This window comes from Gymnoscopelus braueri, assembly GCF_963280865.1.
Source record: "Gymnoscopelus braueri genome assembly, chromosome: 19".
Lineage (NCBI taxonomy): Eukaryota > Metazoa > Chordata > Actinopteri > Myctophiformes > Myctophidae > Gymnoscopelus > Gymnoscopelus braueri.
Genome location: NC_137621.1, coordinates 35674418 through 35962775, shown reverse-complemented (window position 1 = coordinate 35962775; position 288358 = coordinate 35674418). Strand labels below are relative to the sequence as shown.

General features: G+C 40.3%; 13 protein-coding genes across 34 annotated transcripts; 7 read left to right on the top strand and 6 right to left on the bottom strand.

The window, feature by feature from the left end:
- Positions 1–11574: 11574 nt before the first annotated feature.
- Positions 11575–20802, bottom strand: LOC308074031 (protein LBH). Of its 2 annotated transcripts, none has more exons than XM_080413369.1 (4): positions 20672–20802; positions 17660–17747; positions 13567–13762; positions 11575–12982 (listed from the first exon to the last, which is right to left on the bottom strand). In XM_080413369.1, exons 2-4 carry the CDS (start codon positions 17744–17746, stop codon positions 12909–12911), a joined length of 357 nt encoding a protein of 118 aa, XP_080269495.1. In that variant the 5' UTR covers position 17747; positions 20672–20802; the 3' UTR covers positions 11575–12908. The 2 variants fall into 2 exon arrangements, with proteins under 2 accessions (XP_080269495.1, XP_080269496.1); XM_080413370.1 differs by having other exon boundaries at positions 17660–17764; positions 20672–20724.
- A 1048-nt stretch (positions 20803–21850) lies between these two features.
- Positions 21851–45676, bottom strand: LOC308074777 (uncharacterized protein; the record flags this gene model as incomplete). The annotated part of the gene is made up of 7 exons (XM_080414285.1): positions 21851–32408; positions 32804–32964; positions 33953–34106; positions 34937–35050; positions 35820–35921; positions 37441–37490; positions 45622–45676. The coding sequence occupies 7 exons, from the start codon at positions 45674–45676 to the stop codon at positions 22740–22742; spliced, it is 10305 nt and encodes a 3434-aa protein (XP_080270411.1). The 3' UTR covers positions 21851–22739.
- Positions 45677–55977: 10301 nt separating this feature from the next.
- On the bottom strand, positions 55978–60659 carry LOC308075038 (SERTA domain-containing protein 3). The gene is made up of 2 exons (XM_080414626.1): positions 60521–60659; positions 55978–58870 (listed from the first exon to the last, which is right to left on the bottom strand). Exon 2 carries the CDS (start codon positions 58864–58866, stop codon positions 58027–58029), a length of 840 nt encoding a protein of 279 aa, XP_080270752.1. The 5' UTR covers positions 58867–58870; positions 60521–60659; the 3' UTR covers positions 55978–58026.
- Positions 60660–62512: 1853 nt separating this feature from the next.
- On the bottom strand, positions 62513–68542 carry cdca4 (cell division cycle associated 4). 10 transcript variants are annotated; one of them, XM_080414043.1, is made up of 4 exons: positions 68408–68542; positions 67055–67124; positions 65675–66933; positions 62513–65294 (listed from the first exon to the last, which is right to left on the bottom strand). In XM_080414043.1, the coding sequence occupies exons 3-4, from the start codon at positions 65775–65777 to the stop codon at positions 64342–64344; spliced, it is 1056 nt and encodes a 351-aa protein (XP_080270169.1). In that variant the 5' UTR covers positions 65778–66933; positions 67055–67124; positions 68408–68542; the 3' UTR covers positions 62513–64341. The 10 variants fall into 10 exon arrangements, with proteins under 10 accessions (XP_080270169.1, XP_080270171.1, XP_080270167.1 ...); XM_080414045.1 differs by having other exon boundaries at positions 65675–65812; XM_080414041.1 differs by adding an exon at positions 67234–67325 and having other exon boundaries at positions 65675–67124; positions 68408–68528.
- An 8972-nt stretch (positions 68543–77514) lies between these two features.
- On the top strand, positions 77515–85119 carry LOC308074458 (activator of 90 kDa heat shock protein ATPase homolog 1-like). Its single transcript, XM_080413900.1, has 9 exons — positions 77515–77750; positions 79225–79415; positions 80321–80403; positions 80756–80873; positions 82127–82215; positions 82630–82755; positions 83188–83289; positions 83541–83592; positions 83950–85119. The coding sequence occupies exons 1-9, from the start codon at positions 77671–77673 to the stop codon at positions 84120–84122; spliced, it is 1014 nt and encodes a 337-aa protein (XP_080270026.1). The 5' UTR covers positions 77515–77670; the 3' UTR covers positions 84123–85119.
- A 1425-nt stretch (positions 85120–86544) lies between these two features.
- On the bottom strand, positions 86545–90604 carry LOC308074487 (dr1-associated corepressor). 3 transcript variants are annotated; one of them, XM_080413938.1, is made up of 6 exons: positions 90474–90604; positions 89640–89712; positions 89312–89411; positions 88857–88970; positions 88077–88176; positions 86545–87863 (listed from the first exon to the last, which is right to left on the bottom strand). In XM_080413938.1, the coding sequence occupies exons 1-6, from the start codon at positions 90513–90515 to the stop codon at positions 87831–87833; spliced, it is 462 nt and encodes a 153-aa protein (XP_080270064.1). In that variant the 5' UTR covers positions 90516–90604; the 3' UTR covers positions 86545–87830. The 3 variants fall into 3 exon arrangements, with proteins under 3 accessions (XP_080270064.1, XP_080270065.1, XP_080270063.1); XM_080413939.1 differs by having other exon boundaries at positions 89312–89408; XM_080413937.1 differs by lacking the exons at positions 89640–89712; positions 90474–90604 and having other exon boundaries at positions 89312–89626.
- A 9955-nt stretch (positions 90605–100559) lies between these two features.
- On the top strand, positions 100560–132249 carry larp1b (La ribonucleoprotein 1B). 4 transcript variants are annotated; one of them, XM_080413320.1, is made up of 20 exons: positions 100560–101460; positions 104135–104196; positions 107205–107261; positions 107944–108169; positions 109161–109328; positions 110959–111084; positions 111996–112170; positions 114141–114285; positions 114697–114874; positions 115376–115566; positions 115775–115849; positions 116883–117254; positions 120923–121037; positions 121834–122000; positions 122983–123089; positions 124202–124362; positions 124971–125115; positions 126625–126734; positions 128771–128898; positions 130570–132249. In XM_080413320.1, exons 1-20 carry the CDS (start codon positions 101031–101033, stop codon positions 130879–130881), a joined length of 3450 nt encoding a protein of 1149 aa, XP_080269446.1. In that variant the 5' UTR covers positions 100560–101030; the 3' UTR covers positions 130882–132249. The 4 variants fall into 4 exon arrangements, with proteins under 4 accessions (XP_080269446.1, XP_080269445.1, XP_080269448.1 ...); XM_080413319.1 differs by having other exon boundaries at positions 107938–108169; XM_080413322.1 differs by lacking the exon at positions 109161–109328 and having other exon boundaries at positions 100561–101460; positions 107938–108169.
- Positions 132250–133798: 1549 nt separating this feature from the next.
- Positions 133799–142230, top strand: pgrmc2 (progesterone receptor membrane component 2). Its single transcript, XM_080414814.1, has 3 exons — positions 133799–134189; positions 138022–138177; positions 140426–142230. Exons 1-3 carry the CDS (start codon positions 133823–133825, stop codon positions 140521–140523), a joined length of 621 nt encoding a protein of 206 aa, XP_080270940.1. The 5' UTR covers positions 133799–133822; the 3' UTR covers positions 140524–142230.
- A 2124-nt stretch (positions 142231–144354) lies between these two features.
- On the top strand, positions 144355–159105 carry asmt2 (acetylserotonin O-methyltransferase 2). Of its 2 annotated transcripts, none has more exons than XM_080414512.1 (9): positions 144355–144557; positions 154336–154418; positions 155189–155363; positions 156247–156376; positions 156463–156531; positions 156649–156767; positions 157404–157541; positions 157896–158018; positions 158245–159105. In XM_080414512.1, the coding sequence occupies exons 2-9, from the start codon at positions 154338–154340 to the stop codon at positions 158454–158456; spliced, it is 1047 nt and encodes a 348-aa protein (XP_080270638.1). In that variant the 5' UTR covers positions 144355–144557; positions 154336–154337; the 3' UTR covers positions 158457–159105. The 2 variants fall into 2 exon arrangements, with proteins under 2 accessions (XP_080270638.1, XP_080270639.1); XM_080414513.1 differs by having other exon boundaries at positions 154306–154418.
- A 2066-nt stretch (positions 159106–161171) lies between these two features.
- Positions 161172–176926, top strand: jade1 (jade family PHD finger 1). Of its 2 annotated transcripts, none has more exons than XM_080414945.1 (11): positions 161172–161271; positions 164279–164365; positions 166993–167063; positions 167407–167564; positions 167832–168016; positions 168539–168750; positions 169526–169693; positions 169951–170067; positions 172680–173294; positions 173771–173888; positions 174778–176926. In XM_080414945.1, exons 2-11 carry the CDS (start codon positions 164317–164319, stop codon positions 176013–176015), a joined length of 2931 nt encoding a protein of 976 aa, XP_080271071.1. In that variant the 5' UTR covers positions 161172–161271; positions 164279–164316; the 3' UTR covers positions 176016–176926. The 2 variants fall into 2 exon arrangements, with proteins under 2 accessions (XP_080271071.1, XP_080271072.1); XM_080414946.1 differs by lacking the exon at positions 161172–161271 and adding an exon at positions 163424–163441.
- A 26645-nt stretch (positions 176927–203571) lies between these two features.
- Positions 203572–224231, bottom strand: nsd2 (nuclear receptor binding SET domain protein 2). Of its 5 annotated transcripts, none has more exons than XM_080413314.1 (23): positions 224116–224231; positions 220755–221413; positions 219838–219997; positions 218080–218246; positions 217375–217830; positions 217078–217252; positions 216211–216279; positions 214988–215103; positions 214672–214780; positions 213973–214094; positions 213477–213578; positions 213164–213296; positions 212208–212408; positions 211646–211825; positions 211045–211201; positions 210625–210830; positions 210276–210379; positions 208556–208825; positions 208279–208395; positions 207508–207649; positions 205439–205545; positions 204134–204329; positions 203572–203940 (listed from the first exon to the last, which is right to left on the bottom strand). In XM_080413314.1, exons 2-23 carry the CDS (start codon positions 221382–221384, stop codon positions 203579–203581), a joined length of 4281 nt encoding a protein of 1426 aa, XP_080269440.1. In that variant the 5' UTR covers positions 221385–221413; positions 224116–224231; the 3' UTR covers positions 203572–203578. The 5 variants fall into 5 exon arrangements, with proteins under 5 accessions (XP_080269440.1, XP_080269444.1, XP_080269443.1 ...); XM_080413318.1 differs by having other exon boundaries at positions 219838–219994; XM_080413317.1 differs by having other exon boundaries at positions 220755–221408; positions 224116–224212.
- A 1658-nt stretch (positions 224232–225889) lies between these two features.
- letm1 (leucine zipper-EF-hand containing transmembrane protein 1) lies at positions 225890–255596 on the top strand. The gene is made up of 15 exons (XM_080413861.1): positions 225890–226289; positions 233581–233638; positions 233960–234473; positions 240628–240771; positions 242125–242262; positions 243360–243563; positions 244127–244246; positions 244453–244584; positions 245085–245243; positions 245704–245835; positions 246203–246235; positions 247780–247914; positions 248265–248458; positions 250022–250178; positions 251258–255596. Exons 1-15 carry the CDS (start codon positions 226202–226204, stop codon positions 251408–251410), a joined length of 2361 nt encoding a protein of 786 aa, XP_080269987.1. The 5' UTR covers positions 225890–226201; the 3' UTR covers positions 251411–255596.
- A 27151-nt stretch (positions 255597–282747) lies between these two features.
- LOC308074112 (zinc transporter ZIP6-like) lies at positions 282748–284190 on the top strand (the record flags this gene model as incomplete). Its single annotated transcript, XM_080413444.1, has 1 exon — positions 282748–284190. The coding sequence occupies one exon, from the start codon at positions 282748–282750 to the stop codon at positions 284188–284190; it is 1443 nt and encodes a 480-aa protein (XP_080269570.1).
- Positions 284191–288358: the final 4168 nt, after the last annotated feature.

Below are 288358 nucleotides of genomic sequence, written 5' to 3'. Positions count from 1 at the left end.
GTTGAACCAGTAATCCAGTGATTTCCTCTGCCTGCACTCAGAAAGACTGCCTGCCACACAAAGGCTTGTGTCAACAGACCCCAGATTAGGATTGCATAATGACGGGATGTTGCTGGGGTGAATATATAATGTATATTGTGTGTGTGTGTGTGTGTGTGTGTGTGTGTGTGTGTGTGTGTGTGTGTGTGTGTGTGTGTGTGTGTGTGTGTGCGCGTGTGTGTGTGTGCGTGTGCGTGCTCTTGAGCAGGCATCCATTTGAACGTGCACAGTGCAGCGTCTACTCTCCTGCTATGCATTTAGCAGTTGCTCGATGCAGATGTCCATGGGATCAGCACATTCGTCTATAGTGCAATCGTAGTGAATAAGGTCATGGGCTAAGCCTGGGTTTGACCACATCATCCACATGTCATGACATAATGTCATGCTGCTGAATATATAATTGAGATTAGTTGCCATTGTGCATGCTGTTGCATTGTACAGAGCTAAAGAGGCACATACCTGATGTCATATAATCAAACAAATGTTGATTCTCTGATACTTTCAAGGTCTCCCTTGAAAAAGACATTCATAACCACTTTAGCCTGTCTGTCTGTCTGTCTGTCTGTCTGTCTGTCTGTACCTATGTAAGTATATGTCAAATGTTTGAAAAATGGCCCCTATAATGACATGCCCAAAATAGGGACGCCAAGGTTAAAGTGGTCAATCTCAATGGGACTTTTAAATGGAGTTGGAACAAAGTATGTTCAGGAGGAAAGCCTACTCGCTTTTCAACACTAAAATTGAATAACATCTCCATGCTATCAATGCATTCTATTCCCTTACTCACCTGATCTGTATCACTAAATAATAATGTCCTTTCTCACTATTAATTCTTATCTGATAACTCCTCCCCTTGCTCACCTGTTACCAATCAATCTTACATCTGATAGCAACTCCTACCTTGTTCACCTGCCACCAATCCATCTGATAAAGACTTCTCCAATGCCCACCTGATTCCAATCACCTTGATAGCTGTTACCTTTTTCCTTCTATCCATCACCCCACCTCCATTTCTCCCCCATCTCTCATAATCCCATAATAGGCTCTATGCACAGCAGCCATATTGGAAAGAAATTGGGCCTCCCTGGATGACCCTCATGGTTCCTTGAGGGGGTTCCAATTGGCCCCATTACGGGTGCGTAACTTGAGTGTACAAATGGAACCAAATGGATTTGGTTCCATTTGTACACTCGCAGAGTTGTGGGTTTCCTCGAAATTAAAACGTTTGAGAACCACTGTGCTACACTAAATGACACATAGCCTTCATTAGTATCATTGGTAACACCTGTGAAGGAATTAAGGAAGAGGCCCAATTTCTTTCCAATATGGCTGCTGTGCATAGAGCCTATTTTCCCCTCTCCTCATACATCTCTCACCTCACCCCTTAATCCCTTCACCATTTAATTCCCCTCACCCCATGTTCCTTTCATCTCCCCAGCCTTCATTCCTTTTATTCCAATCCATACAGGTTTTGATCCATTCATTGTTTTAAATACAATTCTTAAAATCAATGTAATGCTTGAAGGTGTGGTCTTTACTAGTGAAATAAAGGTTAAATAAATAACTACTACACTACGACATCACCGGTACATGGAGAAAGTCCTACTGTACCATATGGTTGGGGTTGGGATGGAGGCAGTTATGTACTGTAATGGTTGGACTGGCAAAGAATATAAAGGAAGCTTTGTGTGTGAAGTGATGTGATGTGATGTGTTGTGTTGTGTTGTGTTGTGTTGTGTTGTGTTGTGTTGTGTTGTGTCCTGTCCTGTCCTGTCCTGTCCTGTGTTGTGTTATAATACAAAATCATATTTATATACCTCTCAAAATATATTTTATGCCATAATGAAGTGGGCAACATATATTTTTGTCCGTTGCAAAACATCCAGTAGTATTGGTATATTTTGATGGCAATTGTGTCAAGTAAAATTTTGAATACAGGTTTTTTTTACTTGTAACAGAGTATTTTATATAGTGGTATTGCTGAGTACTTCTTCTTTGCCAGTCCCCCATTAGGGGCTAGAAATGAAAATGAGCCTGTCAGTCGTTTTGGCTGACAGGTGACCCAGACTCTCTTGTCAATCATACACTCAAAGCAGAGGGGAGAGAGGTAAGTGGAGCGATACACTAACCATTTTCCACAATCCAACTGTCAGCTGCCTGAAAAGGCAACAAACTCCTTTAAAACCCATTCCATTTTAGATTTTCCCATGTACATTGAGTATTCCTCAAAAGTGATGCTTTTTTGCGTTTGGGTAGCGTTTTGGGTAGTTGTCCCAATTAATCTGTCATGGAACAATTGTACCCAAGTGCAGACTCAAAACACAGAGGCAGGATAACATAAAATACAATTTTAACAGCAAAAAGGCAAAAGGCAAAAAAGGAGCAGACTTGGGAAAACAAGGCAGAGGCTTCAGCTGACTGGGAAAGTTCAGGCTAGTTCAAAGCAAGATGGAACCAGATCAAACAGCCAGACGTGACCATAGACTGTTCCAGATGCTACTGTACCAAGTGACAAGTGGTTTCGTAGCTACAGAGCCACTGGCAGTAGGCTGCTAAATAGCTACTTCCCTTGGACAACCCCCCACCCGCCCCCCTTTGCTGGTGTCTCCCTAGGGATATAGGGTAAGAAGGTCAGTCATCAGGAACAGGGAGAGACTTGGAGTAGAACTGCTGTTCCTTTACATGTAAAGAAGCCAGTTGAGGTGGTTTGGGCATCCTCCTGAGTGCCTCCCTATGGAGGTTTTCCAGCTAGAAAGAGACCATGCGGCAGACCAAATGGGGGATCATATCTCCATCCTGGACTGGAAACACACACACACACACACACACACACACACACACACACACACACACACACACACACACACACACACACACACACACACACACACACACACACACACACACACACACACACACAGGAGCTCAGAGAGGTGTGTTCTTTTTACACCAATCAAGGTCAACGATGGCTTCTTGTGTGAACCAAAGAAAACATCCCCCTCTATTTTTATCTCTCCTCTCCTTTTTACGGCATGGCTCTTCTTGTTGGGATTAGGTCATGGCACCAGGAAGCTTTCTTGTCTGTCTGGACATGATAGATATTTGTACCAAATTTGGTACATCTAGATGAAATCTTAATGTGGGGCTTCACAGTGGAGTTACAAAGCACTTACTGTTTGTTGGTGAAATATGGACATTCAACGCTTTGCCACGGCCACAGTTTGGAAGACAACTCACGCTTTTAACTTACAAACTCCTCCTAAAAGGATTTCATTAAAAGTACGACCCCTGTAGATGTCAAACAATACAATAAAATGTCACAATAAAATCAAAATGGCTGATTCCTGTTGGGTTTAGGTCATGTATCCATGAGGCTTGTTTGTAAGTCTGGACATGATACATGTGCATACTGAATTTGTACATGTACAGTATGTGAACACTATTGTATCGCCACCTTGTAATATGTGTGCAAACCTTTTTAGCATGTCTAACCAATTTAACCAATCTGCATGGTAGAGAATGTAGAGAGGTAGAGGTAGAGAATAACTACATCTGAGGTGGTTGGAGGGGGTCTCCTCTCCATACTATTCTGTTGAACACTGGTGCTGGGCAGGAAAACTATACTGCTGCATTTCTCCACTCTGCTATCTAAAAAAGCTGAAATACCTCGACAAATTATTAAACTATCAAACAAAGCATAAATAGATGCCTTGGAAATGAAAGATATTTGATACAAAAATTACTTGAAAGTGAATAATGGTCATGATGTTGTAATCCTCCATTATTACCCCATAGCGTTTGCTGTGGCTCAGGGCTCTGGGCTTTCAAACACTTTTGGTTAAGAGCAGGAACCATCTCAACACCAGTGCACAAACATCAAACACACAGCCAGGTCTCAGATGTATTAATACCTCCCCCTGTGCGTGCGTGCGTGTGTGTGTGCGTGCGCGTGTGTGTGTGCGTGTATTTGTGTGTGTATTTGAGTGTGTATTTGTATGTGTGTGTGTGTGTGTGTGTGTGTGTGTGTGTGTGTGTGTGTGTGTGTGTGTGTGTGTGTATGTATGTGTATGTGTGTGTGTGTGTGTGTGTGTGTGTGTGTGTGTGTGTGTGTGCGTGTGTGTGTGCGTGTGTGCGTGTGTGTGTGTGTGTGTGTGTGTGTGAGAGAGATGAATAGGTCCTTTCGACTAGCAATCTCCTTTTATTTCCGGCCGATCAGCGGCTAATTCAGGTTGTGCAAATTAACATAGGGAACTGTCAGACAGAGTAGGTAGCGTGTGTGTGTGTGTGTGTGTGTGTGTGTGTGTGTGTGTGTGTGTGTGTGTGTGTGTGTGTGTGTGTGTGTTGATAGGGGTATGGGAGGATAAGTACCCCCTCCTCCAGTTTTAGTTCCTAAAATAACCCAGCGCCCTGTGGACTCACCCTGCTCCAGAGTGCTGGGTATTCCAGCTGTGTGACAGTCTGCCACAGTGGAGGAAGCAACCTTCCTCCACTGCCTTCAACACACACACACACACACACACACACACACACACACACACACACACACACACACACACACACACACACACACACACACACACACACACACACACACACACACACACACACACGCACACGCGCACACACACACCTAGTCCTCACTTCCTCCTGCTCCTGTACTACCTCTCTGTCTGTATGTCTGTCCGTCCATCCATGGCTTTAAGCCATGCCCCATAAATTGGACTGAGTGATTCTGACTGAGGAGTTATAATAACTAGAGAGGAGAGATAAAGATAGAGTTTGAAGTTTATTATCGTGGTTCAGACACCAGACACATCAGCTGCAGCCATCTTTGACCTTGATTATTAGTGTGTAAAAAGGAGGAGAGCCTCTCCTTGAAGGTTGCCACTTACCATGAATAGGGGATATAGATGGGATTGTAACATAACATAAATCTAAAATCTATTAAGCACATAACAGTAGGCATGTATTTCTGTAGGCTAGCCTCACCTCCCTGTTTATCTGTGCATATAGCCCAGGGCTATCATCATCAATTATAATATATTCATCATCATCATCATGACTTTATACTGTACTGCACTCTTCAAAAAACTTGCATCAGAACTAAATAAAACAATTAGGGGGTCCACGTTTGGGACTTGTAATGTAAACCACAGGAGAATGGCTCATAAGAGGACATCTACAGTATGAAAGTCCAATTGATTGATTGAACTTTTCTTTTTAATTATTAGGCAAAAAATGTAAACATCACAATTACATTTATAATACTTTGTCTAAAAGGTCTGTCCAAAAAAGTCCTTGCGGTCTTGTTTCCATTGAGGTCCTTGGTATTCATTTCATAGACATAATACTAGCAACCAAACAGTTCAAATATCAACATCGTCTGGGGTCTGGGGTCGTCTGTGTAACAGGAAACTGGTACTACCTCCTCTTTTGGCCTCCAGAAAGGTGAGTTTTTAGTGACACAGGAGATGGTTATACTTTTAATAATGCATGCTGAAACATCATCATCTTCCACCATTTGTCTACTCACTGGGGTCAAGAGATGGAAAGATGGAAACTGAGTTTGCCAGGGCAGGGACACCTGAGAGCCATTATACTTTCTGTGACTCCACTCAGCCCATTACATGGCTCTGAATGGTTCATAGGCCTACTATCCAGATTATTCCCTTAAAGGACGACTTCACCCATTTTCAATCAATCTTCATATTGATTCAATCTTCAAATCTTCATAGTCCTCACTAACGCTCATGATAATATGGTACCATTTTCGTCTACTTGGTCTGTATCTCAGAGGAGGGCTGTGGTCACTTCAGAAACCCGCCTACTAGTGACATCATCGTTAGGCAGGTTTTTGTTTTTCCAAACAAAAAATGGCAAACTCTCCAGCACCCTTCGCAGGTGGTGTCCAGCTCTCCACCCACTGCTCAATCTGTTGTTAATTGGCAGCATTTTATACACAGCTGAGCCAATGAGTTTGGACTCCACCATGTCAAGGGGTGTATTCTAGATCTAGAATATATACAGATAAATCCAGATACATTTAACCCACACAAAATCATATTAGTAATCTCCATGAACAACAGGTAAGTAATGGTTCCTTCTTCACAATACTGCAACATAAAACAATTTACTTAACAATTCCACAAACTCATCACAACCCCATCCTGACTATGGTCCACCGTACAGCCCAATTACACTGGAATACACAGAACAGCAACAAGTAAATGTTAAGCATTCAATCAATCAACATTATATATTGCACTTCTGTAGATTGCACTCAGTATAGCACTTGCTCTTAAATATATTGCACTAAGATGTATTGCGCTTCCCCATCATGATTCACAATCAAACATTTGTTTGCATTTCCACAGGTGGTGGAACTCATCAGGGCTGAGTGGCCAATTCAGCCAGACAGGAAACTACAAGCTTAAAATATTCAGCAAAAGTCCAATAAATATTTAAAATCATGGCTCTGACTCTGTGCATTTATTAACTGTGCAAAATATAACGGTGCAAATCACGTTGTGCAAGTAACTAAAGTGCCAATTATGCTGTGCAAATAATCCATTCTTAAATTAATCAAGGTAGGCTGCATGTGGGGAAAAAAACAGGTAACAGAGGACCTCTCCACTCCTGACATCACAAAAGTGCTCAACTTGACTATGATTATTGAATGTTGGGAGTGGGGAAGATTTAGCTGTTCAAACATCTTTTCCCAACATTTATAAAATAAATGTATTGTATGTGTGAATGCCAAATCAAAAGTAGTTTGTTTTTCCACATTATTTGAATATCTAGCATTTAAAATGATTGCCCTGCCTTTAACTTCCAAACCATCACATGCATTCAGTCTAATTTCAAAATTTCAAAACAACATACTATATCACTTTCATTACAGATCACATCATAACCAAAATCATCATAATTACTCTCCATGTATTTTTTCATCTTTATCAGGTGTATGACGATGATTTGATGATTAAAATGACGTTACTTATTATTGCATCAGATATAAATGGGACATTCATGGGGCATTCACATTTTTCCATGAAATCTATTTTGTGCAGTCATGGGTTTTTAACCAAAGCAAACAACATTCCAAACCGCTAGTCAAAATGTTTGATGTGTGCTCAGAGATAGTTTAGCAGTTACAGTTTGTGTTTAGCAGTTCATCCATTTGTAGAGTGTACAAGTGTAACCAATTGGACGCACATTTGTGCACTCAAGAGTTAAATTAACACTGAGGATTGTATTTTGTGGGTATACATTTACCCCTTCCTGACCTGAAACCAACATAACCAACTCTGTGCCTCGTAGCTTCAATGACAAAAATAAAAATTTTGCTTATAAAACAAATGTATACAGGATCTAACCTTCAGTTTCTTACATGTAGGGCCAAAAGGGAATCCATCTCTTCCCCCAGTCCACCAACAAAACCCTTCAGGGATGATATTTGGGCTTTTTGAGTATCCAGGTGAGTCTTTTTTCCAGATGATGCCCATTTAAGAGTATCCGCTATGGCATGTGGTGGCACACCTGGATCCATGGACGTTGCATGCAGGGCTGTTAACGGCAACCTTTCATCTTACTCTACCTACCAACCCACTTGGGATTCCACCTGCGGAGCAACCCTATCTAAAATGGATTATGGTGACATTTACTATTCATAGCAAAGGTTACTGGAGTAACCTGGAGGTGCCATATGTGTGTGTGTGTGTGTGTGTGTGTGTGTGTGTGTGTGTGTGTGTGTGTGTGTGTGTGTGTGTGTGTGTGTGTGTGTGTGTGTGTGTGTGTGTGCGCGTGCGTGCGTGCGTGCGTGCGTGCGTGCGTGCGTGCGTGCGTACAGTATTATCCACACAATTGTGTCATTACAATCGTGTCATTACAATCGTGTAATGACACAATGGCAGCATGTGCATTTTTTCATAACATACATTTTCAAAATTTTGTTTTTTATAGACAATTTTTTTTTACATGTTTCTTTCATTGTTTTTCATGTTTTCATTACTGGAGATGTTAACACACATGTCCTGTCTTGCTCCAATAGTAAAGTAATACAGCAAAGTAAAAAGTAGAAACAGATGTACAGTATGATGTGCATGTTGGAAGCTCTGCCTATACTTACATGTATGCTTTACTACCCTTTGGGCTAATCTTTAGTCATGACATTCAGTTGAAAATTAATTCAATTGTAAGTATAAATTAGGCTTTACTGTGCCTGGTCCTTCCCTTCCCTGTCTGCTTTTTAAACAAAGGAATACATCGGGAAGTGGACTGCCAGCTGTCCATTAAAAAAAGAACACAATATACTGCAGGTAGCCGGAGATGAAGGGTGAGTGGGTGGGTTACCTTGGCCTATCACGAACACATTTGAAAGACCCGTTTGATGACAGCAGGAGAGGGAGATGAGAGTCCTGGTACGGTACGGAACACGTTGACATCATTAAAACAGACACTTCCTCGCTAAAAACACTTGAGACTTGCAAGTGGACTGTAGCTCACACGCCATTGTCTACTGTGTCCTTGTTCAAAATTGAAGATGAAGGAATAGCATAATAGAGAAATTAAGAGAACAGCTGACTGGCCGATGGACTGGATGAGGAAATAATATCACAAATAGAGTATATAGATGTAGACAGATATAGAGAGGCACATACTGTAGATACAAATATAGCTAAGGAGGCATTGACATTCAGTCAAAGAGGCCAGTAGACATACAGACGGATAGATGCAAGTACAAGTTCTGCATGTAAAAGTCATGCAATAGTATACAGTAAATCCATGGAAATGTTCCGCTCTTGGTGGTGCTTCAGCAACCATGAATAGAAAAACAAGACGCTGTATAAGCTATCTTTAACCACTTAAACCCTCTACACTTAATACAAACATTGTTAGTACACCAAATCTCTTCGCTGGAAATAGACGATTTACAAGCTCATTTATCTCACAACGAGGCACATTGCGTTGTGAACTTGTAGATTGGCTATTTTCAAACTAGCGTCACTTTCTGAGAAAACAGCTTGTGACATTTGACAGCTAATTGGTGTTGCATTTTTCCCTTCTCACAGCGTTGCTTTCCAGAGCCCTTCATTTTCCCAGGGGTGACCCCGTTTGCACCGATGAAGTGCTCTTCACAGGGCTGTCATCAGAAAGGTCACATCCAGAGGAAAGAAAAAGGGGATATATAAAAACTAAAAAGGAGAACCCAGCCATCCATCCATCCTGCAGTCTGGATCAAGAGACCAATCTGACCTTTAAGACCATATAATCACTGTCGGGCAGAAACCTTGTATTTCAATCTGTGTGTGTGTGTGTGTGTGTGTGTGTGTGTGTGTGTGTGTGTGTGTGTGTGTGTGTGTGTGTGTGTGTGTGTGTGTGTGTGTGTGTGTGTGTGTGTACTATATATAAAATAGATGATCTATATGCTCAGCTATTTTTGCTATATTTTTGAAATATTTATATTGATTAAGTCTGTATTAGGGTCTATACATATTTAACTACTAGAAAGTATTAATAGCTTGTGACTAAATAATAACTACATTGTATCCATTGGAACACAGGTTATGTTTCCATTTCCTGACAAGTAAAGGTTTTGGACATACATAAGGTTTCCGACGATAGCAATCTCAACAAGCTATCAAACTATCTTTGGCAGCACTAAGCTTGTGTCCTGTCTGTTTGCACACATGAGAGAGAGAGCGATGGGGAGATGGGACGAGAGGAGATAGAACTAAGGGATACAGAGAGTGGAGAACATTGAATGTACAAAACAGGGTAAGCATTCAAAAGGTTCAAAAATCATTCAAAAGGTTCAAAAAGCATTCTTCAACCTGTGTTGCTGTCTTCATCTGATTAATATATTTTTTTGATTAGTGTGGAGTCATTGCTTTCACCTGGAGCTCAAATGATTTCACTTCCTGAAAAAGCAAGTGGGCTTTTTGCACATTCAGTTTAGGTTGGCCTGGGAGAAACCAAGTTAAAACAGATGTTTTATCTCCTTGAATAACTAGGAGACAAGCCACATAAATCAGAGACTAAAATGGGGACAGGGAGGGTGGAAGTATGCCAAAGCCTCCAGTCTGGTGGCAAAGCAGTGTTTGTCTGAGAAAATCTACCACATACAATAGGAATAAACAAATGCACCTGCGGATGCAAACCCGGCAGACCAATATTGCTTGTTCTGTCTTTCAATTATGTAGGCACATTTTGACCTTCATTGTGACCTTGACCTTTTCAATCCAAAAGGACGCACACGCACGCACACGCACACACACACACACACACACACACACACACACACGACAATGAAAGGTAGAGTAAGATGAAAGGTTGCCGTTAACAGCCCTGCATGCAACGTCCATGGATCCAGGTGTGCCTACCAGTGAAATTTTGACCAAACCGGCCTGTGGCCCAAGATGAGTTTGACACCCCAATGTACACTGTCTCCCACTCAGTCTCACTTAAAAAAAGAAATGTTTGTTATTGTCTCACATGATGGCACATGTGCAGTCACCTTTCACGCCATTTATTAACATCAATGCCATGAGTGTACAAGTTTATAATGTGGGTGGACCCACAAAGGAACAAATCTTTTTGTGCCCTGTTTTACCTATTGAGCTACTGTATACATGTGCACAGAACTTCCACCACTGCCAATCTGTTGTCCGATGAGTGTAGGATCTACATATATTTTTAGTAGTACAGGTACAAGTACAGGTACCCCCTCTGGTTCCAACTACAACACAGCATTAGAACAACACAAATAACTTGGTGGTAACAAAATAGACAATGGTCAAGGAATTTTGAAAAGGTTTATTGTGTAATAATTGTCTTCCATTATAAAAAAAATACTAGTGATGCTACTAACACCTAAAATATTATTTGTTTTTATTTCTATATTGTATATTATTAAGTCACTAACAGAAAAACTGTTTCAAGATTTTGCTCCAATATCTACATAGACGAGAAAGGAAAAAAACAGTCACAACCATTGAGCCCCATTTATTCCTCATCGTACAGTGTCGCGCGCCAAAAATAGTAAGCTAATCTGTAAGCTATGCTTCTGTTATTTCCGGTGCGCAACACCGTCCTTATGATGGAGCATACTGTAAATTAAGCATTACATTCCCTTCCACACCAAATCTACAGTAGAAACTGTATACACAGTGTAACACAATGAAGAAACAGATTTTTGTAATTATATTCCTCAAAACATTTTGGCTATCGTTAGAAAATAAACACAGATTCATCATCACCAACAAGAGGATCTATAACTATGGATCACTGAGAACGTCACTGAAGCATTCAGCATCTCTACCTATCAGAGTGATGTAATTTACATTTATGTTAAATGTAAAAAGAAAAGTTACTGTAGCTACCAGTAGCATTATGGCACATGTGAACTAGATACTTAAGACAGCGTTTAGGGACATCCGTCTCTCTGGTCACAATATGCAGATGTTAATCAGTGTTGGTCTGAACAATGAGGGCTTGGAGCAAGAGAGAGGCATATAGGTTAGTTTGTTTGCTGTATTTGTTTTGTGCAAAAAAATTGTTTAGAATCCTTGTATCCCTATTCTGGGGCATGAAACATTTGGCAAAATAGTGGATTTACTCGTTGTGAGCTTGTAGATTAGGTTATTTTCAGAAAGGATACCTGGAGTAGAAGGGGAAAATAAGGGGGCTTAGTATAGATCCGTGGTTGAGTACGATCAACAAAGTATATACTGTAGGGTTCAAGTTGTTTATGATTCAAATTTTGCAACCTGGTGGGATTTGTTTCCAATATCAAAAGTGCGTTGTTGGAATTGTGAGCATAAACAAACTAGGCCACAACCCGTCTAAGATTCAAAATTGAAGTTAAATGATGAGGGGATTTAATAATAAGACCCTGTACATTCTGATAACCTGAGCAAAACCCAACGTGTGTGTGTGTGTGTGTGTGTGTGTGTGTGTGTGTGTGTGTGTGTGTGTGTGTGTGTGTGTGTGTGTGTGTGTGTGTGTGTGTGTGTGTGTGATTAAAATGTTATTTTAACCAATCTGAATGGTAGAGTGTGTTAACACACAACTGCAGTTGTTGGAGGTGGTCATCCTGCTCTTCTATTGAGACATCTAGATCCTGTGGCCAGGTAGGACCACTACTGGTTGACAAGAGGTATTGAATGAAACTCAAATGAAAATAACTTGCCTTCCCAAATGTACCTTCCATTATACTCAACAGTAAAAGATTTAGCACTTGAGCAGGGGACCAGGTTAGGACATGAAAGTTAGCAATTGAAGCTTAAACATTTTTAAATGTATTTCCTCAATGCAACTTTGTCATTAAATGAAGATAAAGTAAAAATGACATAAAACCTAAACATAATATCTTCTGTAAAGTCAACATGTATTTGAACAACACTCCAAGCCCTGGAGTTGAAGTGTGCGATTCCCCTTTGCTCCTCTCCTGCCTTGTCCCTCCCCATCCCAGGTGTCCTCTGTCTCATAGACCAGTGGTTCTCAATGGGGGGGTCTAGGGACCCCCAGGACATACCCAGCTAAATGACTGATAGTTATGAACTAAATTGTCCCTCATGGATCTGCAACTCAAGAGACTGTACAAACGGAACCAAATGGACCCTTAGGGGCCCATTTGGTTCCATTAGTACACTCTGAGAGTTACATTCACCCTGAGGATTTTACAGTGGATTGAGGGTCCAGAGATTAAAAATGCATTGTATCAAATGGGTGTCCAGTGGCCTTATCCAAATAAAACTGGGGGTCCTTGAAATCAAGAAGGTTGAGAATCACTGTGTCTTAGACTGTCTCTATCTATTCAAGTCTGGGCCCACTCACAGTTACAGTAGAGTTTAGACTAGGAATGTAGTTCATTTGGAGTCCTCCGCTTCTCCAGATGCCTCTTCATCACAGTCATCCACCCCAAACTCCAACTCTCCTTCATCTGGAAGAATAACAGGTAGATGGTAGAACCATACAACTGTGCGGTTGTATGAACGCCCGCGCGCGCACGCACGCACGCACGCACGCACGCACGCACACACACACACACACACACACACACACACACACACACACACACACACACACACACACACACACACACACACACACACACACACACACACACACACACACACACACACACACACACACACACACACACACACACACACACACACACACACACACACACACACACACACACACACACACACACACAGTATGCCAGCTCACTTCCACATACCGTAGGGATGCAACAATTAATCAAACAAAGCCATTTCATTGATTTTAAAAATATTATTGATTTAAATACATTTTCAGAAATAGTAGGAAGAGCAGATTTATTTATTTGCACTTATTGGCAAAATACAGCTAATTTTGCACTTCTCGCACTTGATTATTTAATTAATCAAAAAGGTAATTGATAGAATAATGGCTAAGAAAATAATACATCCACATGCATACAGTATTGTCTCTCTGGCACATACACAAATAAATATCACTAACACTATGATGCCACCTCACCTGCAGCTTGGTCCTGTGTGCTGTGAGCAGTGTGTTTGCAGATCCGTTTTTCTGTCTGGGTCTCTGAAGAGCCAGGGTCATCAGGGGGCCAGCGGAGCTCTCCGCTCTCCACTTCAGCTCCATCGGTGGGCTCCACCACAATGGAAGGAAGCCTTTTAGACAGCTTTGGATGCCTTTCATGGGAACCAGGGAAGATCTGTTGAGAGGACAAGGTTATGTTTCATGTTTGGGCTGTCATTTATTAACAGAACAAAACCTTGAGAAAAATAACAGGGAGGTTACATTGCAAATAATGGATGTTAGATGAAAGAACCAAGAACGGCTGAGGCTGTGAAATGAATACTTTTCGATAAAAACAGAAATGGCATCAAATAATATAAATGGCAGTCGGTAGCGCTGTCGCCTCACAGCTAGAAGGTCCTGGGTTCGATTCCCGCCGGGGGACGCTGTGGGCGCTGGGGGCGTGTCTGGGGGCGTGTCTTCTCCTCCGCATCAGCGCCCATACCCTAGGTGGGGTTGGCAAAAGGGCCTACTCTGTGTGGAGTTTGCATGTTCTCCCCGTGTCTCCTAGGGTAGTTAATACCCTCACAAAAACATGTAGTAATCCTGGTCGCTATACCGCCACCCCCATGACAGCCGGGGCGCCTGATGGAGGGGAAGGGAACTGGTTGGAATAACGTGTTCCTTCCACGCGCTACGTCCAATCAGGGAAACTCCCTCCTGTCAGGTGACAAGAAGGTCAGTTGGCTCTCATGCCTGAAGGAAGCATGAGCTCGGCCCTGGCCTCCCTACTGTGGGGGACTGGTGTAGTGCTGGTGTAGGGCGGGTGTAGCGCCCAGGATCACTTAGGAAATTGGCACCGGGTGAAAAAAATGGGTTACAAAAATCGCGGGATAAAAATTTAGAAATAATATAAATGTGGCAGGACTCAGCAGTAGGCAATTAGGCCTGTCACGATTATTACATAATCACAATTATTTGAGCTAATTGCAATTATTTTGCATAATTGTTAGAATTGTTACAATTCATCTCTACAAACGCAGCTGGATGAAATTAACTGAATATTATTACTTCCACGTCCTTGTCTTTGTCTTTTAACCACTTTCAACCTGGCATCCCTATTTTGAGCATTATGGGGAATATATATTGACAGGACCACGGCCACGTCACTCTGACTCAAACATAACCATAAGCAAACCCGATACGCCCATATATAAGCATTTTTTGATTGATTGATTGAACACTTTATTAGTCAGAAATGTAAACAGCACGAGGTACAGTCAGACATTAAGCTAAAAGGATAACACAAAAACGTCCTGGGGACTTGTTTCCATAGTGGTCATGTCACAATGACTCAGACATAACCATAAAAAAACCTGATATGCCCATATATAGGCATATACAGGTATGAAGATGGGTTGTCCAGAGCCACAGATCTGACCGCTATGCCCATATATGGTCATGTGCAGATGGGACTGACCAACTTCAAACTCGCCGCACGCATTGGCAAGGACTCGAGGGAGAGCGGTGCTCGCTGTCGAGTAGTTCAGATATGCAATCTTCAACCGATATGCCCATATATGGGCATGCCAATATATGGGCATATACTGATGACATCAGGGATCTCCATACATGGGCATAAAAGGTACACGGCCTGACAGATACAGAGATCTCCAAATGGGCATAAAAGGCACACAGGTAGACCAACAGATACAGATATCTCCATATATGGTCACAAAAGGGACACAGACGGTACAACGGGTACTCTGACAAAAACCCCGACATTATGAATCAGATATAAATTAATATGAATGAATAGCAAAGATAGCAGATCTAGACGCAATCTCACAACACGTCACATTCAACATTCAATGAAAATGTATTAAAGTGTACAATTATTAAATCCTGTATATGGCCTTTTCTGTCCATAGTACATAGTCAGTCATTTCATGTCAGTGGCTTTGTATATTAATTATTATTGTCTCCGCCAGGCCGAAGGTGTGTGTGTCCGTCCGTCTGTGAACACCTAACATTGGTCAAGCTTCACGTGACATCACAATATGTAATATAAATAGGTAAGACAGAATTAATCAGGAACAGTTTTACCACCTCGCCTGGCGGAGACCTGTGCACATTTTCTAGTTATTTATCATTTATTTGTCATATCTGCCCTGTGCAATTTTTGTTTACAAAGCTTAAAAGGCAACAAACGTGTAATTTCTATGTATATGTTCCAATGTTTAGTACTACGAAAACACAATTAAATCACAAATCGCAATTATTTGTATGACAATCATCCAAAATGTCATGATCTTGACAGCCTTCATAAGGAACAGATGACCTCGTAAGGAACAAATGACCGCAGGGTTTTGGTACAGTAACATTAGCAGTGTGGAAGAAATGGAGAAATGTCTGCCATGACTGCTGGCTGCATGTAACATTGTTATATCAGCCTCCTCCCGAGGAGTTGTGCATCATGACTAGAGTGATAAGGCATGAAGGGCGAGGTGACAGCTCTCCTTTCTTCCGTCAGTTGCTGATGTTGTTGTCTGAACTGTTACGTAGGCCTGCTCATGCCTATAGGTTTCACGTTGTTGCCACAACAACCAATGCAGATAGGTTATCAATGTCTGTCTGAATAGACAAATCAGGCATGATCACCTGCAAATAACAGCATGGAGAACACTCCTAAAGACTGCACTTTGGATTTGCCTGCAATAATCTGAAGGAAACCAAAGCAACACACATTCCACTGCTTACCATGTCTTAGTAGCCTAGTTATAGATAATGCCAGCACTCACGAGTCACTCACCTTCTGGTACTTCTATGAGATATACGTATATGGCATGGGCAGACACAAATGCGTTTCGGCCAGAAGGACTCGAGTTGTGAGTGCTGGCATTTCTTGTTTTACATTGCGTGTGGAGCCGTGCACCCTGCAAAACTACTTAAGCTATCATTGAACCGAGTTGTGCTTGTTTTGTTTCTACTTTGTTAGTTATACTGCGCAAATCAGAAATACAAGACATGGCAGATGGATCATGCTGTTATGTCAGAGGGCCTCTCTTTGTGAGGAGAGAGATAATTTATCCTGTGTGCATCGATTAGCTTGATGCACAACAGGTGTGCAGTCAAAATAACCAGCTCTACAAAGACCCTGTTTAGACTGGCAGCCAAATCCAGCCCAAATCAGATCTATGCCATATCCAGATTGGAATCCGATTTGTTTTATGAAGTCTGAACAGAGACAGGTCACATGGAATCCGATTTGTACAAATCCGACTTGAGCCACATTCAGAGGTGGTTTCAAATCTGATTCAAATCTGATTTCTAAAGATGCGTCTCAGTCTGAACGCAGTAACCTTGTAGGAATGTACAGGAACAAGGCAACATATGAAGACATATCTCACGGCATGGCAGAAAATGGGTTCACAAGGTTCTATCTGCAGTGTCAGAGGAAAATAAAGAATTTTAAGAACACAAAAAGATAAAAGTCATGGCGTCATGACGCCAAAATCGTTACCACGGTAACCAAAGCACATATGTCGACGCGGGGCGGCTTTGGGTTGACGTTGTTTAAATCTGAAGTCAGACCCCATGCATTTCCAGGGGAACAGAGATGGCACTTGCAAAATCGTTGCTGTACGGCAGAAACCAACTCAATTTTTCCGCTTTTGCATTTTCTTTCCATAAATCAGTGCTATTAAACCCCCTTACGTCTGTGTGTTGATTAAAAAAAATATTGAACCAATGAAAAGTATCAAAAAGCGCTTCTGACAAAACCAGCTAACTCCATTGGATCCTCAAACTTTCTGCTAAACCAGCCAAGCGAGCTTAGAGGTCCATTTAGCTGTTCTTATCAATGATGAACAAAACCTCCTAGGAACTGGTTTCTGCCGGACAGCAGAGATATATGTTTTGCTAATTGCCCACAATTACAGTATGATTACATTTAGATTATATGCTATATTTGGCTGGTAACTGTTGTATAAAAGCAATAAAACACTTGAGGTTGTGCTGTATCGTGGTTATTGCCAATAACCATGTAATAATACTCTTATCTCATGTCTTATTGCTTAAATAAAGCACATACCTGAAAGGAAACTGCATCCTGATCCCCTTCTGCTCCACCAACAAAGTCCTCCTTTCCTGGTTCCAGTGAATTAATTACATCAGTCATCCTAGAGAGAGAATCAAGCTTGTGAAAGTTGAGCAATTAACAATCAGTGCTGTGGGACTACTCTGTTCAACCACTTGAACATTGGCATCCCTATTCTGGGGCCAACATTCAACGAAAATAGCCCATCGATAAGCTCCCAATGCGTCACTACACAAGGCGTTGTGAGCTTATAAATCGGCTATTTCTACCCACTTTAATCACATACGTTGTTGAACGGAGTCCCTCAGGGCTCTATATACTAGTCACCTTTCTGTTTTTGCTCTATACTTAATAACTTCACTGAAAACAGCGGATCGACAAGCTCTCAACTGGGGTTTAAGTGGTTAAGTGGTTAAACCGACGTCCTTCCGTTTGTACTCCGCAAGAGAACACTGAGGCAACAGTTGGTAGCTTTTTTTAAGTTATTTTCCTAGACTATTATTTTTTGCGTGATAGTTATTGCGTGATGGTCAATAAGGAAACAAAGCATAATGTAATGTGACAGATAACAGAAAAATATTTTTTATATATTTCTTTACAATAGGTGTCTTTGCAACTGGCCAATTAATCCATATTAATTTATTGTGCCATTTTATCTAAATAGATATTTGTATGAATGTAAGTTAAAGGTTTAATGACATTCACTTTTACACCACATTCAAAGTCTTTGTCCTGGTCCTTCAAAAGTGTACAAAAAGTTTTAAGTTTAAGTTCAGGTTTTTTGGGTGTAATTGAGGTCATAAAACCCCAAATAAAACATTGAAAATAAAAAAAGTGAAAATGAATGTCATGATACCTTTAATATAGTCTATTGGTAATTGTAGTATTTTCATTGGTAAATTCTATATTATGAAAGTGAATACTATACTGAATGGGAAATTATTAAAATCATTTATGTTATTTTAACAAATTGGTGCATATTTGTTTTATTTTAATACATAGTAACCTTTTCATTCTTTGTGTTCTGTTTGCCTGTGAGGACCAGCCATGTGAATGTTTCTAACTCAAACCGGTAGCCCTGGTGCCTTGAGGCAAGACATATCATGTCATCATTTTAATTGGAATATCTTTTTTTGTTTAAAACTCTCCAGCCATGGATGTCTCTTTCTGAACAGAACTACACTCAGACAGATGCAGTGATCCCACTTTCCACACAATCAAACTGGCAGTTGCTGTTGCCATGGGGAAAAGCAATCTAGATTTGATGCCATTGATTGTTTGAGTAGTCAAGTGCACTTGCCACAGTGTGCGAAGGAGTTGATTTTGGGGTATTCATGTGTAGCATACGTGGCAATTACTGATGATAGGACTGGCTTCTGTTGTAAGACTTCCAACTAAACCTGGAATTGTTGCTGTCCTTCATTTGCAGCATGCCATGGCAGTGAGACAATAGGGCCTTTATTCCTCATCAAAGGCACATATTGTTCTTCGCAAGCAATTTATGTGGTCACATTGGTGTGGTGTCAGCATTTATACAGTAGGCCTATCCCGTGTCAAGGGAAATGGTTTCAAAAGGTAGCACTACAATAGCCTGTTGCTTACAGTAACAGCCCACTGTATTTTTGGGGATACAAAGTCCTGGTTAATAAATAACAATTACTTTTCTAAACTCAAGCCATTTTTTATTTATCTTGGCTGTCTGAAGAAAGTTATCCAGGCACTGTTGGTCATATTAACAGCAGGTAATCTTATTCTACCACATAAACTGTTACATTGAAAAAAAAAATGAAAAAAAAAGATCAACCCCATTTCAGTGTGAAATTACGTATTAGGTTAAAGGGCAGTCATGCTCTTAGCCTATGTCAAACAAGGAGGCAGTGATGAATGTTCACTTAGCTATTATAAACTCAACTGTCCTCTAACAATACTTGGATGGGTTATTACATTTTCCCAAACAAACAAAAAATATTGTTAGTTTTAGGAATTGTAATAATAACCCATCCTTATTGAGAGACAGTTGAGTTTATTATTAGTACTATTATTTATTTTTCACATACATAAGCATATATACAAGCTCACAATGTGTCACAAAGTTTGTAGATTTGCTTGCTATTTTCAAATGGCTGAAATGTATATAGGGCTGAAGTGGTTAATGTAGGCTATGTTTTGTAATACTAATCCAAATCTACAAAGTAACTAGTATAACTAAAGTTTTCAAATAATTGTAGAGGAATAAAAGTATAACATTTGCCTCTGAGAAATAGTGGAGTAGAAGTAAAAGTATAGAAAAATGGAAATAGGCCCTACTCCAGTAAAGTTTTTTTTTTTTTTTAGTACAGTACTTGAGTAATTGTACTTAGTTACTTTCCACCACTGGTTGTTGGTATGAATGCTGACGACATAACGCCATGTTTTTGCACCGCTTTGATGCTCCCTCAAACGTAGTGGCTATTATTACTGCACGTAGAGAAATGGGCAAATAATCTAATCTTCTGCCAGATTATTGCGGAGTTGTGCTGCCCACATATTACAATCAATACAACCTATAAAATATAACTTCTAAATCACTTATTCAATCAATTAAATGGCGAATTAGCTTCCAAAGTTGAAGAAGAGCCAATAACGCTGGGTTGCCACGTTTTGAAAACCTATAGGTTATTAGTTGAGTAATTATTTTAGTTGACTGTGTAGTGTCTTTATGTGAAAGAACAGTATACTGATTAGGAACATTATTTGCACCTGTGCTGATTACCGATATCCAATGCACGGTCCCTTTTAAAAGCCTTGGAAGTGTGCAATCTGCGTCAGTTCTACATGTTAAGTCTACTGTCTGTCTACCAGTAAAGACCTATGTTTGAAAGCTCACCCAAGTGTGCTTTTTGAGAGACACCACTATATTACAGACTGGTTTGTCTTTAAGTCGCTTTTAAAGAAAAAGTCAAATAAAAAATATCAGGCATTTTATTTCTTATTTCAATGATATAACGGTCCGTTTCGATTACATACCTGTTTGCAGTTCAGAGCTCGGAGGAAGATCCAGTATTTCAGTGGAGTGTTGCTCTCCTCTCCGGATTCAGTGGAGTGTTGCTCTCCTCTCCAGACTCATCACACTGATGACAGAGATGCTGTCAGTGCTTCACAGTAGAGGCTCTGACTGAAGTTGCCGCTCGCAGCAAGTGTGCGAGTATGCGCAGTGAGAGTTACAGTGGTGGAAAAAGTACTCCCCCCCCCTTTTTATTGATAGCCTACTAAAAGTATAAAGAAATACTCTGTTACAAGTAGGCTAAATGTCCGGAATTCAAAATGTTACTTGAGTAAAAGTACAAAAGTGTTGGTATGGTAAAGTACCAAAAGTAGAAAGTACTCATTATGCAGAATGTCCCATTTCATAAGCTTTCACATATATATCTTTTGAAAATAGCAGATCTATAAGCTCGCAATGCGTCACATTTCTATTTTCAAAGGCCAAATGTATAGGTCTGAAGTGGGTAATGTAGGCCTATGTTTGTAATAATAATCTAAATCTACAAAGTAGCCTAACTAAGGTTTTCAAATAATTGTAGTGGAGTAGAAGTAAAAGTACTGAAAATTGGAAATACTCCAGTAGAGTACAAATACCTCAACATTTTACTTAAGTAAATGTACTTAGTTACTTTTCACCTCTACGGAAAATGTTGATTCCTTGTGTTTGATCATAAGCGATTATATCTGTTTACTTCTCAAGTCATAGCATATAGCCTACAACCTTTATGCTTTAAATTGCAGATGATATCCCAGTTGTTCAACTAGCCCACAGCAAAGGGCTCAGACTCGAAATTGCAGACAGTTCAGGCAGTCAACGATGGATTGCATTGGGAGGCCATTAATTCAATTATGATGTATAACCTAACCTGGTGGTATGCATGGAAATGTTTGTCTATGAACAGATTTACTTAGTTTGAGAGGAGCTATGTCTACCCCTAGTGACAAAATGCACATACTACAATGGCAATGATTAAATGCAAAAAAATTAAGGGACCGTGCCTTTTTATACAACTCTTAACATTTAGAAATTTGACAAACAAATGGATTTCATAAGATTTATTTATTGACTATAATTTTGCAAACACAAGTTTAGGCTGCATCAGAGTCAGAATACAAATAGGAGCAATTAATCAAAGAAACTCCAAAGAAGTCATTGTTGGAATCTATTTACAGAACTTGTCAATTTCCAATTTCCCCCACTTTTTTACAGTAACATTGGAAGAGAGTAAAATATTGATACGTTTTCTTGTAGCAAATTAAATTCTAAGCAAAGTTTTAATCAAAATATAGTTGCATCAATATACTTCCTCTATTTCATCACAAGCTATATGAGCATTGCATTTACATTATCTTTCCACATTTTAGCAATAGCAACAAGATAATCTTGAGTAATTCATACACATATGCATTTTATGGTGATATAATGCACAATATAGGCGTGCTCAGTCTATACTAATTTTCACAAGGACATTGTTGTAAACATATTTTCCGGAATGTCTGATTCCTCAGTAACAGTGATTGAAGATTTGATCTCAATCTTCACAATTAAATGATTTGCCAATTTGCATGATCTCATGAGTTAAGAATACAGTTAATTAAATGATCAGTAAACACCCTAAAATTACAGACATAATTGGTTATCAACCACAGTCACACCCTACTTCAGCACTGTATTATAAGCAAGGGTATCAGGAGGCCTTCATGAATGCTATGTGCATGAACACTCAACATATTATATTTACAACTTGATTACATTTGTAATGTGATTTATATTACTTTGTGTTCTCTTTACAGGTCTACAACATACAACCAAAGCTTGACATAAACACTAACTGACACTAACCAACATCCAAAACACTGGTAAATTTAGCCTGTGGCTGAAAAAGGCTTTCAGTTATACTTGGCACTGTCAGGTTGCCAACTTGTGTTTATCACTCTCTTCCACCCTAAAAACACATTTCATTTTACCATTTCAATGACTGGTAAAATTCAGAATGTACTGGTTGATGAGTAATTTATTTGCCATCAAAAGCTGATTACATGATGAACCTTACTTCTTACTTCCATCAAAAAACTTCATTTTCTCTGCATGCACTGTTTCTCTCAGTCTCAGTCGTGGGATAGAGGATGCTGTTTGGCCTGAGATGGGCCCACTAGAGTCTACTCCAAACACACTTGTAACTTGTTTAGTTACAACAACTGTTTCTCTACTTTCACTTGATGATTGCCTCATTACGTGTCTTTCAACAACCATTGTCTTGCCACTCATATCCTTGGTTTCTTGTTGAAAGGACATCCCGCCAGCTGATTGGGCATGGAAATGTGTTAGCGGCATGGTGCGCTGTGCTTCCGGTGTTGCTTGTATATTTGATGTTACGACATGTATTTTTCCAGATTCCAGCTTGAGAGTATCCAGTGATGAAGAGGACGCTTCAGAGGACAGAATGGTGACTTTCTCCGGTAAATTAGGTTCCACTGAGGCCAGCTCAGTCGTGGTTGAAGTAATGATGTTACTGAGCATCTCCCCGAGCCCCAGCATCGCATTTGGGTCAGAGAATTTCACTGTTACCTTGGTGGGTGAGGATAAAGACAGGCCAACTTCACTCATCACTGTGGAGCTGATGTCAGCAAAGGCATCAGATGACTGGATTGAGTAAGTTGTACTCATATCTTCATCACCTGTGTCACCTGTGGGGCTCTGTTCTCTCTCCAGTTCACCCTTTTCTGTTATCTTCTTCTCAGGTTCTGATGGGGACGACAAAAAACGTAACCAGCCGCCCTTCACAGGACTTTTTCCTGGTTCTTGCTCAATATTTGATTCCTTTTCCTTTGTCAATGACTGCTTCTTGTCTTCAGTTGTCCCGTGTTCCTCTGGTGATTGACTAAAAGTAAGCTTAGGAAATTTAAATTTGGTTTTGCCTTTTATTTCTGGTGTTTCAGCCCGCATCTCAGCAGTGGATGGATCAGATATTTCCTCCTGGGAAGGTATACATTTTTCATCCACTTGCTCTTTTGTTGGAACATCAAATTCAACATCAATGGACTTGAGGATCTCTCCAAATGATGTTAAAGTTAATTTGGGTGATTTCCCTGGTCCTTGTGGCTCAACTTCAACTTCCAAATGACCGTCTTCACATTCAGCATCGACATTAGAATCACCCTCAGGTGTGCCTTTTAGTTCCACATTTAACTTCGGAAATGCCCCTCCAAATTTAGATAGCTTCAGTGTCGGCATTTTAAATCTTGATGGTGATCCTTCAACATTTTTCTGTTCAATTTCCGTCTCAGGTGTTTTAATTTTCAACTCAGATTCTACCTTTCCCTCTGGAAGAGAAACATCTACTTTTGGAAGTTTGACATCAACTTCAGATTCTTTGGTGACATTTGAAGAAGCTACTCCAAATTTAGGCAGGTGTAGTGTTGGCATTTTGAATTTCGATGGTGATCCTAAAACATTCTTCATTTGAACATCTATCTCTGGTGATTTGATTTCCATTTCAGGTTGTTTCACAACCACTTCTCCCTCTGGAATAGAAATGTTAAGCTCTGGAGAGATGACATCATCTTCAGGGGGTTGAATGCTTGACTTAGAAAAAGAAAATCTGGGTAATGAAAACCTTGGCCTTTTCATTTTAGCATCAATCTCTACAACAGGTGCCTCTGGGATCGAAATAGCAGCAGAAGGTGCTTTCATTTCAGCCTCTGGAAGTGAGACATCTGCTTTTATTTCTGGTAATGCAACATCAACTTTACCTCCCTGTTGAGGAATGTTGAACTCTGCCCCATCAGTGACATTTGAAGAAGTTACTCCAAATTTAGGCAGGTGCATTGTTGGCATTTTGAATTTTGATGGTGATCCTTCAACATTCTTCACTTGAACATTAGTTTCTGGTGGTTTCATTTCCATTTCAGGTTGTTTCACAACCACTTCTCCCTCTGGAAGAGACATGTCAAGCTCTAGAGGGTTAACATCAACTTCAGGGGATGGAATGCTTGACTTAGAAAATGAAAATCTAGGTAATGAAAACGTTGGCTTTTTCATTTTAGCATCAAGCTCTACAACAGTTGCCTTTGGTACTGAAATGGCAGCAGCAGGTGTTTTTATTTCAACCTCTGAGACTTCAAGTGCTTTAGCTTCTGGTAATTTGATATCAACAGTGGGAATTTTCACTTCTGCACCATCAATATTAATTTCTTTCTCCACTTCAGGTACCTCAGCAGTAATATCTGGAATAGCAGCTCCAAATCTAGGTAGTTTGAATGTTGGCATTTTGAATTTTGATGGGGATCCCGCAGCCTGCTTTGCCTGAACTTCAATCTCTGGAGTTTTAACTTCTACCTTAACATAAGGGTCTTTGGTTTCAACATTTGGGAGTATGACGTCTGATTTAGCTTCTGGTAATGTAACATCTACTTCCACCTTGGATGAACCGAAATCTATTTCTGGGGCTTTTAATTTAGGCAATGAGATGCCAAACTTTGGCATTTTAAATGTGCTTCCTTGCCCATCTACTTCCACTTCAGATTCTGGAGCTTTTATTTCCATTCCAGGTTCCTTCACTTCTACTTTCCCCTCTGGAACAGAAACATCTACCGTAGGAAGATTTACATCAATTTCAGGGGCTTGAACACTTTGTTTTGAAAATGAGAATCTTGGTAATGAAAACATTGGCTTTTTGAACTTGGCATCAAATTCTGCAACAGGTGAGTCCTCTATGGAAATGCCAGCTGAAGGTTCTTTCACTTCAACCTCTGGAATATGGACTTCTGCTTTGGCCTCTGGTATTGTGACATCAATTTGAGGGGCTTCAAAGTTCACATCAACATCTGGACCTTTCATATTTGGCTTTGAAAATGAAAATCGTGGCATTGACCAGCTGGTCTTTCTCCCCTTGTTATCATCTTCTAATGTAGGTGCATCTGGTAGAGAAATTGATGCAGAGGCATCAATGGCTTCAATATCAGTGATTTTGACTTCTGCTTCCGGTAATGTGACCCCAACCTCTTTCTTTTGTACACTTAAACCAATTTCAGGTCCTTTCACTTTTGGCATTGAGATGCCCAAACTTGGCATTTTGAACTTGCTTCCTTGTCCCTCAATTTCTAATTCACTTTCTGGTGCTTTAATTTCCATTTCAGTTTTCATCACCTCTACTTTTCCCTCTGGAAGATGAATATCTACCTTTGGAGCATTGACATCAACTTCAGGTGCTTGAACACCTTGCTTTGAAAATGAAAATCTTGGTAATGAAAACCTTGGCTTTTTGAATTTGGCATCAAGTTCTGCCACAGGTGAGTCCTCTATGGAAATGCCACCTGAAGGTTCTTTAATTGCAACCCCTGGAAGACTGACTTCCGTTCTGACCTCTGGTAACGTGACATCAACTTGAGGGGCTTCAAGTTTGACATCAACATCAGGAAGTTCAACTTCTGCTTTGGCTTCTGGTAGTGTAACATCAGCACCTGGAGCACTGACATCAACTTCAGGTACTGGAACAGTTTGCTTTGAAAATGAGAATTTAGGTAATGAGAACCGTGGCTTTTTCAACTTGGCATCAAGTTCTGCAGCATGTAGCTCCTCTATGGAAATGCTAGCTGAAGGTCCTTTGACTTCAACATCAGGGAGTTTGATATCAGCTTTAACTTCCGGTAATGTAACATCAACTGCTGCTCCCACATTAGGAATATTAAGCTGAGTTCCTTCTATGTTGATTTCTTTCTCCACTTCGGGTACCTCTACAGCAACATTGGGAAGGGTTGTTCCAAATTTAGGTAGTTTGAATGTTGGCATTTTGAATTTTGAAGGTGAGCCTTCGACATTTTTCACTTGAACATCAATCTCAGGAGCTTCAACTTCTACTTTAGCAGAGGGGCCTTTGACTTCAACATCTGGTGGTTTGACTTCTGTTTTAGCTTCTGGTATTGAGACATCAACATCTTTCTTTGATAAACTGAAGTCAATTTCAGGGCCTTTAACTTTTGGCAATGAGATGCCAAATTTTGGCATTTTGAACTTGCTTCCTTGTCCATCAATTTCTAAGTCAGTTACTGGTGCTTTAATATCCACCTTAGGTTGCTCCACCTCCACCTTTCCCTCTGGAAGAGAAACATCTACTGTTGGGATATTTACATCAACATCAGGGGTTTGAATATTTTGCTTTGAAAATGAAAATCTAGGTAGTGCGAAACTTGGCTTTTTCAGTTTGGCATCAACCTGTAATGTTGAGGTGTCTGGTACTGAAATCGTTGCAGTGGGACCTTTGACTTCAACACCAGAGAGTTTGACCTCAGCTTTAGCCTCTGGTAATGTAACATCCACAACTTTCTTTGACAAGCTTAAATCAATATCAGGTCCTTTTACTTTTGGCATTGAGATGCCCAGACTTGGCATTTTGAACTTGCTTCCGTGTCCATCAATTTCTATTTCAGCTTCTGGTGCTTTACCAGGTTCTTTTACCTCCACCCTTCCTTCTGAAAGAGAAACATCTACCTCTGTAGGATTAACATCAACGCTTTGTTTTGAAAATGAAAATCTGGGTAATGAAAATCTTGGCTTTTTGAACTTGGCGTCAAGTTCTGCAACAGGTGAGTCCTCTATGGAAATGCCAGCTGAAGGTTCTTTCACTTCAACTTCTGGTATATCGACTTCCATTTTGGCCTCTGGTATTGTGATATCAACCTGAGGAGCTTCAAATTTGACCTCAACTTCTGGACTTTTAACATTTGGCTTTGAAAATGAAAATCGTGGCATTGACCAGCTGGTCTTTCTCCCCTTGCCATCATCTTCTAATGTAGGTGCATCTGGTACAGCAATTGTTGCAGAGGGTTCTTTGGCTTCAATGTCAGGGAGTTTAACTTCTGCTTTTATGCCTGGTAATGTGACCTCTTTCTTTTGTAAGCTTGAATCAATTTCAGGTCCTTTTACTTTTGGCATTGAGATGCCCAGACTTGGCAGTTTGAACTTGCTTCCTTGTCCTTCAATTTCAAATTCACTTTCTGGTCCTTTTATTTCTATGTCAGGCTCTTTCATCTCTACCTTTCCTTCTGGAAGGTTAATATCTACCTTTGGAACATCGACATCAACCTCAGGTGCTTGAACACTTTGCTTTGAAAATGAAAATCTTGGTAATGAAAACCTTGGCTTTTTAAACTTGGCATCAAGTTCTGCAACAGGCGAGTCCTCTATGGAAATTCCAGCTGTAGTTTCTTTCACTTCAACCTCTGGAATATCGATTTCTGCTTTGGCCTCTGGTATTGTGACATCAATTTGAGAAGCTTCAAAGTCGACATCAACTTCTGGACCTTTAATATTTGGTTTTGAAAATGAAAATCGTGGCATTGACCAGCTGGTCTTTCTCCCCTTATCATCATCTTCTAATGTAGGTGCATCTGGTAGAACAATTGTTGCAGAGGCATCTTTGGCTTCAATATCAGGGAGTTTGACTTCTCCTTTAACTTCTGGTAATGTGACCCCAACCTCTTTCTTTTGTAAGCTTGAATCAATTTCAGGTCCTTTAATTTTTGGCATTGATATGCCAAAACTTGGCATTTTGAATTTGCTTCCTTGTCCCTCAATTTCGAATTCACTTTCTGGTGCTTTAATTTCCATTCCAGGTTCCTTCATCTCTACATTTCCCTCTGGAAGAAGGATATCTACCTTTGGAACATTGACATCAATTTCAGGTCCTTGAACGCTTTGCTTTGAAAATGAAAATCTGGGCAATGAGAACCTTGGCTTTTTGAATTTGGCATCAAGTTCTGCAGCAGGTGAGTCCTCTATGGAAATGCCAGCTGAAGGTTCTTTCATTGCAACCTCTGGAAGATGGACTTCTGTTCTGACCTCTGGTATTGTGACATCAACTTGAGGGAATTCAATGTTGACATCAACATCAGGAAGTTTGACGTCCGCTTTGGCTTCTGGTAGTGTAACATCTGCATCTGGGACATTGATGTCAACTTCAGGGACTGGAATACTTTGCTTTGAAAAGGAGAATCTTGGTAATGAGAACCGTGGCTTTTTCAACTTGGCATCAAATTCTGCAGCAGGTTCCTTTGTGGAAATGCTGGCTGAAGGTTCTTTGACTTCAACATCAGGGAGTTTTGCCTCAGCTTTAATTTCTGGTAATGTGATATCAACTGCTGCTCCCACATTGGGAATATTTAGTTCAGTTCCTTCAATGTTGATTTCTTTCTCTAATTCAGGTACCTCTACAGTGACATTTGCTCCAAACTTAGGTAGTTTGAATGTTGGCATTTTGAATTTTGATGGTGAGCCTTCAACATTCTTTACTTGAACATCGATCTCAGGAGCTTCAATTTCTACTTTAGCAGAGGGGCCTTTGACTTCAACATCTGGTGGCTTAACTTCGGTTGTAGCTTCTGGTATTGTGATATCAACATCTTTCTTTGATGAGCTGAAATCAATTTCAGGGCCCTTAACCTTTGGTAATGAGATACCAAATTTGGGCATTTTGAACTTGCTTCCGTGTCCATCAATTTCTAATTCAGTTTCTGGTGATTTAATTTCCACACCAGGTTCTTTCACCTCCAGCTTTCCCTCTGGCAGAGAAACATCTGCCTTTGGAATTTTGACATCTATATCTTTCTTTGACAAGTTGAAATCAATTTCAGGTCCTTTTATTTTTGGCATTGAGATGCCCAGACTTGGCATTTTAAACTTGCCTCCCTTTCCTTCTAATTCAGTGCCAGTGATTTTTGCATCTCCATATTGACCTTCAGTATCAATGCAAGGTGCTGAGGTGGAAACTTCAGCTTCCACTTCAGGAATTTTTAAATCAGCTCCGTCAATTTTTATGACCTTTTCCATAACAGGTGCATCTACAGTGACATTTGGATGACCAACTCCAAATTTAGGCATTTTGAAGGTTGGCATTTTAAATTTTGATGGTGAACCTTCAAGATCTTTTACATGGACTGCAACTTCTGGAGCTTTGGCATCTACTTTAGCCAAAGGTTCTTTGACCTCAAGTTCTGGATGTTTTAATTCTGCTTTAGCTTCTGCTAGCGTGACATCAGCATCTTTATTTGATAAGGTGAGGTCAATAGCAGGTCCTTTTACTTTTGGCATGGAAACGCCAACACTTGGCATTTTAAACTTTCTCCCTTTTCCTTCAAATTCAGTGTCAGAAGTTTTCACATGTATAGTTGGACCTTCAGTGTCAATGCTGGGTGCTGAAATTTCAGCTTTCCCGGTAGGAAATTTCACATCAGCTCCATCAATTTTGGTAATTTTTTCCATTTCGGGTACTTCTACAGTTACATTTGAAGCAGTTGCTCCAAATTTGGGTAGTTTGAAGGTTGGCATTTTGAATTTAGCTGGTGAACCTTCGACATTCTTCACTTGAACTTCAGTTTCTGGCGATTTGATTTCCATTTCAGGTGATTTCAACTCCACTTTCCGCTCTGGAAGAGACACATCTGCCTCTGAAAGATTGACATCAGCTTCAGGGGATTTAATGCTTGGTTTTGCAAATGAAAATCTGGGCATTGAAAACTTTGGCTTTTTTAACTTGGCATCAACGTCTAGTCCAGGAGCCTCTGGCACTGAAATGGAAACTGAAGATGCCTTAACATCAGCCTCATGCAGTTTGATTTCTGCTTTGGCTTCTGGTAAGGTGACTTCTAAATCTTTCTTTGACAAGCTTAGATCAATTTCAGGTCCTTTGACTTTTGGCATTGAGATGCCAAGATTTGGCATTTTAAATTTGCTTCCTTTTCCTCCACCTTCTGCTTTTGCACTTTTCATATCTATACATGGTCCTTCAGTATCAACACAGGGTGCTGTAATGTCAGCTGTGATGCTGTGTGTAGGAATTGTCATGTCAGCACCAAGAATTTTTATGTCTTTATCTATATCAGGGACTTGAATGAGTCCTATCTCAGTTTTTGACTTATTTAGATCCTGATTTATTTTATTGCTTTTTTCATGATCTTTTTGCTCAGAGACATTTCGTTTAGGTAAGTCTATTCCAATGTCAGGGAATCTTATATCTGGTTTTGCAATTCCAAAGCTAGGCATAGTTAACTTTGCCTTCTTGGATTTTTTGTCTGTTCCATCAGGACTGGTTACAGCCAGATTCAATGTCTCGGCTTGGTCAAGCTCTGCAATAGATTGGAAGCCCACAATTTCCATTGTTTTCTCGGTTTGTTGTACCTGAGTTCCTTCCTTTCCTGGTATAACAATGTATTCCATTTTATTGAGTTCTATTTTGATTTCACTGTCACTTTGTTTTTCTTTAGCTTCCTTTTTTTCCACTTTGGTCTCAATAATGGCTTCTAGGGAAGTAAAATCTTCATGTCTGATCTTTGGCAGTTTGACTGACTTACAGCTTAAAATGTCTGAAGATACTTTTATGTCAGATGTAAAATGGGCGTCCTGCTTTGTTTTGGCATCTAAGACTTTAGTTGGGGTTCCTGATGGGGTTTTCACTGTTATTCTGTGTGCATTGGCATCTATCATTGTAATTTCTTCGGGAATAGGCATTCCAGAGGTGTCAACTTTAGGCAGCTTAAATCCAGGCAATTTTGAAACTGCCTCTCTGACACTGTCTACATCAATTGCCATTTGGACAGTTTCCGCTTGAAGTTCTTCAAATTGTCCAGTATACATGAGGTTAGGCTCCTTAATTCCTCTGAATTTTGTCTTCTTTGTTGATGCATCTTCCATACCTGGTATCTCAATATCCTCTCGTTTCGGGAGCTGTGTTTTTGAAAGGTTAGCATAGAGATCCTCCATCGCTCCTATACTTTCCTTTGTAACACAATCCTTAACATTCACATCCATTTTCTGAATGGTGTCTTCAGTAGCAATGGCAGTGAGGCCTACACTAGGCAGTTGGAATGTCTTTGTGTCTTTCTTTTCTTTTCCTCTCTTTGGAGATTTCTTTAGAAGCCCCAAATCAGACATGTCAAGAGAAAGGTCCACTTTAGGCATACTTATTTCCATATCAGATGGCCCAGTGTTAGCTGAAGGCACTGCTGAACTGTCATCGCTAGTTACTGTAAGTAATTTGTTTTCGGTTGGCTCTGTTCTTTCCATACTTGCCCCCAATGTCTTAAGCCTTTTCGGTGAGGATTTTACTTGTTGATCTTGTTTATGAGATTTATCTTTCCCCATAATTCTTACTTTTAATTCAGACCTCTCTTTCTTCTTTGATTTTGTCCCATCAGGAGATCCCTTAGCAGGGGAAAGTTGTTGGTCTGCCAGAGCCACCATTAGATCAGTTGTTTTCAAAGTGCTGTCCAAACTGATGAGTTCCCCTTTGTGTTGCTTTGTTTCAGGTCCAGTCAACTTTTTATCCTTCATGTCAGAGGTTTCTATAGCATCCAGATGTTCAGCTTTATAGACTTGAGTTGTGTCTACTAAGGTGCTCGCAAGGCGCTCAGGTGAGTCTGATACTCCTTGATCCTGGTCTGGAGGTGTGCTGACACTGCCCCTCTTTTTCAGACATGAAAGCTTTACCTTATGCTTCTTCTTGCCCTTGAGAGCCTCCTGAGTTTTGATTGGTGACTCTGTGTCACTTGTAGTGGGGCTCAGCTCAAGCTTTCTCTGCTCATCTGCCTCAGAGGAACTGTGAGACCTCGTGAAATGCTTCTTCTGCCCTTTGCCAAATGAGGAAAACTTTGGCCATGAGATGCGAGCACTGCTCTGTCTTTTTGTCTTCCCTTGCCTCCTCATTACTGGAGAACCTTCTTCTTCCTGTTAAACAACAAAAAACATAAAAGTAAATTTTTGGGCGGTGTAGCCGCCCCTATAAGTGGGGTTGGTACACCTCATTAGTACACCCTTCGCTGTACTGTGATTGGCTCATAATTAGTACACCCCTAGCATTAGTACACCCCTAGCTGTACTGTGATTGGCTGACTCTATTGGCTGACTCTATTCAGCACTGTGATTGGCTAGCGAGACACATGATGAAATTAATAACCTATAAATAGGACTATGCACTTAAAAAAAAAAAAAAAATTAAGTGAGCTTCCATCACTGTGATGACCATTGTGATGACCACACCGCCCACTTCACACTGGGTGTGATTTTTAACCCCAAGACTACTTATCACACAGAGTCAGAGGATGGAACATAGGTATAGTTACATTGATGACATCAGGTTGGATGACTGGTTCGTTCTCAGACAATTCCGGCTGCCGTTTCAGACAGAGCTTCACTTTGTAAGCCTGGGCGTGTTCCAAAATCTGGAGGGCATCCTCATATGTCACGTTGTCAAAATACACAGTGGCACTCAGAATCTGATCACCTGTGTAAACAAGAGGAACATGATTCAAAGCCATATACCCTACAAAGCTCCCAGTCAGTTGATTTAATTTCCATAATGAAATCAGTATTCAGCGTGAAATAGTAAATGCACTGCATGCTTTATAAGCCCATCAGCAAAATATTTCTTAAGCAGTTGTAGTTATTCTTGTTTTAGGTTTGGTTGAGTTAGTCCTGTGCTTGTGTATATGTTTGCTTAAAATATACACAAGCACATGCTCAACCATGTTCAACATACTATGTAAATTGTACACTGTACATATTGTATGAAACTATAGTTGAGATGAATTCTATTACACACCTTGACAAATGCTGTTTATGTGCTTTGAATATTTTTCTCTTTACATTTTGAGATGTTTAGCTTTTGCTGAAATCATTGCAATATAGTTTCTAAGTAAATCCTATCATGGTTGCATATTTATCTGCAACATAATACTAACTACTATCAAGTACACAAACCAGTGGGACATGGTTTGGTAATGAGCCCGTGCAGCATATAAAGTGCAAAAGGGGACTTGGAAAGTCAACTAATTGCAATGCATGGCTTGAGCAGTCAATTCAGTTAACCCATTAACCACATGAACCCTAGTGTCCCTATTCAGGGGTGAACATTCTGCAAAAATAGCAGATCTAGAAGCTCACAACACACAGTTTGTAGATCAGATATTTTCTGATGTTTGATGTAGAGAGGAAAAAATGGGTCTTAGTTTAGACCCCTGGGGACTCTGGTCAACAAAGTATATAGGGTTTAAGTGGTAAAACTATTATAAATAAGAAAATAAATAAAATCTATATTGCAAACATTGTAACAGTATTACCGTTTCACTATCACTTATCAGCTTAAGCTTAATTTATGCTTTGTCACACGACGGTCGCCGAAAATAGCCGACCTACCAGCTCACAGCGTGTTGTGTCTGCGACGCATTGTGAGCTTGTAGGTCGGCTTTTTTATCCATTTACTTATGGCTTACCTTCTTTCACACTCAGGTTCTTTGAGGCAGGTGACTCAGGCACCACTTGTTTAATGAAGATTCCATCCTTTCCCCCTCCGCCAACAACAAGACCATCCGCACATCCATCTTCTGCTGTATTCAGTATCACCCCCGACTCAGGGCTGTGAACCTCCTGCAAAGGAATGAAAACAGTAAGTTAAGGCAGTGGTTCTCAACCTGTGGGTCGGGACCCCCAGAAGATTTTTTGGGGGGTCCCCAGATGACAGTGAAGTGACAATTTAATTATCACTATAAAAACTGGTCAAACATTGGCCAAATTGTCAAATAATATAAGAAAGAGTCAAACGTTGTGAAAATAGCCAATCTACAAGCTCACAACGCCTTGCAACACAAGGCGTTGTGAGCTTGTTGATCTGCTGTTTTCACAATATTTATCTGTGGAACGGAGTCAAACTAAATTGAATGCCTACAAACTCCTACAATTCCAAGTGCTTATCAGGGTGGGGGGTCCCCAGTTCAAATATGATTATTTTGGGGGGTCGTGAGTCATGACCTGAAAAGGTTGTTGAGTTGAACAGAGTTAAGGGAGAGATATGTGTAAAAGAAAGACAGAAGTAAATATGGTATGTACAAGTGCATCCTACCAGGTGCACAGTCTAGAATGGGTCTTTAGCAATCAAAGGAATGACCAGCGCAAATACAAGGAGCCCAGGAGGTCCTGGGCTGTTCCCTTCTCTTGGAAAAAACTCCATAAAAATATAGGGGATACGTGGAGTACATGGGGTACATGGGGGGCTCCGTGTTCTCCCATAGGATCCCACTCTAACAGACCGCCAGGCAATTCAGGAGCCGTTCCACTAATCTTATCCGAGGGACGGGCCTTCATTTTCCCATACACCTGCTGGCCAGAGTGCGTGCGTGCGTGCGTGCGTGCGTGCGTGCGTGCGTGCGTGCGTGCGTGCGTGCGTTCAGAGAAAATCATATACTGTAGGTATATCTGACCTTCAATTTACTCATCTTTGGAGTGGAGCGCTTGTCAAACAGAGACCCAAGCCCAGCCTTTTTGCTTTTCTTTCCACTACCTCTTTTGTGAGGCGACTCATGCTCTGCGTCACCCTAAAAGAAATACAATAAACAACATTTAAATACCTGACCATAGATGAGTTCAGTCAAAAATATACACGTTATTAAGTGAAGCTTAAAGGACCACTTCACCCATTTTCAAGCTATATATTCATATGATTGCACCTCACTAATGCTCATTATAATTTGGTACCATTTTGCCTACTCGGTCTGTGTCTCAGGGGGGGCTTGGACAGAAGCCCGCCTACCATTGACATCGTGGATGGGGAATCCAAGCTAGTAGAAACTGCAGGCTTTCTATTCCTGGAAAGTTAGCATGCTATAATAGAAGCATTGTTCTCACAAAAAATCTAATAAAATGTTTTAAATCTTGTTTGAAATGTCCAAACCTGCCTACCGATAATCTCACTGGAAGGCGGGATTCTGAACTGTCCCACAGCACTCCTCTGAGAGACTGAGTAGACTAAAATGGCACCATATTATAATGAGAATTAGTCAGGAGCAATTATTTGAAGATAGGTTGAAAATTGGTGAAGTGGTCCTTTAAGCCTGATTTTAAAAAGAAAGATGACTAAACAACTGAGAATGTATTCTCGATTTAAAACAACGGGACACATAATTACACATTAGAGTTGCACATAAGACGGTTACAATTTCCTACCATTAACTAGCTACCATATATAAACAGGGATTAAGTGCCTTGCTTTAGGGAACCAGCTTGTAATTCTGATTACATTAATTTCTGTAAACATTGACCTTCTGCCTCTCAAAAACTGATTACTTATGAAGTGGTGCTCCGTACCTCCCTGTCACTTTCTGCGTATTTTTCAGGGTAGTCTTCAACTGGAGACGACCCTTGAGGACGTGGTCTCTCTCCCTCTATGTGAGACGGCTCGTCACATATCTGGAGTGTAGATCAATGGTCAGTGAACAATTCCACTCTCACATCGTCATAACGATAGTTATTTTCATTTTTAGCATGCAGATATTTTCTTTAAAGGGACTCAATGACATTTGGATTTTACTTTTATTCTGTGGAACTTTGCACATGAATAAAAGCACACCCTCCTTTTACATTAGATCAGATAAAACGTTGAATCCATATTGTTTAACTGGATCATTCATTACAGACTCAGATAAACAGAAAAGAATATAACAAAACCTAACAAATAACAATAATTGCACAAATATTTTAGGTGTGTATAAAACAATTTGTAAGCAATAGGGTCCCACCTAATTCCAACACACTTTGCTAGTCTGGGATGGCTCAGGGTAGAAGACATGGTCAAGCGATTAAAAATGGGATTGGTATTTAAGTCAAATACCCTCATACCTGACTAACTACTTCTCCAAAGTGAGTGACACCCACAGCCACAATACTAGAGGGAGCGACAACGATCTGGTACTACCCAAATAATGCAAATATAGAACAAACATGGGAAGGAAAATGTTCATTCTACTACAATGCCACCAAAATGTGGAATGCCCTTACACCATCCCATCTCTCCGGTAGGAGACTCAAAGGAAAGTCTTTGAGTCCCCTAAGGACTCGTCCGGTCATCAAATTATTGGCTTGCAATAAAAACAAAAGAAAACTCCATGAATTCAATGCTTTATGGGGTGTGTAATTGATAGAAAATAAGTAATTTTTGGGTGAACTACTCCTTTAAAAAATGTGTATCACTCACTCACTGGCTTCTTTCAAAACAGGCCTAAAAAACAATCTATCAGGAGACCACAAGGGGAGGTAAATGCAATGTTCCCATAGAAAGGAGGTGTCATTCACTACCGATATTTGTCTTTTTCCTCCTTTGTATAAAGTGTTTTGTATTTGATATGTATCATTGTGTTATTGTTTTTTTATTCTATGCTGATGTGATGAATTGAATACATAGGACCACAATGGAAACAAGTCCCCAGGACTTTTTTGTGTTTTAGCCAGGGGCGAAGATCTGTCTTGAAAAATTGTGGATTTTGTTTCTTTTCGGTTTTTGGTTACTTTATTTCGGTTTTAGGGTTAGGGTTAGGGTTAGGGTTAGGGTTAGGGTTATGATATTTAATTCATATTTATGCCTGATTTTAGTGATTTATTATCAAAAAATATTATTTTAACATTTATTTTTATTATTCTAAATGACTTAGGGGGGTCCAATCTGAAGCTAGGGGGGACGAAACCCCCCCACCCCCCCGGGATTTGCGCACCTGCTTTTAGCCTTTTATTTCTGACTAATAAAGTATTCAATCAATCAATCAATCAATGCACAGTGCATCCAATGAGGATTCCCAACAAGATGCAGATTTATTTTACGTAATTATCCTTGAAAAAAATCTTGTTCCATATCAGTACCTTCTAAGCTAAAGCAAAATTACAGGCTACGGTATTCAGAGACATTTGACTACCGAGGATGGATCAAGTCACTCACCGAATCATCTTCTTCACCAGTCTCCGGTCCTCTCAGCCTCCGGCCGGCTCCTGTTCGCAAATATACACAGACAGGAAAAAAGATACTCTTAAGTTATTGTGTCTTCCATCTGTGTGATAACATTATCTTAGAAGTAACATTGCAATATAGGCAGTCTTTGAAAATACAAGTATATAAGAAAAGGGAATTATGGTATTAACAGCTTTCAATCTGGCGTCCCTAACTTTGGCAACTTCGTGTCCCTAATTTTCCCCAAACTTCCCCAAATATTTCAAAACAATTTAAAACTTTCAAAAATAGCAGATCTACATGCTCACGACACTTCATGGCACGAGATGGGCTATTTTCGCTATTCCATATGACAAAGTATAGGGCTGAAGTGGTTAAACATAATGTTTTCCTACTTTGCAAAGGAAACCTAGTAATAATTTACCCGATATGTCACACGGTGCTGCATTGATTAATTTAGTTTAGTTTATAGTACAGGGTTATTGCATTAGCTCTAGGCTAGATGAGCTATAGACAAATTCCATTTAACCACCAACCTGACGTCCCAACAATAAATTGCAGATCCACAAGCTCACAATTCAGCGCAACGCATTATGAGCTTGTAGATCAGCTATTTTTGAATAGCAAAAGTATAATATAGGGCTTAGTGGTCAAAGGAACAAATAATGATGTTGACATAAGTATACTCTCTTGACAGCAGCTGATAAATAATTGTCATTTTGCCTGTTTCTACACAATCCCACACAATATCAAATTATTTTATTCTGAATAAAGTGCAGGTAAAGACTACTACTAAAACATCTTTGACTATGATGTGTTTGAGTTTAATTTACTTGATTCAAGCAAGAATGGGATGTGGAAAATGCTCATGCAGTCCAAAGCACGTGAACTGGGAACTATTCATAGTTATTTATCTCAAAATATTCTCTGCAAAGTAAGCTAGAAATCTGCCCCATCCAGCTAAAGATGTTTTGAGGCTCCTCTGAGACACTGGAGCTGAAGATGAGACTATTTGGAGTTCTTCCTGGCAAGATTTCCCAGAGGGAACCTGTTTCCGCAGCAGACTGTTAAGTGATCCTCTCTATTGATCCTGAGATTTGACTTACAGCTACTTTGCAGCCTTGAGGGCTGTGGAGAGGGAATGTATTTTTCCAAATGAATCCGACCAGCCAATGTGATAGCTACTAAATGTATGGCTGACACATAATCTCACATAAATGTAAATCTTTTGATCAAGCATGCACAGTTTTATAAATATGCATTGCATCACAACAGGCAAATGATTATGTGCAAAAATGTCGAATGAATTGAATACAGATGTTCCTTTACCAAATCAGCGGCAAAACAAAGTGATACCAACAGGTCACAAAATTCTCAAATCACACTACTACTGCTTTCTCACCGGTGACATCGATAAATGCTCCAGAACACAAACTGTAAGCGAAACACATCCAGCTGCTGACATGGTTCAAATTGCAATTAGGTGTAGGTAATGCCGTACCTTTACAGAACAGTGGCCCCACTGTGAGGGGTTTTCACACTGAACACTCATTATTCCTCTCTGACACACCACAGTCTAGTGTTGTGAAACTGAATAATCAAAATTGAAATATCTAAGCCACCTACATGCAGGAGTCAAGTGTTGTGGCAATCATCACCACCATGTTATCCCAGCAGAGAGTGTCCAAAAATAACCTCAACTACAAGGTTTAAGAGGGTATCAGCACCGGTAGGTGAGGGGATAGCCTATTAACTAAATCAAAATGCATAATCGAAAAGTCCCCAGTTTGATTATGGCTGGAGACCTCCTGTGTTGCATGTCCTTCTTCCACTCACTGTCCTCTGTGTCTAGCTTTCTCTCTACTATCATACTTACATTTTTAAATAAATAAAAGTAATATAGTTTTAGAGGTTATTCAATAGTTTTAGCACAAACAACAACTCACCTGCACGTACTTTCTGTCCCTCGGTAAAATGGCAAAATCTTAGTGGCACTTCCTATCTCTACAGGCTTGAGTGCACTGCCAAGTGGCTAATGTGATTTGTACAGACAATGGTCTGCTTCTGACGGACAAACAAGGCGGGACACAACATAGTCAGTCCTACTTTTAGTCTGTAGTCCATTTACGGTAATACTACTTTCTGTTACCATGCTACCTTGTTTGAACATTTGAAACTTGATAGCCATTCTGAAGTTCTGTTCCTGCTATACATTAGCATCGTTTCATCCTCTGTGAGTCTGCTAATCTATACTGTAGCTGCAAGCCATTAGTTGTTGCATTGCACTGCATTATAGCAGTGTCAGCCAGTGAAACCTGCTGCATAATGTCTGTGGTTAGATGTGAAATCAGAGATTGTTGGAGCCAGAATACATGATCATTACCAGGTATACAAAATGTTTGAGTATTTGTCTTAGTGGCATTGGAACAGAGACACAAATTTACTTTCAGTATTTTCAAATGCATACTGTATAGCTTTCTGCATATTGTATATATGCAAGACATGAAGCATACAAATACATTTCACTCTACATATAGTTTCAACAGACTACACTTGTACATTCACTAGTGCACTGGACAATATAAACAGGACTGTGCAGACAGTTTCACCAATGTAAAGTGTGCTCTATGTGGCGTTTGATTTCAGTCCTGTGACAACACATGGCTTGATAATGTCACACCAGTCAGTTTGCTTGCCTGTCCAGTACCTGTCCTAAGACTGGCAAAGCACATGTAGAAACTCCTTTACCTAATATTTGTCATATGGGTGCTGCAGTGCAGAGGGTTGATAAGGACTCTCACTCTTGACCAAAATTGTCGAAATGAAATCACATTGTAAAACAATTTACTTCTTTTAAACATCGTTTAGTCATTGTATGACTGTGAAGGATTAGATGTACGTACAATACATGATTCTACAGTCATCTCTTGTCCTAATAATTAGGTTAGGGTAGGTAAAGTTATTGGTCTCAGTAGAGAAATTTGTCTTGGACCATTAAGAGTAGTTCATTCCATTTCATAAATCTGATTAACAATAAATTGTAACTGCAACAATTTAATTGTCTACCATTTATATAAAAGGCAGTACAATAATGGCATTATATTAATAATCTATTGTAATCACACAATCCTTAGTAATTTTTTAACTGTACATACAAATCAACAAACAATATATAGAACAACAAGCTAAAACGTATTTTTTAACCTGTCTTAAGTGGATAATTGTATCAAGTACAGGGCTTTAACTGATCTTTTCTATGACAGTTCAAAACAGGGTAGATCCTGAAGTGTTTTACAATGCTAATCCTGTATGATTCATATTTGGGTGCAACTGCAGCAGTGTATTTGGGTGTGGCATATCCCTCCAAGCATGCCTCCTGTACTAATGTGTTGATGAATACGGTCTGTATTCTATTGGTTGCAGCTGTTGAGTTTGGGACAGTGCTTTTACACAAGTCAGACAAGGAGATTGAAATACCTGAATCCTTAAATTACTGCAAAGCTCTCACTAGGATGAAACTATGTTACCAGTGTAATGATTTATACCCATTTGTTTGTTACTTAAGATTTCCTGAAAGTATTTATCTACTTTATCTGGTACCACACATTTGTAACTAACCAACCTTCTGCCAGTTCTCTGACATAACCAGCTCCAACATGCTTGCTGTTACAGTGTGTACTGTATGTAGTTCTATTTGCCCAGTACGAGGGAGGCTCCCTTAAGCTTGTCAGTTAGCTAAATTAATATAATACAGTTGATTACTTGTCCTTCGCTTACAGGGAACCAGGATTTGGATTCTGACCATTTCTTCCCGTATTACAGACACAAGCTCCATTCACTAGAGGCAGTTTGTTTGTATCCCAATTTTAATACGATTTGAGCCACGGGCAAAAAGAAAAAAAGAAGGGGAAAAAACGGAATTAGATTTTCTGCACAGATTATGTGAACATGGGACTGCCATGGCGCATGCTTTCAATCTAGTAATCTGGAACTAATGTGGAAGGAGTTTCATCATTGCTTTGGAATTACAGATTTGAATCTGCCCCTATTCCCATGACATGACTCCATACCAACAAAATACTGTCGGAAACCTTGTATGTCCAAAACAGTTACTTTTCAGGAAATTGAAAATAAAAAACAAATGGATGTGTTCCAATGGATCCAAAGAAGTTATTATTTAATCACAAGCTCTTGTTAATACTTTTCATTAGCTAAATATTTACCAAACGACAGATCTTTTTAAACCACTTTCAAGCTGGCATCCCTATTTTGGGAATGTTGCATCGCTTGTAGATTTTTTGCTACTTTTACACAAAACTCTTGTACGGCAAAGTATACAATAGGGAATTAATTTATGAAAAACGTAAATAGATGAAATATGGAGATACAAGTTTTCTGCCCGACAGCGACGATATTCAACCAATACTGTGTGACGATACTGAGTCATGCCAATAGTCAATAATTTGGAGTGATTGTTTGCCTGGAGTACCAGACGAGTGGGATTTGCAACATAGGGATGAGTCATATAGGGTGTCAAGTAAATCACAGGTTAATTTAAATTGCAGAAAAGACTTAAAGGCATAGCATGTAATTTTGCCCAATGTTTACAAAACAAAAACATATATAAAAATTTTTACCCATTATTTCCCTCTATACTAGCGGTCATCCGGCACTGGAGTAGTGTGGTGGTGTTTTTTGTTTTGGTAGCCCAAAAACGTCCCTGTCCACCAAAACAACAGCTAAAATACCAAAATGCAGCGAGAGAGCAGTGTGTTTCTGCAGGTAAACACCACCACACTACTCCAGTGGCTGATAACTACTGGTATAGAGGGAAATTATTGGTAAAACAATTATTTATTGTTTTGTTATGTAAACATACAGCAAAGTTACATAATTTACTATGCCTTTAATTTAAAAAAAATTGAAGTCTGTCTGTCTGTCTGTCTGTCTGTCTGTCTGTCTGTCTGTCTGTCTGTCTGTCTGTCTGTCTGTCTGTCTGTCTGACTATCCACGGCCAATCTGGGAACCTCTTTCGGTTTAAGAATAGTTTTGTTGACCTCTGGGAGCAAGCTTGTTTCAATGCCTGAATAACAGCTAATTGGGCATGGCCACACCCCTTTAAGCACATTTTCAGCTTGATTCCCGCTATACCTTATATCCAGCTATATGGACCTACAGTGTACATATCCTGCTATACCTTATATCCAGCTATATAGACCTACAGTATACATATCCTGCTATGTATATATCCTATAACCTATCATATAGCTTCAATCCAATTATCTAGCGATCGTGCTGACAGTTTTTCATTGCGAATTGAAAATCTGTCATGTTGTTTTATACTCTTTTAACTACTTAACCTTTTACAACTCAATGGAGAGTCAAATAACTATGACAATAGAGACAATATGACGTAACAACGACATTACAGTGTCAATGTGACATTATCAACATGACGTGAGAGATTTACAGGGAAGCTCTGCCATTATTAGACCCCACCATCTTGGTGGGATTAGTACTGTCTGTAAGTGGGGGCATAAAAGTGGAGAGTGGACCGTATGATCTGAATAGTCATTCTCATACATTCTCTCATTGGGATAACTTCTAGCCAATGAAATAATAGTGAAGTTAAACTGTTCTTCACTTTGCTGCGGACCCTCTGGAATCCCCTCAAGGACCCTTGGGGGTCTGCAAACGCCACTTTGAGAACCATTGCAATAAATACTAAAACATACAACTCTAAATGGCTAAATGTGCCGCTTACAAGAATTCATGTTTGATTATATAATCACGTTTTTTTAATCAACTAACTAATCAACGTTCTGCGCTACTGGTCTGGGGTGTTGACAACCACATGTTTCCTCTGCTAAAAATGACATCGCCAGCTGCTTCTTTTCACCTGACAGTGAGGAGTTGTGCGCTACATCCCAGTTCCCCTCCCTGCTGAACAGGTGTCCCAAGGAGTTGGTAGTGCAGTGATAAAGAACACCCTCCCCTACGGGTTTGATGGAGTGCCCAGGGAAAGCCGGAGGCACTGCAGAGGAATCGAACATGGTGGTGGGCAGGAACTTTGCCCCTGCACCACCTGGATGCCCTATGTCTAATAATATTGATTTAAAAGGAGGATTCATCAAATACAAACATTTGCTATTAATGTATTATTATAATGGTTAAGATATCCGCATGAACAGGTTCCACTGCAGAGCTGTTCAGCTTGACATAAATCTCAGTTTCTGGCAATAAATACCTCTCTCTGTTTCTCTCTCTCTCTCTCTCTCTCTCTCTCCCTCATTCTCTCTCACCTCCCCTCTGCTTTCTGCTCCACCTTGACATTTGATATGTCATTCTTAACACCAGAAAAACGTTGTCTTTCTGACCTTGAGCTGCTTGCCTATAACAGCTGAGCACCATTAACATATTTTTTGAGAGCTTCAGACAGATGCTGACATAAAGCGGTAGGTGACAATTCTCCAGTTGAAACTTTCCTTAAGCACCACATAATATTCTTAAATGCCATCAGTAAGAAATGGTTATGAAATGACTCAGGTTTGCTGAGTTTGTTTAATGGATTTACCATTTTTGTCATTTAGGCATTTCTGGCACTCCACTCCTTCCCCTGCATATATTGGCTGCATGTCATGTTAGCAATGGGAGAGTTAATGCTCATTTCACTGTGGTGCTTGGTGTAAATGACACTGGATTAGACCATTGACTAAACACTTCAAATCTGAATGTAATGAAACTGGGAAAATCAAAACAAAACATACTATCCAGACTCCAGCATTGAATCTGAAAACACCAAATAAGTGCCAGAAAACACGGCAGTAATAATCAGTGCATACAGTATCCACACCCCAGAGCAGGAAATGTGAGACGAAAGCTTAATTTATTTTATACTTGGACGTGTAATAAGATAGTCATTTGACAATAAGAGGAGGTGACATGTAGACAAGTTGGATAACAATAATTATTTATTCTGGTAAAATATTTTGAATTAATTTGTATGCCAAAATGTAAACCAAAGCTTATGTACAACTTATATTCACCTGTCTGGATTTCTGGATTTCACTCTACATACATATACATATTTAAGATTTCATATACATATTTTATATACATATTTTAGAAAAATAATATGAAAACTGCATTATTGTTGATTTAGGCCTATTTAATCCCTTTCCATCTGATTACTGTAAAAACATAGAATATAATAAAATAATTTGCTGTGTCATGAATATTTGAAGAACCCTGCAAGCTATGATATGCTGCAACATGACGTAATGTGTAGTTGTATATTAAGATTAAGACTGGTAATCAGTTTATGTTTAAAGTTGTTAATTTACAGAACCTTTCCTATTTCTGTAGGTAATGACATTATTATGGCAAGCTTGGTAGTTTTACTGATAGTCACACAAACTATGGGGCAGTTTGTATTCATCCAATTTATCACAACATTTCAGCACTGATATGACACCAGTGCAGTTTTTCAGACACATTTTCAAAGATTGAATTTAATGTTTAGTTTGCAATGTTTTCTACACTTTTACAATTACTTGGATGATATTGTTTGTATAAGTTTGATCTTGCCAAGAAGTTGTGTCTATCTATGCCTGTTCGCCTTTAGTCACATCCTTCATCCACCTGTTTCAGACATTGGCAAGATAAAAACAAACAAGCGCAGAGCAGCCTGGGGAGGATGACATCTCCAAACCCTCCCCTTCTCACTGCAGACACACCCAGCACGCACTGCAGCCAGCAGGTCAGTAGCACATCCCAGCATCAGCACCAGCCCCTCTCTCTCTCTCTCTCTCTCTCTCTCTCTCTCTCTCTCTCTCTCTCTCTCTCTCTCTCTCTCATTCTCTCTCTCTCTCTCTCTCTCTCTTTCTCTCGCCCTCTCTGTCGCCCTCTCTGTCTGCCTTTCTAACCCTCGCACATACACACACACACACAATCTCTCACACCGCACCACTGAACCCTGGTGCTGAATCAGTGAATTGTGCTGAGCAAAACAACAGAAACAGAGGCAGCGTGAGAGGAAGGAAAAACAGAGAGACAGCAACCCAAACAGAAGGAGACAGCTGAGAGAACAGACACAGACTGAATTTAGAAAATAAGGAGACAGAAACAGAGACTTAAAAACAGATTAAGGAGAATAGAAAGGTATATGCCAACCCGTGCCTTGAGAGGCATGCCAGTTGGGGAAGGCCAGGTGGAAGCAGTCACACATGATGGCAGGCAGGGGAGTCCTGGTTGGTAGTTGTGGTTGCAGTCGTAGTTGTGGTTGTGGTGATGAAGATGTCCTTGGACCAGCCTGGGGAGGAGGAGAGGGGGGCTGCTGGGAAGCTCAGGCCTCTTCCCTAGCAGCCTGGATGAGCGTACGTGCGTGTGTGTGTGTGTGTGTGTGGGTCTGTGTGTGAGTCCTCTTTAGCCAGTCGTAGCAGCAGCGCAGGCAGGGATGAGTCGCAAAAACAACTAGAGGAAGAGAAAGACCGAGAGGAGGGAGAGAGACCGAGGAAGAATAGAGGGGGGTGAGTGAACGAGAGGTGCTGAAGAAAAAGATTGCTTTGCTTCGTTGCCGCTACTGTTCCATCCACGCCCAGAGCAGTCCACAGTGAAGTGAGGGACTAACTCTCGTCTGTCCTGTAAACACAGACCTTTGGTGCGGCACCCTAACCTAATTATGGGAGGGGCTGCTCCCCCCTCCCTCCTTCAAAACTTCCTCCCTTTACCCACTCCTCCTCTCCCTCGTCCTCTTTTCTCCTCTCTGCTCAGCCTCATCGATCTGGCTAATCGCACAAGGACACTCAGGTTGTCAGCTTCTGGCTCGGACAGCAGTCGCTACTGCAGCAGCTGCAGCATTGGAGGAGTGAAACAGCTTTTTTGAGATGGGAGGTGTAATTGAATTTGCCATGGAATGTAATAGATGGCTTTGAATAAGGCGGAACCAAATTTCAGAGGTGACCGCCTGTTAGGGAGGGAGGTATGGCTGATCAACCAGTGGTAGATACAGTAGTGAACTTCCCAAGGAGTATGTGTTAACAAAGTATTACCTTATAGTGAGAGCCAACCAGGTCACCTGTTTGGGGCACAATTCCAAGACAGCCTCAAGGCACAATATAACCCATTTCACACAGGCCAGAGGCCGGCATTATGCAATACAAGTATGTATACCATGTGTAAAAACAATAACAAGACTAAACGTCTAAAAGTGTGGCGCTAGAGGGAAGGTCATAGGGAGATTCAAATGCTTAGGGTTCATCCTCCTCTGAAAGTTTAATGGATATCCGGCCACTAGATTTTGAGATATCTACAAAGGCCATGGGGATCATGAATGTACACAGCAAATTCCATGGCAATCCCGGCAGTAGTTTTTGAGAAATCTCATTTGGGACCGAAATGACTGATGGACAGATGGACGACAACACGCCATCCTCAGAGCCTGCTAGTGCTGCTGCTAATGTGGAAGGTGTCTGGCCATGCAACAGTATTAAACAAGTTTCATGTTAAAAGACAAGTGGCCCACATAGTCCCCCAACAGCATCTTTATATTTTAGCACCTCAGCAGAACATGTAGTGCTTTACTGGATATTAGTAATGACTTATCTTTTGCTTAAAAATACCCATGCTCAATACAGCTGCAAGCTTGGATCCCTAGTCGATTTTGGCTATTAAAACCACTTCTGCCATAAAATGAGATGTAGCTCAAAGGACTACTTATTGGAGAATTCTTATCCTGTAAGACAAATGTGAAATTCCATACACGGAGTGTACTGTGGCACACAATAGGTGCTTATCCCTTTACTAGGTGGCACACAATAGGTGCTTATCTCATTACTATAGATGATATGAGAAAATAAAAATTGGGGGTACAACAGTTGAACAGTTGATTCTGATTCTGATTCTGATTCTGATTCTGATTCTGATTCTGATTCTGATTCTGATTCTGATTCTGATTCTGAACTACTTGTCAATACTGTTCAATTTGAACAAATCACCTTCTAGATCTCTCCAATCGTTGTGTGTTGTTGTGTGTGATAGTCAGCACTAAGTGATGTTTGGACCCTGGAGTGAAACTAGCAGTGCATTAGCCATGTTGGGCCAAGTGCTGTAGATCAATATCACATAAATGCAAGGCAGCATTATGGTGTGGGAAACAGCCCTGACTCCTGCACCAGCAGGTATCGGGTAGCTATCTAATCCAGTGTTTATCTTTGATACAATGTTTTATGTCCATCATTATGTTCGTTTAAGCATGACATTGCATTTGTGTGAAAAATGATTCTAAATTCACAACATGACGCAATATTACAATCAATAGCTTTTAGGCTGACAAGTGTTTTTAAAAATAAGTAGGCTATCTACATTTTATAGTACATGGGGTACTAGATGGGAGAAGCTTTATTTCATAAGCACAATTCATATGGTTTGGGGTATATAGCAAATATAGTTATGGAAATGCAAATGATCTAAGTAATCTTGTACGTCGTTATTACAATTTGTGATTCCCATAAATACAGCATTTTCTACTTCTAAAGTGGATTCAGGGCAGATACAGTCATATGAGATAATGTCTGTCTTTAAGTCTGGTTCTTTCCTTTCGGCCATGAGCAGTGAAATGACACAGCATTTAGTTCTGGCACAAAGTCAAAAAACATCTCAAAACAGAAATAATCAATTCCTGGCAGCAGAGAAAAAGAGAAATTGTCTGCTCAATCACACAGTAAACAACTGCATTGTACATTTTTATCATGATGGAGTTCATATTTTCATTAGCATTTATTAATGACACAATAGTCGAGGAAAAGATAAAAATGTTTTGATGTCATTTGATCATAGATAGGGTTTTATGTAGACAGTAACGAAGGACATTTACTTGAGTAATTCTTTGAGTATCTGTACTTTACTTGAGTACTTGTATTTTTGGATAGGCCTACACTCCACAAAACATTTCAAAGACAAATATTGTACTTTTGACTCCACTATATTTCTAGGAAAGGAAAGAGTACATTATGAATTAACCTCTTAAGATCTATTTAAAATATAGTGAAAATAGTCTATCTACAACCTCACAACATATCACATCGCGACTCGACGACTCGTCGTGAGCTTATAGATCTGCTATTTTCACTATTACTGACACTATTACTGACAAGCTAGAATGTAGAATGTTAAATAATGCATAAAAAAACATTATTTTAAACTGCTTTTGTGCAACATTCAGGCTACTGTCATTTGCATTGGGATCATCTGAGTATCTCTTTAAAGGTGTGTCTTGTCCTCCAGCTACAGTATAAGGCAATTATTTAGATCACTTTCTAATAGGTTTGATGACTTTTTGAAGACTCAAACTCCTACATATTCTTCTTATATATTCTCATTAGCTAAATCTTTCTCAACAATCCTAAATAAGATAATAATAAGATACAAGCTGTGCTTCCATCTTAGTCTCTGTGACCAATTTATGTAAATGTGATATGATGTAATCACCCCTGTACTGTTCACTATTTGAACCCTATATACTTTTTTGTGTCATTAAAATGTTTATTGATTTTCCAACAGATTATATACATAGACACCACAAACAAAAAACAAAAGACACAACTAAACAAAACAAAATAAAATAAAAGGCAGTCAAAGCTATTAGGACAATACCACACACCCACCATGATCATTCCAATTGTGATGCTCTATAGATTTCACAGTACCCTTAATGTAACAAACCCTTAATGTACAAAAATGAATAATCCTATACTAAATTAAACTTCCCTTTTACATTGTTCTTCCTAGTATTCATAAGATGAGTTGAGTTGAGAAAAATCTCAGAGTCCGGGTTTACTTGAGTTTTACTTGAGCTTGAGCCGGGTTTACTTGAGCTCAATTCAGCAGTGTCACGGTGCAGTAATGAGACCTGCAGTTATGAGTCCATGTTGCGCTTTGTTGACTCCCCCATATACTTTGTTGACTGGGGTTGCCAAGGGATACATACTTGGTCCACTCCTACATTCCCTCTACACCAAATCTCTTTGCCGAAAATAGCCAATCTACAAGCTCACAATGTGTTCCGTTGCCACGCATTGTGAGCTTGTAGATCTGCTATTTTAGGGTTCATGTGGTTAAACAAGCATACGAAGACCTATTTGAGTGACATTCAATTCAATTTAACATTCAACTCATAGATGCGTACCTAGAACATTTCACAGGACCTTTTCAGCATCCTGTTTACAATGTCTACATCAGGTGTACTCCTACACATCAGGACACCTCCTGCATTGGAAACCACTATGTTCCTGTCCTTTGAGTTATACCAGCTAAAAATAAAAAATAGACGGCCACATACAATGAGGTCTCGTTGTGCACAGCAAAGTCAATCAATCGGCTGCAGTTAACCTACTGTAATGGTGATTTGGGAAGAATTTGATCCTGGTAGAGATAAGAATGTGAGAGCTCAGTGCTGTCAATGTTTGTTAATGAGGCGTTCATTCCATGAAACTCAGCATAAAATCTCTGTTCCATGTTCCCAGAGGAAACCCAGAATCACATGGCCTTGGAAACCTGGAAGATCTGGAAGACACAGAAACACACACACACACACACACACACACACACACACACACACACACACACACACACACACACACACACACACACACACACACACACACACACACACACACACACACACACACACACACACACTCACACTCACACTCACACTCACACACACTCACACTCACACACACACACGCGCGCGCGCTCGCAGGAACGCTCCTTTCTTTGACCTCATACTGCACATTCTTAGACAGGCCTTCAAACTTGGCTGCACTGTCGGAATCCACGCGGCTGATAACAACATGAGACTTCAAGATGTGTATATATTCTGCTGGCGTCACAGTGCCTTGAATACAGCTGCTTGTTTGTATTGAAACAGACATTACCTGCTTGTCAGGAGTGGAGCTGTGTGACACTCAATTATTTTCATGGTGGTTTTATTCAAGTTTCAGGAATGTAAAGCACTTTAATCGTAACATTACACACAATTTGATATATTTCTCCATGTATACTTCTCAGAGATAGCCTATATTTAGTAAAAGGTCAAAATGTACTATGTTGTCTGTGGTTTAGCTACTGTATGGTCTACTCACTCTACTGTAAGTGTCATGGCAAGGATGGGCATATGCAGGGATCAGACATGTGACATTCTGGCTACAGGGTGCTCATTTGTTTTTTTGGTTGTAGGTGAGTGAGTTAGTACTACCCAACACCTGCCCTTCATAATTAAAAATAGATTTTAGTAGTGGAAAACAATAACCAATTATAGCTTTCGTTTGGACTTCCCTGGTCAGTGTGTTTCACAGAAAGAGCAGGCATTCCTTATGTAAGTTAGATGCAGTCAGTGTGGTCTATGCTCATAAAGGTCACATGACTCTTATCAACTAATGTCGCATACATAATTATTGTCAATCAAAAAGTGTCAAGTATGACTAGACTCAAGTCTTTCACTGGCGATTGTGATCATCTATGCTGTCCACCAAGTTGTGCCAGAAATACATTTTGTTTGCACGCACGGTTTGATAATGCTTTCCGCCATGTCCATTTACAGACATAGAAACATCCTTGTATCTTTCAGTTATATGCGTTGTCTTCATATAATTTCAAATCGACCGATTCTCATAGTTCTTTTCTATTGTTATCTTGTTCCTGATCATTATGTGTGATCATTGTTCCACCTTGTGAGTAAGGTATTGTCTTATTTATTTTTTACTAGAGCACACAGGTTACAGTTAGGGTGGCTAACAAAAGGGACACCTTTGTTGTTTTTACCCAAATCATTTGAAGGTTATGTTCCACACTGCTATGCCTCAGAGAAGGGAGGTGAATGGAGGGGTGAAGCAGGGATTTTGCATGACACCTTTTAATGCCATTGACAATAACCTGATAACCAGTAATGTGGAATACTTAGTCATGTCTGAACAGGCTGTGCACTTGATTGAATGAATTGTGTAGAGATTTTCTTTTTTTTTTTACAACATTTTTTTTTTGGTTTAAGTAAACAGTACTAAGCAATCTAAAAATGTGTTGTGACCATTTGTCACCATTTGTCCTCTTGACCCTGGTCTATGTAATGGTCCAAAAATAGTTGGTCCTTGTCTAGTTGGTCTAGAATTAATTCATTGCATAGGCTATAGAAAAAGAGGCTGCTGTCACATGATAGCCACGTGATGAACCACCCCATGCACCGCTAAATGCACGTATGGAGCAAACATATACGTGAGACCGTTGGCAGACTATTCTAATAACTTATACTCTGCCTTTAATTAGTCTACCCTCATTCATAATGAATTTTGAGCAAATTAGATTTTAGCATACTGTGACATAGTATAGTTCTTGTTCTCCTTGAAAAGTGGAGGACTTGAGCCAGACCTAATTTAAATCACAGCCAACATGGATCCAGTGGGCTCCATCTCTCAATTATCATTAATTTAACTGCCCACTATCCGATTAAAACAATTAAGGAAAACAAATATTGCTTGATTTTGAGTGATGCAAAAAAAAATCTGCAAAAACGTATTGATGGAACGCACTAGATGACTGGGTAGAGCGTCAACCTATAGGCTAATCACAATGGCCCTGGTTAAATTCCAACTGGAGACCTGTGTTGAGATGTATTTTCTCCTCTCTGTCCTGTGTCAATGTCCAGTTTCTCTACACTGTCCTGTCTTAAAAAAAAGAAAAGGCTAAATTATCTTTAAAAGAAACACCTAAAAGAAAATCCTCAAAACATTGACCCAATACTCTCTCAGAGTTAAATTAACACTGAGGATTTTACTGTGTATTATTATTTTTAAATCTGTGAACATCATGGACTGACATGATTCACCAACCGGTTGTCAAGCACAATTTCAAAGAATCAGAAACATAGTTACAACCCTGTGACTGGAACCAGCCTTCAGAGATATCTACACAGTAAAATCCTCAATGTTAATTTATCTGTCCATCATCACGTGTCCATTTTGTTACATTTGTAGACTTTGTACTCTCAGACTTAAATTTACACTGAGGATTTTACTGTGTAGCAAAGACCTGGACAGTTACAGTACTTCCCCTGATTACCCCTTCCAATAATTGAGTCCACGTGGTTTTGTGCTGGGTTCAGGACCTGCCAAAGAATGTGCTTTGTACAGTCAAGCTTGGCCTACGCATTAAAGCATATCACTCAACTCATTTTGGTCAACAACAACCCCTAATTTGTTTCCCTGGCTGTGAAAAAATAATATTTGTCAGATTACTTGGAAAAGGATCACTCCAACTCCGTCCTCATTCCTTGACAAACACCGTCGTAGTCAGTAGTTAGAGGTTGTATCGCGTTGGTGTGGAATTTATTCCTTTTAAAGCAGCCATTCTTAATCGGCCTGATATGATTTTGTTCCTCGCCCTCTACTTAAGACACATAGCAGGGACATTTTGTCAACATCAAGACATTTTGTCAACATCATAAGTGAATAAAGTGCATTCCTCATCTGTCTACTTCAGAGAAGAAATTCTGTTGACTCCCAGAGGGGTTGGCACACAGCTTCAATCCTTCCTTTATCCACATGTCACATGAGATTATAGACATAATGTCATTAACACATCCAGACACTGACCCAAGCAACCACTGTCCTATACTTCTTTTGCTATAAAAAATATATATGGCAAAAGAAGAGAAAACTATTTTGTATTATAATAATAATGTGTATAATGTATGTATTTGGCATCTCTCAATCAGTCAAATCAGTCAGTCAGTCAGTCAGTCAGTCAGTCAGTCAGTCAGTCAGTCAGTCAGTCAGTCAGTCAGTCAGTCAGTCAGTCAGTCAGTCAGTCTGTCTGTCTGTCTGTCTGTCTGTCTGTCTGTCTGTCTGTCTGTCTGTCTGTCTCCTCATCCATCCATCCATTCTTTCAGCCTAACATCTATTTTGGGTGTCTGTGGTCATGTTTCCCTTGTTCTGCTCTTTCCTGCCGGCAGCAGCAGCAGCAGCAGCAGCAGCAGCAGTGGACTGTGTGGGCCTGTCAGATTTGTCTGCTTGCTGACTCAGCCTCACAGACTGAGGCTTTCAAAGCCAAAGCCCAGCTTTACACAGCCAGCCTGTCCCCAGCAGTAACACTAGAGACCCAGACAACAGACAGCTGCAGTCAGTTGGTCAGGGTGGAGGGAGGTTATGGCGACACACTGCGGAAGGAGCAAGGCCGAAACCTTTGTGTGTCTGCTGGACTTCTGCCTAAAGAATAATAAATCAAAGACTGTAATTAAGTGAGTGCTGGTCAGATCTTTTTGTTTTTGTTTTTTGTATTTGACTTTTGGCTGGAAACACCCTAGATTAATATACAAAATGTGCTCTATCAGCGTGTTTGACAGAGATAGAGAGGGAAAGAGACAGGGGCTGGGTGAAAGATGGGACTTATGGATGGATGGATGGATGGATGGATGGATGGATGGATGGATGGATGGATGGATGGATGGATGGATGGATGGATAGATGGATGGATGGATGGATGGATGGATGGATGGATGGATGGATGGATGGATGGATGGATGGATGGATGGATGGATGGATGGATAGATGGATGGATGGATGGATGGATGGATGGATGGACGGACGGACGGATGGATGGATGGATGGATGGATGGATGGATGGACGGACTATCTGATGAACTGATGAGTGTGATTTGGACAGTGCCACAGTGATTATCTCTGTTCGTCCAGTTGCAGGAGATGCCATACAGTACTGTAACTGTATCTCCTGAGACTGTCTCATGGTCTGCAGTGAATTATGTAAAAGTATTTTTGATATTGCGCCATTTCACAAGGTGATGCTGGAATGGGCCAACGTCCAACCATTATTGATGACATGGCACACTTTATCCCAGTTCGGACAATACTGGCTACACAACATTCCTTGATTAGCATTGTCATTCTGAATTTGAGAATTTGCTATCTGCTATTTCGACAATTGACCACGAGAGGGCAGACTGAGCCACTCTTTGATGTCTGACCCCATGTGGAACCATCAGTACAAATCCCAAAGCACATGTAGGCAAACCTTTATGCTATGGACTATTGTTGCATAACTTAATGCTGTGGTTCTCAACCTGTGGGTCCCATAGAGTTATAAGGTGGGTCCCCCCCCCCCACCCCCACATGATGGGGGGGGGGGGGGGTTGTCCAGATGACAGTGAAATGACAATTTAGGGACTTTTAAGACCTTTTTAATACATAAAGAAAGAAAGAGACCATTACTGCATCAAAAGTAATCAACAAACTATATACCTACTATAAAAACCGGTCAAATTGTCAAATAATATAAGAAACAATATTTATCTGGGGAACCGAGTAAAACTAAATGTATTGCCTCAACTCCAGCTTTAGATTCGTTCATATTAGAATTGCATAACTTAGAAATCTGGTTTTATAGTATTTTGTATAAATAGTTGTTTGTAAGCTTATAGAATGCAAGATAAATTAACATGTTCCTTTGAAATATCAAATATCTATTTATTGGGCCTTTCCACATCATGAGACACAATGAAACAGATTGAATACCGATTCACTTTATTCACAAACAATACAATTGTACAAAATCAGCTAGAAAATATACAAGTCACCAATCATGTCACTACTGGGTAAACTCATAATTCAATTTAATGTATGTAATAATATCTATGTAATAACATATTGTGCTTTGCAGACACTCTCAATAAAGTATTTTCAAACTTCAAAGACTGATAAATAATACTACGGGTTCTTCTCCCCATCCTCGTGTCCGATACGATAGATTATTAAAAATAAATTAAATGTCCAGTGGCTATTTCATCAGTTCAAACCAACTCAGTGGTATGCAGTGGTGTAAAGTAACTAAACTAAGTACATTACTTAAGTACAGTACTTTTGAGGAATTTTTACTTTACTGGAGTATTTCCCATTTTCAATACTTCTACTTCTACTTCTACTCCACTTCAGAGGCAAATATTGTACTTTTACTCCACTACAATTATTTTACAGCTTTAGTTACTAGTTACTTTGCAGATTTAGATCATTATCACAAAACAAACATACATTAACCACTTCAGCCCTATATATATTTCGGCCATTTGAAAATAGCCGATCTACAAACTCACAATGCCTCGCGATGCGACTCATTGTGAGCTTGTAGATCTGCTATTTTCAAAAGATTTGTATACATTTTGAACTTGTGAAATGGGACATTCAGCACAATGAGTACTTTCTACTTTTGGTACTTTAAGTACATTTTGATACCAATCCTTTTGTACTTTTACTCAAGTAAATTTTGAATACCTTACTTTTACTAAATTGATACTTTTACTTAAGTAAAACATGTGAGTAGCCTACTTTTTCCACCACTGGTCATAGGAGAGGAGGAACGGTGTCCTCTCTTTTAACACCTTATGATTGGTCGGTGGTCCATAGGGACCAGGAGGAAAAAAGGCACGTTTTTTATTCACAAGCCCCGCCTCCATGACAAGTGACGCAAGCTGTCAGACTCTTCCCTCCCCTCCCCCCTCTCCTAGTACTGCCTCCTATTTTTCTCCCTCTCTCTCAGTGTTGCCATGTCAGCTTATTATAAGCGACTTTGGGATTATTTTTCTGTAAAGTTGCTTGTAGAAATTGGTAGTTGCGGGTTGTGTTTTTTTGGGCTTGTTTCCAAATTGTTCTTTCTTATTTAGGCTTGCATCCAAATGTTTTAATTATTATTTAAACCAGTGGATCTCAAATATTTTCATGAAAATGTTTTGTGCCACAAGGAGCATTTGTGTTGTTAGAATGTTTAAAACATAAATCCAAATATTCCATATTTTATTAAGAGTATTTGAAAATAGCAGACCTACAAGCTCACTTTACGCGTCGCATCACAACACATTGTGAGCTTGTAGATCGTCTATTTTCAAATAGCCGACGCATACAAGGTTTAAAGTGCTTGTGTGACCTAAGTTTCTTCTTTTGAGCTTGTTTTCCTAGAATTGGTTGCTTATTTCTCTCACAAAATATGGCAACACTGCTTTCTCTCCCCCATTCCTCTTCTCTTTCCTGGCTAGTTCACTGTCAGCATGTCAGAGTCGATTAAGCTCATATACAGTACTTTTCATGGACTGAAGAGAGAGAGGGGGGGCATCGAATGGCGGTGATCCTGGGTCTAACAGCGTTTTACATAACACCAAACTGTAGGCTACAGCACGTCTCCATTTGGCTGTATTTCTCCTATTTCTTACTTTTTCTTTATTTAATTTTTTAGAAATGTAGCTGAAGATTCCACCACAAAAAACACCTCGACACTATAAAGCTGAGGTAGGTTCAGTAGTAAGGCACAGGTTGTGTGGTTGGTGTTATTACGTTCATGTGATTGTGATGAACACTAAAACCCTAGAAAGACACTGACAATGGAATTACTATCATGAATGGTGTATGTGTCATAAACAGTCTATGGCTCAAGGTGTGTTTACTGGAGTGTGTAGGTAAACAGGCATACCGTGGGTCAAGAGGTAGAACAGTTACAGAGATAAAACAGAAGTGAAAGTCTTAACAGTGCATCAATGGCTCTGTGTTTTCTTGGACTACTGACGAATGTTTAAGACATATATGTATAGAAAACCGTTAAAAAACGTCAAATTAAAAAAAAGACAAAAAAAGCAAACATGCTACCAACACTGCAATTGAAATATATACCGACAATTATGCCATGAAAAATGAAAAATACACAGTTGTTTACAATTCTGAGACACAGCAAAGTTGTCCTGATGTAAATGAGAGGCAATCAACTCCTCAATCAGGAACAGATTGGGATTACATCGATATTTAAAGTAAATCTATTGATTTTGTGTGTGTGTGTGTGTGTGTGTGTGAGCGGGGGGGGGGGGGGTTGATAAGAAACAACAGTGGATTTCTTATACCAGCCAAACTGGTTTGGAGAGTAGGGGGAGACCTCAATGATGGTTGGTTACACGCCAAAGTGACTGGGGCAGTAAACCTACCAATCACATATATTATCCAGCATTTTGAGTGGTTGACAGTGCAAATTTCCCATCCTGATCAGATCCTGCCTGGCACAGTGGGGCCAATCAGATTGTCTCAAAAGACAGAGACCTTGACCTTTGTACTCCAGGCAGACTAAAGTGCTCCAAGTAAATGATTGGATTTCAATCAATTATCAACCCAGGTCTGATTTAGTAGTCTTAACTTACATAAAAAAACTGCTCAGGGTCAAATTAAATAAAGTGGAGTTTGATGGGGATGTAAAGCGTGATTGTATAGCTGGATTATAACTAGTTTTTAACCAAAATGTCTGTGGTTACATAATGATAACCTTTATCATATTGAAGGTTTCCTAAGAAGCCAGCTTCATTCTAAAACACAATATATGCTTCTTAAAGACAACTGCTTCTCGAAAGTCAATCAGAAACCCTAAGGTGACTCTTATAAAGTAGCCCAGAAAAAAAATCATGCTAACAATCATTTTGTAGTGCCTATAATAATAATATTATTTTTGGACATGTCAAAGCATAGAAAGACCTCATGTCTCCTTTCATCAGGACTTCAGCAGTATCTCCATGATGTGGTCCAGCTCGTTCAAGTCCGTCAGACATGACTGTAGAGTCGAGCCGGCAGCCGAGACATGACCAGCAGAGCACATCTTCAGGTCCTCATCCCCCCAGAAAGACTGGGTGATAGGCCAGAAAGAGCCTGCGGCCAAGCAGGCGGAGGGCAGCTCCGAGGTCTCGTACATGGAAGTGTCAATGTCCTCAAAGATGTCATCAAGGGCGAGGTCACTGAGGTAGCCCAAGGCGCTGTTGACTGTGTCTGTAAAAGGAGGGTACGGAGTAGAGGAAAGTGATCTGGGGGATGCAGAGAAGCCGCTGTCATGTGAGGAAGATACAGACTGAGAGGAAAGGGGCGGGGACAGCAGAAGGAGGCCTTGCATCTCTCCCCCGGCGCACTCTGGACACGTGACCGGTACATCCTCCCTGAAAAGCAGCCGGTCCGGACCAACACCATTGAGGGGCGCGTCCGGTGGTGGCCCCGACACGTCAGAGGTACGGACGAGCGTGCCGGGCCGCGAGGATACTATCTGGGCAGACAGGTCCATGCCGCCAGCAGAGACACTTACCGCCCCATCCCTCCTCATGTCCCCCTGAATCTGCTTCAAGGTGTTGATGAGCAGTACAGAGCGCCGTAGGCCCAGTTCCATACCCGCCTGGTACCGCTGGAGCTTGTCCAGACACATACTCAACACCAGCTGGCGCTGCTGCAAGTGGCTCATGTCAGATTTGACTCCATCCTCTTCCTCCTTGGTCGGGTTGGCCTCTCTGGCCTCCGCTTCCAACTCCTCAGAGCAGCTATGCTTCCGCTTCACGCCACGACCCAACATGGACCTAGACAGACAGACAGACAGACAGACAGACAGACAGACAGACAGACAGACAGACAGACAGACAGACAGACAGACAGACAGACAGACAGACAGACAGACAGACAGACAGAGAAGACATACATGGTCAGTATGTACATATGGACATCTAACTTCATGCTTGTTCTTTTGTAAGACATATAACTTCATTTAATTATCAAGTGCAATAAATGTAAAAGAACTGGCCAAGGTGTATTGGTGCAGGGACATATAAGGACAAGATGGACAACAGTATCTCATATACTGAGCAAAGGTACAGTTCAAGACATGCTGCAGACAGAGGACTATTATACATCAGTCTAAACAGATACATTTTTAATAATTCTGCAGTTGGGAAAATCCAAGTTAAATCATTCATTTGTTACTTCCATCATGGTCTTTGGACAGCTTAGGCTGATATGTCAGCTTGAATAAAGCTCTCTCAAAGCTTGACAGATGCAGCCTAATCTGTAATGTCACTGAAGACAAGACATTCATTGACAATGAATAGGAATCAAACTTTGGGGAGGCTGTAGTGATTTTTAAGGGACTTTATAACACATCCCAGTTCGGGGTCGCACTACATTGCAGTAATGAACTACTATCTACTATGTAATAAGATAATATGAGCACAAAAGCCCACCGAAACATTCTGTCTACACACTGTCAGGTTCCCAGCGACCTGTACCAGTACAGCAACTTGCAATGGGCCTTTCAAGATACTCAAGGGACCACCAGTGCCCAATCAAGTCTGTCAAACTACTTCAAAAGAGTGAGAAACGCCCACGGGCTCAACACCAGAGGAAGCTCCACTGATCTCATTCCCCCCAGATTCGGCACAAACATGGGAATGAATTCCTTCTACTATTATGCCACCCAAATGTGGAATGCCCTACCAACAGCCAACCATCAAAAAGTGCGACTCCCTACCCTCCTTCAAAACCGCCAGAAAAGAGAACCTGTCTGTAATTTGCAACTGGACTAGTGGACCTAGACAAGTCTTATAGCTTGCCAAAAGAATTCACCCGGACTGTTTTTTGTATTGATGATCTCTTGTATAGTATTGCATGTCTTTATATGTCTTGATGAATTGAATACATAGCATCACAATGGAAACCAGCCATAGGCTTGTTATCCTTTTAGCATTATTGTATAACTCTAACTGTACCTCTGTGCTTTTTTGCAAGCTGTTGTAATAAAGTATTCAATCAATCAATCAATCAATCAATCAATCAATCAATCAATCCCATTCATTGTCAATGGAGCATGCAATACAGACAATATTATTGTCACATCAGAAAATAGAAGGCCTATCTTTAATCCTCTAATGTCAGGCAGCTTGGTGGTAGTTGAGTTAGTTGTTAAAAGGACTGTCCAATGCAATGAAGGCATGTTAACTGCGTCAAAACAATTGCAAACTGCAAGTTATATAAAATGTAATAAAACATTTTAACATTTGAGCATCATGATATATTATCATCTGATCCAACCTCAATATATGCTATATGCCACGCAGCGCATCCCCTGTAAACATGTAGGCTATATGGGGAAACGTTAAGTCACATTCCCATTGAGCGAGTTATTTAAAAAAGTTATAGGCTATATAAAATATTCTCATGCATGAAATTCCACATACCCGTGAACAATGGCATGAGAAATCAGTCCGTTTTCTTTCCAGGTTGTTTGACGCGTGTCTTCGCTCTCAGTTGTTGAAATGTAAAGAATGCACAACAGTTACAGTTACAGTACAGTCTGTACATCGAGGACGTCTGCCGACATACACACACAGTACAAGACGGTAGAGTCTCAATCCCATACGCTGGACGGACTCATGTTCGCGCTGTGATTGGCTAGTGGGTTGTCAACCAACCACTTGAATTCAGTGATGGAAGAAGTACTCACATGTTTTACTTAGTAAAAGTATCAACACTGCAAAATTGTATTAGTACTCTGTTACAAGTAGAAGCCCGGAATTAAAAATGTATCTGAGTAAAAGTACAAAAGCATTGGTATCAAAATGTACTTGAAGTACCGAAAGTAGAAAGTACTCATTATGCAGAATGAAAACCCCATTTCACAAGTTTTCAAATGTATAAAAACTACGCATTGTGAGCTTGAAGATTGGCTATTTTCAAATTGCCCAAATGTATTTAGGGCTGAAGTGGTTAATATATGTTTAGTAATATAATCAAAATCTACAAAGTAACTCAGGCTTTCAAACAACTGCAGTGGAGTAAAAGTATAATATTTGCCTCTGAGATGTAGTGGAGTAGAAGTAAAAGTATTGAAAATGGGAAATATACTCAAGTAAAGTAAAAATGCCTCAAAATTGTACTTAAGTACAGTACTTGAGTATATGTACTTAGTTACTTTCCACCACTGACAAGGGATAGTGTTATAGCAATAGTGTACGTAGATAACCTCTCCTCTTTAAAGACAGGAAGTATTACGCAATGTTATCTCCTCATCAATGTCATTTTAAATCATTATGAAATTACCCTTTCATTTATTAGATTTTTTTTTTATTTATCTATTATTAGACTTTTTTTTGCTCTTTACTATGCTGTCAAGTCAATCACCGGCGGGTTGCCAACGGACAACCAACTAGCCTATCACCGCGCGAGTGTCCCTCTGTGCGATGGGACCAAGATCTGCGCGTGAGGGGGCGGAGACATGGGAAATGATCGAAAAGGCGATTGGTCGTAAAAAAAAAACTATGGAGCACGTGACATGTCTCCGCCTCCGCTCCTCACGGGGCAGCGAATGTGCAACATTTTGTTCAAGAATGAACTTTTAAAGGGACAGTTGACTCAAAACGACTTTTTTTGCAGCGACTATGATCACGCTTTGGTGTTTATCCACTTAAACCCCAGCATCGGTATTGTGGGGAAAGCTTTCGCTGAAAATAGCAGAACGACAAGCTCACAATGCGACGCGAGCTTGTCAATCGGCTATTTTCAGCGAATGCTTTCCCCACAATAAAAGAAATCAGACAATACACTAGTATTGAGCCCTGAGGGACTCCAGTGACCCATATGGGGTTTAGGTGGTTAAGTTCTGTTTATTTACATCCTTTATTACTCGTGTGTGGTAGGGTAGGCTATTTTACACACACACACACACACACACACACACACACACACACACACACACACAAAAGAAGCATCTATATCATGACATTTCTCTCCATCTCTGACATCTTGCTGTGGTTTTTATTACTACATTTTTGATGAGTCACTTAGAGAAGCCATTGTTTGCTTGCTAAAAGCAAAAATAGGTGCATGATACACAGGATGGTCTAAAATAAATAGTTTCAAATATAGTGAAAACTAGCTAATTATTTAATTGGTTTCCCCTACATTTTCAGAGTCCTGCGGATACAGGGACACTTCAAAAATTCAGACATGCGAGCTGTTGGCTTTGTGAGCTGCTAACAGCCAGAACACTGTTCAATGTCTGTACATAATATGGCATACATATCTAATGCAATTTATCACAGGCCACTGTCATCATGTGAGTGTAAATGGGGACAAAGGTCCTATTGGCAAACTTCAAACCTATCAGCAGCAAGTAGGTTGCAAGGATGATTTTAATGTATCGAAAGAAAATAACAGATCACACTGCACTGAATAGTCGCACCTTTTATTATAAAAAATATTTACAAAGATGCTACAATGTCGTTTTTTTCCTTAATATAAAAAAATGCATACATTTTACAATGGTGTTTAGTCTTTGACGTTCTAGCTCCCGTTTCAGACCAGAATGACATCCTTCAGAGGAGTGTTGTTGTTGTTGGTAAGGTATTAAGCGCATCATAATACTGTATATTTTTTGTCAATACACTTTCTTTTTTTTTAGCCTGAGTAAACCTCTTTATCATGATAAGGAACAATTTTCGAAAATGCATTTAAATTTCTTCCACATCTTTTAGGAGAAAGGCAACTGTTTGTATTAAAGGACATTTTGAATCGTATACAATCATTTTGAAACGTGTAGGATAGAGCTGCATAGTGATTTGAATAGTAACCCGGTTATTAGGAATTAAAAAAAACTAAAAAAAAAAGCAGGGAATAAATAGGTACTGCATTCAAAAAGGAGGGGGTGGGCAGGTACGTTTGATAGATGTAAAATAATTTCATTGGGACTTATGGTTGATTTGAGAAGTCAAGATGGCATGTCTGTACCTATATATAATAAATACAATAAATAAAAAAAAGTAATAAATTAGATGGGTCAACATATATATTTCTTCGTTTGTAATAAAACAAATGAAAAAAAGACATATGGCTTCTCAATGCATTTATCGCCCGGGGGTTTCTCCAAATGTTTCATTATCGTATGAGATCTACACATTAAGCCAGGGCAGGAGACTACCTTTTTTTTGTCCAGTGGCTGACTCTTCTACAAACTCACCAACCATGTTTCGCCGCTTTACCAGCTTGACCACATTTTTAGTAATTGAACAGGACCTTCAAATCATAATTACCTACTATAAAACGGCTGGTAGAGTAGAGAGAATATGCAGCCACAAACATAACTTACCATCATTAGGCCAGTGGCTAATGGTAATTTCCTGCCCTGCATAAAGCTATTGACAAAATGAAAGAAGTGTCCGTAAAAGTGTGACAATGCCAGTCCTGACACCCTTACAATCTACTTGACATACCAAACCATGGGAAGACATTGTGTTGAGGCTGGCTACATTTAAAATCTTAAAAACTGCTCCAGAGGGGGGAGGAAAAAAAATGATATCAAATGATACTAAAAATCCCCCAGCTGTATAATGCAAAAAATATATTTCTATATACACATACGTACATATACATATATTTCATTCATAATTGCTCAAATCTTTAGGAAAATATGCATTGCTTCATAGATTTGGATTTACAATTTGTTCTGGTTTCTGGTGTATGTAGTGTACTAAGATGTTCCTCAGTTCATGTAACAATAAATAGAAGTTGAAAAATAGGTGGAAATATGACAAGAGGGAGAATGTAGGACAGAATGTAAGACAGAAGTAAACATGGAAAGTATGTAAATAAAAGAATCATGATATACGTAATTATCTTTGCCTTCTCACAGATGTCACTTTTGAGTTTTGGATTTCATAAACAGTGTGGGAAACTTAACTGTGGCCAGAACTGTGGCCCACTGGCCACAGTGGCTTGTAAATCCTCAAATTAACTTGCCAATTCAATTATTTGACCAGCCAATGAGACATTTTAGAATGGAAAATAACTTCCAAACAAGGGTTGGCTACCTGTTGCATGGCCACATTCAAGGAGCTACAAGCCTTTGGCTATTGGCTGGTGTTAATTTCCCACCTTGTTCACGAAACTCGGACAATCTCTATGCGTAGTAACACCGCATACAGAACAAGCACACGTGAAACGTGCATAGTCTGATCAAGAGTCTTAGTTCAGTAACAGGCCAGAAGGGAATGTGTTCCGAGTTTCAAGAGCCCACTATGATCTCCATGATGTGGTCTAGTTCATTAAGGTCTGACCTACAACTTGAGCTGGAGCTGAGAGGTGTGGGCCCATGAGAGGAAAGGCTCTCCAAGAGGTCATAGGGCCCCATCTTAGGTGCACTCTGCATGCCTGTGAGCACCGTGTCAAGGTCATAATACGACGCATCCACGTCCGAGAACAGTTCTTCAAGCGCGGGGTCAGGGGTCGGGGCTGCAGGGTGCTTGATCTCGAATGTCCCGAACACTTGCTCGGTAGTCCTGGAGTCCCCCGCCAGGCTCTCCCCATCTCCCTCCTCTCCCTCTGACGCACACTCCTCACTGTCCTCTTCATCCTCCTCACAATCACCATCCTCCTCATCCTCCTCCTCTTGGTCCCAGCAGGGCCCCACACCAAAGGGCCCCACCATATAGGAGGCAGAAGAGGAGATCTGTGGTGAGACAGGCGACAGAGTGGACATGGTCACTTCGGTCTCCCCTTCTCCCTCCATCACCACCTCCTCTGAGTGATAGCCCTCCTCCAGCCCCACCACTGAAAAGGGTTTGGGGCTCTGGCTGGCCTGTGCTGCTGCGGGATCCGTCTGTCTGCACAGCACCTCAGTGGCCACCAGGCGGTCAGCAGGGGGGCACTGGGCAGCAGCCAGCGCCTGGGTCATGATCTGCCAGGTGCCATCTCTGGTCATCTCCTCCTGAATCTGCCGTACTGTGTTGGCTATGAGCACCGAGCGGCACAAGTTAGGCTCCACCAACATGTGGCACAGCTGCAGCTTGATCAATGACATGTCCAGTAGTGACTGCCTCTGCAGGCCATAGGAGGAGCAGGACAGCGTTCGCGCCGAAGAGGACACTGGCTGGCCCTGCTCATTGCTCACAGACACTTCCTCCTCCTCCCCAGAGTCGGAGAACTTGCGCTTCGTGCCCTTCGGGAACATCTTGCTCTCTGCAGCAGCGATGGAGAGGAGACAAAAATAGAGTTAGAACCCTGCAGTAAAACTTAACCGGGAATCAACAAACTTATCTCACTGACAAAGACACACAAGAGGCCTACAGTTCAGCTAGTGCACTAGTAAAAATCACATTGAGGAATAAATGCTGTGTAATTAATTAGGTAATATATGTGATGCAATGGAGCAATGTGATGTAATATCTGTGTATGCTAATGAGGGAAATAGGCACTACAAATCCAGCTAAGTACCAGCAGAAGCTTATAAATAAACTACAGACTAACAAAAATCGTTGTGGACTACAGTGTATAGTAACACTAAATGGGTATGTTGTAGCTGTTCTTGTTTTTTTTTTTCTAAAAAGTTTTTGCTATACCTTTCCTGTAGCGAGGCACAGGCAATAGCATAGCAGCGCGGTCCCGGCTGCAGCGCCTCAGTACTTTTGTACGAGCGACAAGCAGCTTTTTGTTCAGCACCATTTCTGCCCATTTTAGGCCAGTCTGAGGCAAGACTCCTGCTGGGCGGAACAACCACACTTTTAACAGACCACTGAGCCACCGAAAATAGCATGGTTACCAACTAAAACACGGCTGCTGCATCACAGTTAGTACACACTGGTAAGAGACCCTTTGTCAAGAGAACAAAACCAAATACAGCAACAGCACTTAGGTTTCATAATCAGCGCGTTTTAATACCGTCCCCAATGCCACCTGTGGTCAAGAAAATAACCTAATCAATGAGGTTCAATTCCTTATTAAAAGGGAAAAGTTACGGGAATCTGAAAAATGATATTGCATGGCTGATATGCATTAAACACCGCTACTGTTTACAAGTGATATCATGTTTCAACGTCTACACACTGCGCTCTGAAAACCAGAACAGCAAGAATTTCACTTTCTCTTCACTATGAAGGGGGAGAAAAGTCAAGAGTGAACTTCCTTATTCCTTTAAACACTGAAGTGTCTTGCAGGAGAAAAAACAACACCCATGTCAATTTAAAGGGGTGCTGACTCACAATATTGGAGTAAAGAAAGGGATTGAACACTCAACGTGGCTTTAGGCATTTCATTTTCCATCATACTGAAAGACAAGCATTGCCCAGGCGCGTCTCCCTTGAATGCAACCTGTGGGCAGGGCATTTGGGTTACTTTGCGCTACAACTGTAATACCTGGGGAATGATTTCAACTGCATCTCATTTCTGCATTTGTGTAAACATTTTAGGACAATTTGAAAACAAATCCACCCAAAATGATCAAAGGGATACAAATCAAAATCATTGATACCGTTTTGGACAACAAAAAAATAAGTAGAAGCATAATGTTATGGTTTACAAATTACAATTCTGAGATTAAACTGACAGAAAACAACTGAGTTCACAACAACACAGGTAGACCACCCTCCCACCCCCCTATAGCCAGGATCATTGCTAGTTTAATTGACACCAACCCCAGGTTACACAATTCTGTTCAACAACAACGCACAATCTGACAGACTTTTTTGTCATCGTTCAAATCAAGAATGAGAGTTCCTAGTACACAAACAATCCAGTTGGATAGGTTTTAACAATCAGTACACAAAAAGCAAGAAAACATTACAAGTGAATGGGAGATGTGTTGAAAAAAATCCCTGAACTCCTGAAAAATCAGAAGAAAAAAATCACAACTGTGAATACTGCACAAATGTTAACATGAAGAGTATGTGGTGCACAGAAAATTGTGACTTATTTTGAATTACTGCATAATTATTCATTGTTACCTCTACTGAACTACTGCCTTCACTAGAGGGGGGTAATGTGCTTCATTCACACAGCCTAGGAACAAATGCCCTATAATGGAGAAATGTCACAGAAGAGAGCTATAGTCTTCAATCAAATATACAATAAATGACTCCATAGTATACAGATCATATTCTGAGAAATTACGAAAATTCCCTACTTTAATATTTTCTGAATTCAAGTCAACCCTCCCTTGCATGGATGTGCATCTTTCAACACTTTCTTGTATATTAGGATCCAATAACAGACCTCCTTAACAGTGGATAGAATGAGGAAAGTCAGTAAAAAATAAGTGGCCTAATGATCTCACATTGCTAATAAAAAGGTGAGAAAGAAACAGCAGTAGACATCAGTAGTTTCCTTATGTAGTGGCCTCTGGTAAAGAGAGACACTAGAGACCACTAACTGCCTAGAGGAAAAGAATGCATGTGTATGAATAGAAAACTAAGCAGGTTAATATGTCTACAAATCGGAGTTAATTACATAGCAAACAAGACAGCCTTTCACATTATAAAATAATCACAGTTACGGTTATATAAGCATTTGCCACTGAACACAAATCTGACTTATAATATGTCACATTCCATTCGCTAATGCAACGTAATGTGTCGGATAGTAGAACTGTGCTAGCAGCCAAAAAGGAGCCAAAACAAAACAAAATGTAGCCTAACCTTCCTCCTCTACGTCAATGGCTCCTAACATGACCCATCCCCCACTGCACACACAGAAAACCAGCACTTTCACAGCTCGCTATCTTATTTGAATGAATAAACTGTCCCCAACGCGGTGTAATAAGCAGGCATGCGTCCTGCACCCAACGACATAATTAAATTCATTGTTTGTACTCTAATCTTAGCTGCCTGCGATGAATGTGGAAGGTCTGGGCTGCTCTTCACTCGGAGTGCCGCATGCTTTGTCTTGGCGAGCATCAATTCAGAAGGAAGCTGGAGCGACAATGAGGCCATTTTGCGCTAGTCGCTAGCTAGGCTAGGTAGCACCAGGCTAATCCGTGGGCTAAACGCGCTAACTTCAGCGCGGGGGCTAAACTAAATGGCTTAGATGTGCATTGGAACGTAAAGATGCCACCGTGGGGACATAAAGTAGCGGCTTAGGGCTCTGCTTAGCCTACATGAGCCTATATGTTAGCCCAAAAACGACTGCTACCAAGCATGAGCTAATTAGCTAAGCGCCCACCCATCTCTCCGCGGTCCTTCCTCCTCCTAGCAAAAAAACAAGAGTTTTCACAGTGGCTGCTTTTACTTTTCTATAAAATCACAACGTCGCGTCGGCCCCCGTTGATAAGCACTGTCGACTGACTCGTTCGGCATCGTTACCTGTGTTCGTCTTATTTGATTCCCGTCTCGGTCATAGGATCGTCTGTGTTGAAGCGGAGATCAGGTTGAGATGAGATCATTCATGCCACGGCTTCAAAACTACCTCGTCGTCTCTGCTGTTGTGGAGGACGGCAGGCAGGCAGGAGGGAACACACACACACATACACACACACAGACACACAGTGGCAGGCGGATGGGGGGAGGGGAGCCTCGCCTGATAAAAGTGGCCAACAAAAACTATTCAATATGCCTTACATTTCTTTCCATACACACCACTGAAACGAGAGTATTTTTTTTCTTACTACAGTTTAACGACGAGGGTTATCAATGGCCAAGAACAAAATACACATCTCATTTTTGGATAACCAGTATACCATACTATTCACAACATTTTAATGGAAGCAAAAGAGAGACAACTAAAAGTAAAACTGTCTTCATACAAACAGAGCTGTTTTTTATGCCCAAAGTAGTTGTAAATTTAGTAGACCATAATGTTGTCCCAAAAGTATTCTTATGGGTGGCGAGTGATGATGATTCAGTGAATTAAGTAATCTTCTGTTTGGAGAACATAACTACACTAGGCAGAAATAGGTCAAGTTACAAAGTTTATTAAACAAATAGATCATATATAGGCCTATTATACTGGACACATTACAACATGGAGGTATGAGTCATAACATATATAGAAAAGAACGGAAATTAAGAGTATGATATGAAGTACACAACAAAACTAGAAAAGTGCGCTCCTTGGGCAGATCTCTGCCAGGCTGGGCTGCAAGTTTTTGCGTTTGTGGTGCTCCTTATGGGCAGAAGTGATGCGCTTATGGAGGTGTGCCCTAGAAGCCCCTCAACATGCGATTCCAATTTGGGGATGATTGGATGTTGCATTCATGATAGGGAGTTTTTTGTTAGAAATAGGCCTGGCCACAATGTTATGACAGGCAGTATGCCTGAGGGCCCCCAGGGGGCCACAGGGGCACCATTGCTCCTATCGCCACCAAACGTGGCACAAACACTGCTCCGATCCACACCAAACATGGCACAAACACTGTTCAGGGGTCTGTCAGTCACCCCGATGGCCCTGTCAAGGGCTCCCGGGGGCCACAGGCGCAACGTTGCTCCAGTTCGCACCATACTTGGCACTAACACTGTTCAGGGGTCTGCAATGAGAATAGTCACACACAAAAAACTAAAATTGCACTCATTGAGCGATACAGCAGTGTTAGAACAGTGTTTAACACTTCAAATGGCCATACTTCAATGAGCATTACTCGGATCAGACCAATATAGGACTAGTATTTTTTTAATGGGGTGGAGGTTCTTCCATGGCCTTCTGGGAGTGTACGTGCAAAGTTTCACACCGATCGGCGCAGCGTTGTCCGAAATTAGCTGCTCACAGTCTCACAGATGCACGGACAGATAGACAGACGCACGGAGAGTGGTGAAAACATAATACCCGCTCCCAGTCATTCTGGCCTGGCGAAGATAACAGTTGCATCTTGTATGATACAGTGTCCTGATAAGCATTGACCATACGCAGTAGATGAGAGTGAATGAGTACATGTACTGGTCAAATAGATAAAGGTCAAGGTCAAGATATATCATAATGATAATAATAATAATGATCATTATAATAGAATAATATCAATGTGTGCATACATATCATAGTCAGACCCTGAGGAAGAAGGAAATTGTGTTTATGAACGATATGAATGAATGAATGAATGAATGAATTTTATTTCGAACATCATTAATAAAAAAAACAAATAGAATACAAAACTGTAGAAAAAAAACAAAACAACAATGTCCGAAAAGGAGTAGGATGAAGTCTAAAACTTATAAACTCCTACCCCCTTTTTCACTAGCAATTTTCACATTTTTTTGAAAAAAATGTAATGTATTCACACCTAAACATCTCCACTGCACAATAAAAAATAACCGCAGTAATAACAGAGATACAATAAAATTAAAATAAAACCAACCCTACTAGTAGTTACTCTATCTACATAGGTCAACATGGCCCCTCCTCAACCAAATATCTCTTAAATATGACACATTTATAAATCTTCTTGAAGTGATTCAAATTTGGACTTTGCTGAACCTCCAAACTCAGTCCATTCCACAATTTCACTCCATGAACTGAAATGCACATACTTTTCAAGGTTGAACTAACACAATGCATTTTTAGATTAAGTTCTCGTCTTAAATTGTAACCCCCCTCTCTGTCACCAAACATTTTTTGTATGTTACCTGGCAACAGTTTGTTTCTCGCTCTGAACATGATTAGTGAGGTCTTATATTCAACAAGGTCCATGAACTTCATGGCATGTGATTTTGAAAATAGTATATTAGTGTGATCTAGATAGCCTACCTTGTTAACTATTCTAATGGCTCTTTTTTGCAGAATGCATAATGGTTTTAGATTTCCTTTATAAGTGTTACCCCAAATCTCTACACAATAATTGAGATATGGTAGTATAAGTGAGCAATATAAAATATGAAGTGATTTATGATCCAAAATGTGTTTTGTTTTCCCCAGAATTGCAATGCTCCGTGCTAGCTTGCTTCTTACATAACTTATATGGGGTTTCCAGCAGATTTTGTGGTTCAGTAATACACCCAGAAATTTATTTTCATATACCCTTTCAATGTTAACATTATCTATCATCATTTGTACTTGTATATCTATTTTACGGTTTCCAAATAACATAAGCTTAGTTTTGCTCAAATTTAGTGATAATTTATTTATATCAAACCAATGTTTTAGTTTATTCATTTCTGTTGTGGTGACCTCCAAAAGCTGCTGTAGATTTTCCCCTGAACAAAATGCATTGGTATCATCTGCAAATAAAACAAATTTCAACATATTTGACACACTACATATATCATTGATGTATAAAATAAACAGTATTGGGCCTAACACTGACCCCTGTGGGACTCCACAAGTAATGTCGGCCAATGATGATTTATAGTCCCCCATTTGAACAAACTGTTGCCTGTGTTGCATGTAACTTTTCACCCAGTTTAATGCCACCCCCCTTATACCATACCTTTCCATTTTTTTAATTAATATTTCATGATTAATGGTGTCAAAGGCTTTTTTCAAATCTATAAATACTCCCAAAACATATTTATGACTATCAATACAGTTAGTGATCTCTTCTGTTAACTCCATCAGTGCCATTGCTGTTGACCTGTTCGCTCTGAAACCGTATTGACTGTCTGTCAGAATTTTATGATTTTCAATGAAATTATCTAATCTCACAATAAACAATTTTTCCAATATTTTAGAGAATTGGCAAAGCAAGGATATCGGCCTATAATTGGTGAAGTGATGTTTTTCCCCGGCTTTATATACCGGAATAACTTTGGCAACCTTCATTTTCTGTGGAAATGAACCAGTTGTCAAAGATAAATTACAGATGTAGGTTAGTGGGTCTATAATACAGTCAATTACTTTCTTGATTAATATCATATCAATTCCATTCCAATCGGTAGATGACTTGTTCTTACACTTACTGACAATTTCTATAATTTCTTTTCCCTCTACAGCTTTCAAATCAATTGAGTTAAGATTTCTAGTAATGTTCCCCTCAGCATCCCCACCATTACCTGTGACATTTATGTTCTCAGCCAAGTTTGGCCCTATATTTATGAAGAAATTGTTAAAGCCACCAACCACCTCATTCATGTTGTTTAGAGACCTCTCATTGTCAATAAAATATTCAGGGTATTTTCTACTATTTGAACCATTTCTGATAATACCATTCAATATCTTCCATAAGCCCTTAATATTGTTTTTGTTATTCTCTAGTAATTTAGTATAATATTCTTTCTTGCATGTCCTCATAATATTAGTTAATTTATTTTTGTATTTCTTATATTTATGTTCAGCCTCTACAGTTCTTAGTTTTAAAAATTGTTTATAAAGAGTGTTCTTTTTTTTACAAGCATTTTGCAGTCCTTTTGTAATCCATGGCCTGCTGGTATGGTTTTGGTTTTGCCTGCCATTGCATTTTTTTATTGGACAGTTTTTGTTGTATAATGACTTAAAAGTTTCAAGAAAAGTTTCATAGGCTTTGTCGATGTCCCTTTCTTCATGAAGGTTAATCCAATTTTGTGCCAGTAAATCATTTCTAAATGCATCAATGTATTGCTCTGTTCTTATTCTCCTGTATTTAATTGTATGGTCCTCTTTTCCTTTCACACAGTCACAGTCATGTATCACAAAAACTGGCAGATGGTCACTGATGTCGTTTATGAGCAGTCCACTCACTAAACTGTTCTCCATGTAATTTGTAAATATATTATCTATTATTGTGGCACTTTGCACTGTTATCCTACTTGGTTTAGTGATCAAAGGATATAAACTCAAACTATACATTGTATTAATAAATTCCTCTGTCATTCTATGTTTATTAGGATTTAATAAGTCTATGTTGAAGTCCCCACAGATGAATGTAACCTTCTGATTGGTACTGGCAAATAACACCTCCATACTGTCCTTGAATTTTTCAATGCTTGAGTCTGGTACTCTATACACACAACTGCAAATTATATTTTTTTGTTTTTCCATGCAAATCTCTACTGTGATACATTCCATCAAGTCATCAATAGTTGTTGTCGATAGCCTACCTTACAACCATCATAATCAAAATACATACCGGTATGTACATATACATACATAAATGCATACGTACATACATACACACGCATGCATACATAATTTTATTTAATTAATTAATTAAATCTGCTGAAATGTTCACAGTGAACATATAAGAGAACATACTTTGTGTTGTCAATCCTTTGCATGTCACATTACATAGTGTATAGTAATACACAACTAGAAAAGTGTGCTCCTCAGAGCACAGGTCTCCACTACCCAGGGCCCGCAAACTTTGGTCATAGTCACTTGGAATGGGATCTGAAAAATCTAACTGATCACATGACCCCAGAGATATAGTGTACCAATTTGTGTGAGTTTTGGAAAAGAATCTGTAGGAGTAGTAGCAAAAAGTGTGTTTTGAAGAAAACACACTATGGCAGAAAATGTAATCTGGCACAAACAGGGCCTAAATGTTGCTTCATGATCCAAGCCTAGGAATCCAGGGGGAAAAGATAGAATAGTTTATTTAGAAGTTTGCAGAAAAAAGCACATGAAAGTACAGTTCAAATACAGTGGGCTGTTGTAGCACCACCATGAGGAGATTTGAAACATTTGGGATGGACGTTCTTCCTTGGCTTAGTGGGAACATGCGTGCAAAGTTTCCCAGCAATCGGGCGCTACATTCATGATGTGTGGCATTCTGTGCAAAACGACCACCCCCACAAACTTTGGAAGGCAATCATAGCCAATCGGAATGGAATATGAGAAATGTGAGAGATACGTCTTACCACTGTGCCACTAGCCTGGTAAACCCTCCCTCCGGAAATCTCAATTTTTCCGGAGGGAGGGTTTACCAGGCTACTGTGCCACCACCAAGCAACTGCTATGATACTGAACAGACAGGGGTTCTGTGTCTTGCTGAAAGGCACATGACTATTGGTAGGGTCAAACCTCCGACCTTTTACGTATGGATTGGAGTGTCTAAATCAGTGGTTCTCAATGTGGGGGTCCAGGCCTTGAGGGGGTTCTAAATTGACCCTTACAAGTCTGTAACTCTGACAGTATACAAATGGAACCAAATGGACCCTATCGGGTCCATTTGGTTCCATTTGTACACTGTCAGGGTTAAGGGAGGTGAAATTAAAAGGTTTGAGAAACACTGGTCTAAATACTAGACCACTTTGTTGCTGGTATGTGCATCCTGTGTTTGGATGTGGGAGGTCAGTGGGGTCCAGGCACTAGAGATCACAGGGGCAGTGGTGAAGGGCCTCGGCAGCTGTCATTATTAGTACAAGTCCAATTACATTTCATTGTAATGAAAATAACTTGTGGGAAAAATACACAAAATCTGCTCATGTGATTCATGAGACCCCTACTTCGTTCAGTGAAGTCCAGGGCTGAATGTGACAAATATTGAGACCAAATATGTACAAATATGTACAAATATTGGTAATTTGCCAATATGTTATTTTGTGAAATAAATGGGTTATATTTCACTAATAGTTATATTATTCTTGTGGCATAAACATTAAATCATCCTTAACCTTCAAGTTAAATGTATTATTTCCGTTGACTTAAAAATCATTGTTTTATTTGATGTCCTTCCTGCCCTGGCATTTGGCAAAATTCTAGGCCTGCCTTAAAAATATATATATTTTAACCACTTTCAACCTAGCGTCCCTATTTTGGGCATGTCATTATAGGTGAACATTAAAAAAAAAAAAAGAATTCTACCACAAATTAGCAGATCTACAAGCTCACAACGCTTCGCATTGCAATTTACCATTTGCAATTTAGGCATTTAGCAGACTCTCTTAATCCAGAGCAATTTACAGTAAGCATGTAAACACGAGGTAATACATCGAATGCATAGAAATAGTAATCTAGTATCATAGGTAAACCAATAACCTATCAGTCTAAGACAGTATAATATATATATATTTTAAATCTGTACATTGAAACATGAAACTATACAAACTATAGGATGCCAGGTCAACAAATGAACCCGTCATCTGTCTACTCTACATACAGTAACATGCTATCTAAATTACAATTGCAACACGTTGTAAGCTTGTACGTTCTGCTATTTACTCTATGAATAGCCTACAGGTGTATCTTCAGATTTCCATGGGCACAAACATGTTTGAAAACTACTACATTTAAAGCAATATATTACTACAATCATGGCTGCTTGTTTGTTAACCCTAGAATGTCTGTATTCTTACATACATGAAATGTATGTAAGATCACAGACATTCTAGGGCTACTTGTTTGTATCATTAGGGGATAGGCACATAGCCTCAGGACTTTGAGGTGAAGAAAGTTGAAACCAATGCCATCTACCAGGAGAGATACAAAATGCTCATTGCACAGTCACAGAAGATATCGCAACGCGGAACCATTTTTCAAAGAATCCATCAAAGGGGAATACTTGAGGGGGACATTTCAACCCAGTACCGACACTTCCGTTTCCAACCATTTCTACCGGTCGGTGAGTAAACGGAGGGACACCGCCGCTAGAGAGCAGTGTTGCCATGTCCGCTTATTATAAGCGACTTTGGGCTTGTTTTTTTGTAAAGTTGCTTGTAAATATTGGTCGTGCAGTTTTGGTAAGTGATTGATTGATTGATGTAGTTTATTTAGAAAGACATGAGAATAGTACATGACAGTACATAACAGTACATGGAAGTACAAATTCACAATACAAGGTCTACTAAACTGGAAACCCTCACTAAGCTTGTTTAAGATGAGAACCCCATGCACACAAATCATGATGAAATATAAGAGGCAGGCAGATATACACACTACTATACAGAATGTCATACAATCAGCTTTCAGGTTACTGGTATGACGAGAGAAAAAAAATATATATATATATATACAAAAGAGGAAAATGAAGGAGGGGGGGGGGGGGTAGGGGGGGTAGGTTAAGACTTAGACAGGGGCCATTTTCGAATTGCAGCCTCCTGAAGGTGTATCTTTAGGGCAGTTTTGAAAGTGAGTAGGGTTTTACACTCCTTTACTCCTTTTGGTAGGGCATTCCACATTTTTGTTGAATAGCATGAGAACGAGTTCATACCCTTAGTTGAGCCAAATCTGGGTTGAACATGATCCGTGGAGCTGCCTCTGGTGTTATGATCATGGACTGCATTAACATTTTGGAAGTATTTTGACAAATACAGGGGGATCCCAATGTTGTGGTGTATCTTGAAGACCAGGCCCATAGCAAGTTGCTGTACTCTGTCCTCAACCCCAAGCCATCCAATCCTAGCAAAATGAGCAGGGGTTAGATGGGTTCTGTGATTGAGGCCAAGAAGTAGCCTTACAAGTTTGTTTTGGGATGTTTGGAGCCTTGTTTTTAAGGTGTGATACCATGAAGTGCATGCATAATCATAATGACCTTGAATGAGGGCCCCTGCAAGAATCTTCAGAGTATTCTTACTGACTAGGCGATCAATCCTCCACAAATAGCGTGTTGTTTGGTTGACAATTTTGATCACTTTTTCTGCGTTTTTGTTACCAGAGAGGTTTGCCTCCAAGATGGAGCCCAGGTAGGTAATTTCATCCTTTCTTTGGATGACATCATCACCCACTTTGATCGTGAAACTCTCTGCCTTGCTAAGGTTAGGACTGGACCCAAAGAGGATGGATTCTGTTTTACCCAGGTGTAATGAAAGTTTGTTGTCAGAGAGCCAGATGCAGATCTTGTTGAGTTCGGAGCTGAGAGTTTTCTCAACCTGCAGCCTGTCCCTGTCCGAGACTAGCAGGGGCCGGGCCGAGTCATCTGCGAACAGCAACAGCTTGCAGTCGCAGGCCGATGACATGTCATTCACATATATCAGGAACAGTAAAGGTCCTAGTATACTTCCTTGTGGGACACCACAAGTCACAGGGAGGGGGGGGGGACTGGGTGCCGTTTACTTCCACCACTTGCTCCCTCCCTTCCAGGTAGGATCTCATCCAGTTCACTGACGTATCATCAAAACCTATTGCTTTGAGCTTATTGATCATAATTGGGTGATTGACGGTGTCAAAGGCCTTCTGGAGGTCCAGAATGACCATGCCGCAATATTTGCCCTTGTCGACATCTTGTTTGATAGAGTCGTTCAAATAGAGAAGGCATGTGTCAGTGGAGTGGTTTGTTCTGAAGCCAGATTGGAATTTGTAGATTAGATTTTTTTCGGCAAGATACTTATCGACCTGTTCATAGACTATTTTCTCCATGACTTTCGAAATGGAGCTAAGTGCAGTTGCTTATTTGGGCTTGTTTCCATATGTTGTTTAAACCAGTGGTTCTCAAACATTTTCATGTCAAGGACCCCCATCTGAAAATATTTTGTGAAAATGAAATAATAGCATATTTACATGCTCGTTGTGAGCTTGTAGATCTACTATTTTCAAATAGCCGTTGCAGGTTTAAAGTGCTCATGTGTGGTCGCTTCTTTTGGGGTTGTTTTCATTGACCTGGCTGCTTATTTCTCTCACACAATCTGGCAACGCTGGAGAGCACCCTGCAACGACGAGGAGTCGAGGAGGTTTCTAGAAACGTGCACCGCAAGTGGACGGCCACTCGCCGGCAGAATCGTCTCTCTCTCTCTCTCTCTCTTCTCTCTTCTTCAGATCTAAGTAAAGGCATATCAGACTACTGACTACACAGATGGCTAAATGGGGAGAAGGGGACCCTCGCTGGATCGTGGAGGAGAGAGCTGATGCCACTAATGTGAACAACTGGCACTGGTGAGACTGAGAGGATGAGGACAGGAAGAGACATGATGGGTTCAGCTAAAACTGAGCTTTGCTGTAATAATGAAAGCTGTTTTTCTGTCGGGCTTGGGTTATCTTTACAGTCTTCATAACGCCATTATGGGATATACTGGTGAAGTGAAACATTGAATTGCATCATATGTTGATTCATAAAGTTGTATTTGACGAATATAGGCTACGGTTAGCTCAAGTTAGCTAGCTCGTTGCTAGCAAGTACAGCCCCCCCCCCCATATTAACATTACAATTACAAATAACAGGACAAAATGCAGTTACAATACTAGAAAAATAAAAGAAAGAAAGAAAAAATAAATTAAATAAGCAAGTACAGTTATCTTCTGTGATGGCAACGTTGTCACATCACTGTGTGTGTGTGTGTGTGTGTGTGTGTGTGTGTGAGGGGGGGCCTTTTGTCTATTGCACGCGAGTTGATGTGTAATAAACCTGGGTATCACATGTCACAGAGAACAGAGTGAATAAATATGAATTACCTAGTGACTAGGTAGGATATTGTTACTGTTATATTGTTAGCGAAGCATAAAAGGTGTTTTAAAAAATAGCACGTAATTTAAAACTTTGGTTCATGAAATATTGTTTAAATCTATCTAATTATGAATAATTATAATAATATAATCAAAAAATATATATATATGTAATTATGAAATATTTTTTTTAACAGAAGTCTTATATTCTTGAATGGACACAGTTTCAGGTTATACTAGTTTTTTACACTTAGTAATTAAACATAACCTGAAAGCACACAATGGTAGATATTATGAAAGCCGGTTAGTAGTAAATATCAAGCTATTACATCACATAACTTCATATTGTTCAAGTGATATTGGAGGGTTTACGGCTAAATGCTGTTTAATCTCCATGGTAACTTAATTCAATGTCAATAGAATGATTTGTGCCGAGGGCTGTCACGATTATTACATTTTACTTGACGATTAATTGTCACTCAAATAATTGCAATTAACGATTTAATTGTGTTTCTGTAGTTGGCCGTTGGAACACACAAAATAATTTCTGTTTGGCTTTTAGGCTTCTCAAACAAAAGTTACACAGGGCAGATATAACAAAAAAATTACATATTTAATAACTTTAAAAGAAAATAGTGGATATAGTAGCCGATCTACAAGCTCAAAACATTTTGAGCTTGTAGATCGGTGTTTCGACACGGTTTGAGCTCGTAGATCGGCTATTTCCACTATTTTTTTTAATTAAAAAAAGTGATTTTTTAACATGGAAATGATTATGACTATCAAGACGATTATGCAAAAAAATATTGTGATGAATTCAAATAATTGCGATTAGACGATTATGTAATAATTGTGACAGGCCTATTAATTGTGCCCTTTGCTTTCTGTAAAGCGCCTGTTGAAACTTTTGGTAAAAGGGCTTTACAAATGAATTAGTTTGACTCATCTATTTTATGGGTCTTCACAGGACTGAACGTGACGCGACGACCTGGTCGTCTGACAAACTAAAAGCTTTGCTCCTCGGTCTGAGCGTGGAGAATGAGGAAGGAACGTGCGAGGTCACCGAAGTGAGCAAGGCGGAAGGAGAGGCTTCCATCAACAACCGCAAAGGGAAGCTCATCTTCTTCTACGAATGGAACCTGAAAGCCACTTGGACAGGTACACAGAGTCATTTTTGTTGTAGATACTGGTAGATAGCTATAATTGTAGTTTTTGCGTTGCGTCTGTCTCATGTTTTTGTCCCTGTTATTGTAGCAGAGTGGCTCAGAACCTCTGCCTGAAGACCAAAAGCCTAAAATCTCCCCCGACCGAGGAGGAATTCCCCTTTTAGGCTAGGTGATATTTTTTGGCTTTAGTGAACCTCCCCGTGCGGGAGACCCCGGTTCGAATCCTGGGCTACATTATGCTTCACTACTAAAAAGGTGTTTCTGTGGAATACATCTCATTATAATGCATTATTGTATTATGTTTGGATTACACTTGTCTTTTTTTATTAGTGAGAAATTAAGCTTAATGAATCTGTCTTAAATACACCCTGTCACTGGTGCAAATTGTCTTCATGTGGTGTCATTTACATCACTGAATGAATATAGAGGAAACAGGATGTACTTTAGGAAATGAAGCCATTCATCCAGTGGTTGTAATAGCATGTTTATTACAGAAGTAAACCTTCAAGGCCTGGACCGCTGGCGTAGCGGTCCAGGCTCAGTGTAGCCTGACAGCGTGTTGTGGGTTCGAGTCCCGATTCCGACAGCCTTTGCTGCATGTCACTCCCCATTGCCTGTCAGCCTACTGTCCTGTCAAAGGCATAAACAATCTTAAAAGTAAACTTTCGAGTTTGTACAAGGCCAGCGAAGGGGCTTATAATAGAAAACAGCCTGGCTCAATATCTGCCACTGTAGCAAGTAATCAAACCTACGAGCCACAGCCAAAGACATACTAGCATGTGACTATTACAGTTAATAATTTCCCACTTTCACGCACTCACCACTTTCCATATTAACAAACTGGGACAAATAGGCCATGCAATAATTTGTATTCTATGTGTTTGTGTGTTTTACCAGGGACATCAAATGCAGGGATCAAATACAAAGGAAGTATTGACGTTCCAAACCTCTCTGATGAGAATGACATGGAAGATCTTGATGTAAGTTGAGCTTTGCAAACTAACCTTTCCATTCAGTATTCTCAGTGACAAGTCATTTACAGAATTATCTATCAAGCCAATTAAAGTTTTTTTTAAATAGAATATTAGCTCTGGTGAAAGGTAGGTGATCTGTCTGTGAAACTAGAAAATAAACTTGGCCTTATATTCCATTCCCACTGATCATTCCCATTCCGTTCAGAGGGGCACTTAAGCGTACATCATAGATTATTACGCTTATATTTTCTAGTATCCGTAGTAGTACCAGAGGTAGCAGCAATATGAGTACAGGTAATAACATTATTGATATGAGTCATATTATTTATGGTGGTGGAATGTTGTGATGTTTGTCCAGATTAATATTACGTTAAACAAAGATGAGCCAGAGACACCGCTGACCTCACTAATGAAGACAAAGGGAGCTGAGAAAGTACGTGAAGTCCTGGGAAGCTACGTAGGCTTCCTAAAAACGGGTGAGTGAGACCATTTCACTGATTAGGTGGTATTTCTCTTAAAGGGGAACAATCATAGCCTGGTATCCAGCCTGCTTCGCTACGTTCGGCGGACTTTTTTTTCTCTCTTCGCTTCTCAGTCTGGAGAGCCTCCTATCTCCAAGGGAGGCGGGACATGCCAAAAGCTTCGAAACCTACCGTGGCTTCTGATTGGTCTGTGGTGCGGGGCGGGACAAAAAAAAACAGTGTGATCTTTGTGATTCGTCATTCGTTTGAACAACATCCAATCAGCAACGACGTTGCACAACGTAACATATGTAGTTCCAGTGTAGTTCTGCAAAACGAGTCAATAGGGTGCTCTCCAGACTGAGAAGCGAAGAGAGAAAAAAAAGTCCTCCGAACGTAGCGAAGCAGGCTGGATACCAGGCTAGAACGATCACGCAGTCATAGTGGAAAGTAGTTTCATGTTTGAGCTTTGAAAAAAAATGTGGTCTGTAAAATCAAAGCCTTGTCCATGAAAAAAAAGCCAGAAAACAACTGACCACTGTGTAAAGTTGTGTTGGATTGTGTTCATGTCCATGCCATTGTCAGGCAGCCACCATCTAGCAACCCGGAAATGACAAGTGAAAGTAGTGAAGACGAGAGTGTGAAACTTTCTGCACATATGAAAATCTTTTTCAGTGAATTAATTACATCAACATTGTTGTTGTGAAGCAGTATTTACTTGTAGATTAAGTATTTATAAACATTGCTATTTCCATTTGGCCAAGGAGACAGGCCTACTGTAAAGTGTAAAGAATGCTATAAACCATGGGGTCTGACCTACTCAAAGTCATTTTGTCACTAGTGATTCACTGGTGATTTTGAGATCAAAACTGTGGGAAAATAAACCTGAACCAGAAACGGGTATACCCCCTTCTGGAAACCGAGGACTGCAGTTATGCACAGAACTTAATCTGACTGATTACAACACCATTTGTGGCGCTTGGAGATTGAAAGAATGACACATTAGGGACATGGAGACAAATCAAACTCAAGTTCCAAGACAGACAGGAGGACCAGTGACATGAGTGGTCTGTTTTTCTGGCTTTTTCCACAAAGAAGTCTTGAAATTTACAGACTGGTTTAAGTGGTTAACAAAGTGTGTTAATTAAATGAGGATGACTAGGTTTGTTGTAATAGAAAATAATTACGACAACAATAAACCAATGCGTAATGGCCAATATGAGAGGGCGATGACTTTTCAAAACACCAACACAATGTTGTCTCCACAGAGTTCACGCAGGGAATGATTCTGCCCACCGCCAATGGAGTTTCCAAGCCACCGTCTTCACAGTCCAAAGCCAAGGTGGATAGAATGCAGGTTGGTCCTGATCTTTTTTTTATGAATTCATCTGTGGTTGCAATTATGCCAGTAGATGGAATGACAGGTTTCTAGTAGGACAGCTCTGTCTGTTTTGGGTCTTGGATCTGCTGCAGACAATTTCCAGAAATGGATCATTAAGTTTTATTTCTGTTCTATTTCTGTTATGAAGTGCTTTTCATAGCATAAGTGATGAGAAACACATTTTGGTGCCTTAATATTTATAAAGACATATCCAAATGCCATTTGGTACCATGGTATTTCTGTGTTTTAGTACAAGTCACACATATTTCATTGATTAAATGAATGTGGGTTCCAAGATTGTTCATATCTGAGCTCCAAGATTATTATAAAAATTGTTGTGCAGGGAAAGGTCACATTTACAGTAAGCATTGCTTTGTTCTGTTTTAACAGATAAATTCCTCAGGCAGCTCAGCCCCAACCAACACTGGTGTTAAGATTCCTACTTGTAAATTCAGCATTAAGGACACCTTCCTGACCTCACCAGGTGAACTCTTCAGGGTCTTCATCAACCAAGAGGTGAGAAGCATGACATACTCCACCTTTCTTTTACATATCAATTATTAAGGTGGTGCTCTTTTTCAGAACCACTTACACTGTAAGTGGTTCAATCCTAGATTGCCTGGAAGCAAGTGGTGAGGTTTGGAGGCATCAAAGCCATGGTACCCAGACAACGGATGTACCAAATATTCCTGTGTCCATAGAGCGATGATTTTGTCGAAAGGACTCTGTTTCTGTGCAGCCTGCTTGTTCTGCAATTTTAAATCAGTTTTTTTTTTATCCCTCCCTTATCAAAAGTCTCTGTCCTCTTGTTTAGTTTTTTCATTTATTTTTGTGTTGCCTTGTAAACACCTTGTAATCCACCTGTTTTGTTAAAGGTACATTCCATAAATAGGGCTTGACTTCAATTGAGCAGTGTCCATTCTTTTTTAAATGTTCCTTGTGTTGTAGATGATCCAGGCATTCACTCATGCGCAAGCAACAGTCGAAGCAGAGAAGGGTGGAAAGTTTCGTCTGCTGGATGGAAATGTGCTGGGTGAATTCACAGAGCTGGTGAGAGCTTCTCGCCTTACAGATATGTGAACACAATACATCAGTTAGTTTCCCAGAGTTTAATATAACACAAAGTAACAAAAGCATAACAAAAACGTTATTCTATAAAGTTGTCAGTGCCCAGAGGTGTGCATTTTGCATTGGATTTGTGTTCATATCTTGGCATGCTTTTGGCTGTGTTGTGCTGTGATATTCTGCTGTCTCTCTTAATACCTTATGATTGACATAGTTTTCACGTGTCTTCTGATTAGGTTTATGAGCAGAAAATAGTCATGAAGTGGAGGTACAACACCTGGCCCTGTGGTAAGTTTGAGTTGAATTCATGTTTAATATAGAGTTAGAAGTTTGTCGAATACATGTTTGAAACATACTTCTGCCAATGCACTGGCCTTAGAGCTGGAGCTGGTCCCCGGGCTCTGCTCAATGTCTGACCACTAATATGTAGGATGGATGTAACGCAGAGGACACATTTCCACACAGGGATCAGTACCTCTTTTAGGCTTAAATGTTTTCATTTGGAAATAATAAATAGAAAATGACATGTTTATGGTACTATATGTATCATGCAATCTCATGCAGGGTGGACAGCTTATGAGACATCACACGAACAACAATGTCATTTATGTACTCATGGATACTTATTTGCCCTGCCTCCTACAGAACATTATGCGACAATCACACTGACCTTCTCGGACAGAGGCAATGAGACGGAGCTGAAGGTGGAATGTCGAGGGGTTCCTGAGAGTGAAGAGGAGAGAACGAAACAGGGATGGCAGAGATACTACATCGAAGCCATCAAACAGACGTTTGGCTTCGGAGCGCGACTCTACTGAAGATCATGTATTGTAGTATTTTTTGTTTTAGTTTTTAAATCATGTTTTGGTTTCTCTGGCACAAGATCTCTCCCAATTGAAGCTTAAAAAACTGTATAGAAAGATACATTTAAATAGGCAGAAACAGAAAAACAAATGCAACGGTCCATTTGTCTGTGTGTATGTAAAAAAAGAAAGAAAAAAGGACCTATTTAAATTCTATAACTGATGTCATAACTGATATGTTTATTTGAGTCATTCTAGAACCAGATTTCCATTACCTCCCTCAGTGTTCTGGTCTGTTGTTTATAGGAACGTGAATGGACCATGTGCCTTTGGGACACAAGACACAGGAAATAAGTAGATTAAATCAAGGACTTTATGGAACCACTAATGGAAATTGGGTACCATTCTATACGTATTTAATGATTCCGAGAGGGATGAGATAAAAGTTTTAAATGTTAGTTATTTTTTCTGTTATTTTGAAAATGCAACAAAAATATAATTTATGTTGCTTTGAAAATGAATGTTATTTTTAATTTTCTTTCTTTCTGAGTTGAGCTGTAGTAAAAAAAAAACATGAAATGCATGTTCCATTGAAAACTGTACAGTGGAGGGAAATGACTACTGGAATTGAAATATACTAGTGGACTCTGTCACCTTAGCTAAGCTGTACTGTATTGCCAGCAGTTTATTTTGTACATTATTTTTTTCTTATTTCCTCATGCACTTGACAGCCCTAAGCTGAGTTAGGAAAACATCTGAACATATTGGGTTTTTGAGCAGGATAGCTGAACATAAATGTTGGAACATGTAAATATTTTCAATTTATTATGCAGTTACCTTGCGTAGCATCTTAAAAAGGTTTGCTTTAATCGGCTTTGAATTGTAAATTCGAGAAAAAAGAAAATGTAAATTTTCATAAATTTTCTGTAATAGGGTTCATCTATTTATTCATTATTTCATTCCTGCGCATTGTACAGATTTGTTTCCTGTAATAAACCAATCCCTGTATTCACTCGATTGTTTTTATTGGAGCACAACTTTACCTTTCGTATGTATCAAATATTTTTATTTGAAAATCTTTATTTCGATCATGCAGATAAAATAAAACAAACAAAACAAATGCCACAATAGAAAAGACAAAAATACACACAATAACTTATCATCTACTAATATACTTATAATACATGCATAACTCCTATGCAATACTCATAACTATATATTCTCCTACATATCTATAATATACATACCCTTATATCTATATTTACTGCAGTATATAATAATTATATAACATCACTCCCATTGCACACCATTCACCTATAAAGTGTATACTATGCTTATGTGCTTACTATTATGTTAGTACAGATATATAACCAATTATTTATCTTATCTTATATACTATTATAATTGAAATGACCTCCAAAAGTTTGTCCGGGATTGCTCAGCACAGGATCTCTCCACATGCCTCCAAGACCTGTCACAAACTTGATCAGAGCTCTGGCTATTATTTAGGCATCTTACCCCACCTCGATAAGTGATCAGACTCTCGGCTTGATTGATTTTCTGATTTGCCTATCAGACCCTCAGCCTGATCTGGCAGGTTGCCATAGCAACCAGATACAGGAAGTTTGACCTCAAGAAAGGCTTTCTATTTGACAGCAGGTGGGTCGTGAGGTTGGGAGGTTGGGAAGTTTGGTATACTAGAGGTTAGGGCCGCTTCGCAGCCCTAACCTCTAGTATACTTAACTAATAAAGCTATACTCCTGTATATAATACACCTATCTATAGATACATTATTTATTCACTATTCTATACTCATAAATTGCACACAGTCCCTGCTTGGAAGTGCAGCCCAAAAAAATAAATTAAAATTAAAATACACTCAACACACCCCTTCCTCGTCCTCAACATTTTCTGTATATTCCCCAGTAGTAATTTCTTACTTTGAACATGAATTTTATCATTTCCATTAAGTTCAATGCATGCAACTTTAAAAACAGAGTTGGTGTGTTCCTGATATCCTACATTGTTAACAATCCGTATTGCTCTTTTTTGTAGTATGTATAATGGTTGTAGGTTACTTTGCCCATACCTCCACACAATAATAAAAAAGATACGGCAAAACCAGTGAACAATACAGAGTGTACAATGCTTTGTGATCTAGGAGTCTTTTTTTCCCCAGGATGGAAATAATCTTGCCAGCTTAGCCCTTACTTGTGTAATATGGGGTTTCAAGTTGATTTTGTGGTCTAATATCACACTAAGAATTTCTATATTTACATTATCCATCATCATAGTTGTTTGTGTATTAATTTCATTGTTTAGAATCAACACTTGAAAGGAACATGGTTATTCTTTTCTACAATGTTTTATTTATACAATCTACAGCACAATTCAAATGCAAAGTTTCTCCTTAAAAACATCCATTTAGTTAGTGCTTTAAAAATTATATACAGGAAACCATTTACTACAAAGGCTACTATTAACAAAACAAACATTTAGTTTTAGGTTTTTGCAGGAAAAGGTACGCCCTGTGTACTGTATACAGGCCTAGAAAGCATTCAAAAGGATATAAATTTACTTGGAGGTCTTTTGGTTAGTATGGTAAAACAAATAAAGCCATTGTTTCAGTTTATAAGTACACCACTATGAGGCCATTGCTGAAACTACTGAATTCAGCATGAGCGATATTACTGATGAGCGTGTCTAAAACCTGAGATAAGGCAGTCTGTAATTTCAAAATGGAACATTGAAATATGTATTTTACCAGCTGTACATTTGCTGTGTGCTATACACCAAATTAGAATGTTTGTAAACGAACAGGTCGTGTGGTATTTCTGGATGTATGTCTATGGATATCTACACACAATATAAAGGCAAACATGTATCCAGTATGTGAGCTACATCTACTTTGTCAAAATGTGGATATTTAGAACAAAATAATATATTTCTAATAATACTCGATAATAAGACCATAAGTGTTCTGTTCTTCCAAAAAAAAAAAAAAGGTTAACAAATAATACTGCCCCATACAACTCCAAAACAACAAAACATTTGTATCTATTATTTTGTGTAATACAGCAAACATTTAAAAAAGTCACTACTTTTTTATGTTACACAATTTACTTCACTATAATAGATGTTACCACCAGCTATTTCAATTAATTAACTATTCATTGTCAATCTCACCCTGGCATACAATAGAATCACTTATGAAAAACAAAGAATTAGCGTATTTCATAACACCTATCCACTTTTGAGAATGTATCATTTGAAATGCATAATTTAATATCTCACAAATAGACGTTGCTCAGCAATGTTAACAATTGCTGGACAAAGTTGGGCTGGAAACTAGTTATTAATTGAACCACATGAACCCTAGCATCCCTATTTTGGGGAAGAACATTCTGCGAAAATAGCAATTCACTATTTTCGGTGAAGAGATTTGGTGTACAAGGAAAAATGGAGGGGACCAAGCACAGACCCCTGGGGGACCCCGGTCAACTAGGGTTTAAGTGGTTAAATGTTTCTCCAAAACGGGTTTTGCTTTCACATCATCAGGAATGAAGAGTCATGAGAAGGAACTTTTGTGCACAAAATGACATCTCATTCAGGAATTAAACTCCTGAAAAAATAAAAAATAAATAAAGAAAGAATGTGAATAAATGAATGAGATAATGTCGGATGTTGTTACAGTAGCCGTTTTCTGTGGCTTTGGAAGCACAGTCACAAGCAGATGTAGAGCTCTGATTCCATGTCCTGCAAAAACGTTACACGTCATGAAATAACTGACACATAAATCTGCATAAAAACATTCTATGTTGGTGAAATACGGCAATACTACAACTATACTCTTAATTTAATCTTCATAATATTTAAAATTGGTATAGAGATTATGTAAAACATGGTTGTGCTTCCCTTTCAAAGGATATCATAACATGGTCAGTATCGAAGTGATAACAGATCACATACACTGGAGCTTGCATTGTTGTCCAGTGAGCTGAGGCTTGGTTTAGATGCCTTTTCTCCCACTTCTATCTGCTTTTTGACACAAAGTTCCTGCCGTTTGGTCCTATGGAGAAATATGATTGTAAAGCGTTAACCACTTATTTAAACACTAACATCCCTATTCTCGGCATGTTTTAATAGGCAAACATTCAGCAAAAATAGGCAAACGTTCAGCTAAATAGCGGATCTAAAAACTTTTGTATTCATACTGTATGTAAGGAAGGGCACAGGGGCACAGTACATTCTACGTATAAAAGATGCTTTAACATTTTTGTTGGATTATCATAGCGACCAGTGCGCCCCTGGAATTAAACTTTTAACTTAAAATTAGAAAAGTATGAGTGAATAATAGTTTAGTAATTTAATATCATAGCACATTTATCTTCTAGCACTCAATTCCAATGACAACATGCCCTGTTGTTTTTGACAAAATGTTCATGCCGCTTTGCACTTTCTTCAGTCACTCTGATTGTGAAACCATTGCAATGAGATGGTCTGTCTGTGTGTATGTACTGTATGTATGTATGTCACTCTGTCCGCAATGACTCAATATACTGTGTCGTCAAATCACAATACAAGAGCATGAAACTTCAAAGATCTCTAGCTCAATAGTTGACATACAGTATGGTGAAATTTAAATATGAAAAAGGTCGGCGATGGTCCCGTGGCTCAACTATGCACACATTGTTTGTACATTGCATTTATTTTTAAAAGTTCAGTGAGATAAATTCATTCCATCTCTACCTGTACAAGGACCACATGCTCATCGTTCTAGCATCTTCTTGGGTCAGAGATGAAGCGTGCTCTGCCAGCTCCTCCAGGAAGTGGAACAGATCCTCAGAGTCTATACACTGCTTTCTAGGAGGAAGGATGAGGAAGATAATGGGGGGAAAGGTGAGAACAAGAGGAAACAACACAACCAGACAAAAACGTTTGCAAGACTCACTCAGTACTAACGCAGACAATGAAATGGCACCAAACCAAACGTATCATGTAACATATATGTATATGATGTTGTGGGTCAAAAGTGATGGTGCAAATACGGGTAAGACAAGATAAACCAGAGATACACAGATATATGGATGTGTGATTAGTCCTCCAGGGAGAATTGAGTCGCCATCTGTATCATTATTATTATAGTTATGATACAGCAGAGAAGTTAAGAAGCAAGGTATAAAGTGAAACAGTACAGTACTTACATAAGAGCAAGTGATAAAACAGCGCTACGTTTGGACTGGGTCATCATCATGCGGGTCTTGGTAAGTAGGGATTTGATAAACATCTCCAGAGCCTTGGCTGCTTTCACTTGCTTAGGACATAACAACTCAATATCCCCTTGTCTTTTACACAGTAATACCGTTAAATTATAATTTACACATTTGTAACACTCTTGAGGATGTACAAATGTAACCACTTGCGGGTCCATTGTGGTTACATTTGCACACAGTTAAGAGTTACATTAACTTTTTAGCGAGCCATGATGAACCAAACCACTGGTTCATATTGGGCTCAACAGTAAAAAGATACAGATCATCACAGGAACCGCCTGGGCAACCCTGCCCACTTCAGCGTCCTTCTGCATTATCTTTTTGATGCGTTTCTGTGTACACACCACACACACACACACACACACACACACACACACACACACACACACACACACACACACACACACACACACACACACACACACACACACACACACACACACACACACACACACACACACACACACACACACACACACACAGTGGTGGAAGAAGTACTCAAATTGTTTACTTAAGTAAAAGTATCAATACCACAATGTAGAAATACTCTGTTACAAGTAAAAGTACTGCATTCAACATTTACTTGAGTAAAAGTACAAAAGTATTGGCATCAAAATGTACTTAAAGTACCAAAAGTAAAAGTACTCATTACGCAGAATGTATACAAATCTTTTGAAAATAGCAGATCTACAAGCTGTGAGCTTGCAGATCGGCTATTTTCAAACAGCCAAAGTATATAAGGGCTGGAGTGGTTAATGTATGTTTTGTAATAATAATCAAAACATACAAAGTAACAAAAGTTTTAAAATAATTGTAGTGGAGTAAAAGTACAATATTTGCCTCTGAGATGTAGTGGAGTAGAAAAAGGAAATTTTAAAATACTCCAGTAAAGTAAAAAATCTTGTACTTAAGTACAGTACTTGAGTACATGTACTTTACGCCACTGCGCACACGCGCGCGCACACACACACACACACACACACACACACACACACACACACACGCACACACTCTGACACTGTTGCGGTTGCACTCTCTGGTAAACGCAAACCAACGTCACATAAACCCAAGCAGGTAGGCCTATTATACTCACAGGTGCAAAACGCACGTTGTATCTTCGCTTCCCTCTAACCATGGTTTAAGTAGAACTTGTTTTAGCGTTACATTGTTGTTTTTCTGCCTATAAGACGTGGAGTCCATCAAGTCGGGATCCATTTGTTTACCTTTTACAGGAAGTCAACTGAATGATGGCTGGAACTGGAATCAAACACACACCCCGGGTCACGCCCCCGTGACCCCTGACCAATTGACAGTGGTGTAATGTAACTGATGAGTACATGTACTCAACTCAAGTACTGTACTTAAGTAATATTTTGAGGCATTTTTTTTTTACCTTACTGGATTATTTCCAAATTTCAGTACTTTTACTTCTACTCCACTACATCTCAGAGAAAAATATTGTACTTTTACTCCACTACAATCATTTGACAACTTGACTTACTAGTTACTTTGTAGATTTGGATTATTATAACAAAACATGCAGTAACCACTGTAGATATACATGAAAATAGCATTTTCTAAAGATTTTTATACATTTGAAAACTTGTGAAATGGGACATTCTGCATAATGAGTACTTTCTACTTTTGCTACTTCGAGTACATTTTGATACCAACACTTTTATAATTTTTTTATTACAATACATTTTTTGAATTCCGGACTTTTACTTGTAACAGAGTATTTCTACATTGCAGCATTGATACTTTTACTTAAGTAAAACTTTTGAGTACTTTTTCCACCACTGCCACTTGGCCCTGTGGTAATATAGCCATCTCCACATAAACATTAATAATGAACTAAATTACAATTGGGCACATTGTATATTCCGCTGACTTGTCCTGGAAAGCTTTCATCACCATGATTTAATTTGTTTAATAATATTGAGAGACCACAATGGACCACAATGGAATTTGTGTGTTTTTAGCACTGTATAATTGTATAATCATACCACTGTACTTTTTGCAAACAGTTAATAAAGTATTCAATCAATCAATCAAGAAACCTTCCTGAAAAGGAACTAAAACTAGTTCCTTTCAGGAAATATAATTAATAATTAACTCTAGTATTGCTTTATACATTGTGCCCATTGTACAGTATTCTGCTGACTTGGTGTCACAAAATTATAAAGATAAGGTCAGGTGGATTAATATTCAATAATAAGGTCATAAAATGCTCTCAATAAAGTAGCCTCTCCTCCCAGCTGGAGAACATTTCATTTCAAACCGCAAGCCATGTTCCTCCATTTGCTATTTGCAGCCTGGACCACATGTCAAGTGTATGGTAAGTGTTGTGTTACATATGTGGAAATGACACTGAATGTTTGTGTGTGTGTGTGCGTGTGTGTGTGTGTGTGTGTCTGTACTTATATTACTATACATGTGAGGACATTTTGTCCGTCACAAGTATTGTAGAATTTGAGAAATAGACATTGTGAGGACACATTTCCACAAGAGAAATTGTTTTATTGTTAAAACACGATTGTTAGAATCAAGCTTACAATTAGGAAAAGATTCAGGTTGGGGTTAGGATGTCAGGATTAGGATTTGGATGAGGTATTTAGTGGTTGGGTTTAGGGGTTTGTGTTGGAGTTTTCACACACCGAAAACAGCAGATCTACAAGCTCACAACGCATCGCAGCGTGACGTGCTGTGAGCTTGTAGATCAGCTATTTTCGGCTTTGGGGTTGGAGCTATGACTAAAAAGGAAGCAAATGATCAATTGTCCTCACAAGTATAGTAATACAAACGTGTGCGTGCGTGTGCAGAGAGAGAGAGAGAGAGAGAGAGAGAGAGAGAGAGAGAGAGAGAGAGAGAGAGAGAGAGAGAGAGAGAGAGAGAGGTATGTAGAGTGGTATATGTATGGTCTACTCTTTCGGATGTTTTGCAGTGTCCTATTGCACTGTACAATTTATATGAGCTAGTGTGTTTCTTTTCCCCTGTCGCAGTGTGTGTTGTGAAACTCTCCATGGTGTTTGTTATATTTCTGTACCAATGACAACATCTATTATTATGCTGTATACTTGACGAGTAAAGCAATTCTATTTTGGCAAATATTCTTTGAGTAACTGTCCGTCACAACCTGTCCATGACAACAAACTGAATACTCTCACTTTCCTGTCTTTCAGGTTATACCTTTACAGCACTCAATGAAGGGAATATTGACCAGGTATATTCTCTAAAACCTTAAAGGAGTAGGTTCACCCAAAACATTACTTATTTTCTATCAATTACACACCTGTGAATAACATGTGAGTAACATCTAATACTGATTAATTAAGTACACTGGACCACAATGGAAACATTCCCCCTGGGTCTTTTTGTGTTATTCTTTTGACTGTACTACATGTACTGTTCACAATCGTGTTAATAAAGTATTGAATCAATCAATCAATCAAATTGTCTGGGTGCAGCGCCGTTGACTTTCTTATTATTTGCTAATATGCCTACTGTTGTCAATCAAGGAGGCCAATAATGTACCTTTGTACTAACTGTAAGGTGTTTTGCATCATAATTGATTCCCAAACCTGGTCTGCAGAGACCTATAGTACTAATTTCTACCCAACCAAGTATTTAATTTGACTCACTTGATGGTCCAGGTTCTTGATTTGGCACCTAGAATAGTAAGGACACTGTGTGTGAACACAAATAACCTCCTTGTAGGATAATAAAGAGAACCAAATACAGTAGTTAAATTATTGAATGTGATAAACTGTGTCTTTCCTATAGGAAATTGTTGAGAGAGAGTGGTCTCAGAGAGTTTGGCACCCTCCTTTCAACTGCCCAGATATGACTCCATCCCCTACTGTCCCCACCTCAGGTGACTTGTCTGTAGACTATAGTGTAGTCAATTGTCTGATATCTTATTTAACTGTAACTTCAGATGCTGTAATAGTTCTTTAGCTTTTCAGATTCAGCTTTTTACCTAAAATATGATTAAGACAAGTATGTGCACAGGTTTCTATAACGACACCATGTCCTCTGTTCCAGTTGAGCTTGTGAAAGCTGCAGACATTAAAGTCATAGCTGCCATGGGAGACTCATTGACTGTGAGTGAAACTGGGTTTATCTTATTCTATATTATGTATGTTATTTGTTATATAACATGATTTCTCTCAATTGGGGAAGTAGTGTTTGTTTACAGTGCAGGTTTACTGTGCTGTAACCGAACCATGCTTTACCCAGAGTAGCCCCACTGTAGTTGTGGAAGTATTTATGTACTGTATGAGCAAACTGCTAGCACCTCTTGACAGAGGAGATAATCAATGCCAAATATACATATACTGTATATACGCAATTATGTCAAATGTACAGTATATAGGCTACCTGCATATAACAATATATTATATATTATTATATTATAGTAACAATATAAATACACCCATTGTGATCAATGCCACAGCCCCGATTAATCATTATGCTGTCCTATGCATGTGTTTTTGTTGCAGACAGCTATTGCTGCCAATGGCACTACAATTTTGGCAGTTCCTTTTGAATTTCGTCAAGTGTCCTGGAGGTATCAGACCTGCTCCTTTAAGATCCCTTCAGTTACTGAAAATGTTATGTTTTAATTTGTCATCAACCAACAGCGTTTTCTTTTGAAAGGGTATAGGTTATTTATTGGCTCATTAACCAATAAATAACCTATACCTTTTAAAAAGAAAAAATGAAGCTAATTTGTATTAGTTAATTAGCTCTGAGCAATCCATTCTCCTTAGAATTGTAAGAGTGAACACCAAGTAGTTATTGGAGGCACAGGAGAGAAAGTTTTTATATTTACAGAATTAATACCATACAATCACCACCAGGCATAATCCACTTTTTCAACTGATAATCCTTTACTGTTATACATTCACATGCACATGCACATGCACATGCACATGCACATGCACATGCACATGCACATGCACATGCACATGCACATGCACATGCACATGCACATGCACATGTGTGAGCGAGTGAGCATACCCTTTATACTGTATTACAATATTGATGTTATTATTATCTTTAATGCAGTATTGGAGGTCATGGAACTTACCAAGATGTCATTACCCTGGCCAGTAAGTAACTACATTTATTTACACATGATTTTGGGGGGGTCCCCAGGTGACAGTGAAGTGACAATTTAAGGACTTTTAAGACCTTTTTGATACCTCAAAAAAGGAAAAGAAAAAGACCATTACTGCATCAAAAGTGAACAACAAGTTATACTATTTAAACATTGGCCAAATTGTTAAATAATATAAGAAAGAGAAAATAGCCGATCTACAAGCGCATAGATTGGCTATTTTCACAATATTTATCTGTGGATCCGAGTCAAACTAAATGTAATACCTCAACTCCTACATTCCAAGTGCTTGTCAGGGTGGGGGGGGTCCCCAGTTCAAATATGAATATTTGGGGGGGTCACAGCCTGAAAAGGTTGAGAACCACTGCTATACTATACTATACTATACTATACTATACTATACTATACTATACTATACTATACTATACTATACTATACTATACTATACTATACTATACTATACTAAACTGTGCGATGTGATGCGAAGGCGCGGACTAGCCAACACCTAGCCAATATATCTAGTATTCACAGATATATTATTTGTCCCTTTGTTCACAGATATCTTCAAACTGTTCAATCCCAAAATATTGGGTCCAGCTCCGAAGATGACTATGAGTGGCTATCCAACTACGATCAATGACACAGGCTTCAACTTTGCTGTCACTGGACACAACACCCTGTAAGACTCTGTCTGGCAATTCAATTGACCGCATTTGACTCATTAATCAGTGAAATTACTCATTATTCATTGCACTTGGCAATAAGAGAATTCTACTAAGTAACTAAGGGGGAGATCACTGAAAATCAGTGTCAGCTAATGTCTATTATAGCAATGATACAAGAGAGGATGCTCTTTTTTGTTACTGCATACATTGTATGTAATGTTTTCATGTTATTGCTTTTTCTTTTTACTCTACTTTTACAATAGAATGTTCTGACCATGGCCAGCTCTATTTTGTTCTGTTCTATTCTATTCTGCTATTGATAGAGAGGTGATGTAAAACAGTAGGATATGCTGAAGCTAAAAATCTCTATTTAATGCATACACCCTGTATAGTTGAAACTATAGCCACATTTTCCAGGTAAAATGTTTCTTCAGGAGATAGGGGGTATATTATCTAAGTGCATGATCTACAATACCACTGACCTGTTTGACTTTGTAACTACATGTATTGCATTATCAGTCAGTTTGTCTGAGGTTCAAAGATCAAAATAATTATAGTTATGTATATTTGATAATGTTATGATAATGATTTATTGATGCCCCTTTCATTGGTGACTCATGTATTCCTAACTCTCTGCTTCTTTGCGGGTGTGTGTATCTGTGTCTTTGTTTTCACAGAAATGTCACAGATCAGATAAGGCACATGATAGACACATTCAAATCCTATCCTGTACGTATAGTTCCTTGAGATATTATACATTCATATTCTTTATAATTAAGACATTCATGTAGTGTTAAAGACAAACTAAGCTGTGTTCATTCCTAGGGTCTAAACTTCACAGAGGACTGGAAGCTGGTGACTATGCTTATTGGCATGAATGACATTTGTGATTATTGTAAAGACAACGTAAGGAGACATTTTCTATGAAACTTAATTGTTTAAATTAATGTATCCAATTCTCTCATTTTCTAATTCAGTTGATGTATCTAACTAACTCAATGTAGTTCACTGTTAATATTGCCCAACTTTGTACAGAATAACACTCCTGTTTTCTCCACAGAACCTTTTCTCCCCTGACAACTTCATCCACTACATGACAACAGCTCTGGAAATGATGATGAATGAGGTAAAATCTTGTTCCCTGTCATAATTGAATCAGGTCAAATCTAACCCATTTTAACTCCAGTAAAATCTTTGTAACTCAGGTCAAGGTTAGATCTAATCAATCGCAGCTCAAATTTTAAGTAACATTTACATTTTCTGTAAGTCTGCTCAAAGGCCATTTTAAAGGAGCTATCTCCTATCCAAAATCATGATTAGGACCCATTTTTACGAATTGTCTATTACTATTTATTTACAAAATGCTGAAACTTATCAAACTTGAGCCTTTGACTATTGAACATGAGGTCATCATTGCTCCCCCAGCATAGATAAATACGCAGAGCTTTGTAGAGTAACTCTAAAACTCTATTGTCCAAAGTATATTCGGTACCACAAATATCAACAAAGGAACTTAATCTTGATAACCAATCCTTTGTTTGTGTTCCAGATCCCCAGAATGATTGTAAATGTGGTGCAGATTCTTCCTATGAAGCCACTGAGAGAAGTGCAAAAACCGATGCCTAGTTGTCTGTTAAATAAGTGGGTTCCAGGAAGAAGTTACTCTGCAATGCATGTGTCTGAAGGGCTCATTGCCTCATGTTGGTTTTGATGCCCAATTTGACAATACAATCAAATACTGAACATAAATACTTGATAATCTACTTGTAGGAGTTTCTGCTCCTGTCTGACTGTACCGCCCGAGGACTCTCCAGAACTGAACAAGCTGGTAGAGATGAACGTAATATTCCAGGTGTGTGTGTTCTTATCTTATTGTTTGACATAGAAGAGCTTGCAGTAAGCAACAACATTACTAAGTATTTAGTAGCCTATTCAGCAAGAAAGGGACACTTTAATTTATAATATTCATATGTGCAACACAGAAAAATGCACACATATTCACACAAATTAGCACAGAGACTAACACTGACTCTATCGCTCTCTTTAATTATAAATTAAAGAACATCTCAGACCGCCTTGTGTGCAGTTTCTCTGCTGCTGACTACCAGCTGTCTCCTGCCTTTCACCAGCACTGAGGAACACAGCTAAATCCAGTGTATTAGTTTAACTCTGAATGTAAAAAATTACCTATACAGGTCTATTTTTATGTTTTGCTGTGTTCACACTCCTTTGCATGGAGCATCCGCTTGTCTTGGACATAACTTTTCTTTGTCTTTTCTTTCACAGAAAAGACTGGAGATGCTTCTGCATAGTGATCGTTTCTTTAGGGAGGACTTTGCTGTGGTCCTGCAGCCCTATTTAGCACATGCACTACCAGCCAGACACGCTGTAAGATATGTTGTGAACACATGCATTAGCACACAAACATGCATGCAAAAATGTATGCATGTATGTATTTATGTATTTATGTACATACATACATACATACATACATACATACATACATACATACATACATACATACATACATACATACATACATACATACATACATACATACATACATACATACATACATACATACATACATACATACATACATACATACATACATGCACGATCACACTTAAGTACTTACCCAAATGTTCAAATGCAAACCAACCTCTGTCTTAATAATGTTTGTTTGTAGTTTCCTGTTCTTATATCTATATGTATCCACCCTGTGTCCTTTGATCTCTACTAAATACATTTGCCCAATGTTGTTATTACATTGTACCATGTTGCGACAGAGGAACATACTGTTAAACTAGTTTCTGTTTCATTGACAAATATCACTGAGAGAACATTACAAGGAATTTGTTGTTATTTGCTAATAAAGTGATTCTGATTGTTCCTTGTCTTCCTATCTGTAGAATGGAAGCATTGACTTAAGCTTCTTCACAGATGATTGCTTTCACTTCACTGTAAAGGGACATGAGGAACTGGCTAAAGGACTCTGGAACAACATGGTGATTTTTTCATATTTTTTCCCCCCATCTTGTGTAAAAAAAAAAGCAGGGATTGTTAATTTACTGATGCATACACAGAGAATGGAACATGCAACTCAAGAGTTTCAATATGGCTCATGCTCAAGCGTCCATACACAGAAAACTGTTGACGGATTATTCATTCTTAATCAACAGCATACACCACATATTGCTACAGACTATCCTCTAATATGTATCGTTGTCTTTCTGACACCCATAACTCATCAAAAATTATTTCCTTAGTTCCAGCCAGCAGGAGAGAAGGAGATGATTGAGAATTTCACAGAGCCCATCAAACTCATTTGCCCACCAAAGGTACAATGTTAATGATCTGTTACAATACATGAAACTTGCACTGTATAGTACTTTTATATACACAAAAAACTACTTTACATGGAAGGAAAAAACATACAAGCAGAAACTCTTTAATAAATCAATTAATTATATTGTTTTGATAACTCAGACCTTTTGTATAATGGACTGAAATTAAGTGAAAGAAAATGATTCACTTTAATTTGACTGATCTGCATTGAATTGCATTAAACTTACCTGTATTTAGCTACATTCCTCCATAATGAATTGCACTCACCTTAACTGGACGTATCTTATCTTCTTATATTTTGTCATAGGATCATCCTTATATCTATACCAGACCCCTACGTAACTCTACTACTACTACTACCACTACTACCACTTCTACTACTACTACTGCTGCTGCTACTACTGCTGCTGCTGCTACTGCTACTGCTGCTACTACTAATACTACTGCTGCTGCTGCTGCTACTACTACTTCTGCTGGACCACCGCTGATCTGTCACTCTATGCCCATATTATCCTTATTACTTCTTCTCTCTCTGGTTATTTTCATTAATGCTAATGACTACATTTAAATTGTAGACTTTCAGCTGATATTGAAAGCAGGTTACTAGTAACTCTGGCCATTTGTTTAACCCAGTTTATATGTTGTGGAACTGACATTTTAAAAGTAAATACACGTAGTCGTTCATGCTTAGAGAGTAAAGACAAAAGTAGCAGAAAGTCCTTGATATCTTTTGATAGAAGTAACCAATAGTAAGGAACATGATAATATGACCTACAGTATATAACTAGTTTATTGTATGTTTTGTGATAATAAAACAAAAGTTTCAAGAATTTGTTTTGACAGAATTACAGAACCCAACGTCTTTGACAAATAGAATAGAAATGATTGTGAGCACTTTTTTGTTTGTAATGATAAAAATATGTATTCTTAAAAATGCTGAAGGTACATTTAATGAAATGTAATAAAATGATTTGCAACATTATGCTGAAAGTATGTTAGCTTCAGCAATCTACTTGGTGTAAGAGGAAAAATTTAAATGTACATTGATTCAAAACCCATTTCTTGCAAGCACATTTTCTAAATATTGGTTCACACAACTGATACTAACTTTGCAGTTACTTTTGACACGTCACCATAGCACATCCAATACCTTTGGATAGCTTTAATATTAGTAGCTTTATTCCTAGAGAACAGGAACTTTCCTAAACATTTCTCCTCGTATAGCCTAATCTAGAAGAAAAATAAGGACAAAAATATGAACAATGTGTATTATTAGATTCAATTCTATAATAAACGAGTGGAAAGGGGAATATAATTCTGCAATCAACTTATGCCAGTTCTAATAGGGAGGTCTATGCCACAGTAAGGGGACAGTTATAACTACCTTATCAATACTTGTAATACATAATTAATATGAATAATAATATAGTAATATGACAATACAAATTGTTATGACAACAATAATTGGTATGACACATAGTTATGATATGGTATGACATATGAAGTTATTGTGAAAATAATCAAATGCCTTTTCTTATGTCAGCCCAGTAGTAACAAGCAGTGGTGTAAAGTAACTGTAAGTACATGTACTCAAGAACTGTTCTTTACTGGAGTATTTCCAATGTTCTGTACTTTTACTTCTACCCCACTACATCTACATACATTTTGGCCACATCTCAACGCATTGTGAGCTTGTAGATCTGCTATTTTCAAAATATTTGTATAAATGTTATAAATTTGAAAACTTGTGAAATGGGACAGTCTGCAGATTGAGTACTTTCTACTTTTGGTACTTTAAGTACATTTTGAATACCAATACTTTTGTACTTTTAAGTACATTTTGAATTCCGGACTTTTAATTGTAACAGACATTACATTGCAGTATTGATACTTTTACTAGAGTAAAACATTTGAGTACTTTTCCCACCACTGCTTATGCCAGTAGTAGTACTAGTAAGTAACAAGTTATATACGAATATATTGGCTAAATCATGACATTAGTGGCCCTGCAGGGGCGCCAGAGTCAGTGTTTACAGCGCAGCGAGCCACCAGACTCCACGAGTTGAGTTCTACTTTCTGTCAAGAAGTAGCTTAGCTTTAGCGTGTAGTAGTAGTTGGAACCAGAGAGGTTGAGGGGAGGAGGTCGTTTATATGGTACTTTTACAAACCAACAAAACTTGCGAGTTGTGATCGGACTCCTTTTTGTGTCCGATCGTGTTAAAATAGTGAGTGTTACTACTTGTTGTACAGTTCATATGATCCAGCTGACCGAGCAGGGGGGTAAAAGTAACATTTAGCTCAGTGGGGTCTCGTTGACTCCTGCATGGTGGTATAGCTGGCAGCTAGCTAACGTTATCTGCTCGGCTAGCTGGCTGGCTGGCTAAGCGACTTGTTTACCACAAGTTGACGGTCGCTGATTTAAACGTATTTCCCCTGGAATCGGAGGAACAAGGACCAAAGGATTCACACTGGATCTCAACCCGTTGTATGTGTGGTTAGTTAGGAAACTAGCAGCATGTCCGCCGAGGTTGAGTGTAGTAGTAACGTTGACTCGGGTCTGACAGCGAGCAGCTCAACCACCGACGGAGAGAAGAACCAAAACAAGCCCGAAGTGACCCCACCGCACGAAGCCGACGCGAAGCACCACGACCAGAAGAAGACCGAGGACACGCCGGACGGACAGAGCGCAGAGGTGTCGGACAAGATCACAGCGGACCCGTCGCACAGCAAAAAATGCAAAGAGAACGACAAGGAGAACGAGCAGTCCGCTGATCAGAGCGGCGACGGCGGCGTTGACTCCGCGACTGAGAAGCATAAAGCTGGGCTGGTGGAGGCTCCGCCGCCGAGAGTCAACCCCTGGACGAAGAGGACAACGGGACGAGTGTCCAACAACACGAACAATACCATCAACTCATCAAACATCAACTCCAACTCCCCGGACAAAGGTGAGGGGGGTGCTTTTGTGTTGCCACACTTGTGAAAACAAACATTGCCATATTGGTTGCAGTGCAACGGGCAGGACAGAGTGAGTGTCCATCACTTGGCACAGCACGCGTTTTTCACGGTACGTGGAAATTGGTGTCCAGGTAATTATGTATCCATAGAGGTCGCTGTTTTGCACTTTCGGCAAGCTCGCTGTGTGAAAGATGTCGGGGTTTGAGGTTGTTTACTGCTAATCTGTAGTGAGGTGACAGTCAGGTGTAAAAAAAGAAAAGAAAAACCTATTAAGACCTTGATTTTTCGCCCATACATGTACAATTGTTCCTAGCAATACTTATATCCAAATGACTTAAAGTAGGCTAAATATATACCAATGTATCCTATATATTTTAAGATGCTGATAATGTGCCTGGCTAAACAATCCATTCGATAGACATTTGTTTTTCTTATTCATAGAAATAAGCAAAACAGTTGTATATTTGAGTCGAGCAAGGAAACGAACAGTGACCCCTTCAGTAACAGCATTCGATACCTCACTGATTTCTTTATAACACGCGTAATTTTAATAACGTGTGTCAGCGTGTTGAGTTTTGACAGGCACGCCACAACTAAGAATGTCGTATCAAAATCGATAACCATAACCTTTGTTACAGCGCGACGGGGCCAGTTTGCACTTAATGAAACGCAGAAACTCGCATGCCAAGCATAAGCAACAACGGCGCTGATGGTGCCATATGGGCACATTCTATCTGCCCCCCATCCCCCCGCATCCCCCCTCTGCTCGGATTGCACTCAAACACGTGGAGATTGCTGACAACTGCTACTTCTTTAGCATGTAGCCGCTAGCGGCATTACTGTATACCCTTTCTCGGACATTTCTGAAACAGAGTGCCACGCTTCATGACTCAAAGAATATAACACACGGGGGAGGCAAAACCATCCATTATGTTGTTGTTTACTGTTGAAATTACTCGTTGTACAAGTGAATTATACTAGTTAACTCCTTAATGCTCCGCAAACACGTTGTTCACATCCAATGGCCTGCCTCCTTGCAAGTCCTCCCACCAACCATGTCACACACAGTAGTAGAGTGCAATTTTAATATCCAGTAGAGCAATGGTTGTCAAACCTTTACATTTCAAGGTCTCCCCTTAACTCTGACACTGACAGTATACAAATAGAAGCATTTTGTTCCATTTGTATACTGTCAGAGTTTCAGAATTGTAAGGGTCAATTTATTTTAGACCCTTCTAAAGGAACCCCAAGAGTCCCTGGAATCCACTTTGAGAACCACTGCAGTAGAGCTGGGTGGGGGGGGGGGAGTTTATGTCTTTAAGCAGAGACCACAATCTACTTACTATTGCTTGGCACATAATACATACACCGTGTGTGCCATTCATACTGGGTTAGGGTGGTTTATAATGTGGTTATTGACAATTGTCTATCATTAGTATTAATTACTAGTGACAGTGACATGACCAAAATGCTTATATTGCATTGCCATAATAAGGCTTATATCTAATTACTATATGAGAGGAAGAGTTTTAGTTGATTCCTTATTTGTGCACACTTGTGGAGAAATAAGAGGACTGCAGTATTTGAAGTATGTGCTCCAGTGACATGCATGGGCATCGTTTTACAACATTACTGTACAACCACTGACGTGGGTGTATGGCTGTGTTTCTACACGATAGTAAGGCGTCATTTTACAGTGTTGCTCTACAACCAGTGGATGTAAATGTATGGTTGAGATGTATGCTTGCTGTGCTTGTGTCCATTCATGTAATGAGGACATGCCTATAAAATATTAGGGCCTATCATCATACATGATGTAAGGTACTACTATGTATTATAACGTTAGTAAGATACATCATTTTGCTGAGCTACTTTACAACTGACATGGGTGATATGGCTTATAGATTAGTGAGTTCATAAATATGAAATAGACATTGCCCATATGCCCATTGACATATTGACTTATAATTTGAATGTGATAATAGTGTTGCCAGCCAATTGCCCATGTATAGTGGTTATTAGGTTGGCATGTTGTACCTGCATGTATTTTTTATGTAGGCTTAACAAATGTATACATTTACTGTGTGAGTCTACCTCCAGTGAAGTGTCAGTGTGTTATATTTTGTAGGCTAATCAGGTTTTACTGTACAACCAATGTTGTGGGTGTATGGTGTATGTTTTAGGCTACTAAAGGCCTACACCCATTCATGTAAAGTGTTTCTTATCAAGCCGACCATCCTCTGTGCTGTGATAGGGACCATGTCAAGCCCCAATGTGCTACTCCCAGACTACAGCCGCAGAGCTGCCTTTTTAAATTTTGGCACTGTTGCCACTAGGCTGTAAGAGGAATAGAAGGGAAAAAAGATTCAAAAAAATATCTAAACACTAGTGGTAGTTATGAGGGTGGGAGAATATTATTTAATGATATAATGACATAGTGCTAAAATTAGCATTTTGTAGTAGCAAGTGGGTTTCTGGGCCAGGAATTTTGTACATTGTAACTTAGTATTATATGTATCCTGATGAAAGCAGCCATGCCGATACGCGTTGGTATGTTTTATTTTGAATTGGTTTCTAATTGCTGAAAGGTTGTAATTCCTGAGATTGAGAGCTATTCTCTTTGGTGAATGACATCACAGTTATTTGTTGACCTCATGTCCACAGATCAACTGAATTCTTTGAAGGTGGTGCGTGCAGGCAAGCCCAGGACAAGAAAGTCTAGCAAGGTAATGTTTTTTTTTTCTTTAACAATTATAGCCATTGTGTACAGCCTGTAGAAAAGTTTGACAGTAATGCTGTTATTGACATGGTCTTGAAAGCAGGTGTTGTATTATGAGTGAAGTTAAATATAAAAGTATAACATTAGTCAGCAATTTAAGCCCATGAGCAAATTTGATGCTAAATTAAATTAGCAAGTTAGAGCATATAGGCTATATATCAGGGGTGGGCAACTTTGATGATGGAGAGGTCCATTATATTTCCACACTGACTCCAGAGGGCCACATTGCATATACTGTCGGGAAGACACCTCTTATCTCCGTATTTTATTTTTTTTCGTAAATTAATGCGTACTTCGCCATTCTATGTCACACAAAAGTAGCAAAAATAGCCGATCTACAAGCTCAAAACGCGTCACGTTTTGAGCTTGTAGATCTGCTATTTTTGCTATTTTTGAATTGGAATCCTGTATTTTTTTTGCTATTTCTTTATTGGAATCCTGAAAAGTAACATTTTTATTTAATTTCAAATGCATTTAGTTATACTTATGTTAACTTTATGAACTTAAATACAAATACATTGGACATAAAAAAGACAATAATATTTTAATACTAGTCATTAAGCTACTAATATAGACTGAAGTAATTAAAGCGGGTCATGTTTGCATTTTTGGAATTGTAACAGCTTAAATAATAGCAATATAGCAATAATATATCAGTATTCTGATATTAACCTGCGGGCCGCATTAAGTGAACCCATGTATGCTATATATTAAAGACCCCATGAAATGGCCAGAAATCATGATATTTGATTCTACATATCACATGATTCCTGTAAAAACGGTAAGCTAGGGCGGGACATGACACAGATATTGATTACCATTTACAGTAGCCAATGGGAAGCTTTTATTAGTGACAGCCTGTCAACCGGTGTCAATGTTTGTGTCTTCTATCGAAGACTGTATGAAGTAGCGCAAGATGTGATATTAATTAATTGGCTAAAATGAATAGGTTATTTACAAACAGGCTGCGAGAGACCAGCAATGGGTTCTCTACTTCTCCTCTGCGCCTGTCAGCTCTCTCCTGTCGGCAGAGCACAGCTATGTGAGATGCAGGAGTACCACGATCGGTCCCTGCTTTCACAACAGTGGGGATATATTGATATGTATGTTGTTAGGTCTATTAATATCCACTATTATTTTGGTATCCTTTCTATTCCAAGTGACACATGAATATTGGAATGTTTCAGGTATTTGTAGCTGAGGGACACATTATTAAATCATTAGTTTATCACTATGTTAATGTAAAAGTAAGGCATAATGCTGGGGAATATGACTTAATAGTGATTTCAATGTTTGTTGACCAAATGTCAATATTTCCCAAGTATTGACATTGTCACATTATATTCAAATGCCCTTTATTGGACAATATAACTTTATGACACGAATTATGACATGTGACTTATGAATAACAGGTTGAATGGGAAGAAATGGAGAGATAAAGAGGAAATAATTTGAATGACTTATTTTTCCTTACTTGTTGAATCACATTTAGAAATTGCGTTTGGCTTTGAGAGATATGGAAGAAAAAGGGAGAAGGGAGAGGGAGTCCCGCACACTGTCTTCACTTATAAAGAGGTTTTTATTTGGGATGCAACGTTTCGGCCGCTTTGCCTGATGAAGGTCCAAGCTCACTTTCCCTTCTCCCTTTTTCTTCCATATTCAGCATTCATACTCCGACGCACCTGTCCGTTTGTAGGTGTGCAAAAGGACATATCCTAAAAATGCCTTTGAGAGATAAAAATTTATAATTGCACTTTTGATATTTTGCACATTCAGCAGATGGATTGTAAGAGAAGAGTTTTTTTGTGTGTTTGTGTAAATGTGGAAGGTATTAAAATGTTCACCACTTAATACGTTGACGTTAAAAGCAGTGCAGCAAAAAGTTATGAAGTTTTAGTGGCCAGGTTGGACCAGCTATTTGGCTTTGGTTCAAATGCTAGCTGCAAAATGTAACGTCATATCAGACCAAATTACATCACCTATTAAAAGATGAGGTATAAAAGTGTAACTCTCACTGTGTGTGTGTGTGTGTGTGTGTGTGTGTGTGTGTGTGTGTGTGTGTGTGTGTGGTCAGATAAGACGTAACATGGTGTTGTTATATAACAGTAAATGTAATTTCACGATATCAGGTTTGTAAGATCATAACTTCAAATTAGCTGTATTTTGCTATTGTCATTTGAATTGCAAACCTGTTTTCTGTAAATAAATTATGTGTTTGTTTGAAGAAGGGAGGGAGAGTGAGTGTGTGTATCTGAGAGGAAATGAGATGACAGCGTTTAGGATTTACTTATTGGAATATGAAAACCTTTTTCTAATATACTATTTTAATTCTCACCATTCCACACAGTGATATATGCCATTTAGTTATTCAGTCACCCTAATGAGACATCTGAAATAACTTTCCTCTGTCTGGAAACCACAGTCAGCGTTTCCTTTTTTGTTTTAGACAATTAACTGTTCATTCCTTCAGTCTAATCTTACCTCTACTGTACACCCTTGATCTGCTATCAGCCTGTCCAATATTGACACCAGCAGAAAGTTACTCAGCTGTGGCCAGGGCTGTTTATCAAGTTCTGGGCCCTGCGGACTCACACTCAACACACACACACACACACACACCTACACACCTACACACCTACAGTACACACACACACACACACACACACACACACACACACACACACACACACACACACACACACACACATACACACTCTGCCATCGGTTGTTTACATTGTTGTACAGACAAGAACACTGGCTTCTTTCATTTCTGTTGGTTTTATAGTAAAATAATACAGTTTAACCTAATAGAGAGAAATGTGTAGTGGATAATTCATTTCGTCTGCTAAGGAGGAAGTATTGGACTGCTAGCAGGCAACTGCTGATTTTGTTGATTTCATGTTATGCTTATTCTATCTTTTTTCTGTTTGTGTTTGTTTGTTTTATGTTTTGTAGTCAAGTGATTTCAGTGACATCACAAACTGGCCCACACCTGGTGAGCTGGCCAAAGAGGTATGATACTGTATGTGTGGTTGAAAATGTGTGCATTTACGTGTGTGTACGTACTGTGTATGTATGTTTGTTTAAGATGGGCGGTTGGAGGGAGGTGCACCAAAACCAAAAATGATCTTGTGCTTATTCTAGACTACAGGCGATGTTTTGCATTTATTCACTAGAGGGAGCACTACATGTTTTAGCACTGTGGCATTCAGTTATGAAGCTCTTGAGTGAATGCAAATTTCCATTCCAACCCAACTGGTGATTTCACTAATTGGCACCTGTGCATTCAGAGAGAGACTGAGTAACTAATTAAAGGATCACTTCAAGTCCCATTGTTCTGATGTGATGAGATCATAGAGTGGGAAAATAGAGTTATTCAGTCAGCTATAGCTAATGCTATAAGTAAAAAGTGTAGCAGCTCCTGAACCGACGGTATCATACCCACAATGCAATGCTCAAAATGCCAGTGCTGAGCTTGGTGACATACATTCAGGGCTACCATTTAGATGGTTTGTTTAGGCATTCTGTTACAGTTGGTTAAGTTTAGATATAATGTTAAAAGTGTGATGAAATTATTATTAGTTAGCCAGCAGCTACAGCTGCACCTACAAACCTTGGATTCTGAGTTTGTAGAAATTGAGTACAGCTTCAGGAGCCGTGACCAAGAAAAAATCTCCCTTGTTCCAAGCAACAGCAGAATGTCCTAAACTCTGACGGAAAGAAGCCTCCAGCCCCACGTAAAGAGAAGGTTGAGAGGAAGAGGGACAGAGCTGAGAAGAGGCCCGATGACGGCAGCCATGACAGCAGTGACAGCAAGGAGAACCAGGAGGCTCAGCAGGACCCTCTGGCTGACCTGCCTAAGGACGGAGACACAGAAACAGGACAGGATGCTAAGAATGCTGACCTGAAGAAGAGGGGAGGTGAGAGTGATCTGCCATTGAGTGAAGCATGTTGAACTGCATCCTTTAAATCAAATGGTGGATAATAAAGTGTGATAGATGGACTGTTTGTGAAATGCTTTCATTTGTAATGGCTACCACCTACTTTATGTATGATGATCGATCACACATGCTTATCTTTAATTACTGTAATGCATGGGGTTTTCAAAGTCTGAGACCTTCCTTGAACGAACAACTAGACAACCGTACCCACCCTTTCACATGACATGACACTACCACTAAGCTACTATTTTCTGCTAGTAATGACAGTCTCTTACTATTATGTAAAGAGAGAACTTTACGCACGCACACCATTGCAAATGAATGAGTGCCAGAGTGCACAGTAAGAGAGAGGAAATGAATATAAACTGAAAGGTAGAAGTGATCCTTGTTTCATTATTTGTGTGCTAGATTTAGGAAAACTAATATAGATCATACCAGACTTAGCACCTCACATCTCTACACGCCCACCCTGCAATGCTTCTGCACCTCACCAGATTGACACGCCTCACACTTTGAAAACCCCTGCTGTAACACATACAAAGGGCATGCTAATAACCTTACTGATCATGGTTTGGAATCACTGGATGTTGCAATGTGATGCATGGTGTTTTTCGCACCTGCTGCAGTAAACTCGCATGTTGCACCTCTCACACGATTCACTGACATTGACCGTGCACACAAAGTAACACAGGCATAACAGCCATCATATACTGTACTGTATATACCCTATGGAGATGGTGGATAATGGCCTTGGGGCAATGGTATTTCTTCCTCTATATTCTTTTACAGAGGTTGAATGAAAGACTTAAATGTAATCTCCCCCCCCCCCCCCCCCCCACACACACACACACACACAATGAGTGCATAGCATTTTTGGAGTAGAAACATATATACAGTATATATATTTTTAAAGAGGAACCTTCCGCAACTCTTCAAAAGCTGCTGTGTTGTCGGTGTGCGTCATCGCTAGGTAACAAACGTAAGTGGGTCTCTCTGCCGTTGGAGGAAGGGACCAAGGATGGCGGCGCTGCCATGGAAACGTCCGGCGAGGGCGGGACAGATTCCAACCACGAGTCACCTGACCCCATGTCACCCAATCACACGCTCCATAGTAACAGGGCGCATGATAGCACCAGGAGTAAGTTGGCAGTAGCTTGTTTTGTTGTATCTTTGGCTTCCTACATCTGCAATGGTGCTGTGCTTCATTGACATGTAACCTTAGGCATGCAACATGTTTTGGTACTTGCTGTCTACTCAATTGGAGTCTCTTAACTCCAGTCTGCTTACTCTGCTACCGTCATTTTACTTTTGTTGTTTGTTGTTTTATAACTCACTTTTGATTATGTATCATTTAATTTCATTTTCCATATTGAAGCACAGCAACAAGGGTACACGCTTATAAGATAAGCATAATAATGTGTTTTTATCATCTGACTAGTATATTAGGGCTGCACGATTATGGCCAATGATAATCACGATTATTTTGACCAATATTGAGATCAGAATTATTCATCACGATTATTCACTGAGTTTAGTGACAACATTTGATTTAGTTTTTGACACAAGCATATCACTGTTTTCAAATTCATGTTGTGCTACTTTACATTCCTGCTAATGTAGATTTAAATCAAAATAAAACAAGTCCTCCATAATAAATACCAAAACGTATAACTAAATTAAATCCAACAGAGCAATGCTTTCACTTATCTTTGCAGACTTAAATACTGTTTGTATTTACTCCAGTGCATCTCTCTGAGCAAAATATTAAGTCTTTCACTCCATTCATTGTACCTGCATGATGGATGTGAATAAAACTGCTAAACCTCACTCGTTGACATACATTTTAACTGATACTTTGACGTATGACAGTTTTGTGTGCCGAAAATAGCTGATCTACAAGCTCACAATGCGTCACACATTTTAGATATCAATAATTGGACGATCGTGTTTATTTAATTGTGGGAAGCCAAAATCGTGATCCCGATTAAAATTTGAATAATTGTGCAGCCCTAGCTTATGGCCATGCTTATAGTTGCTCACTTGGCTGCCTTGGCTTTAGTATGTATACTTATTAAGTCTTGGACGCACCCAAGACAAGGCTTTGTCTTGCAAATAAATTATTTTCTGTGTAACAGCTTTGTCTGCTGCAGCAGTGGAACAGCATTTGTTTACATAACTACATCTGTATATCAGACAACCAGTTCCCAACCTTTTTGTCCTTCAGGTCTCTCCTGCCTGTAACTCACCACAGATAAAGTTCCACTGTAATACTGCAGAGATAAAGTTCCACTGTAATACTGCAGTAGCACCACCAGCGGGTATTAAACAAACAAAACTCTCTGAAAGCAGCATTATAAGCTATTTACTGAACGTATGACCACTTGTAACCTTTCAAACAGTTTGCTTGGCTATGCTACTCCTCCTGTCCTGAAAACGGAGTATTTTTCTCATTCTGTGACCCTTTACCCACATTGATATCCGACTAGGAGGCCCTCACAGGGTTCCTCCGCTCTAAGTTTGAAGACACTGTTTCTAACTTTCATATAATTATTAGATGTGTCCCTCTGTCTACTCTTACTGTCATAGGGTTAAATGCCACCAGTGCCTCCCTTCAACTGTCTCACTCTATTTTTATTTTTTTTGCTGCCTGTCTAAACTAAAATATATACACACAAGGGGAGTACACTGCCCTCTAGAGTGTAGAGAAAATAAGGGGAATTATTAGATTAGATCGTAACTTTGTGCTTCATTCTTCTCCCCTCTTCTAGGTTGGAGGAGAGAGCCGAGGGACTATGGTGATGACTCTGCCAGTGTGCGGAGCGATGGAGGCAGTGTTCGCGGAGGTCTTCGGGGTCGAGGGAAACCCCGCGGCAGGGGAAGAGGTCGCGGGCGAGGTAATGGTCAAATAAAACACCATTGACCATATTCACACGTGGCAATTTTACACTTACATCATACTCGGAAGCCCCACCCCCAGTATGAAGTAAGAGCAAAATCTCTTTGATTAAGTTTTGTGTGTGACGTGTGTGTGTGGGGGGGGGGGGATACCTTGTGAATATGGTCAATTTGTGAATAAATAAATAAATGTAAATAAATCAAATGCTTTCAAAATCGAAATACCTTTTGTTGGGATGCTATTTAAGTTGGTGTGTCAGTCACTTGAGGAAATAAATGCATGTTCTCATCCAGAGATCAAAGTTGCTGCTGGGTTCCAAAGTTCAGCAGGTACAATAACTATTGTATACAAAATAAAATGTGTAGAAAAGAGACCTGGTTACTAGCTGATTGGCAAAATACATATTTGTTTCTAGATGAAAGATTTTTGTTATTATGGGTTATCTGGCATCTGCCATTGTTGCTGTTAGTGCCACAGACTACCATTGAACTATGATTACTATTCATTTCCTCTGGTTCTGCATTAGTGCAGCATTTGTGCAAAAAATCTTGGGCTCTTCTTGGCTATTATCTTTTTGACATAAAATGGGTCATCTCTTTCCAACTTTATTATTCCCCCACAGGAGGTATTGTCAATTGTATTTATTTTGGAAGCTGAGAGACTATCTGCAGGTTGAGAGTTTAGTCTGAAATTGTGCCTTCTACTGTACACTGTTGCACAGTACATGTTTTATTTGTGCATACTTCAGAAGCTTAAGTTGAAGATAATGTATTTGTTCCTTATTTATTATTATAAAACGGAACAGGATCAACAATTACCGGTAGTTCATCCTGTTCCTTTTCCTATATTTTTGTTTATTTGAATTTCTTCAGTCAGTGATTCCACCATCCATTTCTCTTGTTTCTCCAGGTCGCTATGAGTACTCTCAGATGTACAGGGAAGGCCAGTCATCTGATGGCTCCAGTGGTCAGGCCCCAGCTGAGTTTGGTTCCAACATGGTTAATTATTACTATGATAATGGGAACAAGCTTCAGATGTACACGGTAGATGAGAAACTGCTCAAGGAGTACGTCAAACGCCAAATGTAAGCGCTTCTTACCGTCTCATTTATTAATTTGTAGAAGATGATGGCCATGAACTTTGATTACATAACAGTATGTAGGAACCCTTTTGTTTGCATTGGCATGTATGAACCTTAGATACAGAATAGCTGAACATTTCACCTTATCACTTAATCTAGTCAGGTGGAAATGAGCGTGGCCTATATGGGGAGTTGCATCATGATCCATTCCATTTTTTAAATGTGAAGCGGCCTGTTATAGTGCCACCATGAGGCCGATTCGAATTGTTTTTGGGGTGGAGGTTTACCAGGAGTGTGTGTGCAAAGTTTCCTAAAAGGCCTGCCCCTCAGTCAGCGACAAGAGGACAGGCATGGCCCAGGATCCCACAATTCAAGATTCAAGAGATTTATTGTCAAGGATGTACAAGTACGTGCACTGTGAAAAACTTAGGTTGGGGTGCTCCAAATACACAATAAAAACTACACCAACAGCCCTAAAAGCAGTTAATAAATGCCAGTGGTCGAGGAGGAAAACTCCCTCCTCCTCTCCAGCCAGAGGCATCCACCTACCCCACAGGGCAAGAAAGGGGAGAGGAGGAGGAAGAAAAAGCGTGCAGCCTTGCAGCCACAGCCCACAGTCTCCCCCTCTCTGACTATGGTTTACTGTTTGTCTGCACTCTCCTTTCTAAAAGAAAGAAAAAAACATACGCTTCACAACTGTTGATGTGACATCCAGCAAGGCACTTAACTCCCAATTTGTGGAGCAGCTCAGAGGCCAGTTGTTGCAGACTGTGTTGAAGTCACAGTGGTCATAGGTGTAAATAGGAATGTGAAGCCAGGCGTACCTGAAAAATAATTTGTGTGCTCGGCAAACATTCCCTATATAAATAAAGGTAAAAAATAGTGTAGCAAGGAAACGGTTTACTCAATGAAAAGAAAACACTTGTTAAAAGATGAAACGCAGACTCAACGAAGAGTTCTGGTGTGCTGTTTTCCCTGAGTGTCTGTCCTGCAGGGGGCAGTGTTTGTATTGTGGCTGAGTGACAGGCTTGGCCTCATTGCAGGCCCAGACCCAGAATAGTGGTGATGTCCTAAATATAGACCCCACTGCCTTGGTGGAGAGAGGGGGGTGAATTATTCTGCAGACTGGCTGAATAAAGACAGTGAAAAGAACTCTGAGAGAGAGAGAGCAAGGGATATAAGGACTGTGGGGAGAAAGGGATAGAAGGATGGTCACGTTGAGGGGGAGCGAGATGATATGGGACAGTGAGTGACCACTTGGAGGGAAGGAAGGAGAGATCGTGACAATCTTGTCTTTTCCTCTCTTGTCTCATGTAGTATTACTGTATCTTGCTGCTCTCCTCAGCTCTTAACAAACACTCCCTCACACCCCCAGGCTCAGGGTGGGCTGGCCTCACTAGTGTTTGTGTGTGTGTGTGTGTGTGTTTTGTGTGTTTGTGTGTACCTTAGCAACTCTTCTTTGACAAGGAGCAAGGAACGTGCCTTTGGGAATTTTGCCAAAAGGCAAACCATTAAAAATATAACACGTCAGCATGGACTCAAAAATGGGTCATGGGAACCTCGCTACAGAGCTGGCAATAGCTGTGAAAAATTAATGCGCTTTGCCAAAAATATGCAGAAGCCCTGGGGGTTGCAAGGCCCTATTAGAAATGATTAACTGAGAATTATATATCTGGTACTCAAGTGCGATTCCTTTTATCATTATCAGTAGCAACAGCAGTATTAGTATTATTAGTATTTTGTACTTCAATATTTTTTGAAAATAGCCAAAAGAGTTAAAGTAGCAAAAATAGAAATAATGTTTGCATTTTTGGTCTCCCCTCCCAGCCCCTCAGATCTTTGCCTATAATGACATGCCCAAAATAGGGAAGTGCAGTTGAAAGGATATAAATGGCTGATACAATAATATTATTGAATTCCTTTGTATTTAGACTGTAAAGGAACACAGAGTGACTCCAGTGTCTTTTTTCCAGTGAGTATTACTTCAGCCTTCACAACCTGGAGAGAGACTTCTTTCTGAGGAGGAAGATGGACACCCAGGGGTTCCTCCCCATCTCTCTCATCGCCAGCTTCCACAGAGTCCAGGCTCTCACCACTGACGTCAGCCTCATCGTGGCGGTAAGACATTCTATCCCTTCATGCCTAGCGGTGGGTTAAGACTGCAGCATACTCCTTTCGAGAACGAAGTTCGGCAGGTCAATAAGAACAAAATGGCGTCATTGCAGAGCAAAAGAGCAAACATATTGCCTTGCTGAAGTTCAATTTGGTAGTTCTTGGACCTCCAAGATTTTCTTAATAAAATAAAATGTCACTCAGTCTCAAACTCTAAACATTTAACTGAAACCTATTATCTCTTGTATGATGCTATGCCCATATATAGTAAATTGAAACACGTGGGCTTCAATGGGAGCTCAGTTCACACGCACGCACATAAATGTACAAAAAATAAATAAATGAATGGCCGTTCCAAAAGGATACCGTAATGTATTTATGTGTTGAAATGAATTGGTGTTCTTTAATTCTGTCCAGGCTCTGAAGAGCAGCACAGAGGTGGAGCTGGTGGAGGACAAGGTGAGGTGTAAGGTGGACCCAGAGCGCTGGCCCATCCCTGCTCTTCCCGCTGTAGGTTCCCCTCGCACCGATTTCTCCCAGCTCATCAACTGCCCAGAGTTTATCCCTGGGCAAGCCTTCACCTCCATGACCACCGGTTAGTCAAACAGCTGAATATGAACATAATCACCAACTGAACCCCCTACCAATCTGTTTACCTACTGGGGTAAAAGTATCAATTAGCATTCACCATTCGTCAATGCTAATGGAAGGGTTGGTAATTGGGAATGTGAAGCAGGACGTTTGAAAGAGCATCTGTGCCCAGTCAACTATATTAAGGTAAATCTCTAGTCCATGCATTAATAACTGGAAATTACCATGTAATCTTAAACAGATGTAAGGGGCCATTATTGCACAATGACTTGTAATTACTAAGTAATATTCAAGTAAAAATAAGTGCTTTCACCAGTGATTGTATTGTTATAAAATAGTTATTTGGTAACTAGTGGTAAATGGCAGTGACTGTTAATACCATAACAGTGATAACTGTAGATTGGTAATATAATGTAATTTATGTGCAATTAATGACCCTCAATATAACAAGTTACCAGTTATTCACATCATGTAACTCAAGACGTTCTTCTTCATCCTGTGACAGTAAATTCGCCTCCTGTGAAGGAGACTTCATCAGAGTCCACTGAGCCTAAAGCCCCAGTCGAGAGCACTTCCCCCCAGGAAACCGAAACGCTTAAAGATGTCTCCAAATCTCCCCCTTCTGACCCCCAACCTGACCCAGATGATTGGATACAAGTGGAGAAACGCCACCGCCAGCCTTCTGGCAAGGCTAAGGTACTGAGCTGGCGTTTAAAGTGCCTAGTTAAATCAATCAGATTTGTTATTTGTTTGTTTTATCATGCTACTACCAGATGGGTGAGCTTTAGGACCACACTTGGGAACATGTGGTCTATCTACATCTTGTTTTCCTCTTGTCGTTTTTTATGTGTCATTTCTACTCATGTCTTCGTTTCTGTTTCCCATCACCTCTGGTCCCTGGCAGCATATCAGTGATGATGTGTCTGCTATCAGCACTTCCCCTCTCCCAGTGTCCCAACCTGACTGTCCCCTTCATGCAGTTGAGTACTCTTCTCCTGCTGTCACCTCCCCTCTTCTCACCCTGCTATACTGCTCGACCACTTCTGCTTTTCTTTTCTCTCTCTGTGCTGCGGTTCCCTAGTCCCTTAAACCGACGTGTGAAAATACAAGAATGCAGCAAGCAGCTTATAAAGCCTTCCTTATGTCAGATTCAAAACGGCAGTGCCAGTACCTACTGACGTTTGTCAGTTCAACGGTCAAAGCTTAGCACGTGTTAAGTCAGACTAACATAAACCCTTGACTTCCGGTCGAAGGACTTAAGATATAAGAGCACTTTGTCAAGTTATGGGAAAGTAAGTGTCTTCTGGTCTGTGGAATGTAAAATAAGAGCACACTTGATCTATAATGTGCTGTTTGAGCATTGAGTCACATTTATGCCGCTGCACCAATATAAGTGGTAGCGTCTACAATGGAACTCTATTTGCATATTTCCATGTACGTCAACAGTAATACAGTGTCAGCCGTTTCTGACGACATCGGGGATCCCCGTATCTCCATATTTAGTTGATCGGTCATATGGTAGTGGGTACCGCACTGGGTACTCAGAGAATGGGTACAACGGGTGACAACAAGTACAACATGTACAACAGGTATTGAATAACCAGGTGTGGCATTCATTCCCAACTTCGTTCCCGATTTACATCGTTCCCGACTTGCGTGGTCCCTGAGTAGGCCGGTGCTCAGAGGGCACTGGTCTAGTTTAATTTTAAGTATAGTAAGAAAACATCATTTGAATCCTAAATCCCTCATTCTCTATTAGGCCAATGTTAAACTTTCATTTAATCATTATATCAGATTCCTGAAATAACTTTTTGGACATAGCATACACACAGCATAAAATAAAAAGCACGGATATAACAAGGAAGACACTAGCCTACACACAGTACAGTGTGTAGGCATTAACATAGAACACATTAGGACAGTAGACACTATTGCACATGCACAGTCATAACACAAGTCATAATCCTATGTCTATTTCTTATCTTTTTAACTATCTGTGACCCCATACACAGGAGCACGGCAAGGTCCCCCAGCCCGACGTGCCCGCTTGTCCATCCACTGCCCCACAGGCAGTAGCAGACCAGGAGGAGCTGGACTTCCTGTTTGACGAGGAAATGGAACAGATGGCTCCCAGGAAGAACCGCTTCACCGACTGGTCCGACGATGAAGACTCTGACTACGAGCTGGATGATCAAGACGTCAACAAGATTCTCATCGTAACACAGACTCCACCACACCTCCGCAAGCACCCTGGGGGCGACCGCACGGGGAACCACGAGTCACGCGCTAGAATCACGACCGACCTGGCCAAGGCCATCAATGACGGACTGTACTACTATGAGCAGGATCTGTGGACCCCTGAAGACCAGGCTGAGTTCACCAAGGTGAGGGTTGTAGGATCGTATCCAAGATTGGCTTTTGTGCGTTCTTGTCTCTGGCTAGACTTAAGCCTAAACAACATTCTCTAGTACAGTTGGGTGGGATTTGCCACAGGGGACTATTTAAAAGTAAACTCGTCCCATCAGGCACTGCTACGATGTTAAAACAAACTGCAAATTATTTGCAATACATATTTGACCTATATCTATAAGAGAATAACATTTCAGTCCAGAATCTGTAAAAAAAAAAAAAAAGCAGAAACCGAAAAGTATTCAGCTTTGATTTAAAATATTTTTTAACAGATATGTGTTGCATAGAAACTGAATGTTTATTCTCCACATTTAGTTTCTGCTCTGTGAACATAAAGCTGAGGATATCCTATTTAAAAGCTCAAGTATTACAAGTACTTTGCACATTTACTTTCAAACATAAAGCAGCTTGTTGCTCCATTCAGCTGCTCTACACTTAAAGGCCATCAGGGAACATCACGACAATCCTTGTGTGTCAGATTTATTACAGAGGGACTTTGGCAGCTGCGGGGAGTGAGATGTACTACTCTTTTCTCTGTCAGGTGCTGGAGCATTATCTCTCATACTTAGCAATCTTCTTATAATTGATCCATACAAGGATTGTTTGTTTGTACACCGTAGTCTTACTTCCTAACTTTCTAAAGTGTCATCACACCAAGTTGTGCATCAGGCTTTGAATTATCGGATTCACTTATCCTGAATGACTTTCATGGGCATGCCAAAGAAGAATTGCTTTGTATTCTAGCTTGCAACTATGACAAGTAACCAATAAGAAGTCCAAGGGTCAATGCCACCCAGAAATAAGATACAACTTGATTTCTGCTATCTGTCCCTGTTCTGAACTTTGTGACCTGTTCTTAATGCTTACAGTTTGTAGCTGCACTGTGAAAACACTGAGGTTCTAATGTTAGCATCCAGCTGCCCTCCAGTCGCTCAGCTAGAGCTCCTCTGCCGGGGTAGTCCTTTTCTCCGTTCCATTCCACAATATTTGATGACTTCCTTGACCCCTCTCTCTATCCTTAATTCCATCACTTTATGTGGCTACTGCCTTGTTAACATCTATACTAGTTTTATTTTTCTTGTTTTAATCCATTCTTGATGCACATTTCTTTTTTAGGGATGTTTGGCTGGTAAGGCCTGCCCTTATTCTTTTCTTAAGTGAATGCCCTGCTTCACGTTCACAGTTACACAAATTCATATCCTGAAACCTTCCACGGTACGCATAACATTTACCGATTAGGCATTTAGCCAACACTCATCCATAGCCAGATTCAATCGTGACAACCACTGTCTACTGTAGTCCTCCACTGGCATGACTATCAGATCAAGTTGAAGGGAAATGAATTAGCACACAACCTAGCAAACTTAACGTGATAGGATGAAATGTGGGTTGAGCCCTGGATGTATCCACTGTCGAGGGTTATAAAAATGCCACTTAAAACCAGGCCCTGCTGGAGTTGAGGCCAAAGAGCATGCTGACCTATAGACTTTCTGACTGGAGCTGTTCAACTCGGCACCACAGCATATAGATACTGCCAAAAATACATCCCTATTTATCGCCTCTCTGCTGTACGGGCCTCCTTGGAACTACGTGTGTGTGTGTGTGTATGTCATACAGCTGCCTCTTGAGCTGACCCCCTTTCTTTAAGGCCAGCCAGTCGGTAGACTCTGCCTGTTCAGGAACAATAATATAGGTTACAGTGTTGATTTGTGAAACGGCTGTCATGGTTAACGTCGTTGGTAAGCCAGCCTGCAGGCTTGAAGCAGAACAAAAAAAGTAGAACAAGTTTTTGCCTCTGGGGGCACCACCTTTTTTTTTTGTGTAGAAACAGGAACTCAATTTGACTCCTCCCCTTTCTTAGTCCACTTCCTCCCGGGTGCTTCTGTGTTTATTCCTACTAACAACAACACTGCATGTTTAGGGCAGTGGTGCTGACAGATTCTGCTGTTAGCAGATTAGGTCATGTCTTGTGCATATATGGGATCAACCAACTAAAAGATTCAAACGTGTAGCAGCAAGGACGCAAGCGGTGCCCGCTGACGAGTAGTTCGGATATCCAGTTGTCCAGAACCGCTATTCCAACCAATATGCCCATATATGGGCATTCCAATATATGGGCATGTACTGATGACATCAGGGTTAGAGTCCTACTTACGATGAGTCCACTCATGGTAGTGATAGGGGCTTTGGATAAAAATATCAACCAGGAATAATTAGTTAAGAATATTACAACAAAACACTACACTATAAAAATACTACTGATATTTATACTATATACTATTTTATCAGCGTACACGTTTATCAGCTGTATGCGGCCATGGATTTTAGCACCGTCAGCTCATCTGTTGGTCAAAGGTTGTCAGTAATATGCATCCGTGTGTGAGAATCATTTCACCTGAGCACATACACCAAGGTCACCTATGTGTTTTTTTTCTCTCGGTTACACGGACGTGTAAAGTTCAAAGTCTGCTGCGTATCATCACAGCTGCTGTTTGTCACACAGGCCTGCCTGTCTTGCCTAGGATTATGGGACCTCTGATGTGATTTCCTCCTCATAGCCAACTGTGTTAACAGTATTAATATTAGTTAATATTAGTTAATATTAGTATTTCTATAAAATAGAAAACATCAGTGTCACATCATGTACAAATGTGTGGCAGAGTGTAGTAGAATAACAAACCGCAGGCAAGATCCAGTAGATACATGATCAGTACGCCATAAGGCAAAAAGAACGACATGACATACTTTATGTTAACAGATGAAAGTGCAGGTGTAGATGCAGGGTTAGATATCATTTTATCATTTAAATGAGTTGCACAATTCAGTCACATTCATATCCCGCAGCTGCATGTTGACTTAAATTAGATGGCATTTAGTTGATTTGTGCTTATCCAGAGTGACTCCAATGTTCTGCTGTCCTCCACAAAGTGGCCGCTTTCAAGATGTTTTGGCCATGATCTCTGGATTGGTCCAATCTGCTCAGTTCAAAGCTTGTTGGATGCGTGACTTTGAGGACATTAAGCATGCAATAACCTTTTCTGGTTATTTGGGTTTTCTAGGGGAGGCGAGATCCTAGTTGGGCAGGCGACCGCCACCGCCTGTCCTGCCTCTACAGTGGGTACGCCACTGCCTCCACATAAATGGAAGATGAACGATGAGACTGAATTTGAACTGGTCCCCCACCAGTTAAAACAGTATTTTGGGTTACAAAAGCCCAAAAAATATTTACTAGTTTATATGACTAAATAAAATAAAAATCTTCCAAATGGCTATAGTACAAGGTTGAAAGGTGCTCATAAAATGCTGAATGGCAGTCATTGTGTACTTTTTAATACAAAAGCCCAAACCTAATTAATATATGAAATGCAGTGACTTCAGTCTTGACTTTGCAACTTTGAAAGCCTTTCTATTTCAGGAATGATATTTTCCAGGTCTCGCCTCTGGTCGCTGAAATGTACAAAACGTTTATTCATGAGTTCAAAGCCCTGGAGTATTTAGTTGATGAAATTACTGTATTTGATTAGTCTTAGACCACTCATAAATCTCTTTTTCAGTTTCAAGAACAACGACACTGCTGTGATCTCAGTCTGTGCCCTGGGATGTCTTCCCATGCTGACTTGGTGTGTATTTCTGTGTTCTGTAGCAGGAAGTGGAGAACTTTAAGAAGCTGAACCTGATCAGTCAAGATGAGTTCAACACTCTCACACCCAAAGTGCCTCTCGACCCAAACCAGGAAATCCCGCTCCCGCCAATGCCAGGTTACTTGACAACCTCACTTTACAGTCACTTTGCACATAATACAACCTTTCTGTCCTGTTCTTTATACATAGTGTTCAGATTTTACCTGGTAATCCAAAATGCTCGTAGTAATGCAGTTTTCCATGCAAAAAAAACAAAGTTATTTAGTCAGGAAAACATTGACTTTGCAGTGAGCACTGATGCCCTTTAACAGCAAACCCTTGCTTCAAGTTTTGCATATTGACTTTACCCAGTACAGCCGCAATCTCCCTACTGTCATGTTCCTATCACTGAAGAAACTGGGCTTAAAGTGCCATGATCATGAGCAGGAGAAATATTTTTTCATTCTTGGTTTTACCCTTTGCAGCCAGTTTGAGGATTCAAACTGTCAACATTGTGGTTACAAGCCTGTTTCTCTGAATTCTGGGCACACTCTTATCACATTCATGTGATTTAAGCCTTCGTCACTGTACCTCACACATTACATTCAACTTTGACCTGAAAAACTGAATGCCCACGAGGCAATTTGCCATGCAAGATATCTGTATGTTCACATTTCAAGATCAGCACATGATGAGCATGTTGGTTTAGCTTGGCCAAGGTGTTCACATGACATGTAACATGACCCACATGTCTCTCTCTCCTTCCCTTTCCTCTCAACTGTGTACTGTATAATAAATCAGTGTAATGTATATTAGAATATGTATATTAAACATGAGACATATCACTTTATCTCTCTCTTTCCTGTATACTGTAGTTTGGAGCAGAAATACCATAACTATAAGCTTTAATCACTAACACCGTTTTCTTTACCAGTCGAAATGGTGGAGGTGGCCCACTCTCTGCCCACCTCTGTCCCAGGATCCCCCAGTGCCCACCAGCCCAGGACTCCCCGAACCCCGCGTACCCCAGGACGCCAGGACCCCAACAAGACGCCCCGCTTCTACCCTGTCATGAAGGACAGCGGGAACATTGACGGCAAGGTGAATACTGTCAGGTTTTGTTCCATTCTATGTAATTTTACAAATGACAGAAGCGCTTATTTATGCTTTCCGTTTACATTCCACCCAGTTGCAACCAGTTTTCCATCACCGTGCCTTCTCTTGTATTGTATTAGTGTGTTGTACATTACCATGTGGGTTTTGCATAGATGCTTCAGTGTGATGTTGAGTTAAGAACAGACTGCTACGTGCTTTGCATGTTTCCTGATGTTGCTGACCTGTATGTTTACCCTGCTTTGCATATCTGGGGCTTGCTGCTTCAAGTTAATCCAAATTATGTCTAGTAAGCAAGCAATGCTGATGAGTATAATAAATTGATGTTCAAGTAATGTTCTATGATTACCCATACTTTTTGTATGGTTGCATAGTTCACACTGTTGTGTGGAACCATGTGGAAACCCCACCTAAATGACACCTAAATAGGATTAATAAACCATTCAAGGTATTTATTCATTTATCATATCATTACTTACACACTTTGATACCTAGAATCCACCCAGTACAACCACAATCTTCTACTGTTCCGGTGTAGTCACACTGGAGTATTTTCTCTGTATTTTGTGTTGATATTTGAACTGTTTGGTTGCACCTATATATGTCTATGAATTGAATACCAAGGACCCCAATGGAAACCGCAAGGGACTTTTTAGACAAAGTATTATAAATGTAATTGTGATGTTAAATTTTGTTTTGCCTAATAAAATATTCAATCAAGCAACTGGGAAAGAGAAATTTTGCTAATTAGCAGTTTGACAGTAATTGTTTAGGGACATCAGGGTTTTTGATCACACATTTTTCACATCTAGTCTTGGGATTCAAACTGACAACGTTATGGCCATGCGGCCAATTCCCTTAACTTTGTCTTGACTTCCTCCCAGCTCAGGATAGGAGCATCAGCGAAAATGCATTAAATGTAAAATGCTTGGTTAATTATATATTTTCTCCTTGTGTTTTTCTGTGTCAGACACCCAGGAAAAAGAAGACTCGTCATAGCTCCAACCCCCCCGAGGAGCAGCACATTGGTTGGGTGATGGACGTCCGTGAACATCGCCCTCGCTCTGCCTCCATCAGGTCTGCTGCTAGAGGTCTTATAAAGCTATAGTGATGGATTTCTGTGGTGTAATAATGTCAAGACATTGAATTATACATGTTACCTTCGTAGTAGTACCGCAGTAGTACCTTCAAATCGTTCGTTTGCGACGACACAGCACTAGTAATCAGAAGGTCACTGCTGAACCCCGGTCTATGTGTCGACGTGTCCCTGAGCAAGACACTCAATCCCTAGCCTGAAAGAGCGAGCCCTATCGATTGTCTTGAAGGGCGGATCCAAACCCAGGCGGTTGGATTCTAGCGCCGCTTCCTATTGCTTCACCAATCTATGTCCCCGCCCCCCCCCCCCCCCCCCCCCGGCCTGTGCACGGAGCACGCTGACGTCACCAAATGTAGAGCGACGCCCCTCTGCACTCTGATTGGTTAGGAGATAACAAGGTCCTAAAACCACCGTTCCTGCATGGTTCTCCCAGGCTTCTTTTCTTTTGAAACAAAAAAAAAAGGCATGGGTTTCCGAGGCTACTCAATCCCTAACTGCTCCCCCTGAGCACTCATCATAACCATCTGAGCAGCCATCAGCTGGGTGAAACTGAGTTTCCGCTAACAAAGGTCTCCCTTCAATCTCACCTGATAACAACTCCTCCCTTGCTAACCTGATGGCAATCAAGTCTGATAACAACCCCTCCTTTATTTCTCCTGTCATGTCAATCATTGACGTATACTTGTCATTTGTGCTTTGTCCCTTATCCCTTCATCACCCCTCCACCCTCATCCCTTCCTCCTCTCATCCCTCCAATGCTCCTTGCCCCATCATCCCTCCATCCCCACATCCCTCTTCCCACTCATCCCTTCTTCTCTCCTTTCTCTCATCCTTCCATTCCATCATCCCTCTTCCCACTCATCACCATCACAGTTCTTGCAGATAAAAATATACAACTCACAACTCTTCTACATTTGTTTGTGAATTGTGAATTTGACTAGTGAATGTCAGTTAGGAATATATCCATTTTGAATATCAATTCCCTACTTTGTCCTCCGCCTTGACTATTCTTTGATTCATCTTAGTCTTTCCACTCCCCTTGTTGCGTCTCTTATCCCAAATCCTCATCTTCTCCATCTCTCCCCCTCCACAGCAGCTCTAATGCCTCTCCGTCAGAGGGAGCCCCTCTGTCAGGCAGCTATGGCTGCACCCCCCAGTCTCTGCCTAAGTTCTGGCACCCCTCCCACGAGCTGCTTCGCGACAATGGATTTACTCAGCAGGGATATCATAAGTACCGCAGACGATGTCTCAATGGTATGCAGAGATCCCACACAAATACATATACTTGTAGATCTAATTAAGAAACACTCAATGAATTTGATGAATAATATGATTTGAATGTGTTTATTCAGTGGTTTCGTAATCAATGGGATAAACATAAAGCTGATGTTATGCATGTATTTATTTTATGTGGACCATTTCAGAATGTGAGATGAAGCATGTGTTTGATGTGGACCATTTCAGAATGTAGGATAAAGCCAAACAATATATGAACGATGAACCTCACCTACATTGTGCTAAAAAACACCTAACCCCTGTTTTATACTTATATGAAAACAGCTGATCTACAAGCTCAGTTGTGAGCATGTACATCTGCTATTTTCTCGATTCGTTTTTTATAATGGTATGACCAAAATAGGGATGCCAAGTTGAAAGTGGTTAATGCATGCCTGGCTACCTGCCCAGGATCTCCATTACGTTTTCATATACTGTACATGTTGTGCTGTATTTCTGCAAAGTATATTGGCGGACACACACACACACTCACACTCACACTCACACTCACACACACACACACACACACCCCCACACACACACTGAGTGACAGTGAGGCTGTGACTGACTGCTATGTTGTGTTGCAGAGAGGAAGAAGTTGGGGGTTGGCCAGTCTCAGGAGATGAACACACTCTTCAGGTTCTGGTCCTTCTTCCTGAGGGACAACTTCAACAGGAAGCTGTATGAGGAGTTCAAACAGTATTCCCTGGAAGATGCCAAAGAAAACTACAGGTATTGTACGGAACACATATACTCACCATGACACATTCACACACAGCCTGGAAAACTTCTATGCTATTTTTGAGATAGCTATGGTGTAGTATGCTATGTTTTGCTAGGTTTTAAGATTTATTATGCTACTGTGTTAAGCCTGATTCATGCTTCCGGTGGTGTGTTAGGTATCTGGCATGCACATCGATATGATGCAAACGCAGACTTTGTGTGCATAGACGTTGTCGTGCATCGTCGTGATTGGCTAGCTAGTAGAATACAAAAGAAAAGACAACTACAGAAGAAGTCTGTTGCCATTGATGATGAAGAGGTTCACTATGTTCTTTGAGCTGCTCTGTAATAACTATGAAATGACATTTACGGAGCACGCCCTCACCATCAAGAAAGCAAGAAGCATGAATCAGGCTTCAGGCCGTCCACCAAAGAGTCTTTTCCTAGATGAGAACGCAAGGTATGCTTCTAAACGCTCATCCAAAAACCCAAATTTGAAAAGAAATTCAACTTTGGGTGACCAAATAAAATGCATGGCTCAGCACAGAATAGACGCTCAGTGCCTCGTCAAGCTGCTGGCATTTCGAGAGTAGCGTAAATAAGCGGCACTCCCATTGAAAACAATTAAAAACAAATGCTGCGCCCAGAAGAAGGAAAAAAACACGTTGGTGGTCTTTCTAAAGTTTCTAAAGTTAACTATGCTATGATCGTCTGTTCTGTCCCACTGCTGTACTTGTGTGTTCCTCTGGATAAGTACTTCAGTGCGTCAAAGAAACCATTCAGTTGTATTTCTGGCAGTGCGACAAGTTGCGAGCTTGTATGTTCAATACACAACACAATGCGCAACCAAGTATAAATCAGGCATTAGGGTGCCTCACTGCAGCATTTTTGCCCAGGGCAATTTGTATGCACCTGCCAACTAGCTGACACTCTTCTCTCAATGTGTGTGTGTGTGTGTGTGTGTGTGTGTGTGTGTGTGTGTACACAGGCGCTTGTTTGTCATCCTAGGGCTGGTTGTGTGAACCGATTGCATAATATTCCCAACAGCTGTTTATGGAACTAACATTCTGAATCAAGCTAAAACATGCCAGCTAGTCTGTCCGGTTTCTCCTCATGGATCAAAGAGTCAGTCTATGTGAACTTAGAACAAATATTACACTGTTCTGAGATGCTCTTCATAGCATGGAGGCAAGCAGTTTTGGCATCATAACAACCAAAAAGGAACACACACTGTACACGCAATGATGCCACATGACCCCCCCATTGAAAAGATATCTCTGTCCAAAGACTAGATATCATAGGTCTACCGCGTCCCTACCTTAAAGCACATTTATTTTTTATTTTTATATATTGAGCACGAAATCTTGCTTTCTGTCCACTTTTTATTTTATTTTTTTCCGGCAGTTTGACAGTTATGTATTTACACAAGAATGAAGAAATGTGCAGGCCTACTTTGAAACAAGAATTGCATTGTTGTATGACAATAAACTTGAACTTGAACATTGCTTTTCCCTGCAGGTACGGGCTGGAGTGCCTGTTCCGATTCTACAGCTATGGTTTGGAGAAGAGATTCAGGATAGATCTGTTTAAGGACTTTCAGGAAGAGACCCTCAGAGACTATGAGAGAGGTAACCATATCGTACACGTAATGTTCCGCTAACCACGTTTAATTTGTGCCTACTATTATTTTAACCAGGATGCACATGGGCAAACAGAATCTAATGTCACAACTACTACTTAGAGTGAACCAGTTATGTAGTGCTGTATTGAATCACTCCAATATGGAGGCATATCAATATTCGAGTGATCCAATCGCTCACTTAACCATGGTTACCTACGTAACCATCGTTCTACATGGCATGGTACCAAATGCAAGTTGAACTTGACGTAGGAAACTTAGCTTATTTTATTTACCCACTACATTAGTTAATTCTAATTTACCAGTTAACTATTTTACCAGGGAACTTTGTTCACAGAATTGAGACCAATCTTATACTGCCAGTCTTTATTAGAGAAGGAAACCATACCAATCACCACCCAGATTTACCAGCTTGTGTAAAATCCAGACCCAGGTGGTCACCCAGTTTCACTATTTCAGGTAGTCATTTGTCTTGTTAGTTTTTAGCCCGGTAAGACTTAATTCATTACATTTTATTCTCCTGTTGCCATTTACCCCCAGGTGTATATTCCCTGTCACTGCAAAGTGACAACCTCTACTGTTGGTCTTGGGGAGGATGTAGACAATTCAAAATTAACGTCTGCATACTGTGGCTTTAAGGGCTCCCAGTCAGAGCTTTATTTGTTAACATTTCGACTAAAAAGTGGTCTTCAGAATGAAGCATAGACAAACAACACTAATCATATAGTTACAGGATGTAGACAACTACATGTCTCCTCTCCTCCTATTACAATTGCATTTGTTGGAGTGCCTGGCCACCGTGGAGGAATTAAACTTTATTTTTAAAGATACAGCCTTAAAAAGGAAGAAACATAGCTGGTTCTATCACCTCTTCTGTGTCATAACCTCTGGGTCAGTTAAATGTTCACCACTACTTTGCTATGCAGGGACTACCAAGGGATCTTTGGCTATTTCTATATTTGTACTACCTCCATTTTTATGCTCCCAAGTCCCACTTGACTCAACACAGTGCACCAGTATCGTTAGTAGTACTTCTCAGTATTTGACCCACCTAGAAGGCTCACTTGCCAGAAGCTAATCCCTGGTAAGTGAATGGCCGCTTGCTATAAAGGAATGGATTAAAATAAGTTTCCCAATGCTCTCAGCCTCAGTTGTTGTGACTCACTGAAGCAGAATGCTTGACTTAGGGATTGCCGGTCAAGTCTTGCCATTACATTCCAGCTGAGTTGATTTTTGTGTTCAGTAGAACCTTGCTCTTTCACATCATACCAGTCCGGAATGGTGGTCTGTCTCACCAGTAAAACATTGGCATCCTTGAAGCATGTTTATCACCAAGCCAATTTGTCAGTTTCAAAATATGAACTGTGTCTGTGAATGTACTGTATTTAAGTGTCCTCTGAGCAATGTGGCTTGCACTTGTATTAATTACATATGTTAAGAAATAAAATCAATCATCATAATGAAGGATTTCATGCCCGTTTGGATAAATTAGAGTAGCTGCCTGCTGGTTTGAGTGAAATCAAACGTGGGAGCAAACATGGAAGCTAACGATGCTATGCCTCAAATCCTCTTTTATTTAATGCAAAAAAAGTCAATGGCCTGAAGGTGCGCTAGAGAAGAAGGAGCCTTTTATAATGAATAAAGGTTGGTCTGAATGGTGAAATGCATAAATGCATGGTGGTAGGGGGAGGGACTTATGGCGGAACATTTTTATTGGGGCGGGGGTGGACCTCAATATACCTTGGTCAGACATTGATGACTCAATTCTTATATATTTTAAAATAGATGTTATTTTATATTATGACGACTCATAATCTTAAATAGTAACTGAAAATGTGCCTAAAGGCAAATTTATTCTTTGTCATGCAATACTGTTGTATGACACAAATGGCATAGAAGAAATGGATTTTACAAAGCTGTTGAGCATGAAGGGTCAATTAACAGCAATCATTTTGCAACGCAGAAGTATTTTTTTTGTCTAAGAGTTTTGATTGATCTGTTTTTTTTGTTTTCACACTTTTCCAGGCCAGCTGTATGGTCTGGAAAAGTTCTGGGCCTTCCTGAAGTACTCCAAGGTAAAAAACCAGCCCATAGACCCAAAGCTGCAGGAACACCTTGGAAAGTTTAAGAATCTAGAGGACTTCAGGGTGGAGGTGAGTAATGTTATGTATTTTAGAGATAAATGTTATTGCCGTCATTTAGGTCGTCATCAAGTGGTCAGAATTTGTTTTCAAGTTAATAAAAAACCTATAGAGAGCATCTACTTGTTCATGACCAGGATTAACATTTAAAGGCCAGGGAAGTCAAACGGTACACCTGATAAGTGAGCCACGAAGGGTGAAATCAGAAAATCGGGGACAAATGTTTTGCTTTTTCAGCCTCTGCTCTGACAATTCCCCTGTCCCCCTCTGTGGGAGTGCATTCATGAAACCATGTGATCTTGATCATAGGCCTTCACTGCTAAAGCGTAGCAATAATGAATCCTGCTTTGCATTCACTGAAGCAACAAATCAACACAAGAAAGCTTGACTGTCCCACATTACCTGATGTCTCAATTTGCAGGGCTTGAACATTTGTCCTCAGTGTCTCGCTACTTTAAACATTCGGGAAAAGGAAAAACATTAAATACAAATAAATAAAATAAATGAAAAAAGTAATTGAAAAAACATAGGAAGGACAATATCAGACACCGGAACCAGGAACATGGTTAAAATGGAGTTTGAAGTTATAATGGGTTTATATAGGGGGGCTCTGATAAAATGGATATCAAATATCTATCAAGCAACATAAAAACTGTCGGGTGCAAACAAAAGCCAGAGTAGACGTTAAAATGACAACAAACAGGTTTGAACGTGAAATATCCCTTTAACTGATTATTCAGCCATTCAGCCTACCATCAGGATAATATACCCAAAATAAGATGTGAGTAACTGTGAAAGGGATAGCCCTAGAATGTCTGTGATCTTACATACATTTCATGTATTTCAAATACACAGTCATAGATCACCCTCGTCGACGCCCTGTGTAGTGACGATCTGCGCGGCCGTAAAAGTGCTCTAAACTCCATCTGTACTCACCCAATAATTAATTCCTAAGACTTGGAGTCATATTTTGTCCTCTAGTTTCATATCCATTTGAAAGTTCTGCCAGAAAACGTGTGTTTAGTCAAATATCTCCACTTTTCCACGAGCTGCACACGGACGACTTTCTGTACGGGGCGAGGGGCCTGGAATGAGTGCAGGACTGATATATGTAAACTTCCTTTAGGACGCACAAATGTTTGGGACACACAATTGGCAGATGGAGTGATTCATTACCCCGCACCAATCACAAGCACCTGTCAATTGTGTTCCCCATTCGTTTGTGCTTCCCTGTGTCAATTTGTTATGACGTTTGTGATGACAAGAGGATGTTTGTGTAAATTCGGTCCATCACTCAAGTCGCGCCCCCTAGCCCCGTACAGAAAGTCGTCCGTGTGCAGCTCGTGGAAAAGTGGAGATATTTGACTAAACACACGTTTTCTGGCAGAACTTTCAAATGGATATGAAACTAGAGGACAAAATATGACTCCAAGTCTTAGGAATTAATTATTGGGTGAGTACAGACGGAGTTTAGAGCACTTTTATGGCCGCGCAGATCGTCACTACACAGTGCGTCGACGAGGGTGATCTATGACTGTGTATTTGAAATACATGAAATGTATGTAAGATCACAGACATTCTAGGGCTATGAAAGGGAGAGGTGGCGTTAGTGCATGACGTGTTTGATCCTCCTTGGCGATGACTGCTCTGTAGACTGTTACTGATGGATCTCTGTGTCTCCAGCCACCCATGGGTGAGGAGGGTGGCAGGAGAAGACATCACTCCAACTCAGCTGGGGACGAAGGGAGGCGTAGACGACAACCCTCCAACCTTACCACTAAACCAACACAGGCTTCCACCAACAAATCCTCTTCCGCCACTAGTACCACCAGTCAACCTTCTATTACCCCACTCTCCAGTGCCACTACCACCACTACACAAGCCCAGAACACACCCAAAGAAAACATTCAGAAAGCTGCTGCTCCCGCCCAGGGAAAAAAAGCTGAGGCCGGAACTGGTAATGCCAAAAAGGAAAGTCGTGCACCAAATAAATGAACCTCCTCCCAATCTTCTGGAAGAAGTAGAGAGATACAGATAGAGTGAAAAAGAAGCACTCAGTGCAGAGTTATGAGCTTCAAGAGCAGTATTTTCAGTGGCATGCAGTCTAGTTATGAAAAGACTGCTTCAGGATGATTCTTAACTTAAATCTCATTGGGTTTCATTGAGTGAGTTTTCTTTTATTAAAGCAAGCAAAGACACAGGCGGGCTTGAATGAAGTTATCATTGTGCTCGACAGCTCTTAAAATGTTTACAAAAAAATATATTGAAAAAATGCATTCCCTGCATTTCACATTTATTCTCTTCGATGCCATACATTTCAACAAGTGTCAAGACCTTGTTGACCTTCGCAATCTGTAAATGGCGCTCTGCAGTTTTGAAAGAGCTCAACGTGTTGGAATGGTGCAGGGTGTCCTGATTTGCCAAGATTAAGAAATGGATATGTCTTGTTTTTGTGCCTTTGATTTGAGCCACGACGACGAATGACGTTGCTGACAAAATTGTTCCATTCTGACAGTGTTTCTCCCGTCTTAATTGTTATTGGGAGTTTGAAGGTTATTGAAACTGACACTGCTTGCAGCATTGCTCTTATATTAGTGAGGCACATAGGTGCCTTTCCAGAGCTGTTTTTTCTATTCTATTTTCACAATGACAATCAAGTAAACAGCTGCAGTCATAGGCAATTGAAAGACTTGACCCTTAGCTGCTCCTCAAAGATAACAGACGTGTTATTTTTCATTGTGACCGTCAATGCATCATAATTAACTTGAAAAGTAGTGTGAAGTTGTTTTTGATTAAACCCCCAGTGAGTTGAGGGATAGTATTGACAAACATAATTTTAAATGGTCATCTTTCTGGGAAGCTTTACTTAACGTCCAGTTTTAAATCCGGAAGTAGTATAATTTATTGCTGTTGTTTTGTTTTTTGTTTATTGGATTGATTGGTATAGTTTTAGGTAATCTTTGGAGTTTTTATGCTTTTTATGATTTAACATAAATGAAAAAGGAAATATTTCAACTGAAATGGGTGTGAGCTAGCAAAATCAAGTATATTTTTAGCTTTAAGTTTACTTCATATCGTTATGTTTGCGATTTGGTGCTTCTTAGCACTTTAATTGGCTAATTGACCTGCCTTCATGACCGGATATACAAAAAGATTTTAGCTTTGGACTTAAAAATAAATGTACATACTATAAAAAAATATTTGCTATTCATCTTTTATTGTCATTGAATTTAAAAACTTGATGTGTTTTATTTGGTAGTGTGGTTTTTGAGTGTGCTTTAGAATGAAGCTATGCATGTCATTGCCAGAGTTTCATGTCCTGAATTGTAAAATGCAAAAAAATAAATATATAAAGTAACAATTGATTGTGTAAAAATTGACTTATGTGATCTGTTGTCTTTATCAACCAGTTGATTCCATTAAGCCCTCTTTCATTGCAGATTCCCATCTTTGTTTCTTCCCCGTTCTCTTACTCCCATCAGCAAGTCTCCTCTTGCACTGCTCAGCCTGATCAGCAGGTTGAGTGAAGAGTTGAGTTCAAAAGGAAAACAGCTGGATGGCTGAGATACTATGAGAATGGAATCTAAAGCAGTCGTTCTCAAAGTGGATTCTATGGACTCTGAGGGTTCCTTTAGGTGGGTCTAAATTTACCCTCACAAGTCTGTAACTCTTGGCAGTACACGGGTCCATTTGGTTCCATTTGTATCTGTCAGAGTTGAGGAGAGACCTAGAAATGTTAAGGTTTGAGAACCATTGATCTAAATCTAAACTAAACCTTGGCCTAAATATAAAATTATTTGAGGAGTGTCAATTGAGGATTTCATAAGAATAAGATACTTGATGCACACATAATACCTGGAATTTATATAGCACTTTTCTAAGTACTCTAAGACCTAAGTTGCTTAACGTGTTTATGGGGGCCAGGGGGAGAGGAGAGAGAAAGAAAAAAAAACTATTAGGAAAGAGATCAACATGTGGTGATCTCATCTGATATGGGGTGATATTTTACTAGTCGGAAAAACACTATAAATGCATACAAGTAGGGACAAACGGTGTGTAGATATAATAAAACGATAAGATGAAACGAGCTACAGTGACACAGGTCTAAATAAATATGTCTGTTGTATAATCTAGAGTTGCAGGCTTGCAGCCAAAAAAAAATGTGTACAGTCTGTTCGACTGAAGCAAAGAACAGAACTACGGGTCCCTGGCGATGGGATGAGAAGTTATTGACGCGGCCCTATCAGAATGGGGTGTTACATGGCCATCGGTAGCCTACCGAATTGTGTGACCCCAGCGGATGTTTTGTAATTTAAGTGCAATTATAGTACAAACTAATGTAACTAATATACTACCACCTGAAAGGATTTGCTTTGTTATTTTTGGAGTTGTAAATTGTAGCAACGGGTAGTTAAGATATTATTTATTAATTTAAGTACTTAATACAACGTGCTTTACAGAGCAAGAATACAATTACAACTAATTTAATAATAAAGCAAAGAAAAGCAAAAGCATAAAACATTAAAATAATAGCACTAAATAACCACTTAAACTCCATTTTTTTTTTTACTGTAGTCCCTCAGGGCTCAATACTCGTATTTTCTTTTTCTGTTATTGTGGGGAAAGCTTTCGCTGAAAATAGCCGATCGACAAGCTCACAACGCGACGCAACGCGTTAAGCTTGTCGATCTGCTATTTTCAGCGAAAGCTTCCCCCACAAATACCGATGGGGTTTAAGTGAGAGGGTCCAATCCATTTCGCAATTGCACGAAATTGTAACAAAAACAGCGCCCTCTTGCGTCCCGGAATTCAACAGGTCACCAACTTCCGTGTAAATCAATCAAAAGCTAGTAGGCGTTTTTTTGTTGTGTTTTTTTTTTGGGCCGGGGTGGGTGGGTACTGTGGGTAGGTAGGCTCTCTGTCTCTACCGTGCAGTATGGCGGACGATGGAGACGGTTCCAGTGGACCAGCAGTTGACACAAGTAGCGGCGGGCAGGGGACAATAACAGATGAGTCTGACGGGCTGATCGGCATAGGCGGGATGTTACTTAATCTCAGTATTGTAGTGTGTGTGGCGGCGGTGTGCTACGCGGTGTACCGGCGGCTGGGGAAGCGGCTGGGTCTGGTCGGTGTGGACGCGGCGCAGGGCAGCGAGGCCTCCACACTGCTGCCCAAGATGAGGAGACGGGATTTCACTCTGGAGCAGCTCGACGAGTACGATGGACTCCAAAACCCCCGGATCCTAATGGCGGTCAACATGAAGGTGTTCGACGTTACTTCAGGGAAAAAGTTTTACGGGCGAGGTGAGTTTATGACAAGCCAGTTGAACGATCTAAGTGACAGATCGCAGGTGAAGAGCTAGCTATAGCTAACAGACCTAGTGTGGGGTTAAGTTAGCTCTTCTGTCCAGTGTTGCCATGTCCGCTTGTTTTAAGCGACTTTGGGCTTGTTTTTCTGTAAAGTTGCTTGTAAATATAGGTGGTTGCGTTTTTTTTGGGGGGGGGGGGGGGCTTGTTTCTAAAGTGTAGTCGCTTATTTGGGGCTTGTTTCCTAATGTTTAAACCAGTGTTTCTTAAAAATGTTCATGTCAAGGACCCCCAAATTAATATGTATTCGTCCACAGACCCCCCCCCCCCCATCTAAAAATATGTTGTGCCAGGGACCCCATACAAGATGTGTGTAGTTAAAATATCTCACAAATATTCCACATTTCTTAAAAATTTCTTAAGATTTTGAAGATTTTAATAGCAGATCTGTGACGCGTGTGTGAGCTTGTAGATTGGCCAATTTATTATGTTTAAAGGGCGAAGGGCTCGCTTCTTTTGGGCTTGTTTTCGTAAACCCGGTTGCTTGTTTTTCTCACAACATCTGGCAACACTGCTTCTGTCCCGGACTGGTTTTGGGCGCAAAGCGTTAATGTTAGCTTAGCATTAGCTTGTGTTCAGCTACTAGTGGCTTTGTCTGTTTTGATGAACTTGAATGGAATGGTGGCTAATAACAGCTTGTGTATAACAACGGACACCACTGCGTTGCTTGTCTAACGTTGTTATAACAGTGCTTTGTTGTTCACTTTAACACGAGGAGAACCTTTAGAAGTGGAGTTGAGCGTCAAAAGTCGTCTTGATTCTGGATGCGAAAGCGAAAGCTAACTAGACCAGCTAGCAGTGTTGCCTGGTATTGAGAAATATACAAGCAGCCACGTCTATGAAAACAAGCCCAAATACATACTAATTTAATAGTCCTTTCCATGAAAATGTTTGAGAATCACTGGTTTCTAAACAACACACAAGCTCAAAAAGAACGCAACTACCAATATTTACAAGCGACTTTTAGAGAAAAACAAGCCCAAAGTCGCTTATAATACGTGGACATGGCAACACTACCAGCTAGCCAGCTAGCACTGTGTTGACGCTCTGTGTGTCTGTCTAGACCAGCCTGTTGTTTACATCGTGTCTGAATAGAACACTTTGCAGAAAATGATATTTTCGACGTTTGTGTTCGTGTGTGTGAGATTAATGCATTACGCAAGCATGCATTGTGGTCGACAGATCTCCCACAACGAGTAAGAAAGACGTGACATGGAGTGAATAACGTTAGTCAGCAAAGGCACTGAGCTACTTTTATAGTCCAGCTGTTACCCAAGTGAGACCTTGTGCTATTTGAAAGCGTGCTGTCATTTAGTCCAGTGGTTCTCAAACTTTTTCATGTCAAGGACCCCCAAATTGACACTTATTACCCCATGGACCCCCACTTGAAAAGATTAGCCAGGGACCCCCATAAGAGAAGGTTTTTACGCCTCTCTAGCAGTGATTCTCAACCATTTTAATTTCAAGGACCCCCAGTTTGACATGCATTAGGCTACGGACCCCCATTTAATGGCATTTATACCTCTGGGTCCCCAATTCATATTGTAAAATTAATGTTAATTTAACTCTGAGAGTGTACAAATGGAACCAAATGGACCCATTTGGTTCCATTTGTACACTCTCAGAGTTACAGACCCATAAGGGTCCATTTGGTTCCTGTCCATCATTTACCTGAGGACCCCCTGGAACCCCCTCAAGTACCCCTAGGGGTCCCCGGACCCCACTTTGAGAACCAATGATTTAGTCTTCTAAAACGGCAGGGCTACCCCTGTTAACCAGTGGTGGAAAAAGTACTCACATTTCTTACTTAAGTACTCATTATGCAGAAGGTCCCATTTCACTTCATTTCAAGTTTTTAAATGTTTAAAAATCCTTTGAAAATAGCAGATCTACAAGCTCACAGTTCATCGCAACACAGTGAGCTTGTAGATCTGCTATTTTCAAATGGCCGAAATGTGTATATAGAGCTGAAGTGGTTAATGAATGTTTTGTAATAATCAATGTCTACAAAGTAAAGTAGTAACTAAAGGTGTACTGCAAATTACTCCAGTAAAGTAAAAAAAATACCTCAAAATTGTACTTGAGTAAATGCACTCAGTTACTTTACACCACTGCCGTTAACACCAAAAAAAGTTTTGCAAGTTGTCTGACCCGCCCATCAACTCTGTGACAGCCTATAATGATCATATATTACTTTGGTTTGCATTTTTCTAGCTTACTGACATGAAAGCCAGACTGTCCTGAATGTAGCTAAATCGAATTAACACATTTTTGGGCATTAATAAGATAATAACATTGAATGTTTTTTTAAATCTCTAAATGATTGCTCTTTTTAGTGGAATGTGCAAGCCAAGAGCAAATCTAATCTGGCAAGGTTTAGCGATGTGATAAGACTGCTTTGCTTAATGGATTCTTTGAGACCATGTGAAATACCCTGGGGCAAACCTGGAGGGTCCACACAGTTCCATTTGTGAGTCAGATGATGTGGTATATGACGGATAAGTCACTCCATGAAACAAACTTAAGATCAAGCAGGTTAGAAAAGTAACCAGTGCGTTTTCTGTCCACCGGCCACAGTGCCTGCTTGCTCCCACACATGTTCACTAGTCAGCAGCTAGAGTTCTGGAATAGGGCTGGGCGATATGGACAAAATCAAAAAGCCTCATTCACTATCAATATTGTGAGGCTGAATATTGGTGCTTTAACAAAATATTTACACAGTGAGATTAAAAATAATAATAATAATCATAAGTAATGTTTATAATAACTAAGTTGGTAAAGGCAATTAAAAACAGTTTGGTAAATTCCAAAAATTACATCACTTTACCATAATTCAGCCTTTACCTACAACACTTAGGCTATACAGGACCTTATCTTATGTTTGCCGGGTTCTATGTTCCCAGCTTACAACCCTAACCACAACCCAACCCCTTTGGTAAGCAGGGAACATTGGGATAACCCCACATAAGCGATATTACGATATCCAAAATCGAGACGATAATAGTCTCTTATTATAATAGCGATAATATCAATATATTGCCCAACCCTATTCTAGAATAAGATTTCAAAAGGGTGGCTGGTTACCTGTTATACTGGCTGGTTACACTGATAGACAGTGACTGGTTCATCCTCACTTCTCAGTTGTAATGATAATAATAATAATAGCGCTTTTCAAGATGCCCAAAGTCACTTTACAAAACAGAACAAAACAAAACAATTGGATACGGTCAAGTCCTAGTTAAAAAAAGTAAACTAAGCAAAACAAAACAAAATGGTAAAAAATGAAAAGTAGAAGGGGAATTTGAATTTAGTGGGCAATGCAAGTCTGAAGAGGTGGGGTTTGAGGGAGTTTTTAAATGAGGAGAGGGTGAGGGCAGCTTTGATCTGAGTTGTTATTTTAATAGCTAACATCAATTTTAGAATAGAACTGGAATGTAAAATGATGGTTGGTTATATGCCAAAGTGGCACCTTATCTATCTTGTAGACTACTAACTATTTCTACATTGAAATAGAACACGCACTGCAGTTGGCTGTTTACCAAAGTGGAATGAAATAGCAGCGTAGACAATATACTTATAAGCCAAAATTAAAATGTAACGATTTGACTGACATCTGGTGCATGGTGATTTATCTCCTTTGGAGCAATGTTTGTCTGGCTCCAAATTTTACCATAGTGAAGCTAAATGCAAACTCTCAAGTGTGTGCAGTCACATTTCTATTGTGTTTTATTCTGCCACTGCCACTTGTTTTCTTTTACTTTTACTGCAGACGGTCCATATGGGATATTTGCTGGTCGGGATGCATCGAGAGGCCTGGCAACTTTCTGCCTGGAAAAGGACGCTCTGAGGGACGAGTATGACGACTTGTCTGACCTCAATGCTGTACAAATGGAGAGCGTGAGAGAATGGGAGATGCAGTTCATGGGTATGATTATTTTTTACCACTTTTGAACCCTATGATGGATTAGGGCTGCCCCGGTCGCTGACCCAGTTTGTACACATACCACATAGGAACCCACTCATGACATCATGGGTTTAAATCCAGCTCATAAACTGTGTTGCATATCACCTTTCTCTCTCTACTGTCTACAATTTGCCTTGAAAATAACCTAATAAACATCAAATCATAGATGAATATTGGTTGTTTATACAGTTGGATGCGTGCCACATAATCACAACATTTTTGGTTCAAATCTGTGTCCGGTACTGTCACATGTTATACCCCTTTCTCCAGCCGCTGTCTGATCTGATAAAGCACACAATGTATTAGAAATATTTTTATTCTACCATTGAGCCATTGTTACGCTCTGCCTCCATGGCCGTTTTAATGTCTCCCCAATATTGATTCATCTCACATTTCACAGACACCATCTGCCATATTTATAAGCCAGCTGAGATTCTCTAACTGGCCTCTGCTATAGACTCTCATTCCTTCCATGACCAGACAAGCTGCAAAAACAAGGAGAGTCAAGGACATGTCTTGTTCTTTTTAGACCTTTTTGTTTCTTTCACTACAAAAATATTTGTAACTAGAGCACCCAGGCCAGGATTCAGTTTAACATAATATGTGGCAAATGTTACTTTCTAAGCTGCTAATGATGGCAAGAACACACATCCATTCCACACCTGGCATGTCATTATAAGTGTTTAGTTTTTTCAAAAATGTTCCTAATTTTAATTTGTTCCCATACACTTTAAAAGATGTGAAGCGTTATGAGCTTATAGAGCGTCTATTTTTGAAATAGGGCTCAATTGGTTAATCAGTTCATCCAACTTTGATTTTACACATGAAACTTTATTTAGTATTGTTTATACTCTCTAAAACTATCATTGAATAGGATGATAATTCAACTCTTTCTCTTGAAAAGTGCAAACACATCTCATTGTTTGGAAATATTTCTTAGTTGATTGAAGTACTATAAATTAAGTGCTATTGATGGATAATAAATAAATACATTCGCAATCAGTGTATATTCACACATACAACTACTTTGACTGGGTAGATTGCTCCCTATGTTCGGACAAAACAAAACGATTGAAATAATTGGTGCAACCTCCACTGCAACCGAAATAGGATCACAGAGCTGTAGGAAGTGGAACTGGAACCCAGTCACCACTGCTGTAAAAAACAATCGCAGAAACCCTCCAAGTCTAATGAAGTGAAAGATTTCAATACAACAGCACCTCACAACCAGTGCAGAAGGTGTTAAGAGTGTTAGGTTGGTAAAAAGAAAGAAGAAAAGATTGAGAGTATTAAAGACAAGACCTGTTCTAAATATATCCAGAATTGTGCTTACTACAGTACCTACATATGAGAAGTGTGTCATTATCGTTTTTAAGACTTTTGTTTTTCATGTTGGAAGTTACAAATTATTCCTAATATTAATTTGCAATGTGCTTTACTTTAATGCATTTTCAAATGCTGAACTTAATTTTGGAATGAAACCGTTCCAAGCAACATCTCTACACATGTTCTATTCTGTTCAAAATCATTTTATATTGTTGCAGCATAATATCCAGGGTCCCCACGGTCATGAAATTCCTGGAAATATTTTGAAATTGAAAAAAAACAAATCCAGTACTGGAAAAGTTTGGGAATTGATCAAAGGTCCTGGAATTTATCAAGGGTCCTGGAAAAATATTTGGCTATGCATTGTTTTTGGCTATTGATTTTGTTAATACAAAACATTTTCATAAACATGTATAACATTACACGAAATATGTAACATAAGTAGTTTTTCGCCGAACGGGCTGTGTGATGGCATATATTATTTAAATAAAATAAGTCATACGGATGCCATAATGAGTCTTCCAGTGAGCTATGCCCTAATTTTGCACGAAATTTTTAATGAAATTGTACTATTCTATATTCTATGCTTTATTTTTGCTACACTGCCTATCTTTGGGCATTCTACATAGGAGTAAGAGACACATTATTGCGCTGAATGATTGTTATATAGGCCTGGAAATTGGGCTAAATATTCTGGAAAAGTTTTGGAAAAGTTTTGGAAATTCATTGCTAAAAATGTGTGGGGACCCTGAATATCCTATAATGTACTTACTTTCATATCAGTTTTCTTCATGTTTTATATGTATGAAATATATAAAAATAGGTTTTGTAGTGATGCTTTGACCCTTTGTATTAAATGTATTTAATACCGCTTTTCTTCCAGAAAAATACGATTATGTCGGAAGGCTGCTGAAGCCTGGCGACGAGCCGTCAGAGTACACAGACGAGGAGGACGTTAAAGACCACCTAAAACACGACTGAAGCTGTTCCACCAACCAATGCGACCAAAGCCACGAACCCAAACAGCTGCAACAGACCGCCCCAGACTCCTCACCCCCTTACTTCTTCTCTGTCTCCATCTCTCACTCTCTCTTTCTCTCTCCCTTCCTCTTCCTGTCATTGTGCCACTCCCCTCCACCCCTGACTTCCTGAATCTAACTGGTACTGTAGCTGTGCTGAAAGGAGTTGGGCTTGTGTCTGTCTAGCCCCTCCTCTCCCCATTCCCAAAACTTCATCCTCCAAGACCACCACAACATAAACAAGATTGAGAAACTTTATGGAGGGTATTTTTAACAATGGTAAGGAGTATGTTGGGAAGAAGACAAAAAAACAAAAAATACATAGGGTGTGGGGAGAAATAATAAATGCGTACCTGTATGTGAAAAATGATCGGCAACTCCGTGTGCTGGGCAGCGGAGGTTGCTCTTGGCAGTTCAAAAACCCAGTATAGTAAAAGATGTCAGTGCCGGGCTGAGAAACCAGCGGAGGTTGGTCTTAGTGGTTAGAAAATCCAGTATGGTAAAAGATGTCACTGTCGGGCTGAGAAACCAGATTATTTCTACTTTTTTGGTTTAGTCACCTTGCAAATGAACTGCTTTAGCTTTCAAAAGCTTATCAATCAATCAATCATGTTGTTTTTTTTGTTGGACATTTGATTTTAAGTTTATTTTCTTCCTTCTCTGTTGAAAAGGGCAGTGTTGTGGCCTAACCAAAGCCAATGGGAGGGCTGTTGATTTTCCTGTTGTGTTCTGTAGTGTATGCACTACTAGTTCTCCTTGTTTGTCACCATGTGATTGTATTTGTTGAGTAGCATAGTGGGAGGTTCGGGGGGGTTGTTCAAAGGTCCTTGCCATAAACGATATTTTGAATCACTTCAGACAGACGTGACGAATAGGTGATTGGGAATACAAAGGGAAGGGCAAAAGGCAGTCCTAATCAAATCGACTCCAATTGTTTACATGCCTCTCAAGCCAGCTATAAGTCTGTAGAATCCCCCAGAAAATGGTCAAAGTATTAATTGTGCCTTATTTTGTTTGTTTTATATAGTCCTGACCAGTCTAAAAAACAAAAACAAAAAAAAAGATAGCAGAAGATGTAACACCCTTGTCCTCAAACCGTTGACATCAGTGGTTTCCTAGACTAGGTCCTCCAGACGATTAATTAAAAAGGCATGTATTTGGTCAGTCCACTATGTGGTCCATCAGTCCACGCACTCTCAGACTCTAAAAGGTTTCCCCACGTCACAACTTTGTAAATAGACCGTATGACGTACTCAGTGTTACTGCCATATTTATGTAGTTGATGAACTCCATATAATATTGCTATGTTGTATTGGCCAAACAAAATACCCCATGGTTTATGTTGATTCAGCTTTTTTTTTGGTTCATTTTCTTTTTTGTCCTTTTTACTTTAAAAAAACAAAAAACGTAGGTGTGACTTTCATAAAGCAACGGTGGAGAAAGTGCTGTGGGGGTGGGATTTAGGGATCTGTTCTTTGCAATTTTTTTTTTTCGGGAGACGAGTTGCTTATCTTGTAAATATATTATCTATCATTTTATTAAAGCATGTGCAACAAATGTGAGCTATGCCGAAGTCCCACCACGTTGTGTATTTAAATGTTGGGTGTGTGTCTGCGCGACAGAGACATGAAGGGATTTGTTCATGCATAATAAATTGATTTGGTTAATATTTGAAAGAGTTACGTGTTTTATTACCATTGTTGTAAGTATTATTGTCAGTCCAGAACAAAATGTGTTTATTTTTAAATATTAAACTATAAAGCATTTTTTTCTGTAACACTTGTTTGTTTGACTGGAATGAGCGTTTATGAACTGGCAGGAATGAAGAATTAAACGCAATGGTTGGAAACCTATGAATTTGGAATTGATTACCATAACCTGAGTAATGACAGCAAAGAAATGCCTGAACAAATTAACTTGAAGTAATAGTATTTAATTTTACTTTTGAATGTATTTACTATTTTGTGGATCTTACATCATTGTTATTATTAAAGATTTGTTTCCGGTATTTAAATAATCAAAAACCGTGTCAGCCAAGTTCACAGATGGGTTAAAGCTGCACTATGTAACTTTCCTGTTCCACCCTGGATTTGAAACCGGGTCCCCTGCTCAAGTTCTGACATGTTTTCCACTGAGCTAATGGAGCCTGCCTGCTTGCTTGCTTGAGAAATTGGATTTTCCCCCTCAGGTCAAAATTTGTCCTAAAATTCATGTCAAACCAGGACACAGGATCTAAATGTCTCAATAGAAGAGCAAGGAAGATCAAATACAACCACCCCAATTGTATAAGTTATATTGTATTAACATACAATACAGATTGGACAAAACTATTTATTCACAAAAGATTTGCATAATAGAGCTTTAGCGGTTCTACTGGGTGCAAGTCAAGATATTAATTGACTGCTATTTTCTTACCCTCCCACAAGAATTAGTCATACTGTGCAACAGATTTACCATTAAAATGTATGCAAATGTATGATACACTGTCCATTATATCCAGATTTAAATAATGCACATATTAAAATTTGTGGCAAACCATTCAGTCTGTTGCAATTATGTGACAAAAACATGCCGTTTATGTTAAATCCAATGAAACATTTCCTTATAGATGAATATCACACAAATGTTACCATTTTGGTTCATGGGAGATTTAAGAATATCATACACATTGCAGGCAGATTAACAAGCTCCGCCAAATAAATAAATACAATACAGGAAATTATGGTGAAGCAAGCCACTGGGCAGCGTTGCAGGCTAAAAATAATCTGCACTGTAATGCCTTTTCTGTTCAGTCATAGAAGGAAATCCATCCTCATCAGTACAACCCCAAGAAGCTTGCAGGCTAGAGGCAGACACTGCTCCACACAGTGGTGTAAAGTAACAAAGTACATTTACTCAAGTACTGTACTTAAGTACAATGTTGAGGTATTTTTTTACTTTACTGGAGTATTTCCAATTTGCTGTACTTTTACTTCTACTCCACTACATCTCAGAGGAAAATATTATACTTTTACTCCAAAACTATAATTTGAAAACTTTAGTTACTTTGTGGATTTGGATTATTACAAAACATACAGTAATAATAATCCAAATTATTATTGGAAAAATAGCCGATCTACAAGCTCACATGCATTGTGAGCTTGTAGATCAGCTATTTTCAAAAGATTACTTTTCCCACTGAAATCCATCCTCATCTGTCCAGCCCCAAGAAGCTTGCAGGCTAGAGGCAGACACTGCTCCACAGTGCCCCTACTGTCGAGCAGGTTGAAACTAGAATTGCACATTTAGGACGGTCTGTGTGGTGCCTTTGAAACATGGCTTTGAAACTACCAGTAGTGTTGCCATGTCCCTTTATTATAAGCTTTTGTAAGCTTGTCTATAAAGTTGCTTGAAAATATTGGTTGTTGCGGGTCGCGTTTTTTTTAGCTTGTTTCTAAAGTGTAGTTGCTTATTTAGGCTTGCTTCCTAATTTTTGTATTATGATTTAAACCAGTGGTTCTCAAATATTGTCATGAAAATGTTTTGTGCCAGGGAGCATTTGTGTTGTTAGAATGTTTTAAAAAAATATTCCAAATATTCCACATTTTATTGCAAGAGTTTTTGAAAATAGCAGATCTACAAGGTCACTCACAACGCGTTGCATTGCGACATGTTGTGAGCTTGTGGATCATTCGGTGTGACTGTGAGTTGTAGATCTGGGCTTGTTTTCCTAGACCTGGTTGCTTGTTTCTCTCGCAAAAACCCGGCAACGCTGCCAGCTAGTCGTCATTATTTCTTTACGGTTCACAAAGCGGCATTAACTATAACTCCAGTCCAGCTTGCGTATCATCACGTCCTACAGATCAGCAGAGACAATTTCATTGGCTTCGGATCGACGACATCAACAACAACAACTGTAGAGAACCGACATCTTTCTTTGTTTATACCATAATAATAATAACTCGACTCTCAAATTATCAAACCCCCCTCTGGACCAATAAGATCATCTCAGCGGGGGTGAGTGAATGAATGCATCCAAGATGTGCTTTATATCCTGCATGCAATACGCTGAGCTAGCTGATGGCCAGTGGTGGATAAAGTACTACAATTTATACTTAAGTAAAAGCATCAATACTGCAATGTAGAAATACTCTGTTACTAAGTCCGGAATTCAAAATTGACTTGAGTAAAAGTACAAAAGTATTGGTATCAAAATGTACTTAAAGTACCAAAAGTAGAAAGTAGCCTACTCATTATGCAGAATGTCCCGTTTCACAAGTTTTCAAATGTCTAAAATGTATTTTAAAAAAATTAATTATCTTAAAATAGCAGATCTACAAGCTCACAATGCCTGGCATTGCGACGCATTGTGAGCTTGTAGATCGGCTATTTTCAAATGTCCGAAATGTATATAGGGCTGAAGTGGTTAATGTATGTTTTGTAATAATAATCCAAATCAGAATCTCTTGTCCAACCCGGATATAAGTGTGGTTGCAGGTTCCATCCGTTATATTATACCTCTATGGTTCCATCAGCAAAATTATTATTTTTTTGGTTGGAACAAAAAGTTTTGTTGTTAAAACTTTATATTCTGATAATAATCATTGCTTTGAGTGTTTGAGTGTTTTTTCAGTAACAGGAGTCTCCCTGTCTCTCCAGCTCTTTAACAAACAAAAAAATACATTTTCAGCCAACTAGGTGACAACATTTCAGCCAACCAGGAGAGAGGACCCATTTTTAAGCTTCATTTTTATAGTGTTATAGTTCCAATTTTGTCTGCTCATTTATTAGTGTCATCGCTTCCAATTTCACTTGTTTAATCTGTACCCTGACTGAGTTATCTGTCCTGATTGGATCAAATTGGGAGCCCCAACCTGAAAATGCATTTTCTGTTTAATAAAGAGTAAAAGAGCTGGAGTGGAGACAAATGATGTTACTGAACAAACACTCTATAGACCGCCGAAGTCTGACGTCATTTACACATCCTTTGTTTGTCTACCTGGTTCGCAGTTTTCCACCCCCGTTCTGAATCCCATAGACGTATTTAATATCGCGTCAAATAAGAACTGTGTTCCAAAAATAAACAAATGACCCCGGCGTGTTGACTCTTATGCATATGAAGCATCAACTGACGGTGAGAAAACGCTAATGTTACTTCCGCCGAATTAGTTACATTTTCGCCAGAAACAGACTGTATCAAATATAAGTGACTGACTATCATAAACGATACAGAACCCCCTCCCTGACAATAACGCCGACACGCTGTGTTTATTTTTGGACCACAATTCTTATATGAGACGATTCTAAGATGACCCAATGTTATTCTCCATAGAGAAATTACTTCCGCAAACCTGGGGATGAACGAGTCACGTCAGGACTTCGGTGCTCTATAGCAGGGGTTTTCAACTGGTGGTCCGTGGAGGTATTGCATGTGGTCCCTGTTCATGCATTCAGTAATGTAGGAAAGTGAAGAACTTCACAGTCCCTTGTGAAGTTCTGGATGAGTTGTCAGGCAGAATTCCCAGAGCTTACAGTAAAAGCTAAATGTATTTGACCTTTTATAACTACGTATCTCTGTGACAGTGGAATTCTCATGCTGGCATACCTGAAGAATGTGTACAGGGCAAGGTTCGGGCCAGAAAATGACATGAGACTCCACTATAGCCAAGAAAAGATAGACATGGTCATGAGAAACAGTTCACTCAATGACCTGGTGACCTAAGATGACGCGTCGATGTTGACAGCAATTACTGGGAAGTAGGAGGTCAAGAACCTCCACAGAAAAGGGAGAAGGGGGAAGTGTACCGGATTGCCTTAGTTATTATTATTAGGAAATGTGCCCATGTAATAGGGTGTGTCTGCTCACTCATACATAAGTTACAAATCAGTATATCAGTTAATATGAGTTTAAAGGTAGGGTAAGTGATATTTTTTGGTTAAAACAAAAAGTATTTTGTTGAAAGGTTAAAATACTATATTCTGATAGTAATCATTGCTATAGAGTGTTTTTTCAGTAACAGATGTCTCGCTGTCTCTCCAGCTCTTTAATAAACAGAAAATACATTTTTCGGTAGGTGTCAAAATCTCAGCCAATCAGGAGAAAGTACCCATTTTTAAGCTTAATTTGTATAGTGTTCCAGTTCCAATTTTGTCTGCTCATTTCTTCATCACTTCCAATTTCACTTGTTTAATCTGTATCCTGATTGAGTTCTCTGTCCTGGTTGGATAAAATTGGAAATGAAACTGAAACGAAAATGAATTTTCTGTTTAATAAAGAGGTGGAGAGACAAGGAGTCTCCTAATACTGAACAAGCACTCTATAGCAATGAGTACTATCAGAATATAGAGCTATTTAACACTTATTTTAACCAAAGAAAATCACTTACCCTACCTTTAATATACTGTAGAAGGCTGGACAAAGTAAGAGGCATTGTCAAAAACACTCGTCACTCAAAATCGCTCTGCTCACTAGGATTATTGACTATTGCAGTCATTATATAAGAACATGTGTCCATGGACATTTGGTTGAGAAACAGTCTTATAAGGGTTATGCATATCTTAGTTCTTATAACTATAATCATATTATAATGCATTATAGACATGGGATATATAGAAAGTGTTATCAAAAACAAAACACAAATCTTAGCCCAGTGGTCACAACAGTGGTCCCCTGGTTGATTTTTAGTCAGGGTGGTGGTCCCTGGTTCATAATCAGTTGAAAACCCCTGCTCTATAGCAAGGAGTACTATCAGAATATACTATTTAACATTTATTTTAACCAAATAAAATCACTTTAATCACCTTTAATTTTAATACCTCTAATCTTCCTTTGGATTGACAAAGAAAATAAACTATGGCCAACAAAGGCTTAGTCTACTGACATATTTACTATTTAAATGTGAACCTACAATGTAATTGGCTGTGCCAAGGGCCAAACATGTCTGGGGGTGATATCGTTTTTTGCTAGTAGTAGTAGTAGTAGTAGTAGTAGTAGTAGTATTCAAAGTAGTAGTAGGTTAAGTATTGGTGGTACAGTAGTGGTAGTCCGTGAGCCAGGGGGGTTGGTCATTACCATCTGAGGGGAATAATGCTCATAGTGATTTTTGTCAAGGTATGCATGTCTAGAGTTAGAAAATATGTGATAGCCTTGCACCAATGGTAGCTTTATGGGTGCTATCATGCATTTTATGTTATAACACTAGGCGAAAATTACATGGGTCAATATATGAAAACATACTATTAACCCCCCCCCCCAAAAAAATATACAAAAGGTTTTTCAATTGGTTCTGGTACGTCTAGGCATGCTTAAGAACATACAAAAAAATCTAGGAAATTATATTTCTCGTAAAGCCATCATTTTCAAGATGGCGTCCAATATGACTGCCAGGAGCTTAAATGGCTTTATGATACTGTTCAACCTAGAAAGGTGGTTTTGGTGTCTAAAACTAGGTCTTAGGGTTCAAGAAATATGGCTGAATCAGTGAAATTACCATCAGTTAATTTTTTATTGCCAAATCAAAGATGGTGTCCATCCCATGGTGATGTTCCATTGTACTAAATTATGTTAAAAACAACAAAATATTGCAGTTGTGTGAGGGAATCTGTGAACTTCGTGAACGTGATTCATATGGGGACCTGGGGGGGGGGCATTCATAGGTGTAGAATCTATTTCTAATGTTATATTTTGACTTGCTGGTCAGTCTTTGGCCTATGTGCTAAAGGTCAGGTCAAGGTCTCTCTCGCACCTTATCGTCCAACCAGGTGTCCAAGCAGGCAGCAGATATGGTCACTGGTTGACATGTACAGCAGGCCCTATTCACCTCACAATTGACATGGAGCCGTTTGTTGACACCTTGCAGGTATATAAGCTCTATAATGTAATTGTGCATCCCGGTGGGATGCATGTTATACAGTCATTCTTCAGCTGCATTGCAAAACTGATGCAAGGTTCAGCACTGGAAGTGGAAATGCATGTGGTTGCAGAACATGACAGGCAAGTTCAGTGGTCAGTCCTGAGTGTATCAGCAGCACTCTGAAGTGGTTTCTATCAACTTGGCCAAAGACATTTGAACAGATACAGCAGTAGCCTACCTGGACACTGCACATCTCCATCCTACTGGCTGACAGTGGGTAGACAACTTCTTCCTACACTTCACATCCACCAGTTTGAATGCGCAGGGAGACACATTAAAGTGCACCCTGGTTGGATGATGAGTTAAGGAGATTAATGGCCCAACGTAATGATGCAAAAAGAAATGCAGATAGAACAGGTTCTCTATCTGTTAGGCAACATTACTGTAAACTAAGAAATGCTGTGACAAAATTGAATAATTACAAAAAAAGGGAATATTATAGGCTTAAAATAAATGATGCTAAGAATGATGGAAAGAAGCTGTGGAGAACGCTGAATAGCATAATGGGAAGGAATCCAAACATGCATACCTCCTTCATAGAGACAGAAGGTTCATTTATCACAAAGCCATATGAAATTGCTAACTATTTTAATAATTATTTTATAAATAAGGTTGATAAGTTGAGGAATATGATGTGTACAACGAATAACAACGGGTCACATGACATCATTAAAGACGGTATCATGAAGGGAAAGGAGTGCATGTTTGGATTTCACCAGGTTGTGGAAGAAAACATAGAAAAAATGCTGTTACATTTATCTGATGACAAACCTCCAGGTACAGACAATCTTGACTGCAAACTACTCAGAATTGCTGCTAAATATATTTCCAAGCCCTTATGTCACATATTCAATAAATGCCTAGAGTATGGTGTTTGCCCAGAGATTTGGAAGGAAGCTAAGGTCATTCCACTGCCCAAGGACAAAAGATCCACCTTCGCTGGTCCAAACAGTCGCCCTATTAGTCTTCTTCCAGTGCTGAGTAAGATTTTTGAAAAAATTGTGTATGTTCAGATTCAAGACTATCTCTCAAGTAATGGTCTAATAACAAGCTGCCAACATGGGCACTCCACAAGTACAGCAATGGCACAAATAACGGATGATTGGCTAAAGAGCATGGATGACAGAAGGCTGGTAGGGGCGGTACTGTTAGACTTCAGTGCTGCTTTCGATGTTATTGATCATGCTTTGCTGTTGGGAAAACTTAAATGCTATGGTTTTAATTCTGTTGCTCTGGCCTGGATGGAGAGTTACCTGTCAAAGAGAAAGCAGAGGGTGTATTTTAATGGAAGTTTTTCTGACAGTAAGGAGATGCAGTGCGGGGTTCCTCAAGGAAGTTCCTTAGGTCCTCTTTTATTTTCGATATTCACTAATGACCTACCTTTGGCATTAAATAAATCTAGTGTGGTTATGTACGCGGATGACTCAACCATGTACAGTACAGCATCTACAGTAGGTGAGTTAAATGATATACTCAATGCTGAAATTAAATCAGTAGCGGATTGGGTCGAAGAGAACAAATTAGCACTGAACATTGCTAAAACCAAATGCATGGTGTTTGGATCTAGACATATATTGAAAAGTGATCCTCAATTGTGCCTATCACTTGCCGGGAAGCCAGTGGAACAGGTGAAGGAGGCTAAACTGCTTGGAATTGTATTAGATCCTAAACTAAATTGGACAAAGCAAATTGATAATATAGTAACTAAAATGGGAAGGAGCATCGCTATAACCAGGAAATGTTCCAAGTATATTACATTAAAAACTCTGAAAGTAGTAACTCAAGCTTTAGTCTTGTCACACCTTGAGTACTGCCCAGTTGTTTGGTCATCCGCTACAAAGAAAGACATACAGAAATTGCAAACAGCTCAAAACAAAGCTGCCAGATTAGCTCTCCAGTGCTCAAAGCGCACACATGTAGTAGAAATGCACAGAAATCTATCCTGGCTTACTGTTGAGAATAGATTACATTCACGCACTCTCACATTTTTCAGAAATGTTTTAACTGACCAAAAACCCCAGTATTTCTTTGACCAGGTAGGATACAGAAGAGATGAACATACCCATATGACTAGACAAGCCAGTTCAGGTGATATGGTAACACTTAAACCAAGAACAGATCTTCTCAAAGCTTCTACTATCTATAGAGCTGTAATAGGATGGAACTCATTGCCTAAGTACATAATTAATACAAACACAAAATTCACCTTTAAGAAAAAGTTAAAAGAACACCTGATGAAAACCTGATGAAAACATGCCTGTACTAATCCCCAGACACACAAAGTTTAATGTGTAATAAGTTAGTTATAGCTTTAATTGTACTACTTGATTGTACTTTTTATTTTAATTTTTTTTCTATTTTTATTTAGATTATAGCGATTGTAAAATTGATGTAAGGAATGTTTCTGTTAAAATGTTTGTCTGTGTCGGACCCCAGGAAGACTAGCTTTTGTCATGGCAAAAGCTAATGGGGATCCTAATAAAACAAAACAAAAAACATTGACATTAACTTCACCTTTTCTCTCATGAAGCACATGACTGAAGCACTTCTTCCATGCTGGCCATGTGCAGTGTGCTTGATATCTAACCCAGTGCCTGCTGAAGATGCATGTGCTCCATGCCATAGCATAGAGGCTAAGCTAGACCTTGTCTGTCGGCACCATGATGGATTCTGGATCACTGTCTCTGCTGACCAGTCTGGGGAGAAGACTGCCATAACGATCAGGAAAGATGCTGTCATGATGCATGTGAGTGGAGTGGACTGAAGCCTTCCCCAAAATGTGCAGAAACAGAGGGAGAGTTGAAGCACTGGTGTGTCTTGGTCATAAAATATTGGGGTGTAGGATTCCTCACACACAGAAAGATCATCTCTTCAATCCCATCCTTGGCTAATTTGCCCCCATGCTGTTGTGAATAGTAATGTCCTTTACCCACATGAGATGTCATCATGAAGAGTAAGAACATTAAGCAGAAGCCGTTGAGCATGTTGTACACCTTCAGTGCTGACGATAGATACTGCATTTAGTCATGATGAGGCAGACATCACCATGAGTTCCTATATCCCTGATGCAGCCATCTCTGGAAAGGGTGTGATACACATGCTCAGTGATTACACTAATGTTCTTGTCCTGTTGTATGCTGTGTATTGGGGTGTATCAGGTGGACCTACAGTGTAAAGTATAGATGGAGCATTGGGATGGGACAGTCTTATATGTATGACAAAGGCAAGATCAGAGCACACTACACTTTGCTGGCAGGGAACTTCCCAGGCTACCCTGATGTGCTGGGTGAGGTGGGTGCCACAAGTCAATGGCCCTTCCTCCAACACCGACCAACCTGTTGCACCACATGTGGGCTCATTTATTTACAAGTGATGTTGTGGAAAGTGGCAGACCACCAAGCCCCACCTGACAAGTCGTTTGATGTCACAAAATTTGGATAGGAGATCTAGGATATTCTTGTTCCTGTCATTGCTAAGGGTGACCCCACCGTCAGAGCTATGTGACATGGTGCAATATCAATTTAGGACACAGAGAGTGAGAAGTACATCACTGATGTACTGTAACTGCTCTGGTGAAGATGGTTACTGATGATATGTTCAAGCTACAGATGAGGAGTGATGTTAATAAGGAGGATACTTGTAAGGATGAGGTAGAACAGGATGTGGGTTGGAGAATACAGATGTAGTTGCAAAAGATACATATTTGACATTAGATTATATCATTTTACATTCATGTTATTATGAATACCAGTTCTTGTGACATGTTAATGACACTTTTCACAAAACAAAATCATGAATAGTGAACCATGAATGTTCATCAAGTTGTTTCCATTTGTTGTTCTCCCAGAGGTCAATTTTAACCTTGACCTGACCTTTGACATGATTGACCTGATATTAAAAAAATAACATCAGGAATGGATTCTACATATGAAAACCCTAAAAAAGAGGCATTAAACAGAGGTATTCTAAGACAAGCGGATTAAAAGTAAAAAATTGCCAGGCGTGTGTTTAGTGGCCATTTTGGATATTTTCTTACCCATTGCACTATATTCTGTTTATTGAATTTCATAATACATTTCCTTAGAATCTAACATGGTTTTAAATCTATAGGTAATTTACAAAGGAACCCTTTGTGTTCCATCTTTCATTAAAACCAAAGTACATCTTATGTCACATATAGTCACTATGTTGTCACTGCCTGTAATAGAAAAATATTCTAGATATGCAAATTTTAACAACCTTTCTGGACAATATATAGTCTGAGCTTTATCCCAACCATTTTTCAGAGAGAGAGAGGGTCAATAATAAGAGAGAACCATCAGTTTGAAGTAGAATGCTTCATTCGGATTTTGAAAACTGTGTTTTGGCTTGTGGTTATAAAAGGAGTGATAACACACAGATAGCTACCACCGATGCAAGGCTATCACATTTTTCCTAGCTCTAGGGGTGTATACCTACCCAAAAATCACTATGACAATTATTCCCCCCAGATGGTAATGATGACGCCATTTTTGGGGTCCTGGCTCACGGACTATGGTAACAATTTAGACCTGGGATTCTCAAATCCTGTATTGATCACAAGAAAATAAATGCACTATAGCAACAAAACCATTGAAATGTTTTGGATTTGTAGGACATGGTGGTCACAGTATGTTTAGGAGTAATGCAGATTAGGTATTATATACACAGTTTGCACACTCAAATTCAGCCTCTCTATGGATACAGGATAGGTGGGCACTAGGGACATCTCGGCTCCTCGATGTAATATTTGGAAAATGGTCTTAAGTAATGTAAAGTATACATAATGTGCACATGCACGGTACATCATTATCAGACTTAATTGTATTCTTCAACTCCTTGTTTATGCCCCAAAAAATGACTGAATATAAAGTTTTGGAGCAATTATAGAAATATTATAACTTAATTGTCGAATGTTTAAGCATGTTCTAATCATATATACACTTTACTTAAAAACATTTTCCAAATATATATTTTTTTGACATTTGGGAAAAAATAGCCAATGGTTACGGGTGTCTTGCGACGCGATGTGTGCTATTTTCGGCAAGCAACATCGTCATGCGATAAAGTAGCCTAGGTATAAACCAGGCTTTCATGTGTTTTGACAGCACGTTTGCTAATATTTGGCAAACACTGAACTGAAGACTGCTCTCTACTCGGTAGAATACAACTTGTCAGCACGCACACCTAACACACACACACACACACACACACACACACACACACACACACACACACACACACACACACACACACACACACACACACACACACACACACACACACACACACACACACACACACACCCTGCTCACTCTCTCTCTTGACTGCATTGTTAGAAGTTGATTGATCGTTTAGCTTTTAGGGGACACACTCAACACTCACACACACGAGGAACTGACAGATAGACAGTCATGTTTCTCAGTATTTTGAGATAAGAAGGTGGATTTCAAATAGTTTTTTTTTCAAATTAGGGATTTTTGAATGTTGATTTGGTGGGGCAGTCAGGTAATTTGGTGGGGCATTGCCCCCCCTTGCCTATGCCTAGATCCGGCCCTGAAAGTAACTAGTAACTAAAGTTGTCAAATAATTGTAGTGGAGTAAAAGTATAATATTTGCCTCTGAGATGTAGTGGCGTAGAAGTTAAAGTACTGAAAATTGGAAATACTCAAGTAAAGTAAAAAATACCTCAAGACTGTACTTAAGTACAGTACTTGAGTACATGTACTTAGTTATGCTAATGATACATTCTGGACACATTCCTGTACTAGTCTCTAGTCTAGGGCAGGCCATGCGCTGTCACTAATTTGTCATTCACACTTCGTCTGGCCGAGGTGTGGATTTGATTGTTGTTTTTCCTCCAGCAATGGCAGAGCAACTATCCCAGAGTGAACTGGACTATCCCTTCAAACTTTTGGAGTATTTCAACGGCTTCAGGGTTTCAAAGGTTTTTATATTTGTATTTTGTTAAAATTACCACCAATTGTGTTATCATACAGAAGGCAGTATCAAACTGTAACAGCCAAGAAATGTTTAAATGCAGTAGGTCTTCATAATAGTAATAGACCTAACAATCCTACATAATTGGACAGATTCATTGTAGATTGGTTAGAGGGGCACACTGATGTCCTGACGTCAAAGCCACGCCCCTCCCCCTTTCATAAATAATGTTACAATTAACAAATCCCATTGACTTTTTAAAAATCACTTAATATAAGAATTGTGTTCCAAAAGGGCATTTTACTGGTTACCAACTAAGCATGAACTGATGCCACAAAAGTACTCATTTATCCAAATAGGCTGAAAATACAAGCCTGTCTACCTCAGACCAATCTAGAAACCCATCGTCAAATAAAAAGGAAAAACAGCACCCCCAGCGTTTTTCACTTTTGAGTATTGAGCATTTCAATACTTTCAAGCATTTCAGTAGCGCAGCTCTGAATCTGTTCTTGAGAGACAGACCTCCCTGACAGAATACCTGGTCTGGACTTTATTATTCTTTTTTAAATACAGTTGTTATATTAAGTGATTAAAAAAACTGTCTTTATGTCCTAGATGGCGTGATTTTGGAACCCCACCCCTCTTCTAAAATGTGCCCAAAATAGGGACTCAAGGGTTAATATGCTAAACCATTCTCCTGCTAAAAAATACCATGACACACCTCTTCCTCAACTTAACGGCATCCATGTTTTATTTAACTTCATCACTTCCTCTCAGGTGATATTTACCGCCTGTGAGCTGGGAGTGTTTGATCTTCTGCTGCAATCCCAGAAGCCTCTGAGTGCGGAGCATGTCGCTGGGAAACTGGACACCAGCGTGGATGGTATGGAGAGACTTCTGGATGTTCTGGTGGGAATTGAGATCCTGGAGGTGGAAACAATAGAAGGGAAAGGTGCTGCACACCACACGTACACCCCCGCCCCTCTCTCTCACACACTCAGACAGACAGACAGACAGACAGACAAGTCTGCTCTGTGCACAGATTTGTCTGAACCACCAGAGTGTTCCTCCTCCTGACACACATTTGTAATTACATCACATCAGATTAAAACCCGGGTCACATTTTTAGTTGATGCTCAGATCCAGAACGGAGTTAAATGAACTGGTTCATTTTCTTTCTCAAGGACATTTTGATGACCCATGGTTGCCAATGTACACATCACCTGTGGTGAAATCTGAAACTAGAATGTAGGCCATCCTGCCACCCCTGCCAGGCTTCATGCCAGGGTAATCTACTGCAGTATCAATTATATTTCTCCAAACAGTCATTGATAAGGCGATGAGTAGATTTTTTAGTGAGGGAGACAGAAACTGGCAACGCCCAGTGCTGTCATGCATAATGTGTCCAATCCATGTGTGTACAGGCATGAAATGCTGTCTGTCTGTCTGTCTGTCTGTCTGTCTGTCTGTCTGTCTGTGTGTCTCTCTCTCTCTCTCTCTCTCTCTCTCTCTCTCTCTCTCTCTCTCTCTCTCTCTCTCTCTCTCTCTCTCTCTCTCTCACTCTCTCACTCTCTCACACACACACACACACACACACACACACACACACACACACACACACACACACACACACACACACACACACACACACACACACACACACACACACACACACACACACACACACACACACAGGTGTTAGATAGTTGTGTCCCAGAAACCTTGTGTATGTGATGGGCTGCAATCAACGTCTTACACAAGGTCTGATCATGTGCTAATCTAAACTACAGTAAAATTACTCTCTCAAGAACTGTAACTGCATTTTGTTGTAACAGCTTTCTACAACAGTAGTGATGTGGCCAACCTCTACTTGGCTAAAGGCAGCGATAAGTCTCTCCATAACATGATCATATACTACTCCCAAACCATCTACCCTCTCTGGAATAACATGGTGGATGCTGTCAGGTCAGTGGATTCAAATCATTCAACAGAAGATTCCTGTTCTTCAGTTCATGCTGTGGTTGACTAGAGTATCATATTACATTACACAGGGAAGGAAAAAACCAGAATGAGAAGACGTTTGGCCTTCCAGCTCAAGATATATTTCAAGCTATTTACAGGTTACTGTTTCATGTCATTATTATACATTTAACCTTTCACCAATTTACGAGTTACGTGTAGTCAGTGTAGTGTACTTAGTAAAGTGATTTTGATTGTGAACTGTACTGCTGCTTTAGATCTGAAGAGGAGATGCTGAAATTTATGGGTTTGATGAATTCATCGTGGGTTTTGGATGGACATGATATAGTGACAGCTTTCAACCTCTCCTGCTTCAAGACAATGATAGATCTGGGAGGTATGGTAATGACTTTTAGACTTCATCCATTATATGTATGAACTTGTATCATTTATACAGGAAAGTGTTTGGCTAAGAATGCATTATGCTTCACATTCCTACAGTTACTCACAATTACTGCTAAACGTTGCCAATACGTTCTACAATATTATACTGTTGGCAACTGAGAGGCTCCACAAGAATAATTGAGGGTTTAGGTGCCTTGCTCAAGGGGGCAGTGATAGTAGTGAATCTATCACCAGAACACATATTTTATCAGCCCATCCAGCATCATCAAATGGGTGACCCTCCAGTTACATGCCTGTGTCTGTTAACACTAAACTGACATAATTTCATTCTCAAGATAAAATCAGGACAAGTAATGTGAATTTTCTTTTTATCTAGAATTGAAAATCCCTGGTCTATCACAACTTTTACCACGTTTACGTTTAAGTATCATGTCAGGTGCTGTATCTGTTGTTAAGATAAGATACAATGTTTATTGTCACTTTATGGAACATCCATAAGGCAGCATCAACAAAGAAATACAGATACAGCATCATTATGCCATAAACTGTTGTCCTATTTATGTTCTCCATCATACAATCATGCACAGAGGTGCATGGTTGTACATGATTGTGGTTCTGTCTTTTCCAGGTTGCTCTGGTGCTCTGGCTCGTGAATTAGCTAAAGCCTACCCCTCCTCCTCAGTAATAGTGTTTGACCTTCCCCAAGTAGTGGAAACAGCCCAGAAACACTTCTCTGGACAGGATGATGCAATAGTATTTCAATCCGGTGAGGCTATTTTAAAGACAGTTGAAATGTTTTTGGAGACTTTTAGATAGTCTGTTGTTCTGCCATCCACAAAGATAATATACAGATTGCTATTCTTTATGCCTAAAAGTATTCTGGGAGCAAGCCAAACATCAAGTCCTGTTCAGCCAAAGGATAACGCAAGAAAGCCTTGTTGCTGTGTTGCTTAATTTTGCTTAATTTTTGTGTCAAATCTTACACAGTAATTATATATATTTATAGATGTTGTATGAATACATCTTTAATGCTATTGCCATCAATAGAAGTAGATCTAATGCGTGATTTATCTGTGGTACTTGAGAAATCTATAATTTACATTGTTTTGTTATTATGCAGGTGATTTCTTCAACGGGGAAATCCCATCTGCTGACCTGTACATTTTAGCGAGAATCATTCATGACTGGAATGAAGAGAAGTGTCTGAAACTGCTGAAGAAGATTTATGACATTTGTCAACCAGGTGTTATTATTATTATTATTATTATTATTATTATCATTATCATTATCATTATCATTATTATTATTATTATTATTATTATTATTATTATTATTATTATTATTATTATTATTATTATTTTGAGAGCACTTATAGTACTTATATAGTTCTTAATACTGATCATGTTCATTAAAACTAAAAAATAATAATCATAAAAAATCCTCCTGTGTATATTTCCCCTCCCTGGCAGGTGGTGGGGTTCTGCTGGTAGAGGCCATGTTGTTTGAGAACAGACGAGGTCCTGTCTTGGCTCAGACCTTCTCACTCAACATGCTGGTTCAGACTGAGGGCAGAGAACACCCACCCTCCCAGTACTCCAGCATGCTCTCCCAGTCGGGCTTCCACAACATACAAGTCTGTAGAACAGGGAAGTCCTATGATGCCATTCTTGCCATCAAATGAGCTCGGGAGTAGAGGACATTGAGTGAAATTCACTTTGATTAGTTTGGAGTTTTAATTCCTGCCAGTGTGTTGTGATGCCTGTAGCCTATATGTACACCATGTGGTTTGCATGACTGAACCCCTTTTTGCTCTTGCATCATACTTGGGCCGATGGGAACTCCCGGGTGTGATATAAGAACATGGTCGCCATGTGAATATGGTTTTGTTTGCAGCTAAACCCTTTAATCCCAGGACACTGTTGATGCGTTTACTGTACAAATAAGGGTCGGGAAATCTCACAGTCTTGCTACAAACACATCTCTAATAGTAGTTGTTTTCTGTAGGTATAGTCAGGCATTTCTTTTCCTCTATCCGTTTTCCCATTGTATGGTGAAAAATGTAGTTCCATAAAATGAAATTACTGATAAGTATAAGGGTTAGTAGAGTTTAGCACTACATTGGCTTGTTTGACTAATTGCATGTGTAATTAGCAAGGTAGGTATGAATGCAAGATGGGTGATGGACTAATCCCAAAACAGGTGATTATTATTGTTTTATAAAGTCATCTGTCATAAAACTTTCCATTCCAATAGCATCACATTATAATGCAATTTAGGGCACACTTCTCTTGAATACAGTGATTCTCATCTCATTAAAACATCTTGTAAGACTGGTGTATCACTTGTATTACTTTAGAGCAATGTTTAAGTGTGTTATATTTTGGTACCAGTCAACTTCTCCACGAGAAAAGAAAGGGCGTTGTTGGTGTTCTGTCCCTGTCCCTTTAAATATATTAAGGTTATGTGGGCATGCCAAAAAAGGAGTGGATTGTCAAATGGAAGGACAGTTGCATCATGCACATTTTGGAAATATCTGTTTGCGGTTTCGTGCAGCTCTGCTCATAATAGACAACACATGTTGCAAGCCTTGCAGTTGTAACAGTATGTTTTTTTTCTCCCGTTGCTTTTGTTGTTGTTTTGTTTTTTGTATTATAAAGCAATGTGGTCTTATGGCTATGACTATGCGAGAGGTTAGGGTGCGCTCTAGTGGCAGAAGGCCCTTACTACAGGTAAATTATTGGTTGTGACAGGCTAGTTAATTGGCTGACGACTGACACAATACAATAGGCAGCAAAATACCACGTAATGTTGATGAATTCATAACATATTTCGCAGAAAATACTGTGCAAAGCCACACACACACACACACACACACACACACACACACACACACACACACACACACACACACACACACACACACACACACACACACACACACACACATACACATACACATACACATACTGTTTGTTCAGTAACAGGGGATCTCCCCTGTCTCTCCACCTCTTTAATAAATAGAAAATACATTTTCAGGTAGGTGAGTCACCTAAGGTGACCAATCATCAGCTGAAGAGTAGCCTATCCATTTGTCAGCTTAATTTGTGGGTGTTCCAGGCATACTCAGATTTTGGCAGTTCATGTCTTTCTGTCATCACTTCCAATTTCACTTATTTAATCTGTATCCTGTGCGAGTTCTCTCTCCTGGTTGGATAAACTAGATATCCCGACCTGAAAATGCATGTTCTAGTAAGCAGAACAAGAGCTGGAGAGACAGGGAGACTCCTTTTTACTAAACAAACATTCTATATCAACGAGTACTATCAGAATACAGAGCTATTTAACTATTTAACACTTATTTTAACCAAACAAAATATCACTTATCCTACCTTTAACCACACACACTTTTGGGATGTGTACAAGCCACATGGCACTGTGACAACCAGATAGCCAATCACAACGTCCCCCTGTTCCACCGTATGGTTCCTCCAGGCTATGGGACGTAGCCATAGGGGATGTAGCCTCCACCTGGGTGACGTCCAGTGTTGCCATGTCCGCATATTATAAGCGACTTTGGGCTTATGTTTCTGTGAAGTTGCTTGTAAATATTGGTGGTTGCATTTTTTGGGGCTTGTTTCCTAATGTTCTTTAAACCAGTGGTAAACATTTTCATGTCAAGGACCCCCAAATTAATATGTTTTTGTCCAGACCCCCCCATCTGAAAATATTATAAGATTTACGTTGTTAAAATGTTTCCAAAATGTTCCTAATTCTTTCAAAATGTCTCCCAAGACTCTTTTTGAAATTAGCAGACAACGCGTTGTGAGCTTGTAGATCGGCTATTTTCAAGTAGCCGATGTTTAAAGTGCTCATGTGGCCCATACCATAGTGGCATCTTTTGGGCTTGTTTTCCTCGAAATACCACACTTTCCACCACGGAGGAAAAATCCTGGTATTCGTTCTAAACTGAGCCGTGTGATCCGGTTTAGAAAAAAGGGGGGGAAAGAATCGTGTTCCGGTGGTAGGTTCCAGTTGGCGTCGCATTGTTTTTGTTCCCCATATAATGCGAATCAATTCGTTTAGTTTCGCTATTCGTGCTACGAGTTAGAATAAAAGATGGATATACCAAACGGTTACTATACTAAAAGAAACGAAACGATTAAACCAAACAAACAGTACTAAACAAATGTTAAACTAGGGGAGTCATTTTGGAGGTTCCGGTCACTGGTTTCGGCCGCCTGATGACGTAAAGTTATTTCCGCTCTTACCGGATCAGAAACCCGAAAATGGTATTGATCCCAGGCTATGTTTTCATATACATACCTGACCTGATTACTTGTTTTCTCGCAATAACCTGGCAACACTCGTGACGTCACGTTAGTGTGTTTGTGTATGTGGAATGCTTGTCGAACGGACCCAAGTCAATCCTCTAAACTGCTGCGCTACACATCATCAAATTCACACTGCAACCTTTGCAACGGCCTGACGTTTGCTCTGTATGTACCGTCCACTTTCTTTAACAACTCTCTTACACGGATTTTTTTCTCTTCCATCTGCAATGTATTTTCCTTATTATGAGTTTATTTGAGTGAGTTTTTTTTAGTCCTAGTATGGTCGCAACTAGCAGTCAGTCCGCTAGGAAAACGCGACATCGTCATTTAAAATGGCGCCAAAGATTAACATGAACCAGTGGATGACTGGTGGATGTGTCACTGTGTCAATCAATCCATCACAAATAATACCACTCATCCAAGATCAACTACATTGTTGCCCCTTTACATACACGTTGGCGACGCCTAATGACCGGCACCGTGTCATTTTGGCATTACAATACAGTAGCTATAGCCTGGGGCTAATAACTAGCTTAGCTCCAAGCTAACATTTTAGCCACTACCACCGTGAGCCGCTAGTTGGTTCAGGACAGTGTTGCCATGTCCGCTTATTATAAGCGACCTTAGGCTTGTTTTTCTGTAAAGTCGCTTAGTTGTAAATATTGGTGGTTGCGTTTTTTTGGGGGGGCTAATTGATTATTTGGGCTTCTTTCCTAAATCAGCGTTCTCCAACATTTTCATGTCAAGAACCCCCCCCAAATTAACATGTATTTGGCCACAGATCTGATTTTTTTTGTGCCAGGGACCCCCATACAAGATGTCTTTCTTGAGTGTATATTAAATGTTTCAGAAACATCTATTGTTCAAGATTTTTTTGCACCACGCGCTGTGAGCTTGTAGATTGGCTATTTTCAAATATCTGACGGTTCAAAGTGTTCATGCTTCTTTTGGGCTAGTTGTCATGGACCTTGCTTGTTTCTCTCGCAAAACCTGGCAACACTGTGCAGGAAGATTCAGTCTGTTTGCTGGAATGGATGGCTAATGCTAACGTTCATCATGTGTGTAAAACTGTACACCGTTTGTGAATCTACGATGACAGGTTTCTGAGTGAAGACCCAACTAACTAGCACTGTAGTTCGGCTAAAATCCACGCACTCGTTTACTAGCTTTGTAGTGCGTGTGTTTTCATTACTGGTGTGACTGGACCAGTGTTGCCATGTCTGCTTATTATAAGCGACTTTGGGCTTGTTTTTCTGTACAGTTGATTTGAAATATTGGTAGTTGCGGATTTTTGGGCTTGCTTTTAAAGTGTAATTATTTGGGCTTGCCTCAAATTTTTTTGTATCATTGTTTAAATCAGTTCTCAAACATTTGCATGTCAAGGACGCCCAAATTAATGTATTTCTCTGCAGCCCCCATCTGAATAAAAGTTTTTAACTATAAAATATATTCCAAATATTTCACTTTTTCTTTTCAAGATCTTTTTGAAAATAGCAGATCTACAAGCTCATTTGCGACGCGTTGTGAGCTTGTAGATCGGCTATTTTCAAATAGCCAATTAAGGGCTCATGTGGCTTCTTTTGGGCTTGTTTTCATAGACATGACACAAAATCTGGCAACACTGGACTGGGCCTATGGATTACATAACGTGCAAGTGGCGTTAGCAATCTGGCTAATACTGTCCAGTAACTGTTGACTAGTTTAAAAACTAGTGCAACATTATCTACTCGCACGTGCAAATTATGATGGCAACATGCTTAAATTACTTGTGTTATAACTTGTAAGCATTTTAACGTCATCGAACATAAGATGCCATGTCAACCACAGTTTACGCCTTTTGACTGGGTTGTTAGCCTCGTTATTACGAGTCGTTAGGTGTTCCAATCATTGCTGACAGAAGCGCAGCTCTCGAGTACGTATGGCACACACTAATATCAATAATAACACCAATAATACATACTTTGAACTTCGCATAGGGTACTTTCTTTTGCCCTAATTGTAACGCTGCCAATGCTGCAATCCACAATGTTTAGATATGCACAGCTAATGTGCCCTTAATTGCACTTTTATATTCTTCATTGACCTACAATTATTCTAAAATTAAGATAAAAAAGTAAATAATAATATTATTATTCTGAAGTCAATGCTGCCTTAATCATACTACGTAGAATTAAAAAATAGTACCCTATGCGCCCGTGTCACTATGACGCGTTGTTTTCTCATTATTGTGCACGTGGCGACTTGAATGCTGTTGTCATTTCCAGCTACATTGTGTGTGTAGAGTAACAACCCTGACTGTAATGTTATATTAGTCTATGGTCGCATCAGACTCCAGGTCAGTGGTGGAAAAATTACTCAATTTTTTTACTTAAGTAAAAGTATCTGCAATGTAGAAATGGTCTGTTACGGGTAATAAAAGTCCGGAATTCAAAATGTACTCAAGTAAAAGTACAAAAGTATTGGTATCAAAATGTACTTAAAGTACCAAAAGTATTGTCCCATTTCACAAGTTTTCAAATGTATAAGAATCTTTTGAAAATAGTAGATCTACAAGCTCACAATGTCTGGCCGAAATGTATATAGGGCTGAACTGGGTAATGTTTTGTAATAATAATTAAAATCTACAAAGTAACTAGTAACTAAAGTTTTTAAATAATTGTAGTGGAGTAAAAGTATAATATTTGCCTCTGAGATGTAGTGGAGTAGAAGTAAAAGTATTGAAAATTGGAAATACTTCACGAAAGTAAAAACAATACCTCAAAATTGTACTTCAGTACAGTACTTGAGTAAATGTACTTAGTTACTTTACACCACTGCTCCAGGTGCAGTAGTAGTGCCATTATACCAGGTCAGCAACCTAGCTCAACAGCATGACAGATTGACACAAAAAACTGTGTATGCTTCTAATATTGCTGATGTTATAGCAATATTCCAATTGTCACTTTCCCAACTTTGTACATCTGTTTATCTGATATAGCAGTGTGTCTTTCACTAAATAAAATTTAAAAGAGAAATTGCAGTTAAACCTGGTGTTAATGTTCTCTATCTGTATTTATTCAGTGGACAATTTCAAACGTCGTACCACCCTAGATGAAAGATTTCTGAGGTCTGTTACACTTAAAATTCTGTATTTTCTATGTATGTATTTATTATTTTTTTCTGTCTTGTGAAGTGTGTGACCAAACTGGACTGTACCTAATACAGTCGACCATGAAGAGAAGCAGGCATGCAAGCAGCAGTGAAGACTCCGACAATGGAAGTAAGTTTCCTCTTCTGGCTGCTGCTGACTCATTCATACCAAACCCAATATAGACAGAAGAATGAGGTCAGCACAACCTCTCTATTTCACCAGGGGATTCAGTAGAATAAAGACATGGAACTGAGACATAAGTTCATCGTGTGTGTGGGTGGGTGTGTGAACATCTATCTATCTATATATATATATATATATGTCACAGGTAAATTGGCATTCCAGGTAAATTGGAAGGGGAGCGCTTGTTTTTAGGCGCGGGGCTGCGAGGCGAGGCTTTGATGCGAGGACGACAACAAAATCATAGCAACCAGGAAATGCAAGCACCAGCCTCAGTGGCGCACTTCGATAATCATTGGACTCCCCATCCACTACCACTGGGAGTCTGGGTTTGACTCCTGCTTGGGACATTACTTTTTCAAACAACCGCAGACTACTTTTTTTCGCCGATAAAGTATAGTTTTGGACCATGACGGAGGCGAGCCGACTCAGCAGACCTTGAGGCCGAGGAGTCGCGCCCGAGCGCCTCCAGGCGCGAGTGCCCGCGACGACCGGCCGATGGTCTGCTAGTCGACTAAGCGCCGTCCGAGTTATGTACCGATAGGCACAGAATCGTAAATGATGTTGTGGGGACTGCGTTTGCCCCGACTGCCACTCACTGCACTAACATAGCCCGCCAGCACCGCCCCCTCGGCCCATTGTGCTTCAACTGCATGGAATAAGGCTGTTCGTGGGTGGGTGTGTGTGTGTGCGTGTATGGTGTGGGGCTCATGTCTGGCTTGCATTTCCCTCTAGCGTTGATTCTACAGAATTGCCTGGGGGGCGTTGAAAACAAGTGCTTCTTTTCCAATTTACCTGGAATGCCAATTTACCTGTAACATATACACACACACACACACACACACACACACACACACACACACACACCTATACACCAATATATATATATATTGGGGCCACAAACTTGTGTCTGATAATCTGTTTATCACATACCCATAGCCTTATGTATGCACAAATACAACAAAATAACATTTCAACATTAATTTCATAATTTGATTAACATGACTGAATGAGGATTAACCAGCAGTAGGGGCCTGGGGTGAGGGAGTTGGTTGAAAACATGGCCATTACGCAGCCATTCTGTACACCATCCAAGGTCGCTGGTTTCCACTCTGTTTTGGTTCCTTCGCTCCCAAATAAATGATGATGTATTTGCTTGCTTACTGTAAGTCGCTCTGGATTAAGAGCGTCTGCTAAATGCCTAAACTGTAAACCGTAAACTCCTGTGGCTCGTCAGGTGTCAGCCATGCAGAGTTTCATCCATGTTAAAGGGATATTTCACTTTCAAAAAAACTTTGGGTCATTTTATCGTCTACTCAGGCTTTTGTGAGCCCCCCAGACCGTTTTTAAGTTGCTTGATTTAGTATTTAGATATTTGATAATCATTTTATCAGACACGCCCCCTTCCTATACAAACCCATTATAACTTCAAACTCCATTTTTAACCTGTTAGATTCATCAAAAACACCCGTCCTTGGTCCCCCACCCGTCCTTGGTCACCCTGCCCTCCTAATACGTGAGGGGGCCGTGTTTTTTCGATTACTTTTTTCATTTATTTTATTTTATAAAAAAAAAAAAAAAAAGATTTTAAAAAAATGAAAAAAGTTATTGAAAAAACACGGCCCCCTCGCGTATTAGGCGGGCAGGGTGAGTCACCAGAACCAAGGACGGGTGTTTTTGATGAATCTAACATGTTAGAATTGGAGTTTGAAGTTATAATGGGTTTGTATAGGAAGGGGGCGTGTCTGATAAAATGAATATCAAATATCTAAATACTGAATCAAGCAACTTAAAAACGGTCTGGGGGGGCTCACAAAAGCCTGAGTAGACGATAAAATGACCAAAAGTTTTTTTGAAAGTGAAATATCCCTTTTAAGCCAAATTCCAATACCAAAATGTCCAATACCAAAATCTCGGCCACTCGCTCACTCACACTCTCACTGAACTCTGCTAATAAACAAACGTTTGGACACTGACGTTATGTGATGTGTACACGATTGTCACATATTTTGGCAGGTCACCAATTTCACCGTAACACCGCCATGCTGGAGTGACCAAGTGTGAGTGAGCGAGTGGCCGAGATTTGGGGTTTTGGAATTCAGCTTTAGACATGGTGACTTCGTTCAGCAATGAAGTGGCTTGTGGTCACAGTTCAGCATGCATTGGCACTTCAGCTTGCGCTGATTGGTCAGCTGTTGTAATTTCCCTAGGGCTGATAAGGCAGCAGAGCAGAATATTGAATATATATTCAGGCCCCCCCCCAATGATAGATGAAAGTTAAGTCTTGTCTCACTCTGTGCCACAGCAACATGAATTCACCATACTAATGTGTAATCACAAATACACAGAAGTATTGAAGCAAAGGAATGCAAAAGTTACTTTTGAAAGCACAAACTAGTAACTATAACAAATCACTATTTTTGGGGTTGGGTTCTGGTCTGTTATTTAAAATATGTATTTTTTACAGCGTAGCCTAAATTGAAACTGTCTAGCATGAAAATGCAGTTACAACAAAATGCAATAAAATGTGTATTATCCTTATGGCTTATGTAATAATTTATCTTGTTCTCTACCAGGTAACTCCACATGTTGGTCCCAGCACTCAAAATCACAGCCCAGGAGAGGAAAGGGAAAGAAACCTTCTGAGGTACGTCTTTTGAGAAACTACAGTATATGAAACTTATTAAGGTTTGATGGTGTTTTCTGTCATCTTGATTACTTTCCTTTAGCTTTTGCTTTAATTGTTTTTAATGAGCACTTTGAGGTAAATTAGTTTCTCATCTTAGAGGTTGTTTATCACTGCGGCTTGGCTTTATCATTTTGTTACTACATTTTATCCTTCTGCAAATAATTCTGACCCCGGCCAGCTAAGGCCAAACATTGACCTTTCTAGTTCCCACTCTGCCCTTCTCCCTGTGTCCTCTCTTAGACTTAAGTCCAACTAAAGCCTAATATAACACAAGTTAAATATTCACATCTCTATGGGTCAGGTTTTCCGCACAGACTTGATCACTGCCATGAAGGTTCATGATTCACACCAGCTGAACCCAGATGAGTACTACATCCTGGCTGATCCCTGGAGACAGGACTGGGAGAAAGGAGTTCAGGTTCCTGTCAGTCCCCAGTCCATCCCTCATCCAGTAGCCCGGTAAGACAAACAACACATTCTGCTGTGTACAGAGTATGGTAGGCTAGAAATGCTGTCCCATAACCAAATGACTTCAGGATTCACTTTCTACATCTGTTGTTAATGTTAATGTGCTTGAGCAAGACATTCTAAAATAAACTTTTAATGGCATTTTATTACTTTAATTCGGTAGTTTATATAGGAAGTCTAAGCTTATAGCCTTTTTTATTGGATGAATAATGGGTAAAAAATATACAGATTTTAAATTAAACGTTCTGTTTTCCACAGGGTGCTGGCAGAGAAGGGGAAGGAGGTGATGTTCACTAAGCCTAAGAAGCTGATCAGGATATCTCGCTCTGAGTCTCTGGGCTACGTGGACATCAGGACACTGGCCGAGGGGATGTGTCGCTATGACCTGGATGAGGAAGATGTGGCCTGGATACAGATTATCAACGAGGAGTTCACTGAGATGGGTGAGTGGGGTGGGATGAGCTGGTGGCTTTGGTTACATTGGGATGTTTTATGCTTCAGTCCACCAGTGTCTAGTCTCACGAGCCAGACTGTTGCCTCCCACAATTTTCGAATACAGTCTGGACCACGGAAGCACTGAAAACGACCCCGCCCCCGTCCCCCGGTCTTCACAGTCGCGTAAATTTGTCCTACTGTAAATCAAATTATGTATAGCGTGCTGCTTATCTGAAATGAAAATGTAAAGATATTTTAAAATATATTTTCGTGAACAGAAATAACGAACAGATGACAGCTTTCCTTTCTCAGCTAAAACACCTTGGAGGTGTTTTAGAAATGTTAGATAAGTGTTTTCAGTTTTTTTCTGTTAAAATAAATGTAAGACCGTATGACCAAATGCTGTGCAAGCAATAGCTCTGTGATAAATAAAAAGCTGGTAGTGAAATCAATACAAATACAGAGTTACATAATAGCAAAATGAATCAAGGATAAGATTATTCTAACAGATTTAGTCATTTTGTTATTAGGAATTCCGGTGCTTGACGAGATCACTATGGAGAGAGTTATAGAGGAGTTTGAGTGCCGCTGCCATGACAACATGACCCATGCCACGGAGACAGAGGAGGGGCTGGGCATCGAGTACGACGAGGATGTGGTTTGTGACGTCTGTCAGTCCCCTGATGGAGAGGACAACAATGAGATGGTGTTCTGCGACAAGTGTAACATCTGTGTGCACCAGGTTGGTTTGACATGTCCCTTCTTATTGAGTCATTTTCATCTAAAGCAGTGGTTCTCCTTTTTATGTCAAGGACCCCCATAACTCTGAGAGTGTACAAATGAAACCAAATCACAGCATAAGCTCCCCTTCAAACAACAGAGTAATAACTTAACTCTCTCACTGCCAGACTTATTTCTGGCCGCGTTTGCCCACTGCCAGTGATTTTTCGATTTTCTTACCCTTTTCAAGTTGTCACTGAATATGTATCTCCAATATGATCGATCCCCTGATGATTGCTAATCACTGAGGGTTATACTGTGTAGTTTCACAAATGTCAACGAGGTCATCGCGACCTTGTTGACATTAATTGTCTGCCTTTGAAAATAGCATGTCTGGGCCAAAAAGACATAGTAAAAAAAAAAGTACCGGTACACAGGAGTCGAGATACAGCCTTTTTAAGTAATAAGTTAAACAAGAAGTGAATGGAGCAGCAAATCTTCGGATCACAATATCTTGGGTTCTGAACATAAAAAATAAATAAAAAAATAACTTGTGATAACTCGTTCTTGGCAGCCAGGGCATTCAGACAAATACTCGTGAGAAGTCGTTCTTGGCAGCCATAGAGTTAAACTTGAGTAAAAATGTGATATTAAAAACAAGGGGAAAATAATTACGAGTATGCAATAAGTGTAGCTTAATGTGCATCTTGATGATAGCATTTGGCATGGCATGTACACACCCTCTTCCCGCATACTTCTCAAAGGATAGAACATGGTGTTTGTTTGCTCCTTGATAGGCGTGTTATGGCATTCAGAAAGTCCCCAAGGGCAGCTGGCTGTGTCGGATCTGTGCCCTGGGCATCTTGCCAAAGTGCCAACTGTGTCCGAAGAAAGGTGGTGCCATGAAGCCGACCCGCAGTGGAACCAAATGGGTCCATGTTAGCTGTGCCTTGTGGATTCCAGAGGTGAATTTGCTTAATCCTGTTTAATCAAGTGTTGTTTGTCAATGTTAAGTTATGTAACGCATGAGACAAGTAAAATAACGATGTCACTGAATCACACAGAGCGCATTGTCCCTATGCAAGTATGAGGGTATTATGGCATCATGTACACCAATGGTTGTCATGAAGTCTTCAAATATTTTTTACAGTGTAATCTTTGCTCCGATAGAGTTCTAACACTACAACATAAGAAATATCTGTGTGTGATTCTGTGTTTGTAGGTGAGCATTGGGAATCCAGAGAAGATGGAACCTATAACCAACGTGTCTCACATTCCCAGCAACAGATGGGCACTAATCTGCTGTGTATGTAAGGAGAAGAGAGGAGCATGTATACAGGTAGAGTACTGTAACTGTTCCAAGTTCAACTCTCTGGACCTCACACACCATAACCTTGTATCTATCTTGTCCATACAATTGGTGCTATTGAATGACCACTTCACCCTATTGAAATGATCCAATATCCAACTCTAAAAACTGGTCATGTCATTTAGCCTTTATTTTTAACCTCACATTAAGGGAGACAATCTCATAATCAATAATGGCGAGTTACTAAAATTAAAAACTGTTGCAGTTCAATCTCAAAATCTGATGTCTTGAGTATTTCCACCTGCCTGAATCCCAGCATAAATGTATCAAATCTGCAGAAGGTGAATATGGGAAACTGGCTGTGGTACATTTTTCTTTTTTTTAGACAAATTTGTCCAAAGATATGTAGCTATGTGGCTAACTATTTATCTAGCTGTCTCTGTCGACACACGTTGTCTCCCACAATTTTCAAATGCTTCCACCTAACCCTATGTACTTTGGAAGCTCTGAAAAATATAGTAGGACATTAGCGGATATCACATCATTTTCCTACTTCCGTTTTGCCTGTGTAGTCTTGTAAATCAGAGGTTCTAAAAGTTGGGTTCGGGGATCCCCAGGGGTCTTTGAGGGGTTCCAGGGGGCAAAATTAGGAACATTTATTTTTTTGGGGGGATATAACGTTTGAAACATCGTTCTTCACTGTTCACACCAAAGCAAGGTAGCCCAAAAACCGTCCTATATATCTTTTTTTTATCCTGCTGGATCATGTAACATGGCTTTGATCTTTACGGCATGCTTAGGTTATGCTTCTCTGTAATGGACAGTGGGCTAGTAATATTTAGCATGTTGTTGGCATTTGTTATTTGATGCTGGATCAAGTAACTTGCCTTTAGTTTATTCTCTACTGCCTGCCATGCTGCTGATCTGTCACTATAATGGACAGTCAGGAGGACTTGGTAGCAAGCATTTGTCACTTGTCACTTGTAGTTATGTTTGATAAAACTACAAAAAGTTAGTGTATGTGTGTTCTGTGTTTGCATGTAACAGACAGCGTGAGTGAGCGCACATCAGTGCAGGGCTCTACTGCTCTCTTTTCTTTCTCTCCCCCTGTTCCACATGCACTCCGACCAAAGCACTCTTGAACTTGGACCTGTTGGATAATCAGTGTTTTGGTTCTCTGTGACATGTGTCCACGCTAGTAAATAGAACAGAGCTCTGAGAGACGTGAACAGGTTTTGACGAGTGCACCTCATGGCTTCAGCCATTGTAAACAGTGGGTGTGTTTGAATTTGCGGGCGTCTGACACTTTTAATGTGTGGGGGTCCCTGGGACAACATCTCAAATGGGAGTCTGTGGCCTAAGTTCATAGAAAGGAATACCAGCACTCACTTAAGTCCTTTTAGGCTCTTATTTATTTATGTCATAGCTCCCCAGCAGCAGCGTCAGTCTGTGGCCTAATCATCAATTTGGGGGTCCTTGACATGAACATTTTGGAGAACCACTGGCATTTAATAACTCTTACTGGAAACCAAATTAGTCAAGGCCTAGATAGCTAGCTGATTAGCAGAATTGGAAATTCCAAAATACATTAAAGAATATGTATTAAAATACATTTTTGCGATTGGTTTACTACCCTTCTGGTCTGATGAGCAGATGACAGCTTCCACTTTCAACATTTACCGGGTTGAATGGAATTGCACCTTGACTGTCTATGTAGCATTTGAAGATTATGGAAGAGATGGGCTGGTTTTTACAAAAACTTTACAATCCAGTTTGGCAGGCCACACTGCCCATAACAGTAGTGGGATTAGGATACATCATTACGCTTCCCTCAGCTGTTGTATGATGATGAGTATTATAAACAATGAAACAGGAGTACACTTTGCCGGACACAATAATGATTACAGTGTTTCTAAAAGACCTAAAGTGCTTTTTTTCTGCATGAAGTACTGGATTTTCCTCTATACACAGAACATATAATGCAGATACTTAGAAATGATTAAATAAACGAATGTATAGTTTATTTCAGTCATACATTATAAGGAATGAAACTTGACAATGACATAAAACATCCTAGACTGAGTTGATTAAAATAACATCATAACATTAAAATAATATAATACAATAATATAAATGTATATTTTAGTGTTAATCTAATGTCTGGTTGTGTGTTCAAAGTTGACTGTCTCACACACACACACACACACACACACACACACACACACCATGTTAGAGGAGATCAGACGCCACCCAGTGGTTGCCTGACCACACTAAAAGTAGTTTGGAACAGTGAGAAAGGTTGTTCTGGAGCAGTTTTTACTAATTTACATTCTCATGATAGTTTACTACGCACCTCGATCGCTAATCTTTCACTTGTTTTCAGGTAAATTAATTGTAATATTCAATTTAATGTATGTTTGAAAACATGTTAATGCCTCTAGCCATATATACACTTCTGTAACAGTTTGGGGCTTAACAGATTTTTGAGGGCATATGACCCAAAGTGTTGGTTCACTTTGAACCCAGTTTGCAATAAACCAATCCCAGATGATAATTTTGATCTAGCTCTAGGGAGATTTGGATCAGTTGATGTGGCACTCAACCACGAATTATGAAAAAATCCTGTGTTTGTGCTCCCACAGTGCTCAGCAAAAAACTGCCGGACTGCCTTCCATGTGACCTGCGGCCTCAGTGCGTCCCTGGAGATGAACACCATACTCACCGAGGATGACGAGGTCAAGTTCAAATCCTACTGCCCCAAACACTCTGGGCTGCAGGGGAGCGAGGCCAGAGACTCTGGAGGAGAGGAGGAGGAGGAGGAGGAGAAGGAGGTGGGAGACGGAGATAAAAAAGGCAAAAGAAGAGGCAGGGTGAGAGAGGAGGAGGACGACGTCTCTTCCTCTCCCTTTGCTCCTCCAGAACTCCCCTCTTCCAGAGGTCCCACTGGCGAGCCGGAGGCCCTGTGCAGCCGACAGCAGGAAGAGAAGAGGGGGGGCCTCCGCAAGCTGAAGCTCCAGGCACTGGAGGAGGAATTCTTCCAGTTTGTGGACGTGGAGGAAGTGGCCCGGCGCCTTAAGCTGTCCCAGGAGGCAGTGGACTTCATGTACCAGTACTGGAAGCTGAAACGCAAGGCCAATTTCAACCAGCCGCTCCTCACACCCAAGAAGGATGAGGAAGAGAGCCTGGCACGCCGCGAGCAGGAGGTGCTGCTCCGTCGCCTCCAGCTCTTCACCCACCTCCGACAGGACCTGGAGAGGGTAGGTTTCCACCTCCTCCCTCCTAATGCAAGGCTAGAGGAAAAATACGGTTCAAGAGCAAGGTCAACATAGAGCAAGGCAAGCGTTTTAAGAGCAGGACCAGGTATTGAAACGGTTTGAGGATCAGGGCTAGGGCATTTGCTGCTACCTGCGGTTGGATAACGGAGACAGAAGGAAGAGTGCACTGAGGAGGAATCTTTCTATAAATAGACAGTGCAATGAAACAAAAACTGTGCCTTCTCCATAGACTGTTAAGATAAATACCCATTACTATAGACACACCATAGCAGACCCCTCCTCATCGTTCTACGCAAATTAAGGATGATTTGAATTTGTCTATTAGCTTGAGGTAGAACTCTAGTTCCTGCGTTTTTTTTAGGATTGTGGTTGACAGTGAGGTATACAAGCAGGGTATCTGAAGTCAGATCGTTTCTTCTCTTCTATTTTGTCCTGACTTGCTGTTTTGTGGTCCTCAGGTGCGTAACCTGACCTACATGGTGACGCGGAGGGAGAAGATGAAGCGCTCTCTGTGGAGGGTTCAGGAACAGATCTTTCATCACCAAGTCAGACTGCTGGACCATGAGCTGCTCACTGGTGAGTGAACTGGATTGTATTTTCTTTTGGGCTTGTCAGATGAATCTGGGTTCTTCCTCATTCATTATATTTTTATGTTCAAGAACCATCAGAATACTCTATTTTGCGAGTACTGTATGCTTTTACAGTGTGGCCAAAGGCAAGGCTAGAACAGGGTTAGTTTGTATGTAGGTCCCTACAAATGTAGACCAATCAGACCATTTCCCCAGTCAATAGTTATACCAACATGGTTGAAGTATTTTAACTCACTGAGTGCCAGAATTATTTCAGGCTATTTCTGGCCAGTGCGATTATTATTATTTTTTTTTCAAAGTAAAAAAAAAGTGCTTTGGAAGTGAGATACAGCCTTTTTCAGTTATAATTTAAACAAGGAGTGGATGGAGCTGCAAATCTTCAGATAATGATATCTTGGGTTCTGAACAAGAAATCTTTTTTTTTTTTTTTACGATTCTTTTCAAAAACACGTGAAACACGTGATTGGCATGTTGCACCATAGCGGTAAAACACGTGAATGGCACTCAATGAGTTAAGAACTCCGTTTTTTTTTTGCCAAAGGGGAGCCTCCAGGCTAGCCTCCAGCCTATTATAGTGTGGCTTCACCACTGAACAATACATTCTGATTTGTACAGTTTTGCTCACAAACTGTTAATTACTATTGACAACTAAAGAGTGGTCACTGAGGCCATGGCGTTATTAGCCAAAAATAACTTGTTGTTATTCGCTGTTCTAACACAGAATATGTCACTTAGATGTTGCTTACATGCATTACTGTATGCTATTTCTAGAATTGATTAACTAAAATCACTTTGAAGCATTCTCTGAGTTTATACTAGAGCTTGAACTTATCTGATTGCTGTTTCCTGTCCACAATTCTAATCTGTTGTTGTAGGTGATGCCTCAGCCAAAGATTTGGAAAAAATCTTCTCCCTTGGCTGGTTATCAAACCAAGGCTCCCAGTCTGGCTCTCCATGGGGCCACTCCAGCCTGAAGACAAAAAGTGGCTCTTCAAAGCACGAGAAGAGAAAAGGCCTCTACAGAAAACATCTTCCCTATTCCCCGCACACTCAGAAGGACAGCAGCAGCAAACCACTGGACACAAAGGATAGCGAGGGAGCAAAACTCAAGGAGTCTATGACTGTTGAGGTGTCCGGCTACACCAGAGATCAGAACATGGATGACGGCCAGGGATATCAGGGGTTTCACTACTCAAAAAGTCAGAAGGCTGAAGTTCGGGAGGATGCAAACCATGTCAAGCTACAAAAATCTGAGAACAGGGCAGAGCCCAGGAGGGAGGCCCCAGGGCCAGAACACCACAAGGAGGAACAAGAGATGAGGAGCAGAGATGAGGAGCTGGCGCTGACCAGACAGAAGCAGGAGAGCGACAACGAGGATGAAGAGGAGAAAAGGAGAAGGAAGAAAAGGAAGAATGAACCCACAGACAGTACTCCAATCCAAACGAAAATAAGACTGGGGTTGAAGCCCCTGGAGCGAACGGTATCGATTCGACTGGTCGATATCAGAGCCTCTGACTTTGACGACTACTGTATAAACACAGGAACAGCCAGCAAAAGCCTAATGACCCCTGACCCTTCTACCACCATCACTACAAAAGCCAACAAAAACCATAGTGCCCCAGACTCCATCATTACCACAAAACCAGGCAAAGCTTACGTGATCCTGGAACACTGCGGTTCCAGTACTAAACCCAGTGGGTTGCTGAGGAAGACTCCAGCAAACACCTCCTCATCCTCTTCCTCCCACTCGGCATCCAATGGCCATCTCAAGAACTGGGGGAAGTTTAGGATCCCCAAGAGGAGCGAGAGACCTCCTGGTGTGGTTAAGGAGAAGCAGGAAGAGGGGGCGATTGAGCCAGCATCTCTGCAACAGCAGCAACGCAAGCCCTTCCTCAGGCCACTAACAAACACACCAGAGCCCTCGTACCCCAGAACCAGGCTCCGCACCGGGGCAGAGAACGAAGCCTTCACCCCTTCCTCCGACGCCAAGCCGAGTGACGGGGAGGTAGAGCACTGCCTGAAGAGGTGCCACTCTCACCAACTGAGGGGGGACCCGTCAATCACCCGTCGATACGGTAACAACATCATCCGGACAGGAGTGCTGGCGTCCTGATGTAACTCTGGCAGAAGTTCCGAGGTTTATAAGAACGGCAGGTAATGTTCTGAGAGTTCTAAGAACACTTGAAATAAGCTGCACTGTTTATTGGAAAAAGATAAACTGATGGTGTGTCTCTCCCTTTGTACTCTTTATTTTTCTCGTAAGATGAAAAATCATTAAAATGCCTAGATTAAACAGAGCTGATATTTATTTTTTATTTGTAACATAATGTAAAATACAAATTTGGAAATATTTTACTTTTAGTTTTTATTTGGCTAGTTTTTATTGGTTATTTTCGTAGAATAGAAAGATGTCAAGTTGCCACCTAATTCTTGCTTAGCTAAAAGCTTCATTTTGTGATTGACAGTTGTGATTATTGCTTGGGACCATAAGCGTGCGTTTTTTTCTTTTCTTTTGTTATTAAATAGTATTATTACACTTGCTGTGAGTCAGTTGCACTTAGTAGAAAAAGGTTAAGAAACATTGCGTTGTGAACCCAATATCACGGTATCTCAGACAGGAATAACACGAATGAACTCTACAGCTTAAATTGTGAATGTCAGCTTTCATTAATTTTACTTTGTCAGTCTACATTAAAAAATGTAGGGTCATTAGATTATCGTTGTTACTCTGGATTACAAATGGGGGGATTTTACAAAAAGGAATAATGAATGACCGTTTGTCTGCTGTCAAAAGCACTCAAGTGTAATTGAAATGCGATTATCGTATCCATTACGTGCCTATCTTTTATTTCAAGAGTTTGCACTAAGACAGGAAGGCACAGGTATGATGTTTGAGCTAGAGTTATTTTTACACTGAAAAAAGCGTTTTTTGTACCTTTTTGGGCCGCTGCTGTACTACTGTTATGCAAAATTGATTTTGTTTTGTCATGTCTTAAGATGAATAAAATTCTTTCTCATGCGGCACACATTTGATATTTTTCTCTTTGCTAGTTCTCATTTCAACCCAAGAACTGAATCTAATTACATGGATTAAAGTTCTCAGTCACCACTACTGATTTCAGTCATTTGGATTTCATAGAGGCCAGCTTTCTCCTGGATTGTAACTTGAACACTGCTTCTTTGTGCCGTGTGGCTAGTAAACTCAAGCCCAACTAATAAAATATTTCAATTGGTCAAACTAGCAATAGAATACATGCGTATGTACTCCGAAGCATCTTCTATAAAACCCGATTGGTCTTGGAAATCTCATAACGGGCAAAGTAGGCAACTACTTAGGGCAATTAGGGCCTCTCTGATTGAGATGGTCAGAAGTTCATGGTGTGTATATACAGGTATACTGTATGTATACATGTATGTGTGTGTATATACAGGTGTGTGTGTGTGTGTGTGTATATATGTATAAAATCTATCTCTGCTGTCGGAATGTGAAAAGAGGTACCTATACTCATTATATTCATATTCACTGTTGATAGACTACATATATTATTCAGACAGCCAGTGCTCACTGTACATATAATAGTATAATTTGACTGTTGATAGCCTGTACATATACATACAGACGTAGATGTGCTGTATATATCTGCACACCTTTATATTCACTGATGATCGCATGCATACATATATTTTAAGTCTTTATTTTATTCTTACCTCTCTTTTCTTACCAGTCGGTTAAGAATAGAGAGATATCTGGATCACGGCTCTCAGATAAAATTGCACTTACACATTCCTACATAATGTGTAGGCTCTGTATATACTGTAGATATAAGAACCCGAATCTGAACTTTTATTGCCATGTACTAAATACTTGTCACGTGACATGGGACGGTCACTTCATGCTGGGCCTCCAACAAAGTACACAGCCATTCAGGAGGAGTCACAACAGGACACAGCCAGGACACAGCCTACAGACTGCTAAACCCAACAGGATACACAAGACTCACAGCTTAATATTTGGGGAGCAGCTCATATACAGTATATAGAAACAGCAGTTTGTTTGAATTTAACATGGTGAAAAATGAGGCGCTCATTATTTTTTAAGTCTTGGTTCTACACACTTCATGAAGAAACATTAGGACCACATAAGTAATATGGAATAGCACCTCCTAGTGGTACAGTCTAGGGTCGACTCAAACCTGTTTGCTGTTTCCTCTCTTGTCTCCCTGCAGGACTGAGGTGTCAGTAAGACAAGTGCTTTTCTTAACCCCTTAAACCCGGCCTATACCTTTGTTGACCGGTGTCCGTCAGGGGTCTATTCTTGGCCCCCTCCTTGTTTCCCTCTCTATCAAATCTCTTTGCCAAAAACAGCAGATCTACAAGTTCACAACGAGTCACACTGCAATGTTTTGTCAGCTTGTAGATGTTATTTTTGTTGAATGTTCACCTATAATGACATGCCCATATGGTTCATGTGTTAATGTTTTGGCTCACATCTCATGTCTCTTCCTGTTTCTTTATATATTTTCCTCACGCATTTCTCACTCTATTGCCCTCGTCAAACCTGGTTCAACACCCCCCCCCCTCTTTCTCACACTCCCTTTCTCTCTCTCTTCCATCTTTTCTCTATGTCTCTCTCACCTCTGTCTCCTTATCTGTCAATGTCTTTCTTTTTATAACTCAACAAGAAGAACAACATGAAAAGCCTTAAAAAATAAGTATTACACTACATTCTAGGACAACGGTCAAAGTAAAGTTTATGCAAATTACAAGAGTTGCCCAAAGTTGCCATGAAAGATTGCTCTAGGACACCATATGAATACAAATCATCATAGGAAAGAACATTTTAGGTTTAGTATCGAACGCATGGAGCGTCAAATGAACTAAACTGTCAATTTCTTTCAATTACTCAATCTATCAACACCAACTACTCTCCCCTCTTTCTTTCCTCTTTATTTTTAAACCTTTCTTTCACTCTCTCCTACATCTTTTTTTTATTCATTCTTCTTTCTCATCTCCCTTCCTCTGTTTCTTATAACAGTATTATGTCCTATCCAGGGAGGCAGAGAAGCCGAAGAGAGATGAGTTTAGATTGGAGAATTGATTTGTCATGGTCCCGTGTCATCAACGGCTGTTGGTTTTTGTTTGTACGTCACTGTGCCAGAGAGTTCTCTACCTGTTTCCTGTTTGGCCCCGGGCCCATTGGAAAAAAGTGACCTCCGTTCACTGCAATAAAGAAATTCACAAGAACTGCAAGGCCCCATGCCAAACAAGGGAGCTGTTTCATGAGCTCATATGTGGATCTAACTATCTCTAACTTTGTTTTCCATTACCGGGAGATGGGCGAGTCAGGATTGAATTCATAGATGAATGCACATGCATACATGTAAGTCATCCCTGCCAACTCTCCTGTTTTCACCAGGAGACTCCTGTTATTTGACAATTTCTCCTGGACAACTCCTATTCTTCCATTTCTCCTATTTTGGGGGATTCCACCCTTTTTGTGTGACCCCTCACTGATATGCAGCCACGGCCAATTTAGATAGCATGTTATGTAAACAGATGCCAGGTCATTTGTAGACCAGCCACCTATTACACGAAAGGAGAATTAAATAAGCCTGGATTTAAGTCAAATCCAGGTTTGACAAAGTCTGGTCCGTACAGCCTGGTTTATTCCGTTCCATGAACGCCAAGCCAGGCTGAAAAGGAGCGACTTTGTCGAGCTAGACCTTGTCAAGCCAGGCTGTGTCGAGCCAGGCTTCACATATTTACAGTATATACAAGTCCATAAATATATAATTCAGTTAGGCTTAAACATGAGGAGTGTATAGTGAATATTGGAATTATCGCCTACTAATCTACAATGCGATAGCCTATTATATGCGCCATGCATCCAAACAATATGTCTGAGTCTGTGCTCAGGAATGTGTCAAAAACTAAAAAATCTCCATGAATTCAAGGCTTCATGGAGTGTATAATTGATAGAAAATAAATATTTTTTGGGTGAACTATTCTTTTAAGTGTCTTGTTCAGGGACCCTTTGATACATTGCTGAGGCCTGGGATCAAATTTGGGAATTGTGGCTTGCCAGGCAGGCTCTCTAACCATTCAGCTATGGCTACATCATCAGCAAAGATTCTAAGGCAGTTCTACTCTGTAACAGTAAAGGGGTTTCAGGGGAAACCAGCAAAATGAGGAATAATATAATAAAAGACTGTCTTGCTAATAAAGCGTCATGTCTTTCATTTTTTACAATGTATTTGATATTACCTTTATATTATTTAATAAATTATGCATTTCATCCTCTATACTTTATGATAAAGGCGAAAAAAGATGGGAGCCAGATTGCTCAGATGCCAAGGTTCCTGTGCTGGGATTCGATCCCATGATCTTGTGGTCTGAAGTCAAGAGCTCTTCCGACTGAGCTATGGATAGAGCAGCCGCATTTTAAGCAGAAGTCACACTTTCAACTCCCACCCTCGCCATAAAAAACGTTATATTTGAAATCCGAACGTTTGTGTAGATGAATGAACGGGTCAAAAATGGAGAAAGTGCAAACACCAGGTTGAAGTTCATCCAGACTTCACTAGCGATTTGTTTGCATTTGACAGCATGGCTCATTTGCATAAGATGTTACCATATTGATTTTATCCCACTGTTGAGGGTTAGGGTTATGTTTTATATATTTTGTTTAAGACTTACAGTAGGCTGCCTTGCCCCGCTGGAATACATTGACTGATATGAATTAATAATATACTGGACCATACGTAAAATGAAGAATACCTTGTAATGTCAGTGACATGTTATGTCAGTGTGTGTGTGTGTGTGTGTGTGTGTGTGTGTGTGTGTGTGTGTGTGTGTGTGTGTGTGTGTGTGTGTGTGTGTGTGTGTGTGTGTGTGTGTGTGTGTGTGTGTGTGTGTGTGTGTGTGTGTGTGTCTGTCTGTCTGTGAGTAATCTCTCAAGAACAGATTCAGAGCAAAAGTGAAGAACGCTGGGGGCGCAGTTTTTCCTTTTTATTTTGAGATGGGTTCCCAGATTGGTCTGTGAGCAGCTAATCTCCGGCACCGTTGGGCCGATCGCAGCGAAACTGTGCACGCACACTCCCTGGATGCCAGAGCAGAACATCTGCCCCAAATATTTCAGATCGGCCTGTTATAGCGCCACCAGACAGGAGGTCGATTTTTGCAAAACATATTTTTTGATGTTACTCCTACAGATTTTGTCCAAACATCACGCAAATCGGTACACATTATCTCTATAGTCATTAAACAAAACGGGTCATTCAGATTTTTCATATTCCATCCTGATTGGCATCCAAAGTTTGCAGGAGTGCTTTTGAACAAAGCGCTTTTGAACAAAATGCCTGTAATGAACTCGGCGTGCGATTTCCGTGACATTTTACACTCACATTCCCACTAGGCCGAGGAAATGGCGCAAGTATCTGTAATCATTATTAGCCAATAATGTTATATTGATGTATTAATTGGTTAATGATTAGCCGTGCATCGTTGTCCGTGGTCCCCCGGGGATCTATACTTGCTTGGTCCCCTCTTTTTTATCCCAGTCTACACCAAATCGAGCTTTTAGATCTGCTATTACCCCCGTCTGTTTGTAAAGTTTTGCTGAATGTTCACCTATAATGACATTCCCAGAATAATGACGCAAGGGTTGATGTGGCTAATGATTATGGTTAATTCTCTCAGGTGAAGGTGGCCACTGAAGGAATCAATGGAACTGTTGGGGGCACTGAAGTGGCTGCTGACATATACATCAAGGCAATGCGCTCACATCCACTCTTCAAGATAATGGAGGAAGAAGATTCTAAGGTTTGAATGAGCTCAAAGGAAACCACTGGTTTTCGCAAGCTGTACAAATATCTGTTGTATAATGCATGGTGCATGGCTTTCCCCATGCTCTGATACACCTATATTCATACACACACATGCCATACTAACAATAGATTTAATTGACTGAACTAATCAGCTGATGAAACATTTTATGCAAATATTAAGCAATTTACGTAAACTTAACTTCTGTCCATTATTTCTCACCTTCAATAATACCAATTGGTATTGTATTTTATATTGTTGTTATCGTTGATTAGTCACCTTTACAACGAGGTATAACCTGTAAGAATTGTGCAATCATGGAATGAGCAATACAACTAAACGTGTGGGTAGCGCCCCCCAAAAATTTGCCAAAATCCCCCAATATGCTTCTGTTGGTATTCGCTCTAGTTTTGGGTGACCTGTCAGCACACACCTGCTGGCAGGTGTGTGCTGGCAGGGCCTGCAACTTTGACAGAGATCTGTCTGTGGTACCGTTGTGCAAAATGTGCCTGTAAATCTCTGGAAGAAAGCCTATGGTTCCTCTGTGAAGCAAGGGTGAGGAACCAGTCTTCTTGGGGTATTGTCTTCCTTGGACGGCCACTTCGCGGTCTGTCTTTGACTTCACCAGTCTTACGGAACTTGGTACTAAGTTTGAAAATGATACCAGCTACCAGGGCTGACACAAAATAATGCTGCCACTCTGCGTAACGGAACACCAGTTCACACAATTTTCAAATGGCCGAAATGTATATAGGGCTGAAGTGGTTAATGTATGTTTTGTAATAATAATCCAAATCTACAAAGTAACTAGTAACTAAAGTTTTCACATAATTGTAGTGGAGTAAAAGTACAATATTTTCCTCTCAGGTGGTGGTGTACTACTGTAGTGGAGTAGAAGTAAAAGTACTGAAATTGGAAATCCTCCAGTAAAGTAAAAAATACCTCCAAATTGTACTTAAGTACAGTGTTTGAGTACTTTTGTACAAAGTGAAGTTTTTTTTTAATCAGTTTTCAGCCCTCCGATGACTGAAATGATGATATTGTGGAAATCCATTCCTTTTAATAAACTTTGTACAGGTTTACACACCAACAACAGGTGAAAAGAACTATAGGCTACAATTGTGCTCACTGGCTGCACAGCTCAAAATCATGAAACTGTATAAAAATAAACAATACCAGCACTCACTCACAGATCAATAGTCAGGGCAGCAATGAACACGTCTCTTCTATAAAGCCATCTTCAGTGTAATCAAAACCAGCAGAATGTAGAAAGTACATTTTTATAGAAAATGCGAGGTCCGAACGCCATTTGGCAAAGAGAACTTACATAATATGGTACATCTATCTATCATTAGTACACTACATTGTAGGCCCTAATGCAATATTATGACTGACTGTCAGTTGTTGTAAATGCTGCTGTAAATTTCTACAAACTGACATCTAGAAAACTGATTTATACTGTAGATGTGCTGGTGTACCCATATATTCATAATTTTCTTTTGTCCTGTTGAATAAGCTGACAGCTAATAAACACCACGAAGCTTCGTTGGCATATTCTTTGACACTAGTCGCGTTGTGAGCTTGTAGATCTACTATTTTTGAAAAAAATTAAGTGAATGTGGTTAAGTGTATCTGTGGGTTTTATTAATATTGAACCAATGAAACATATTAACAAGCTTGTAGAGTCACACTTAACTAAAAAATAAAAGCCTGGAGATCTACACTTTGTCCACCACTGCTGCCGAGACCACACAGAATGTCAGGAAAGTGCCCCATCTTGTGACAAAGCACAGATACTACACATGTATGGCAGTTACACCTTGTTTATTTGACACTGATTCTAATGCGTTCTGCATAGAAGAGAGTGATGTTATGACGGGGGTTGGTCGCTGCACACCTTATATGTTGTCGCAGTTGTTTCGTTGTGGGACATTTATAGCAGCATTGTGTCTTCTTACATTCTGTAAAACGTCCTGAATTTAGTATGCATTTCAGATACTATTGAGTAGCTATTTTGCAGTCTATGGTAGCTACTAAGCTTTCCTAAAAAAAAAAGTCCCTTTGAGATACTAAATAGTATTACGTAATTCTTTCATTAACTAACTATTTCATACTCCATGAGGATGTTTACATTTGAAAGACCCCTGGGTTCAGAAGGTGTTGCCCATAGACTATATACACTGGCTATTTGCAAATAGCCAATCTACAAGCTCAAAATACGCCACGACACAGTGAGCTTGTAGATCGTCAGTTTCCACTTTTTTCAGATTAAATTGTGTTATTTTCAGTAAACCACAAAGTATGAATTAGGCTGTGAACCGATTTTGCATGCAGTGTCTCCCATTAAATGTTGGTGCTGAAAGTGTTGAAACTCAACTTGACACTCTTCAATTATAAATGGGACATTCAGTGCAAATAGATCTGCAAATGAGCTTGTAGATCTGCTACATTCTTTATTTGAAAGAGTGGTTAATTCATAATGTACTTTCCCCCCTTTCCAGAAATGTAGTGCAGTCAATTTGACTTTGAAATGTAGGCTTAGTGGACTGAAAGTCATCAAAAAAATACAAATGATCAAAAATCAAATGATCAAAATAATCTGATGGTTTTTACGTCAATTGTATAAAGACACACATAGAGGCACTAACAAAACCACATCACAATGTTAGTAAATCAGTCTATCAGTCAAAAGGTAGTTTCATCAGCCTGGAAGTTGGCCACAGTCAGTTAAATCTGGCTCCAAAACATTGGTGGACAACTTTAGGCCGATCGGCATCCTATAGTCTCAAACGTAGCCGAGAAGTGGGTAGCACAATTGTTGATTATGTTCTGCCTGTCCCAAGTTCACGGTAACAACTTTGAGAAAATATCATCTAGTCTCACACTAGTAGTACTTTGAGCAAGGTTCAGGTCTGGTTAAGAGACACATTTAATGTTTAAACGCAAAGAAAACAATACGTATGTTTTTCAGCAAACGGCAAGTGAAAGAGAGCAGGTCCAGGGTGTTTAAGGGGAAGAATTAGAATTGGTCTCCCAATTCAAATACCTAGGGGTCATATTGGATCCAAACCTGACCTTCAAAAAACACCAAGAAGGTGACAAATACAGTCAAATTCAATCAGCAACATTTCAAACAGATTAGGCCCTTCTTGATAACCATTGCTGCAAATACATATCTCCAGTGCATGATCTTATATATCACATATTGAATATTATATCACAAACTGGTCGTTTGCTGGTGCCACAGTCCTGCACCCAATTGTACTTTTCAAGTGAGCCATCAAGGTCTTAGACAAGAAACCAAACTCATACCATCATCGTAGCATTTTAGAAAAGTATCACTTTAAGCTTTGATAATTGTAAGGCCTTTAAAAGTATCTGCTTTGTCTACTCTACATGGACTCACATGGTCTCCTCCTCAAGTGTGTAATTTTATCCACAGGAAGAGATACACTGGACGTGGCACTAGGTCAAACACCAGAGGGGACTGTGAGGTTCATCATAGGCAGACAACTTTTGGACAGAATGTCCTCTCCATCAAGGAAAGCCCACGATGGACACAATATAGCCTCCCAGTGACTCAAGGGAAAAGCCCCACCTTGTGTACTTTTAAAACACAACTGGTTAAAAATGTCTCAAACATACTGTATGACCATTGATACTTTGACTTTGGTAGGTATGTGTGTTTTAGTTGGGTTTAAACTAGGTATGGTCTTCTTAAAATGTGTTTTTAGGCAGTTGTATTTGTATGTGGGACTACGGATGGATATTAGCTTATAGCTAAATCCGGCATATTTACAGGATATTACTGATTGAAATGTTCATTAATGTGCACTGTCCCGGAAATAAATAAAGTGCAGAAAAAAGTTCTCAAGTAAATGTACTGTTACTATCCACCACTGAACATTTAAGCCCTTTATAAGGAGTCCTGATTTGATCATGGGGAGGCTTTAAAGATGGCTGCGATGAGTGGCTCCATCATTTTAGAATGCCTATTGAATTATTAAACACTGTCTTTAACCCCAGCGTCATTTTGGGAATGTCTTTATTGGCAAAAGAAAAAAAAAGAAAATTCAAGAGGAAAAGGTGAAAATAGCATATCTTTATGAGCTTGCAGATCACATATTTTAGCTATTTTTGAAATAGGGCGAAGTGAAGAAAGCCAGGGTGACACCATGAGTCCATTTACTACGTGTAAATGGACGGACCCATTTGAACCAGACAGGAGGACCTAGGGAGGGAGGACACACACACGCGCACACACACGCACACACACACACACACACACACACACACACACACACACACACACACACACACACACACACACACACACTAGTGAAATCAAATATTTTAACCCTAAAAGGTTCAAATCTACAGTATATATATATGTTTCTGTGATTTATTTTTAAATATCTTACCAGACTGAATATCTTCAGTCAGTTTTATGCTGCTCTCAGCAGCCTGCATGCGCACAGGCATCTTCAGACCTCGAATCCCAATCACTCGCAGAGATCTGCAAGTGCATTAAATCAGTGATTTTCAACCTTTCGAATTTCACAGACCAGCATTTGATACAATGTTGTTTCTCTGGGACCGCAATCTACACTGTGAATGTGTTTACTTCACTCTGAGAGTGTACAAATGGAACCAAATACTTGGTTCCATTCCATTTGTGCACTCTCCCTATTCTGGGGTGAACATTCTGTGAAAGTAGCCGATCAACAAGCTCACAGTGCATCACATTGTGACGAGTAGTGAGCTTGTATGGTCTATTTTCGGCAAAGAGGTTTGGTGTAGAGGGGAAAAAAAGAGGGGGCCTAGTATAGACCCCTAGGTAGGGGACTCCGGTCAAAGAAGTACTGTATATATGGTTTAAATGGTTAATCAGCCACACTTTCCCACAAACCAATTACAGCTCCTTCTCACAAATAAATCACCAATGTGCTCATTATAAGATGACACCATTTTCTCTGTCTACTTGCTCTGTGCCCTCAGAGGAGGGTTGGGGACAGTTTCAGAAACCCACGCAAAGACATTATTGATAAGCTAATAGAAACTGGCCTTTCTTTTCCTGTAAAGTTAGCATGCTGAAATAGAAGCCATTATTCCTGCATAAAAAAAGAAAAGTTTGAAATCTTAGGTAGGCAGGTTTCTGTACTAGCCACAGCCCACCTCTGAGACACATACTGTAAGCACGTAGACAGAAATAATACCATCTTATGCGCATTAGTGAAGACCAATTATATGCAGATAAGGTTGAGAAAGGCTGACGTGCCCTTTGCAAGAACTATTCCACTTGTTGCAATAACTGGTTGAATCTAATCTATGACGTGAGTGTTCCGCAGATGTCAAGGGAGGACATCGCTTTAATACATTGTTTCTCTCTATGTCAAAGAAAAGACAAACAACAAAAAAAGAGCATGTGCTCAAATGTTACATTCAAAGGTGTGTACAGCGCAAATTGAGCAAGCTTCTGTATGCACAAGGCCAAACTTGCTAGATGACGTAGCATACACACTTGAAGTTATAAGTTCATCCAGCTTTTTATCTACTGTAGGTGAAGATAGTATAGACATGGGATCCAAACACCAATAAATATAGGCTCAATAATGTAAATAAGTGGTTTTAAAATCGTTGTAGATGGCTAGAGTCCATACCTCAACTATAGTGGTAAGACAATGGTGAACAATATAGTTATAGTTATAGTGCTTTACCGCTTGGCGTGAATAGCCCTTTAAGAGCATCTGCTAAATACCTAAATTGTAAATGGTAAATTGCATGTTAGCCGAGGTTTTTAGGTCAAAGTTCTTTTTATTTCCCAGAAGCTGCTGCCATGTATCAGGCCAGCAGAAAAATAAAGGTGCCAATGGAACCGAAACTGGTTCTTCAGAGTGATGCCATAGAAGAACCATTCCAGAAAGAACCTTTCAGACCAAGGTTCTTTAAAGAACATTTCTTGTTCCTCAAACAACTTTGACAAAAAGGAGGAACGTGAAGAACCATTCAATGAATAAAATGTATCTTTAGTATAGGTGATGGTTCTTTCACTGGAACCATTTCACAATCACTATTTTTCTGTATGTACATACCACCAAATGCCAAAATGAAGCCATTTCCCCCCCTTATTCACTCATTAGTTCTATTTTGTCATTGGCAGGGCTAGAAAACATGTGCACCGCAGATAAAAGAATCAACGTGCAAACTCCAACATTGTAGCCCATGGAATGGAATGTTCAGAAATGTGTCTCTTTAATACGGTGAGAAGAACTTGGCACATCTCAATCCTTTGAGAAACCAAGGTAACATTTCAGCCACTTAGCACGTTTTCAACACCATCTGCATTTGCTGTTGGCCTCACTGTAATCACTTCAGACAACATCAGACAATATACTGTATGTCAGTGGTTCTCAAACTTGGGTCCGGGGACCACCAGGGGTCCTTGAGGGAGTGCAAAATGAGTTAATATAGCATCATAATCAGTTTAAACACAAAGCTCACAACGCGTCAGCTTGTAGATCTGCATTTTTTTTTTAAATATTATGAAAGATTGTGAAAAATCTGGAATAATTTTCTCTTCTATGGGTCCCTGGCACAACATATTTTCAGATGGGGGTCTGCGGCCAAATACATATTCATTTGGGGGTCCTTGACATGGAAAGGTTTGAGAACCACGGCTGTATGTTTACAACACATCAGACAATATACAATCATAAAGTATGACATCTGTTGATGACTATGCAGCCTTTATCAATAAAGTACTAAAATTATTAAAACAATGGTGTGAGATTTCACCAAGGTAAGGGAGGTTAGTATGAAAACTCTCTTTACAATATTCTAGGTGGTTCTGGGCATCATAGTACAGCGTTACTCAAAGTGGGGTCCCGGGGGTCCTTGAGGGGGTTCCAGGGGGTCCCCAGCAAGACTTAATGTAGCATCAAAATCAATTTAAACTCTTATATGGGGGTCCCCGGCCAAATACATATCTATTTGGGGGTCCTTGACATGAAAATGTTTGAGAACCACTCAAATAGCACATTCCAGAGGAAGGTTTTTCAAACTCTTTGGTAGGCGACTGACACCCCCTACAGGCTATATAGTGCAACTTACTGAGTGTGTGTTAAAATAATTATTTTTTACTATGCTTGCCCTTAATCTATTTAGGACTTTGTGGGTCAGAATATGTGTTTAACCCTGTAATGAAAAGTTTTACGGACAACATTTTGTAGATGTATTTGATGGACACAAGCATTTGATGGACTTATAGCTACAAATGTATCTACGAATATAGGCCTACTAGAGGTTCACTTCTGCTCTTGATGATTTATAAAGGGGTCAAGGGGATGATTATAAAACACTGTTTACAAAACCAAGAGATCATAATTCTCTGTTCTGTTGCACTATAGGACTTTTTATCCACCTCAAAAATAGTATAATTGATTCATTCAAAACAAAATCAATCATTATTAAAACACCAGACAGAGCTTAACAGACCAGGAGAATACACTTGATACTACATATGACTACTAGGCTATTATTAGCACATAAACGAATGCACATTCTGTCAATAAAACCCAGAATTTTTTTTAAATAACCAATAGCAAACGCAACATGACATTGAACATTTCTAAGTGACTTTGAGATCTGTTTCATCATCGTCATCAATATGCAATTTGTTGAGCCAAATGGAGATTTTGGAATATCTGATCCACAGAGCAAAGTTATTGAAGTGAATAAGAATATTTGGAGTTATGTGGCATACCGTTAATCATAATTAAAACATTTATAGCCTGCCAACAATTAATCAAATGTTCACATCAAAAATAAGTGGCAGCTGCAAGTTTTCCATGAGATAATTTAGTTTAGTAGCCTACAGTACAGTATGTAGCCTATAGAGCAACATAAAAATAAATAAAACAAAGCTAATAGCCTATTAGCTACCTCTTTCTTGCTTGTGAGTTGATGCGCCCTTCGAAGTCTGTTCTCTGACTGTGCCTTCCAGATCAGGTGTAGTGAACTGAATGGCTTAAGACAGGGCTGTCAGGTGGCGTTATCAACCAGTGTTGCCATGTCCGCTTATTAAGCCACTTTGGGCTTGTTTTTCTGTAAAGTTGCTTGTAAATATTGGTAGTTGCAGATTGCGTTTTTTTGGGATTGTTTCTAAAGTGTAGTTGCTTATTTTGGACTGGACTTGTTTTCAAATGTTGTTAAAGTTTTGGTTCTCAATTATTTTCATATCAAGGACCCCCAATTAATATGTATTTGTGCCAGGGAGTGGACCCCCCCCCCCCCACACACACACAGCTCCACACAGATTTGGCTCAAACAAGGGGTTAAATTTGTTCTACTGCTATGCCATCAAAATGTGGCATGCCCTCAACAGTCATAAAAAAGTGAATACTTACTCTCCTTAATTCAAAACCCTAGCACTTACAGGTGGCTGCAATTCAGAACGGGCCCTTGTACAAAGTCAAAGCTTTTCAAATAGCCGATGCATAGGTTTAAAGTGCTCATGTGGCCTATATTGGCTTCTTTTTGGCCCGACAATTAAGGTCTAATATTTCTACAATGGCTACAAATTGCTACAAAACCTGTACATCCAGTCATTTTGGGGCATAAACAATAAGTTGAACGAAACATTTCAGTCTGATAATGATGTACTGATGTACTGTATGTTCACATACTTTACATTACTTTGACAAATTTTCAAATATTAAATGTTTTATTTTTGATTACTACTCGTTTATATGATGTTTTTGCATATATTGTATATCTGTCTGTCATGTTTCGATGAATTGAGTAGGCTACAAAGTACCCCAAAGTCCCCAATGGAAACAAGACATAGTGCTTTATTGGGTATAATCCTCTCGCAGACCTTGTATTGAAATGCAGGCTACTTTCCTGTGCTTTTTTTGCAATCTGCTTATAAAGTATTCAATCAATCAATCATTACAAGATTTGTGTTGTTAAAATGTTTCCAAAATATTCAAAACAAATGTCAAGATATGTTTTGAAAAAATCTGATCTGCAAGCTCACAACGCATCTGTTGTGAGCCTGTATACTGATCTGCTATTTTCAAATAGCCGATCACCGTTTAAACCGTTTAAAGTGGTCGCTTAATTCTTTTGGGCTTGTTTTCCTAGACCTGGTTGCTTATTTCTCTCACAATCTGGCAACACTGCTATCACTCTACCCCACCCACATAGCCGCCCTGATCACACCTTTAGTGGCTGAGCGCTTGAGAGACAGATAGGCTAGCCTACTACCAGACTTCTTTCTAATAAAATAGTCCATTATTAGTAATAATGGACTATTTTGTCCCAAAAAGATTTACAACACAAAAAGCACTAGTGGCTTGTTTTGTTTCCATTGTGGTCCTGTTATTTACACCAAGTGCCTGCAAAATCCTGGGGAAAAATGCTTTTTAGTTTTTTGTTCTTTAGTGTTTATTTTGTTGTTGCGATGTGACATAGCTCTGTTTACACGTGCCTTTATTACATTAATTGTATAATTGTCATCGCCAAGGGAATACATTCACACATTTGTAGTGTGTGTGTGTGTGTGTGTGTGTGTGTGTGTGTGTGTGTGTGTGTGTGTGTGTGTGTGTGTGTGTGTGTGTGTGTGTGTGTGTGTGTGTGTGTGTTTTAATGTTTTTGTTTATGAAAAACGTTGAAGACCCCTGCAAGAATATCCAAGTAACTACAGTAGGGGGCAGTGTAGGACTGTTGTTTCACTCTGGGGACTCTGAATGCACCTGCTGTCTCTTCAAAACGAGAATCTGCTGTTGATCCAACTGCACAACACATTTATTTATTTATTATTATTATATTTATTATTATTATAATTCCCATGTTTTGATGCCTTTAATGATGAGCTTCGTGGTGATCATGTTCCCTGTGCAGAACTTGTGGGTGATGGTGCAGTGGATGTCTGGTGTGGTGCACATTGTTGCATGTATAAATGTCCAGTGGTGGACACAGTATTCAACACCAGTACTCCTGTGTCCTGGTTAAATATATTACTCAGCTACAAGTGAAAGTTTGTACTTGAGTTTAAAGTACAAGTAGGCCTGCTTGCTTTTAAAAATACTTAATTATTCAAAAGCATACACATGCTTTTAAAAATACAAATAATAAATACAAATAGAATTCATGTTCGATATCAGTGCATTGAAAATGTAAAGATTTCCCCAAAATGTAAAAGAAAATAGCTACAATAGTGAAAATAGCAGATCTGCTCACAGCGCCTCATGATGCCATACGTTGTGAACTTATAAATCAGATATTTTGAGATAGCTGATTGAGATGACATGAAACTTTTAAAAGGTCATTGAAAAAAGCCATTGCGGCTTTCTCGGGCAATCCATTTTAGTTGACCTTGTATTGTAAACTGTACTTCCATGTGCTTTTTCTCTATAACTTCTAAATAAAGTATTCAATCAATCAATCAGGTGTGACACTGGTTCCTAAATTACCTGTTAAAATCTTGGGGGTTAAAGGGGTAGTTCATCCCCAAAATGACATATTTTCTATGGACTAGTCACCCCATGGAGACTTGAATTCATGGATACTTTAGTTTTTTGACGCATTCCTAAGCCAATAATTTGATGACCAGCAGTGGTTCCGGTAGGAGACACAAAGAGTCTCCTTTGTGTCTCCTACCGGAACCGCTGCCTACCGTCGGCTGGTCATCAAATTATTGGCTTAGGAATGCGACAAAAAACTAAAGTATCCATGAATTCAAGTCTCCATGGGGTGACTAATCGATAGAAAAAAAGCATTTTTTTGGGGTGAACTATCCCTTTAAGATCAAAGCCAAAGGTCACAAAAGGGTCAAATATTTGTGTCTATAACTGTCAAAAAAAGCCTTATTTACTTCAAACTAAGTGTTTTTTCTATACATGTGAGCTATAAACATTTATCCCAGCAGGGTAAAAGTCCAGCAGGGTAAAATTTCAATTTAAGGGTGTAACTTAATTATTACATTATTAATAATATCCCAATGTTGTGGTGTATCTTGCAGACCAGGCCCATTGCAAGTTGCCATACTCTGTCCTCAACCCTGAGCCATCCGACCCTAGCAAAATGAGCAGGGGTTAGATGAGTTGTATGTTTAAGGCCAAGAAGTAGCCTTACTAGTTTGTTTTGGGATGTCTGGAGCCTTATTTTTAAGGCCTTGGTGTTGTGGTACCAGCGTCATGTGAACCATGGCTACAATTTTCTATACTTTTACTTCTACTCCACTACATCTCAAACACATCTTCAAATAATTGTAGTGGACTAAAAGTACAATATACTTTTAGTCCACTACTATTATTTGAAAACGTTATAGTTACAGATACTTTGTAGATTTTTGATTATTATTACAAAACCTACAGTAACCACTTCAGCCCTATTTAAACTTTGTCTATTTGAAAATAGCCGATCTTCAAGCTCTTGTGAGCTTGTAGAGCTGATATTTTCAAAAGATTTTTATACATTTTAGACATTATGATAACTTGTGAAACGGGACATTCTGTATAATGAGTACTTTCTACTTTTGGTACTTCAAGTACATTTTGATACCAATACTTTTGTACTTTTACTCAATGTAAATTTTGAATTCCGGACTTTTACATGATACTTTTACTTAAGTAAAAAATGTGAGTACTTTTTCCACCACTGTCTAATGAAATATCCAGTATAAATGCAATGTATATGGTTGCAGTGTTAAATCAATGGCAAGGGTAAAGTACTCCCTCTTGTGGTATGAAAGTTATACTGCATGTCAGCTAGAGAAACGACACAATACAAGAGAAGAGACACATTCTTATACTTCCCATGCCTATAGAGAGCAACATCAAATCTGTTAAATTCTTAACAGTAATTCATTGATTAACGATTAATCATTAACATCTCTAATTGGCATTTACAAGGCCTAAATAGCAGTGGTGTAAAGTAACAAAGTACATCTACTCAAGTACAGTACTTAAGTACAATTTTGAGGATTTCTTTTTTACTTAAGTGGAGTATTTACAATTTTCATACTTTCACTACTTCTCCACTACATCTGAGGAAAATATTGTACTTTTACCCCACTACAACTATTTGAAAAGTCATTACAGCTGAAAAGGCCGGCCTCAGAACACAGAGAGAAAAATACCTGCCATGGCTCACTGGAGTGAAATTTTCAGTAAAAACATTTTAATACACGTTTGAAGGACCAATGTTTTGTGAATCTGAATTCTTTCATATTGTTACGTCTCGCTCTCCTTCGCCTTCACATCCCTGTGCTGTGGACTCTCTGTACTCGTCAGCGCCACAAGAGGGCGCCCAGAGCACACCACAGTACCCCTCAGCAGCACAGCAGCCATAGTGTAATGAAATTCACAGATGTTGCCAATGATACTAATGAAGGCTCTATTACATTCTGGTCAAATAAACGTAGTCAGGGTGCTGATATTGTGCACGTTGGCTCACTAGAAACACTCTGATACACCAGTGGGTCTAAAATTGGGGTACAGCCCAGGGACCCTCATGGTTCCTTGAGGGGGTTCCAAATGGCCCCTTATGGGTGTGTAACTCTGAAAGTGTACAAATGGAACCAAATGGACCCGTAAGGGTAAGGGTCCATTTGGTTCCATTTGTACACTCTCAGAGATACGGGGGGGGGGCGGCCCCCACGACCCCCGACCGTCGTGGAAATGAAAAAAGTCTGGAGAACCACTGTGCTACACTAAATGGAAGTCTTCATTAGTGTCATTGGTAACACCTGTGAAGGAAGTGATAATATGCCTGCTGTGCACAGAGGGCCGGCATGCAGCTAAGCGCTAGATCTTAACCAGTCCATGGTTGGTGAAATATAGCCAGCCAACTTTAGTTAGTGTGGTTGCCCAGAGTAGACTATAGTACTCTTCCCACTTTATTCTTTCTAGATAAACTTTATTTCAAACCGCTACTCCTCCCACAGTCGTGTCAAAATGACCGGTTTCACCGGGAATCGTGCGCGTGTATTTTGCTAAGAGATTAATTTATTAGTGCATTAAATTTCCCCATCCACTTTAATGGGAAAATAAAAAAACTCGATTTCAAGTATTTTTTTCTCAGAAACTGTAAGGGCTAGAGTTACAAGACTTGGAGGGGAGGTTCATAATTTAGTCCGAAATTATCAAAAAAAAAATTACACCAGTCAGCCTCATGGTGGCGCTATAAAAGCCCCCTTTACGTTTTGGCCTATAACTCTTGAACCGTAGGTCGTAAAATAAAAATCTTTTTTTCCCTAGCTAGGGAAAAAAAGATTTTTATTTGGGGAGCAAAGGAATCTGATTCCTTGGCTCATGACGCAACTCCCCATATAGGCCACGCCCAATCTGGATAGATTTTCCGCCATTTTTTTTCTTCTTCAAAACACACTTTTAGCTCCTCCTCCCACATATTTTGTCCAAATTTCACAAAAATCGGTACACATGATCTCTGGACCCATGCGACAAAATATCAAAATCTCCAATTTTGATATTTTGATAGTCCATACCGTTCGTCCGTAAATGGCTTCCAAAGTTAGCGGGAGGGGCCTGTTTTACAAAAAAAATCACGAACGAAAACGTCCGGTCAATCCCAAATTTGAATCACATGTCAAGGGTGGTTTACTCAACAAATCCCCAAAAGCATTTCCATTTTGATCCATAGGGGGTGCCACAAATGCTCAAAATGTAACCGTTTGATGCAAAAACCTTATTTTGGGGGGATCAATCCTCTCAAAATTAAACGCAAGTGATCCGACGGTATTCCTCCCAGTGTATTCCTCGAGTCCTGGCGGCAACAATCCACGACTCGCGTCGGCGCAACCACACTTTGCAATTGCCCTGAATTGCGACGCGTCTAGTTTCCCAGTGTTGTAGAGCTAGCCAGTTAAACTTCACGCAGTTGCTGTGCACTGTTTTCTCCCTTGTGAATTTGTCACTGACACTGCTTCTCCTCTCCTCTCTAGTAGTCCATGAAGATTTCATTATCGAAAGAGTGGGCAAAACCATACCTATATTAAATTGTTTATAGGGTCAATATAAGTAAATAAATATACGATAACCTTTCCACAGGTTACTTACACAGGGACGTACACTTCAGAACTGTTCTCTTTAAGAGTTCCCCCTATAGCATTTCCAAGGCTACTTCTTGGCCTCAACTACAAAACCCATCTAACCCCTGCTCATTTTGCTAGGATTGGATGGCTTAGGGTTGAGGACAGAGTACAGCAACTTGCTATGGGCCTGGTCTTCAAGATACACCACAACATTGGGATCCCCCTGTATTTGTCTAAATACTTCCTAAATGTTAATGAAGTCCACGATCATAACACCAGAGGCAGCTCCAAAAATCATGTGCAACCCAGATTTGGCTCAACAAAGGGAATGAACTCTTTCTCATGCTATTCATCAAAAATGTGGAATGCCCTACCAAAAGGAGTAAAGGAGTGTAAAACCCTACTCACCTTCAAAACTGCCCTAAAGATTCACCTTCAGGAGGCTGCAATTCGAAAATGGCCCCTGTCTACGTCTTAACGTTAATCTTACAAAAAAAAAATCTTCACTTTTCATACCAGTAACCTGTAAGCTGACTTTCTGTATAGTAGTGTCGTGTGTATATCTGTCTGTCTCTTATATGTCATCATGATTTGTGTGCATGGGGATGTCATCTTAAACAAGCTCAGTGCTTAATGAGACTCCCAGTTTAGTAGACCTTGTATTGTGAATTTGTACTTCCATGTTCTGATGTTCTCATGTCTTACTAAATAAAGTACATCAATCAATCAAACAGGAGCAGCTTTTTCATATTTATCACACATTTTGTTATTTTCTCCATACGTAATGACAGGTGAAAAAATGACAAAATTTAAAAAATAGTTATCATAATGAAACTTTCCCAGTTGATTACTTACATGAAGACAATGATTTATCGTATTATAAGTTTTCTGAAATTGTATATTTAAATATGCAAATGAGGCATTAGGAAAATATGCCCAAATTTGCACAACTTTCCAGAATCAACATTGGAACATTGGACAAAGCCAGAGTCAACATTCTTATTTCATTTTGTTAAGATGTTCGAGTCAAAGGTTTTTAACGAGGGAATATTCAATATCTGGCTCAATTTTGGGGCTCTGGTCCATGGACTAAATGCTTAATTTGCATATTTAAATATACAATTTCAGAAAACTTGTAATACGATAAATCATTGTCTTCATGTAAGTAATCAACTGGGGAAGTTTCATTATGATAACTATTTTTTACATTTTGTCATTTTTTTTCCACCTGTCATGTACGTATGGGGAAAATAACAAAATGTGTGATAAATATGAAAAAGCTGCTCCTGTGGAAAGGTTATCATATATTTATTTACTTATATTGACCCTATAAACAATTTAATATAGGTATGGTTTTGCCCACTCTTTCGATAATCATTGCTCAATTTTGGGGCTCTGGCTCATCACTCATGGACTATAGTACCTAGTGTCCCAAGCTGAGTTGTGTCAACCTGTGGAGTACACACCCCTCTTCCTCCCTTAGTGTTTAACCTGTGGTTAAATAAATCGCCCTTGTGGGCTTTAACCCTCAATTTGCCTCTTCCTTGCTGTGCACTTGGGTCACACCACACGAGTCCCAACCGGTCCCAACACTTATCACACACACGCGCACGCACGCACGCACGCACGCACGCACGCACGCACGCACGCACGCACACACACACACACACACACACACACACACACACACACACACACACACACAGTCTCTCTCTCTCTCTCTCTCTCTCTCTCTCTCTCTCTCTCTCTCTCTCTCTCTCTCTCTCTGTATTCATACATAGATGCATACATATATCATTGTAAATGACTACAGTCCAGTTATCCTGTACGGGTGATGGTCCTGCAGCACCTGAAGCCCTTGGTGACTGGATCCCTGCACTGTCAACCAGCCTTCAACCGTGAGTATCTGGGTAATTGTAATATCATTTATATACAGTCAATCAACACTGTATGAATATATGAATTGTATGACTGTCTCAAAGGAAGGCCAAAATGTGGCTTGGAGCTTGTAGATCTGCTATTGCGATTTGGCAGAGGAAAAAAAGTGAGGGGGCCAAGGATAGACCCCTGGGGGACCCCGGTCAAGGAAATGCTATAGGGGGTACTCTTAAAGAGAACAGTTCTGAAGTGTACGTCCCAGTAGTCAATGTGCCAGAGTCAAACAGGACTCAGTAATCCCAAATAAACGTGAGCAAAGAAGCGGACACACTGGCTTTTATAGGACCTGAGCTTATTTTTAACTCTATGGACCTGAGCCAGGAAGAACGGTTTGCTCCGCCCCTTCCTGTAGTGTTGTCAGTTCAGTCCAGTTTATTGTTCATGTGTACTCCCAGGAACGTCGGTGTTCTCCATCCCCACCCACTCCCCTCTTTTCTTGCTCCACCAGTAGTCCACCACCAGCTCCTTAGTCTTTCTGATGCTGAGCTGGAGGTGTTTGTTTTCACTTCGCAGGGTTGTGTGAAAACAATGATTTTGGTGGTCACCTGAACTTCCTTAACCACTTTAATCACCTAAGCCAACTAGATGACTTAAGAGTTTTAAGCATCTTTTGATTATCGCGATAATATCGTAAATTGCAATTATTTTGGTCACAATAATCGTGACATGAAATGTTCATCTTGTGTCGTCCCTAACCGCCGGTATGCCAAGGAGGTACCACCATGTTTGTGTTTTCATCTCATATTGAAATTGCCTTGTGGGTAGAAGGTGGGCGTCACAAATGTAAAATGCCCATATATGGAGTTGACTTTAAACTAGATTTGAAAGCTGTGTAGAGGCCTGGAAATCTAGTGTTTTATAAAAGTTTCTGAAATATGACTTTCATTTTAAATAGGCTTCAGCTCGACATTATGGGCTAAAAATATTCCATCCACTTTCTGCTTGCTGTCCTTATTTTGGGCGAGTCATCATAGGTGATCCTTTTTGAATATTTATTAAAGAGGTGGTGCCATGGTTTTGCACTTTTTCTGTTTTTCATGTGTCTAAGAGGTTGATAGAACTTCATTAAGCCCCCTGGTGGTGTTTTTATGGTGTTTTATGTCTTCTCTGACTATTTTGAGTTTCTACCTGGAGGCTGAAACCTTGAGGGTCAAAAGTGCCAATAGAAAAACAGCGCTTTAGTGACATAGTAAAAACATACCCTCCCCCTCATTATCATAACACAAGTAAGACGCGCAAACGCTGGAAGCGAACGCAGCTCGAAAATATTGTGTATTTACGGACTTGTAATCCGTGTTATTTCACCGTGATGGGGAGAGAACATTGACTCTGTGTGTGTGTGTGTGTGTGTTGTGCATTGTAATCAGAGCATTGTCTAAATTCCTGCACTCTGGCGCACTCGGGTGGCTGCTTACAGGCAGTGCACGCATGTGAGTCACATGGGGGCATGAGCCAATGAGAGCATGAACACAGACAGACACACACACAGACAGACACACACACAACCTGAGCAGGGTTACATAGTAAGCTCCACTTGGTCGGAGGCGCGGCGTCCTTCCGCGTTCGCAACAACAGGTGTGGGCATGAGGAGGAGGAGGGACTAGGACAGGTGGGTGGTGCTAAGGTGGTGGAGGAGGTGCTAAGGTGAGAACCAGGTATACTTAATGAACTGGAGGCGTGTCCACATAAAAATACAATTTTAACACTTTCTGTACACTTTTTTGAAAAAAATCTTCCTAGTAGTATAACCATAATACCTGATGATTATGTTTTAGGGGGGGGGGGGGATCACTGAAAATCACGGCACCCCGTCTTTAAGGGGCCCTGGGGACCCTAGAAAAAATTTACATAAAAATCAGTTTAACCACTTTAACCCTATATACCCTATATACACTGAAAAAAGCATTGGCTCATTAAAGCTTCATTTTTTCACTTTAAAAAAATCCGCTCCCAACGTTTTGTCGGCATAGGTCCAAAGTTCATGTGTAAGACGTTTCGTGCAGATTACTCAAAAATCCCAGAAGGACATAGGTTTTAACTGTTTTTCATATAATTCAAAATGGTGGGAGATCTAAAGGTCAGAGGTGTGAAAGTTGTTCATCATGAGTAGACATGTGTGTATCAAAGTTTTATGGCTGTAGGTCAAACAGGGCATGAGTTGTACCTGTTCAAAGTTGGCATTTTCAATTGAGTGCTATAGTGCCACCTTTTGACGAAAGATTGTGAGAATTATTTCTTGATAGTTTTTCATGACCATCTATAATATGGCAGAGTTTCGTAAAAAGCGTATGCACGGTTCAGCCAGAACTGCGAAAAGTGGCAGAAACAGAAGCAACGAAATAAAGGCAATATTAAAACAGGGCCAGGAGCCATGCTGGCAGCGGCAGCCTGGCCCCGTAATCACTTTGTGAAATATGCAAATTTCTTAAGCTACACCCTCTGGAGGTGGCTCCTTCCACGCTCATCCCTCTCCTACCGGAGGTAAAAGAGAGTGAGGACTGAGGAGGGAGGATGGATTGTGGCATTTAAAAAAAAAAAAAACCAAAAATAAAGATACTCCAGGACCAAGATTCAAACCCTCAATCTACAGATTGTGAAATCTCACCTAACTTTACTCCTGCGCCACCAGGCCTCACACGCTAATGTGTTTGAGGTCCTACTTCAGTTTGCAGGGTGAGGTGGCAGGTCAAAAGATGAGAATCCACAGCGAACACCTCTCCTCCTGACAGTATGCCCGAGTCTACAGATAGACCCACTGATGATCATGGTTCATTATTACACAACTTATATTTAGGTTGTTTAAAACAATCTATTGGAAAAAGAAATCCCAGATTTACACTTTCATTGACAGCAAACAGCTGTTAAGTAATGTCATTACAATGTATATCCGTTAATGACATGCCATACTTTGTGCAGGTGATGTTGAAGTAATCAGAGCTGCTTACGATATTATATTACCCTAGGCTAATATAGATTATTGCCACACCTGCATTCCCAACACCTACAATGCTCATCATCGTAAACAGCACGAGTTACATCAGATTCTGTTTATTGATCAATGTAACCTCTACATGATTGTAAAATCATTATGGTGAAACGAAAATTAAGCAACAAGCTGCATGCATGCAGCAGATGCATGTTTGAGCTCTTTATTGCATGATTTAACTCTGACAAGTAATCCTGCACAAAAGGGTATCAGCAATGGGTCAACAAAAACAAAAGAATCTTAGGAAAACTGTATATTTACAATAAAGGTATCACTATTCCCACTTATACATTATGTACACATTAGTCTCTGGTTTACTATGACAGTAGTTACAGAATGGAAAATTCTAAGCACACATGTATGCTTCAGCTCTACAGGGAATTACAGTGCTTACAAAATAACTGGCTGAACTACATTCAAACTTCACAAATCATAATGTTAGGACGATACATGTGTACGAACTCTGATATAAAATAAAAGTAAAACCTGCACCAGCGGAATGGGGTGTGTGCATGTTATGCCCCATTCTAGTAAAACAAAACAAAGGTGCCATTATAAAAATAAACCTGTCCTGTGCGGTCTACTCTTTAAACAAACTGAAATTGAGTTTAAAGTTTTTTAATTGAGATGTTTTTAGCAAATAACCCAAAATTGACCCAAGAGCTTAAGAAAAAAAGAAAGTCAAAATAAAACTGTCTTCTTGACCACAAGTCATGACAAGCTGAAAGTATTTGGACTCACGTTGTCAAAGGTATAATTCTTCTCATCATTCTATAATTTATTTTTCAGTGACAAGTTGTGGCTGTGGCTTGCAATGTTAAAAAGTTTCTAGTGTCATTGTTGACTGCTTATCACTTACCTTCAGAGAAATAACTGGCTATTTGGTATTAAGTTTCTCAATACCAAACTCTTATGATGCCAAAGATTAAAAGTATTGTTTAGATGACTGGATAGAATATACAAGAAAGTAGCATGTGCCAATTGGCATTGGAATGGTAGGGTGATATTGGGACTATTACAGTATTGGAGTAAAATGTAAATATAACAAAACACATCACTCACTGGCCAGGCTCCTCAAACTAACACAACCTAGTGTCTACAGAACACTCATTTCGTGCTCAAGAAGAATTTTTCATCTTTTAGAGTCAACGATATTGTTTCCAATACAGACATACTAAGTATAAACCTTTGCTTTGAAAACTTACTGATTTCAGATACCAGATGACAACTTCAGCATAAAATTAAACCATTAACCAATCTGATTTAAAAAAAAAAAGAAAAAATAGATACTGTATATATCTCCAAGATAACGTTTTATTCCTTCATAAACCTTTTATTTAGCACTGTGCAGACCACCAGCAGGTTTCAGTCTGACCCAGCTGAAATTACACTGCTGTTAAAGTACCTAAATAGTGTTATTACACTGGCTGGCCATATAAGAGCCTGCAAAGTGGAGAATAAGAAGGCCCTTTGAGTGTCCACTGGGAACCCCACATTACAAACTCCTTTTTGTACGGTTGTCAATGAATATGTCCGTTTTGAATTCTAAGCAGCATAGACCTTTCCCCATGGCACCTTTCAGCAAGCCACCGTGGGCATACAATGCCAAATTCAGTCATCGATTAACTGCAACGACGCATGTGCAAAAGGCTGAATGGCAGCACCATGGGCTTCGACATACGTATGTATGCTTATTAGGTACCAGAGGCTGGAACATTACAATATAAACATGTTGAACTTTTTTTTCTAGTTAGTTTCCATGTCTAGAAACTGTAGCTTTATACCCAAACGGTAGCTTTATACATCAATATTGGGGGGAAAAGTGTCCTAGTGGACGCAGGGTCTTAAGGAATCTAGTAAGAGCCGACAGTAAGGGTTCACTTTAATACTTTCATTAGTCCCTCATCCTCAGAACAGATGGTTAAGAATTACGTTGCACTGTCATTCAGCAAAATAAAAAAATAAAAAATACCATCATAGTTAGATGAAGATGCTAAAAAAACAAAATAAAAAGAAATAAGAGATAAAGGTTGTAAAACAACAAAACATGTACTTGTCTACAATTAACGTAACCTAGGGCTACTTAACGGATAAAGTCAGGTTGTCCCTAGGGCTACTTAACGGATAAAGTCAGGTTGTTTGAGGCCTACCCATAGTGTCTTGGCATTCGTTATCACATATATTTATATATATAAAAAAAGATTCAATTTGGCAATCTGTTAAGTTATACAGACTTTTAAGTAATGATAATTTTGGTCTTTGATATACATACATATATAGATATAGCACTAAAATCCTCTATTGTTCAAGATTATCCATGTTGTAGAAGTTTGAGGTTCAAGTTAGCAGACTATATAATGCCGTTTAGTCATGGTGAGTTGTGCTCCTGCACTCTAAGAGGGCAAGAAATGAACACCACCCATCATGGGAGAATCTATTCTACCAACCACAGATTACCAGCTAGCACCATTTCGGATCTTCAAAGTAGTAGTTTGGTTGGTAAAATCAAATGTCAAAAAGGTGATACAGCAGGTGAGATTTGACCACTTGTTGACACATATAGTCATAGTTACATTTTGTTTTTACCTGTTCTGTTCTCGGGTGCGTTGTGCTTTACCACAGGATGTTTGTCTCAGTGCAGACGTGTAAAGAGAGATGGGGGGGGACACCCAAAGGAGTAAAATAAACAAAACAAAATGAGAGCTAGACCCGATTTCAGGGTCCCTTGGCACATGAGTTAAATGACTATCCCTGATGAGGAAGGAGAGAGATGCAGTGCGTTTTATATGATTTTTAAAGACAATTATGGGGGGGGGTGGGTGGATACACAATTGTTCCAGCTCTGTTTGGGTTCTCTAGGGCCCAAACCGCCCTAGAGGGCCGTTTGGGCTTTAATTTTCCCTTGTTTTCTCCTGGAGCCCTTGGCCAGACCCTTAGCTGGCTCAGAGGAAGCAGCTACCTTGGCCCTCGAGTTCTTTTTGCCTTTAGAGGGACGTGGGATGGCTGCACTGGATACTGCAGCCTCAGAAGCCACCGCCTGGGTCTGAGGGCCTGTGGGGTCCTCAGTCCCATTTGGCTCTTCGTGCTCCATGCAGCACAGCTGTCCGGTAAGTGGCCAGGGCCGCAGCGCCCCCTCCTGGTGGGCCTTGCAGAACGAGTTGGGACAGAGCTGGCAGAAGGCCCCAGAGCTCTTCCCGCAGACGTCGCAGTGGTGCCAAGGACAGTCCCAACGTCCTACACACACACACACACACACACACACACGTTTAAAGCAGAACTATACATTTTTTATTCAACTGAAAGATATATAAAACAAAACATGAGTGAATAAACACAAAGGGGTGAATATATATATACATCAATTTTTTAACAGACTTTGTGCCTTTTTGGTGACAATAATTGCTGCTTATAGTTATAGTGGTCTTACCGAAGGGTCTCTTGGTAAGGCCCAGACAGGACAGGTGGTAGGCCTTGGCGCAGGTCTTTTTACCACACAGAACCAGCTGCCCCCCATCACTACACCGGAAACACTCATCCTCTGACTTAATTCCCTCACTTTTCTTCTTTTTCAACTTCTTCTTTACCTTCTTCCCTTTTGGCTCAGCAGTGTGGCTGCTTGAGTTCTGTTGGATCAAAGACGTCAAAAAAGAAAATCAATATATACACTATATAATAGCATCTGCAACAAGGACATCAGTCACAGTGGTCACTGTATGACACAATTTCCATCAGCTTGTTGCCCTCTGAGCAATAGAAAATAGGTCAAACATGCCAGGCTGTTAGCAATATATGACGCTGTGATACTGGTACTACTGTTAATAGCAGTGTGAAATAATTTGGATGATATAGTCCATGAGCCAGACAAGATTTCATTATCGAAAGAGTGGGCAAAACCATACCTATATTAAATTGTTCATAGGGTCAATACGAGTAAATAAATATATGATAACCTCTCCACAGGAGCAGCTTTTTCATGGTTATCACACATTTTGTTATTTTCCCCATACGTACATGACAGGTGAAAAAAATTACAACATTTTAAAAAGAGTTATAATAATGAAACTTCCTGAGTTGATTACTTACATGAAGACAATGATTTATCGTATTACAAGTTTTCTGAAATTGTATATTTAAATGTGCAAATCAGGCATTTAGTCCATGAGCCAGAGCCCCCAAATTAAGCCAGATATTGAATATTCCCTCGTTAAAAACCTTTGACTCCAACATCTTAACAAAATTAAATAAGTATGTTGACTCTGGCTTTGTCCAATGTTCATTCTGGAAAGTTATGCAAATGTGGGCATATTTTCCTAATGCCTAATTTGCATATTTAAATATACAATTTCAGAAAACTTGTAATACGATAAATCATTTTCTTCATGTAAGTAATCAACTCAGGAAGTTTCATTATGATAACTCTTTTTAAAATGTTGTAATTTTTTCACCCGTCATGTACGTATGGAGAAAATAACAAAATGTGTGATAACCATGAAAAAGCTGCTCCTGTGGAAAGGTTATCATATTTATTTACTCGTATTGACCCTATGAACAATTTAATATAGGTTTGGTTTTGCCCACTCTTTCGATAATCATTGCTAAATTTTGGGGCTCTGGCTCATGGACTAATAAGCTTGGAATCCTGGAAGATGACAATCAAGCATGACTTGACCACCTCACTTAAATTCGTGAGAAAATCGACTGATCAGCCAGATGACTCAGGTACTTCACTTACTTTAGGCCGGTCACCAAGGAATCCGCTACAGTTGGGGGCGCCGCATCGACAGACTGTTTTTTCGTTGCCGAGGCAGTCCAAGTTGTAGTTAAATGTCAGCTCTGTACCTGGAACAGAAAAAAAACGAAATTGATGCATTATTAGTGTTTACTTTTAGATTATTGTTTCAGGGATACAAACATAAAAACTAGACGCGTCACAATTCAGGGCAATTGCAAAGTGTGGTTGCGCCGACGCGAGTCGCGGGTCGCTGCCGCCGGGACTCGAGGAATACACTGGGAGGAATACCGTCGGAGGTAGGGATGGGTATTGGCAACAATCTCACGATACGATACGTATCACGATACTTGGGTCACGATACGATTATATTGCGATACGCATCACGATACTTGGGTCGTATCACGATATTGGGATATATTGCGATATATTGCGATATATTGCGATATATTGTGATATATTGCGATATATTGCGATATATTGCGATATATACATATATCACAACTACATATTGTTTATATATACACTACATATTGAGTAGCTGCAGATCTGTGATAGGTTCTTTGAATGTTTTTCATAAAGCCTGTATCTGAAAAAGCAAAAAAAAAAAAAAAATGTATCGCGATTGATATTGGAGTATCGATACAGTATCGCGAAATAAAATATCGCGATATATCGCGATATCGATAATATTGCCCATCCCTAGTCGGAGGCTGCGCCAATTACATTGTCACGTCACTCCTGAGATGGGTCCATGGGTCCAGAGATCATGTGTACCGATTTTTGTGAAATTTGGACAAAATATGTGGGAGGAGGAGCTAAAAGTGTGTTTTGAAGAGAAAAAAAAATGGCGGAAAATCTATCCAGACGCAAATGGGCGTGGCCTATATGGGGAGTTGTGTCATGAGCCAAGGAATCTAGGGAAAGAAGATTTTTATTTTACAACCTACAGTTCAAGAGTTATAGGCCAAAACGTAAAGGGGGCTTTTATAGCGCCACCATGAGGCTGACTGGTGTAATATTTTTTTTGATAATTTCGGACTAAATTATTAACCTCCCCTCCAAGTAACTCTAGCCCTTACAGTTTCTGAGAAAATAATACTTGAAATCGAGTTCTCATTTTCCCATTAAAGTGGATGGGGAAATTGAATGCACTAATAAATTAATATCAATTAAACTATGTAACCTATCTCTTAGCAAAATACACGCGCACGATTCCCGGTGAAGCCGGTCATTTTGACATATGGCACGGCTGTGGGAGGAGAAGCGGTTTGAAATAAAGCTTATCTAGAAAGAATAAAGTGGGAAGAGTACTATAGTCTGGTTGCCCTGTTAGGGCAACCACACTAATAAGTCACTGCACTTATGCACTGTATTATGGAAGTTTCCCAGAATTTAAGGAGGGGCTGTACTGTATGTACTGTATGAACAGAACATTTCGGCTCAGTAGGATCGGACATGCAACGGACTTAATGCTGGCAGGACCCTTGAGTCAAGTCCGGGTAATGTCTGATTGAGTCCAAAACGGCTCAATGTGTGAATGGATGCGGTGATTATCCGGTGAATTTACATTCAGCGAGTGGTCGTGTTGATGACGCTTCTATTGTCGACGAGTGGAGCTTACCTTCCTCCCTAAGTGTTTGGAGAGAGAGCTACAGTAGTTTAATTCTGGTTTTTATTAGCGTTTGAGTTGGAAATATTCACTGATCGAACTTTGATGAAATGGCTCATAAGCGAAACAAAACATTAACAGTCTCTTTAGTAATTGTAGACAATGATCTACACCTGCGCATCCCGCAGTGTCTGTGCACTCATCTGTACAGAGACCAATGTAATTTTTCCAGCTCGGAGGACGGCTCGTTTTGATGAAAAGCAGGTTGTAGCTCGTTGTCTCCTACTATGGTAGGAGAGATGTTTTGTTTATGTTTTGTATGTGTGCAGTGCATCAATGGGAGACCGCATGTCAAGCAATTCAATGTATCCGTCATGTTCTGTGGAAGGCAGTAAGGAAGAAAATGCAAATATTAGTTCCATCTGTTGTTGGGCGTTGTGGCTTTGCTGTCAATTCTGACCTGCAGGGATGTCGCAGACAGCAAACAGGCCGACCCTGGTGTCTCCATTCACTGTCCATTTCTGAGTGTCACAGTTGGGTTGGCAGCTGTGGTTCATAAACCGAGAGTAGTTCCCCTTCGGACCAGCATCAATAATACGATCCTGGCAAGATAAAAAAATATGTTGAGTTGAACCATGAAGTACATTCAAGTCCAAGAACCGGCTGGACTCATACATTTCTGATGTACAGCATGCACAAGAAATATGATGCTTATTGGCCTAGCAGTTTGCTAGATTAGCTGTGGAAAGACACACACACACTCTGGGGTGAATGCATTAAAAACATGTCAAATTACACAAGTTCTACATGTGGTATTGACTACTGTAATGTCACAGTTGACTAGAGTATAACATTCCCAATGCAATACCAGTTACTTGCTCTACCTCCAAGAGAGGATGACTCTGCTACTGAGGAACAGAGCAATAAGTCTCTGTGGAGCTTATCTTTTATTAGCCAGACTAACATTTCTCTGCTTTTAAAGCCTCCCCTCCAGTCAATTTTACTTCCCATTTTCCTCATCAACTCACTTACAGCTGTGATTTGGAATAGTATGTCAACTAGACAATTGGGCAATCATATTTAACCAAACCAGTTTCAAGAGGAGCTTAAAAAGTTGAACTTGACACTGAAAATGCAATTGTCAAAAGTAGTCTATAGTAAAAAAAAACGGGCATGATCCCTGGATAAATAAAAAACAAATGGACACATTTCTGCTGCTGCCAGTACTGACCTTGTCTATCGTGAGCATGTAGAAGTGTGTGATGTTATTCTCCTGAGCGTATTTGATTCTGGCATGGCACTCCTCCTCGTCAATCAGCTCCCCGATGTATTCATTCACAAACTCCCCCTGAAAAGAAATACTATACATCAGAACACTGTTCTGTTTTGCTCACAGGGTAGGGCATGGATTTGTAACACTGAGAGGTTTGGGGTTTGATATCCCACATGGAGCACCCTTCACTGATAAAGCATCCATATGTAAATGGCATAGGTTTGGTTCACCTCACCTTCTTGATGTCTCTGAGTGACACCAGCCCCCAGCCCTTGCCGGCTGCCTTGATGATCTTGGTCTCTGGGTAGAGGCGTTTGGTGAAGTCCTGGTTGCAGCAACGCTCGCCATTGGGACACACCTCAGGGTGGCACTCATACAGCAGCATGCGGTTCAGACACTCTGATTCAAAGCCGCAGGGCCTCTCATCGGAGGGCTTGCAGTTACACTTTGGAATCTCAGAGATGTCGGCCGTGCAGACCTGCACTTTACCGCAAGGCTTGTTCACCTGCAGAATGTCATATGGGTACAACATGAAATAAATAAAAATGAATGAATAAATAAAACAGATAGGAAAGACGTGGGTCCAATGTGGATCTCCGACTTTATGTGGCCAGCCATCAGTCATCTACAGTATGATGTCAGGTGTCTATGACATATATATCACGTATGACTACAAAGGTTTCAGCCCGACCACATCCCCATTGACTTCAATTATGAAATTAAAATATTTCAAAACAAATAAAACGTGGGGAAAACAAATTTGCAGAGGTACTTCTATGGCCTACTGGCAGTGTACACAAGAGTGCTCCAGACGCAGACTGACCCTCTTACGTTATATACAGCTATACTCCTACAGAGCCACGCTGTAATGCAAACGGTCATCATTCAATACAACTTTACGTTCTTTAACAAAAAGCAAAAAGTCATCATTAAATACCCAAGTTATCCAGTTTGTATACAGTAAGTACTACTTTCAACCAAAAAGCGAACATTGTAAAAAAAAAAACACCAAGACTATTTTCATGAATAAAGGTGCATCAGTGCTGACATCAGTGTTTGTATTACCAGAGTCAGACAAGGGTGGAGTACCCATTGTGCAGTTATGAGATGGGTTTAATTAGGCTGAATATAATATCAAGGTGATGATCAATTTGGTGATGGAAGCTTCTGAGCTGGTGATGGGTAGGTTAACTTCGGAGCATTACTTCCGTGTCCTACTTGAAATAAATCAGCTACTCATTTTTGTTCAGCATCGGATGCACTCTAAGAATCATTAAATGATACATAGCCAGCCAAACCATACATTTTACACAATAAAAGACCAACTATGTGGTAACTGATAAGTGTTGGTTGCCTTTCATTATGCAAACCTAATGATGTACAGTATTTAATTCAGGTCAGGCCAGTGAGTGCATTATTCAAGGAATTTATGGTCATTTCCTATGTGAAGGTTTACTCTAAGAGTTGCACTTAGAATTGAATGGGAGTCAAATTTAGAATCATGTTTAGTTTTTTCATGATATGCATTAGGCCTACTAATCTACTGCTCTACATACCATAATCATCAAGTTTCAAACATGTTAACAATAACAAACAGGGCAAAAATGTCTCCTCTACTTTCCCTGGCAGTAATGCAAACTATTGTGATTTATGATAATATAAACTTGTGCATACAATATTCTAGGAATAATAATAAATTCAGGTAACACCTGAAATGTGCTAAGTAGTAGCAGCTTTGTATGATCATTTCATTTTGGCAATGTCCAAAATGTTTGTTGTCCTTTAAATATTGTTGGAGTAAATAAGCATATCTTTCCCCTATGCTCAATGAGATGAGACATTAAGCACTGAAGCATCTTTCCTTGGCAGTTAGAGAGGTCAGTTAGAGAGGTAAACCAGCTGTTATCATGGCTGCTGCTTAAAACATAAGAGGCTCAAGTCATTTGGTTTCACACCTTGATAAATTTATACGGAGGTGGTTTTTTGTTGTTCTCCTGAGCCTCTTTGGCCTCTTGCTTCATCTTGATTTCTTTGAAACGAGTTTCAGCCTCCAGCAGAGCTGTGAAAACAAATGTAACAGTCAAAAGACAATGTTATTGATGTAAAAGCAACCATTTCATTCCTTCAGCTATACAAACTCAAAGCCTGTCTAAAATATAGCCAGCTGCCTTTGAGAAATGAATTCAGGTCCAAGTCTGTGCTCCCTTGTGCTTTTAGTGAGCGTAAAAAAGCAAAATGACATTTTTAGATTTTTAACATCTATAAACATGAGAACCAAATTGTTTATGTTGTCTCGGTCTTCACCATTCTTGAAGACTTTCCCAATGCTGGCAGTCCTCTGATACTTGCTGCCCCGGTCTCCCTCCATGTACGGGAACACGCGGCCCTGGTGGGTCCAGAAGTAGTCCTTGGAGCCAAAGAACTTGACGGGGAACTCTCCGATCTCGTGGCGCAGGTGCTGGATGTTGGTGGGGATGTTCCTTGGGTGCTGGATCTCTGCTGGCCACCATCTGAAGGAGGGCAGAGTAAAAGATCAGGATGACAAAAAGTTTCAGAATCAGTCACACTCTGCTGGAAACACATTTAGGTAAGTGAACTCTCTGAAAGGAGATTAACCTTCAACTCATGTATCTAAAGTGATAAAAGATTTTCCTCAATAGTAAGACTTCAAGTATTCAAGCTGTCCTGCTCAGACCACATTCTTAGAGCCAAGAAGCAGCTGACCTGTATGTTCCCAGTTTAACCCAGATGATATCTTTGTATTTGGGTTTCTTCCCAGCCCGGCAGTCATTACAGAACCAGCTCCCATCAGGCATAGCGATGTTGAGACAGTCTGGGTGGAAGGCTGCGGGACACGACTCACAACACAACAACTGGCCTCCTGTAGAACACAACAGACAACTTAAGCCTAATGGAGTCAGGTGTGAGGTGAGGCCCAAATAAAAAATGAGTCTGATTTTCCAAAAGGATATCATGTGCATTTGATACACACCACCACTTACAAAACAAAGATTGGAAATCAATGACACTTCAGACCTCCATAATGTAAGCCTACAATTAAACAAATATGGCTATTTTAAAAGTCACCTAAAAAGGTTTTACTAATGCTTAGTTGACAAATAAACACTTTAATACAATGGATCCTCTGCATTTCATATTGACAATTCTATAAATGAACAGGAATGATTACAGTATCTGTCTGTATAATAAAGGCCAATTATGCCATAAGTCAAAATGACAAAAATGTGTCACAGAGGACGTTCACAGATGGTACCACTTTAAGAAAGAGTCAACACGTGTAAAGGAGTATGGCTGTGAGGCGTACCTTTGGAGCAGACGAAGCACCAGCTTACGTTGACGTGGCTGTGGTGACTGTAGCCCTTCTTGGCACTGAAGTGGTTGGTGCAGATGATGGCGTTGTTGGTGATCATCTCGCTGCCTGCAGCCATGCACTGATCGCCCATATGGTATGCCACAGGACAGCGCATGCATCGCATCATTTTACCTGAAAACACAGAAAGAAACGATGAGTTGGACCACCCCCGCCAAATTCACTAGTTTTCTCTCCTGTCCCCCTCAGTCATTTGAAACAAAGTTGCAGATACAAGCGGCTGAAATTAGTTCTCAGACGGGTGGCTGACTTCTCCCTTAGGGATAGGGTGAGAAATTCAGTCACCCAGGCGAGACTGAGTAGAGCAGCTGTTCCTTCCCTTGGAAAGGAGCCAGCTTAGGTGGTTTGGGCATCTAGTATGGCATCAGATCATCGCTTTAATCCTTGTTGGCCAGCCAGATGGGAATTTAGAATAGCAAAGGTCCGGCTTTGAGTAGTTTAATCTCTGTAAGAAAGATATACAGTACATGTAAATGTTGGTGGAGACTGGACTCACCCTTGGAAGACTTGGGGTTGGACCTGCAGCTATAGTGGCAGCTGAGGCAGGTGTGGAGTGGGCAGCGGAAGCCCTTGTTGTCAAAGACGGTGAGGGGGCTGAGACGGACACATGCCTCGTGGTAGAACTTCCCACAGTGCTGGACATGACAGCGACGCACCTCACCCTCCGACTTCTTACAGGAGAAGCATGAGTGGACTCCTGGAAGGAAAAGGAGAGAAACCAAGAGTTACAGTTTGACTGGTTACAAATACATTTAATAATATCTGTAATTATAGTACTACCACCACCATCAACAAGAAGATGGACTTGTTCAATAAGGGACGGGGGGAGGTGTTTATTATCCCCGTTTTCTGCTGGGGCTACTAAAAGATGTTAACCCTAAAGCGCATTGCATACTTTAACCTTGTTGGTGGCGGTTAGTCCACATCCTCGCTGCATCATCAACGTTTTAGCTTTTGTGTATCAACTAATCGACGTGATTGTTTTATCTTTATTGATTCAACTAAATAGCCTAGTATGATTAACCACTTAAGCCCCCTTTTATACTTTATCATACAACATTGTCACACAAAATTTGCCCATCTACAAGCTTACAATGCGTCGCAAGGAGACGTGTTGTGAGCTTATAGATTTGCTAATCCGCCCCCCAAAAAATACATATTTTTTAAATAAAGATGTATGGTCAATTATTTTGTGTAATTGATTAAATCAGTTTGATTCCATTTTAATGTAGGCATACTATGTACCCAAGTTATAGTTTTGTATATGCAGACCACCTTCCATTCTTACGGTCAGGAGTCGGTGACTTCCGCAAGGTCCAGCTATAATACACACACCTAACCCACAATGCACAGGATCACCCTCACGGTTGTCTTCTGACAGTTAAGCTGAGTGAATCTGGCGGTTAACATAAATTCCTACTACATCTTAAGGCCCACCCCCATCTCTCTCACCTGAGCTGCAATCCTTACAGAGAATCTTGTCTTCAGGTTTCATCATCATATCCAGGCCTAGGCAGTGTAGGTGGAACTTCCCAAAACACTGTCCCTCACAGGGCACCAGGTCTTCACCCACCTGCTCACACAGCTGGAGGACAACACACTGAAATTACCTAAAAGTAATGCATACTGTAGATCACAGTAATTGGGACTGCAAAAACAAAATCATGAAGAAAATGTGAGGACAAGTTCCTGTTGGTAACAACTACCACAAGTTATCACTGTGACAGACAGAAAAGATGCCGGTGATTACAAAAGGCCAACTGACCTGGCAGAAAAACTCTTTCTTTGCAACATTGTTTCGCTCTCCCTTCTTAATGCCATCTAAGCTGTCACTTGGAGAATCAGGACAACCTTCACTCCCCGACACCTGCGGAGATACACAAAGTTTGGATGAGCGTCTTCTCTTAATGAAAAGCAAACATCTTTGAACAGTTTAGCTCTCTCAGGTTCACATATATTCACACCATCTGTCTTGTTTTTCTATGTCGTCTTTCTTACATTTGCAAATCATCTCATGTCGATATGTGATTACAAAAAATAAATGCTGACATCAAGTGTTTAACTTAAGGACGACTGCACTATTTTTCAATCTCATCTCCATGGCAGTAATACCAAGTCCATCAATGCTTTGTATTGAAGCAAGCAGAGGAAATTTGACGGTGGCAAATTAAAAAAAGCTTGCTCTTGTTATTGCCGTAGTGTAAAATTAGGACAACAGGTGAAATTATGTGAAATTCCCCTTGTAATCCTTCCTCTCCCACCTCAGGCTCAGGACAGGGACAGGTCCGCCTCTTCTTGTTCTGGGTGGGCGTGGTCTGACCATCAATGGCCTGCTTCCTCTTCCGAATCCGCTTAGGCTTCTCTGGTGCTTGGTCCTCTGCACCTGAGAGAAGTTCACATTTACGTCTTAACACATTTAGACCTGTTACACCTATACGTTGTTATACCTTTCAAGCTGGGAACACCTCTGTCATTTTAGTTGTTGCTATATATCGCTGTTGTAGAAATCTCTTATCTCCATATTCTAACTTTGTGTTTTCTGTAAATGAAGGCCCTAATTGATCATACTACATCGTCACACTAAAGCATCAAAAGTAGCAAATCCACAGGCTTGAAACGCGGCGTGAAGAGACACGTTGAGCTTGTACATCTGCTACTTTTGCTATTTTAGAATTAGAATCCTGAAAAGTAACAGTTTTGGACATATGAGCTTTCCATAGCAACATAATGGGTGTAGCAGCACTTATCCAAAGCATCTTAAATTTGGACTACATTTACCAAAACACTGCAGAGATGTTATGATTTTAAACGTATCTTGGGGATTTATACGCTATCCAACCATATGAATTTAACACGGTCTTGGTATTTTTGACTAGAGTTCATGTCATTTAATCTAATCTCACACTTGCAAGTCACTTTGGACAAGAGCATCTGCTAGATACCTAAATTTGTCAATTTACCTGGGTAGGTTGCTTTTGACTTTTTCGTCAATTTCTTGACTTTTTCTACTTTGTCTGCTTTCTTAATTTTTTTCTGCTTTTTCTCTGTGGTTCCTTCGGTTGATAGGACCTGGGAGGGGAAAACATTCTATAATTAACTGGTGAAGATTAACATTAAGAAATGAATGTACTCAACTAAGGACTCACAAGTCAGTTACAACCCAATATTCCCCTTCATAAGTAGTTCGTGGTCCATAACCCTTTGAGATTCTCAAAACCAAACATATGGTTGCCCAGTTTTTGATAAACACTGAACTGGAGAATACAGCCAACTCACCTTTTGTTTCTCAGAGTCTTTGTTCATTTTACGTTTCTTTTTAGGTTGTTGGTCCTTCTCCTCTGCCATACTTTCCGTTAATGGCCTTTTAGAAGACTTCTTAGGCACTTTCTTAGCTGATATGTTAAGCAAGATATGTCAAGAAAATCAAATTTAGTTAATTGCACCAAAGTTATTGACATTAGCCTAAATTAAAAGCTCATCTTGAGATTTCTAATTTTAATATTAGAATTTGAACTGTTCATGGGGACAAAACAATAATAAAAAAAAATTAACATAGTGGTGCTGATATACATGCATTAACTTAGTTGGGGGATATTCCAGTACATGCCTGCCTCTATTGCTCACTCCGTGTTCCACACAGAGCGCCTACTGATGCACACACGCAGTTTAACATTTCACTGTCAGACAGCGTTAATAGTATGACGTTGCCTTCACGAGCAGCCTGAGACGGTTTTCTCATGCTAGTTCTCCATATGTGTGCTTTTTGGTAGCTTTCTCTAAGTGAGTGAACGGCCAGTATGGGGCTGGTTCGGATTCATATGCGAGAAAGACGAGAAGAGAAAGATTAAAGGTTGGATCATTTCCACTGTACCAGTGCATTTTCTTTAACAAAGGGCCAAGTTGTGATTAAGTCATGAAATCGGCCAGCTTGTGTTGCATCCCAATTTCCCTGACTTGAACACATAATGTGTTCCGGTGGTACTTCATGGTGGGAAACTAGTGCAGACAGACACCAAATTAATGCACTATTTTCAACTATGTTTTACAATTTGTCCTATTTGAAATGGATATTACATAATGCTTGTTGCAGTAATGTCTGCCTCTGTTGCTCGCTGTGTTCCACACAGAGTGCCTATTGATGCACACACACATGCACAGATAGAGAAAACCAGTTTTGTGTTACTTCATCACAACGTAATTGTTTTACTAGGGCATGCCTTTGTCAACTGGCCTGGGGGGGGGGGTGGGCCACAGGGCTAGTGCTTATAACAAGCCCTGGGTTACAGAAATATGCCCATCTTGTAGGTTCGCCGACTTGCAGTCAAAGGATTTGTATTTGTAGCAGGGATATACGGTACATGACGTACCAAAATAAAATGAGAGATTTTTTCTTCAAATAGGCACATCACTAATCTATAGGAAGGGCTTAAGAACAGAAATCAGTCACACCATGTTAAAAATAAATAAAAACCTGACATGGAAATGGAACTCCATCTCACCTGTGGAATCAGTCTTCAGTTCCTCGTTACCTGGAGTCATCTTCTTTCTTCCTTTCTTTACTTTATCAACTACAAGAAGAAAAAAAACATTACAATGGAAATGTTCAAAGCAGTCCACCCCTTTTCTCCCAATTTAGTTGTTATGCCAATGCCCAGTTTCCCCCCTCATGTGTAGTTCCTGTCACTGCTAACCCCTACTGTTACATGGGAGGGTGCAGACCATGCGTTTACTCCGATACATACGAGGACCCCAAACGGTTCTTTTCATGCAATTGTGAGGACTTCATTTCACTGGGAGGGCATATCGCAGGTGGAGGAAATCCCTATCCCTACTAGTTCCGCACCACACTTAAAGGCGCTCTGACCAACCCGTGATAAACACACCTTTCAATGTGTTCTTAATGTACAGCAACACTAAACCAGATTCAGCTATGGAGACAACGGTTGCAATTCAAGGCATTAAGATGTAAAAGCATTTAAGACAGCCATTGTACAGTTAACTTTGTGCTGGCAAAGAGACACCTAAAATGCAACACACCCATCATTTATGTTATCACCTTCAGCGGTGTTTACCCATTAAAATGTCTGCTGTGAAAAGGGTCTAATGGTCCATTCATCAGTTTTGATCAAATTGTAGCGGCAGAGATCACTTGATGAACAAGCAGGGTTGCTCAGTTCAGTATTTGCATCAGGTACCGCTCCAAGTAAATTGTTAATTGTACCTTAATGTCACATAATACAGCTAAAATACTTTTCCACTAACTGACCCCACTGGTTTAGAAGCTAAAAGAACAGGGGCTTCAGATGATGGCTGGCTACCTGCTAACAGTATTTGGATGGAAGCCTGGGCACAAACTGTCAACCAACCTGAAACAGCGGGTAGCATGGGTGCAAAAGAATCAGCCGAGGAAGAGACCGATTTTGATTTATTTTTCTTCCCCACCATCTTGCTTGGAGCTAGAGGCTGCTGTTTCAGTTTTCTGTTTTTATTCTGCTGCTTAGGTGGCACTGTCTGTGTGTCTGTTGGAGGAGTGGTGGCATCCTACAAAACGAAGAAAAAAATAAAGGAATTTCCTTCATCAGTACAGTAAAAATTCCCCAAAGAACACAAGTATAAGTAACAATAAAAATCTTGATCTTGAAAAAAGTCAGTATTCCCCATACCTGTGCGGCATGCTGTGGTTGAGGTGTATCTTTGGAAGAACTATGGGCTTTAGCCTTCTTTTTTGACAGCTTCACATTCATCTCCCCTTTGCCCCGTTTTTGCCTTTCCCTCTTCTCAATTTTCCCCCTGGGTGCTCGTGTTTTTTTTCCTGTTGAAGTGCTGCTGTCTTTTGACTGAGGGAAAATGGGAGCAGGTTCTGCTGCAGGGCTAGTGCTGGTCACTGTGGGGAGTGTTGGGCTCAGTCTCAAGTCTGTTTCGTCTCCCAGGTCTTTGTCTTTACTCTGCTCTGGTCTCAGCTTCTCTATAACATGGGGGTTCAAGTGCGGGCCATCGTCGTCATAGACAAAGGTAAATTTGGCCATGCGGTCATCCAGGGACATGCTTGTGGCTTCTTTAGCCTGGACGATGCCCATGTTCCACTGGGTGCGCAGTTTACGGGGCACAGAGGCGACCGTCTAAAGGGATATTTGAGAGAAAACACAAGATTAGCTTTTAGGCTTCAACAGAGAGAAAAGCAATAGCAGATTCACGTACAAAGAATAATAATGAATCAGACTGTGGAAACACTCATAAATGCGCTTTAGTAAGCTGAGCATATGCACACTTTGTGAATAAGCCCAATGAAACTCCTAATTAACAGCTTCTTCAGATGACTGATCTTGACTGAAGTAAGGCATTTATGTTTTTAATGTGGGCCGACTTACCTTCTTATGAAGAACACGGGAGGCAGATTGCTTAGTGCCCTGGGAACAGAGTTCCTGGTATTGATCCTCTCCACTGAATGTCACCATGCTCTTCTCAAAGATGTAGCCTCTCTCACAAGCATCTCCAAAGTACTGCACATGGTAGTGAAGACCTGAGCGATTGTTACCTACAGGGACAGATAAGAAGTTAAATACATAGGTTCCTCTCTGTTCTGTTCCATGTGTTTTTACTTTAGTTCATCCAGTACTGGGAGTGATAATGGAAATGGTGGGATAGTGTACTTTATAACTGAATGTCTGGTTTTAATCGTACCATAGTTAAATCAAAGTCAAAGTTTCTACTCTAATGCTGCCGACATATTAAGTCTCAAATGGTTTTCATGGTATTTATTATTTGCTTACATTTTTTAATTAAGCATACAAAATTGCTTGAGCCACTGCAACTACAACTGAGACTAGAAAGATATTATGGGGAACCAAATGTACAATTAGCCCCAAGCTATACGGTCTAGGAAACTAGGAAATAGTCATTACGTGTGGAATGAATGATGCCAAATCATATGGACAGATGGTGATTACACTAGCATGAGGCAATATATCATACCACTTGAGAATTATAACTCAATTACTTGCAATAATGGCCGGTCTAATTTAGTTAAACATCTGTGACGCGAGGGGCCACTTGATAGCACCAACAATACTCTCATGCCCCTGGTTTCTTCAGCATCAAAATAGGTTTTTACACAAGCCCTGAGACTAGATTACAAATGCAAAGTATAGTCACATCAGATCCATGGTATAGGTAAATCCAGGTGGTTAGAGTCCCCATTTCTTGATACTGTGACTGATCTAGGAACTGAGGCTCGTTCCCATAGCTGCAACTTGTTTTATTTTTTTTTAATATATATATATATATATATATATATATATATATATATATATATATATATATATATATATATATATATATATATATATATATATATATATATATATATATATATTATTATTTTTTTCTTCATTAAGTTTTTAAGACAAACATCCATACAGGACGCAAACACATCACAAAGAAATATATATATATATATATATATATATATATATATATATATATATATATATATATATATAGTAATTGAAAAAAAACATTTACCTGTGATGTGTTTATATATAAAGAATAATGAAATTGAGTGTTACTTTCATGTTGAACAGTCAAACATTACACCATTCATATTTTCAATCATGTGTTCAGCGAACCTTCTGAAAGGTGACCTCACGAAATTCAAAAAATGTCTCCATATATTTAAAAAAGTTCAGTTATCTTCCCCTTGGTTGTACAGCTGCAGTTGTTCCAAGACAAATGTCTGGATGATAGGACAAGCTACATGTCCTATCACATAAAGGATACACGTTCAATTCCTTGCTGTAGCCAAGTGTCCCGTCTAAATGCCCTACACCCTGAACTGCATCTGCATTTAAATGGTCTGAATTGTATTCATGCGTTACATTCACATTGACAGTGGAGGTAGCCATGTGAGGAATCAACTTGCTTGTCAGTTGCAATTAGGGGCGCAATGTGTTCTTGCTCAAGGACACTTCAATGATGCCAGGTAGAGTGCAGATTGAACCGGAAAACTTCAAATTCTCAGTCAATCTCCTAAGCCATTGCCATCCTTATGGCGGTGGGTCGTTCTGGTCAGAATGTTAGCTAAATTACAAACAAATTTCAAAGCCTACCATGTAACATGTTAACCATACCTTTCTGTTTTGGTTTTATGTGCTGGTTGAGTTCAGGGTCAGTGGTGACCATGCAGGGCCACCAGGGGTAACCAGACACCTTGGTCCAAACCACATCTCCAACGAAGAAACGTACTGTTACTGAAGACTCCTCCTTCACCTCTGGTACAGGAACAACCTGCTGAAGACGACATAGAGAGATTGAGGGATACATAACAAACATAAATGTGTCAATTTTTTTTTTGATATTTACTGGTCCAGTGTAATGCAACTTTTTTTTGTAATCAATTGTTTTTATTCATAATATCAGCAATAAAATTATGCCCAATGTAATGCAACTTTAATGCAACTCCAGTGCAAATCCCTAAGCCTATAATGCATATATAACTTAAGTGATTTGCTTTGGTGAAAATAAGTGTTAAATAGCTCTATATTCTGATAGTACTCATTGCTATAGAGTGTTTGTTCAGTATTAGGAGTCTCCTCGTCTCTCCACCTCTTTATTAAACAGAAAATGCATTTTCGTTTCAGTTTCAGTTCATTTCCAATTTTATCCAACCAGGACAGAGAACTCAATCAGGATACAGATTAAACAAGTGAAATTGGAAGTGATGACACTAAGAAATGAGCAGACAAAATTGGAACTGGAACGCTATACAAATTAAGCTTAAAAATTGGTACTTTCTCCTGATTGGCTGAGATTTTGACACCTACCGAAAAATGTATTTTCTGTTTATTAAAGAGCTGGAGAGACATCGAGACTCCTGTTACTGAACAAACACTCTATTGCAATGATTACTATCAGAATATAGTATTTTAACCTTTTAACAAAATACTTTTTGTTTTAACCAAAGAATATCACTTACCCTACCTTTAAGGTTTTTAAAAATGTGAAACATTATTATATAAAAGTTTAAATGACCAAAAACATGGTTAACCTCATCTGCTATTCCAGTATCCTCTTCGCTTTGAACTGGAACAGACGGCACAGCAGGGATTGTGTTGGTGGAGGAGCAGAAGTTTGGTTGAGGCTTGGGTTTGTGCGGCCTTCTCTTCCTCTTCTTTACTTCCTGCCTCTTCTCAGTGCAGTTCATAATACTCTCCTTGGCCGTGGCGGCCAACCCAGTCCCATCCGCGCAGCAGGGCTCAAACTGTGGCTGCTTCACCATCTGTGTAATCTTCACATTGAACTCTGGGTCCGAATGCGGTGGACACTTCCGTTGGTGGTTGACAGTAGTTCCGGGGGCTTCGCCCCCCTTCAGAATGGGGGGTTCGGGTGCACAAAGCTTCGGGAGTTTGTCCTGGTCACCATTGAGCATACGAGAGGTGAGGTCTTTCAGCCTCTCATGGTTGTGGTTGTTGTGGCCGTGACCGGCCATCTTTTGCAGCACGCTGTCATGTAGTGTAGCGGCCAGCTGGGCGGCAGCTTTGTCCATGAGCAAGGTAGCAGGGTCGCCGTTCATATCCCCTCGACCTTTCCGTACGCCGAGGACCTCTGGCAGCTGCTTCATGCTGATCGGGTTGGCTGGCTCAGGTATTGAAGGCAGGGAGCCACCTTTGCTGTCCATCCCATCAAACACCCCACAGGCTCACTGAGCTACAGGAGACAACATAGCTTTAGATTTTATTATGCTTTATAATTTACTGCACTCAGGCAAGTGAAAGGGTGTAAAGGCTTCTGGGAATGATAATGCACATCAATTGATATAAAACTATATTATTAAAAAATATGCATAATGCAACGGATTTTGCAATCAATGGCGTTGAATGGACCTTAATCTAAATGGCTGACAAACATAGGAGTTCCTTAAATTCGGACATGACAATAGTGGGCATTTGTTTTGCCTTAACAGGGAATATAGATAGTTACCAACTTGTTACTCTAAATAATCAGCTTAGTCTAAGAGTCATACAATAGTAAGTATGGCATTAATCAATCCTTGGCATTAAGTTGACAAGAACAGTGCAACAATGGTGAACATAGAAATAAATAAGGAGTTGGGATAAAAAAATACACACTTATTTAAGTTACTCTAAAAAGCCATTTGGAAAAAAAAAGTAATAATACATTTGCTGCAGGAATTTAAGACAATTGACTGGTGAATAGATTGCATACACTAGCCTACAGCTTTAACAAAATGGCCCACTGGCTGAACCAGAGCATGAAAACCCAAGCTTGGAAGCAACAGACACAATTGCACCTGTCATGGAATGTTCTAGCCACACAGAAGTCTATCTATTTTTCCCATAAAAATCCAGCTGACTCGATTATGTCAAACAAATATAAATTTTGCCGTGAAACAACAAACGCAGATCCAAAACGCCTCAGTGAGATCGCTAGCTTCATTGAGAGACCATAACTAACAGGTTGTGTCTTCAACAACCCGTTTCTAACGAGGTCAAGCATAAACCAATTCTCCATTACATCCATGCATGCTTCTGACAAATCCCTCCACCTTCCTCTTACCGCGGCAACTGTGAAGTTGGCTCTGTCTCCTATGGAAAATGCACTAAGCGAGCTACTAAACTGCAATCTATGGCATAAGTGGAAAAGGCAGGGAAGCTGTGATCATGCAGCGAATGTCCAATGAGAGGGTGAATGAGTGGGTGGCCGCCGGCTGTGCCGCGTAACCACAGCATCACCAGAGAGAAAAGCCGCGGAAATGGAAGCAGCTGACAACACACTGCACTGCTGCTGGCTGGGCTCCGAATAGTTGCTGGAATCAAATGGAGGCTGCTGCTCGTTCAACTGACATGAAGCACATCTGTATGCGTGGCTAAAGACATACAGAGTGAAATCCCCAGTGTGCATGTATGCATCTGTAACTGAGTGTGTACACATGTAGTAATCAATTGGGTCAATTTGGTTACACATCCCTGGGAGTTAAGGGATTTTACACTGTAGCAAATCTGTAGGATATATGGCCAGCTAAGTAGCTAAACTGATATAGTGGCCTAATCAGCTGAATCAAAAGCATCGTTCCTCTCAGTCATACCATTAATGGGGGGGGGGGGGGGGGGGGGGGGTCTGGCTAATGTCCGGAGAGGAAGCCACGATGGTGGGATTCAGGGTTACATTCATGGACCACAGTGGTGGAAAAAGTACTCAAATGTTTTACTTAAGTAAAAGTACCAATACCGCAATAAAGAAATACTCTGTTACAAGTAAAAGTGTGGTATTCAAAATTTACTTGAGTAAAAGTACAAACGTATTGGCATCAAAATGTACTTAAAGTACCAAAAGTAAAAGTACTCAGCCAGAATGTCACATTTCACAAGTTTAAAATGTATAAAAATATTTAGAAATGTGCCAATCTACAAGCTCACAATGCGTGGCATCGCAACTCATTGTGAGCTTATAGATCTGCTATTTTCAAAAGGTCGAAATAGATATGTCTTGAGTGGTTAATGTATGTTTTGTGATAATTAACTCTGCAAAGTAACTAAAGCTGTCAAATAATTGTAGTGGAGTAAAGAGTACAACATTTGCCTCTGAGATTTAGTGGAGTAGAAATAAAAATACAAAATTGGAAATACTCCAGTAAAGTAAAAGGTACTTCAGAATTGTACTTAAGTACAGGACTTAAATACATGTACTTAGTTACTTTCCACCACTGCATACAGACACAAGATCCTTCTCCACAGCCCACCAGGTCACACTCTACCTCTGACTGTCACTGCTAAAGTTAGCCTTACCTTGCCGCGTTCCAGCAAATAGACAACACCACCTCCCATGAACTATGCGTCATTTACACAAAAACCAACGTACGGGAGTTGTGGCAAAACACACAAATAAACGCACTCTACAATAAGCATTGTGCTTTGGTCATTTGGTTCAATTGTTTCTCGGATATTTCACTGATACGCTCAGATAACAGGCACCATGACAGCTCAAGCAAAAAAGAAAGCAAACTAGCTAGCATCGAGCTTAGACCTCAGTTGAAGCTACATGGGAGATGTTAGCACTAGTTAGCATCAAGCTAACCCTTCAGTTGACGCTACATGGGAGGTGTTAGCATTAGGCTAACCCCTCAGTTGAAGCTATATGGGAGGTGTTAGCATTAGGCTAACCCCTCAGTTGAAGCTACATGGGAGGTGTTAGCACTAGCTAGCATCAAGCTAACCCCTCAGTTGAAGCTATATGGGAGGTGTTAGCACTAGTTAGCTAGCGGCTTACTGGCATTTTTTCCCCCACTCGCTAAAATGGTTGACCGGCCCCAGACAAGTGTATTCACGCGTAGTCATTCACTTATCTTGCGCTAGATAAGATCATAATACACGTCCGCTTGTCATAATTACCTGTTGAATTTTCTCCTCAGTGTGTTAAATGTAAAAAATAGTCCGTTTTCATTCTGTATAAAGGCGAACGGGTTTCATTCAACTCAAACTCTCCTCCCTATCAGCGCGAAAAATACTCACTTCCGATTGGTCGGGACTCCGCGATAAGTTCGAAATGGTCCTTTCAAAAGGACACCCCATCGGCTGAAGGGACAGGTCGTCGCGCTGTGATTGGTTAGTTGGTTGTCAGGGCAATCGCACATTTTTTAATACAAATTCTAGTTTATTTATTTATTTATTTAAACAGCCTATTTTTTTCCTCATGTGTTTTTTTTAACTATTATTTTTTACCACATATTATGACACAAATTGTTCATGCTATGCTGACTCAGTTATCTATACATTCTAAAAGTAGAATAGACGTTAATACGTTATTAATGTTGGAATTGAGAGCTATCTCTTCAAACTTGTCACAGGGAATATAGTAAATTGCCTTAACACTCAGGCTTCCTCTGCCATTGTAGTTCCTATCCAAGTTTCAACTTGATTTATTGGTAATCAATAACTTTCTGCTCATCAGGTTACCCGTCCCGTATCTAAAATATCGGTAACCAGCGCCTAGCTTTTAAAGTATTTCAAACAAACAACTGCATCAGACTTACATTAGAGCCTGAATCCTTACACCGGTTTACATTATTATAAAGGTACAGTTACAGTATATTATAATGTATTTATTGAGGCCATTATCAGCTGAGTGAGATTAGTTACGGAAACCTACCACGTTTCCGGTAAAAATGTACTTGTGGACTTCACAATAAAGGTTTATTTGCTTGAATCAAAGAATAGTGTTATGAAAACATGTTGATCTTGAAATAGACATTTTCAGAAGTGTACCATATCAACGAGACGACTAATAAAATAACATCTTGAAATAATAATAATAACAAATTGTCTGGCCATTCAACATGTTGGCTGAAGTACAAACCATGGAATTGAAGTAGAATTGATTTACAATTAAATAGCATAAAGGACATTACTGACAAATTTGATCATTGGAAGTGTGAGGGCAATTTAAAGATAAATAGGTATTTTCCAGCGTTCATTTTGTCGACTAAAACTATGACAAAACATATTCGTCGACAACCTTATTTCACTGACGAAAACTAAATAAAAACTATGATGACTAAAACAAAGACTAAAATGTTAAGGATAAGGATAATTCCTTTTAACAGGACGTTAGGGAGGGACTAGTGGAGAAGAGATCCAGTAGAACTACAAGACAAGTCATCTTGTGTTTGGTTGCACTCGGGTGACCGTGTTGCGCTCTGAAAATAGCAGATCTAATAGCAGATTGTGGGGGTCATCCCTATGTTCCCCGGGTTCTATGTTCCCCCACTAAGGTTAGGGTTAGGGTTAGAGCTTGTAGCTATTTTCAGCATGCAACCAAGTGTAAATTCAGCCATTACAACGCCATCAAGGCCTGCCAAAATGCATTTAGTCGACTAAAATCTTTTGATATTTAGTCAACTAAAACTAGACTAAAACAAAAACTTTTCAGATGACTAAAATATGACTAAAACTGAAAGAAATTTCCTTTAAAAGACTATGAATAAACTAAATCAAAATTTGCTTTCAAAATTAACACTGATAGCAACATATTTTCAGATTGCTGACTTTCAAAAGTTAATCGACCTGAAACAACAAGCTTTTATTTTCGAAACATCAGCAACGGATGTGGGTTGCCAATCTTTGCTAGCTTGGCACAAAGTGACCAGTCACTAGTTTTCGACGTCAGTCATATTAGCTGTAGGAGTTCGACCCACTATTACGACCCGGTGGACAGCAGCTGTCATCGTCGTCACTGACCACAAGGGCAGCACAGCAGGACATGGGACGGAGGAACTTCACATATATACTTCTATTAGTTCTCTATGTGTGTGTGTTTAGCTTGTTAAAACTCAATAGGGACGTCGGTGGACCTCATGATAACTTGTTTAGTCGTCCGTTAAACGGCCCCCTGGCGTTTCGTTGTACGTTTAACCAGAGCTAACTTGTTAGCTGGGTTTAGTCTTCGCTGTAGCGTTAACGTTAGCTATAAGTGACACACATGGCGTTAATCCTGTTTACCAGCAGGTCCCGACTACCTCTGATCAAAACATCCAGGTCGTTAAAGAACGAATTCAGTAAAGGAAAAGGTAAGTGACCGATGGTATACTTTTATTTTAATATTTTCCCAACTTAAAGCATTAATTAAGGCTAACATCCATCATTAGGTGGTTAACGTGTGTTTAAAAAAAAGCTGTAATTTTTAAAGGCAGATATGGTGCAGAAAGATGGATGACGAATGATGCTGCTGTTGTGTGATGATGGCATAAATGCGCATCTTCTGTAACTATTTGGAAATACACTGTCCATTACCTAGTATTTATTTATTTATATATTTGTATTTATTTAATATTTTCATTAGGAACATGAGTGTGTCCGAGGTGTTTATACTTTTGTATGGCCTGTGTGTGTGTGTGTATGTATCATCACGTGCTGAAAGGGGGTCGTTTAAGGTACCGTCTCTGTCTGCACCTTCACAGAAAAGGAGGGGTGAATGTGATTCAGGTTATGTGAGGACACGGTTGCTTTAGATTCATTCCCAGTGCCAGCAGCAGCATCATCCTCCTGCAGTCTGCGGATGGCACTGTTGGACTCAGAGCTCTCTGGCCAAGGCAGATAGGACAGGAACGCAATCATTTTTGTTTTCTCCCAAACCATGGCCTTTTATGCAGTAAGAGACGCACATTTTGTTAACTGAAACGGGTCGATTTGATCGTGACCGAAATTATAGTGGTTATAGTTATGTTGATGTGTAATCCTCCCTGGTCCAGTTCCCTGCATACAGTGTGTGGAAACACTGACAACAGGAACCTAATTCTTTCTTTCTTTGCATCATTACCCCTCCCTTTGGAGTGGTGGTGTTCGCAAGCTAATTGCATGTTTTACATACACTTTAATCACCATTTAGACCATCTGTTCCTTCCTGACTGACTAAAGAGGAATGTTCACATTGTAAACTCACATTTGTCGACAGTTGTAGGTTGTTTTGGCTACCATGGCAACACAGAGACCTGGGTGGAAATTTCCACCAGTATAATGTTAGATTCTAAACAACCTAGCATGACTGGTTGCTAAGCTAACCATGGTGGTCATGATTCCATTATCTAGCTGTCATGCCTCTTGATGATGCAGCAGCTAAACTAAACTTTGAACTTAGGGTCAGGCTCTTTTTTTTTTTTGCTCTTTGCTCTTTTCAACTGTCAGGGTTCTAACATGAATGGCGTTTGAGAGGCTATTGAATTTCTTTTCTTAAACTATTTCCATTTGGAAGTGCATAGCATACAGGATTATAGGTGCAGGATCCATTCATGAATGGGAACTTAAAAAGTGTATACCTGTACCCAGCATTTCACTACCTTTTACAACCTAAAGGCCAGACCGCACCAATGCAACTAGTCGCAACTCCTTGCAACAAAACAGTTTTAAGGCCAGTCCACACCAATACAACTCCTTGCAACTGCCATTGGGGATATTGGTGGCAAGTAGTTGCATGTTGCAAGGAGTTGCATTGGTGTGGACTGGCCTTTAACACAGACTAATTCAGAATGTTCTGTATACTTCAGACTGATGACCGGCATGTGTTTCTACACGGCAGAGTTGTATAGCTGGGCCTGACCTTAAGGTCATACACCTCGTGGCATCTGTTGTCAAACACTTTACTCAGCTATATGATGACTGTCAGTGAGCTAGTTAGTGATGCAAGGAATGCAGCAGATGAAATGATTTATAGGTCTCGTAGTAATATGCTCTATGCATTGAGACTGGGATATAAATAGATGAGAGGGGGAGTCAGGGAGGGGGTATAGGGGGGTGATTTGTGTGCCTGTGTAAGAAGTCTGAGATCATGCCTCTTGGCTTAAGGCCCATTCAGAGAAAGCAGGGGCTTCCGCAAAGAAGGTTAGTGGCTATTTTAGCCTTAAATGACCCACATCTCTGCCAGATGGTTCTAGCAGCCACTTAGCTGTATGCTGTACACTGCTTTCCGATGAGTGATGCTGCTGTACAGCATCACTCATCGGTCAGAATTCAGCTCTGGATTTCATCTATATTCCAGACATTCAACTGATAGTCCAGAGAGACTTACTGTTGACTGGTGAGAAGCATTGTATTTGGGGGGTCGGTGCTGATAGATTTATTTTTCTGTAGTAGCCTAAATACGGGTCCATTGTTGTCTGTCTGTCAGACATTAATTCATTAAATCAATAAACAGATGAAACTTCTTATTAATAATTCATATTAAGGTTTATGCCAGAGAAGAGATCTTACAAGTGGTGGAAATGCTTAGAGCTAGGTTCCAGATATATTCTTCTGAAGTTTTAACAGCGATACAAAGTTTTGCTTTGTCATCACATCACCGGTCATCTTGCTTCGTTTCCTTGGCAAACCAAGTCAGCGTAAACTCAATACTGTAAACAATTCCGAGGATAACCTACTATCTAATATTGTTGACATATAGGAGGCCAGCTAGACATAATAATCAGACACAGGCACCGCCTGAGAGGCAAAAGCACTTTTAACCAGCTACCAAATATGAACACGTACATGCAAATGAAATATATCTTCAGATTGATAAATAGTACATCAATTCAGTTTATATCCAGTTATGGGTAAATAAAGGTTAAATAAAATAAAGTAAATGTGTTACTTAAGATAATCGGTTTATACTATCTAATGCAGTTCACAGTTTTCTCTGTGACACTGTTTAATCTGAAAATATCACATACATCAGAAACTCATCTCTGTAAATCGTGAGTTGTTCATGTCTTGTATCTAGGCTGAAAAAGATCATATTTACATTTCTCCTTAATGCCATAGGTACTTAATCGCACAATTCTTAAGTGTTCTGGCTTAACCACTGCATTGACCGAAGCCTGCTCCTTTTTCCCCTCTACACCAAATCTCTTAACCAAAAATGGCTGATCAACAAGCTCACAACACATCGTGTTGCGCTGTTGTGTGAGTGACGTTCATTCACAGCTGGTTTCATGTTTCGGGCCATCTGCTCTGCTTCCTTCCAGGATGTTCTTGTTTCCTTGAGTGCGATCTTCTCTACTTCCTTCTAGGATGTTCTTGTTTGCTTGAGTTCTGCCTCGAGAGACCTTCTCCAACTCTTCCTGGGTCTTCCTGGCTTTCTTTCCCCCTGTGGGTTCCATGTTAAGGCCTGTCTAGTCATGTTTGGAGGGTGATTTCCTCAGGGTTTGCCCAATCCAGCCCCATTTCATGCATTTGATTTGTGTTTCAATTTGTTCTTGTGTGGTTTGCCAAAGCTCTTTGTTGGTTATTGTGTTTGGCCAGTAGATTACCAGGATGTGCATAAGCATCAAGGCATCAACATGCAATAAGATTGATTTGACATTTAAGTTGAAGATTCCAAAATGTTTTTTGTGGAGTGGAGTTTTGAATTCCATATTTGTCTTAGTATTAAAAAGGATGATCTTGCCTTGTCTTTGTCACTGCTTCTATCCTTCCCATTCCCAGCAATGCTTTCTAGGTAGTTCAGCTCAGTACACAGACTACACACTTAACAGTATTCATCATTTATATTTCCAAACCTGTAAAAGTAATGGCCTACTTAACCACTTTCAACCTAGCTTCCCTATTTCGAACATGTCATTATAGGCAGGGAAAAAATTATAAAATCACCTTTTTCACCTAAATTAGTTAAAATAGCAGATCTACAAGCTCAGAATGTGCTGCATTGCAATGCATTGTGAGCTTGATATATTGCACTTTTACCTTAGCGCTAGGTATACTCTTAGTTTGTTTTAGAAGAGAATGCACTGAAGACTTCTGGTGATTAGTAGTTTCGTTCCCTACCTATGTTGAATGCACTTATTGTAAATCGCTTTGGATAAAAGCGTCTGCTAAATGACTAAAATGTAATGTCAAAAATTACAGTACATGACCACAGGCCCATCAGGGATTTGGAAATAAAGTTAATTTATAACTGGATTAAAGGCATTTGGCTTGTGTTAGAAAGTCAGCAACACAAACTGGTGCAACTGCTGAACATTGACCAATGTGCAGTGTTTTATCAGTCATGTCTTGGCACAGTCTATGTTAACTTGTAGCTATTCTGTATCGTTAGTCTGAAGCCGTAAAGCTTAGCAGAAGGGATCATGCTGTTTCTAAAGAACATCATAAATATGGGCCAGTGGTGTGTGTGACTTCTACACCATCTGTGAGAGCACAGCTGCCCCATTAGAAGGAGAAGAATAAGGTAGACCTTTTATTAGCTGTTTAAGCTTCACCCAGCTGATTGCTGCTCAGAGGTGCTGGGGAGGCGGCTTTTAGGGGTTAAATATCATGCTCAAAGGACACCTAGACACGTACCCTAAGGTATACTGAGTGGGCCAGGATGTGAACCGGTGACAGCCTCTCTACCCACTGCTATGGCCACCCTCAAAGCCTACATTGCCACTTTCCTCTCTTATCACCATGACCTCTGAGCCATGCACATAGGCACTAATCAAATCTGAATAACATAGGGGATGGTTACAGATTTCCCATTAGTAGTGCTGTAATTGAAAAAATGTCCAGAAACTATTTAAAGCAGCGTTAGACAAGATATTGTAGTTAATTTACAAAATATAACATTTTGGGGGGAAAAAACATTATTTCCTGAATGTCATCATTCATAGTATTAACTATTAATGATTGATTAAGATCCTATTGGTCGAGGATTAGCTAGCTGTGATTGTATACTGTAAGCTACATGATATACATGCATATAGATTTGTGACAGATTTTAAGTTTTACTTAAACTGATCATTCAATCATTTAGAAAGGAGGTAGGCTTCACTTCTCAAATAGTGGACATTTTGAAAATTTATTCTATGAGGCAGATATACCACATGGTCAGTGTTTGGTGATAAACTGTTTCCACTGTACACTGAAATTCATTATTGGACAACTTAGGTGTGTCAGTTAAATGAAAGAGAAATGTGTGAAGGTTGAATTGTGGTTGATCATTTATGCATGTAAAAAAAAAGAAGAAAAGCAGCGATATTTCAATGTGGGGTTCAATGAGGTTGCTGATTGACTGTAAAAACAATAGAAAGTGCTACATTATATTGTAAACTGTTTGTGCTCCCCAGATAACTGATGTTGCTTGTTGATTCAGTTAAAATAACATGGCATTTGCCCAGACAAGCAGCTGTTTGACCATCACAAAGATCCTCTCTGTTCCTGTAGCTTCATTTGGGGAAAAAAAGAAAGTGGAGAAAGTGCTGTAGCATGCAAATTTTCAAGAGCCTAATTTAACTAATCTGTCACAAGAACAGTATCAAGCAACATATCATTAGGATTGTGTCATAGTCATTTTGTTGCAATCTTCCAAGCATGCTTGGAATGTATGCAATATGGAATGGAATCAAAACTAAGTAGCTCAGAACCCTACAAGCAAAAGTATTACAGTAGGAAAAACTGTAGGCTATTTGGTACTTTCCACAGAGCAGGCAATATACTGTACTTCCAGGCCTTTCTTTCTGTAGATTGTGTAACCGCTAGCTACAGTAGCTCAATACACATTTACACAAAGCTGACACGGTTCCAGTAAACTCTGTGTCCCACTGGCTATAAGCCCTGGCCTGTCATGTTCCACCCTGGCTTTACTGGACGCAGCTTACTGGACTCTCCAGTAGGCCATGTGACAATGCAGGAAGAGGCGTGTCCACTCACCTCTGCTCAGAGCAGGAAGAGGCGTGTCCACTCACCTCTGAGCTGAGTGGATTGGCCTGTAGAGATCTTAGGGCTGCCCCCTCCCTCAGTCTGTGTGTACCATGTTTACCCTGACAGGTGCCTCCAGTATTCAGGTCTCCCTCCCTGGGCCTCCCGTGGATGTGAATGTCCTGGGTCCATAATATAGCCATGCACAGAGGGTGAAAATGATAAGAATACAAATGTATATATATATATATATATATATATATATATATATATATATATATATACGCACACGCACACGCACACAAACAATGTAAGCACATATCTAAACGGTTCCAAACCACAGGTTTGCGCTCTTCAAATGACACTTCAAATGGCCATAACTCGGTGACACAGACCATTGCTTTGATCAGCATAATATACCTGTAGGACTAGATCTTCAGGCTTCGTAGCAGCCTGAAAATCTAGTATTTAAGTCTTTGTAAATTCCTAAAAATAAAAGGTTTGTAAATGGGTCTTTTGTTGATCATATCTCTGTTGTTACGGTACTAGTAGCATTGTATCTGATATAATTAGAAAGCCTATCTATTTATCTTTACAATGATGTCCCATGTAAAATGCATCTGTGGAGCACAGCTGACCAGGGGTGTATTGGTGGCCGAACGATATTTTAATGACGTCACGCATGCGCGTGCATTTTATTTTACCTTAAAGCAGTTAACATGTTTGTATAGGATTTTTTTTTTTGTAATATAAATTCAAGGAATGCCATGAATTATAGAGCTGAAACTAAAAGTTCGCTTTGAACGAGTGTCTTTCTCTTCTTCGACGGTGGCTGAGGCATTGCAGCAGCGTGCATATAGGATACTGGCAGCAGTGGCTACTGAAGCCAAGATGCTGTGTTGCTTACCGTGTAGCCTATAAATGCGAGGAGTGAGGACACATTTTCACACTCACTTGTAAACCTGTTATGCGAAGTAGCCATTTGGGTACTTGGCTCGTGAATCTAGGGGGGGGTGCGTGCTCTGTACTGTGCCGTACCTTGCGCGTGAAAAATTTACCGGCCACACGCTGTCCTACCCCGTGTGGCCCCCATGACACCACTGCAGCTGACGTGGGGCGGTCCCAACTCCCATGTGAAATGTACCAAAGTTGCTTTTATCTGTGCTCAACCGAAGAACCAACATATTGGCACTTTAATGCTTTATTAATTTAACAAAAACATTCAAGAGCCTCAGTAGTGGGTGCAATTACAGAATAAAAATGGTCAAACTAGCAATACAATTCATGTTCTGAAGAACCTGTCTTAAAAACGGTCTTGGATATTTCAATAAAAGCAAATGTTAAAATAAGCCTCAATTTGCGATTTCCTCAATTGGTTGGCTGTATGTGGAACAGCAGGAACATACGTAGGTTTGAAATGATGATAATAAAACTATTTTTTTTTTTACATATTGTGCTAATTGTTTAGCAAAGGCCAACACCTTTTCACTTAGCCTAACAAAACAGATTTCCCTGCTAATGGCCCTGCAGACTAATTTGATTGAGAAATGAAGCTGCCCCAACATTACTATAGGTTATCTATTTAGTTCATGTGTGCTGCTTTTGTTTTCTGCTAACTAACAGGTGTTCTTAAAATCTCGCACTGTGTGCGCTCACATGCCTAATGGCTTGTTATCAGTACCCAGCTGTTCATGTTTTTTGCCTTCTTTCTAGGGAAACTACAAGATGGTGCCTGTTTCAACTGCACAGCACTCCGACTCTCCAGTCAGAAGTAAGCCAATTACACTGAATTATGAACTAATTTCATGACAAGAAAAAGGAGACTATTTGACCCAGAAATTAATTGTGGAATAGATAGACCACAATAAATTTCATTTAGAAACTTCCAAACATTGTACCATCATTAAATTGATAAAAGTGTGTTGAGTGGATATCTACTTTTGGTATAAACTCTTCATATCTCTGTCTGTGAATCCAGATAAGTAGACCAACAGACCAATATTCTTGAATATTACTTGGCATGTTAAATTCCTGCTGTAAAACAATTATTGTCTTAGTTTTTAATCTGCATATCTTGTCATACAACTGATAGAATGGATGGCCTTCATCTTGGCAGCCTGGCCCAGCCCTACACATTCGGCCCTTCTCTCCCCTTACCAGACGGCTACACTTTGCCGTACGGTCCACACACCATGGACTCCCAGACATTCTACTGTGGTATCACGGTTGGGGCCTTCTCGTCCTCATACCCGCCCCTTACGGGGGTGAGCCAGGGGATGGTAACCCGGCGACGCCAGCGCCACCAGGACGTCGGAGGGAGCATGCGGTGGATACACACGACACAGAGGAGGTGGGACAACTCGAAGGTGGAGAAGTCGCTGCGCTCGCTGAAGGACAGGAACAAGACGCTGGAGGAGGGGGGCCCCGTCTATAGCCCCACGCTGGATGCTGAGCCTGTTAGGCGGACGATACGACAAAGGGTGGTGGACGAGATCAAACACTATTACCATGGCTTCAGGCTGCTCTGGATAGACACTACCATTGCAGGACGCATGCTCTGGCAGGTCCTGAATGGGCACATGCTGTCCCGACGAGAGAGAAGACAGGTAAGAGGTCAACAGGAGCCACAGGGGAGGAAGAAATAATTGTATTTACAGAAACCGGTGACCAGTTACAAAGAGGGAGTTGACACAGGTGGACAAACGGAGAATTAAAATTGAGCAGTCTCTTACCTTTTTTGTAATTTTCTTTTTATTTGGATAAATTCATCAGATTCAACAAGTTCAGTGATATACAGCACATGAAAGAATCATCTGTACATACATGAAGTCTTAACCTACTGTACCACAATATCAGAAGTTTGCTAGTTTCAAAATCACTTTTATTGATGGTTCCAGTCTTTTCAAATCTTCCTTTAGATTAGGGAAGGATTCTGATGGTATATGCTCTTTTCCAGCTCCTTCCTTTAACTTTTACACTGTTACGTTCATACCTGGCAGATCCCCAGAACAACTGCACTGTTCTGCTAGTTGACACACAACTGTCCCACGGGAACAACTGTGGGTGAAATAACTAACTCAAAGGCACTTTCATGGTATTGGTTGAGAGAGGGAGTGTTAGTTATTCATTCTCCTTTCCTGAATTGTTTAACCAGGGATTCAAACTAGCTTGCAGTAACAAACTTACTTCTCTAATCTAGACAGTAATAATACAATTTAAAAATGTTTAATTCCGGAAAGGCCTTTTTTTTAAAAGCGGTTCAGCTCATCCAGCTGCAGGTACTTGAGATATTTGGAATTACAGTAGCCCTGGTTGATAAAATAGGCTAATTCTGCAAGTAAATTGGTGGCAGTTTCACTTATTCACTTTCAATATATAACCAGCATTTAATGGTGCATATTATAAGTTTTTTGGGATAATTCTACACATCGCATATGTACATCACAAATATATCACATAGTGAGCAATGACTTACACTATGAAATAAATGTATAATTGGGCAATGTGGGAAGTTAACACAAACCATCAGCCAGTTGCTGGTAAACTTGGACTGTACATGGTTCATTTGTATACAAAATATTTTGTTGTACAACTATCTTATCTATTGTTCAGCAGCCTTTCTTTAACAAGATCACAGTTACATTTCCTGTCCTAAATTGGTGTTAGCAGGGCATCTGACAAGTGCAGAGCAGTACTTGTAAAGATCGTGGGTGACGGAGTGGTGATTCAGGTTAGACAGTTAACTCTTTCAGTGCCAATGAAATAAAAAAAATATTGCGAACTGTGCCAACTTTTTTCTTTTTTTTTTTTCAAAGAAAAAAAAAAGTGCTTAGGAAGCGAGATACAGCCTTTTTCAGTTATAGGTTAAACAAAGAGTGGATGGAGCTGCAAATCTTCAGATAATGATATCTTGGGTTCTGGAAAATAAATAAATAAATAAATAAATATATATATATATATATATATATATATATATATATATATATATATATATATATATATATATATATATATATATATATATATATATATATATATATATATATATTATTTTTAACTCGGGATTTCTCGTTCTGGCACTGAGAGAGTTAAAGGTAGGGTAAGTGATATTTTTTGGTAATTTTCGTTTTTTTGTTAAAAGGTTAAAGTACTATATTCTGATAGTAGTAGGGGTCCCTCCAGCTCTTTAGTAAACAGAATATGGTACATTTTCAGGTAGGTGACAACATTTAAGCCAATCAGGAGAGAGTACTGAAAATGCATTTTCTGTTTAATAAAGAGACATGGAGACTCCTTTTACTGAACAAACACTCTAATAGCAATGAGTACTATCAGAATATAGAGCTATTTAACACTTATTTTAACCAAAGTAAATCACTTACCCTACCTTTAAGTCTACACATCGTTTATGGCTAATCCCAAATCTAGTTGGATCAGTTACAGGAAAATGGTTGCAGACCGTGATACTGGATTAGAACTCTCCAGGAGGAGATTTCAGCTAGGGATGCAGCGAATACTCGCCCAAACATTAGTATCGGCCGATACTCGCCTTGTTCACTGCCACGGGTGTATAGGAAAATAAGATGACATTCACTGATGCCAGACCAGTGGCTAATGCTCATCTGTTCTTGAATAACGGCACAATTGTACCAAATTAATATTTTAAACATCTGCATTATTGGTCCAGAATTTCCCAGTCAGTCCAGCCCTTATTTTTGCTGTGACTTTGAGTGACATAATTGAGTGTAATTGTCCTGTTACCACACTGTGATGTCACTGTCCAGTCACTTGCATTTCCTGTGTCATAACATTATGACTGTCTCCAGGCAACATGCCATATTATATTCATAGAAGGTCAGGATTGGATTATGGCCCAAGGCAATAAGCCAGTGTTGGGAAGGGTTAGCCTGGTGAACCTCCCTCCGGAAATCTCATTTCCATTTGATTTCAGGAGTGAGTCTGGCATGAAGGCTTGTATGGGCGTTTCTAGCGCATTACCAAAAAAACTAGCCTATCAGCGTCGTCGCTCATCGTTCTGTGATTGACAGCGACAGTTGGCCAATCAGGTGGCGAGTTCGAGTGAGCCCGAATGGGACCGAGTGCAGCCTGAGTGCAGCCGCCAAAAGACGAACGGCAGCCGTTGTCGTTGTGCGTTGTCTTCACTTCTTACTTTCGGTTTTAAAATGCTCTCAAACTTATTTTTTGAGGCACGGAATTTACTTTTAAGATATCGTTTGGATAGAATTTAGATGTTTAACTTCATATATGTGGTCAATTAATCATGACAGAGCCTATTTTAAAAAAAAATGTAGAGAACCGGCAGGGGCGGGCAGTGACACGCATGTATCCGAATAAGGCAACCTAGTCCTGTTGCGTCCCATAGCCTGGAGGTGGTAAAAATGAACTGCTGAAGGGGAACAACGATCATTGGCTGAAGGGGTTGTCAGTCAACGGTATTACTCCCGCCCAACTCCAGCCCACAGCCAATATTGCAGAATGGGCGATCATGCCAGACTCACTCCTGAAATCAAATGGAAATGAGATTTCCGGAGGGAGGGTTTACCAGGCTAGGGAAGGGTTACCCCTGTCACTATTTCCTTACAGGGAAGGTGAGCAGGCTGACCCCAGGTCATGCAGTTCACTGGTCATGCAGACATAGCAGACATCACTGGCAAGGCATGAATATTGTTGGTAAATTGAGAAGCACAGTGTGTGCTCCTGTGGTTACACCCTGGACTCACACCCTTGTTGGAGAACGTGCCCTTGTACTCTGGGTTGGTACGGGATGTGCTGGAAATCCTTGAAAATTCTAACATTCGAATATGTTGTCTTTAACCAAATCAACCCTGGCTATTTTTGTCAAAAATAGCTGATCTATTTCTTATGCAGTTGGTGTTAACTGTTTGAATCATTGTGAAATTTTGTTTATGGCACTTAATTCGACCTTGCACTTTGTTCCGACCTAGTCAAGTCACCTAGTCAAGAGGCGTAATGGCTGCTAAATGTCCAAATTATACATGATAAAATGTACTTATTTTCACAATACATAGCCTGCTACACTACGGTGGCCAGACGTCTCGAATAGTCTGAGACTTTCCCGATTTCAAGCTGGGTGTCCCGACAAATATCTCTAAAATACTAAAATGTCCCAGTTTTCAACATTCAACAATGAAATTGTCCTGTAGTATGGTAATGTATAAATAGTGAGGACATTGAGAGTCTACTCTAACTGCTAGTATTAGAATCATGCTCTTACCATTGCAGTACCTATGCCAAACAAACTCCCCAGTTTACAGTAGTGGGTGATCTCCACAAAAAAACTGTGGTAATCGAGGGTCTTGTGCCCCTGCCCCCCATCGGGCCCTCATCACACCCCATCTACACCTTTTCAAATGCAGCTCACTCCGTGGGAGGTGCACTCCCTGACCCTTAGACTTCTATTCAACTCTGGCTTGTTAATCTCTTCTCTTTTCATATTCACTCACTCACACAGGCCTCAGCCTGCAGGGTCTTTCATTGTTAATCTGTCACACACACACACACACACACACACACACACACACACACACACACACACACACACACACACACACACACACACAGTTCTCTCCTTCTCCTGCCTTTATGAGATATATAATTTATATGTGATGTATAAGATTATGGAACTTCGTTGGAAATTGTGTCAGCGGCGAGGAAAGATGTGATGTAGAAGGGGTAGTACAATAGAAAATACATAGAAACAATATATGGATGGATGGAAATCCTTCTTTCCCTTCATTCATCCAGCCTGCCATGGCTGTCTATGCATGTAGCTCTCCTTCCCTCCCTGTGACCCTCCATCCCACCCTGCCAAGTCTATCATTAGAACACATTCCTAACACTATTTCTGGGTCTTTATTTTATTCTATTCTGTAGCAGTATAGCTCAGCCGTCTCTTCCTTCCTCAAACATGTCCTCCTTCCATCTCATTCTCTCTTCCACCTCCCCCTCCTCCTTAGGCATATGTACAATACTGCAATCTGTAACTTATGGATTTCTCACTTCCATTTCTCTATTCACCCATCCATCCAGTCACTCCATCTCCCCTTTCATCCATATTACATTTGAGCTGTAGAACAGAAGTATTCCTTTTCTCTTTCTCTTTCTTTCTCCATCCACCCACATCCCTCTTTTTTTAAGTGAAGCTCCGTGAGGTGGTATACATGTCAATGGTGCTGAGGACAAAGGCCTTTTCACTCTCTGCCTAAATCCCTCACTCTCCCTGCTTCTGACATGCAGGTGGACAGAGAGTGGACTCCCTAGAGACCATACCCCCCTCTGGGCACCCCTTAACTGAAAATAGCCAATCTACAAGCTCCCAAAACGTCACAGCACAACAAGTAGTGATCTTGTAGGTCGACTATTTTCTATGCGAGACACGACACATCCACGTATCAATCAGGCATTAGGATGCCTGCATTTGACTTGATAGATTTGATTTTATGTATATTAGTTGGAAAGTTGATAATGTGTAATGATTTCTTATCATGGATTATATTTTCGGCAGTCGGCAGTCATTCAATACTGGTGTGTTGACCATACAGAAACATTTGATTTCTTGTAGAATTTACAGTACGCTATAATTTAAAATAGTTAATATGTTGGCATGAGATGCAAAGAGTGCAGTATTCAATTATATTTCCCGTATCATTCAGACTGATAAATATGAAAATCATGATAACAATATGTATCAAAAATAATCGGGTCTGTCAATTCAGCTGTAATCGTATTATGGTCCATGGATAAGTGTCTCATCAATAACGTAGGACCGGTTAGTGGACAATCAGTAGACTGACATTCTTTGAGGATTGCTGTGGTTTATGCTTAATATGCCAAGTCTATCATTGCCCTCGATTTAAAAAAGGCCAAGAATTTTCATGTTCACCAATTGATTTTGGCACAGTTGTAGTTGTACTTTTTGAAGCCTCACAAGGCAGAATGTTCACTACAGTCTTCAGCTCCAGTACAAATAGCAAACTACTGAATTAGGAGGATTCTGTTGCCACAGTGATGTAAGGTCATGGGGTCAAAAGTGCTGACTGTCAAAGCTGCTATTAAGAGGGTTGAGTGGGGTGATTGTAGGAGAAGACAAAGGGAAATGAGCTGAACATTATTCACAGCTCTCTCTGGTAGCTGCTCTCTGCTCAACGCTGTCCCCTGCTGGACACATGGACAATCTACAGCCTGGTGGAACACAGTAGAACTTCAATGTGGATGTTATTGAGATAGCTAGGCTCTGGTCTATTGTGCGCGATGTCATCCTTAGCTTCCAAAGACTTGAGGGATACAACTACAGGAGGGAGGCTTTGAAATACATTTCCAGAAATAATTAAAAATAATATGTATGAAATGCTCCATAATAGTGATTAGTATTAATATTCATTTCATGAACATGAGTTGACACTTTAGACACTTCCCCTTTCCACATTCTTAACAAATTCATAACGGTAAAAAGCATGTTAAGTGCACCGTCAAGTCTTAATGTCTCCTCCCCCTCTTTTTTCTGTTATGAATATGTTTATTGTCAAAGGGACATTTAGCTAATTGTAAATACCAGCCTTTGAAGTTTTCCTACACAGTTATGAGAACGTGAAGACGTCTAAAGGCTTCTCTCTTTCCTGCTTGTCATCATCAACAATTTTAAATTACTAATTGAAATTATTCTGTGTATAATATATGCGCTCTGTCGACCAATACCTTAAACAAGCCTTTTCTCCTCAGTTCCTGAGAACGTGTGCCGACGTGTTTAGGCTCCTCCCCTTCCTGGTGTTCATCATTGTGCCCTTCATGGAGTTCTTACTTCCTGTCGCATTGAAACTCTTCCCCAACATGTTGCCGTCCACCTTCGAGACTCAGTCCAAGAAGGTAGTATTCATTTACTCAATACTGACATCTGGTGCCCAGTGCACAGTTAATCTATCTCTTTATAACTCAGACTGTACAAATATCTTGAATTAAAGGTTCTTTGAATGATTTTCTTTTCTTTTTTATTAAGTGTTAAATAGCTCTACGGTATATTCCCATAGCAATCATAACTGTAGAGCTTTTGTTCAATAACAGGGGTGTCCTAGTCTCTCCAGCTCTTTAATAAACAGAAAATCTATTTTAAGGTTGGGATACCAATTTCCACCAATTAGGAGAGATAAACTCATACAGGACAAACAAGTAAAATTTGAAGTGATGATACAAATAAATGAGCAGACAAGCTCATACATCATCTTTGTGGCATTCTCTCTCCTGATGGGATGAAATTTGTAACCTACCTGAGAATTTATTTACTTTACTTAGATGAGGAGAACCCTGTTACTGAACAAACACGATATAGCAATGATTATTATCTGAATATAGACAACTTTGTAACGAAAAACGTTTTGTAAAAATATCACTTACAGCACCTGAGGATTTTACTGGGCAATGACCTTTCACCTAGAGTTTAACTTTCCCACAGAGTTCTAATGAGCTGGTCTTAATGAGGGTTAAATTTACCTGTAAAGTGGTCTAGCCTTAATCCCATTTGAATTGTAATCCTTAACCATGCACTAGCTTGCCTACCATCCCTAACCTTTTTGGCCTCAACCTGCAACCTTGAGCCCAGGTCAACTTTTACAGTTATGTAAAAGTTATGTTCTTCCAAAAATGTCCTGCAGTGCTGCATGGCTATTCTGTTGTTTATGATCTCTTGTTGTCCCTTTTATATTCGGCTTCCTCTGTTTTTAGCAGCCTGTTTTAGTGACTTTTAGTTTGTATTTGTTTTCAAACAAGTGTGAAACAAATATTTAATGTATGGGAAAAATACTATTATTTACTATATACGTAATTCAGTCTAGAGCAGTGGTTCTCAAAGTGGAATCTCTGCAGACCTCAAGGGGGTCCTTGAGAGGATTCCAGGGGGGCCCTCAGCAAAATGAAAAACATTTTAATTTCACTATTATTCAACTGCTCAATCAGAGAATGTTTAAGATTCACTATCCAGATCATAGGTTTCACTCTCCACTGTTATCTCCCCTCAAACAATGTAGACTGTTGTAGAATCATGTACTAAATGGAATGTAATCCAACAGGAATCTTCTCTTATGGGGGTCCATGGCCTAATGTGTGTCAATTTAGGGGTCCTTGACATGAATATGTTTATCGCTGGACGCTGGTCTAATGTGTGTGTGTGTGTGTGTGTGTGTGTCAGCATTGTCAGTGAGTGTTTAACGGGTGTCCTCGTTTCAGGAGGAGAGGTTGAAGAAGGAGCTGCGGGTCAAACTGGAGATGGCTAAGTTCCTTCAGGACACAGTGGAGGAGATCGCTCTGAGGAACAGGGTTGTCAAGGACAATGTCACTGAGGAGTTCTCCACCTTCTTCCAGAAGGTTGGTCTCTGCATGTGCTCCAAGGTCTCCAATACAATGTATACATCCTATTGGACATGAAAGACATGAGTCTTGGTGATCCCCGGCCCGCTTGGTCAAGTTGGCATGCCTACTTTCCCAGGGGAGATATTGCTTGCTAACCAGTAGGTGTCCTACCTGACACCAGGGTATATATATGTTACAGTATGATTGAAAAACCAGTCAGGTTTTCTTCGATTTCACCTCCCGTGCTCCTCCGCGGCGGGGCGGGGCCCCCCATCAAAAAAAGAAATGACGTCTCGGAGGTACAGAGACTAGGGGGAACGATAATTTACGATTCTGTCCCTATCGGGACATAACTCGGATGGCCGAAAGTGACTTTGCAACGCTCAGCATGACGTGGCTCAAGTCACCTTCAGACAGCACGCCTCCATTGGTGAAAACTAGCGCACCTTTTTCAATCTGTTTTCCTACTCCAATACACTGGAGGAGTAGGGAGGCCACCTTTAACCACTGCAGATGTGCCAATTATATTCTATTTAATATAGCAACACACAGGTTGGTTAAAATCATGTTTTATTAATAAAAAAAAATGTTGAGTGTACAAATGTAACGAAATGGTAGAGAGTGTACAAATGTAACGAAATGGACCCTGTGAGAGGGCGTTTCACTGCCGGCCACATCAATTAATACTGCATTATAGGGTTAGACGATATGACCTCACATTAGTATCACGATTATTTCAAACCTTTGCCTCGATTACAATTAATAAACGATTACTTTTTAGTAGTAATCTAAAAAATGGCAGATCGGAACGCATTGTGAGCTTGTAGATGGGCTGTTTTCACAATTGTTTGCATGCCACCATTGCACAACAAAGTACTATATAATACATGGCTTAAGTGGTTAATCGGACTAATTGATTTTGACGATTTATAAAAAATCTATTCATGTCAATTTTGTTGATATATATAGGACATAAAAAAAAAATATTGCATTGCTTCTTAATTAATTGATTAATTTATGAGCAGGATTAAGTCTGCTACTGGTTCCAAATCTTGGTTTCGATATACATCTATTTGTTAATTGCCCAGCCCATGCATTCCTCTTCCTCCTAGATCCGAAACTCTGGGGAGCGTCCCAGCAACGAGCAGATCATCCGCTTCGCCAAGCTGTTTGAGGATGAGTTGACCCTGGACAACCTGACCAGACCCCAGCTGGTGGCACTGTGTCGCCTGCTGGAGCTGCAGTCCATCGGCACCAACAACTTCCTGCGCTTCCAGCTCATCATGAAGCTCAGAGCCATCCGCGCCGACGACAAGGTGACAATATCACCGAGCAGTGGTTCTCAAACTGTTTAATTTCAAGGACCCCCATAACTCTGAAAGCGTACAAATGGAACCAAATGGATCCCTGGACCGCACATTGATAAACACCGTCATTGTAGAATGAATGTCACTTTAACCACATCATGAACTCTAGAGTCCATGCTGGGGAAAACATTTGGCGATAATGGCAGATCTACAAGCTTACAGGAATGCATTGTGAGCTTGTAGTTTGGCTATTTTCTGCGAAGAGATTTGATGTGAAGGGGAAAATGTAGACCAAGTAATAGAGCCCTGGAGGTATATACGGTTTAAATGTTAATTATGCTCTATATACTTTGTTGTACGACAAATAGCAAAAATAGATCTACAAACGTTGCGACATGTTGTGAGCTTGTAGATCTGCCCTTTTGCTATTTTTGTCACACTAAAGTGACTGATTCTGACCTCAGTTTAGTACAAGCTGATTTCTATCTTCTGAATTGACCCATTCTGATCCCAGTTCAGTATGAGCTGAAGGCTGTCTTCTAATCTAAACGATGTCCTGTCCATTCTTCCAGCTGATAGCAGACGAGGGACTGGAGAGTCTGAATGTGAATGAGGTCCAGGCTGCGTGCAGAGTCAGAGGGATGAGGTCTCTGGGAGTCACAGAAGACCGACTGAGAGAGCAGCTCAGCCAGGTAAAAATAATGGACTAAATGAGTGTGTGTGTGTGTGTGTGTAGTAAGTAGTGTGGTAAACTTGACCAATTTCACAAAAAAAACAAAAGAACAAAGGACCTTTTGCTTTACTAACTTCCTTTTCTAATAGATGGGGTAAATGTATTTAGTATACAGAATTGTGACATCAGACATAACATGGCCTCTGTTTGTTTCTCCATCTGTAGTGGTTGGAGCTCCATCTAAACCAGCACATCCCCACGTCCCTGCTGCTACTGTCCAGAGCCATGTACCTCCCTGACACCCTGTCCCCTGCTGACCAGCTGAAGAGCACTCTGCAGACCCTGCCTGAGATTGTGGTACGCTAGCGTGGCTGTGTCTCTATTTTATATGTAGTTTTATTAGGAATCTGTTACGGGGAGGTGGTGGGATGGCCAGTTACTCAAGTGTGTTTAAGGACCATACAGGTGTCAATATGTGTCTATTTACAGCTTCAGCCATATATTGCACATAAACATACTGTAGCCTTTTTTTTCATGAATGCTAACATTTTTAGGCTTTGCATTTGGTTACATAAAAAAAAAAGATCTACAAGCTCCCAATGCGACACGTGAGCTTGTAGATTGGCTATTTATGTCAAAGAGATTTGGTGTTGAGGGGAAAAAAGGAGGGGCCAAGTACAGCCAACTGGGGGACCCCAGTCAACAAAGTATATAGGGCCTTGCCTAGGTTGATAAGGAGTGGGTATGATTGAAAAGTGTATTCTTCCAAACTAAATGGTCTCTTTTATCAATATATGATCAATCATCATAATTTTCTCAATCCTCCCCTCCCCTCCTTTCCTCCCCTCATTGCCCAGACGAAGGAAGCCCAGGTGATAGTAGCTGAGATGGAGCTGTCTAAGGTGGACAATAAGGCCAAGTTGGAGGCCACACTGCAAGAGGAAAAAGCCATACGCCAGGACAATAAGGACAGAGAGATGGAGAGGTTGGCCGACGCTGCAGAGAAAGCTGCCAAAGTAAGAGGCCGACCTGCTGTCTTATCTATTAGTACCTTTTATACTGTAATCTTTCTTATTGAAGTTTATAAGGACATGCAAAAAATAAACTTAAAAAATGATGATAAAATAGTTTTGTCTCCTAGGTCATTATGATTCATATTTAATAGAGTGAACGTTACACATTACAGTCTTAGTAGATGTCTGTCTATTAAGAGTGTGATATATAGCCGTAATTGAAATGCTTTGCTCCCAATTGAAATATTCACTGTAATAAGTTAGTATGGATGGTAACAGAGACTTGCTTTCTTTCTTTCTTTAGATACTGAACAATTTACTTAATGGCAGGATAGAAATGAACTCATGAATCTTTAGCGCTTTCATAATTTCTACATTACAGTATTACTACTTTGAAGGCCCACTATTAGTTTTTTGTAGATAATTGTTATTGACTGTTCTTCATCTGTGTCGTCCATGGGAGGGTGAGGAGGATCTGGAAGCAGAAAGAGCCAAGCGGGCCCTGGTGGATACAGAACGAGTCTTGTCTAGTGCTGATGTGGCCAAACACTCTGAGATACTCAGAGACACTGCACCTGTCTTGGACACAATGAAGGTAATGTCTGTCAACACTCACTCAGTACACCAGTTTTTTTTAAGCTGGACTTTGGACCCATACTGTAAGATCTTTATTACATGTAGATGTGATGGCAGGATTCCCCCCTCATAGATTTTGTTGACTGTGGTGGATTGTTGTATTTTTTCCTTTCTACTGTAATGAACACCTTCCACATTAATACTGTACATGGTACAATGTAATGAAATTTATGATTTATGAGACCATACAGAACATTGATCTGGTATATCGGAGGATTGTCAACTCCAAAAGTGCTTACATCTTGATCTGTCATGTTGTACCTGTTGTCCGTCACTTGTTTGATGTAATGTTTTTACCAATCACCCTGCCACTCTCTGCCATACAGTTTGAACAGTGGCAGAAGTTCCTGCGTTTCCAGGTTAGATTGACAGCTGTCCCTCTCATCCAAACCAGTTTAGCCCTGCATGTGTCTGGTTTCTCCCTAGATACCCGGGGACCCTCACCTAGATCAGAGAGTATTTTCAAAGGCTGTACAGTGTTTGTTTTATACTTCTTGGACTGCTAGATGGGTGGAGTTTGCCACGTGTTTATGATTGAACACAGTGTTACAAATGGGGAAGGCATAAAATGCACACATATACCCAGTATTTGACAGTGTGCTATGATTGATTGAATGTGATTTGTTAGTTAGTATACAGTACTTTTCTGTCATTCGCAGTTGTCCAAGTTTTCCTACTTTATCAAAATGTACAGCATCTGCCAATGTCCCTGTTTTACAGCCAGTTATATTGGTTTAGCATAGAATAGGGCCATCAAATGATTGAGTGTATTAATTTACTAAATGTCACGCATCGGTTGCTCCAAGTTGGATAAAATAAATACTATACTGTATTAGGGTATTTGAAAATGCTATTTGAACCAGGTTTTTATGGACCTTCTACCTCTCCTTTATCCTTGACACTCCTGGGGTCAGACACTGTATTAAAGGGGTAGTTCACCCCCAAAATAACTTTTTTTCTATTGATTACTCACCCCATGGAGCCTTGAATTCATAGATATTTTTTTGTTTTTGTCACATTACTAAGCCAATAATTTGATTATAATAAATTTGTCCCCATTGATTCCGGTAGGAGACACAAATGCATTTGTGTCTCCTACCGGAATCAATGGGGCTAAATTTATTATAATCAAATAATAAAGGAAGGAATGCGACAAAAACTAAAAAATATCCATGAATTCAAGGCTCCATGGGGTGAGTAATCAATAGAAAAAAAGTTATTTTGGGGGTGAACTACCCCTTTAAACCCTTTCCTTCCCTAAATAACAACCTTTTAGTTCTATAAGTAAGTTTGTTGATATGCTATGGATACACCCGCTAGGTTATTCAAACTCCTTTTTCTACCCTTTTTGTGGGGTTGTGGGTTAATATTTTATCTGTGTATGTTACTTGACATTTTTATATATTTATATTTATGTATTTTTAGGATGTATATACATTGTATTGCAAAGTAATTGATGGATACATTTTCAAAATGCTCATGAAAACTCATGATTCCACATTTCTAACACACCCACTGCCCAGTATGTGATTTTGTGTCATTCGTGTCACAATTTAAAAAACTTCTGATAAATGAAATGGAAAATTTGCTGATTTTCAACATGAATCCCATTTTCTGATGTGAGGAGATCAATAGTGTGCTAAAACCCCTCATATTAAATGACACTTTTGACATCATGGTTTTTGTCAACATTTAGTGGGAAAATACACAGAAGACTGTATGTTTTGACAGTATGTTACTGATCTCTTCAAATCAGAACCATGGGATTCTGGTGGAAAATCTGCAATTTTCCTTTAACACTGAGGATTATACTGTGTGTTGGCTATTTTAGAAGAGGGTACCAAACAACATATGTCTCTTTTTGGAAGGAATCTTTTGTATTGATGGTGTATTTCATTTCCAGGGAGAGGAGATTACCAAGGAGGAGATTGATACGTTGGGTGATGCCTGTTCTAAACTGAAGGAGCAGAGGAAGCTGTTGACTCTGGAGAAGGAGGAACTGGAGGACTTGAAGGATGATGTGCAAGAATATAGCGAGGTGACGACCTGACTCACACTGAACACTTATCCCGTTTGTCTCAAAATGGATGTAGCCATGATGAGCCAAAGTGTTTGTGTGCATTATTTGGTGTGTGAGTGACACATTAAGGTAACTTATTTGAGGCAGAGGCTGACAAGAACAAGGCCAAGAATATGTATACGTTTTGTTTGGTTAGGGTTTGGTGGACAAGTAGTTTGGGACGTGTGTTCGTATGTCTTTGTGTTCATGTTTTTTTTTTGTCTTCTGTAAGCATGAAGGATTTTAGATCAGCATGTGTGTGTGTGTGCTTATTGTAGGTGGACAATAATTGATGCAGATACTACAATATATTTCATCTCTGTTCATAGGATCTGGAGGAGATAAAGAAGGAGCTGTCTAAGACAGGCCAGGAGAAGGCGCTAGAGGAGTCTAAGGCAAGCCAGCTGCTGTCCAAGAGGGTCAACCGCATGATTGGACGCATTGGCAAGATCATCGGGGAGCTGGAGAAGGACAAGGTGGTACTGGACGGACAGATGGACAGTGGAAGCAGTCCACCTGTCGGGTAAGTCTTAGGAACGTTGGGGACGTCACCCTTTTCGGTGGTACTGTCAAACCTCGGTTGAATTAGCTGAAATGTATATCTAAATATTTCAAATTTCATTGAACTTTTAAGCAGGCTAAACCAATTTGTCACAATACCATATAAAGTATAACTTGATAATAATGAGTTCATGAAATAACATTGCCTCAGGTCTGATCATTGTTCTTTGCCCTAGAACAGTTGTTTTTGTCTTTGCTGTGAAATTCACACATTTACATATTGTAAATGTGTGTTGTCCAATGCCTCTGTGATCATGTCTATGTATAGTAGTTTACGCTGTACCTAATATCATCTTCATCATTAGAGATGTTCCGATACCATTTTTTCCCTTCCCGATTCCGATACCCGCACCGCAACTTGTGTATCGGTCGATACTGATAATCTAATTGAACATAAAACAGTAGTGCAACATCATTCAAAATACAAAATAATTATTTACTGTAAATTATATATCATTATGTGATAAATGATGTGGTATCGGATTGGCATAGACTGGTATACATACCGATACCAGCATTTTATGCGGTATCGGCAGCTTTTCTGATATTGGTATCGGAACAACTCTATTCATCATCATGACTATCCTCAGCATCATTACTAAGTAAATGGTGGTGGAGAGATTATAAAGAGGGGGGACGAAAGGTTTCCCAGAAATTTAAAAAATGTCCCATTAAAAATTTCACAGATTATTCTTTGAGAAATGTAGTGGCACCAAAAGGTAAGCTGAAATGTGGAAAACATGCCTCCCGTTTCCTTGCTTGGTAAATGCTAACATTGCATCATGGATCAACCACCAAAGCGCCAAAATTACACCGAAAAAAGGAACAGCTATTCATTTTGCTTTTGCAGTAGCTTAGCCCCCAGTAGCACTTTATTTTACAATGTTAATTGTAGGACTGTACCGGTCATACATCCATTGCGAAATAAGGTTTTAGCTGGCTTTAATTTCTGTTCCCTATATCGAGGTGCTTTCCATTGGGTTGTTGTACACTCACGTTACTTACTGCATCATCCGTCTTTTAATCTTCATCATGGATGAAGTAACAGTAACTATTCAATCAAATGATTTCGATTGAAACTGCTTAATTTGAAAGATTTCAAAGATTGAAAGCTAACAGATACAATTTGGTTTGTTAACAAGAGTTGGTCAGAATAACTCCTGTTAACAAATATTAATCTCAAACTAGTAATAATCTAAAATGAGTAATTGTTCAGTAGATTGGTACACTTAATTGCATTTCAACTTTTTTTTTAGAGCATGTTATTCCCCTGGTGCAATTGTTAATTGAATTGGTAATGTATGAAAAGCAAAAGGCTTTCCAATTCAAACCTTTAGATGTAGGACATCACATTTCAGCACCTTTGCTCTAAATAGAGCAAATGGCTAATTGTGTAGTCAGGGAACCTTGAATCCAACACACAGTTGAAAGCCCCTTGCCGTGCCCTCCTGACCTCTGGCCCCCCTCTCCCTGATCTCAGCCACCATTTTATGTCAGTGTAATAGTAATCGTTTCCTGTATACAGTCTCTTCTACACCTTCAGGGAGAACCTGGTCAGCATTGACGAGCTCATCAACATCATGAGGCAGATTCAGAACATTCCAGAACATAAGCTGCAGAGCCTCGCCGACGCACTGGACGACAACAAAGATGGCAAAATCGACATTGATGATGTCATCAAAGTATGTTGCGAATGGGTTTTTGGGGTTCATTGTCTCCGCCAGGCCGAAGGTGTGGCCGAGACTTATGTTTTCGCCCCTGTCCGTCCGTGTGTGCGTCTTTCCGTCTGTCTGTGAGCAGCTAATCTCCAGCACCGTTGGACCGATCGGCAGAACCTCTGCCCGAATCACATTGGCCTGTTTTTGTCCAAAACATCGCACAAATCGGTACACATTATCTCTATAGTCATATGATCAATACGGCGGATCTGTTTGATTTTTCATATTCCATCCTGATTGGCTAAGATCCATCCTGATTGTCTTCCAAAATTTGCAGGAATGGCCCATTTTTAACGAAACGCCTCAAATCATGAACACACTGTCCGATTGCCGTGAAACATTGCATGTAAATTCCCACTAGGCCATGGAAGAAATCAAATCTGTAACGGGCAGATTTCTGTGAGCAGTTAATCTCCAGCACCGTTGGACCAATCGGTGTGAAACCGTTTGGAACAAAAAGCCTCAAATCATGAACACAGTGTCGGTGATCACCGTGAAACATTGCTGGCCCACAATAAGCTACCTGCCTTGGCTGAGACCTGTGGTCCACGGAGCACATTTTTCTAGTTTCTTATCACTTTACATTGATTGACATTACAATCAATAAATTATAAACATAAAATGAAAATGGTAATGCAGTTCCACCCTCAAGCAATCCCTAGCATCTCTGCCAGACTGAGAATTAAGGAAAAGAAAAAAGCAATGCACACCAACAAATCTTTGCTAGGTTGCAGACTCAGGAAAAACAAGATGACAATAAGAAGGAAAAGTCGCACACCCCAGTTCCACATTCAATTAAGCCCTGCAGTCCTTCCAACTGGCAGTGACAAAGACATTGACTTTGAGATGTACAACACTAATACTTAAGGATCATTATCAATAAGGTCATTGACCTGTGGCACTAGGACTTCAATTTAGATAATGCTTAAGGTGAAATGGCTTTTTTGCCAAGCTCCTGCTTTAGGTCCTTGGCATGGACCAGAGATGAGATGAGATTAGACTATAACTGATCGCTAATTTGATATTCCCTCCATCCTATCCAGGTAGTGGAACTGATCGACAAGGAAGATATAGACATCTCTACCAACCAGGTGGCTGATATCATGGCAATGCTGCAGAAGGAAGAGAAGCTGATGGAGAAGGAGAAAGCCAAAGAGAAGGCTGAGAAGGAGCAGGCAGCTAAATTTAACCGCTAACTTCTATTTCAGTTCCACAAATATAAAAGGTGGGCCCTCGTTTAAGTGAGACTCTTGAGATGTAACCCGAATCCTCGAAAGCTCTGGACACCCGACCACACTGAACAAAATCGTGGAGTCGAGGTAATGTCATGAGGTAACCGCTACCTTCTTGAGATATTGTTATGTTATAATTTGGGCTCTAACAATTTTATTTTGACAAAGAAAAAAAAGGCTAATTGGATTATCAAAGGTATCCCTTTCCAAGGTTTAGAAGTAAATGTATGCACAAATTTAAGGAGGGAATTTCAATTGCCACTTTATTTAACTCTTTTGGACGAATTATATATACCATTTGGTGTGTAAAATAATTTTGCTCAGTTATTTTTTAATACATAAATACATAGAGGGACACAATGATATGAAAGTTTAGAGCTCCCAGAGAACGAAAAGGAATTATTCCAAATTTAGTTTTTTTTATTTATATTTAGGGTTGAGGTGACCCATCTCTCCTTTCATTTCACTCATGCAGCCATCTCATGAAAGAAATGTTCCATGACTTTGCACGCAAAATAATCCACTTTTACCAGCGTCATTCCACTCAGTTTGTTATCCTTATTAATATTCATTTCTGCTTTTGATTTTATTTGGTTTATATTGCATGTTTTTATACGAGCTCCTCATATTCATATGTAATGAAAGTGCTATTTATTGTTCACATCTGAATGTAAGACAGGGTCTTAGCAAGTGTGCTGCTTGAGACGTAAGGTGTTGGTTGTAACCATTCTAACCAAAGACATATTTAGGCATAGATTGAATATTAAAATCCCATAACCATTTATTTCCAAAGTCCTATATATTCATATAGGAAATAATCACTACTTTAAGTTTCTAAGACATACAAGGTATTGTCCGAAAGTTTGTTTCATTGGTAAATTTGTCATTGTGAAACAATACCATCAGCACAGTTCTCTCTTGAAACACGAAAGTTTAATGGTGGCACATCTGGTTATGTGGAGACTTGGACTTAAAATATTTACATTTAAAAAACATTGATGACTGACAGGATTTTCTTCTGTAATTAAGATCATTAGCAGGGTGAGAAATACCAACCATAAGACAAACAATGGGGAATGTATTGGTTTGAGTGGTATGTTGGTCCACTGCCAGTGTTTTTTCTACTGCTATTCCATAAGTCTTCTTGGTTGGTAGGATAGTGAAAATTGCAGATGAATTTGTTAGAGACTGTGGCCTATAGACAAAACAGCTAGCTTATTGCCCTAATGATTTTGGACCATTTGTGTTTGTATATGTTGAGCACATGAGGAGTACAGTAACCTTGCTAACCCTGACTGTATTATGCAAAGTGGCCTTGTCTTGACCATGGATTATACAATCCATAAAATAAACTAGCAGAAATGTAGTGTAGCTATATTATGTGTTTTGTATTATGAGACTCCTTGCACTTTGATTGGGGAAGTTGATGGGTTGTTAATTGGTGTAAACAAGGATTACGAGCTCAAACACACATTGTCAATGTATGACTCTGGGTGGCAGTTCGTTTTTTTTGCATAATCCTCCTTTTATTTCTGTCCTGTATAAAGTGGTACTTGAGATAACGTTGAGTGGACACTTGCCGTTCTCTGTCTACCTGGAATGCACAGTAACGTTAAAATGATTTTCAGGAACTGTCCCCATTTAAATGCGCTAGACGGCAATGATTATCAGACTCTGTCAAATGCACATGTCAACCGGGGATATGCATGTCTGCAAATGCACAAAGGACAAAGTGGCACTCCAGATAACATGGAGTGGACACCCTCTATTCACTCTTTGCTCTGGAATGCACTGTCATTCATTAAAATGATTAAGGAGTCTTGTCTGTCCTCTACCAGCAACAGTACCCAGGTCAGACAGACACGGCTCTCTCTCCCTTTGACAGGACCAAGGGGCTCTGCTTGGCCTGGCCCCAGTCATAGTGATAGGCGGCAGGGTAAACAGTCAGCCCATACATGGGCCACAGCCAGCCACACTGGAGGCCTCTGTTTAGGTTAGGAGTTCTCTGTCAGTACGTGGCACAGTTCTCAGCCGCATTAATCATCGCCCCCGTGTAAACATGTCGTTATGTGTGGAGAGGAACGTCGCGACAACCCCTCTCTCCCCCTTGGCACACACACACCCGCACGCAGGTACACACACACACACACACACACACACACACACACACACACACACACACACACACACACACACACACAAACTTTCACTCGCTGTCTTTCTCTCACACACATACACAATGTTTCCACCATGGTAGTGAGTGAGAGAAAGTGGTGTGTGCGTTTCAGATACCTGACAGGTTTGTTCTGGGATGAGGAGGAGGAGGGGTGGAGGGGGGGGGTGAATAGATTAGTAGCAGAGTGGACATGCTTGTGGACATGACAGGGTCAAGGGTCAAGGGTAGGATAAGGCAGGGTGTTGTTGGCAATCTATATCAGTACTCCCAGTAAATGTTTGGCAATTGTAATTCCATACCCACAACTTGAGATGAGATGTGATGTTTTGATACACTTTTTTGTTTCTCAATATTGATTAAAGGCCAATTTCATACCAGTATAATACTCATTTGGTACCAGTAAAGGCCTATTTGGTACCAATAACAGCTAAATGTATGCATTTTCAAGAAAGTGTCACAACACTTTTAAGTTGAAAATAGGTCATTTCTGTGTAGGAGTTGTGACACGTCGAAGAGTCGGCTGACCATATATAAATTGGCCCCAAGTGTTGCTTTCTGATACTCAGCCCTAGTCCTGTAAAACACACCCTAGTATGTGTTTATTGGCAGCATGATGCACATAAGCATGTGCTCCAAAACGAAAGAGACTACAGTCACTGCTCCAGCACACACAATCATATATTTAACAAAACATTACAAAACCCCAAAACAACAGGCCTCGAACGCGTTGCATCAGAGCTGCTTCATTGGTCACACTGTAGACTAGAGTGTTACACACAGGTCACAGCTGACTGCTCGCAACAGGGTTACTTTCTTCTTGCTGCTAATCTGCTTCTGTTGATGTTGAGGAGGAAGATGGAAAAGGAGAAGGGTAGTTTTGTAGACAAAGGCATTCTGACAGTGGTCTTATGTTAGGCAATTCTTTGCTGGTGTTGCTTTTAAAACTAGCTCAGCAAGGAACACAACACAATAAAGCCTGAAAAATATCACCGCCTCAATGTTTTCACAAAGGATGACCAGTGATCACAGCGAAAATGCACTATATATTTTGTAGTATAATTTGTGATGAGTTGCTGCTTTAGTGTGTGGAATCAGGGTACCTATTGTTTGGAGTTGTTTGTTGGCAAGGAACTGAAAAAGGTGCATTATGCGCTACCATGCAAGCCGTCCTCTGATGTTGAGAAGAGTTGTGTATGTTGCAGAGGTATTAATATGTAAAGCAATAATGTGTAATTCACTATATACCTTGAAGAAAAATTACTACAAAACCTTTTAAGGCTGAACAATATGTGTACAGTCATAGCCTTAGAGATTAAACTTTTTTGTAGATTATTCATATTGAGGGCGTACATGGAAGTGCAGCTGTATGTGTGTGTGGGAAGAGCAACAAGGTACAGGAGATGAGTGTAAGATTGGTCCATTTTGAGCAGCAATGGAGCTCGGCTCATCATCAGGGAGATCATGGTGCAGGACTAAACATTGCTCAGAATTATCATGCACTGTACTAGTACAGTATATATACTGTATATCTATTGTGTATATGTGAAGACACCAAATACCGGTGGGACTGAAAGTTTGAAACCAGACCGGATTTTGAAAGACGTTGCAGTATATTCTCTTCATAACTTGACTAAATTGTCTATTTATGATATAATATTCCTTAAATACTGGTTATATACAGCCACTGATCAATGCAAGCTTGAGACTACTGAAGTTGTTGTTTTTTTGCAAACATAATGAAAGTCATGTTATTTATTTATTTAATCATGGTTCACAAGTTGATATTTTTTAAACTGGAACAGTAAATGATCAGGTAGTTGATTTGGTTTTAGTTTAAAATTATATCTGAATCCGGAAACATGTAAAGAAAAGATACGTTTTTTTTTTATTATTGTGTATTCATGATGAAAAAATACATTCTGGATATTTACAGAAGTGGCACATTAAACGTTGAATAAATGGATCCTTGAGTAATTGAGTGTGCTGTACTTTGTTTATATTTTTTTGTGTTGTCATTTCTATTTTTCTGCCATGCATGTCCCACCCCATCACTCAATGCTTCTTTCCCCCACAACTATTTACTTAGTTTAGTTAATTTATTTACTCGCCATACCAAACTTTAATACAACCACCATCTTCTATCATCTGTCATCCAAAAGCTCTGCTTTTTTTATACACACACCAACAACCATTATTTGTCATCCCTAGACCATCATTCCTCTGGCCTTACCAGGCATACCACACTCTTTGCAACTCCCCACAAAATCTCTGAACTTCACCACGGGAATGCGACCATACAACTATTTTTCCAGCGACAATTTTAACTCTGTGCGTAAGCCGTTACATGCACAGGATGAGGCTTCACACGAGCACAAGAGGTATGCTTTTCAACTGCTTGTGGCGCTGGGTTCGAACTTTTAACACTTTATTGCAATGGTAACGGCAGTACTTAACCTTAATGAAGTTCTTGTTGGTTGAAATGCACAGTGTTAAATTGCAGACATAAATTCAAGTTGGCTTCCATCCAACACCTGACTGAGAGCCCTTTGGATGTGCAAAGTACACTTTGTACTGAACTGATTGTTCTCATGGCTGTCTCGTCAAGTCTTTGTGGCACAAATCTGATTCTGAAGCACAGAGGGAAAACTAGAAAGGGGCACTCCACAGAGTGCACATCTCTGCCATGCTGGGTTGCAGCTGTCAAGACCCGAGGAAGTTGCAGGGGGAATTAGCATTTCTACGACATAAGGAGCAACTAAGTGCATTTGTGGCGCTCCTGTTGGGCGGAAGTGAAAGTGCTTTTGGAGGTGTGCTCTATAGTTGTTTCTTTGTTAGAAATGGGCCCCTCCCACTAATTTGGGAAGCCACTATGGAATATCAAAACCCTGATGCAACATTACTCCCAAGAATATTTGTAACAAACAGTGGCATTTGTGGCACCCCCTATGGGTCTATGTGAAATTGCTTTTGGCACTACGTTGATAGAGGCCCTACAAAATGTTATTCAATTCAGATCTGAGAGTTGTTACGGGAAGTCGGAAATTCAAACATAAAACGTTTCAAAATGATGCGTCATTTCTCCGAACCCAGCACTCAGCAACAGTGTGTGTAAGCCTTTTAAAAAGCCTTGAATTTAACATTGAAGCACATTTAATCTCAGGAAGTATGAAGCTATTTGCTTCAGGGTAGTTTTGTTTTTTGAGATGCAGTATTATGATCGACGAGAAGTTGATTAAAGACAGAAAGAAATGCCTTTTTAAATGTGTAGTTTTGTTTTATGCATACCATTAGGAAGTTATTGGTATCATGTTTTAAACCAAAGCCATTAACATCAATTAATCACTTAATTAATATGAGAGAGGGAGGGGGACGGAGGGAGAATTAATGCCCTTTAACCATGACTGACAATTGTTAATTATGTGCATTCAAATGTGAATGAAAAAAGTTATAATGCAGTGTAAAATTGACCACTGATAATCAATGAATAACGAGTTTTTATTTTGTATATATATATGATGGCAATTTCAAAAAGTGGAAAGAGGAGTGTTGCACTTTACGCAATTTATTTTGGGCCCCAGCCATCGTTTTATTAACTGTAAATGTTACTGAATGTCTTCTGTTTTTCTTTTTTTAATTCTATTTTGAGGTTGATCTTTTTTCCATTTTTAGTTTGGGCTAAAAGTGGATGGTCTAAAGATCACTCCTGTAAGCTTTTGAATTGTTATTCGTTGAGAGGGGATTGCATGCAAATTTATTAACCAACATGATCTACAGTATCAATGTATTTTTTACTACAGTAACCTAAGTCTACTGAACTTGCTGTCATAATATTGTTGACGTGATAGAACAAAGTGCATAACACTACTGATATTGTTTATTCAAGACTCTTGACTGCTTCTGTGTCTGTGTATCTGTAGTCTGATAGTCAATCAATACATCAGATATTGTATGTGAGCCAATTGGAGAAACTCACCTCAAAGGCAGTTGAGAAAAGCAAAGCAAGGGCATGTGCATCACGTGCACAAACTATCAAAACAAGACAAGTGTTGGACCTTTGGTTGCACTAACGTTGTCACATCACAACTGACTGTAGGTACATCGTGGTACATTGTGTGCTGTTGATGGTTGCAGCTGAAAGTTATGGTGTAGCAGGTGCTTCCATGCTGATGTACTGTACGCTTTAACTGCGTGCATAGAGCTGGGCGGCGGTTTGGTTTCCCACAATCCCTCAAGAATTGTTTTTCCTGTTGTAAATCCAGTGTTCCCTCTGTGATTTTATGTCACAGGGCTGCTTTGAGGATCCTTTTAGTTTTGGCACTACATCTGTCTGACTTTTTTTGGTGCAGTGCTAAAAACATTCTTCTGTTCCTGGTATGTGCAGTAAACACATTCTTTCTAAAATACGATGGTTACATTTATTGTGAGGGGTAAGAATACATAGAAATTAAGATAAATGATGCTGTTATTTTATGGTAATATTTTATGTAAAACGGGTGGTTGGTGTGGTCATGCATCATGGCTGAATGAATACAGATGAATCACTGAAATCAGTCGAACACTGGTTCGTATTCACTGAGGGTAGATGCACAATATAGGATTCCTTTCTCTTGTAGAAGCGTATTATGTAGAGGGTTTGAACTTTACTAATTAAGCTGGAATTGTCCTGCAGTTTGAGTCGGACCACACCAATGCTACGTTTGTGTGGAATGAGTAACTCCTGTGGAGGTCTTGTTGTGCACACCCCACCCTAAGATTCCCCTAGGAAACGTGGCCTTAACTGGAAAGAATCTGTTCCGCTGCAGATAAATAGTTCCGTTTATAGTTCCTATAGTTCTGTTCATTCATGAGACGAGGATAATTTAGGATTTTTGTTTTGTTTCCATGATTATGAATTTTGATTTCTCTTTCAACTCACCTTCAGCTATTTCCAGACTGTAATACAAAGCTTTAGCATGATTTCCATTTTTCTGAAATGTTTCATTATTTTAAGTTGTACTGTACTGTAATAGTAATAGCCTATAGTGCTCCATCCATGGAGAGTGGCTAAAAGGCTTACCTACAATACTGGTATACCCATCTCACAACATATAATACTCATGATGTAAGAGATGAAGCTGTTAAGATGGAGACACTACAATCTTCAGATCTGGATTCTTGACAAGATGTTTAAAGGACGTCTTAGGTGAACTCTTCACCCATTTTCATCTTTATATAATTGGTCCTCACTAATGCTCATGATAAAATGGTACTATTTCTTTCTACTCGGTCTGGTCACATAGGAGGGCTGTGGACACTTCAGAAACCCGCCTACCTAACAAGATTACATTTTTAGTTTTTTTTACGCGAGAATAATGGCTTCCATTATAGCATGTTAACTTGGATTCCCAAGTAGTCAGGTTTCTGAAGTGTCCACAGCCCTCCTCTGAGACACAGACGGAGTAGACAATAATGGTACCTATTATCATGAGAATTAGTGAGGATCAATTATATGAAGATAGGTTGAAAATGGGTGACATCCTCGTTTAAGTAGTTCCATTCATTCAAATGCAGAATCTAAAATAGTTAAATTGCCTCAAGAGTTCTTGTAGTATGTGTCTTCTCTTGTCTTGTCTTGTCTGTCTGTCTGTCTAGCCATCCATGATAATGCAAGGCATACTGCAGCTATGCCTTTTAACCATTGTTCTTTTTTATTTCACCAATGATGGATGAATGTTTATTCTCATTAAACAGGGTTCCTGCACTGTTGTACATGCTTGGAAATGAATGAATTATATATTTTTATGGTCATGAAAAGGCTGGAAAACTGTACTGTAAAATTATTAACCATTGAAGGCCAATCATCCTTTCATATATGGTGATAATAATTATGAAGAATAATTTACATTTATTAGCCTACCTCCTCTCGTCTCATAAGTCTGCATAGTAACTGCATCCACTTGATCACTAGCTGTATAATCACACAATATCACACAAACAGAGTGGGCAATTATCATTTATTTGAACTCGCCAGCCAAAGTATTGTTGGTACCGAAATGCATGGGCTTTATGCTGAAAACTAGTCATAACCTTTGGCCTCTGAAGCACGAGAAGCAGTTATTGCATTTTGCAATATTCTCAGTCAGCTACTGAACACCAGTGGTTCCCAGGCTGAAGTTTTCTGCTAGAATGTCTAAACATCACAGTTGGAATGGTTTTACTCTCCAAGTAAAGCAACCATTAACCACATGAACCATAGTGTTCCTATTCTGGATTATTCAATCCAGAATATCACAACGTGCTGCGTTGCGATGCTTTGTGAGCTTGTAGATCTGCTATTTGACATGCAACAAAGTGTATAGGGTTTAAGTGATAATGGAGTAGAACGTATTGACACACAAAGTAACATGACAACATAGGACATAACGAGTGGGACAGTATTATAGACATAAACTGTACATATCACATGTCCAATATCGCAGTTCCACTTCAAACTGGCCAGCTCTTCATTTTGGCTGATGGCTGGTGCTACAATAATTCCTTACCTGACCATGATGCTGTTTCTGTGCTTACTTGTCTCTTGTACTGTAAACTGCTCTCAGCTTCCTAGTGGAAGACATCATAGACAGAGATTGTCATGGAATTGCCGTGACCATGCTGTTGCTCGTAACGCCTGCAAAAAGTGCAATAAATATATCTCCTATCATTTTCTCTTGCTTCTTTCTATTTTTGAGTTTTGCTTGGATTGCTCCTTCGTGCTACGGTACATGTTGTGCTTTATCTGTTGACATATCTTATCTTTTGTATGGATAATGGAGAATTTATGTCATGATCTTTGTACAGTTGTCAGGCGCTGTGGTACCGGCTTGTACTCCCTACTATTGAATGTCTTTAACCACTTAAACCCTATATATATATGCCATATATACGTATGCCAGAGAGGGTCCCCCAGGGGTTTATACTGTAATTGGTCCCCTCCTTTTTTCCCCTTTGACAAAATCTCTTTGCCAAAAAATAAAATAGTAGATCTACAAGCTCACAACGCGTTGTGATGCGTTGTGAGCTTGTAGATCAATGTTTGCCTATTATGACATGCCCAGAATGGGGACACTAGGGTTAATGCTGGTATAAGGAAAGCCCAGTGAAACCAAAATCTATACTGTTGGCAACTGAGCAGTAGTGGATTGTGGTTGTGATCTCTGGAGGTTAAGTAGTATCGCCTACTACCACTAGGTGGCAGTATGACACAGGCTTACAATGATGCAGCCTAATGCTTCCTCCCACTGTCAAACAGTGACTAGCCTACTTCTTCTTTTGTGTCACTTATGAGCAGACCTGCATGAAATGGCACTGGTAACTAGTTATGTGTTTTATTTGAGTACTAGGAGGGTGAACATCAGCATATTCACATTGCCATTTCTACTGTAGCATTCATTAACTTGTCTCGTTTGGTAAACCCCAACCAACTGACACTGAAGAAAAACAAGCCAGGAAAATCATTTACAAAGTGACTATAGTCATGCACCTCGGCAAAAATCAGTGCCAAGATCATTAATGATGGATAATTGTATAAATGTAATAAGCAAGATGGGTATAGGTAGGGTTTTTAGCTACTACTGTATCTCATAGAGATATCATGTGAATTACAACTCAGATTTATGGGAACTGTGGTGGTCCAAGTCATACATATCATATTTTTAAGACTACGTAGAACTATTCAGACCAGGATATTGAGAGAAAGTGGTTTCTCTGTATTTTGCCCATTGAGGGTTTGTGCGTGTGAGAGAGTATGAGCTGCACTGAGGGCCTCTCTGTCGGAGCGAGAAAGAGAGAGAGGGTGGGGGGGGGGGGTGAGCCGTTGCATGAAGGCCTGTCTCTCTTCCAGACCAAACACACATCCATCTGAGTCTTTTGGGGTCTGACGCTGACCTCTGCTATCTGGCGTCAGTCTAACCTTCACTCTGGTGTCCATAAACACCCTGGCACATCACCCACGGCCACCCAGTCACTGTGGTCACCCACTCACTCACGCTCTTACCCACTCTCTCCCTCACAGGAATCCGTATTAGACGAAGGCAGGCAGCAGTTTTTTACAGCAGTGGTTCTCAGCCTCACTCCTGCATGGGGACCTGGGGTATGGCTGGTTCTCATCCTACTGTAGCTGTCTAAACACGGAATACTTTTAGAGTTGGGACGGCGGGTGGGTGCAATCACCTACCTGGTGTGATAGAACAGTAGTTGCATAGTTAAAGGAGCACTTTGTCCATTTTTAAACGTATCTTAATCTAATTGGTCCTCGCTGATGCTCATTATAAGATGGTACCAATTCTGTCTAGTTCACTCTGTGTTTCAGAGGAGGGCTGTGGAGAGTTCAGAGGCCTGCCTACCGATTAAATCATCGGCAGGCAGGTTTGGTAATGTCAAACAAGATTTCATTCTTTTTTATTATTATTAATGCAAGAACAACAAGAATGTTATTTCAGCATGCTATTTCTGAACTATCCATAAGCCACCAATGAGATGCTGAGTGAGTGCTCTAATAATGAGCATTAGTGAGGACCAATTATATGAATGAAAGGTTGAAGTGAAAATGGGTGAAGAGCTCTTTTAAGTCCAATTTATACTTTGTCCTATTTTGGCAAGTGACGAAATACTAGCGGTAATCTGTTGAGAAGCAGCTGCGGTTGAATACGCAACTAACAGTGGTGTGAGTCCTTAGGACTGCTAGAATAGAAAACTTGGCAGTACGTAGGTACTGAGAGAGTTTAGTCTGATTCAGAGTGAAATACCTACTGTTATTACACTCTGTTACATACGTGTGTGTGTGTGTGTGTGTGTGTGTGTGTGTGTGTGTGTGTGTGTGTGTGTATTTCCCAAAGTGGAAAGCAGTGCAACTATTATTTTCATAATATCTTTTGATTGTTCAATTAATCTAAGTGATTAATTCAAAAGGATGGTAAAAATAAAGAGCAAAATGACGGTAAATGTTCATCACAAGTTATCTGATCCCAAACATACATTGCATTGTTTAATAAGAGTAACTACACCCTGCAGTTAACTTAGTGCTGCTGCACTGGCCTCTACACGTTGAAACTTTCAATTAGGTTCCTAATACTGGCTAAAACTGGCCACATGCCAATGGTGGTGTAATAGTAACTGTGTAACTTTTGACACCTGAGGATAAACGGGTACTATGACACTATTATTAGGGCATGGTCAGCAGCACAAACTAGTTTAAGTTTCAACCTGTAGAGGCCGGTTCAACACTAGTGTTCTGGTAGCCTATATTTACTCTTTAAAATGTTTACCCAGCTGTCAAAACGTTTTTTTCATTGTATAATATGAAACAAACACGAGCATTCACTTTTTGTTGAAGTTGTAACTAGCATAATGGCCTATTAGACATTGTTTTCACCCTTAAAGCACTTAAATGAAATACATTTCTAGCTTTCCGAGTAGACATCTTCATTGAGTCTAGCATCCAGACGGGCACTGTTCTGTGATCTCATATTAAGTCATCATCAAGCCACATAAACCATACAGCTTCAAAGATGAACATTTGCTCTGTCGCCGGTTCTATTTGTTTGATGACTTCAAAAACACATTGAGCAGGAATAAAGTCATCAGTGATGTCACAGCAGAGCCAGATGCTAAACTTGAGTGTTCAGTGATGTGCAGAACAATATACATCCATGTGCAAAATGCACATTATTCAAGGAACAATGTGTGTCAGGTAAAAATGAGGCACAGATATGAATACTGCAACCATTATCTTCTTCTTCAGAATGTACTTTTTTGTTGTATTGTGTGTATTGACAATATTAGGCCACCAATTTTAACAATATTACAGAGGGACAACAATCCTGAGGGTTAAGACCACATTTTTGTGACCTGTACAGTCTCTGATTCCACAGTGTACACACGTTACGCCTCAAAAACGCCTTGTTTTATGGCCGCCTGTCTCCCCATTATATGCCCAGTAATGATACGTTGTATCATGCGGTGTTGTGTGCTGAAAATAGCAGATCTATAAGCACACATGTCGCCACTGACACATTGTACAACGAAGTATGAATGAATGCAGCTGAATGCTAGCCTGACACTCGGCCTGAATTTTCATTTTGTTTCACTCCATTATTCAGTCTGAAAACCCTCTGAGTGCAGCCGTTTTCTGAGATGGGGGCGTGGCCAAAGTGGGACTCTTTGGCGATTGGTTCCTACTGGGTTATCCCGATTCCGATTGGGCCGGTTGGATTTTCATCCGAGAAAACCCTGCCTTTCTACAGCGTCACCAGACCCTGAATGCGAGGCTATAGCGATTTGGGTGCTGGAGCTGAATGCAGCTGAATCGGGCTTAATCCTCTCCTAATTAATATTCTAAAGGGAGCGAATGAACGGCGAAATGAGAAAAAAAGACAAGACAATATTCATGTTGAAATATTGATGGTGAAATTCTGCCACCGCAACGTAACATGATAACCTCACGTCCTCCTCGGTCACTCCCTCGCATGCAAATCCCCCTCTAATGAAAAACCCACAGCCTCTTCACTCATAATGAGTCATCAAGTTAAGTTTTTTAATTGGAATGCAGATGATGTGTGTGTGTGTGTGTGTGTGTGTGTGTGTGTGTGTGTGTGTGTGTGTGTGTGTGTCCGTCCTGGGCTAATATCACAAAACGCTGGACCAATTAGCGCCACATCTTTGTTGTTTTTTATATTTTTTGAAATATTGAACTCTTATTTTATTATGGAAGTCTAAGTCAATGGCAGTTGGATCAGGTTGCAACCAAGATCCACATGGAGCCACGCAGTTATTAGACCCTGTCTTGTTTCAGAGAAGGGTTAGACTGGAGCGCTAAGCCTTGTTGACTGGGTGTGGATTCTGTTGCTCCATTCTTTCCAACTTTCTGTGTTTTTTTTTTTTCATAAATTAATGTCCTACTCGATCATACTACAGTGTAACACACAAAAGCATCAAAAGTAGCAGATCTACAAACGTGGCGCGAAGCAACGCATTTTGAGCTTGTAGATCCGCAACTTTTGCTACTTCTGAATTTGAATCCTGAAAAGTCACAGTTTGGACACATGAGGTTTCCTCCTGACAGAGACGATTTGTAATTTAGTGCATGAGAGAGTGCATGAGAGAGAGAGAGAGAGAGAGAGAGAGAGAGAGAGAATGCAGCATTGTTTAGCAGGTGGTCGGGACTGATGCAGGTTGCAGCGTTGGCATGCGTGGAAGGGAAGTGGGCGAACAAGGCAGGAGGGAGACTGGAGGAGGGGAGGGGGTGTAGCCACAGTTTAAAATGGGATTTCCTGGCTGCCAGGCAGCTGGCCGCTCCTGAGAGACTCATTAATGGTTCCAGTGGGCTCGTGGGGTCTGGTGGCCATCACTGCTACTAACATACTGCCATACACAGCAGTGAAATACAGCTGACAACACAGGCTGCAGAGGCACAGGCTCTTCACTGGTAACAAAGTGTGTGTGTGTGTGTGTGTGTGTGTGTGTGTGTGTGTGTGTGTGTGTGTGTGTGTGTGTGTGTGTGTGTGTGTGTGTGTGTGTGTGTGTGTGTGTGTGTGTGTGTGTGTGTGTGTGTGTGATGAAAGTGTGCGTGTGTACACTATAGTGTGTATTGGACATTGAGGCGTGGATGCGTGTGCTGTTGTGTTTTGTGCTGTTTAAGGAAGGTGTAGTGTTGTTTTGGACTTGTTTGTCTATATGAGTGTGTGTGTGTGTGTGTGTGTGTGTTAGCTATGGGAGTGTGTGCACTCAAACGGAGTAGAACCCAACCAATGCCAGATTTCTGGGTCCAATGCCGATCCCCATGTTGAAGAGTCCTAGACCACCACCGTTACCAATGTTTCGACCGATATTTTGTGCAATATTTCAAATAAATGTGAGAATATTTAGAAATACATAAACTTAAACTGAACATAAATTTTATTGAAAGTGGTTAAACAATGGGGCACATCAGCTGTATAATTGCTGCTGATACTCAAAAAAAAAAGAAGTCAAATAGTGACGGTTATATCGGCCAAACTGATATATCAGTCAGATATCTCTAAAACAGAGATGATAACTGTAGCACTAGAGGCTGTGTACTGACAGGTGTGCAGCCAGCTAAGTGCTGTGTGTGTGTGTGTGTGTGTGTGTGTGTGTGTGTGTGTGTGTGTGTGTGTGTGTGTGTGTGTGTGTGTGTGTGTGTGTGTGTGTGTGTGTGTGTGTGTGTGTGTGTGTGTGTGTGTGTGTGTGTGTGTGTGTGTGTGTGTGTGTGTGTGTGTGTTTGTTTGTTTGTGTTATGAGTGAGTAAAATATTGATTTGTAGAGATGTGTGTGTTGGATACTAACTGCACTGAAATTGTGAATCTGCATTTGTGTGTTTGATCGTTGAGAAATGTGGGTGTATGTTTTACTGTTAGGTGCTCGGTATACAATTTGTGTGTGTGTGTGTGTTGAGTGAATAAATTGTCACTCTCTGCTGTAAACCAGTCCGGTAAAGCTGCATTATTCGCCGTCGATCATCACCCTCTGTCTAATTGGCAGCTCTCTGGCTGAGGGCCTTTTAAGGGCCATCATCAACATTTTATTACCATTAGAGCCAATTCGCAAAGCAGCACAGAATGGAAAACTAAACACCACCACCACACCACCCCCAGCTCACAGCACTTATATGTCCTGAGCAAATAGGAAGAGAGAAAGTCAGTGTTTATAAATACTGACCCCGCCAGCTAGCAACCGTAGCCTGTACCCAGACACAGGTAAAGTGCGAGAATTCACGTCCCGTTCCTGATCCAAGTTTGTGTTTAATAAGCACATTCTTTCTTCATGGATGGAGTGGCTGCCGGTCTACCTCTCGCCCCTTCTCTCTGTCTGTCTCTCTCTCTCTCCATCCGATGCTGTTGGCCCAGCGGCAGCTCTGGGCATCCCTGTGAGAAGAGTGAGTCATCCCTCTGATGCTGAATAATGTCAATAAGACAGAGAAGTTGCCATGACGCAACCAGACAGATTGGCGGAGAAAAGACAGGCGGACACACACACAAGGGGTGCGTGGAAAGTCATTTGGACACAGAACATCGGACACACACACACACACACACACACACACACACACACACACACACACACACACACACACACACACACACACACACACACACACACACACACACACACACACACACACACACACTGAATGCTAGACACACACACAGAAAGTAATTTGGTGGCTCTTAGCTAACTATCGTAGCTTTGCCCATAACTTACTACAACATTATCTTGTAAATCCTGTGCTTTGTGCTGCGTTGTAAGGTCATGAGTTCAGTAGTCTAGATTACGAGTTGCCAAAACTCCCTTCTACTAGAACTACGTCTATGGTGTGTCAAGGTATTGATGTGCTATATTTTAAAGTCTTGAGTGTTAATTCTGAGTATATAAATGTAACCAACTACATTTGTATACTCTCTGAGTTACTAATGGATAAATGAACACTGAGGATTTTACAGTGTACATTTTACATTGCTTTCTATCTATCTCTCTTATTTCTTCATCTCATCTTCATCTCCCCCTTTCTCCTCTCCCTTCTTTCTGTATCTTTTCCTCTCCTGTCTCCCTTTCTCCATCCTTTCAGGTCCACATCTGTACTCTCCTCTATCTCTCCTTCACTCCCTGTTGCTGCACATCCACGCTCTGCCTCTTTCTTTATCTCGCTGTCTACCGCTTTCTCATGCTCTCTCACTCCAGCCCATTTCTCTCCACTCATCTCTCTCTTTCTTCACTTCCCTCACTCCCTCCTTCTCTTTCCCTGTATATTCCCTCTCTCTGCCCCCTCTCCTCTCTGTCCCACCCATTAACCCTTCATCTCTCCCTCCCTCCCTCCCTCCATCCTACTCTCTTTATTTACCTCCCTCTCTCCCTCCTCCTTCCCTATATCCCTCTCTCTGTCTCTTGCCTCTCTCTCTCTCACTCACTCACTCACTCACTCACACACACACACACACACACACACACACACACACACACACACACACACACACACACACACACACACACACACACACACACACACACACACACACACACACACACACACACACACACACACACACACACACACACACACAATTCTCCACCCTCTCCCCCTCCTTCCATCTCACTCTCTGCAACCCACCCTTCACCCCTTCATCTCTGCCTCCCTCCCTCCATCCCTCGCTCCAGACCACAGTACAGATGTGGTATACTGTGTGGGATGGAGGGAGGAAAATAAAGGCAGTTAAATAAGAGGAAGAACCCAGCATGCTGCCAAGAGGATATTTCCATCTTTGTTTTTTTTTTTTTAAGCGTCTCTGTTAAATGAAAAACAAATGTGTGATTGATGTGTGCGGCTCCGCCGATGACGACAGGCGAGAAAAAGAGAAGCCGTTCCCCTGTTCCCCTTTTTAAAAGATCGCTTTGAAATTAGAGAGCGGTCGTCTCAGAAAAGCAAGAGTGAGAATTTAGACGCAGTGACGCAGAAGTGCAGGGGATTGAATGCAAGGCTGTTCTGTATCTAGAGGAGAATCAAACTAATGTCCAACTACTAAGCTAATGGACAGATATGAAGGGATTGTGCAGTTTGTCTAGATTTGGACTTGAAAGGAGTTATGCACATGGGGCAGTTCCCATCCAAACTTTTCATATGCTTTTCTGTAAATGGTTTTCCAATGCAGCCCAATGGGTATAGGTCAGTGAGACTTAACAGGGTTCGGAGATCAATTGGGCCACCCATGCTCAATGAATATATATATATATTTTTTCAAACATACAGTACTTTACTTCATAGCCCATTGTCCAGTAGTGTTGCACATACTCTAAGTAATCTGCATTTTAAAATATTGCCTAGTAAGGATGAAGAATCTTTCTATTTGCAATAGTATTTTGGACTTCAACCCTGTAAACCGTTACTTTGAATAGTCAATATACATTATAAGTGTTAGCAGCCGTCCAGTGGCCCTGACAGAGTGTTCTGTGTATTTGTGTGCACCCTTTATGTAAAAAAGCCTTTTTTTAAATCACTGAAAGAGTGCAGTCTCGGCCCCTGCAGGCAGTTAACCACACGGGGACAGAGACACTTTTTAATTTGAGAGTATTTTCGAGGCTGGGGGTTGGCTGGTGCTTGGCTGTGGGTAGTGGCAGACCTGGCAGAGCCGTCATTGTGGGGCAACCCGCTGCCATGTTGGCACGGGAACAGACGGGACCCTTCTGAGAGCGGAGCTCTCACCTTGGACCGAGGTGGTCCCCCGCCTCACCCATCCACCCTCCTCGCTACTGAGGCTGCTACCGTCTCACCCCACTCACCCTACTACTCTCCATCTCTCTCTCTTTCTCTCTCTTTCTCTCTCTTTCTCTCTCTTTCTCTCTCTTTCTCTCTTTCTCTCTCAGAAATCACCCTCACGCGTCACCCCAAACCTGTTCTCACCCACCCTCACCCCCCCCCCCCCCCACACACACACACACACTTTCACTCTCTCAGGACACAACACCCCTCACCCCCTCCACCTCCTGTCACTCTCCCATGTGGACTCTGTGAAACCGTCTGGCATTGTGTCCTGAAACATGTTTTGAAGAAGAAGAGGGTTTAGGAAGAGGAGGGTGCAAGTGCAGGTTACCTTGGACAGATGTGACCCGTCCTAACCCACCCTGCACCTCTCCTCCTGCCCGGCCTCCTTTGACGGTAGAGTAGAGTTTACAGACCAATAGGAGGGGTGGATGTTGAAGGGTTGGTGGGTGGGTGGGCGATGGGGGCAGGTGGTGTTCACCTTGGGCTCACGTGCCCCTCCTTGCCACCCCCCCCCCCCCCCCACCTCACACCCCCTACCACTACAATCCTAACCCCGTCCAAAACCATCAAACAAACCAACCAACCCCCACTAATAGTCTGGCAGAGTGTTCAGGAGTATGGGAGGAGAGGGCGAAAGAGAGAACAGGTGGAGCTCTCTCTCCCTCTCCCTCTCTCTGTGTCTAACTGCGTTTTCATTTATATTGCCGAGTCCAGTGTGTTTGAAGGACATAACCCACCTCCTCCCTTCCCCCTTCTGTGGAAGACTGCCAGGTAGCTGTTGATGATGGAGAGAGAGAGAGAGAGAGAGAGAGAGAGCCTTTGTAGAGAACTGAAGCAGTCCTCAACCTGTTCCCATCCCCACCCACAGCTACCAGCACCCTTCTTTGTTTATAGGTTTTAACAAAGGAATCAGATTTCTTATGATAAGATCTTTGTTTATGTAGTCCGTTGGAAAAGAAAAAGGAATCTTGTTCTTTTTGATCAGGATTTGTCAGCATAATCTGGCAATTTAAGGTTGTTTAGTTTTAGGCTTTAGTTAAGGTGCAAAAATGCATGCAAACGAATAAGAAAAATGGATTGTAAAAATCGTGTCCGTAAAGCAAGGTAAACCTCTGGAAATTGTATGGATGTGGTATGAACATACAGCTAGAACAAATAATCTTATATATAATTGTATTATATAGCTAAGTGAATAATGACAGGAAAGCCGGGGCAGAAAGGAGAAATGACATGAACCAGACTTGAACTGGAGACGTGATTATGGCCATTGCTCGATGGATCCATTCAAGAACATTTACAAATGAAACACCGGTGCCACCCAAAATGAAAGTAGTGTTCCACCTGCCCTCTCAACCCCATCTCCTCCTCAAACTTACAGACCATTGCCTCTGAGCTCCTCCTATTACCACTATCATCAACTTATCCATAACAGGCTGTGTCCCGTCTGCCTTCAAGTCAGCCAGTTAGAGTTACTCCATTCCTCAAGAAACCAACTCTTGACCCCTCCCTTTTTCCTTTCTTTCCAAACCTATTGAACGAATCGTTTCTACCCAGCTCTCTATCCATCTCTCAGAGTATTACCTTTTGTATCGGGATTCAAAACTGCTGAATCTAGTGAAACCACACTTGCACTCACAAAAGCACCCAGGCCCAATCCTCATCCTTTTTGATCTACCTGTACTGTAGCATTTGATACAGTCAACCACAAGCTTCGGCGAGTAGTGGCGCTGACCTTGGCGTGTATTTCTTCATGGCCTGTTGGGCGGCTGGGACAAACATTTCCCCCGTTGTTCACGCAAAGTGAAAGAGAGAGCTCCGTGTGAAATTTGTGTTGGCAAAGTGTCCTGGTGAGTAGTTTTGGGATTGTTTTCAGTATAGCTTTTGCTCTGATGTCGTCGTTTGTAAGTTTAACTTGTTAGTTGAACGTATGCTTAGTAGATCGTAAATTGGTATCACAGGGACTGCACTTAAGTACATGAACACTAGTGTCCCTGTTGGGCATGCCACAATCTGGGAACCCAGAACCAAATAAGAATGAAAAACAGCGCCCTCTGCTGTTTGTACTATCTTACATTGGCTCTGGGCTAATGGCGACGTAGCACACGTGCACAAAGGAAACCGGGGTTTAGGTCTGCCTTCAGCTTTCACGTCCGGTGGGTGCCACTATGTTTTCATTCCCACTAACAATATTTCTACACGGAACACTAACACCACTTCTCCCATATCTTTCCGTGGTTTTGTCTGCTCCGCAGACGCTATTGTTAAATTAGTTTGGGTTTGTTTCGAGGGGGAAAGATCGACGGACATGTGAATCCCGCCCACTACATTTGATTGGGTAAAGCGCGGCCTGCTTCCTGATCTGAAGGCACGCCCACTTGTAGCCCAGTGCGTACATGTTATGACGAGCCTTCACGACAGATTCCAACGCAGAGCAGAATCTGTTCTTGAGAGATTAGGCATGCCATAACAGACGAACATTCAGAAAAAACAGGTGAGCATTTAGCGAAAATTGTAGATTTACAAACTCACAACGACGCAATGCGTTATGAGCTTGTAGATAGGCTATGTTAGTTAAATATTTGGTGTAGAACGTAAAAAAGGAGGGGACCAAGTATAGACCACTGGGGGACCACAGGGTTAAATGGTTCTCCAACGACCTGACCGGTTGGACCTACCAGGTTTCTATGGGTGATTTTCTTTTATCATCCCAGACCCCCCAGGGGTCCGTTTTTAGTCCCCTCCTTTTCTCTCTTCTCTGGATTCCTTGGCCCTGTTATTCATGCTCACAAGTCCTCCTATCACTGCTACAGACACTCAACTGTTTTTCTCTTTCCCTCCCTCGTTGCAGCAGTCACTCCTGTAGATTTGTACTTTACAACATCCGGAGGATTAGACCCTTCCTCACCAAGGAGTCTGCACAGCTCCTTATCCAAGATTCAGTAATCTCAAGGCTTTACTGCAACTCTCTCCCTGCTGGGCTGCCTGCATGTTCTCTCAAACTCTTACAGCTGATCCAAAATGGAGGAACATGTCTTGTCTTCAATCTTCCAAACGTTCACGTCTCCTCATTTCTATGCTCAAACCACTGGCTCCTGGTTGCAGCTCATATCCAATTAAAAACACTGGTGATGAGTTTGGTCGGTTGTTGTCAGTGTTGACATCACAACCAATGGCGGGATTAGCTCTTGAGTCTGACTCTTGCCAAGTCTGCTTATTTGGCCTGTGGACCACCACCCCACAGGGTTTTCTAAATCTCACCTGCACAACCCAATATTATGCTGTTGTTACAAATTTGTTGCTTTTAAATGTGCAAATGATTTTTTTTAAATTAAAAAATCATTAAAAAAAATATATATATATTTTTTAAGCAGTTAGAGAAGTGAGGGAGCGCCGCTCCCCCGCGTCCCCCCTCCACTACACCCCTGGTGATGACCTACATGTAGGGATGGGGATCGATTCTATCACAGATTGATTCCTAAGTTATTGAGAATCGCAAACCAATAAGGATTTGGCTAATTTAAAGGATTGTATGCTCATAATTGCTTCACTGTTTAGTTGAAGCCAGCATGCTCTAACTTCGATTGTCTGTGGAAGTTAAATGAAAGTGATAAGACCGCCCCAGAATTGCACCAATTTGCCAGCAACTACCAATAATGGAAAAGATAGTAGGATCGATAAGGAATCAGATCGACCAAAGCTGGATATGATCCAGCTTGACACCTCGTCCCTCACACTTCGATCAGAATATGAGTCCTTCCGATTCCTACAACACACTGATCACCTAGCAACCTAGCAACACCTCTCCCTCAGTCAGGACTGACAGACTCACTCCCCATTCCGCCGCAGTCTGAAAACACACTTCTTCATACTCCACCTCACCCCCTAGCACACCTTATTACCTTGTATCAGTACTTGTCTATTTAGATAGAAGCTAGTTATGTCATTCAGATGTACAGAATGTTGTGTATAGTTCACATGTACATTATTTTGATTTGATTTATTTTGTTTGCTTGTCCACGGAAGCAAAGTATGTTATTTACAGTAGGTAGATGTTACTAGTACATAGGTTTAAGATAGATGAAACACAGGATGGGCACAGGAAAGAGTAAAAGTAAAAAACAAACCAAGATAAATAACGTAAAATAGCTAAGCTTAGATTAGGTATGGTTTGATGGCTCCCTGCTAGCTACTTAATTTATTGTCTCCGCCAGGCCGAAAGGCATGGCGAGAGAGTATGTTTTACCCCCTGTCCGTCCGTGTGTGTGTGTGTGTGTGTCCGTCCGTCCGTGTGTCCGTCTGTGAACAGCTAATCTCCGGCACCGTTGGCTTGCTCACAGCGAAACTGTGCACACACACTCCCTGGATGCCAATTCAGAACCTCTGCCCCAAATGTTTCACATGGGCCTGTTATAGCGCCACCAGGAGGCCGATTTGTGCAAAACCCATTTTTTGATACTACTCCTACAGATTTTATCCAAACGTCATGCAAATCGGTACACAGTATCTCTATAGTCATGTGATCAACACGGATCTGTCCGATTTCCCATATTCCATCCTGATTGGCTAAGGTTGGCTTCCAAAGTTTCCAGGATTGGTCCGTTTTGAACAATGCCTCAAACTATGCACGCAGCTTGCGATTTCGTTAAATTTCACACGCACATTCCCACTAGGCTGAGGAAGAAATGGCACCCTTTTCACATTAGCCTGTTATAGCGCCACCATCAGGTCTAATTTAGCAAAACAATTTTTTGGCACAAAATGCCTCAAATCACGAATGCAGTGTCCGATTGCCGTGAAAGGCCTAAGAATAAAAGGCACCCTTTTCACATTGGCCTTTATAGCGCCACCAGGAGGCCACAATAACCTACCTGACCTGGCGGAGACCTGTGCTCCGAGGAGCACTTTTTCTAGTTTCAAATTGAACCGGTTTGTCAATTCAGTAAGCCTTAGCTTGTTTTCACATGTTTATTCCGTGTTAAATATTTCACTTTTTGTTTACCCTGGCATGCATTGCTGCGTGCAGGTTAATAAAAGATGTGTGATCTATGACTTTTACTTTAACAGCTGAGCTTTGTACTGTAACACATCAAATTCAATTAATCACTAAGGCAATCATTTTTCACACTACATTACTTCTTACACAAGCAAGCTCCAAAATATTCAAACTGCTGGATCCATTAAGCCTTATTGAACACCAGCCCACGGGGATTTGCGGGGTACAACCATGATTAACACCACCTTCTCTTCTTAAGGATTAACCTTATGTCTAAGCCAAGTACATCCACAGGGCACCACAATTCCTGACCGATGCCAATTTATGCACTTTTTGCAAACAACTAGCTTTGCTTTTGATAGAGCTATTAACACCTCTGAGCAAATGAATTCCCAAATCGGGCCTAGCTTGTCATTTAGGTCAGGACAATAGTTTTCTGTGATATAGTGGCATCTTGTGGGCTAAAAACATAACCCATCATAGTAAAGGCCCGTTTACAATTACTCTTTAAGAGCATGACCAATGGAAAGCTGTAAATTCAAATTGTATTCAAGAACCATCACAATTACCTGGTAAGAGTGGTAACCATGCTTGAAAACACACAAGGAAAACACACAAATTGTAGCCAAGTAGATGTAGATGAACCTGTGTCTGAGACATTCATACATTAGACATCACATTCTAATATTCCATTTGCACACCTCTCTGCATTATCTTAATGAGGTAAAAACGTGCGTTATACAAGGGATTAAGGTGCAAAAGGTCAGTGCGTGTCCACCTAGAGTGGGCTGACCCTAGTATAATCCGCTAGTAGCTCCATGAGGGAGTGCAACAAAAAGTCATTTGTACCTGGTGTAGTCCACAGGTGTGTCCGGGGGGGGGCTAAAGTCCAAGTCATTGTCCCTGGTATAATCCACAGGTGTGTTCAGGAAGAGCCAGAAAAGTCTGCGCCGCCTGCTGTCAGGTTGCTGAACTCATCCAGGCTTATGCCCCATTCAGCATTCTGACAGCAGCTGGATTGAAACTACACCAAAACCTGGTGGTGGAACTCTTGATACTGCGGTAGAGCCCCTTGCCCGGTCGCGGTCGTTGTAGGGGGTTGAACAGTCTGTGACTTGGGTGGTGCTTGTCCTTGATGATGCGCTTGGCTTTGACCACGCACCGCTTTTTGTACAGTTCCTGGATCGCTGGGAGCTCGATTCCCATTATCCGCTCTGCCGATCGCACTACTCGTTGTAGGCTGATCTTTTCTCGGGCAGTGCAGTTCCCGTACCAGGCCGTGACACAGCCTGTTAGGATGCCTTCAACAGAACTGTTGTAGTACAGCCTGAGGATGCGACGTCCTACTCCGAGCTTCTTCAGGCGGCGGAGCCAGTACAGTCGCTGCTGAGCCTTTTTCCTCACGTGTGTGGAGTGCGTCTCCCATTTGAGGTCCTCCTCGATGTGTACTCCGAGGAACTTGAACTCGCTGACCCTTTCCACTGCAGCACCGTCGATGAGGATGGGCGCATGGTCTCTCCGCGGCCTCCTGAAGTCCACGATCAGTTCTTTGGTCTTGTCGACGTTAAGAGAGAGGTTGTTCTCCCGGCACCAGTGTGCCAGTGATTTGATCTCCTCTCTGTAGTCAGACTCGTCGTTGTTGACGATTCGGCCTATCACTGTCGTGTCGTCCGCGTACTTTATGATGGTGTTGGAGACATGTGTGGCTATGCAGTCATACGTGTACAGGGAGTAGAGGAGAGGGCTCAGCACGCATCCCTGGGGTGCTCCGGTGTTGAGGGTCAGGGGGTCGGATGTGATGCTGCCCATTCTCACCACCTGATGTCGGTTGGACAAGAAGTCCTGTATCCAGTCGCACATGCTTGGGTGTAGCCCTAGGTGTCTGAGCTTTTTGTCAAGTATTGCTGGGACAATGGTGTTGAATGCTGAGCTGTAGTCCACGAACAGCATACGTACATATTTGTCCTTCAGCAGCTTGTTGTCCATGTGCGAGAGGACGGTGTGGAGAGCCATGGCAATAGCGTCGTCGGTGGATCTGTTTTTGCGGTATGCATACTGCCACGGATCCAGCGAGGCAGGTAGCGTGGAGCTGATGTATTCCCTCACCAGTTTCTCGAAACACTTGCTGACGATCGGGGTGAGAGCAACAGGTCTCCAGTCGTTCAGGCATGTCACTTTGGCCTTTTTGGGAATGGGCACAATGGTTGACATTTTGAACCCTGCAGGGACCACAGCCAGGGAGAGGGAGAGGTTAAAGATGTCAGCGAAGACACCCGCCAGCTGGTCTGCACATGTCTTAAGGACCCGGCCTGGAATCCCATCAGGTCCGGCTGCCTTGTGGATGTTGACCCGTGTGAAGGCTGTACGCACTTCTCCCTCCTAGAGCATAGCCTACTTTATCGTCAATTTTTAAATAAATGGGACCATAATTTGCAAAACGCATATCATGATGATTGAAAGGAGACTTTAAACTAGCGACTGGAAGCATATAGTATTTATGACAATGTTTATTAAGGTAAGAAAATTAAGTCTAAAGTTAAGTCAAAAACCCATCTGCTTACATTGAGAGAATATTCTTTCTGACACCTGCAGGGGTAAAACAGCAGACCATTCATATGAACTGTCTCTTCCGTATTGGAGTCAATGTAAATATCTCAGGCTGGCCCCTTGGTCTTAACACAGTGGGGACGTGTCCACTAGGTAGGGTTGAGTGCGGCCCTGCTGTGTGTCATTTTTTCACTGGGGCCAGTTACAAATTGCAGCCACCTGTAGGTGCTCTTTTAGAGCGGTTTTGAAGGAGGGTAAGGAGTCACACTTTTTAAGACTGTTGGTAGAGCATTCCATATTCTGGTGGCATACAGGCATAGCAGTAAAACGAATTTGACCTCACTGTGTTATGTAGGTTAGAGTGACACTTGTCTCACAGTCATCCACTGTGTAGGCAGGACTGGTCGGTCACAGCAATGGCGCCTGACACAGGCGGCGGGGTGGGGCACCTGCCCCTATTTGCCAATGCCCATTCTGTCACCATCACCGTCGGATTTGAATTCAGGGATCTCTATATATGGGCCTAAAAGTGTGCATGTCCCAGACAGACTTACAACCAAGCCCCCAGAACCGCGGAGAATGGTTGAAGCCTCAGAATCTGGAAATCTGGTATTGCAGGACTTCCGCATTTAAAATGCTACAGCGCATGCTTCTATCGTCTGAAACGCTAGTGCGCCTGCCTGCTCTATTGGGTCCAAAATCGGATCAATCCAGGAAGTAGAGGTACTTCCGGGTGCTTCATGCGCTGGTGAGCAACTTTCATTGAAATGAACAGCTGGGGGCGGGGCAGTCCGCCCTCTAGATATATTATAACTCTATGCTTACAACGTGTAATGGGTATTGCATAACCGGGTAAGGGCATGCACTCTCACCTTGCATCGCTCCCTAGCAGACCTGTGCCCAACGGGCACTTAGTTATCTAATATAAAATTGATTTTGCCACAACGTTCAGAGACTCTTGCACCACAGCGCCACCTCTGGTGGAGGTGAGGTACTGCCCCACATGCCCCTAATGTAAAAATGCCTGGATTGTAATGCCTATACGATTTGGCATAACAGCTGTTCCTCTGCCCAATCTATCTGCATTTGTTGGCTTTATAGTAGTACCGACTCGTAAGGTGCTTGGACTAAAGGCAGTTGACCTACTCGGGGCTGAAACAGTGAGACTGGATGTTGACGGAGTCAACCTTTACGCGACACCATTACTGCGCGTAGCTAACATGCCTTTACTCCAAGCACCTTACGAGTCTGTACTACCCCAACTCATGAGCACAGGAAGACGATTCAGGTGCAAGGCCAAATTGTTCTGAATAAACGAATGAATAGCAATCGCTTGGATACTGCAGTTCCAGACGCAATGTCCAGAAATACACTTCTGACAGGGCGGCCGAGTATATGCCATCAAGCTCTAGGTGGAGAGTTGCAGTAGGCATAACTTGTCTTGCACTAAGTGAGTGAAGTCAAGTTCTAGCTGAAGCCCACACCATGGAGGCCAAAGGAAAGCCCACAGCTAGACACGTGAATCTTAAAACTTAAGAGCCTCACGGGGTAGCGGCAGGGACCAACCCCATGTACAACGACCTTGAGAACATGGAAAGTATTATCAAGAATATATAATCCAACCTCCGTGAAGAAACCTCATCCAACTGTCCTCATGGGGCAGCGGGCTCATCACTACTCCGTAAATAAACCTCATCCAAATGTCCTCATGGGGCAGCGTGCTCATCACTACCTCAAGTAATGTATGATGGTCAAAACATGCAGAGCAGACAAAGATGGAGGCACAGGCGAATACTGGCGGCATATGCAAGAAAATGTTCTCTGATTTTGGACGTATTCCCACAGGAAATCCGTGGGGTGGCGTATGCCAGAGAACGTTTTGGGATTTTTTACGTATTTCCACGGGAAATCCGTGGGGCAGCTGTTGCGAACGTTCAGGGCATACTTGCCAGCACTGGCCTATATATGGAGATCCTCATAAATGGAGACGATCGACCTACGAAATCTGACAGCATAGAATCTCTAGAAAGGGAGATTCCTAACATACCTTGCTCTGACATCAGAAAACCCCTCCTGGAAGAACGCACACGCAGGGCGTTAGGTCCCGCCCCTTTCCCTCTAGTCTGACCAATGAGCGTCGGCAGCGTCGGTGTGACGTCGTGGGTTGGTTCCGGTGTCATGGCGCGTCGCAGTGAAGTAGACACTGATGTGATGTTATGCTCTTATTAATGATAATAGTAATGTTATTATAGTGCTGTTTATTGCCTGCTTTGTAAACTGGGATAACTTTTGCCTTTTTCATTTTATTTGGGAATACGCCATTTCTGAAAGATGAGTTGCATATGAAGGTAAATGGTTTTACTACGGTGTCCATTATTTTTTTGACAAGTGACATGCTTAGGTCATTACAGTCAGTGGAAGTCTTGTTTTTGCAGTTTCCAACAATTTCCATAACTTCCTGTTCCTCCACAGCTCTCAAAAACATAGAGTTAGGGTTGCAGAAACCCCATTCATCGGCAGGCACATTTTCCTCTGGTATTGCGGTTTTTATTTCATTTGCAAGTGTGGGTCCTATATTAACAAAGAAGTGATTGAAGCCATTTGCTATTTCGTTTAGATTGGTTATTGTTTTACCATTGTCAACGAAGGTTTGCGGATAGTTTGTGGACAGAGATCCTTTTTTTAAGATTCTGTTCAGAATACTCCATAATCCCTTTATATTATTTTTATGGTTTTCTAATAAGTTATAATAATAATCTTTTTTACTTGCTTTTATAAAATGAGTTAATTTATTTTTATATCTTTTATATTTATTTTCATTATCTGCAGTTCTATGTCTTATGTATTCCTTATATAATGTATTCTTTTTGTTACAGGCATTTTTTAATTTATGCGTAATCCACGGTTTCTTTGTCTCTATTTTCTTTTCTTTACATCTCTGAGTAGGGCAGTTTTTGTCAAACAGTTCCCCAAATATACTAATGAATATATTATATGCTATATTAGTATCATCTTTATTATATATGATGTTCCAGTTCTGAGCCAGCAGATCCTGCCTTAGGGCTGCAATGGTCTCTTCTGTTATTAGGCGTTTATATCTAGGTATAGCTGCTATATCTTTATTTTCATATTCACACTATTATACACATTATATATAGCAAATATTGGCAGGTGATCTGTAATGTCTGTCACTAATACCCCCCTCTCTATGTTATTTCCAAATTCATTTGTATATATGTTATCAATTAGTGTTGCTGAGTTTGTAGTTATTCTAGTAGGTCTTGTTATTAATGGATATAGATTAATGCTATACATATTATCAATAAATGTATCTATATATTTATGCTTATGTGGATTTAATAAATTCAAATTATAGTCACCATAGATAAAAATGACTTTCTGGTGGGATTTGGAAAACACACTTTCCATAGTTTTTGTAAACATGTCAATGTCAGTCCCAGGAGCTCTGTAGATGCAGCTGACAATAATATTTTTATGTTTTTCTCTACATATCTCAATAGTGATACATTCTAGCACATTATCAATAACAATAGACATATTTTCTATCACTTCATATTTTAGGTTGATGTCCACATACAGGGCAACTCCACCCCCTATTTTCTTTTCTCTGTTCCTATAATTAAGTTCATACCCTTTAAGAGGAAAGTTGATACCCCTGTCAGGGTCAAACCATGTTTCAGAGACAGCAACAATATTGAAGGGTTTTTTATGTTTATCTAGGTAATCCCTGATGTTTCCATAATTTGTACATGCTCCTACTATTGAAGTGTATTATTGATATATCTTTTCCAGGTGGTTTTATATTGAGTTGTTCCTCAGTATGATAATTGCAATTATTTTCTATGTCATTGAAAATATTATTGTCTGGATCAATGTATTGTTCATAGTCATATCTGTTATATTCAGTGTATTTAAATGTCTCTAGATTCCAGCCAACTGGGTTCTGGGGACATCTGAGGTCATTGTCTTGGCTCAGGTTGCTTAGCTCATCATCATCCACATTTGATTCCATTATTATATAGTTTAGTCATTAGTAATTAGGGGTGCAACGATACGCTTTAACAACGATTCGATACGTATCACGATACTTGGTTGTCGATACGATACATGAACGATACAGGTTAATTTAGAACGATACGATACGTTTCGATTCAGAGATTTAGTCGTTACGATACAGGAACGATACAGGACAGGTTAATTTAGAACGATACGATTCGATTCAATGATTTAAAATCGATATAGTAACTATTTATTTACCCAAAAAATCAGTGTGAAAAATAAATACCTGGATACTGGATATAAAGCCCTCTTTCCCTTTTTTCTTCTTAAAAGTACTTAGTATTGATACAATTGATTTTTTGCATTGCAAAACGATTCGATATGATTATTTGCATTGCAAAACGATTCGATACGATACAAAGTCAAACGATACGATATTTTGCTGTTTGCATATCGATATAGTAGATCGTTGAAGATTCAAAACGATTTTTCGATGCAGTTACTATATCGTTACACCTCTATTAGTAATAGCAATAATAATAACAATGATAGTACTGGTAACACTAATAGCAGACAAAATATAATAATAATAATAAGCATATATGTTTGGAGATAGATATTAGTCATAGGTTCATAGAATAATGCCTCATAGATAACTTGCTGACTTGCAGCCCCTCAACCCCCACTATCCCCCTACACACACACACACACACACACACACACACACACACACACACACACACACACACACACACACACACACACACACACACACACACACACACTTTGTATTACCATACTTGTGATGACTTCGAAAGTTTATGACAGCAATTTTTATGGATTCTATTTAAGCTTTTTGCCTAAGTCTGTCTAACTCATGTCTGAAGCCAAACATTGCCGATCTACAAGCTCACTTTGTGTCGTGCTGTGCTTTTTTTTTTAGGGGGGGGTGGGCAGGAAATAGTCCTTGGAATGTCTATTTCTCAAATTCTACTATACTTGTGGGGACATTTGTCCCCCAAGTAACACGCACACACTCACACACACACACACACACACACACACACACACACACACACACACACACACACACACACACACACACACACACACACACACACACACACGCGCGCACACAGAGTACAAATAAAGAGTCTTCTACAAACTGAAGTCTAGAACAAACTGAAGTCTTGCTTTGTATTTGTGTCTTAAATGGTGTCCAACAGTCCGGCACTTACTTGAATGAATGAAACTTTATTTTACCCAATTATGTATGGTAGAGCAGGGTTTGACTCGTGAAGCCTCCTGTCACACGCATCCATTTTCCCATGTTTCCTTGCGGGGCCGTTGTCAGTGCCGACAGGACTGCTGGTTTTGTGGAGTGTAGTTTGTTTGACTTGCATTGGAGTGTTGACTCTCTGAAAGGAAAACTATAAGCGCCACACAAAAAAAGTGGATCCCACGAGGCAAAAATCCAATGCAAAACGACTATTGAGGAGGGATACCATTGTACAATATAGTTTGAATGCATTCAAACGTCTATTTTTACAACTTTGGTTTAGGCAAACAAAAGGAATAAAATCTTGCAGACTACTCTGCACTTAAAGAAAAACTATGAGCGAAATGGCTGTCAAGTGGAACCCGATGCTTCGACTTGACACGGTACAGCGCCGCCAAACGCGCCGTAATGGGACGTAGCTGGACGCTCCGCCCCTTTTCTTCCATATAAGGAAGAGGGAGACAACGGATACAAAACATAAAGATTGTTAAGACTATTGAAGTGAGGCTTCATGTATATGTATTTATGTATGTACAGTGTCTATCAATAAACCGTACCACTTCAATAAAAAACTATTTAAAAAAAAAAGAAACTCCTGGAAACTCCATAAGTGGAGATAACCGAAACATCCAGGGCTGACATCATAGTCCCAGATTTGGGCATAACTGACATAGCCCACTCCATATATGGATATGACTGACACTACCTGACGTCACCGTAGTGACATCAGGGGGCACAGCCAACAGTATGTGCTTCTGGTTGCTTGGCAACATGAATGTGTACAAAATACATATAAAGGCATGTATTGTGCAATGTGCCATGACGTTGAAGTGGTGATTCATTTGGCCTTTCAAAAGGCAGGTCTCGATGGGATCTGAACCAGTCCAAGGTTCGAGGGTTAAGGAGGTTATAGATGTGAATCCTTTCCACCAAGCAGGTGTAATTATCATTCTTAACGCTGTTCAACAGAATAAAAAAAGGACACCACATCAGAATGATGGCTGATAAGAGGACATGGAGAGCCTCTCTGGCTGTGCTGTGGATTCTTTCCGTTGTGGTACACAGCCAGAGAGCAGAACCCACTCAACAACAACAACATCTGGAGTCTATATTCAACCAGTACGGTGAGAACGGTAGCATGTCTCTGGAAAGTCTGGAGCGTCTCCTGCACAGTGCCGATCTGGACCGCATCAGGACGGTCATGGTTCAACACCATGAGCATGACCATACGCATGACCATGACCATGACCATGACAATCACCATCCGGATCCGGACCTCCCCCCAAGAAACGTCACCACAGCATGGGTGGGTGGCTTTGTGTCCGTCACAGTGATCAGTCTTGCATCTCTGCTGGGGGTATTCCTCGTCCCTCTGATGAACCGCACCTTCTTCAAGTTCCTTCTCAGCTTCCTGGTTGCGTTGGCAGTGGGCACACTCTGTGGAGACGCTTTCCTTCACCTCATCCCCCATTCCCAAAGTGGTCACCACCACCACCATGACCATCACCTCCACAACGTCCATGAAGAGCATGAGGAGAGTCTTGACGGGGTGTGGAAGGGTCTGACGGTGTTGGCAGGAATCAACTTCATGTTGCTCACGGAACACTTGCTGACTATGGTAAAGATGTACAATGACAAGAAACACAACAACGGCGACACCTCAGTGACCTGCGACAGAATGGGCATCGGCGAAGAGGGGAAGGTGATGCTGGCACTGCCCCACCCGCCGCCGGTGTCAGTCGACATTGCCGCGACCCCCAGTTCTGCCTACACGGATGACTGCGAGAACAAGCCTCACTCAGACTTCCATAACACAGTGAAGGGTACCTCCGCGGGGCCCACGCATAAAAGTCACCACAAATACAACCACATCCTGAACCACCAACACTCCCAGAACCACCAGTCACACAGCCACCGCTACTCCCAGGAGCTCATCCAACAGGCTGGGATCAGCACTCTGGCCTGGATGGTTCTCATGGGAGACGGTCTGCACAACTTCAGTGATGGCCTGGCAATAGGCGCTGCATTCACTGAAGGCTTGTCCAGTGGTCTCAGTACCTCTCTAGCGGTCTTCTGCCATGAATTGCCTCATGAACTGGGTGACTTTGCGACGCTGTTGAAGGCGGGTATGAAAGTTCGTCAGGCTATCCTCTACAATCTGTTGTCGGCCTCGCTTGCCTACGTGGGCATGGTGATTGGCATTGGTATTGGACACCACTATGAGAACATAGTCATATGGATCTTTCCTTTCACTGCTGGACTTTTTCTCTATGTGGCCCTGGTGGACATGCTACCAGATATAATACATAATGATAATGGGGACCAAGGCTTCAGTCAGTGTGGCTTCTGCCTGCTGCAGAATGGTGGCATATTGCTGGGTTTCTGCATCATGCTGCTTATCGCCATCTTTGAACCCAAACTCCAACTGGACCTGGGCTAATAATGAACAAAAGTGAAAGCTTGCTAGCTTGAATGACTGTCTCGTAACTGAAAGGTCCAACATCCTGTCTGTTTATAACAAGAGGAGGAAGTGCTGCATGAATCCAATGGCTCGCTCAACATCAAATGCTCTTTAGTGGAACAGGTAGGTCTGAAAATAAAGATCCAAGAAATCCTTGTTTGATTCTTTAAATCACCCAGTACTGATGAAAACAAGAAAGGAAAAAACTAAGGCACGTCTTCAGGAGACAAAAACGAACTTGTAGTTCGGCTATTTTTGCTACTTTTGTGTGAAGTACGGCATTAATTTAAGAAAAAAGTAAAAATACGGACATAAGGTGTCTGCCCAACAGTACATGCAATGTGGCCCTCTGGAGTCAGTGTGGAAATATAGTGGCCCTCTCCATCATCAAAGTTGCCCACCCCTGTGTTAAAGTGACAATCCAAAAGGTTTGTACCAGCCATGGAAGGCATAGAGCACCGAAGTCCTGACGTGACTCGTTCATCCCCAGGTTTGCGGAAGTAATTTCTCTATGGAGAATAACATTGGGTCATCTTAGAATCGTCTCATATAAGAATTGTGGTCCAAAAATAAACACTGCGTGTCGGCGTTATTGTCAGGGAGGAGGTTCTGTATCGTTTATGATAGTCAGTCACTTATATTTGATACAGTCTGTTTCTGGCGAAAATGTAACTAATTCGGCGGAAGTAACATTAGCGTTTTCTCACCGTCAGTTGATGCTTCATATCCATAAGAGTCAACACGCCGGGGTCATTTGTTTATTTTTGGAACACAGTTCTTATTTGACGCGATATTAAATACGTCTATGGGATTCAGAACGGGGGTGGAAAACTGCGAACCAGGTAGACAAACAAAGGATGTGTAAATGACGTCAGACTTCGGCGGTCTATTCAACCCATCACTCAGGACTTTACACATTAACATCAGAGGGCGCTACATAGGGATGTTAACAATTAATCTATAATCGATTAACTGCCATTAAGAGATTCTTCGATTTTGAAAAAAAATCATTTTTTTGGGGGGGACCTCTTTTTTGGGGGGGCTAGTGAAAGCTACAGGTATGTGTGTGATATCAAATGCGAGCTTACAAATCACAGTAATCCTTTTGGAGAGAAATGAGACAGACTCCATAGAGCCCTGCAGAGGGGAGGTGTGTGTGTGTCTGTCCAGCTGATGCTCGTTGACGCTCGTTAATGTTATATACATCAAGGCAATTCGGTTTCTGCACACATTTTCGGTTTCGGACAAGAATTATCCTTTTGGTCCTAAAAAACGCTGCTTATCAATTAATTGAATAATTGGATCCCTAGCGCTACAGCAACTACAGAGTAGCGACTAGCAAGCACCAATAAATTATACATGGCCAAGAAATAATCCACAATAAGTGAACACACAAAAAATAAAAACTATAAGAAACTGTAAAACTAATCTTTATTTTTTTATCCAACTATTTTTTACATATTATGTTCTATCAATAAACATACTTTCTTTTCAAAAATGTTAAAATCCTCTGGAATGGTGCTATAAACACTTTATAGTGGGAACTGCAGAAACTGAAGAAGCAGCAAATCATCGTCTGAAACTTGATGAAGAAGCAAAGGCGCAGAAGGCCAAAGCTAAGAAACAGAGACAAAGAACACTAAACAGAGACAAAGAACACTAAACAGAGACAAAGAATCCCTAAATGACAAAAAACGAAGGTAGGGTAAGTGATTTCATTTGATTAAAATAGCACAGGTCTGCTGGCGGAGAGACTTGTGCTCCGAGGAGCACATTTTCTAGTTATTATTGTCTCCGCCAGGCCGAAAGGCATGGCGAGAGAGTATGTTTTACCCCCTGTCCGTCCGTGTGTGTGTGTGTCCGTCCGTCCGTGTGTCCGTCTGTGAACAGCTAATCTCCGACACCGTTGGCCCGCTCGCTCCGAAACTGTGCACACACACTCCCTGGATGCCAATTCAGAACCTCTGCCCAAATTTTTTCACATAGCTCTGTTATAGCGCCACCAGGAGGCCGATTTGTGCAAAACCCATTTACTCCTACAGATTTTATCCAAACGTCATGCAAATCGGTACACATTATCTCTATAGTCATGTGATCAACACAGATCTGTCCGATTTTCCATATTCCATCCTCATTGGCTAAGGTTTGCTTCCAAAGTTTGCAGGATTGGTCAGTTTTGAACAAAATGCCTCAAATCATGAACACAGCTTGCGATTTCCGTGAAATTTCACACGCACATTCCCACTAGGCCGAGGAAAAAATTGCACCCTTTTCACATTGGCCTGTTATAGCGCCACCAGCAGGTCTAATTTAGCAAAACACATTTTTGGAACAAAAGCCTCAAATCATGAATGCAGTGTCTGATTGACGTGAAAAGCCTAAGAAGAAATGACACCCCTTTCACATTGGCCTATTATAGCGCCACCAGGAGGCCACAATAACGTACCTGACCTGGCGGAGACGCACTTTTTCTAGTTATTATTTTGGCCTTTTATTTACTTGACTGCTTGCTCACCCTGTTGTTGGTTGACTAGGGTTCATGCTGCGCCCTCATTCAACATGATAATGATAATGTAGTACCAGTACTGTATTATTACTCCGGCATCCATAATGGATGCCCACACGATACTAAAGCACTTTGGAAGAAAGAAACCATCAAATGACATATTCATATTAATCACATTATTTTAATTCACCTGTTGGAGAACGTATATATATATTTTTTTCATTTGGCTTTGGCATACAGTGGATAGATGATTTTACGGACTACAAATGAACCAATTTATCTACATCCTCGTGGCTGTGTAAGTCGGATGAAATGGCTTCACTGAAGGTAGACACACACAACAGTTACTATTAACTGATATTCAGTCAAGCTAGGGTGGGAACACTTCATGAAGTAAGTTCTGGCATGTGTCTTATGTCTTATTATAAATCATTATTCACATCCCTCATTATCATTATTCAAATCATTATTAATGTGTATTTGGCCAGGCCTGTCTTGCCTTCTTTACATGATGGTAGCAAAAGGCGGAGTCAGACTCTCTCACTCTCTCTCTCTCTCTCTCTCTCTCTCTCTCTCTCTCTCTCTCCCCCCACTCCCTGCTACACTCATCAACATTTCACTTTTTTCCTTCCTCATGCCCAATAAGGAGCTAATTTAATTTGTTTAATGTGTTTTTAAAAAGCCTTAATTAAATCAAATCTCTTTTGATTTAATATCTAGTTTGAGGGTACAGGGCTTTAGATCCAAGTGTGAGGCCTCTCTGTGTGTGATAGTGAATGGATCTTATTCAGATGGGGATAGATGAGGCTGTGGGTGGTGCGCCTGCAGCCAGGCTACATCACCATTTATTTTCATTACCGGGCCCAAAACCACTTCACTGGTTGGAGAGAGAGGGAGAGTAGCGGGGCCCTGCTTCAGATTTCCCTGCATATAGATCTCAGCATGTCACTTTTACACAGTAAAATCCTAAGTGTTAGTTTGACTCTGAGAGTTTTATACATTCGTTTGTTTTACAAATAAGCATTTCTCATCCAGTGGGACGAGAACCAAAAATGACATGCAAGACGGCTTCAGAACAGCTGTTATAAACTATGTGCTGCTGGGTCATTTGTATGCACTTGAGATTTTCCGATAACAACTCCATGTTCAAGTCTGAATGTCTGTCTATCAGCCGAGTGGTATAAGTGACATGTTCATATGAACTGACCAATCACACTGCATGGGCTCATTGCTGTAGGGAACCTGTGACTTCAAGCATGTGGGGAATGAACGCAGGCCCTCCCTCTGCTCCACAGTGCATGTGTGTAAGACTAGGGCTGAACAATATAGTATAGATATAATTATCGATATGGGGTTATGAGACTAGATATCATATGGGATTTTGGATATCGTAATATTGTGTGTAATATGGCATAGGCCAAAATGTCCCTATTTGATTATTTAAAAAATACCCCAAAATAGCGAGCTCGCAAGTTCATAAACGTGTGAGTTTGCAGATACGTTCTGTTTTATTGGGGGGGGGGGATTATATTATCGACACAATGTGATGTTGTCATCACAATATCGAAATGGTAATTGGTCAAAAGTATCTTGGCCCTCAGGTGTTGCGGTAAAGTACATGCGTGCGGAGTCTGGGCGCTC

Excerpts from the sequence above, each read along its gene's own strand:
- letm1 (XM_080413861.1), top strand. The coding sequence starts at position 226,202 with ATGGCGTTAATCCTGTTTACCAGCAGGTCCCGACTACCTCTGATCAAA. Across the intron at positions 226,290-233,580 it reads CGAATTCAGTAAAGGAAAAG|GGAAACTACAAGATGGTGCC; the intron begins GTAAGTGACCGA and ends CCTTCTTTCTAG. Across the intron at positions 245,836-246,202 it reads CTGTCTTGGACACAATGAAG|TTTGAACAGTGGCAGAAGTT; the intron begins GTAATGTCTGTC and ends TCTGCCATACAG.
- jade1 (XM_080414945.1), top strand. The coding sequence starts at position 164,317 with ATGAAGAGAAGCAGGCATGCAAGCAGCAGTGAAGACTCCGACAATGGA. Across the intron at positions 167,064-167,406 it reads AGGGAAAGAAACCTTCTGAG|GTTTTCCGCACAGACTTGAT; the intron begins GTACGTCTTTTG and ends TCTATGGGTCAG. Across the intron at positions 168,751-169,525 it reads GTAACATCTGTGTGCACCAG|GCGTGTTATGGCATTCAGAA; the intron begins GTTGGTTTGACA and ends GCTCCTTGATAG.
- LOC308075038 (XM_080414626.1), bottom strand. The coding sequence starts at position 58,866 with ATGTTGGGTCGTGGCGTGAAGCGGAAGCATAGCTGCTCTGAGGAGTTG.
- asmt2 (XM_080414512.1), top strand. The coding sequence starts at position 154,338 with ATGGCAGAGCAACTATCCCAGAGTGAACTGGACTATCCCTTCAAACTT. Across the intron at positions 154,419-155,188 it reads ACGGCTTCAGGGTTTCAAAG|GTGATATTTACCGCCTGTGA; the intron begins GTTTTTATATTT and ends ACTTCCTCTCAG. Across the intron at positions 157,542-157,895 it reads TGCAATAGTATTTCAATCCG|GTGATTTCTTCAACGGGGAA; the intron begins GTGAGGCTATTT and ends GTTATTATGCAG.
- cdca4 (XM_080414038.1), bottom strand. The coding sequence starts at position 65,777 with ATGGTGCTGAACAAAAAGCTGCTTGTCGCTCGTACAAAAGTACTGAGG. Across the intron at positions 65,295-65,674 it reads TGTGCCTCGCTACAGGAAAG|AGAGCAAGATGTTCCCGAAG; the intron begins GTATAGCAAAAA and ends TCGCTGCTGCAG.
- larp1b (XM_080413319.1), top strand. The coding sequence starts at position 101,031 with ATGTCCGCCGAGGTTGAGTGTAGTAGTAACGTTGACTCGGGTCTGACA. Across the intron at positions 101,461-104,134 it reads CTCCAACTCCCCGGACAAAG|ATCAACTGAATTCTTTGAAG; the intron begins GTGAGGGGGGTG and ends TCATGTCCACAG. Across the intron at positions 109,329-110,958 it reads GGCGCATGATAGCACCAGGA|GTTGGAGGAGAGAGCCGAGG; the intron begins GTAAGTTGGCAG and ends CCCCTCTTCTAG.
- LOC308074487 (XM_080413937.1), bottom strand. The coding sequence starts at position 89,538 with ATGGACCCGCAAGTGGTTACATTTGTACATCCTCAAGAGTGTTACAAA. Across the intron at positions 88,971-89,311 it reads GTTTTATCACTTGCTCTTAT|AAAGCAGTGTATAGACTCTG; the intron begins GTAAGTACTGTA and ends CCTTCCTCCTAG. Across the intron at positions 87,864-88,076 it reads ACAACAATGCAAGCTCCAGT|GACATGGAATCAGAGCTCTA; the intron begins GTATGTGATCTG and ends ACGTTTTTGCAG.
- pgrmc2 (XM_080414814.1), top strand. The coding sequence starts at position 133,823 with ATGGCGGACGATGGAGACGGTTCCAGTGGACCAGCAGTTGACACAAGT. Across the intron at positions 134,190-138,021 it reads GAAAAAGTTTTACGGGCGAG|ACGGTCCATATGGGATATTT; the intron begins GTGAGTTTATGA and ends CTTTTACTGCAG. Across the intron at positions 138,178-140,425 it reads ATGGGAGATGCAGTTCATGG|AAAAATACGATTATGTCGGA; the intron begins GTATGATTATTT and ends CTTTTCTTCCAG.
- LOC308074458 (XM_080413900.1), top strand. The coding sequence starts at position 77,671 with ATGGCTAAATGGGGAGAAGGGGACCCTCGCTGGATCGTGGAGGAGAGA. Across the intron at positions 77,751-79,224 it reads AATGTGAACAACTGGCACTG|GACTGAACGTGACGCGACGA; the intron begins GTGAGACTGAGA and ends GGGTCTTCACAG. Across the intron at positions 82,216-82,629 it reads CCAAGGTGGATAGAATGCAG|ATAAATTCCTCAGGCAGCTC; the intron begins GTTGGTCCTGAT and ends CTGTTTTAACAG.
- LOC308074031 (XM_080413369.1), bottom strand. The coding sequence starts at position 17,746 with ATGACTGATGTAATTAATTCACTGGAACCAGGAAAGGAGGACTTTGTT. Across the intron at positions 13,763-17,659 it reads AGGATGCAGTTTCCTTTCAG|ATCTTCCCTGGTTCCCATGA; the intron begins GTATGTGCTTTA and ends TCCTCTCAACAG. Across the intron at positions 12,983-13,566 it reads CACACAGGACCAAGCTGCAG|ATGAAGGAGAGTTGGAGTTT; the intron begins GTGAGGTGGCAT and ends TTATTCTTCCAG.
- nsd2 (XM_080413314.1), bottom strand. The coding sequence starts at position 221,384 with ATGGACAGCAAAGGTGGCTCCCTGCCTTCAATACCTGAGCCAGCCAAC. Across the intron at positions 210,831-211,044 it reads GTTAAACTGGGAACATACAG|ATGGTGGCCAGCAGAGATCC; the intron begins GTCAGCTGCTTC and ends GCCCTCCTTCAG. Across the intron at positions 204,330-205,438 it reads TCCTTGGTGACCGGCCTAAA|AACTCAAGCAGCCACACTGC; the intron begins GTAAGTGAAGTA and ends TTGATCCAACAG.